We start from the raw sequence: 288,358 nt of genomic DNA on the forward strand, positions 1-288,358 counted from the left end.
AAAAGGAAAAAAATAGGAAAAATTAAATGAAAAGCATGTCTACAGTTGGTAAAAAGGGAAGGCAGGCACAGGGAAGGTATAAATCTTATTCACTAAAATTGAGAATAAATGTAATATTGATAGAAAGTTTTAAAGTTAAAATTGTTCTGCAACTGCAGTGTGCACCTATATCACCTGGAGGGATTCTTGAAGCACAAATTGCTAGTCTTCACCCCAAAAGTCTCTGATTCAGAAGGTCTGAGGTGAAGCCTAATAATCTGCATTTTTAGCAAGTTTCCAGGTAATGTTCATGCTACAGGTCTGAGGACCACACTTTAAGAACTACTAGACTAGAGAAATGCTACTTACACTTTCAAACCAACTACTCCCAATAGCAGAGGAGAGCAGACAATGGCTGCCTGCATGTGAATCCTGTCTCTACCTCTTACCAACTGTGAGAACTTGGCCAAGGTACTTGACTGCTCTGTGAATTTGGCATTCTACTCTATGATATATCCCTATTTGTTTTCATATAAAAATTATACCCCCTTAATCTTTCAAGTAAAACTGTAAGTCCTAGGGTAAGGCCCTGATCTTCAAACTCCGTGGCATACTAGAATCACCTAGGAGACTTGCAAAACTACTATGGCTGGGACCCATCCTCAGAGACTCTAATTTATTAAGTATCGAGTTAGCTTGGGAATAGGCTTTTTTTTTTTTTTTTTTGCTGAGGAAGAATAGCCCTTAGGTAACATCTGTGCCAGTCTTCCTCCACTTTGTATGTGAGTTGCTACTGCAGCATGGCTGACGAGTGGTGTAGGTCTGTGCCCAGGATCCAAACCCGCGATCCCAGGCCGCCAAAGCAGAGCATGCTGAACTTAACCACTATGCCACAGTGCTAGCACCCAATAGGCATTTAAAAAAAACGGTTGGTATAGTTGTTACACGGTATGGATCGGTGAAAATATATAAGCCAAGGTTACATAAATCTACATGGAGAAATATTACACCCCCAGAAAAGCAACTTGCAGGAAATATAATATTGTTGTGCTATTGTAACACAACAATAACACTTCTCTGAAGACTAAACACATCTAAAACAATTTCACATATACAGATGGTAAAAGTGTGAAAACATGGACAAGAAACATGAACTACACCCCCAAGGTAACAGTTACCTTTTGGGAGGAAGGGGCTTGAAGGATGCCATGCAAAAGAAGCACCTGTCACAAGAATATTTAAATTCTTTAAAAAAATGAATTGGAGCAAGTGTGGCAAAATGTTAACATCTAGGAGGATTTAGTTGGGTAATTTTTTATATTATTATCTACATTTCTTTTGTGTATTTGAAAGAGTCATAGAAAGAAAAGAGAAGCTACATTTTCTTTGCTTAGGGCATATGTCAGTTATGGACCCTGTTATGGGGTGCTGAGAAAGTCTAGAGGAGTCTATTTTCTGAGAATTTTCCAAAATACCTCACGCTGGGGCCCTTTTATTCAAGAAGAGTCTTGTAGGGTGAGAGGTCTCAGAACACATTTGGGGAGGGCCAGCCCCATGACATAGCGGTTGGGTGCGCGCGCTCCGCTGCTGGCGGCCCAGGTTCGGATCCTGGGCGTGCACCGACGCACCGCTTGTCAGGCCATGCTGTGGCGGCGTCCCACATAAAGTGGAGGAAGAAGGGCGTGGATGTTAGCCCAAAGCCAGTCTTCCTCAGCAAAAAGAGGAGAAAGTTAACATCCATAAGCATGGATGTTAACTCAGGGCTGATCTTCCTCACAACAACAACAACAAAAAAGAACACATTTGGGAAGCACTGCTTTATTGGATGGCGGACGCCATCATCAAACATTCAATGTCATTATTAGTCACCCCAAATGAGTGAAGACACAGACTTAAGCCTATAAACGGTGGACTGTCCTAGTCATCCTTGAGATCCCACCCCTGCTTGCTAGTTAGAATCAGGCAGTTTAGATCTGCAGGTAGTTCAAAGTCTCAAGATGTGTTGGGGATCCTCAATACCACACCCATTTTCAGAGATTCACTAGAAGGACTCATGGAAAATGACTCTTGGGAAAATCAGCATATAGTTGTACTCAGGGCTAAGATTTATCATAGCAGTGTAGTAAGGATACAGGGCCAGGTCATAAGGGGAAAAGACATGGGTGGAGTCTGGAAGAATCCATGTGTAGGCTTTCTTATGCTCTCTGCCTCCCATGAGGGGTCACACAGAGCACCCTCTTCCCCTAGCAATGAAAATGCAGCAAGATGTGGGCAATGTTTCTGCCCAGGGGAGCCTTTTGAGACTCAGTTGAGGGTTTTTACTGGAGGCTGGTCACATAAGCACCCTCTGCTTATCAAGTAGCAAAAGTCCAGAGTTCCAGAAGGAAGGCAGGTGCTCAGAATAAAACACATTGTTTGTATAAAGAGTCTAGGCATAGTAAATACCCTTATCAATTAAGGGGTGTTAAGAACCCTCCCGAAATCCAAGCTCAGAGGCACCAGCCAAGGGACAAGTTTGCAAGCACACCTTTCTAAGGATACCAGTCTCAGGCCTGCTATGTTAACTCTTTTCTGCAGAGGACATTTGGTGAAGACCTCAGATAATACAATCAGAAGTATTATAGAACCCTATGGGATAGAATGATGAGGTGAAACCAACAAGGTGAGACCTATTAAGGGAAAACAAAAGCCTTGCATTCAAGTCCAAAAGATCGATTACTAGTACCGGATAGAGGAGACCTAGCTTGACAGCAATTAATGTGAAAAACACCCAGGGGAGTTTGTTGCTCAGTATCAACTAACAGTGTTAACTGAGCCATTGGAAAAACTAATGGAAACTTATTCTGAATTAATGGGAGTGTCATGTCCAGATCAATGGATGTAGAACTCCCATGGTATTCTGAAATGATCACACATCATTTGGAAAATGTATGCATCTCTAAGGTTCTTATTCTAACACAGTTATGAATAAATAAGAGACGTGCACTGGGTAGTGTGGGTCACTAGGGTGACACTGATATTTGAGTGGTCTTATCATTTTTGAAATGAGGTTTTGAAAATTTTGAAATGAGTCCTGGTTATTCCCTTTGCTCCATTTGGCAGAATTGAGAACAGTGGTGGCAGCTTTAGGGAGGCAGATGCAGAAACAATCGAAAAAGGAATTAGACAGCCCAAGTATGGAAGCAGCTGACTTGGACAGGAATGTGTTCCCCAGTGATGGAGGTATTCGCACAGCTGGATGAACATGTACCTCTAGACTGGATAAGACATTGAGCCTGAAGATCTAGAGAGTCTGTTTCTACTCTAAAATTCTTAACTCTATGGTTCTGTTAATTTAGACAGTTTCCACTGTGCCTATGGCTTGGATGCTGCTGAATGGAAAGCCAAAGTAAAAGCCAGTGTCTCTGAATTTTGTTCTGAGTGTTGCAGCAGGAACCACGGGAACACTCACAAGCACTGTGGGCTCGTTTCATAACATTTCCTCATACAGGCAGACCTTAAATTTGGAGACAAAACCTTTTTCATTGGGAATACTCATGCTTGAAATTTCCATCCCTAGAATTAATCTTGAAGGATTATGTGACAAACATCAAGACACTACCTCAATGAGGGACCCTATTAAATTTTAGATGTGATTTCACTGAACACCAGGAAGTTCCTTAGTCCCAACTGACCAGAGCTCCTCAGATAATAGTATTAAATATTCATTGCTCAGCACCTTGGAAATATGTTGACTTTCACAAAACCCCTATTAAAAACAAATATCCCTAGGGGAAGTAATGCTTTAGCTAATATCATATAAACCAGGGGTCTCTAAACTTTGTGTGTCATGTACCCAATCAGTAAGAAAAAATTGAGTTGTATCCCCACGCTGTATATATGTATTTATTTACTCATATCCTTGACACCCTTGTGTCTCATTCAAACTTACATCCTTAAAACAACTACAACCCTAGTCACTGCCAGCTCTCTCCCTGCTCTGCAGCTGTGCCCTGCTAGTGAATTTGCCTGGAATAAAACCCACAACCACGCAGATGGGTCTCTAAATTCATGCTGCAAACCTCATGTGGGCCCTTAATGCAGCTGGGCCATCAAACTATTCTTCCTAATCTAGTCACTCTCCCTAAAGTGTATCTCAAACTTTAGTGTGCTATAAATCACCCGGGGATCTTGATAAATACACTTTCTGATCTTGCCGTGGAGCATAACAGACTGTATTTGTAACAAGCTTCTCGGTGATGCTGACACTGCTGGCCCTTGTGTAGCAAGGTCCCAGATGACTATTTTATACCTTATGAACTCTCTTCAAACTTCTAACACCTCCTCCCTCACCCATACTCCCAGCCAGTGACCTGCTTCCTACTGCACTGAGAAAGTCATAGGAATCAGAAGAGGACTTCACAGACTCCAACACCTCATCTACCCACCTGTCAGCATCTGGACCCATATATTCTGCCTTCTCACCTGTTAATAGATATCTTAAACGTAACTTGCTCAAAAATGAACCTCTGATGTTGTCCCCACAATCTCTTCTACCAAGTTTCATTCACACACCTATGCTGGTGGCATTGTCTATTCTCCAGTTGCTCAAATCAAAAGCCTTGAAGTTATTCTTCTCATGTTTCTTTCCTTCACACCCTATATCCAATCCTATTTGCTTTACCTTCAAAATATATCCATAGTCTGACTTCTTCTCACCACTGTACTGTTACTACCCTTTCCAAGTCACCTGGATCGCCATAGTCGTCTGGTGAATGGCCTCCCTACTAGGGTCTATTTAAAACCAAGTAGTGAGGGGCCAGCCCCGTGGCGCAGCGGTTAAGTGCGCATGGTCTGCTTCGGCGGCCCAGGGTTCGCATGTTCAGATCCTGGGGGCGCACTGACGCACCGCTTGTCAAGCCATGCTGTGGCCACGTCCCATGTAAAGTAAAGGAAGATGGGCACAGATGTTAGCCCAGGGCCGGTCTTCCTCAGCAAAAAAGAGGAGGATTGGCGTCGGATGTTAGCTCAGGGCTGATCTTCCTCAGAAAGAAAAAAGGAAAAAAAAAAAAAACAGGTAGTGAGTGATCTTGTTCAACTTGCCATATGTTATTGAATCTAAGATGCCATCAATTGTAAGAGGCAGCCTTATTTTATGTATAAGTAAGTGACATTTCCATGAATTAAACTATGACACTTTGCCTTAATAATAATCTTGTGCAAAATATCACTTAGTCTCACCAGAATCTGTCTGCTTTGAAGATACTTTCACAGTTCCAGGATATTTGACACTTTTTACTGCATCCAGATTCATTGCTTGATGTAATGACAGGCAACCCTTTCAGATGTATATCATGAACAAAAGAAAACCCAAGTCCATCTACCCATTGATATATTGTCTTTGTTTTTTTTTTTCAGTTTTGAATATATTATTATTTTGTTTGTTTGTTTATTGCAGTAACATTCGTTTATAATCTTTGGTCTTTTAAAGTACTTACTTGGTCATTGCTTTGCAAGAAATTACGGACTTTCAATCATTCCTCCAACAATGAATATTCGTTTCTCTAGTATCAAGTTTTTACCCTGCTGCTGTGTTTCCCTGACTTTCTATTGCACCTTAACTTTTTGTTTCAATACCAAATCATCATATAATCTTTTGGAACACATTTTCAAAAGCAATTAGGGGCTGGCCTGGTGGCATAGTGATTAAGTTTGCACGCTCCACTTCGGCGGCCTGGGGTTCGTGGGTTCGTGGGTTCAGATCCCGGGCACGGATCTACATACTGCTCATCAAGCCATGCTGTGGCGGCATCCCACATACAAAATAGAGGAAGACTGGCACAGATGTTAGCTCAGGGACAATATTCCTCAAGCAAAAAGAGGAAGATTGGCAACAGATGATAGCTCAGGAACAATCTTCCTCACCAAAAAAAAACAAAAAACAAAACAAAAAAGCAATTAAACTCAACATGTGCAGTATTGATAATGCACAGAACTTGATGAAGGGAAGAAAATAAGAAGTTCCCTGAACAAGTTGCTCTTTGTGCAATGATGACTGTCTGAACTGCCACCTGGCAGATGACTATTGTAAAACAGTTTCTACTAAGATTATCCCAATAATCCCAATTCAAGACATGAAAAAATGTAGAAAAAGTTGTGTCTTGGAATAGATAAAATTCAATAAGTCAGATCATGTTGCTTCTATACTCAAACCTATCAAAGCCTCTCCATTGCACTTGCCAGAATCCTTACCATATCCTACAAGGTGCTATGTGAGCTCCCTGCCCCCACCCCCAGCAACCATGTCTTTGTCCCAGAGGGATTTTGTCATTAGAGTGACCAGGTAGGTATTTGGAATCTAACTGCGGGGATATCGAGTTGAGGATATATTTAGTTTGGATTTCTGAGATGTATTCATGTGGTCCACAGTCCTAACTAGAGGGAAGCTACTTCTAGCTTTTCCATCCCTGTAAGGAATGGCTTCCAGAATTTTCCTGGCCACTGTGCTGACTCACCTGGAGTTGGGACATGAGGATGCAAGGCTAAACAGTGTTTGGTGATATAAACAGGTATGACAGCTCCTGGCACCTGAAAGTATATAGGTAGTGGGAGAGAAACAATTATTGAAATGTATGATACCAGAAGCTAGACTATGGGAAACTCTTCTAATCACCAGATGTATAAAATTGTGGGCAGAATGGTTTGCTCACATCAATGCTTGTCTAAACAGAAGTTCTTTCCTATCAGGAACTTACATGAAAATGCAGCACATCCCATTAAAAACTGCACCATACTTCAGGATTTTTGATGTTTTAGTATTTGTCAGCTTTTTTAAAGTTTGTAATTTACTGCAATTTCTTTTGTCATTCTACATAAATCTTCAATTTTATACCTAATTTTGTATTTGTACATTTGAATTGTTTCTCTTAAAGAGGAATCGGAAATTGTATAAGATTTGGGCCTCACAAAACCTAGTTCTGCCCCCGCTCTGGCATCTGAACCACTTCCCCTGCCCCCACCCCCAACACTTGCCCTGGGCTCTTGCCATGCTGGCCTCCTCCCTGATCCTCGCACAATTCCGACATTCTCTGGTCTCTGCACTGGTGACTCCCTGCCTGGAGCCCTCTTCTTCCCGACATCCACATTGCCTGCTTCCTCTTCTTTTGAAAGTCTTTTCTCAAACTTCACCTTCTCCATAAGGGCCTCCTTGTCCTGTCCTTTCCTTTTAGATATACAGCCCATATCTATACACACTCCTGAAACTTCTCACTCCACTTTTTCTACTTTCTATAGCATTTTTCACACTCGAAGGTAGGTGGATTGGTAATAATTGATTCATCAATAGATAGATGATAGACACTATCAAAAAATAATCAGGTTATTATGCCTCAAGTTTCTTGCCTGCCCCTCCACTAGAATGTACTCAGTAAGTATTTGTTAAATGAATGAAACTCTCCTTATATCAAAATCTGTGAATCATTTACTTATGTAGTGCGTACGCGCGCGCACACACACGCACACGCACACACACACACACACAATGCTCTTCTAAACCAAAATGAAAACAACTTCTTCTAAGATCCTAAGTGAACCCTTCACTATGCCTTGTAGAAATTTAATATCAACATGTTACTCTGGGCCCAGGAATGTGAAAGTGTAGAGAAAATGTGAATCTTGAATTGAAAAGCCCCAGGGATATACTGTAGGGTTCAGTTGTAGTCAGTGGTTGCAGATTCTTGGTTTTTTTTTTTTTGATTGTATGAAGATTTTTTTTTTAAACTATATTTTAGAGCAGTTTTAGGTTCACAGAAAAATTGAGAGGAAGATACAGAAATTTCCCATATACCCTCTGCCCAGTGGTTACAAATTCTTACTACAGAAAAATGACAGGACAATTTTTATAGTTGAATGACTGCATGACAAAAGACACAAGCTGCCTTTGAAATAAAGCTTCTCATATGAATAGTTCTCAGTTCAGGAAACCAGAGTATTCTATGATGGTCATTATTTAGAACAATGAGGAAAATGAGTACAGCAGAAAACGTTGAATGCTGTGAGCATTGGACACAAGCCAAACATTTGAAATGATTGTTTATTAGCTTCTTTCCTGCCTGAATTTGTTGATCTTTTTTTTTTCTTGACTGAGAAGTGAGGATCATTTTTCTACATCTGCATGATACAGTAGCATCAAGGGCTACATTTCCATCACAGTGCAGGAGGGGATGGCAACAGGATTCTCACAGATGTAAATTTGGCTTATGTCTCAGAACTTCACACTTCAGGAAAAATCTTCCTCCTTGTATTCAGCAAAGTTATAGTTAACAGCTGTATCTCTTGTGTTTCCCCTGGCTGTGCACTGCTTCAAGCAACTTCTGTCAGTGTGTGAAAGGCTAGATGAGAGGTCATGTTTCTCCTTTTTGCTGAAACAAAAGAAAGATTCAGGCATAATGTTTTCTACTTGGCTTAGCACACATACCGGGACACTTACATATTTTGCATAGCTGTTCTGTGGAAATTTTAATTTCAAGAGCAAGTATCCCCTATGAGGATCAGTTATTGGGGTGGTAAACCATTTTTGCTTTTCATTTATTTTACAAACATATATTTGTAGCTTTGGTTCATGTCTCATCTTGACTAGTTGGCAATTGTCAGCGAGCTGCTGTTGTCTATTCACAGCGTGGTGGACTGGCAGGGGAGGGCCTTCAATAGGCACAGGCTTGTGGGGCCTGATGGCTTAAGGGGCAGAGGGAGGCCGTATGTGCCAGGGCCTGTGAGGCTGGTCCTATGAGGTTTGTTCCTTTGATCATCCAGATGAACAAGATACTAGTCTCATTGCCTCCACCCTGGCCTCCATAGTCTACTGGCAACACAGCAGCCAGAGGGATCCCGTTGAAACCAGAATCAGATCATGTCACTCCACTGCTTTCACATTGTGTTCTCATTTCACTCAGAGTAAAGGCAAAGACAATGGCCTGAAAAGCCCTCCTTAATCTGACCCATGCTTTCCTCTTACCTCTCCAACCTCTTCTGTTACTCTCCACCTCCCTCACTCCACTTGGACCATACTGGTCTTCATGCTGGTCCTAGAACACACGCCCTCCTCCAGTCCTTTGCATTTGCTCATTCTTCTGCCTGGAATTCTCTTCTTCAGATTTCTTATGGCGCCCTCCATTATCCTCTACAAGTCTCTGCTCAGAAGTCACCTTCTCACCGAGGCTTACCCTGACCACTACATTTTAATTAGCACCCCCCTGCACACACACAGATTCTTTCTTCCCTGCTTTATTTTTCCCATAGTCCTTTATTGCTATTTAACATTCTAGATTATTTTCCTTGATTATTGTATTGTCTCTCTTCCCCACTAGAATGTAAGCTCCAAGAGGGCACTGATTTTTGCCTTGTCTATGCTGTTCACTGCTCTAATCCAAGCCCCTAGAATAGCACTTGGAATATAGCCAGGTTGCGCATCCATTCTGGTTTGCCAGGACAGTCCCAGTTATGCCTGTTTTCCTGGCGTGATTATTAATTACACTCCTTTCACTGTGCAAAGTGTTGGATGATTAGATTTATGATCACCATACCCAGAAGAGATGCTCAGTAAATGTGTTTTAATTGAGAGGCTGCTCCCTCAGGGGTTAGAGCCTTCTTCACTTGTGGTTCAGGCAAATAGTACCGGGGGAAAATCAGAACACCCACCAACAGGAAGCAGCTGAGGCCTAGAAAGGGTGGTAGAGAAGAGCAGTTGGCATCTGGAAGTGTTACCGAGCCCTAAGGGACTGGTGACCTGCAAGTGGGTCCTCTTGCCGGGAGCCGCTCGCACCAATAGAACGAGACTGGGTTCGGAATAGCAGAGCAGCAATGTTATTCATTGATCAATGAATAGAGAAGGGAGAGCTCATGCTCTTAAAACACCTTCTCCACGAAGGGAAGGTGAGCAGGGTTCTTATGGGATGTAAAGGGGGCGGGGTCTCTGCATCATCGCTTGGGGCAGGGGCATTTGGGGCATGTGCTGATTTTCCTTTCTTACACAGGTTTCCTTTTGCGCATGGCACCTCATTGCCATCTTGGACCTTTCTGGTTTGGACCGGTTTTGCGGTTTGGCCATCTGGCAATGTTCTGCCTTGGTTCCTGTAAGCAAGTACAACTTAAAAACGAAGCATTAGATGTGGAGAATGTTTTAGGGACTTCTCTGGGTGACAGAAGGTCAGTCTTTGGACTATGGTCCCTCAAACGCTGATACTCAGGAGCAGAGTTCCAAAAAGGACAGCTGCTCCTGCAAGAAGACTTGCGGACTAGAAAGTTGACCAGAGCAGAAATGCAGAATAGCATCCCAAACAGAAATCTAGCTTTATAAACTGGGCTCAGGAGGGTAGCAGCCAGGTCATCACAAGTCCAGTTAAAAACTCAGCTAACAAAACGGATCCTTAATGCTTTACTCTCTTGAACAAACACCTTGAACCCTTTCCATATATTCAAAATCATCCTTTTCTTAATGAAGACTGTGGCTCCCCTTCTGTTTACCTTGTTATCTATGACTTCCCCTTTTTTCAAAATATATATTTGAATTATCTTTTTAAATGTATATTTCACTTTGATTTCTGTTAGTCCCTGTGCTAGTTTTCTATTGCTGACATAGCAGATGGCCACAAACTTAGCAACTTAAAACAATACAAATTTATTGTGTCACAGTTCTGTAGGTCAAATGTATGGATTAGATCAGGAGGTTTCTCTACTCCGGGCCCCACAAGACTGAGATCAAGGTATTGGCTGGCCTGGGCACTTGTGTGGAGGCTCTGGGAGATATTCCCTTCTAGGCACATTTAGGTTTTTAGAAGAATTCAGTTCCATGCTGTTTTAGGACTCAGGTCCCCATTTCCTTGATGACTGTTGTCTGGCAGTCATTCTCAGCTTCTGGAGGCTGCCCACATTCCCTGGTTTGTGGTCCTCTTGATCTTCAAAGCCAGCAACAGCAGGTTGAGTACCCCGCATACTTTGAATCTCTCTGGCCTTCCTCTCTGCAGCATCTCTCCTCCACTCTCCCCTTCTGCTGCATCTCTCTGACTGACTTTTCTGCCTTCCTCTTTGGCTTTTCTGGATTCATTTGATTATAGTGGGCCCTCATCGATAATCTAGGATATTCTCGCTATTTTAAGGTTAACTGATTAATAACTGTTAATCTGTTATTAATAAACTGATAATTGTAATAAACTGTGATAACTGTAATAAACTGATTAATTACATCTGCAAAGTCCCTTCACAGCAGTACCTAGATTACTGCTGGATTGATTAACCAGGAAAAGGGAATCTTGGGGGAGTCACCTTTAGAATTCTGCCTACCACACTCCCTCTGTTTTTGAAAATGTCAACTTGAATTGCTTTTCAAAATGTTTATTACCAGGCACTTGAGGTTTCTTTACTTGTGACTATGAGGGCCTCCCTGCCTTGCAGCTCTGAAAATTATGCCTGTAAAGGTGGTGAAATGGATGGGCAGGATCTCGGGCTGACCTTAAAGAATAAACTCATTTGGTGAGAACTGATGTGTGAGAGTCTCCAGCATCTGGCTGTCACTCAATCCCTTTATTCCTTCCTACTAGCAGAGTGTGTAGTACATAGCAAAATCATATAGGAAAAATACATGTCCAAGTCTCTTATTTCCAAGGCAGGGTAAATGGGTAGGAGGATATGCACAGTGCTCAGGACACTCAAGCACAGGAACATAATTATCAAAATGGTGCACCCAGGAAATGGAGGTGCGAGATTTACACAAAACCAAGACCCACCAGATGTGAATTGTGACAAGGTGCGTATGGTGATGATTCTGAAACTGCTGCAGTGACTCCTGTCTGGATCTAGGATAGGTCGAAGGCAGTGGCTCTCCAAGTGTGATCCCTGGACTATCAGCATCAGCATCACCTGGGAACTTATTAGAAATGTAAAAATTAGGGCCCCACCTTAGACCTATTGAATCAGAAACTCTGGGGGTAGGGCCCAGCTCTCTGTGTTTTAACACGCCCCCTAGGTGATTCTGATGCAGGCTAAAGGGATTCCAGACTGGTTCACCTTTCAATGAAGGCTGCTCTCAAGATAATGGAGAAAAAAACCCCACAGTTTGCTCTCTGATGGGGTACCCTTCTGTTAGGCCACCATATTATACAATAAACTGAAAGAGACACATTATCTGAAGGAGGTAAGGATATAATATAAAAACATTACAGAGATTCTCAATTACCTTTTATGCATAACACTACGTTAGTGATTTTCCGAGGAGACCTGAGCACAGAATTATTTCCTCTAGAAGTTTATAAACAAGACACAGTTCTCTAACACCAAATTTGAACATTTCCTCCAGAACAGGAGTTTTCATTGCCCAGAATCTCTGGGGACATTTTCAAGCTACAACAATCTAGGGTTATACTTAGTGCCCTGGGGCAGGAATATTTGTTTTGAAAAATATTCCCCAAGAGATTCTGATCAGTTTCATCATATTTCACCTCCTGGTGAAAACCACTAAAGAAAGAGTGTTCACTTCAGCATTTCACCGAAATTTCCAAACTGAGTTGAATGAATATATTCCTAAATCATTTGACTGAAGCCCTTCAGATCTGTCAATGTTTCACTCATGACCTGGGGTGTGGAGGGCAGTGTTACCAATTTGGCTGCTAAATGGCTAGTGCTGAGTAGAAGTAAGGGTCTAAACAGCAACAGTGAGCCCTGTCTCTCTACACAGTGAGCTTCTCCTTTGGCTGAACTTGGATGTGAGGCTGGCAAGTTGCCTGGCCCATCAGAGAGTGAACGAATTTATTGTGAGTGAATGTGGCAGGCAGAGGGAGTGGAAAAGGTCGAGGACGTGGTTGACCTCATACATCTGCCTGGTCTTTAACAAGAGAGGAGTGAACCTGTTTAGAGGAATTGAGGCTCTGTCCTCTTTATCTTTCCTTGCTAAATAATGATTGACTCCCTTTTCACTGAAACTATATGCTTTTGTTTTTGTTTTGTGTTTTGGTTGATCTGGAAGCTCTAAGACCAAAAGAAATGGCTTTTCTTTATGTTTTTACATTTCAATTTTGACATACCCAAGTAGCAACCTCTGAAAGATGTTCCTTGAGAGCTGCTTGAATCCCAGCACTGCCATTTCCAAACTGTGTAAGCTTGGGCAAGTCACTTAGTGTCTCACTGCCTCATCTGTAAAATGTAAGTATAATAGTTCTTACCTCTTAGGGTAATTTTAAGGATTAAATTAGTTCACAAATATCAGGCACTTACAACTGTGCCCTGCATAGAATAGGCACACAACAAATGAAAATTATTTTTGCTGTCGTGATGGTTGTTTTCCTTGCCCTGGATCTTTCACCTCTCATACTTCCCATCCCTCACCCAACACATATCATGTGCCTGGTGAGCATAACTAGGGGAGAAGAGAGAGGTGGTTGATTGGAGGTGAAATAAACATTGAGATTCCCCAAAATGCCACACCCCATCTGCATGCAGAGTACCTCCTGTCTTCTCTCATTGACCATTGGTTCATTAATAAAGTGGCAGGAAAGTGAAAGAATAACAAAGAGTTACTTTAATGACCTGGAAATGTGGCTTTTTAGCATTTATAAATGCAAAAAGTAGCAACTAGCAAAAACAAATTTTTAATCATTCCAACATAAATGTAGAGACTGTATCAGTTAGGATAGGCAAAGTCTTGTACAGTAATGAAGAAGTCCAGCATTGTAACAATGTCTAACAACAAGGGCTTATTTCTTGCTCACATAACCTGTCTGTCATGGAAAGGCTGGGTCCCTACTTCGTAGCTCTCTTCTCTGGCCGACTTAGGCTGATAGAGCAGCCAGCATCTGGAGAGTTGCTGTACAGTCACTATGGCACATGAAAAAGGAGATGAGGCAAATCGTGCATTGACTCTTAAAGCTGTAGCGCAGAAATGAGCCACTTCTGCTCACATTCCTTTGCCTAAAACAAGTCAGATGTCTATGCTTAACTTCAACAGGGGATGGAAAAGGCAATGCTACCAAGAGAGGAGACACTGGAATATTTTGTGATCCATCCTAATGACTACACACAGACAGATTTACGTTGCTCCTGTTTATATTCAGATATAGAAAGATGCCATACCAATAGGCAAATGCCTCCTGGTCTGGACAGAAAAGCTACTTAAAGGGATGCCTAGCTTTATAATTTCTTAGTTGATCTTTCTCTCTTTATTTGTGAAGGCAGTGGTCACTGTTCTGTACTTGTTATATGCTATTGGGGATGTTCTTGCTATTAATGGTAAATATATGGAAGTTGGTGTATGGTTTGTATAATTTTGTACTTCCTTGTCCTTTAAGAGTCATGCTATTATCGCCACTCTTTCTATTCATCCCACTGTGGAAAACTGGTGCACACTGAGACTCCATCCTTAAATACTAAGCTTGCATTCATTGTGGCAGGGGTTTTATCAATATACATGTGATTAGACAGAAAAATATTTTATTAAAACCCCCCAGAAGAGCATCTTCTTGTCACAATATTGTGATCCCTTCAATAGGAATAAGTTTGAGTAAATAAAGGGCTCAAGGGAGTTTTTAAAAATAATTTAGAGATACTTTCATATTTTTTAGGATGAATGTTTGTAATCATCTGCCTGATTTTTGTTATCCAACCTTTACTCATGGTAATGTTATGAGAAACCATGACAATATTTACTTGAATAACAGTGACCCATACACCCAAAATGCATTACTTTAGAAATTGCTATTTTTGTAATAAAACTCTGGCGTTCTCTTCAGAAAACTAGAATTATGCTTACTAGAACATGTTTCTGATCTCATTTTTAATCAAAATCAGTCACTGGTATAATACAACATAGGATTGTCACTTATAAAATTAAATGTCCAGACAAAACAATATATCATTCATATATATGTGTGTGTGTGTGTGTATGTATATATATACATACAGTGCCCATTTCTTAGGTAATTATAATATTCTAATATTCAAGGGTAGGCCAGATCATCTCCCTTTCTACATTCCTGGAAAAGATGGAGGAGGATGCCACAAGTTTAATATTTATTTGAAATAATATTTACCTAAAAGAAATTCTCTCAGCCCATCTCCCCCCACCCCCCACTCATCTAAGTACTTCTAGGTCTGGAGGTGAGGAAGTGAAAGGAGGCACAGGAGGAGTAAACTTGTGATTTGCTTGAAGGCTTATATGGTGGCTTTATCTTCTTTTTCTGATAAATACCATATCACACATTTATCATTTCATTTCTAGCAGTGCTACCCATATATGGTTGTCTTGTTGTAAAGTTGCTGCTGGTCATGATAGACTGTTTTACATTGGGGTGGAGAGGGGCAAAAGAAGACGAGGTGGGGAATACATTCTGGACTCTTTACAAGACATTTACACACCTTAATTTCAGAAGGATGATATTTTGTCAGATCTTTAAATTGCCTTTTTTCTATGTATAAACATCCTAGTATGTTTGCTTATGTATTAATTTAGTTAGTAAACCATGCTTCTTGCCATTAATTAAAACTGTTACATGTTGAAATAATCAGGATAAGTAAATAATATCTGTCACTGACTAGGTGCCTCGGGAAACTCAAAGGTGGGTTTGGAAGCAATTAACTGTTTTTCCAAGTTGTTTCTTTTCCTTTTGTGTGTTGTGTTAAGGAGATGTAACCAACAGCCATCCTGAAACTGACCAAGCCAGGCACTCAAAGGAGGTGAAACCGTCAGCCATCCTGAAACTGACCAAGCCTCACCACAAGAGCTATGCCCATGACCTTTGCCTTGTCTTTAATACAAAGATCTCTCCAGGAGGAGCTTAGGCCTCACTGTGTGGAAGCATGTTCTCCAACTGAGCCTGTGCAAGCGAATACCCGCCTCTCCCTTTTGAATATTCATTCCCCAACCAAATAACAGTTCCTGCTTTCCTTTGTTCGGGGATGCCGTGACTTGGGAAATGATTCCTCGTGGCCTCTTATTTGCTGCAAATACACTTTACTTTGTGAGACAACTTCCACTGGCTTATTTAACTCACCAGGAGGCGAGCCCACTTGGTTCGGTATCATATCCATGTTATCTCCTTCATTATTTGCTTAACTTGCATCATGAATATTCTCTACCATTGAAACACATATAAAATCAAGATCTTGGTTCTCCCTGTCCTCTTTTGCCCATATTATACCAGACATAGGCTGCTCTTTCAGCCTGGGTCCTACTGTACAGACAAATTGAAGAAGAGTACAGTCTTTTCACAATGATCATGTAACACAAAGACTAAAATATGTTTGCTGTATACCACTGAGATTTCAAGATTATTTGTTATGGCAGTATGTCCTAGTCTACTCTCATCCATATACTTTATAAGCCAATATTTTTGTAAGTGGAAGTATATTTTAATGCGTTTAATAAGTTTGCTTTTTTAAAAAAATCCAATGACAAATATTTTAGTAAAGCAATCTATAGCCTACTTAATTTATATTTTGGATAAAATCAATCTCATATATCAGATATAGTTAAACTACAATGTGCATATTCAAAAAGAGCCTGTAATGGCCAATAATATATTTGGACCCATTCTTAACTCCAATTACTGAAATGAATATTCTCAAAAATTCTTATTTTGATATTTTTTCCTTTTTAGTTTTGACTTGAATTTGACTTGACATTAATAAATGTAGTTTCAAATACTGAATAAATGTTCCCTCATAGACAGTTTAATGGGTACATTAAATCTTTGAAGTCATATTCTAATAACCATAAACATTATAAACTGTTGCTTCAAAAGAAATAATTCAAATATTTATTATTTAACAGTATAAAAAACACAAATCAACTTAAAATGAATCATCTTAACCCTAACTGCAAATTATATAAATTCAATTTTTTCCGTCTTTATCATTTACATGATTAATATACTTTTCCAAAACCATAATCACAGCAGAATGATATAACTTTCAAATATTTCAATTGTCTAAGAACTGCATAAAAAGATCAATTTCATTCCCACTTTAGGACAATAGAGAGATAAGTAGAATTTTTTCCTGAGTTGTTTGTATTATCCTAAATTCATAGATATGTATATAATTCCTAAAGTACATTTTTCTGTAGTGTCTTTTGTTCCTGGTGTTCAATGTGCATATATGTGTTCAAATTACCTTAATCCAAAGTAACCCCTTAAAAATGTACTTTGACTAAGAAGTATATTTTTGAGAAACTCTATAAAGTTTACTAGATTGTAAGCATAGACTATATGTTTTTTAAGGTAACATTGATAATTGCAGCTGTACAATTCAATGTTTGCATTTAAAGCCAACTCTGAATTATCCATATTCATGGAATAATAATAACAATAATATCTTAATTTACTAAGTTTTATGTACTTATTTTATTTAATCCTTTCAATGCTTAGAAGGAGGAGCTATGATTTCCCCCTTATTTTACACATTTGGAAATTTAGGAGAGGCTAAGGGACTTAACCAGGGTCACACAGTAAGTAGCAGAGAGAACACTCAAATTCCAGTCTCCCTGGCACCAGAGTTGGTGCTCCTAAATACCGCTCTCAGCTCAGCCTCTGACCAAGCCCCACAAAGTGAAATGGGCCAATTTCTGGGCCGGCCCCGTGGCTTAGCGGTTAAGTGCGTGCGCTCTGCTACTGGCGGCCCGGGTTCGGATCCCGGGCACACACGAACACACCGCTTCTCCGGTCATGCTGAGGCTGCGTCCCACATACAGCAACTAGAAGGATGTGCAGCTATGACATACAACCATCTACTGGGGCTTCGGAGAACAAAAGAAAAAAAAAAAGGAAGAGGATTGGCAATAGATGTTAGCTCAGAGCTGGTCTTCCTCAGCAAAAAAAGAGGAGGATTAGCAAGGATGTTAGCTCAGGGCTGATCTTCCTCACAAAAAAAAAAAAAAAAGTAATGGGCCAATTTCGATTATCCAACTAACTTATCCCTGAATATATAAAACAAAAAAAGGGTTACTTAGGGCCAGACAAAATACACCCCAGTGAGATAGGAGTACGTGTAACTTACCCAAAAACGTCATTTATTGTCTACCTATTAGTAGAGTGAGTCCAATACAATGATATCTATGTTTAAAGTATGTATGCAGTGAGTAGCAGGCTTTTGTACGTTAACAGAATGAAAAAACAGTTGTGCTTAAAAGATAAGCAGCTGAATTCTTAATATTAAAGGAAAAATGACTAAAGAATTGAGTTAAACTGAGATAAGTCAAAGGCTTCATTATTAAAATTAGAGATGAGCAGCAAAGAATGTGCAGTAGTTTTGATCCCGAACCAAGTGGGCTCGACTCCTGGTGAGGTAAATAAGACTCCAGTGGAAGTTGTCTCACAAAGTAAAGTGTATTTGCAGCAAATAGGAGGCCATGAGGAATCATTTCCAAAGTCATGGCATCCAGGAACAAAGGAAAGCAGGAACTTTTATTTGGTTGGGGAATGAATATTCAAAAGGGAGAGGCGGGTATTTGCTTGCACAGGCTCAGTTGGAGAACATGCTTCCACACAGTGAGGCCTAAGCTCCTCCTGGAGAGATCTTTGCATTAAAAATAAGGCAAAGGTCATGGGCATAGCTCTTGTGGTGAGGCTTGGTCAGTTTCAGGATGGCTGGTGGTTACATCTTAATACACAAAAGGAAAAGAAACAACCTGGAAAAACAGTTAATTGCTTCCAGACCCACCTTTGAGTTTGGTGACAGTTTCAACTCACATACTAAAAAATGAACCTCCAGGCATGCCAAGAGAGGTATAGGAGCCAAAGGGTCTTAATAGGCTTTTAGTTTTCAATAGGATCAGAGAGGAATTACATTTTAACTCAGATTAATTCCAACATCCTGTTAATTGAATACTTCACAAGCTGGTTAATGAGACAATTGACAGAAGAATGTAAGATCAATTGTTTTTTATTGGGGCTTTTCAGTTTACATTCTCTTCATAAAGAAAAGCTGATAAATTACATTGGAAAAATCTATATTTGTAACCAGGAAATAAATTGCTGTTACAATAACTTTGCTGAGGTAGGTAGCCTACAGTAAAAAGGGCATTTATTTTTAGGTATTGCTGGTGTTCAAGAATTTTCTATTTGCAAGGCTAGCTTGGTTAGCCACTGTGCAGAAAAGAGTTAAGATACCATGCCTGAGACTGCTATCCTAAGAAAGGTCTGCTTGTGTAAGGTTGGACCTTGGCTGGCATTTGGGAGCTTGAATTTTGGGAGGGTCCTCACCATTCCCGGAACTGATAAGGGTGGCTCTGTGTCTAAAGTGTTTGTGCAAACAATTGGTTTATGCTGAACTCCTGCTTTCCTTCTGGGAGTCTGGAATTTTGATATATGATTGGCAGAGGGTACTTAACATGACCAGCCCCTAACAAAAACCCCAGATACTGAATCTCTAATAGGTTTCCCTTGGCAGAAACATCATGCACATGTTGCTGCATTTTTGCTGCTAGGGAAAGAGTGTGCTCTGAGTGACCTCCGATGCGAGGAAGAGAGCATAAGGAAGCCTGAACATGGATTACTCCAGATTCTGCTGGTGCCTTTGCCCCTCATGATCTGGTTGTATGGATATACCACATCACTGTAATAAATCTTAGCCATGTGGTCAACTATATGTTGAGTCCCATGAGTCCTTCTAGTGAATCTCCGAATGTGGGGGTGGTCTTGGAGACCCTTGGCACAGCCACTTTCCACAGGCATTTTACCTCCACAGGCTTTAATTTAAAAAGCAGTACTGGGGCCGGCCTGGTGGTGCAAGTGGTTAAGTGCGCGCGCTCCGCTACGGCGGCCCGGGGTTCGCCAGCCCGGATCCGGGGCGTGCACTGACGCACCACTTGTCAAGCCATGCTGTGGCGGCGTCCCATATAAAGTAAAGGAAGATGGGCACGGAAGTTAGCCCAAGGCCAGTCTTCCTCAGCAAAAAGAGGAGGATTGGCAGATGTTAGCTCAGGGCCAATCTTCCTCACAAAAAAATAAATAAATAAATAAAAAGCAGTACTGAGTTAATTTGTTTCATCAGAAAGTTATGGAAAGACTTGGTGTTTCACCCCTGTTCTGACAAGATAAATAAAACTCCAAATATATTTGCAATCTGTGATTGCAATACATCAGCTTGCAGCAAACATTTTACACAGTAAGAAACTGGAAGGCAATCAGGAAGGCAGTGAATACACACAGTAGAAACAATAGTGCACTTTTAAAGAAAAATAAGCAGAAGTGTCATTGTTCCTTTAGCCTTGGGGCACAATTATTCTTTGTTCTGAGAATTGTGAGGAAAAAAACATCTAAGAAGCCATATGAAGATCTCCTGTGGACTTCCAAAAATACCAGCTGAGGGAGAAAGTGGGCAGATAGGAGGGATCACGTTATTAATGAACGTCATCTTTTAAAATTACAAAAACATTACCTTCACTACAACATCGTATGTGTTTTGTCTACTCTTCTTTTTAGGTGTTGGAGGACTGTTAAATATTTGTGAACAAAGGAAGGAAAAATATTCACACAGGATGTTTTGAAATGGAATTGAAAACAAAAGAAAAGAACAAAGAGTGTTTATTGAGATGATCACATTTAAAAGAAAAAATGCCTGACATCAGATAGAATTAAAATGCCAATTCCATAATAAATATGTCATGAATAGCTATTGTAACACAATATAAAATGTTGGAAAACAATAATGCAATGTACATATCTTCTAAGCATCACTGTGATTTTTTCTCAACCTTTAAAGCAACGTGATTTTTCAGAATGCATAAAATGCAATGTTATGACAGCATTTAACACATTTCATATAATTTCACAGGGTGTTTCTAGAAAGTTAGTAATATTTTAAGAAAGAGATTTCATCTATTGAGAGTATGGCTGGAAACTTTTCCTTTCTTCCAAGATTCCTGTGACATTTATGTATCATTAGTATCTGCCCTCCTTGTCTTTCCTCTTGCCACCCACTTACTACTTTGTAATTAACTTTATCTTTCCCCTACAAACTAAATGACTACTTTTTTTTTTTTGTGAGGAAGATCAGCCCTGAGCTAACATCCATGCTAATCCTCCTCTTTTTGCTGAGGAAGATGGGCCCTGAGCTAACATCTATTGCCAATACTCCTCCTTTTTTTCCCCCAAAGCCCCAGTAGATAGTTATATGTCATAGTTGCACATCCTTCTAGTTGCTGTATGTGGGACGCGGCCTCAGCATGGCCGGAGAAGCAGTGCGTTGGTGCGTGCCCAGGATCCGAACCCGGGCGGCCAGTAGTGGAGTGCACACACTTAACCGCTAAGCCAAACTAAATGACTTCTTAATGGAAGAGAAGTTAAAAGATGGGCCTTGAGACTAGAATCATAAATATGGTAAAGAATTTGTGGGAAAAGATGAATATATTGAATGAAGAAATCAGGAATTTCTAGAAAGGTATGGAAACTCTAAGAACCAGATGGAAATCCTAGCACTGAAAAACAGTGTCTGAAAAAATTCACTAGAAGGGCTTAACAGCAAAAGAAAGGATCAGTAAACTAGATCAATCGAAATTATTGACCGAGTTCAGGACAAGCCACCCCAAAATATGGCATCTTGGTGTATTAAATATTTCAAGCTGAAGGAATTTGAGAAATAGCATGTGCAGGAAGGACTTTCTGACCTTCCCCTGAAGCAGGTCAGAGATCCCCTCATGTGAGAGGTGCCCTCCCTATACCTGGCAGAAAGGAACATCCTTATCTCTGAAGACAGCGACACCAAGAGGGCATTTGAAGGAACAGGCCTTGCTGTTTCCCCCAGTTTACTACACTTAGCTTATACCTTTTTTTGGATCCTACCGCATTTTTCCACAACTCTCCACTAACATAAGGATGCTCAGGTTTAACTGCTTCTTCAGGTCTTCATTTCCTTAGGAAGGCTCCTGCGTCATGTATAACTAATATTAAATAAATTTGTATGATTTAAAAAAAAAAAAAAAAGACTGGCCTTGAGGGGAAATGGGTTTTGAGAGAAAGTTGCCAGAGGATAAGATTAAAAGAAGAAAGGTACTGAAAGAGAGAGTTTGAGGACTATAGATTTTTATCACTGGCATGGAGTTACAGTAATTGTAACGTGCAAGCCTATTGAAATGATCTGTCATTAAAATAGATGTGATGTGACAAATAATTGTCTATCACATAATTTTAATATTGTCATAAAAAGGATTTTTCCCCAATACTCTCAGTACAGTTAGAACATATAAATCATTTATAACAAAGACATTTTTGTTACATTCCTCATAATAAAGGTGAGTGAATTCGGCTTCACAAAATTCTGTCTTTACACTCCTTTAAGGAAGAGAAATGAATCCATTACTCTTTACTTACATTTTTCTCCCTACACCCTCAGACTCTTCTTTATGCTTACTCCATAATAGGAATTTAGAGAAAAGGGTAGGGGGTAATGGGGTGATTTTACTTTATAATTCATAATTGAGAGGTAGACTGCAACTCTGTATGATTTCACTTCTAGAATTTCCACTGGGTTCTTTTTTATTTATTTATTTTTTTCCCCCAAAGCCCCAGTAGACAGCTGTATGTCATAGCTGCACATCCTTCCAGCTGCCGCACGTGTGACGCGGCCTCAGCATGGCCGGAGAAGCGGCGCATCGGCGCGCCTGGGATCCGAACCCGGGCCGCCAGCAGCAGAGCGGGAGCACTTAACCGCTAAGCCACGGGGCCGGCCCCACTGGGTTCTTTTTTATAGTTCCTATTTCTTTGCTGAGATTCCCTGTCTTTATATTCATTGTGAGGGTATTTTTATTTACTTCCCTGAGCATAATTAAAATAGCTCCTTTAATATCCTTGCCTAATAATTTAGACAACTGGGTCGTCTTAGGGTTGATCTGTGTTGCTTGTCTGTTCTCCTAAAAATTGGGCCACATTTTCCTGCTTTATGCGGTAATTTGGGATTTTACCCTGGATGTTGTGAATGTTATGTTGTGGAGACTCGAGATTCTGTTATAGTCTCCTGAAGAGTTGATTTTGCTATTTTGTTTGTTTTGAAATCAGGTGCATCATCTGGTTGGTTTCAGACTGCATGGTCTGAATCTCCTGAGGTGGTGACATCTCAAACTTCAGTTCTTTTAGAGTTAGCTGTGTTAATTTTAGCCTACTTCAGCATATGCGTGGTTCAGAGGTCAGCCACAGAACTGAGCAAAGTTCATAGGGAAACATTGGCGCACTCCCCCGCTGTCTCCTTTTCACTATCACTCCCTTGCTTTCCAGTGGCTTTGGTTGCCCTGGACTCTGTCTCCTGGTTCTTCAGGCTAGAAATACTGCAGATTTTCTATCAGAGTTTTAGCCACTCCATGTAGAGATATCTTTGTTCTGTCCTCAGGGTAAAAGATGGAAAACTGGCACTGTGCCCTGTTCTTTCTTCCAAGGTTCAAATCCCCTCCAGGATCTACCTGTTTTTGTTTATTCTCCTATGCCTCCCAGTCACTGTTTTGTATTATTTTTGGTATTTTTTCCAGAGTTTTAAATAGTTTCCTGTGGCAGGGTTGGATCTATTAGAGCTACTCAGCTATACTTACAGCAAGACTTTATAGCTCTATGTGATTTTGTTACAGAACCAAGTGGGCTCGCCTCCTGGTGAGTTAAATAAGACTCTACACCAGTGGAAGTTGTCTCACAAAGTAAAGTGTGTTTGCAGCAAATAGGAGGCCATGAGGAATCATTTCCAAAGTCACGGCATCCCCGAACAAAGGAAAGCAGGAACTGTTATTTGGTTGGGGAATGAATATTCAAAAGGGAGAGGCGGGTATTCACTTGCACAGGCTCAGTTGGAGAACATGCTTCCACACAGTGAGGCCTAAGCTCCTCCTGGAGAGATCTTTGCATTAAAGATAAGGCAAAGGTTATGGGCATAGCTCTTGTGGTGAGGCTTGGTCAGTTTCAGGATAGCTGGTGGTTACATCTCCCTTGAGTGCCTGGCTTGGTCAGTTTCAGGATGGTGGGTGGTTACATCACCTTAACACATAAAAGGAAAAGAAACAACTTGGAAAAACAGTTAATTGCTTTCAAACTCACCCTTAAGTTTCTGAGGCACCTAGTTGGTGACAATTTCAAATATTATAACTACAAAATAAACTTGATGACTGTAAAAGTTTCTATGGTGTTTTTGCTAGTGAGATATTATAATCAAAATAATCAATCTAGCTAATAAAGGTAAGCCTACCAAAGAGAACTTTTCTATAAGCCATTTAAATATAGAAAAAAATGGGAGGGCCGGCCCCATGGCTTAGCAGTTAAGTGCACGTGCTCCGCTGCTGGTGGCCCAGGTTCGGATTCTGGGTGCGCACGGACGCACCACTCGTCAGGCCATGCTGTGGTGGTGTCCCACACAAAGTGGAGGAAGATGGGCACGGATGTTAGCTCAGGGCCAGTCTTCCTCAGCAAAAAGAGGAGGATTGGCATGGATGTTAGCTCAGGGCTGATCTTCCTCACAAAAAAACAAAAAAAAAAAATATATATATATAGAAAAAAATTGAAATTCTCAGGATTGTAAAATAAAAATAAGTAAATAGAAATATAATTACTTGGAAATTCATATTACAAATTAAAGACATTTGAAGCAAGAATAAGTGGCATTACAGATGACATAGGGTGAGAAGGAAATACAAAGACTGTGACCTCGATTCTAAGTCTTTATAGATGAAGACATTGGACCTCAGGATGTGTTTTCTCCCTCAATGTCTGATGTGGATTGGCAGGTGCTCTCTTCCATTTAGTGACTCAGGGATCCAGGTTCCCATCATCTTGTGATGTTGCCATGTAAACATGTGGCTTGCATAACCTCTGCTGCAGGGAAAGAAAGAGCCACAAGTTGCTTGCATACAGTTTTTTTTACAGCAAGACCTGGAAATGGTATGCCACTACTGTCTACATCTCATTGGCTACACCTCAGTAAAATAGTCCGAATCCATCTGCAAGAGAGGTTGGGAATGTTGTTTTTCTGTGTGTCCAGGAAAAGAAAATGGTATAATGGACACATAGCATTGTATGTGCCACATTCTCCTTTTATTTAAGGCTATTGAGAAAAAAAGAAATGATTTTTGCTCCACATTTATCTTCATAATAGGAGAGAGAGATTACTTTCTTTCCACAGTTGCTACTTCTTGCATATTACAAGAATATTGATAGGACCAAGATTACCTCAGAAAACTATTTATGCAGTTGATCCAAAAGGAAGAAAGGGACCTACTTACTCCGAAGAGTAATATCTTTTTTTATAGACAGAATGATATTTTGGGGGTTTCTGGTATTCTAGAAGATGTTATTTCTGCTCCCTTTTCTCAATAGTCTTAGCAACCTGCTCTTTATTACAAAGGCAATATAGTGTGTGGTTGTGTACAATAAGAGACATAGTATATGTAGTTTTTATATACAAGAAGGTAATTTACACCCTATCTGGAGGGTAGGAGCACTGGGGACTTGCCACTGAGGGTTGGTGCAGCTGGGGCTGCCTTCATGCTGATTGCCCTTTATCCCCAGGGAGGCTAGTGGACTGGGCTTTGACCTTTCTCTCTTGGGGCTCTCTGCCTTAACAGGTGTGAGGGGCCTACATGTAATCCATTCGGGAATCCTAAAGCCTGAAAGGTTCTCCACTGATTACTAATTCTCCCTTTAAAAGTATGTCCTACATTGGATTTTGGACTTACTATGCATAGATTGTTTTATTGTTATAGTTGGGTTTTAATTTTTTTTAAACTTAGAATATCTTAGCTGATTTTTCATAGTTTATCTAGTAGGTTTCTGTGTATTATTGTAACTATCTAACTTTAAAGTCTTTCCTCAATTTTATTAAGTAAATGTTTAAAATACTTAGTTTTATTTTTTTAGCTCCTTTCATACACATATACAGAAAGGGAGAGAAGTGGAGAGAGAAATTAAAAGATAGAGGAGTAGATGGACACTTCTATACACAATACAGTATTTTTGTGCAGAAATGATCAAAGACTATTTTCTGAAAGAGCCAATATCTCTGTCACGATAGATAATTTTAGCAAAAAATTATTATTTTAATATAACAGTATTTTCTAGAATTATATATTACATATAACGTATTATAAATTAATATATTTATATATTATATATAGTATTTTCTAGAATTCATACAATATAAAGTATATAAAAAAATACCCCAAAAAGTCTAAAGAAAAAGGGCCGGCCCCATGGCTTAGTGGTTAAGTGCACGCACTCCGCTGCTGGCGGCCCAGGTTCGATCCCGGGCGCGCACTGACGCACCGCTTCTCCAGCCATGCTGAGGCCGCGTCCCACATACAGCAACTAGAAGGATGTGCAGCTATGACCATACAACTATCTGCTGGGGCTTTGGGGGAAAAAAAATAAATAAAATTAAAAAAAAAAAAGTCTAAAGAAAAAGAAAAAATCACTCACAGTCCATCATTCAATCATTTACAATTTAGAAAACTTTTGAACTGAAAAGTTAATGATATTTGTCAGTAGATAGAGAGAAAACCCACTACAAAATCATGAACAGCTGGTTAGTTGAGGAGGCAGTCTGTAGAAATAGAGAGAATGGAAGATTTGAAACATTGACATTAGAAGAGCATAAAGCAACTAAATGAATGAAAAGGAGTAAAAATATTATACGGGTATCGTTTTAACATTTTTAAGGGGAAAGAAAGTGATAAGCCACAAGCAAAATCTCTTAGATCAAGAAAAATCCCTAGTGCTAGTTCCTTGATAGAAAACAGCTAGAGATAGCTCATAAGCCCCCAATATAGAAAACTGATGTCACCCCAAAGACTAATAAGATTAGCCCTAAAAGCCTTGTGGGACTTCAGAGTAGCCAAAGTGCCTCAGAGTGTTCTTCCTGATGGAAATAAACAGCATGAGGTAAAACTAATTAATCTAATTTTATGGCCCAAGTTGGGAAAGAGCAATCTGGCAATTTCCTCACTGAATGCAAGAAAAATAAATTATTCTGTTTACATTTATTTTGGTTATATATTTTATATGTAAGTCTAGCATCTTCTTTCAAATAAGTACTGCCCTTCCATTTAGGATTGATAACAGAAAAATGCACCTTCAGACTAGGATTTTATTTATTATTGAGTTCAAAATTGAATAAGGAATGACTGTAAAAACTCAATAAGTTATATAGAATCATTCAATAATTTATGGAGGAGCATACCTGAGAGAAGGAAGGGAAGAAGATAGGAGCAAAGGAAGGAAAGAGGGAAGGCAGGTGGGAGGGAGGATCTTGCCTTAAGTTTTAAATACATTTTGATTTCAAAACAAATGAGCCATGTATGCTATAAGTTCCCAAATTCAATCTGAAAATCTCCATTACCACAGTTCTTAAGTTGCTTTTAAAAGTTAAATTACTGTTGTGGGAGATCAAGATTTGGCCACCCTGAAATATACCTCTTTACCTTGATTGTTTTCTCTGAGGGACATTTGACCTCCCCCACTAACTGCCTAAAGAATTTGACATGGTGGCTCCTTCCTGGAACAGATCTTCTATCATGATGGCTGTAATGATAATGTAAAATAGATGTTACAATGGGAGGGGCACCAAGCCCCTTTTATCAAAAAAAACTCTATCTCTCCCTGACCACATTATCTATAGATGACCCTGAAAAGAATTGTCTTCTTGCCCTCTGAAGTCCCAGACCACTACCCACCCCCAACACCTTCCTCGCCTTTAGCTACAATACTTAAGCAAGCAGTTTAGACAGAGGGACGAGTTGCTCATTTCTGAGTTTCTCCCATGTATACATGTTATTAAACTTGGTATTGTTTTCTCCTGCTAACCTGTCTTGTTGATTATTTGGCCAGCCATAAGAACCTTAAGGAAAAGGGCAGAGGGAGATTCTCCCTCTCTCCTGACACTGTTTAATTTCTCACATTATAGGCATTCTAGGCATTCCTTTTTAAAACATTGACCTGATTTTTCAGTTTGCTTTTGGAAATTCGTTCTTTAGTCTCTACTTAAGCCAAATGCGGTAAACTGAATAACGACCCCCAAAGATATCCATGTCCTAATCCCTGGAACCTGAGAATATATTATCTAACATGGTAAAGGGGCTCTTTGCAGATGTGAGTAAGTTAAGGATCTTGAGATGGGGAGATTATCCTCCATTATTTAAGTGGGCTTTAAATGTAACCCCAAGAGTTCTTATAAAAGGGAGGCAGAGGGAGATTTAGCAACAGAAGAGGAAATGTGACAATGGAAGCAAGGGCTGGAGAGAAGCAAGAGATTGGAGTGATGTGAGGAAGGGGATGAAGGGGACCATTAGCCAAACAATACAGGTGACCTCCACAAGGCAAGGAAACAAATTCTCCCCTGAAGCCTCCAGAAAGAACACAACCCTGCCAACACCTTAATTTTAGACTTTTTTAGATTTTAGACAGTTCCGACCTCCACAAGTGTAAGAAAGTAAATATATGTGGGTTTTTTTTATTATTACTGAGTTTTTTTAATTGATGTCATAATAGTTTATAACATTGTGAGATTCCAGTTGTACATTATCATTTGTCAGTTACCATATAAATGCGCCCCTTCACCCCTTGTGCCCATCCCCCAACTCCCTTTCCCCTGGTAACCACCAAACTGTTCTCTCTGTCTGTGTGTTAGTTTAATATATGTGGTTTTAAGTCACTAAGTTTGTGGTAATTTGTTACAGCAACAGTAGGAAACTAATACAGCAAGCCAGTTTGAATAGATCTAAAAGCTTTAAAAAAAGGCCATATTCATATTCATATATATACATATATATAAAGGCTATATATATGTTATTGATATATATTGATATATATGCATATAAAAAGGCTTTTCATATATATATAGAGGAATCAAATATCTGACATGACAGACTTGTAATAAAAATGGAAAATACAACGCATTCCTCTGGAATCATATGAAAGTACTGTTGTGATATTCAATATCACTATACCACTTGTAATTGTGGCAAAACACAGATGAAATTTAAATGACAGAAACTCTCTTAACTGACCTCCTCTTGAAGGAGTTGTGTATTAACTGATGATCTCCATTTCAACTGTAAAACATACTAACTGATATCCACAGCACATTGAATACTCTTGGCCAATAATACCCATGCCTGCTTCTGGTCCCACCAGTTAAGCTGTCTGCTCTAAGAATAGTTGTGTTTGTTCCCAAACCAATTTATTTCAATTATACATCTGTAATTTGATTATAAATATTGTAATTCTATATGTATAGCTTTAATTCCATAACTTGACTAAATGTTTCATAAACTGATGAAATATAAATTGGAAAAGAACCTGTTTTCATGAAAATGCTTTGGAAACTGAACTTAACCACTAGGCCATGGGGCTGGTCCTAGACAACCTGTGTTTTAATCTTCTCTCTACCATTTACTGACTGTGTAACCTTAGGCAAGTTTCTTAACCTCATACGTAAAATGAGGGTGATAATAATTGCTACCTCAAAGAGATACTGGGAGGATTAAAAGTGCCTGACACATAGTAAGTGCTCAACTATTATTATTAATACTATTACTACTACTGTGTATGTGGTTTGTTCAAGAATGACTACCTGGACCATCTATTGGTTGAGCCATACTCAAGGAAGAGTCCTGGGTTTTATGTCAAAAGACAGATAAATAAATGTACATGTAGTTTTATATTAAAACAAATTTTTCCATTCTCCACTTTAGCCAACTTTGCCAATTAAACCAATTCCAATCCTAATCACTTCTGATGAGGGATTCTCCTATCGGTTGGTTTATTTTTCTGTAAATCATTAACTTAAAAATATACATATAAGACCCAAATCCTGTGAAAATTCAAAGCTCCCATGACATGTAAGTATCACTCCATTCAATCCTTTCTTCATATACTTTTTTTTTAAGATTAAGAGTCTAAAACAATCTGCCTGTGGCCCATAACATCCTGTACCACTCTGGCTCTGCTCTTCTGTCTCCATGCACCATTCATCTTATATAATAAGGACCAAGCCCCTTTCAAGCTGAGATTGCCTTCTGTAGCTGGTACAGGAGGATTCCATTTGCATCGGCTTTCAAACATTTCAATATTGTTGTATCTCTGTTGTTATCTTACCTTACAGAATCATATTGAAGTAGATGGTTTTAGAACTATCCTGAGACCTAGTGTATTGTATCGCCTTGGGTCACCCAGAGAGGCCTACCCACCAGAAATGAGGGAAATGAATCACTGCCTCCTGACCAAATAAACAGAATTTCCTTTTTCTTATTTGGGATCATAATAACTTAATAACTACTTCTGGTTAGACAATAAAGGGCTGAAGCGAAGAGGGTAGTGGAATCTTAGGTTGCTTCTGATAGAATTATTTCAACGTTTTAGTAATTAGGAACTGGGCTTTTCTCAAATGTCTTATGTTGGAAATGTGTAATTATTTGGGGACAAAACATTCCCCACTTTTTGAATGAGATTGGGGAAAAATACCCCAAAATCTACAGCTGTTGATCAAAAGGGAAGACTAAATAGGAAGGAAGCAAATATCACCCAATAATATTTATTAAGGTGGGATTCTGGGGTTCCATTGGGCTTCTTCCCAGGAATTAAAAGGGACTTGGCCATTCTTTCCCAGCAATAATAGATTTAGGAAAATCAACTCGGATTGTGATGAAACTAAAGATATATTAGAGCTGAAGACAAAATGGCCAGCGAGGGCCGGCCCCGTGGCTTAGCGGTTAAGCGCGTGCGCTCTGCTGCGGGCAGCCCGGGTTCGATCCTGGGCGCGCACTGACGTACCGCTTCTCCGGCCATGCTGAGGCCACGTCCCACACACAGCAACTAGAAGGATGTGCAACTACGACATACAACTATCTACTGGGGCTTTGAGGGGAAAATAAATAAATAAATAAAATCTTAAAAAAAAAAAAGCCAGTGAACATTTAGACTAAATAGAGAGCAAATAGAAAATTACTAAATGTTTCCTCTATTTTTCTGTCTGAAAGCTGGATGTTTGTTTGACTAAAGGAATTCAGGATTCAATCAAACACCTTAGATTAAAAATCATAACTTTTAGGGCTCGCCCCGTGGTGTAGCGGTTAAGTACGCACGCTCCGCTGCTGGTGGCCCAGGTTCGGATCCCGGGTGTGCACCGATGCCCCGCTTGTCGGGCCATGCTGTGGCGGTGTCCCATATAAAGTGGAGGAAGATGGGCACAGATGTTAGCGCAGGGCCAGCCCAGGGCTGATTTTCCTCACACACACACACACACACACACACACACACACACACACACACACACAATCATTACTTTTAGCATAACAAGGGATACTCATGGTTTAGAGGAAAGAGCATAAAGTGAGGTGTCAGATGACCTGGATTCTAGTCCCAGCTTCACCATGTATTAAAGTGAAGACACAACCTCTCAGAGATGAGTGAACTGGGACCTGACACTTACTGGGTTCTAATCGAGGCCCTGACCCTTACCAGCGTGACCTTGGGCACAGTGCTTAACATTTCGAGCCTTGGATTCGCTATTTGCAAAACAGAATCAAACTCTTCTGGGTAGAAGTGATGATTACATGGAATAACATAGGTAAAGAACATAGCACTGTGTCTGGCATACAAGTGCTCAACCAATATTAGCTGTAATTTACTAATTCATTGGTTGGGGAGAAGGTTAGAGAGACTAGCAGGAGGGAATGAGTGTCAGAATTGGTGGCATTAGTTCATTGAAAGGGAGCTATTTTTAAATGTTATTATTTACAATTTTTCAGCCTCTAAAAAATTGTTGGTACCCGAGGGCAATGTCCCAGGTGACCACACCCTAGTTAATCAAATGTCTTATCAGAGATCTTGCTCTTTTATATGAAAGTCCAGGGTCTGCGAATACCTCTTGTGTAGTACTTATTCTGTCTAATAAACAATTAGCCTTGGAAATAAAAGAATATACAAAAATATAATTTATATTTATGGTAATTATTTTACCTTTTATGCAAATATTAGGAATGCTGTATAAATATTGATTATCCTTCCCCAACAATTGAGAACTGTTTAGCCACCAAAAAGATTATCCAAATTCAATGAGGTTAGGGCTTAGGAACATACCTGTTTGGGTCCTCTAAGAAGCAGACTCTGAGACAAACAGGATTACAAGAGGTTTGGGGGAAGGGCAGAGAAGTAACATCTGTGAAAGGTAAACGGGGGAGGAAGCAGGATTGGGCAGAGAAAACCTTGAGCCTGAGATGCCGATTTGACACTTTTGAAAGGGAAGTGGGGAGGAAGCAGGTCAGAAAAAACCTCAGACCAAAATGCAGATCTGATAGTCTCAGCCAACCCAAGAGGGAGCCCCAGAGCAAAGATTGCTCCTTAGAGGAGTCCTGCATTGAGCAGGAATGGCCAGGCGCCAGTGCCCTACCATGCTAAATCACTTGGTGGGGGTTGCCTGGGAAGCATGCATAGCCTTCCCCCGCAAAAAAAGTTGAGGTGCATCCTGAAGGTGATATAGTTGGAGGCTCCCAGTACTCCTTGTAGCTCAACAGCAATTTTCATTCATTTTTTTTTTTTTTGTGAGGAAGATCAGCCCTGAGCTAACATCCATGCCAATCCTCCTCTTTTTGCTGAGGAAGACTGGCCCTGAGCTAACATCTGTGCCAATCTTCCTCCACTTTATCTGGGACGCCGCCACAGCATGGCCTGACAAGCAGTGTGCCGGGTGCGCGCCCAGGATCCGAAACCAGGCCACCAGCAGCGGAGTGTGCGCACTTAACCGCTATGCCACAGGGCCAGCCCTGCAATTTTCATTCTTGAAGGGAGGTCTGAGTGGTGACCTGAATGGCTGCCAAAGAGAGCTCCCATAATATACACACCCTCAATAGATTTCTTTAGAATAAGAGTATTTCCTGCCTTACATAATTGAAAATTTTATAATTTAAAGCTTTTGTATCTTTTCTTGAGTATATTTTACCAAACTCTTGAGTTGTTAATTTTAACTAACATTACAAATTATAGTAAAGGATTTAAAAATATATATATTTAAAAGTTGATTTATTTTATTTTTAGAGGCAATTAAGTAAATACTCATTCTTGTGTTCCAAACTATAACAATAAAATTGGCATTTTAATAATTTTATTTATTTATTTTTTTCCCCCAAAGCCCCAGTAGATAGTTGTATGTCATAGTTGCACATCCTTCTAGTTGCTGTATGTGGGACGTGGCCTCAGCATGGCCGGAGAAGCGGCGTGTCGGTGCACGCCCGGGATCCGAACCCGGGCCGCCAGCAGCAGAGCGCTGTGCACTTAACCGCTAAGCCACGGGGCTGGCCCAAAATTGGCATTTTAAAATGCTGATACCTAACGATAAAATTTCACTCATATTTTGCATTGAATTAAAATTCATAATTTTGAAGTCATATTTGTGTTATTGCAAGCACACGTGAGATACAAAAAGAGCATTCTCTATTAGTTTTCAGGTTCTTTGAGGATTGGCATTGTGTCCCTATTCCAAGTATATTCAAGTATATTCCAAGAAGTTCTGTACTGCCCAGTTGTAATGAATGAAGAATCACCTTACATTTCTTGAATGTGACAAAGGATTATTTAAAATATACCTTTCACAGTGAGATATATAAAACATTCATTGAAAATGAAATATGTTTTTTACATATTCTTACTTTTACTGAATTCAGGAGGATCAGACTATATTTTTGAATTACTCTGTGATATAATGAAAGTTGTAATCAAAACAAGCCATGGACATTAGAAATGTAAAGCCATACTCTATTCATCATGACAGTAAACCAGAGGATATTCTCTCACATTTTTTTTTTTGTGAGGAAGATCGGCCCTGAGCTAACATCTGCCAATCCTCCTCTATTTGCTGAGGAAGACTGGCCCTGGGCTAACATCCATGCCCATCTTCTTCTACTTTATATGGGACGCCACCACATCTTGGCTCGACAAGCAGTGCGTCAGTGTGCCTCCGGGATCCGAACCGGCGAACCCTGGGCCGCCACAGCAGAGCACGTGCACTTAACCACTTGTGGCACCGGGCTGGCCCCTCTCACATATATTTTTAGAGAGATATATGGGCAGACAGGTTGAATTCTGTAGACGTATACTGGAATCTCAAATTCACTTGAAGATATTTTAAGAAATATGAATATTGGTTTCCTGGGTAATCTAAAGATTTAAATAAATTAGTCTCCACATAAGGGACAGTCATAGTTACTATGTAACTAACTTTGGTATTCTTTTTTTTATTGTGGTAACATTGGTTTATAACATTATATAAATTTCAGGTGTACATCCTTCTATTTCGATTTCTGTATAGATCACATTATGTTCACCACTCAAAGACTAATTACAATCCATCACCACACACATGTGCCTAACCATCCCTTTCACTCCCCCCCACCCCGCCCCGTTTCCCTCTGGTAACCACTAATCCAATCTCTGTCTCTATGTGATTATTTGTTGTTGTTTTTATCTTCTACTTATGAGTGAGATCATATGGTATTTGACTTTCTCCCTCTGACTTATTTTGCTTAGTATAGTACCCTCAGTGTCCATCCAAGTTGTCACAAATGGCTGGATTTCATCGTTTCTTATGGCTGAGTAGTGTTCCATTGTGTATATATACCACATCTTCTTTATCCATTCGTCTCTTGATGGGCACCTAGGTTGCTTCCAAGTCTTGGCTATTGTGAATGACGCTGCAGTGCACATAGGGGTGCATGTATCTTTACACATTTGTGTTTTCATGTTCTTTGGATAAATACCCAGCAGTGGAATAGCTGGATTGTATGGTAGTTCTATTCTTAATTTTTTGAGGAATCTCCATACTGTTTTCCATAGTGGCTGCACCAGTTTGCACTCCCACCAGCTAACTTGGGTGTTCTGCAGCTAAAAGAAGAAATTCCCTGTATTCTGATGCAACTCAGTAAATATGGATACCAAAAAAAAAAAAAAGTTCATTTATTTAACGTCTTCTAAGCATGCCATATTTTACTGAGTATTTTTCAAATATTTTACTATAAAAATTTTCAAACATACAGAACAGTGGGAAGAATTGTCCAGTGAACACTCACCACCTAGATTCTACAAATAACATTTAACTTCACTTGCTTTATCACACTTATCTATCCATCTATCCATTTGTCTATCCTTGCATCAGTCCAAAAGTCCAAATTATTTTTAATGCACTTGAAAGTAAATTGTATACATCAGTATATTTCCCCTAAAATACATTAGAATTAATTAGAGTTTAATATTTGGTTGTATTTTATCTTTTGAGGTAAAATTTCTATACAATATAATGCAAATGCTTTGAGTGTACCATTCAATGAGTTTCCACAAATGCCCAAATCTATGAAACCAGAATACAGAATATCACCTCATAAAGTTATCTCATGCCCTCTTACCACTTCCCAATCTCCCAAGAGTCCACAGCAAAATACCATTCTCTTTTTTCCCACCGTAGACGAGTTTTGCCTGCTCTAGAAATTCATGTAAATGGAATCATATATACTCTTTCATGTGAAGCATATTTTTTTTTCAGATTCATCCACATTGTTACTTGTTTCAGTAGTTCATTCCTTTTTATTGTTAAGTAATTTCTCATTGTGTGAAGATACCTCAGTTTGTTTATCCATTGTCTTACTGATGGACACCTGTGTTTCCAATTTCAAGCTGCTATGAACCTTCTTGTACGAGTCTTTTTGTATATACTTGTTTTCCTTTCTCTTGAGTAAATATTGATGAGAGAAATTGTTGGTTTATAGAGTAGGCATATGTCTAGTTTTAGAAGAAATTGTCAGATCTTTCTCCAGAGTAGTCGGGTGGTGTTTCACTCCCACCAACAATGTTTGAATGTTCCAATGGCTCCATATCTTCACTAACATTTGGTGGTGTTAGTCTTTTCAATTTTGGCCAAACTAGTGGGTGTGTTTTGTTAGCTAATTGTGGTTTTATTTTGCATTTCCCTGATGACTAATGATGTTGGACACATTGTCATGTGCTCATTGGATATTCATATCTCTTCCTTTATTAAGGATTCTACTCAACTTTTTTGTTTTTATTATTGACTTTCAGGAATTCTGTATGTATATCGATACCAGTATTTTGTGAGATCTATGTTTTACAAATTTTTCTCCTAGCCTGAAGATTATTAATTTTCTAAATGATATCTTTTGATGAGCAAAAGTTTTCAATTTTTATGAAGTCTAATTTATCATTATTTTCATTTGTGGTTATTGCTTTCTTTGTTCTGTCTTAGAAACCTTTGCCTACTCTCAAGTCACAAAGATATTCTGTTTTCACATAAAAGATTTATACTTTTTTTTTGCTGAGGAAGATTCCCCCTGGCTAACATCTGTGCCAATCTTCCTCTCTTTTGTATGTGGGTCACCACCAGAGCACAGCTGCCAAGTGGTGTAGGTCGGCGCCCGGGGAACCGAACACGAGCTGCTGAAGTGCAGCACGCCAAACTTAACCACTAGGACACTAGGCCATGGGGCCTTTCACATTGAGGTCTATGTTCCATCTCAAATTAATTTTTGTTTATGGTGTGAGGTGGGAATCGAGTTTCATTTCTTTGCATATAGATACCCAGTTGTTACAGCATTATCAATGGAAAAGGCTTCATTAATAAGGGAGAGAGAGATCAAAGATATTTCCAAGGCTTTATTCCTTAAATACAGTTGTTCCATGGTGAATATTTTTTGTTTGTCCAGCACTACTCTCTTCTTCTGAAAATAGCATCTTCTCCTACCCTTTGTTTTTTTATTGAAATATAATTGACATACAATAGCCTATTAGTTTCAGGTGTACATCATTGTGATGTGATATTTATATAAATTACAAAATGATCGTCATGATAAGTCTAGTTACTATCTGTCACCATACAAAGTTATTACAATATTATTGACTATATTCTCTATACTGTACATTACATCCCCGTGACTTATTTTATAACTGGAAGTCTGTACCTCTTAATCTTTGCCTATTTCACCCACCTCCCCCACCCCCTTGCCCTCTGGCTACCATCAGTTTGTTTCCTGTATCTATGAGTCTGTTTCTGTTTGTTTGTTTGTTAGATTCCACATACAAGTGAAATCATCCTATCCTTTGTTTTCATTTAGAAATCTCTTCATTTTTTTCTCCAACTATGTGGTTCTATTGGTGATACCATTCTTATGTCACACATGCACTCTCTCTCCAAGAATGGTTATGTTACTCAATCTCACCCAGTCATGCTCTTTATCCGATCTTCTAAAAAATGGAAGTGAAGGATGAGAGGCACATTCTGTCTGGTAACAGCTTGGTAGGTGTGAGCCCACAATTTGTCAGAGGCCATGGTTCCAAGCTTACAGAACATGACTTTTGGAGGTTCTGAAAGAATGACCCTGGCTGAGAGAGGCAGGGTTGAGAGCCTAACCTGGAATTTGAAGCATTCCAGTTACTGGTTCCATTTATTCCTAAGGCCAATCATAGACTTACCCTTTCACAACTTGGGTTACACAATAATTTCTTTTTTTTTTGCCTAAACTACTTCATTTTAGTTTTGGTCACTTCAATCAAAATATCCTGACAAATTCAGACATAAAATAAGAAAATAAACCCAGTAATCAAATGAAAGTTAACAAACAAACATATATATCTATTAAGGAAGCAAAAATTATCTTTATTAACCTAGTGGGTTTTTTTTTTTTTTTTTTTTTTACCATCTTTGTTTGTGAAACATTTTACTAGTGAAATGAATAGGACTAGGTTCTACTTCCAGGCACTTACAGATTTAGTCATCCTACAAAGTCTGTGTCTACATTTACCAATATGCATACTCTCTTGCAATATATCCTCACTACAGTGCCCCTATGCTTATTTGACAAATGCAAAATAAAAACGAGTTCAAGAAGGTCTGGTTTGTAAAATACACAAATGGAAGACCCACAAGGGTTAACGGAAAAAATTTCAGAATATTCAGATCTCTAAGGGCAATTACCAGACTCTCCCAAAAAATGCTTGCTTCACAGTCTAAATACTCGCTGGAAAAGACTATTGGTGTGGCCCTGTGGCAATTCTTTTATTCTTAATAAACCAAATGTTTCTCAATTCCATCATAACTAAAGTAAAAAAGAAAGGAAAATTTGGAATAAATAACTTCAGGCCCACAGACCAACACACTTTGGATTCACTCAGGTGTGTTTATTTTAATAGCTGATCTGAAGACACGTGAGATGCCACAGCTGACCAGATTGTAAACAGAAAAGCATAGAACTTAAAACTAAGCACGCATGCAGCATGGAATAATAATCAAGTTAGGCTTCTTAAAATGCTAAATGCCAAAAACTCTGAAACCATTAGGGCAAAGTCCACACAACAACACAGGCCGAAGATTCTGTTTCTCAGAGGGGCTTTTAGAAAGCTCCAATTCTAAGGCGGCTGCCTAAAAAGCCGGTCAAAGACGGATCTTATTTGACAACCTGTGTTCTTTTTTCCAAGATACTCCGGTTAAGTTTGTTCAAGACTCTTTTTAAGAAAAAGCAGATTGTTGTCACCAAAAGTCCAGAAACAGCAGCAAGAGAGTTTGTTCTCAGGGAAAAGTCTGAGCCGTAACGGGGGCAATGGTCAGTCACCAACCAGGTTCTGGGCTTGCACACAGCAAAGAGACATGTTAACTACGGTGCCCTGCACAGGCGGTCTGTGGGTGAGAAATTTCCCTGCCCCTCACCTCTGAAGGACTGAGGACTGCGCGTGATGAGGAGAAATTCCGGCGGGGGCGGGGGGTGGGAACAAGGGAAGAATAATGTGTGGGGAGATAGGCATGCAAAAGGGTGAAAGGCTGCGAGTATCCAGGGCGGCTCCAGGGAGAGGCGTGGTGGCTCAGGGGGCTGGCTAGCTTGGCACCGCGTCTAGCCGTACTTTCTAGACGGTGACTGTGGGAGTGCACCGAGGGGCCTCGACGACTTCTCTGCCAGGGTTACACACAGACTGGAGTGGGAAGCTCCAGCCGGGTGCCCTGAGCGCTTGGTCTTCCGGACCGAGACGACGGAAGCCCCGCCCCACCGCTTCCCACCCCGCCTGGCCCCACCCCTCCTCTCCTCACCCCGCCCGGGCCCCGCCCCCGCCGCTTCCCATCGCTTCCCAACGCCCTTCCCATCCGCTCCTGGCTCCAAGCTCAAACTAGGCTCGGCGGCAGTGGGGGCGCGCAGGCGCGGCTGGCGGGTGGCAGAGCGCGGAGTAGCGGCGCGTATCGCGCGGTGAGTGAGGTGGCCGCGCGGGGCTCGTACCTGGGGAACGTGGTTGGGGCTGCGCGTTCCGGGAAGGATCCGGGTGTGCGCGGCTGCCTGCCCCGGGAACCTTCGGTTCTGGGAGGAGAAATCGGCCAGACGTGCGGCAGCAGGGTTGGCCGCGCTGCCTGAGGGTGTCCGACCCGGCCGCGTGGGGAGCGGAGTGCGCGGTGGCGAGAGTGTGGCGGGTGTGTGTGAGGAGAAAAATTGAAGGAAAGGGCTCCAGGGGCTGGAAGTCCGTACTCAGGCTTGGCAGGACCAGGAGGCTCGCCAAGGGCGCTGGAGGGTGTCCCAGCTTCAAGTTCAGTACCCGCCGCTTGGTGCCCCTGAGCGGCGTCCTCGGGCCCATCCCTTCCCCCGCGCTGCGGTCTCAGAGTGCAGAGTTGCCAGGAACTTGACTTGTCGCGGGGGAGAGGATTTTGGGGAAGTGGGCTGTCGCCCCAGGCTAGTGCCATGGAGGGCGTGGCGTTCGTGTGACTTTCCTTCACCCCGCCCCGGGAATGTGTCCGTCTTCTGGTACATTGTGCTCATGGACATTTTAACAAAGGCTTTGACTGTTTTCTAGGCAGTGGCGGGTGACAGCGGGGCGGGTCAGTGGAGGGGTGGTGTACGAGGTCGCGGTGCGGTCCTGGGGGGCGGGGGAGCGAGGCGGGGCAGGCGTGGGGGTAGTGGAAGGAAGGGAACAACCTCCTGTCTCAGCTTTTTCTTTCTTCCTGGCCCGCTGATTTTGGTCAGTGGTAGGAACAGCCTCGAGAGGAATATGATTGGAAATTAGTGTGTGTGTTCAGGCTCTTGGCTGCAGCCACTTGGTTTTGTAATTGTGCTGTTGATGTATTTTCTAAGTGTCCCTTCAGGAGAAAAGCGAAACTAATGGAATTTAAGAGGCAATAATTGAACGAAAGGGTGAAGAGGTGGAGTGTCAAAACTTAGAGCTAAATTAATGCCCTGTGATAGTCATAGTATAAATAAAGTCAGACTTTGAAGGATGTGAAGGTGCCCAAGTCAGGTAAGTGAAAAGTTGATTAGGGTGCTGTTGATTGTTTCAATCAAGAGTGGATTATTGGATATATGTGTGTGGAGGTGTTGCCAAGTTCTTGGGCAGACTCACTATAGAACCCTTAAAAATGATAAAACACTAAGACAAATATTGTAATATTGGGTAAGGTTCCAAGGCTTTCATTTTCAAACTTAGGATCTTTATGAAAGGTAGTATATGTGTTCCCAAGCATAGATGTTGATATTTTTACTCATTTGTTTAACTTAAAACAACAAAACAAACTGAACTTCTTCCTTCTCCACCCCTTTCCCTTGATTGTGAATCCTGTTTTATAAACATTTACTTTCAGGTCTGAAGTGTGTTTAAAGACACAACTCCATCCATATCCCCCCCACCCCCGCATGAAGTGAATAGAATTTCTTTTTGTGTTATTGTCATTTTACTCTTTCTTTTCTTGTTATTTTAAGTTAAATGCCACTAACATTACCAAATTTGGGGAGGGAGGTGTTAGGGGTGCCTTTTCCCTTTTCCAATGCCTGATGAACTCCTTTTCATCCTTTTGGACTCAGCCCAATTCACGTCTTTGCCAAAATTTGCCAACTCCCCCAGAATGAATTAATCTCTCCCTTTTCTGATACCACTGGCCTTATTTCTCTCTTGCTACTAGAACCTTGGTCTTCTATGTTACCCCAATACCTAGGGCTGCTGGGTAGGTACTGAGTGCCTCATAAATGCACTTATAGTTAGATATTAATAAATGCTGTTCAAAAGATGATAATTCATATTGCATAAAGTACATGAGATAATAGAAGAAATTCAGAATGCTGAAATTATTTACTATTTGAAGAACATTTTGAATGTGGGTAAGAAATAAGTATGGAAATATGTTGCCATGTATTGGTCTGTGGTTTATCCTTCTAAAAGAGGTGCAAAAGTTTTGCAGGTAGAGGCAAAATGGGCGTCAGAAAAAGGCCAGATTTTAAAAAGGTCAGCTTCTGATACTGAAGTTAGTGATAAGTCAACATGAAACACAAGATTAATCATTTGTAGAAAGACACACATAGGGTGCTGTGGGAATTTAGGAATTGACAAGTGAATCAAGCTGGCCACGTGGTATTCTCTGAAGGCTAATATAACTAAAGAAACTGTAACCCATTAGACCAATTAGAGAGACTAATCAGTTGTATTATACTCCTAAATCTTAAGGTGGTTTCAGCATTTGAGTCTCTTCACGTTGTAGTGCCCTCGATAGGCTTGGCCTGAGTATTTCTGCCAGCCTGTCTTGGACATCTCTCTTAACTCCAGCAGCATCATTGGCCTTCCAGTCACCTCTGGCTTTAAACAGGAATTACCTTCCTCTTGCTCCTTACCACTGAAGCTCATCACTCCCACACCTAGCTTTCATCTCCTGAATGGATTTACCCATTGGAGAGAATATCATGAGCAAATGCTCACTCAATTTTTAAGTGAATAGAATTGATACTTTAGTTTGAAAAAATGAGTCAGGATTGGCTACTTGGGTAGTCCAGGTTTCTGTGCCTGCAAAGTAGAGATCCTATCCTAGCTATCAGTAACTTCTGTTTTTCTCCCCTCACTTAATTTGTCCCCTCTTCACCTAAATGTGAAAGCACTTTTTCTCCATGTCACTTTTTTTAATAACATTAACCATTGTTCCCTCCAAAACACTTCACGTTAGTGCCTGGTTTTTATGAGTAACACTTGGGATGAGTAGAGTCCATAAAACTTCTTTTTAAAAAAAGTTCTACATCCTCTGTGGTCTTTAGACTGACTGACTGAAAAAAGTATTCCAAATCACTGTGATTAAGGCTTCCTTCTTAAAACTTTCCTCACCTAGACTTCCTCCCCATATTTTCCTCTAATTCTTTGGTCAACCTCAGCTGAGGAGTCTTCTTAGCGTTCTGTACAAGACTCTTTCTCACTCTTTACAGGAGACAGTAATACGGTGGTCAGGGGCGTGGGTCAAGGGTCAATTTGGAGGCAAGATGTTCAACTTCGTTCTCTAAGGGCCAGTTTCTTCATCTGTAAAAATGATAATTATCATACTAACCTGATAAGGGAGATTGGGCGTATTAACAGCTTATCATAATATCTAGCACATACTAATTGTCCTAAAAGTGGAAGCTATTGTTATTTGTAATTGCTGTTTCTTATCAGAAATATAATTTTGGTAGCCATTAACTTCAAAATGTGGATGTATTGACATCCTCTACTCTGTTCGAGCTTCAGTCCTGTATTTGTAGATTCCTCTCATATATCTGAAACAGATGGCTTAGCACAGTGGTTCTCAAACATCAGCGTGCACAATAAATCGCAAGAGTGTGCATATTTCTGGGCCTCATCCCCCGAGTTTCTGATGTCTGGGATGGGACTTGAGAATTTTTATTTCTAACAAGTTTCCAAGTGATAGTGATGCTGCTGGCCCTTGGATAGCACTGAATGGCACTGGTCTAGATGGCATCCAGACAAGTTGGCAGGGAGGAGATCAAAAGACCAAAAAGTCATCAAAGTTAAGAGAGGAGAGTGCTTGAAGGTGGTAGTATCAGATACCATGTGAAGTTTGGAAAGGATAGAACTAAGAGAACACAGCTGTTTTTGGTGACCAGGAGCCTTTTTGGTTTTGGTGTGTCAGGTGCAGAGGGTTGATTTAATTGTACTCCTCAGTTGGTGGAATATTACCATTATTGTGACCAGAAAAACATATGGCAGGTATTTGAGGAAGTGGTTCTTTATCTGGGGTGTGTATTAGACTCTTTTAGGGAGCTGTTTTCACCAACATACTTATGTTTAGTACTCGTCCCTGCCCCAGTGTAAACCCATCAGATCAGAATTTCAGAGCGCGGAACCTGGGCATGAAAAAATTCCAGATGTTGATGTGCACCCTGGTTAAGAACCACTTTTTTGAACAATGATGGTCAGGAAGTGGAAACAGTGAAAATAAATTAATTTTTTGGTAAATTGTTACTGAAGGGAGAAGGGAAGAAAAAAACCTGGAGTTTGAGAATTTTAAGGGATCAAGAAAAAGAGTGAGTAAATAGAGGTAAAAAGCCTGCTGGAGCAGGGAAGTGATTGAAGGTGTAATGCTAAGGGAATATAATTGATGAAATAGAGTACTGGAGCTGGAGAACAGGAGAGCATGGAATCAGGGATGCCAAGAGAAGAGGGGAGAAAAGAATGAGTGAAGAAAAATAAAGATAGAGAGGGGCTGGCCCCATGGCTTAGCGGTTAAGTGCATGTGCTCTGCTCCTGGCGGCCCGGGTTCGGATCCTGGGTGTGCACTGAGGCGCCGCTTGTCCAGCCATGCTGAGGCGGCGTCCCACATACAGCATCTAAGAAGGGTGTGCAACTATGACATACAACTATCTACTGGGGCTTTGGGGAAAAAGAAAGAGGAGGAGGATTGGCAATAGATGTTAGCTCAGGGCTGGTCTTCATCAGCAAAAAGAGGAGGATTGGCATGGATGTTAGCTCAGGGCTGATCTTCCTCACAAAAACAAAAATAAATAAAAAGATAATAAAAAAGTAAAGGTAGAGAGGAGAGAAGCTGAAGGAACACTCTTTAAGGGAGGTTTGTTTGCACACTACTATTCTTCCATGGAACTTTTAATAGTCAAGGAACCCTATGGATTTTTCAAGTTTAAAAGTGCTGATAAATAAACTAGCAATTACAGCTACCTCTAATGGTTACACAGTTGTGTTTTTTCACAACTTCTCATTTAGAAGAATTTTTTTGCAATTAAGTCTAGACATGCTGTACTGTAATGCTGTTGCCCCAGCCCTTGCCATAAGATTGACGTCTTTTTTTTTTTTTTTTTGGTGAGGAAGATCAGCCCTGAGCTAACATCCATGCCAATCCTCCTCTTTTTGCTGAGGCAGACTGGCCCTGGGCTAACATCTGTGCCTATCTTCCTCCACTTTATATGGGACACTGCCACAGCATGGACTGACAAACGGTGCATTGGTGCGCGCCCGGGATCCGAACCCGGGCCGCCAGCAGCGGAGCGTGCACACTTAACCGCTATGCCACGGGGCTGGCCTTGACATAAGTTTTTATATGATTATCATTCAACAAATATTTGTGTGCCTCTCAATCGCCAGACATTGTTCTAAGCACTGAGGATAAACAGTGAATAAAAGTTGTATTTTATTAGAATTTTTGTCTTTAAGGAGCTTATATCCTATTCGAGGGAGGCAGATAATTAAATATGTAAAATATAAGATCTCTCTCTATATATATGTAGAGAGAGAAATGTATATTAAGTTACATGGTGTTGCATTCTTTGGAGAAATACAAAGCAGGGAAGGTGAATAGTGGAACATCTATAGGTATAGGTGAATAGGATGTGTTGGAGGGTGATGATCAGGAAAGACTTTGCTGTTAGCAAAGACTTGTGAGAGATGAGAACCATTTATTTGGAGGAAGAGCTTTCTAGGCATAGAGAACAGCAAGTGCAAAGGTCCTGAGGTGGGACCCTTTTGAGACCTTTTTGCTAGGAATCACAAAACAGTCCTTGTGAGTAGCATGAATGAGGGGGGATGAATAATAAAAAGGGTCAGATAAGTAAGAAGGTATGTTGGAGGGTAAGAAGATCATGTAGGGCTATTCAGTTCATTATGGGAGGACATTATAAGGATGTTGAGCGAGAAGGAAAGGCATGGAGACTTTAGAGAGAAAAGTGATCGGATCTGATTTCTGTTTTGTAAGGATCAATCTGAGTGCTTTGTGGAGACTAGATTGCAAGGGGAGCAAGAACAGAAAAGAGACCAATTAAAAGAGATTGTGGTGGCTTGGACCAAGGTAGTGTAATGCTGGAGGTATGATAAGAGATCAGATTTCCTGCTCACTTATTGGAAGGGGAATGTGACAAAGGATGATGCCAAGGATTTTGATCTGAGCAACTGGAAAGATGGAGTAGCCGTTTAGTGAAACATGGAAGATTTCAGGAAAAGAAACTTCGAGAGAAAGAAGACCAAGAATTCAGTACTAGGCATGCTGAGTTCAAGATGACTATTTGATATCCAGGTGGAATTCAGGAGAGACGTATGGGTGGATAGGAAGCTCTGGGAATGGATCAAATCATTACGAGGTAAGAGAAGAGGTCGCTCCTTTGCTTTTTGGAAAAAAACTAATGAACTATTTTTTAGAGCATTTTAGGTTTGCAGCAAAATTGAGCAGAAAGTACAGAGAGTTCCTGTATACCCCTGTCCCCAGACATACACAACCTCGCCCACTATCAACATCTTGCAACACAGTGGTACATTTGTTATAAGCAATGAACGTACATGGACACATCATTACCTAAAGTCCATAGTATACATTAGGGTTCACTGTTGGTGGTATACATTTCATGAGTTTGGACAAATGTTTAATGACATGTATCTACCATTATAGTATCATACAGAATAGTTTCACTGCCCTAAAAATCCTCTGTGCTCTGCCTATTCATCCCTGGCAACCCTGATCTTTTTACTGTTACCATAGTTTTTACCTTTTCTAGAATGTCATATTGTTGGAATTACACAGTATGTGGGCTTTTCATACTGGCTTCTTTCACTTAGCAATATGCATTTAATTTTTCTCCCTGTTTTTTCATAGCTTGATAGCTCATTTCTTTTCACCCTTGAATAATAGTCCATTGTCTGGATATACTGCAATTTATTTATCTATTAACCTACTGAAAGACATCTTGGTTGATTCCAGGTTTTGGCAATTGTGAATAAAGCTGCTATAAATATCTATATGCAGGTTTTTGTGTGGACATAATTTTTCAACTCCTTTGGGAAAATACCAAGGAGCACAATTGCTGGATTGTATGGTAAGAATATGTTGAGGTTTTTAAGAAACTGACAGACTGTGTTCCAAAGTGGCTATACATCTTTGCATCCCCACCCACGATGAATGAGGATGCCTGTTGCTCCACATCTTCTTGCAGTATTTGGCTTTGTCGGTGTTGTGGATTTTGGCTGTTCAAATAGGTGTGTAGTGGTATTTCATTGTTGTTTTAATTTGAAATTCACTAATGAGGTATGGTACTGAACATCTTTTCATATGCTTACTTGCCATCTGTATATCTTCTTCGATGAGGCATCTATTCAAGTCTTTTACCCATTTTTTAATCAGGTTGTTCATTTTCTTATTATTGAGTTTTAAGAGTTCTTTGTATATTTTATATAACACTCCTTTATCAGATATCTATTTTGTGAATATTTCCTCTCAGTCTGTGGCTTGGCTTCTCATTCTTTTGACATTGTCTTGCACAGAGCAGAAGTTTTAAATTTTAATGAAATCCAACTTATCATTTATTCCACAGATTATGCCTTTAGTGTTGTATATGAAAGTTATTGCCATATCCAAGGTCAATTAGTTTTCTTATGTATTCTCCCGGGAGTTTTATAGCTTTGCATTTTACATTTAGTCTGTGATCCATTTTGAGTTTAATTTTGTTAAGGGTGTAAGGTCTGTGTCTAGATTCATTTTTTTTTTTTTGTAAGTGGATGTCCAGTTGTTTCCAGCACCATTTGGTAAAAAGACTGTCTTTGCTGCGTTGTATTGCCTTTGCTCCTTGTCAATGATCAGTTGACTATATTTATGTGGGTCTATTTCTGGGCTCTCTATTCTATTCCATTAATCTATTTGTATTCTTTCACCAATACCACACTCTCTTGATTACTGTACCTTTATAATAAGTCTGTAAATAGAGTACTGTCAGTCTTCTAACTTTGTTCTCCTCCTTCAATATTAAGTTGGCTATCCTGGGATTTTGCCTCTCCGTATAAATTTTGGAATAAGTTTGTTGATATCCACAAAATAACTTGCTATTATTTTGATTGGGATTGCATTGAATCTATCAATGAACTTGGGAAGAACTGAAACCTGACAATATTAAGTCTTTATATCCATGAACATGAATATTTCTCTATTTAATTCTTTTTTGATATCTTTCATCACAATTTTGTAGTTTTCCTTGTATAGATTTTGTACATATTTTGTTAGATTTATGTGTAAGTAATGTGTTTTGGAGGGTGCTAAGGTAAATGGTAATGTATTTTTAATTTCAAATTCCACTTATTTATTGCTAGTATATGGGAGAGTGATTAACTTTTGTATATTAATCTTGTAGCCTGCAACATTGCTGTAATTGCTTATTCCAGGAATTTTTTTATTGATTCTTTTGAATTTTCTACATTGACGATAATGTCATCTGTGAACAAAGACAGTTTGATTTCTTACCTCCCAATCTGTATAACTTTTATTTCCTTTTCCTGTCTTATTGCATTAGCTAGGACTTTCAGTATTATGTTGAAAAGGAGTAGTGAAAGGGGACATTATTGCGTTGTTCATGATCTTAGTGGGAAAGTTTTGAGTTTCTCACTATTAAGTATGATGTTAGCTGTAGGTTTTTTGTAGATGTTCTCAAGTTGAGGAGGTTCTCCTCTATTCCAAACTTGCTGTGAGTTTTTAATCATGATTGGAGTTGGATTTTGACAAATCCTTTTTCTGCATCTATTGATGTGATCATGTGATTTTTCTTCATGTGATGGATTACATTAATGATCTTCAAATGTTGAACTAGCAATGCGTACCTGGGATAAATCCCACTTGGTTGTGGTGTATAATTCTTTTTATGCATTGTTGGATTTGATTTGCTAATCTTTTGTTGAAGATTTGCGTGCATGTTCATGAGCAATGTTGGTCTGTAGTTTTCTTGTAATGTCTTTGTCTGGTTTTGGTATTAGGGTAATTCTGGCATCATGAATTAGGAAGTATTCCCTTGGTTTCTATCTTCTGAAAGAGATTGTAGAAAATTGGTATAATTTCTCCCTAAGTGTTTGATAGAATTCAAAAAGTGAGCCCATTTGGGCCCGTTACTTTCTGTTTTGGAAGGTCATTAATTATTGATTCAATTTCTTTAAGAGATATAGGACTATTCATATTGTCTATTGCTTCTTGTGTGAGCTTTGGCAGATCGTGTCTTTCAAGGAATTGGCCCGTTTCATCTAGGTTATCAAATTTCTGGGCATAGATTTGTTTATAATAATCGTTTATTAACCTTTTAATGTCCACGTGATTGGTAGCAATGTCTCCTCTTTCATTTCTGATATTGTAATTTGTGTCTTCTCTCTTTTTTTTCTTAGCCCGGCATTTACTGATTTTATAGATCTTTTCAAAGAATCAGGTTTTGGTTTTGTTTATTTTGTTTATTGATTTCTTGTTTTCAATTTCATTGATATCTGCTCTAATTTTTATTATTTCTTTTCTTTTGCTTATTTTGAGTTTAATTTGCTCTTCTTTTTCTAGTTTTCTAAGATGGAAGCTTAGATTGTTGATTTTAGATCTTTCTTCTTTTCTAATATATGCATTCAATACTATAAATTTCCCTCTAAGCACTGTATCCCACAATATTTGATGTTGTATTTTCATTTTCATTTAGTTCAAAATATTTTTTAATTTCTCTTGAGAGTTCTTCTTTGACTCATATGTTATTTAGAAATGAGTTGTTTAATCGCCATATTATTTTGGGATTTTCCAGTTATCTTACTGTTATTGATTTCTAGTTTAATTCCATTGTGGTCTGAAAGCAGACATTATATGATTTCTATTCTTTTAAATTTGTTAAGGTGTGTTTTATGTCTCAGAATATGGTCTATCTTGGTGTGTATTCCATTGAGCTAGAAGAAAATGTGAATTCTGCTGTTGGATGAAGTAGTCTGTAGGTATCAATTATAACCAATTGATTGATGGTGCTGTTGAGTTTAACTATGTTCTTACTGAATTTCTGCCTACTGGATCTGTCCATTTCTGTTAGGATGTATTAAAGTCTGTAATTATAATAGGGGATTTATTTATTTCTCCTTGCAGTTCTATCAGTTTTTACCTGATATATTTTGACACTTTGTTGTTATGTGCATACACATTAAGGATTGTTATGTCTTCTTGGAGAATTGACCCCTTTATAATGATAAGTGTAATGATCCTCTTTATCCCTGATAACTTTCCTTGCCCTGAAGTCGGCTCTATTTGAAATTAATATAGCTACTCCTGCTTTTTTTGATTAGCTGTTAGCATGCTAATCTTTCTCCATCCCTTTACTTTTAATATCTGTTATATTTAAAATGGTTTTCTTGTAGACAACATAAATTGTGTTTTGTTTTTTCATCCACTTTGACAATGTCTATTTTTTAACTGGTGTATTTAGATCATTGACATTAAAAGGGATTATTGATATAGTTTAATTAATATCTACCATATTTGTTACTGTTCTCTGTTTGTTGCCCATGTTCTTAGTTCCTGTTTTTGTCTCCACACTTTTTCTACCTTTTGTGGTTTTAATTGAGCATTTTATAGAATTTCATTTTTTCTCATTTCTTAGTATATCAATTATGCTTTTTTTTTATACTTTTTTAAATGATTGCCTTAGCATTTGCAAAATACATGTTTTCAATTCGTCCAGTTCCACTTCCAAGTAATACCTTACCACTTCATGGGTAATGCAAGTACCTTATAATAACAAAATATTCCTAATTCCTCCCTCCCATTCCTTGTATCATTGTTGTCATTCATTTTACTTATATATAAGCATATTATATATATATAAGCATTCGTAATCGAAGACATTGTTGCTATTGTTTTGAACAAACTGTTATCTTTTATATCAATTAAGAATAAGAAAAATGAAAGTTTTTTACTTTACCTTTAGTTATTCTGTCTTCAGTGCTCTTCCTTTCTTTATGTACATCTGAGTTTCTGACCTATATTATTTTCGTTTTTTTTTTTTTTGGGAGGAAGATCAGCTCTGAGCTAATATCCATGCCAATCCTCCTCTTTTTGCTGAGGAAGACTGGCCCTGGGCTAACATCCGTGCCCATCTTCCTCTGTTTTATATGGGATGCCACCACAGCATGGTCTGATAAGTGGTGCATTGGTGCGCACCTGGGATCCGAACCCAGGCCGTCAGCAGCAGAGCGCGCACACTTAACTGCTCCGCCACGGGGCCGGCCCCACTGGAGAACTTCTTTTAACATATCTTTCCAGGCAGATCTACTGACAAAAAATTTCCTCAATTTTTGTTTGACTGAAAGTCTTTCTTTCTCCTTCCCTTTTGAAAGATAATTTCTCAGGGTACAAAATTCTGGGTTGGTGGATTTTTTTCCTCAACACTGTAAATATTTTACTTCACTTTCTTCTTAGTTGCATGGTTTCTGAGGGGGAGTTGGGTGTAATTGTTATCTTTGCTGCTCTATAAGTAAGGTTTTTTCCCCCTTTGGCTTCTTGCAAGAATTTTATCTTTGATTTTCTGCAGTTTGACTATGATATGCCTAGATGTAGTTTTTTGTTCTTTTTTTCTTTCAGCATTTATCCTGCTTGGTGTCCTCTGAGCTTCCTGAATCTATCATTTGGTGTCTGACATTTATTGGGGGCGTTCTCAGTCATTATTGCTTCAAATATTGTTTCTGTTCTTTTCTCTATTTCTTCTTTCTATTATTCTCATTACATATATGGTATATCTTTTGTAGTTGTCTCATAGTTCTTGGATATTCTGTTCTTTATATTTTTATTTAGTCTTTTTTCTCTTTTCAATTTGGGAAGTTTCTGTTGTCATATTTTCTTTTTTGTGAGGAACATCGGCCCTGAGCTAACATCCATGCCGATCTTCCACTTTTTGCTGAGGAAGACCGGCCATGAGCTAACATCCATGCCGATCTTCCACTTTTTGCTGAGGAAGACGGGCCATGAGCTAACATCTATTGCCAATCCTCCTCCTTTTTTTCCCTTTTTCTCCCCAAAGCCCCAGTAGATAGTTGTATGTCATAGTTGCACATCCTTCTAGTTGCTGTATGTGGGACGCTGCCACAGCATGGCCCAACAAACGGTGCGTCGGTGCGCTCCTGGGATCCGAACCCCGGCTGCTGGTAGCAGAGAGTGCGCACTTAACCGCTAAGCCACGGGGCCAGCCCTGCTGTTGTCATATGTTCAAGCTTAGAGATTCTTTCCTCAGCCGTGTTCAGTCTACTAATGATCCCATCAAAGGCATTCTTTATTTCTGTTATAGCAGTTTTGATTGGTAGCATTTCTTTTTGATTCTTTCTTAGAATTTTCATCTCTATTTACATTATCTATCTGTTCTTGCATGTTGTTTACTTTTCCCGTTAAAGCCCATAGCATATTAATCCTAGTATTTTTAAATCCCTATTCTGATAATTCCAACATTCTTGCCATATCTGACTCTGGTCCTGATGTTTGTTTGTTCATTCTCTTCAAACTGTGTTTTTTGCCTTTTTGTAGGCCTTGCAATTTTTTGTTGGATAATGAACCTGATGTACTGGGTAAAAGGAACTGCAGTAAATAGGCCTTTAATAATGTGGTAAGGTGTGGGGGTAGAGGAACCATTCTATAGTCCTATGATTTGGTCTCAGTGTTTGGTGAACTTGTGTCCCTAGATTGTGAACTTCACTAATGTTTCTCAGGTTTTTTTTTTTCCCCCTTTAGGTGGTATATGATGGCTAGAGGAGGCTGGAGTTGTGTAGTTCACTTCTCCCAGGTGAGTTAGGCTATTATAAAACCCTAACTTGTTAGGCTCTGGTAAAATAGGTTTTCCTGAGGGCAGTCCTTGTTAAGAAGAATAGAGTGTTCTTGGTATATTTCAAAATGGTTCCTTTGCTCCTTCCCTGAGGGGATTTTTCTCCAGTATTTAATGTGAGAACCAGGTCCATCTCCTGAAGATAAATCTCATAAAGTGTGACCCGCCCCCCCCCCACGCGCCCATGACTGGGTCCGCTTGAAGAGTTTAACTCTCAGACTTGCCTATGTCCTGCCACTGGCAACTCATCAATTACAGTTCAGGTTTTCCTACTTTGGTACTGGTTCCCTCTGAGGTTTCTGCTCTTGGGTTTCTGCTTGGTTAAGTTATGATTCTCTGTATCTGCCTGTCTGTTTCTAGTTTTGGGGACAGCGGTTTGCCCTGTGACATCACTTCTCTGATGGATTTAAGAAGAGTTATTTTCTCAATTTGGTCAGCTTTTTAATTGTTGTTAAGAGAGAGTTGCGACTTCTAAAGCTCCTTGCATGCCACACTGGAAACCAGAAGTCCAGTGCTTTTCCTGAGATTTGCTTTTCCTTTGCTTTTCCTGAGATTTTGCCACCTAATTATCTCTAAATATTAGTTATTTTTGCCTGTTTTGAACTTTATATAAATGGGATCATCCATATATACATACTACTTTTTCTCATCATTACATTTGTGGGATAAATCCATTAGTTTTGATACTTGTCAAACAGTGCTGTGCACGTGCATCCCCTGGGGAGCTTGTTAAAATGCAGCTTCTGATTTAGGAGGTCTGGGGTGGGACCTGAGATTCTGCCTTTCTTACAAGCTCCCATGTGATGCTGATGTTGCTCTTCCATAGACAATACTTGGAGTAGTAATAAGGCTTTAGTTCATTCCATTTTCAACTGCTTGAATACTTGAGGTAATTTACTGTATAGATTTTCTCCTGGAAGAGGAAAAATATGGGAAACTGTCCTTTAATTGTCTGTCAAGTATCATTTTCCAGAATTGGGAGCTAGGAGGAAACAAGTTATTTTGTATTTAAAATGGATATTATCATCGGTATAGTAAATTGAAGATAGTATTTGAATAAAATATGAGCAATATAGTCCTGTAAAATTTCTCACATTGCATTTTTAGTTGTAGGTGAGGTTTTGTCAACTTTATTCTCTACAGGCAATTTTTAGGTAAACCACAATTAAAAAGGACAAATTGGTGTGCGTGTGTGCTCACTTGGATGTGTATGGAGTAACAGTCAAGATATAAAGCTTTCTTTTAGGGCTTTTGACAGGAAGTAATAACTCTAGTGATTTGTTTTGATTTTTTTTTTTTCCTATTCAAAGAGCTTAGAAGATAACCTCTTTGTATAATACAACTTTTCCTACAATGGCAAAGTGATTTGGTTATCCTGAAAACCTTGGGGACCATAGAAATAATACTGTCATTGCAAGTTGACTTTTAGAGTCTCCTAAGGAAATGGCTTTGTACAATACATGTCAAACTTTAGTTCAGTATTTATTGAACACTTTCGCTGTGTAAGGGGTATGTATACTAGCTTTAACCCTTTGTAAAGTAGAAACAAATACTTCGCAAGTATGTTAAGCGTAGTGAAGTGAGAATCAAAGTGCCACAAGGCAGGCATAATCAGAGCTCTTAATGCTCAGTGGTTTCTTTCCTTTCTCTATTATTGGATGGTAATAACTGGTATACTTATGTTCAAGCTCATTCAAATACTGATGATGAATTTTTTATAGCACTCATTATCTTCTTGAAAGGCTTGGCAGTTAAATGGGCCAGAATTTAAATAACAATTTGAACTTCTTGGGTACATTTTTCAGTGCCTCAGAATTTAGAACCTAGGATTTCTTTAGGAAAATGTGTTATATTTTACATTCCTGACTTGGAGTAAGTTCCTTATGTTCTGTTTTTCCCCTTCTTTCAAAGCTGTGTCTTAGAAAATATGTGTTATTTTCTGGAGTCCTTGGTAACCAAACTTCTCCTCTTTGAGGGACAAAGCCTTGTTATTTAAAGCACTGTATGTTCTGTGTATCTGCTCCAGTCTGTCTCCAGTGTGCCTGTTCTTTGTGGTTTGGTTTCTAATGTTATGCATTCCAATTTTGGAAAAAAAAATCCATATGACTAACTTTCCACAGTAATCCTCTCTGACATTTTTGCTTCAGGGAGAAAGCTGGCAAAGGTAGAAACATATGCCTAGTTTTAAAATTTGCTGTCACTGCAAAAAAAAAAAGTTAATGGAATATTTTCTAGTTTCTTTCTCTCTGTTAGTATTACTCATGGGACCAGAATAATGATTTTGGCAAGGATATATTTACTTTCCTATGTAATTTTATCATGCTTCACTGTCATACTCATTTATCAAGAATATATTACATATAGAAGTAAAAAAATTTCTTTAGGCTCATAATCAGTCTGAAAATACTAATGTTTTTGTTGCATTATGAACTATATTGCAAAAATCAATGTGTTCTTTGAATTTTAAAATTTCTTTTAATTTAAAATGCAAATGGTAGACATTAATATTTATTAGTAGCATTTCTTTATATTTCATTCTCTAAGCTATGAATGTTCACCCAGTTTATAATTGGGCTTTGCAAAGTTTGAATAGTCCATTCCCTCTGCTATTGTCCTAGTTCAGGTTCATTACTTCTTTCCTAACACTATAATCGTATTCTTTTTACTGGTCTCTCCATTCATTTATTACCAGTCCTTAACTCAAATCTGCTTATCCACAGATACTGAAAGCCTCCAACCTTCAGATACCACCCTTCACAGTGCTTCTAGAAAGCCCCATCCACCCCTATAGACTGAACTATTTACTTTCTCAGAGGTTGTGTGTGCCTGACTTTTCAGAGTTGGCTTCTAACTTTTTCTAGTTGCTCACTTGCATTTCAGTTCTTAACTGTTTAACTGGGGCTAGTTCTCTGCCAGAATCTCAGCCTCATTAACCAGGGGTCAGAGAATCTATATTGTCTTTGTTTACTTGGTCTCTACCTGGTTCTCAACACTAGGAATCAGGATGATGAATACACCTAGACTCCTTGCCAGTAGAGTGGGTGGACTTTAGTCTCCTTCAACAAGGCTGATAAGATGAAGAGGATACCAGGGCCCTCAGAAGACCAGGAAGGGGACTGGGGCAAATCCTGTGTAGAATGTGATTTTGTCTTTTTCTCTGGAACCCAAACCCACTCTTGGCAGCCCTGTCCTTCACACTATAGTGAGTTCCTTATTCAGAAGATTACCCAAATTATTTTTTCTTCTTATCTCTCAAGCAACTCCTGGCCACATGGATTATCTTCCTTAATAACAACAGCAGCAGCACCAGCAATGGCAATAACCCCTCTATGTTGTACCACATATTTTACTTTCATTATTTTTATTACTCTGTAGGGTATATGACATTTATCCCCACTTTATGGTGAGGACCCTTAAGTTCAGAGAAGTTAAGTGCCCAAGATCACTTTGGGGTACATGGTAGAGCTGGAATTCCAATCTGTGTCTCTCTGATACTAAATCTTGGGGCTTTTTTCAGGAGGCCTCATTGCACGAAGCATGCTTTTGGGCTGCCTCTTCCCATTCTCAGTTTCACACAGTAAACAGTGAAACTCTGTGTTTAGGAAGAGAAAATATATATTGAACCCTTACTATCCACGCATTTCAAGCATCAAACATTATGGTCTAGCAAGCATTGAGTACATAATCTTGAATGAATGAATGAATGAATGAGAGGATACTGTGTAAATTAGTTAGAAAAGGTAACCTCCCTGTGCTTAACACAGTGGTAGACGTGCGGTAGGTGCTCAAAAAATATTTGTTGAATTAATGAGATTATCCACTGTACTCTTCTATTAAAATAGATGATGATGAATATAAGTATTTGAGTCATAGATCTAGTCTTCTGATGAAGAAAAGATGGGCTTTAATGGATGCTTTCCCTTTGGATCCCTCAAAGAGTAATCGATACCATATGATGAACTTCGCTTCCAGAAGGTGGCTTTGTTTACCCAGCTCATCTTATTGGACCTCTCACTCCCTAAAACTCCTTCCTTGATTTCTGCCCATTCCCTAGATAATGCCATTAATTTCCATGACTTCAGCTTCATTCTGCACACTGACAATTCCCACAGCTATATCCATGCAGAAGTTTTCCTTAAAGATCCAGGGTCATATAAGTGACTGTCTACCTTAAACTAAAATGTCTTAGAACTTCTCTGCCTGCCCACTACTCCACGTGCTACTTCTCCTTTATGTCCCATATTGTTAAAGGAGACGGAAGCTCTATTCAGGATGAAGACCTCTGGGTTAGAAGCAGCCTGAGTATATTAAGCATGAGTGTGATCACATGGAGTTCTCTTAGCCACTCCTTTGGAGAAATTGCAGTCCTGATCCTAGAGTTAAGGCCCCTAAATCAAGGGGCTAACAGTAGTCTGTACCAGAGAAGTTTTTGTCTTTTCGTGCTTTTCTGTGCCAGTTGACCTTCTACTCCTCCTTGCTGATGCAAGCACAGATGGCAGGAGAGTGAGGCCTCTTTCTCATTACCTCCTTTTCTCAAGCATGTGTGAGAGAATGTACTCTGATTATTATTTATAACAAGTATCATTCCAAAATTTATCTAAAGTACAAGTCTTGGGATTAAAATCTTTACTTTTCATCTAATATTTAATTGACTATAATAATCATATGACTTAGTAAATTACTTTGAGAATTTATAGTGCATTATAAGTTTAGCTTATCCCAGTGTCTATCTGTAGCCCTTAATTACTGAAGACAATTATATTATTTTAAATTTTCTTTGCGGTTTCACATTCACAGAACTCTATCAAGATTTGTGTGGATTTTTCTCCCATCGTGTTTCTTTCCTGGCTGGATAATAGACCATAAATTGTTTAGTGAGTTATTTTTCCTGTTACTTTCAGTCCTCACAGAGTGCTTGTCCAGTGGTACTATGCAGTTAATTGTTACCTACTTTTCTGGGCCTTTCTGTGGTTTCTCCTTCTTATGCTGTAGCTACTGGACTTCAAGTTATATTGTTATCTTTTTTCCTATTACATTACTACAATGGCATGTGGTTTTGCTTCTCTTTTTTCCTTCATCACACATTGAGTGGGACCTATTTGTCTAAAACAGTATATGAATTGTCTTCAGACAGCCTTAATTAAGTCAGATGTTGTCTCTGTATAAGGTTGACTTAGAAATCCTAAGTGTTCCCTTCCTACATTTAGTCATATTAAAGATAAATTTATAGGAAGTATTTCATTCTTTTTATTCCAAAAATGTCTACTATAACTTCTTATGTAGTATTGATGAAAGCTATGGATTCTATTAAGATGGCCAAAAATTAATGTACTTCTAGCATCCATTTTGGCATAGGTAAATCTTAGTTGCTATATGATCATGCATTGTCTGTCTGTCCATATCTGTATTTAAAGAAATGTAATTCAAACTCATTTTGAATTCCCAGGTTCCCCAGCTAGCCAGGACTAAGGCAGACTATCTCAGCTCTGATATGGGTTTGTTTACATCCTAAGGTTCTAGCACTGTCTGAGTAGATGTTTCTGATTATAGTGCACTGGTTGTTTTAGAACCATAGCCTTTGATCTGACGTTACTCTATTTGACCAGAAACAGCAGCAATAATTCCAGGGAGTAACACCAGACCCTGAGAGTATCCTTCTGTAGGGCAAAGAGTGAGTGGTTAGGGAACTCATATAGCTGGTACAGTGCTTCCTTCATTGTGCACTACACATACCTCCCACAAATAGGCCCCCTGCTTCAAGAGTGCCTGTATTTGGAGTGGTTAATTCCATTAGCCTGTGTGGGTAGATGACAGAGGATATTCTGTTAAAAACTGCATGCTCACCCTACTCTACTCTTTTAATTCAGGGCCCAGCTGAAATACTCAGTGTCACCTCTTAGTAAGTGCTTCAGAAATCTTGGCATTGACTATCATTCTAGTTCTTCTGGTTCACAGAGTAGCAGATAAGTTCAGTACATTCTAGAAAAGCTGCTCCGTGCAGCACCCTAGCAACCTTGCATGTCTTCATTCAGGCCATGGGAGCAATGCTTGACCATAGTCTGACTCAAGTCTTGGCAAAATGCCCTGCGATTCCTCCTGGAGCAAGGGTTGATAAGCAGCCTGGTGAGGAGCTGCCATGAGGCAGTTTCTCATAACATATCTTGTGGGAAACTACCATGAGGCCGTTTCTCACCCATTTCCTAGTTTCAGTTGTGTGCGGGACTTTCCCCCTTGTACCCTCTGGGTATGGTACAAATTCAGGTATCGGTGTAAGTCTATAAAACTGCTTGGGTTTAGTTTAGAGGTGGCTCCTTGACAGCAGCATGACACGTTGCTTGGCCCATCTGTCATCTGGACCCTCCTCTTTGATGTCATCATGTGGGACTAGGGATTTGGGAAGCTGACACCATGCTGATTTTGCTTTTGCTATCTATGTAAGTAATAAATTGTCTCAATCTATTTGAGCTCATTGTCTCCTTACCAGCTGAATCTATGGAAGTGTGGCAAGCCAGTCTAATAGCTGCAATAATAATACCTGTGGCCCTGTTAGCCACTGCGTTGCTGCTTTGGGAATGATTTGACTGTCTGACACAGTGGGGCTCTCTGGCCAAACATTCAGCTGCTATATGACCATAGGATACTCTTTGAACCTGTACTTGTCTCTGGGCAGAACGGAGTCCCCAGTTTACAGGTGGACAGAAGCCATGGCTTTGTATTGGAATTACCATTTTTTCATATTGCCAGGCCAAGGAAAATTCCAAGACCTGCTCATTAAAAAGTCTCATTTATACAACTGGGAGGACCACACAAATTCTGAGGCTGCCTCCTCAACACACCCCCCTAAATGTGGTAGGAAATAAAGCATAATCACAGTGTTTGGGCCTGCTTAGAGTGGTGTACTTTAAATGGTGCATTCCTGCTTGGGAGGTGGTTGCCTCCTGCTCATAGATCCTGTGGTCTCTTCAGTCCATGGTACTTTGGTTTCCAAAGAAACCATATGTTTCACTATGCAAGCATCTGCAAAACATTGTTATTCTGGCATTAGATCTGGAAAAAGTAGAGGACATCATGGAGGGTAATTTCTACGTATATATTTTTGGGAAATTTTCTATAATACTTATTGATTTTGCGTTACGTTCTTATTTTATTTTATTTTTATTTTTATTTTTTTTGTGAGGAACCTTAGCCCTGAGCTAACATCTGATGCCAGTCCTCCTCTTTTTGCTGAGCAGGATTGGCCCTGGGCTAACATCCGTGCCCATCTTCCTCTACTTTATATGGGATGCTGCCACAGAATGGCTTGACAAGCAGTGTGTCATTGCGCGCCTGGGATCCGAACCTGTGAACCCTGGGTCACCACAGCAGGGCGTGCACACTTAACCACTACACCACCGGGCCAGCCCCTTTTATGTTCTTTTTTTAATATTGACATTTAAGGCTGTAAGTTTCCCTCTAAGCACTACTTTAACTGCATTTCACAGATTTTGATGTATTTTTATTACCATTTAGTTCAAAATGTTGTCTAATTTCTCATGTAATTTATTTTTTGATCCAATGATTATTTAGAGTTTTATTGTTTACTTTCCAAATATATAGAGTTTTCCTGCTTTTCATATTGCTATTTGTGAGGAAAATCTTAACAGGTCCGGTTGCTAACTCCTTCATGTCTCTAAGGGAACCTGGAACCATGATTGACTCTTGGTCAACCCCTCGGAATGTGGCCCTCTGAATGTTTTTATGTTAATGGTTGATTTTGTTTTGTACATCAGGAGCAATAGACCGTGCTGTACCTGTTTGTCAGAATTGCTTTGTACAAACATGCAGATTGATGATGTGTGTCTGGTTTCGTTATTGGGGTCCTGAGTTTCAGTTACTGTGGCTGGTCACGTAGCAGGATATGCTTGCATGACCAGCCCTCCATACATGACATGAACACTGAGACTCAAATGCTCTTTCTGCTCTTCCCTGGACAGAGATATTTTGCCCGTGTCCCTGTATTTTGTTACTAGAGAGAAAGCATGTATAAGAAGCCTGTGTCTGACCTCTCTGGATTCTACCCAATGCATGTCTTTTTCCTGCTGCTTTTACTCTGTACCCTTTGCTGTGATACATTTTAGCCATGAGTATAACCTACTGTTGAGTCCTTCTGGTGAATCATAAACTTGAGAGTGGTCCTATGTGCCGTAAAACTGTATCCTAACTTAGTTCTACTGTGGTCAGAGAACATACTCTGTATGATTTTGGGTTTTTTTTTTTTTTTAATTATTGAGGCTTGTTTTATAACCCAGAATATGACCTCTCCTGGTAAGTGTACCATGTAAGCCTGAAAAGAATGTCTATTCTGCCATTATTGGTTGTATTGTTCTCTAAATATCAATCAGGTCAAAGTGGCTGATAATGTTCAGATCTTCTATGTCTTAGCTGATTTTTCTTTTTCTAGTTCAGTCCATTGCTGACACGGGAGTGTTAAAGTCCTTGACTATGATTGGGGAATTGTCTATTTCTCCCTTCAATTTTTCTTGCATATATTTTGAAACTCTGTTATGGGATGCATACACATTTGAGATTATGATGCCTTCCTGTTGACTTGACCCTTTTTTTCCATTACAAAGAGTCCACCTTTATCTCTGGTAATACATTTAGTTTTGAAATTTGTCTTGTGATATTAATAGCGATTCCAGCCTTTTTTTTTTTTTTTTTTTTTGTGAGGAGATCAGCCCTGTGCTAACATCCGCCAATCCTCCTCCTTTTTTGCTGAGGAAGACTGGCCCTGGGCTAACATCTGTGCCCATCTTCCTCCACTTTATATGGGACGCCGCCACAGCATGGCTTGCCAAGCAGTGCGTCGGTGCGCGCCCGGGATCCGAACCAGCGAACCCTAGGCCGCCGCAGCGGAGCGCGCGCACTTAACCGCTTGCGCCACCGGGCCGGCCCCAGCGATTCCAGCCTTTTGCATACTTTTTGCAAGATATATATTTTTCATCTGTTCACTTTTAACCTGTTTATTTATATTTAAAATGAGTGTCTTGTAAACAGCATAGACTTGTGTGGCTTGTTTTTGCCTTCTGACAATCTGCTTCTTAACTGGAGTGTTTAGTCCAATAAACTTTAATCTTTAATTATTGTCATGATTGAGCTTAGGCCTAATATTTTATTGTTTATTTTCTACCCGTCTCCTCTTTTTCCTTCCTCTCTTCCTCCTTTGTGCCTTGTTTTTAGAGTATTTGAGTATGTTTTGAGAATTCTGTTTTATTTTTTCTATTGATATTTTAGCTATTCTTTTTTTGTACTATTTTTATAGTGGCTGCCCTAGGGATTACAATATGCAAACATAACTTTTCACGGTCCACTTAATTAGTTAATAATGTACTACTTAGTACATTTGTTAATAATGTACTACTTCAAGTAAAACATGGAAATCTTTCAAACTTATAGGTCCACACCCATCCTTTCTGTTATAGTTGTTACATGTACACACACACACGCACACACACCCCACTAGACACTGTTATCATTTTAGTTTTAAACAATTATTTGATTTATAAAGAGATTTAAAGGAAAAAAGCAAAACATAGTCTTTAGCATTTACACAACCATTTACCATTTCTGATGCTCTTTATTCATTTTTGAGTATCCCAGTTCCATTTGGTGTCATTTCCCTTCTATCTAAATAACTTCTAGCATTTCTTTGCTGTTAGCTTGGAGTATCATCTTCCATCCCCTCACTCTGAGCCTGTGTTTGTCTTTAGAGCTGAGATGTGTTTGCTGGAGGCAAACATGCTGGAGGCAGCATATTGTTGAGTCTTGTTTTTTCATCCATCCCACCACTCTGTGTCTTTTGATTGGAGAATTCAATCCATTTACATTTAGAGTGATTATTGATATATGAGGGCTTAATGCTGCTATTTTATCGCTCATTTTCTGATTCTTCTGCATTTCCTTTGTTTCTCTTCATGTGTGTTTTGGACTACCAATTCAGTTCATTTTAAGACTCTAGATTTTTATTTATCTTCTCCATTTTATTTTTCATCTCCAAGGTTTCTGATTGGTTTTTCTTTATAGTTTTGATCTCTTTTGTGAAGAAGTTTCTGATTTCATTGAACTGTCTATTTTCATGTAACTCGTTGAGCTTTTTTATGATAGCTATTTTGAATTCTCTGTCATTTAGATTATAAATTTCTGTGCCTTCAGGATTGATTTCTGGGTACTTGTCATTTTCCTTCTGGTCTGGAGATGTAATATATTTTTTCATACTGTTTGATGGCGTGGATTTTTGTCTCTGCATAGTGATAGTATCTGGTCGCAGCTTCCACCTGCTGCCACTGGGTGGGGGTCAAGATCTGTGTATTCTGAGCCTGCCGCGATCTGTGGGCAGTCTGGCTGACCAGCTGTGCTGGAGCGCGGGGTGGGGGGAGGGTCACTTTCTTTCACCTGCCTGATCTCGAGGGCTTCTTGCTCTTCCCTCTTCCCACCTGGGGTGCTAGCTTGATGAAGACACCCCCGCAACAGTTCAATCATCCCCTTGTGGGCATTTCCCACAGGCTGTGAGGGAACTTGGAGAGTGACAGTTTTCCTGTGGAGGGCCACCCCTCCCCCTTCTCTCTGAGAGCCATGTGGTCCTGGGGTCACTGCCTTTCAGGGAGGGAGAGGAGCTCTCCTTACCTCCTTCCACTTCCTCTGGGAGGTCCAGCACCTCTACCTTCAGACATATGGCTGCGTGGGTCTCTCAGATGTCTTTCGTGTTGTGTGAATGTCCTCTGTTGGTATATGAATGTCCTTTTTGTTGTATCTTAGGGGGGAGAGTCTAAGGGGAGAGCTCACTCTGCCATGATGCTGCTGTCACTCCCAACTTCTAGCATTTCTTAAAGTGCAAGTCCGATGCCAACAAATGCACTTCTTATAGTGCAGCTCTGCCAGTGACAAATGCTTTTTAGTTTTCTTTTATCTGAAAATATCTTTATTTTGTTTTCACCCTTCAGTGATATTTTTGCCAGATATAGAATTCTGGGTTAACATTTCTTTTCTTCCCCCAGGGCTTTAAAGATGTCGTTCCCATCTTTCTGTCCTTCCTGGTTTCTGATGAGAAGTTAAGCATTAATCGGATCATTGTTCTCTTGACTGTGATATGTCATTTTTCTCTTGCTGCTTTTGAGGTTTGCTCTTTATCTTTGGCTTACAATGGTTTATTATGTACTTTGGCTGGGCTTCTCTGTGTTTATCCTGCTTTGTATTCATTTAGTATCTTAAATCTGTGAATTTCTTGCATCAGTTTTGGGAAATTTTCATCCATTGTTTCTCCAAATATTTTTTATTTGTCCTATTTGTGTGATATTCTAATTACACTTATTTATGGCTGTTTAATGTCATCTAACAGGTCCCTGAGCTTCTGTTCATTTTGTTTTAATTTTTCTATTCTTCACCTTCTGTAATTTCTATTGATGTGTCTTTAAGTTTGCTTACTCTTTCCTCTGTCATGTCTATTTGGATATTAAGTCAATTTAGTCATTTTTTTTCAGAAATTATATTTTTTCATTCTAAAATTTACTTTTTTATTTCTGCTTCTCTGCTGAGACTTCCAATTTTCGTGAATTGATCATTCCAACTTCTCTGCCATAATTGAGTCTGGTTCTCATGCTTTCTCTGTCTCATCAAACTGTTTTTCTTTTGTTGTTTTATTATGCCTTGTAACTTTTTGTTGAAAGCTGGACATGATGTACTGGGTGAAAGGAACTGAGGTCAGTAGGCCTTCAGTGTGAGGTTTGATGTTTATCTGGCCAGAGGTTAGGCCGTGTTTAGTGTTTGCTGTAGCTGTAGGTGTCAGAGGATAAAATTTCCTCTAGTGTCTTAGTTTTGACTTCCCTGTTGTCTTTGAGTTCCCCTAGGGACTTGTTCTTAAATAAGATTCAAGATGTGTACTTCTTTCGGTTGTATTCCCTGTTATTATCCAGGAGTCCTGTTGATGTGGTGGTAAATTGTGGGGAGAGAGAAAGTGTTCTATAATCCTATGATTGGGTTTCAGTCTTTTAGTGAGTCTGTACCCTGGACTGTGACCTTCACAAGTGCTTTTAATTTGTTTTGTGTTTCCCCTTTAGATGAGACAGGAAGGCTAGATGGGGGCTGGAACTGGGTATTTCCCTTTCCCCATGTGGAAGGCTGGAGGGGGTTAGAGCCAACTGGGGGGTATCAAGGCATTTTGAGCCAATTTGGGTATTTTACTTCCCCAAGGTTAGTTAGGCTCTGGTAAATAGTTTCTCTTGAGGGCAGGCCTTGTGAAGAAGAGAATGTTCTGGCCATATTACAAAATATCTACTTTTCCTCTCTCCCTGCTGGAAGCCTGAGGGAATTTTTCTCTGATTTTCACTGTGAGAACCTGGTAGGGTTCCTGGAGGTAAAACTCACAAAAGTGTGAGGGTCCCCCAAAGGTTGGACCCCCCCCTGGAATTTTTAACTCTCAAACTTATTTACTGTGCCTCCAGCAATCAACTGCAGTTTAGATTTTCCTACCCTGGTTCTGGTTCTAGAGTTTTCTGTTCCCGGGCTTCTGCTTTGGTGAGTTGGATTTTCTATATCTACCTGTCTGTCTCTACAATTTGGGGGGCAGTGGTTTGTCCTGTGAGCTCAGTCATCTGATGAATCTAGGAAGAGTTGTTGATTTTCAGTTTGTTCACCTTTTTTCTTGTTGTAAGAATGGGAGTGATGACTTCCAAGGTCCTTACATGTCAGACTAGAAACCGGAAGTCGGGTTTTTATGAATTGAAAGCATTCCTCCTTGGATTTCATTGAGGATAGCCACTTTAAGATCTTTGTCTGTTAGTTCCAACATCTGGTTCATCTTGGAGGTGGACTAGAATGACTTTCTTTTCTCCTGATAATGTGCTATATTTTCTTGATTCTTTGTATGCTGGGTACTTTTGGATTATATTTTGGATATTACGAATGTTCAATTGTGGAGATTCTGGACTATATTATTTTTATCCAGTAAGTATTATTTTCTTTGTTATAGCAGCTGGTTTTCTTGGCTGGGCTTGAACAGCTAACTCTTTCTTGTGTGGTATCTCTTGTATTTGTTCAGATCTCTTGTTTTTGGATAGGCTGCTAAGAGTCTAGTCTGTGCAAGCATTGTTCAAGGTTTAGTCAGATGTGGGTAATCAGGGTTTAGGGATCTACTCTTGGGCTCTTTCTCTTCAGTGCTCATGATTTCCTGGATTCTTTTTATGTGCTTGCTTGGGGCCTGAATGACTGGGTTTTTCACATGTGCTCACTTCTGCTGTGAGCACTTGGACTGCACCTAATCTCAGAGTAAAAGACACACCATCTCCCCTCCTCCAAGTGAGTGCACACTCTCTGCCAGTGTCTGTCTGCTTCTTTTCACTCACCAGCACCTTCTGGGTGGCAGCTATATTCTCAGCTCAGAATTCTTTGTTTTGCTTTGCATTTGTTCCACACCAGCATGGTTCAGGGTTCAGTTAGAGATGTGGGTAGATAGAGTTTGGGAATTCCCTCTCTGGCTCTCTTCCTTCAGGGGTTCCCCCACTTTCCTCAGCGTTTTCCCAAATCAACTTTTCTGGTTCCCTAGGCCAGAATAATGATGGTGTTTTCCATGTACACACCTTTCTCCACTAGCTGCTGTTCACCACAAGTGCTGTACTTTGCCCCAAGCTAAAAGGCCATGGTGATGAAAACTTATTTGTATAGCTCCCTGTCTCTATTCCTTCTAGCAATTGTGAGTTCCCTGTATGCTTTTGTTCACTGTCCAGTACCTTAAGTTCATTTTTCTTTCTATTATATCCAGGTTTTGAGGTTGTTTTCTCTGTGTGTGTGTTTGTGCGCGTGCACGTGCATGCAAGAGGGGGAGAGAGTCCTATAGGTTCTGAGTTTATCACACCCAGGAATAGAAAGTTTTGAGGAATATTTCCATGAGGGCAAAAAAAAATCCAATTCACTTTACTGAATTACCTCTTAGAAACCAAGACCATGGGTTCCTTTAGTGAATGATGATAAGGAAGAATCCTGCGATGTCCTAACCTCTTGTGTCCCATGTAAAAGAGAGTAGGGGAGGGAGACATTTTAGAGATAAGCAGAATCCTGTGGCGGCTATGAGCAACCTATATGATCTTACCTCAGTAAGTTGTGTTGAAAAATAGAATAACTTTTCACAAAGCCTGGAGATTTTTAAAAACCTGTTTATAGCTGTTTTGAACCAAATGCTAGATTCTGCTTTGCTTAGTACAATGCCTGTCATAGGTGTCCAGTAAATGTTAGTTGAATCCACAAATTATGGATTCACCATAATAAAGTACTCATCATTAATAAATTAGCTAAGTGAGTATTTTGATTATCTCAGAAATAAGGTGATTAAAGAACAATATTTGTGTATTTTTCTTCTTGTATGCAAGTAGATACACAGCTAATATATTTCAAGCTATTTTAAATAAAAGATTAATTTGTCCGTGATAGACTTAGTTATATAGTGCTATGTAAATGAATTCTTTTGGGGGGAAATCCCTGTACTGGTTATTTCTTCTGTCTAACTCATTTGTTGAAGGACTCTAGGGAATAGTGAGCTAGGTAATTTAATAAAGTTCATTTTGTAGTTTCTACCTCATATGACAGCCAAAGTAAATGAGATTATTAACTTGAACACCTTAAGAATGTGCATAGTAATTAGGAGCCTTGAAAATGTCAACTAGACTATAAGCAACATGAGGGTTGGTTTTATATCATTTTGGTCATCATTGAGTGCTGGCTCAGTGCTTGGCTGTGGTAGACCCTTATAAATTTTTGTTGGAAGAATGGGAATTCTATTGTATTGCAATGTCCTAGGTTTCTTGACTTGTTTTAGCATGGGAATAGAGGTAGTCTTGTTGGACAAAAGGCAAGGTAAGGTATTCTTTCCCATCTGCTCCTGGCAAACAAGTCTTCATTTTTCAAGATTCTCAAGTGTCGTCTGGTCTTTGAAGCCTTCATATCTTTTCTGGGTGCAATTGACCTGACCACTCTTCCCTTAATGTATCCTTTACTTCTTTTATAGCATCTATAACATTTTTATTGCATTTTTTATGTGTATCTGCCTTTTTATACTGCAGTGGAGAGCTCAATTACTATTCGTTTGTCTACTCCTGGTGTATTAGTAGGAATGAGTTTGGCTGTAATTAGCAGGAAATACTATTAATTGTATTTGGTATTGATAAGGGTGTAGTTATCTTATGAAATGAGTTTGGAGGTAAGCAATTCAGGGCGGATGTCTTCAAGGACGCACATCTTTCTGTTTTTCCAACCCACCAAGCTTAGCATGTGGTTCTAATTCTCATGATTGTACAATGGCTATTTTGCACACCTAATATCTGTATTCCATGCAGGAAGAAAGAGGGAAAATGGCAGAAGGATTTGCCAGAAGTATGTCCTCTTGAAAGAAAGACTTTTCCCTTACATCACATTGTCTAGAACTAGGTCACATGGCCACCCTTAGTTGCAAAGGAGTCTGAGAACTTTTCCAGCCCTTCTACTAGAGAAAGGTAGGGGACAAAGGCATTGTGGATGGCATTAGTGTACATAGTCTACAATGTCACGTTCATGATTGAGGTCTCCCTCAAAAATATCCTGGCATGTATCCAATCAATTATGTCACATATTGAACATATTTTAGCAGTAGGCTTACCATCTTAAATCTCAAGGACAAAATCTGTTTCTTTGCTATTTCTTCAGATTCTTTGTTTCTATTTTAAAAGTGTGGTCTGGCTTATGGTTTCAAATTAAACTTACTTTGGCTATTTGCAAGATGAAGGATATGGTCAGAGATGGAAATAGCAGTAGTATAAGAGAATGTGGTACCAGGAGCTTGGCTGCAGCAGTATGGAAACCATTTAACTCTGTAAGTGATGGACTCCATAAATAATCTGTCTGCTTCCTGGGGTTCTCTGATTTCTAGATGTCCTTTAGCTTTCAATTTCTTCCTCCTTTTGTGAATTGCATTTGATAGAGAGAGGGGCTGCAGCACTTGATAGGTCCCCTTATTTGTAGTGTGACTTATTTAATTTCTGTATCAACAAAGAGTCTCTGGGTGTCCTCTTCTTCAAGCTGGTTGGAATGAAGCTGAGGGCAGCTGGGAACCCGTAGGACCCTCTAATCCTTGTTGCTGCCCCCTGCTCTTATTCTGTATTTCCTTTTTAGGGCCTTCCTTCCTGTGATTCATGAGTTTACATGCGTTCTTTACTGCGTTCTTTAGATAGTTGTGAATTTTAATGTCTCTTTCTTTATCCAAATACAGAATATTTGTTTTCAGCCATAAATTCCCTTGCCCTTACCACAGCAACAGGAAAACCCTACAGTCATATCTATTAGACAAATCCTGTTCCTCAGAGACCAAGCTTTCCTCCACAGGCTTTCTATTTAATTGTTCTAGGAAAGGAAGTAGTTTTTCTGAAGGCCTTTCTATATTTCAATTGCTTCTAGGAAATTTATGTCCAATTTAGTAGTGGAGAAATTTTTTCCTTTGAGGGCCACATATAAAAGGAGGAAGAGATCAAGTAAGGGCCACACATGTAAAGATCCTACTTACAGAGTGGTTCTTTTGGGGAGAAGTTTAATTTTTGAGAGAGAGTGTTCTTCATGCATGGTTTTGAAATTAAAAACAGTGCACACACCTGTAAAGAACAGAGAACACAAAAGTTTAACCCAAAGCTATAGGTTCATAAACAAAGAAATACAGCTAGCTCGTACACTATATATTATATATTCAACCTGACTGGTGGTCAAGGACTTGTAAAACTAAAGCGACAAGATACCATTTTTAATTTATTGAATTCATAAATTTTAAAAACAAAATGCTAATACTCATTGCTGACAAACGTGGGGAATAGTCTTTAAAAGTTTTTTTTTCTTTTTTAATTATAAAAGATTAATGGGGCTGGCCTGGTGGTGCAAGCGGTTGGGTGAGTGCGCTCTGCTGCGGCAGCCTGGGGTTCGCTGCTTCGGATCCCAGGCGTGCACCGATGCACCGCTTGTCAAGCCATGCTGTGGCGGCGTCCCATATAAAGTAGAGAAAGATGGGCATGGATGTTAGCCCAGGGCCAGTCTTCTTCAGCAAAAAAAAAAAAAAAAGAGGAGGATTGGCAGATGTTAGCTCAGGGCCAATCTTCCTCACAATAAATAAATAAATAAATTATAAAAGGTTAAGCATACCAAAATGTAGAGGGGCCGATATAATTAAAACTTCTATGTTCACCATTTTATTTCAGATCTTTTTTTTAAAGACCTAACCCCCCCAATCTGCTTTCCTTTCTTCCTCCCTCCTTCCTGAACTGTCAGTCCCCCTAAAACTAACCATTCTCTATATACAAGCACTCTTGTACATTGGTAGTGAAAATGAGATCGGTTCAGACTTTCTGGAAGGCAAGTTAGCAATATGTGTCAGTCATCTTAGGAATTTAATGTCAGAAAATAAGAGACATGATCATAAAAATATGGGTAGGTATATATGTCAGCATTATTTATAATAAAGAAATAAAACCATCCTAAATGAACACCAATAGAGGACTGATCAAATAAATGATAAATATTTATATAATGAATTATGAAGCAGCAATAAAAATTTATGCATGTTCCAAGTTATCTGCCTTAAGTATACATCAGTTTGCTGAATAGAAAATATTTCCCATACATGTTATGAAAGAATCTGAAGCAACCCAGTGTTAAAGCGTATAATTTGGTTTTGTGTTATGGACAAAGTAGGAAAAGAAAGGTAAAGGGGGAAATGGGAAATTAAAAGATTGGTTGAGTTTATAATGAAAGAAAGATAGTGAAGTAGGCAGCTGGTTGGTTTAGGCTGTTCAGTGGACTTGGTGTCTTAGCCATCAGCTAGTGAGTGTTTCCCTGTATTGGATGGGTGCTGGATGCTATGATCAGTGCAGAAAGGCCAAGTTATGGCCTCATCCCTCAAGCATCTTACAACCTGGGAGAATACACACACAGTTAGAAAATTAATGAGCAACGAGAGAGAGTAATATATGACAAATGAGTACTAGAGATTTGAATGCTACAGAAATTCAGAGGAGAGATTATGTGCTGCTGGGCTGATAAAGAGATATTTCTAAGGAAGTGAGGAGTTATACTGTCATTAATAATGGCTTTAGGATTCAGATAAACCAAAAGGAAGGGACATCATACTTAAATTAAGGGGAATGGTGTGAACAAAGGCTTGGAAGTGGAAAAATATATAGCATTTGTAGAGAGCTAGCTTGACTTGATTTGTAGGATACTTGTTGGAGTGAAAAAGCAAATAAAAGGGGCCAAAACTCAGCCTAGAATGTCAACCTTGTCTTAGGACCTCTGATTCGGTTTGCATGCAGTTGTATTTGTTGCTTTTAATTGCAAGTCACAAAAACGGCCATTTTAGTATTAGAAAATCTATTGTAGGACATATGAAATTAAGCTGAGAGCTGAAAATTTTCCATTCTTGGTTTAGTACTACAGTGAGGACAGCATCAGAGTGAGAATCAGACCTGGGATGTGGTACAGGTTCTACCAAATAGTGACTCTGTAACTAAACCAAGCCCTGGTTTCCTCATCTGTAAAACAAGTGTGATATTTGCCTTACTGGATTCACAGGGTTCCTAATGTGCAGATCAAGTAAAATGATATAAAGATTCTTCTTAATGCAGAGCTGGGAAAGTGGGGAAAAAAAAAAAAAGTCTTGAGACAGAACCCGCCTGTATCCTCTGCTCCCTCACCTCAACTTTGATGAAAAGGTGTGTAACTAGGAGAAATAAAGGATTTATAGAGAAGTTTGAACTCGCCTGAAAATTGAGTACTGAAGTGGCAGTAGTCCAGAAAAATATTCCCCCCACCCAGTACCAGAATCATTAGTGCATTGTCCCCAGACAGTTGGACTCCAGTGTAAGGTTTTGGGGTTACTTTTTAGCCATTACATATAACATATCATAACAAGTATCCTCTTTTGTTTTAGCTGATTAAACCTGGGGCTGTACTGATTTGGTAAATCAACTTGGCAAGCTTTCCACACTCTACTTCCAGGGAGTAGTAATGCTTAGGGACCCAAGGCTACATCCAGATGAACTATAGTCCCTCGCCCTTAATTATTTAGAATGAAATGATATTCTCTTGGCCCATGAGGTTGCTTTTCAGCATTTCTTTCAGGGCTACTGCTCTTTTTTGGAGAAGAGCCAGCAGAGTGAGTCAGATTTTTTTAAGTTTTGTTTATAAAGCAGCTATCAGGATATTTGTCTGGATCAGCCAGGTGCAATGAGTTTCCTTTGGCTTGGCCATTCCACTGGGCCTGTTGTGTTTTCCATTGTGTCTAGGCAGTTTTAGGAAGCCATTTGAGCGGGTCACTTTCTAAATATATTATACAAATATAGGGTACACTGCTTCTGTGCTATCTTGCTGTCAGCCTACTTGCAACAAAGAAGCTATAAGAAATTGTGCCATAAAATGCCTTATTGTATTTATTATATGGATGTTGAAGACATTTTTCATGACATTTCTTCTTTTGAGGACACTAGGGATAATTTTTCTCTCTAATCTCAAAATCCTAAGTAATGAGCCTTCCAGGCAACTGGTTTGTTTTTATCTTAGGGATACCATGGCTCATGTAACTAATTGTGTTTTTCTCTTGGCATTGGCTTCTAGGAGGTTTATCTCTTCCTTTAACAAAGATACAGAACCTTTTAGCAAGTTTTTTGTATACAAACCTGAATCCTCTCTATTCAGGTTATATTATTCTGAATGTCTTCTATTCTTGACTTTTCTCTTTGTCTCATTTTCCTCGTCTTTTATTTTTAAATTTTATCTTCTTTTATTACTTGATTTTATATAAATCATCTTTAATTCTTTCCAGAACTAGATAGGGTATGAGTAAATAAAATGAATTTGATAATGTGTTGAATTGGTGTCTGTTTTTTGTTTATCATGATTTGGTGATGATTTAGGGTGCCAAATGAGATGATATCCTGAAGTATATAACAATTGAACTTTTAGATAAGATAGCATGAGAGGTAAAGCAATAAGTGATCATATGAATACCTCAAGGTGTGCACAAGTTATATCTTGGCCCTTTCCTCCCAAGCTTCTCCAAGTTTCAGTTAGTTTCACCAGGAAGCCTTTTATAGGAGAGGAAAGAGAGTCCCAGAAATGACTCATTGCTGATTAAGTAACAGAAGGAAGGACTAGCTCACTGCATATTCCCTGGTCAGGATTAATTCATCCACACCAACCCTATATGATCCAACTCGTTCACTGCTGTACCATCTCCACTGTACCATAGGAAAACTACAATTTTTGTAGTCTATTTCACATAGGTACTAAGAAGCAAGCTGATTAAATTAATTTACACATATGTGACGAGCTGATAACCCCCTCTAATTTTCCTAGTAGTAGATGCTTCTTGCTCCAAAGGATAAGACAACTCTATCTCTAGATGTCTAAATCCAGATTCTCCCATTTATCTGTCCCAAGGAAATAATCAGAAATGAGAATAACAATTTATATTTAAAAAACACTGCTACATTATTTATGACATCAAAAAAATAGAGCCAATTCTTAATGGCTGCATAATTGTTTATTGTATGGATGTAACAAAGTTTATTTCTGAATGATAGAACATTTAGGGAATGGTTAAATTATGGTACATAAATATAAAGCAGCCATTAAGAATCATGTTTATGAAGTATTTAATTTCATAGGAAGATTGTTATAATGTATGAATGAAAAAAGTTGGACACAAAATGGAATATCATATGAGCTCAACTTGTTAAAATACAATATTCAATAAATTTTTTATTCAATAAATTTTGCATTTCTAGTATTTGTCAAGTATAGTGATGAGTATGAGGATAGCATCAAACAAGATACATACATGATCTCTGCCAGCATTATAGGACATTATTATGAAATTAAATCTCCCTTTGGGGATTGGTGATTTCTAGTCAAATGTAATTAAGCTCATTTTCTAGTTTGTGGACTCTCTAAGACCTTGGTTTCATTTCTCTTTCTCTTCTACTTTTTGTCTGAGAATTTATAAATTTCCAGTTCAATTAGATTGAGCAGTGGAGCTTAAAAACAATAGCAACAGACAATTCAAGTCTGGTATTCTCTGTCATCTTTAGATTTTTTTTTTTCCATCTATGTGGTCAGTGTTGCCCAACAACATTAGTGTAATAGCTTCTCCTAGGAATCCATCCTTGTGATTTTGTCTGGGCTGCTTCTGCAGGAGAAGATTTCCTTTGCTTTTTTGCAAAGGAAAAAAGCATTTCTGCATAGGCCTTTTTATTTTACCTTACGAACAAACTCATACTTTTATAGAATGTAATTCTTATTGTTGTATAGTGTTATCAACTTAATTTTGTTCTTGAGACAAATTTCCTTGAAAAAATATGAATATTTTAGAATATAGAGCTTTACTCAGAAATAGTTTTTATTGAAAAAGCTATAAATCTTGTTTTTTTTTAATAGTTGCTTTTTATTTCATCTTTGCCTATCCACATCTTTGAAATACATATTTTACGCTGTAACTACAGGTGTTTATAAGCCTGTTTTCCTTTAAGTGTATTGGTAAGCACTGGGGATAAAGGAAGCTAAGATGAAGTGAAAGGTATTTACATTTGAAAAGTAAAATTTTGCAACAAAAGAATTTTTGTTACATTTGATTACTTGAAAACACAATATTTATAAATATAAAATTAATACATATTCATTGCAGAAGATTTGGAAAAGTGTATCAGCATGAGGAGAAAAGAAAATTCTCTTGTAATCCCAATAATCAGAATTAACCATTGTTAATATTTTGGAGTAGGCTTTTTCGATCTTTTTTTCTAACCATATACACATGTAGATATGAAGTATAAAGAAAAAGAGATATATCTTTATACACATACACTCAGGATTGTAGCTGCTTTTGCCTTTAAGAGGATGATAGACTTCATATCAAGGAAGATTTATTTTAATTTAGAAACATTCCTAATGGTCTTCATAAAGTGTACAAGGTAGAACACCTCTCACCCCTACTTCCTTCCAGGGCATGGAAAGAGGAGGTGAAACTAAAAGAGTAATAAATTACTCCCCACAAGAACTGGAGGACACTTTGAGCTGGCAACTCGAGAGACTGGAGGGGATGAGGGCCCAGGAAGTAGAGAGCAGGGGAGATGAGAGAAGGGGAACTGGAGAGAAGCTCTGGAAGCATAGAAAAGAGTAGATTCTATGGAGGAGCACAACCAGTGAGGAATTCCCTGTGGCAGGGAATGTCAGATATTAAATGTAAAGTGGTTTCCTGCCCCGGGCTGTAATTGTACTCCATGATTCACCCCTTCAGTAAAAGTTTTCTATGAACAACACCCTTGTTCGTGTTGCTTTGGTTGAAATAAAGCATGGGATAAAGTGGAGTGGTGAGAGAGCAGAGGAGCTGGGAATAGAGACTAGGAGAAGACGTTATGGAGAACCAGAATATAACATGGACATAGAATTTTGTAGTCAGCCTTTTTCATTTAGCAGAAAAATTATCAACAGTGTGTCCTCATTTCATTAGATACTCTACCACATCACCATGGTAGTATTAAACCTTATATTTCTAGCACTCTTAGAAATACTAGAAGTTTCAGTGGCACAGTTGAAGGGATTAAAAGACTCAAGACAACATTAAATATATGAGCAATAATTATGGTACAATTGCAAATGCAGTAAAATAGTGTCTGCAGTTTCTCTCCCTCAGAGTCTAGGTAGAGACTCTGCTCCTAGGTTATACATGTAATGCTATAGTAAACGTCCTTGTACCCTCAACATTGCCCACATCTCTGATTATTTCCTTTAAAATCCCAGAAGTGAAACTACAAGGGTCAGAGAAGCATATCAGAATATTTGACTATCAATTGTCTTCCCAAAAAGTGATATCACTGTTACTTCCTTCCCAAGACTGGGTAATATTATTTCATATTTTTTCACAGTTTTGTTTATAGTTTAAAAAATAGCACATGACCATGTTTATTTTTATTTTTTGATCACTGCTTGTGAAGTTGAACACTTTTCTGGCCATCTGCATTTTTCTGTTATGGATTATCTGTTTCTGTCCTTTGTCTATTTTTCCTATTAGGGTCCTCATCTTTTTCTTATGAATTTTTGTGATCTCAAAATAATATTAATTCTTTGTTGGTTAATATATTGCAGGCATTTTTTCCCCTAATTTGTCATTTGCCTTTACTTTTAGTTACAGTGTTTTGAGACTGAGAGATGTTTTAAAATTTCATGCAAATTTGTCTGTTTCTTTATGGATTCTATATTTGGTGTTATAGTTTAAAAGACTTTTCCAAACCCAAGATTATATGTTTTTGTCTAGTTATTTTATGATTTCATTTTTTTTATATTCAACTCTTTAATCCATTTGGAATTTATTTTGATATAAGGAATGAGGTGGAGCTTTTGCTTAACTTTTCTCTTAAAGGCTAGCCAGTTATCTCAGTGTCCTTTATTGAATAATCCATCTTTCTCCACTGATTGTAAATGTCACCTCTGCATTATACTAGATTATACTAAATGCTTATGTATACTTTGGTCTATGCTTCACTGCTAGAGACATCCCAGTATCCCTTCTCCCCTTCACCTTTAGTAATAGAACTTTCTAATTAAACGGGACACATTATTCCCCTAAAGCAAAACTATGTTTCCCAGCCTCCTTTGCTGCTAGGTATGGTCATATGATTATGTTCTGGCCATTGAGATATAAGGGGAATGTTGTATGTAACTTTCAGGACATGGCCTGAGTGAGAAGGGCCAATACCCTTCCTTATTCTTTCCCTCTTGTCTGAGAACTGTAATGTACATGTGATGACAAGAACTCTGGCAGCCATCTTGGACCAAGAGTAGAAGTTACTTGTTGAGCATTATTGCAAAATAGAAGAAGTCTTGGTGTCCACGGAGTCCTTGATGACGTTCTATCAGTTATAGATTGCTTATCTTTAGAATTCCAATAAGTGAGAAAATAATAAACTTCTATCTTATTTAAATCATTGTTATGTTGTTTTTATTGGTCATTGCAGGTGAACCTAATTCTAACTGATGGGGCTTCTTATTAGGTTCCACTGATACCTGCATATTCATATAATAAGGCTATGCAATATGATTTTAACATTGTAACATTTTAATGTGTGTCAATGCAGATGCTTTTTCTTCTTTTTTAATATTTTCTCTGTTATTCTCATCTGTTCTTCTTGGTAGACTTTATGATAATTATGTCAGTTTGCAAAAAAATTCCTTTGGGATTTTGATTGAAATTGCAGTGAATTTATGAATTAATATAAAAGCACTGACATTTTTACAATATTGAGTTTTACTATTCAGGAACATGGTATGTCTCAAATATTTTTTTATATTCCTCGGTATAGGTTTATAATTTTTTCTTATATCAGTTCTATATACTTTTTAAAACTTTATTTTTTTGAGGTAACATTGGTTTATAACATTATAAATTTCAAGTGTACATCATTATATTTTTACTTTTATATAGACTACATTGTGTTCACCCCCAAAAGTCTAGTTGCCATCTGTCACCATACACATGTGCTCCTTTACCCCTTTCACCCTCCTCCCACCCTTTTCCCTTCCGGTAACCACCAATCTGTTCTCCGTATCTATGTGTGTGTTTGTTTGTTTGTTTATCTTCCACATATGAGTGAAATCATATATTTGTCTTTCTCCATCTGACTTATTTTGCTTAGCATAATACCTTCAAGGTCCATCCATGTTCTCACAAACGGCAAGATTTCATCTTTTTTATGGCTGAGTAGTATTCCATTGCGCATACACACACACACACACACCCACCCACCCACCCCCCCACCCACCCACCCCACATCTTCTTTATCCATTCATCCATTGATGGGCACTTCAGTTGCTTCCAAGTCTTGGCTATTGTGATTAATGCTGCAGTGAACATAGGGGTGCATATATCTTTTTAAATGAGTGTTTTTGTGTTCTTTTGATAAATACCCAGAAGTTGAATAGCTAGAGCATATGGTAGTTTTATTCTTAATTTTTTGAGGAATCTCCATACTGTTTTCCAGTGGCTGCACCAGTTTGCATTCCCACCAGCAGTGTAGGAGAGTTCCCTTTTCTCCACATCCTCTCCAACACTTGTTATTTCTTGTCTTTTTAATAATAGCCATTCTGAGGGGCATGAGGCGATATCTCATTGTGGTTTTGATTTGCATATCTCTAATAATTGGTGATGTTGAACATCTTTTCATATACTGCTGGCCATCTGTATATCTTCTTTGGAAAAAATATTCAGATTCTCTGTCCATTTTTTGATCAATTTGTTTTTTGTTGTTGTTGAGTTGTATGAGTTCTTTATATATTTTGGATATTAACTTATCAGATATAAATCTTGTTTATTTAAGAACTTCATTCTGCAAAGTATACCTTCTTTAGAATGGAGGTTAATGGGGCCGGCCCCGTGGCATAGTGGTTAAGTGCATGCACTCCACTGCTGGGCGGCCGGGGTTCGGAACCCTGGGCACGCACCGATGCACCGCTTGTCAGGCCATGCTGTGGCAGCATCCCATATAAAGTGGAGGAAGATAGGCACAGATGTTAGCCCAGGGCCAGTCTTCCTCAGCAAAAAGAGGAGGATTGGCATGGATGTTAGCTCAGGGCTGATCTTCCTCACATACACACACAAAACAAGAGAATGGAGGTTAATGTTTTAATTGTGTCAAACCATGAGTTTTGATTTTCCCAGTAGCTTTAATGTAATATCCTTGAATATATTCACTACAGTGACATGCTTTGTTAGACAGTGATGTAACATTATTACATGTCATAGAGAGAACTCTTCCTTCTAAAGCCTCAGAGGTATATCAGATTTGTCCCACATACTATTCGTGATGATTTCTCAGTGCCATTTTTTGTGATGTGCATACACAATAGGACAATGGGAGTATTAAAAATGTGAGAACCTATTTCTTTCTGGTTGAATTGTAAGTGTCGAGCTCTTGAAGTTAGTTAGTATATCTGACCTCATTTATTTAAAAAAATTGGAATACCTGAACTTCTTATATGACTACATTTAAAGCACCAGTTGTTACATTTGGGGCTAAGGTTCTGTGCTGTGGTATGCCTGAGATAATACAACCAAAGCCACATTATTTATTCTTCTACTTTTTCACTCACACATGGTGTCCATTTTGCATTGATCTTGTCTAACAATATTAACTTTCTTTAACTGATTGTTCTGCTATCTGAAGAGTCTTATTAAAATTTAAACAGTAAACTAAAAATAAGCAGCTAATGACATAGTGCATTCTGGTAACTCATAAAAGAAAAAAAGAAAGTAAAGCCTAATGTAAGCTTGTGAGGTTAAAAGAAGGTGAATATACATTTATTGGCTATTCAAGGGTATGTATAAATTATCATTTTTTCTCTCTTGAAAAGTGTGATGTAATGGGATCACACTTATCAGTGATATACTTTTCCATTTGCAGAATTACTGTTTTTCCTGGTAGCATTGAACCGCCCTGAATTATAAAGCCCATCTGTACCCCTTGTTTTGCTCAGAAAAGCTTTTCTGGACAGTAACTATGGCTAACGATTCTTGAGCTATGTCCTGTGTGTTCTGCTCTTCCAACCACCAAAATGAGGGAAATTCTCCTCACATGCATCATCTTCATAATAGCCTCTCCCTTTTTGTCTCATTCCTATGTTGAGGGTTCCTCCTGCCTTAATGCTTTTCTTATTTTTCTTCTCAAAACATTTCTAGATTTAGAAGAGGCACCTAACCATATTCCTGCTATTAGTTGTATCTTTCTTTTTCTTTTTGGTGACTCTGTTTTGCTGCTCAAAGGCACTTGTTTTCACAATACCACAGAGAACCCATTAGTTTAGAAAATTATCATGGCATTTTGCTGATCTTAAAAGTAATATTTGCTTAAATGGACAAAAGCCTTGAAACAGGCACTTCATAAAAGATGTCCAAATGGCCAATTGACATACAAAAAGGTGTTCAACTTCATCACTCATCAGGAAAATGCACAATGCGATACCACTACCACCCACCAGAGTAGTAAAGATGAAAAAGACAATACCGAGAATCCGCAAGAGGGGCTGGCCCCGTGGCATAGCGGTTAAGTGCGTGCACTCTGCTGCTGGTGGCCCGGCGTTTGGATCCCGGGCGTGCACCGATGCACCACTTGTCCGGCCATGCTGTGGCGGCGTCCCATATAAAGTGGAGGAAGATGGGCATGGATGTTAGCCCAGGGCCAGTCTTCCTCAGCAAAAAAAAGAGGAGGATTGGCATGGATGTTAGCTCAGGGCTGATCTTCCTCACACACACACACACAAAAATTAAAAAAAAAAAAAAAAGGGAATCTGCAAGAATGTGGAGCAACTGGAACTCGACCATACTGCTGTTGAGAGTGTATATTGATACAACTGCATTGGAAAACTGTTTATCAAGTAATGAGTAGAGCTGAATATAGACATGCCTGTGACCTAATAATTCCACTTCTAGGCATATATACAACAGAAATAGGTATATAAGTTCATAAAAAGATACGTATAAGAATGTTCACAACACTGTTTATAAACTTGAAACAACCCAAATGTCCATCAATAGTAAAATGACTACATTAATGTACTCATTTATACCTAACGTGGAATGAGCAGTAAGAATGAATGAACTATAACTACTTGCAATGGTATGGATGAATCTTAGAAACATGATGTTGAGCAAAAGAAGCTAAATCCAAGAGTATACACTATGATTCCATTTATATGAAGTTCAAAAACATGCAAAGCTCATCTATGGTGTAAGAAATCAGGCTAGTGGCTACCCTTTTTGGGAGGTAGTGACTGGACAGGGGGCACAAGGGGGGCTTCTGAGGTGTTGGTAATGTTCTGTTTGGTGTCTTGATTTGGGAACTGGTTACATGGGTGTGCTCACTTTATGAAAATTCAACAAATGAATTTCTGCACTTTTCTGTATGTATGCTCTATTTTAATAATATTTTATATAAGAGAGTAATAAGTGCTGTATTATTTATCTACTGCTGCATAACAAATTACCCTAAAACTTAACAGCTTAAAATAATAAACATTTATTATCTCACAGAGTTTCTGAGAGTCAGTAATCCAGGAGTGGCTAAACGGGGTGGTTTTGGCTCAGGGTCTCATGAGATTGCTGTCAAGATGTCAGCTGGGGCCTGCAGTCATGTGAAGGCTTGAATGGGGCTGGAGGATCTGCTTCAAGGTGGCTCAGTCATCTACCTGTTGACAGAGGCCTTAGTGAAAGCTCCTTGTATTACCATAGGCTAAAAATAACCCCACAGATAACATTTTATTTATTTATGTATATATATATTTAAATATATTTTTACATATGTGGTTATATATATATTTAACAAATTATGTCATGAATACTGTCATAATTTTTTTCTCCACTCTACATTGTGGGCATCCTTTTTTTATGATTGGCTCATCTATAGATCTAATTTATCCTTTTACATATAGCTTTATTGAGGTATAATTGACATACAGTTGACATACATGCACATATTTAAAGTGTATAATTGGATAAATTTTTCTGTATGTATACGCCCATGAAATTGTCATCACAATCAAGATAATGAGTAATATATCATCCCAAAAAGTTTTCTCCTGTCCCTTTATAATAATTCCTCCTCTCATCTTTTTTAGTGGCTGAAAAATCTTTATTTACATGTATAAAGTGCCTTTAAAATCCACCCTTACATATGCTTACACATAACTCAACCTAATTTTTTGTTTAAATTGTAGAACTCTCATCGCATTTGGAGGAAGAAATCTCCACCTCCCCAGTCAAGAACGAATGACCTTGGGCAAATTGCTTACCTACTCTGCATCAAATTCCTTACCTACTCTGCATCAAATTCCTTATGTGTACCTCTAATACTAATGATAGTACTACACCTAACTCCTAAGATTGCAAAGATTAAAGGAATTAATATGCATAATCTGATAACAAAGCACTATGTTGTTGTCTGCTGTTGTTATTATTCTCATGGGTTGTTAAGCTAAAAGCCTAGGTTCTCAGTTTCTCCTGATGATATTAAAGCTATGAGTTGATAGGGCCCTCCATTTAAATATCCTATCAACCCTTAACTCTTTCCTTTCACTCCTACTTCTTCTGTATCACCTCTCTCTAAGCTCCTTGCTAAAGGGGAGCAGAGGTATGTATTTAATGTTAGGCTCTTTTAGTATTTAGATAATGTCTTAGGGACATTTCATATGCTGACAGATACCTAAAATAGGATGCTTAAAAAAAATCCCAAGACTTTATAAGTCAAGATGTCAGAAAGCCACTTGCATTTCTATGTTAAAAGTTGTTAGTGATCACTTTGATAGTAGTGATTACACATGTACTAATAGCTGTTCCTTGAATACATACTAAGCATATATCCTATGAAATATCCAAAGAATTAAGATATTTCCTGTTCTTGGGAAGCTTACTATCAACTTGAAGAAATATGATTAGATTTTGTAGTGGCGAATATGAAAAGACTGGGATCAGGTATTCAAGATACAGGAAAGGAAGAGTGAGTAGGTCTTACTGATTAGTTATGTTTGATTGAGCTAAGGATACTGCCATTGTTGTAAACCCATGTAATGGGGATGTGTTTTACTACTTTTCTTAAACTGGAAACAACCCAAATGTCCAGCAGTGGTAGAATGAATAAATAAATAGGGATATATACCTACTATGGAGTCAGTAGTGAAAATGAATATACTATAACCACATGCAACAATATAGATGAAGTTCACAAAGATGAAGTTGAGCAAAAGAAGCTAGCTCCAAAGGAGTATACACTATGATTCCATTTATATGAAGATCAAAAAACATGCAAAACTCATCTATGGTGTAAGAAATTAGGCTAGTGGTTACTGGTGCCTACCCCACCTTTCCTCACCTTGCTGATTCCCAGTACGGGACTTGCCGTTATTACCATAACCACCACTACTACTGTCACCCCCACAGAGTGTCCAGGGCTCTGTTTTCTTCAGGGCTTATGGTCTAGGGAAGTTGCAAAGAAGGCTATCTACATGGGGCACATTGGATGGGGACCAAATAAAGCCTCAGGCATGGATAGGCATCCTTCTAGCAGGGAGCTCATCAGCAAGGGGATGACTACTGTCCAAGAGAAGCCCTCACCATGTACCACCAGGAAAGATTCTGTCCATATGCTTGCTTTTATGTTGATGCTAAACCCATTCCCAAGGGACTCCTGGACATTCAAGCAATGCCCCTCACTAAAAATGGCCCATCATTTTGAATCTATTTGGTTCCTTCAGGTCTGGTCCTTCTATCCTAGGCCCCACTGACGCCTCTCCTTCCTTTAACCCAGGGGAGTCTTTCTAGCCTGGGAGTGGGGAGTGAGTGAATGAGGTTGAAGGGGGAACCCTTGCTCTCATTATTTTCTTCGATCATATTGTCTCTGCTAGAAGACCTCTTGTTTCCCCCAAGTGTCTTGGAAGCCTAAGTTAGGAGAACTTTTTTTTCCCCTCTTTTTCTGACCCAGGCTTATCTTTCATTTGGAGCAATGAACATAGAATGGCTTAGCTACTTGTGGGGAAGGTGGTAGGTAAGGATTAAGGAAAGAAGGAAAAAAGTGAATGCTTGAGAGAAACAAAACTTTAACTATCTTAAAATGTCATCCCCCAACACTTGAGTTGAATGAGACAATGACGATATCGTTAATGTAATTACGGAATTTAGAGGGGAAGCTAATTTATATGTGTGGTAGAGAAAATATTTGGTTTTGAATCCATGATGTTTCAGGTGGTAACATGATATCCAGGTGTAGATTTCTCTGATGCATTTGGAACTGTGGAAGTTAGGGAAAAGTCAAGGCTGGTTTGTATAGATTTGTGTTTTGTTGGGATGGAAGTGATAACTGAAACATCACTGTGGATGAAATAAACTATTTTTGTTAGGGAATACAGTCGATTTCATCAAGTGATTTATAGAGCATCTAGATTATTTATGTAGTTTGTGATGACTTCTTTTTATTCACTGAGATTCTTCTATAGTTTTAACATGATTTATTTAGATAGTTACACTATTATCTTTAATATTTTATTGTGTACTTGAAATATAAGTCCCACTATCATATAAAATTAATATCTCTAACTTAAAAGTTACTAGAGAATTTTCTAACTGTTGTTATTGATGGTGCTGGATCTTTGTGTTTCAATAATATTTATGCTGGGCTTACTTGTCTTCCTTTTGACTTTTTAGTAAGCCGTTTCTTTGTACACTTCAGGGGTTAGCAAATAATGGCCTGCTGCCTGTTTTTGTATGGCCCATGAACTGAGAATGTTTTTTACACTTTTAAATGGTTGAAAAAACTTTTAAAAAACTTCATGACACATGAAAATTATATAAAATTCCAATTTCAGTATCCATAAATAAAATTTTATTAGAACATAGCCACACACATTCATTTCTGTGGCTGCTTTTGTGCTACAACGGCAGAGTTGAGTAGTTGCAACAGAGACTATATGGCCTGCAAAGCTTAAAATATTTATTCTCTGGCCCTTCACAGGGAAAGTTTGCTGACCCCTGGTATACACCAACAGCTGTGTGTCACTGATAAACTACTAAAAGACAAATATTAAAAAAAGTGCTTGTCTTACACAATCATAATTTAAATAATTCTTCTCCTCCCTTCCTGCCTTATTTTTTTTTCTCCTTGGTGTATACTACTATATATCATGATTTAACATGCTAGACATTTTACTTGTTTAAATAAACAAGCACAGGTTAATTATTTCTTCCCATCTAGATTTTAACTTTCATGGGGGCAGGGATTTTTGCCTCTTTTTTTCACTGCTGTGTCCTCAGCCCCCAGCCCATAGGCATGTAGTAGAAACACAATGTGTATTTGAGTGGTCACACAGTATATATTTATTGAATTGAAAAGATGGCTGTGCTGGATCTGCTACATATCACTTTACCCAAATCTCAGGATAACTGGAAAACAGACTGAAACAATGTATACTTTTATTCATTTGCATAACTTGCCAAAATTTGCTCTCCAGATTCTAAAAGGTAAGTATCCAAGGAATTCAGCAATATCTGACAGCACTTTTGTTGCTGCTGCCTTGTGTATATCACTGGGCAGAACAGCATCTATAAACACTTATATATTACATATATTAATTTTTAAAATTATTTGATATCTTATGATGATTTTATCATGTATAATAATTATGTTAGTACATAATATTTATATATTATAAATATATATTTCTCAAGCCTTTATGTTACTTATTGTATTTGTACATTGAGGTTAATAAGCCTAGTGAAATGAATGGCACATAGTAAGTACCTGAAGGTTAGGGTAATTGAAGAATTAAGCAAGCTCTTTGGGAATAGGTTGTTTTATGAATGCAGGAGTATTATTTAGTGGTTTTCCACTACTTTTAGAATAAAATTCAAACCCTTTTTCATCTAGTAAAGCCTTGTATGATTTGACCATTTGTCTCTGTCTCCAGCCTCTTCTCTCTTGCTTGCTGTGCTGAAGGCATACTGAATTTTTTTGAATTCCTCTAATACCTTAAGTTCCTTTATATACACTTAAAAAAAATTATTATGATTCCCTCATAGACTCTAAGCTCCATTAGGGCAGGGATGACATCTGTCTTATTCACCGTCAAATCCCCAGTGCTCAGCAAAATTACTGGAATGTAGTGAGCAGTAAGTAAATATTTATTGAATGACTACATATATGATTGAAAGAGCATTTGACTTGGTGTCAGAAAGCCTGGGTTAAAATCCTAGAATGTGTTCTGAATCTTGATCTGGATGACAGTTAGATAGATGTGTTTGTGAAGTCATCGAGCTGTACAGTTATAATATAGCACTTTTTTTGTTTTTCTAGTGAGTATGTAATGGTTGAGTAGTACGTGATTTTGTTCGAGATGAGGCACTAAAAGAGCTATGAAAACTAGATGGTGATTGGGTGACCAAATGCCTAATAAAAAAATTAAAGATATAGAAAAATGTCAAGTCTTAGAATGGAAGAAACCTATGATCCCAGTGTCCCAAAGATAGTGGGTTTGGGGATGCCTGCATTTGTGTAGTTGACGGTGATGGGGATAGGAAGAGAGTAACATCATCAAAGAAGGATGAAGGGAAATGGCCTAGAATTGGTAATAACCTGGAGCTTTTTATCCTTGATTCTCATCAGCTTGATGATATCCGAGGATTCGGTTCTCAACGTGTGGTGCCTGTACCAGAGCATCAGCATCACCTGGGAACATCTTAGAAATGCAATTATGAGCACTTTTTATGTAAATATGTTGATAAGTTAAAAACAACAATCCTGGAATGCCCCTACTTACTAATTATATAAACATGAATGAGTCAATTTCTCTGAAATTTAGTTTTATCATTTATCAATAGGTATTATTGTACTTCATAAAGTTGTTGCAAGCACTAAGATGACGTATGTGAAATTGACTTATTGTTGTATATATACAACAAATACCAGTTTAATCTTTATTATTTGAAGGATGTGGAAGTGGAGAAGATACAGAAGGGAAGTGCTCAAAAACCTAGTAGAACAGACTCATCACTTACAGAAGATCCCTTAGGCAACTGAAGAGAGCTGGGGCTTTAAGAGACACCTTGGGGAAAGAATGGATTCCATCTCATCTCTAGAGTATGCCACAGGGCTTTTAGGCCCTTTTATTCTTAAAAATTAGAAGGGCATTGGGGCTTGGGGAAGAGCAGGAGACTAGGATTGGCAAAGCCTTTAGTAGGGTGGGGAGAAATTAATGTAATGATGTATTTGAGCACAATGGAGGACAGTGAAGTGATTGACCTACCTAACGAGCTGTGAGAGAGCCATGTGGCTGAAAAATAAAGCCAACATTGAAGTGCTTCTCTACAAATTAAAATGTAGCCTGTGGTGTTTCAAAACTAATAAAGAGCTAGATGTAATTGAATTTCAGAGGATTACTGGAAGAAGAATCGTTACCAGGATTAGGAATTACCAGGCTATGATTGTCACTGGAAGGCTGGGAAAAGAGGGGCAAGTGCATGTAATGGACATCAAAAATGGCAGTGGAAGCTCTTAAAGAACCTGAGGATACACATTCCAAACTTAATTAGTACATGCAGCTGAAGCCAAAACTTTAAAATCAAATTTTAATTTTAAAAATTCAGCTTATAAAATATATATTATACTACCCTCTGTCTTAAGTAGTAATGGTTATACTTAATGTATTGAACTCGAAAGTAAACCACCGGAACTAGATTGAACCAAGACATTTTGGGGAAAAAAAAATCTTTGTTATCATCCTCATAGGTCCTGCTTACTGTGCATTTATTGTTATCAAGAACTGTTCTCATTTAATCTTCCCTCAAAGCCTGTGAAATTAGGGCTACCATTAATAACCCCATTATGGATCAATAAACTAAGGCTTAAAGAGGTTAAATAACTTGCCCAAAGTCAGATAGCTAGTAATTGGCATGGCAGGCCTCAGACCCTGGTATGTGTGATGGCAAAGCCCATACTCTGACCTGTTGTTAGTACTCTTGTTGGAATGTATATAACTTGCCATTATTTAAGAGACCATGGTACTGGAAATTTTAGTGCCAGCATGCCTTCCCTATATAAGAAATCCACACAGAAAAGAAATTCTGAAAACTATAGACTAACGAATCTTACTTGAATATACTGGAAGAGACCATCATCTGTAACATTCTGTTACTGATTTGTGAGCTCAAAAAAAGCAGAGATTTGTCTCTCTTGTTTGCCACTGTTTCTCTAAAGCAAGGTTTCTCAACTTCTCAACTTTGACGTCATTGACATTTTGGACTGGATAATCCTTTGTTGTGGGGGGCTGTTCTGTGCATTGTAGGATGTTTAGCAGTGTCCCTGACCTCAACCCCCTAGCTGCTAGTAGCACCCCTCCCCAGTTCTGACAAACAAAAATATCTCTAGACATTGCCAAATGTCACCTAGGGATAAAATTGCCCCCATGTGAGAATGACTGTCCTGAAGAATAGAACAGTGCCTGGCAAGTAAAAGAAACTCACCAAATATTTTTGAATTTATTGAAGACAGGAATGAGCAGTGTTCCACAAAGTGTACTGCTTGTGATATGCAAAATAACTAGAGGGAACCTTGAAAAAGTTCTAGAACTTAATAGTTAACGCATTTTTATATGCATTAGAAAAATATATCGAACCCATGCTTTTATATACTATTTTATAGCATAAGACTAAAGTGGATACTGAAGTAAAAAAAAAAATGACTTAATTGAAAGAAACATTAAGTAAGTATAGGCAATAAATGCATTTAGCAAAAATCATAAAATTGATTTAGGTGGTATGTAAATGACTGGAGTTTGATGCACTGATCTATGCTAAGGGAAACTTAGGCAAACATTATGTGTCCTGAACACACTTGGTGTGAGAGCTTCCCCTAAGTCTGGTTTGTGTAGGCCCCTAGAACCCTCATTGGGAATGATCTAGTCTCCTGACAAAGTAGACACAGATGTAGAAGAAAAATTGCTTACCCTCTGAGAATTGCACAGTCTGAGAGATACTGTAAGGTATGCACATCTGTATGAGATAGCACCTAAGTTCCATATTGTATGAGAGTTGAAAGGAAAAAGAGATTACTTCTTGTTCAGGTAATAAGGAAGGGCTTCACTACTGATATTGAAGGATGAATGTAATTTTAGTAGGTGTAGATAATACATAGGAAAAGAGCAGAGGCGTAGAATTGGAACAGTTTAAAGCATGTTTAAGGGATGAGTAGAGGCTGGTTTGGCTAGAGTGTGGTATAGCTGTTAAGGAAGGTAGAACCTGCTTATAAAGAGTGTTTAATGCCAGGCTGAATAAATCTATGAAACAGTGATTTTTATTTCCTAATATCTGGCTAAAAACTGCTTTGTTGTTGTTGCTGTTTTTAAGTGTGTTCCATTACTATAGAGGTAATGTTTAGTTTCGGATGGGGACCTGAGAATCAAGATTGACAAATACTCCTGCTTAGAGAGGTATAAAAACTAGAACACACACACCAGCTGAGAAAAGAGAACAGAGCAATAGGCGATCAGAGTGGAAAGAGCAGGCTAAACGCTGGCAACAGAAGAAGAAGCCAGGGGGTAACCTGGGACTGGGGGAGTTAAGGGTTTGGGGGTGATATAGGTAGTAGGCCTTGAACCCCATATCTCTGTAAGGAAATTGTCTTCTTTAAAACAAGATTCTGATCTTTGGAAGTTTACTGGAACATTAGGCGAGGCGACTGACAGGCAGTATTGATTTTTGCTTCCTTGGTTTCATCTTGCCCTGGAAGAGAGCTGCCTCTGATGCCTGTTCTCTCCCCCATGTTGACCTCTGGAGAGGCAAGTTGTCTTTGAAAATCCTGGCCCATGCCTGACAACCCTTTCCTTTGTGGTTCCCCTGACACAGCTGAGGATGGCTTGATTCTTTTCAAAAAGATTTTATTAAATATTAAAGAATAAACAAGAAATAAAGTAGAAGAAGTCCTGCCAGATATACCTTGCATCTTTGGTATCACTGTACTCTCAGCAGTCAAATCTCCTTTCCATACTGTCTCCAGAGATATCTTCTTAAAATCCATAATGAGTCATATAATTCTTCTGCTTAACTCCTATATGGCTTCTCATTTATACAAGGATTGTATTTTAGTACAATAACTTTCTTATGATTTTTCCTGGAGTGAGAAAGTTTTATGATTCTCTTTACATAATGCTTATTTTATTTATCTGACTTGGAGGAGTTACAATTAAAATTGAGATGATACTTGGGAAGGGTGAAAGACCTTCCTGTGAATATGTATGAAGAGTTCCAGCTCTTTCCTAAAGCCTTCCCAGAATAGCTTCATCTGAAGGGTCTGGAGTCACTCGATTTCAAACTCTGTTTCTTGTGGCACTGGGTTTCTGATGAGGTATATCTAGGCTGCCTCAAGGAGAAATCCCAGTGGGTGAAACTACAGCCATCCACCTCAATTCAACCTGAAGAGTTCGGCCCTAACACATTTTATATATTAGTGTTCTGCATAAGATTTTTTGAGAGTGGTCTGCTGCTTTAAATAAAAGGTGAGGTGTTGAGAAATCATTAGATGATATCTAAAGTTTCTTTTGGTTCTGAAATTCTCTGAGAATATAGCACCCTTGACTTCTTTCTTGATTCACTTTATGTTAATTTTGTTCCATATAATTAATACCTTGTTAGAAAATAATGACATTTCAGAGCTGCAAGACATTTTGGCAGTTATCTTATCCACTTTCCCAAACTGAGCTCCAAAGAATAGGACTCCTGAGAAATATTGATTGCTTACAAAAAGGGTTATGTAGCTAAATGCATTGAGAGACTATACTTTTGTCACATTGCTAATTAGCATTTTTAAAGCTCTCTAAAAAGTCTTATAATAAAGAAAACTATTTAACCTTAAGACAGCATTTCTTACATTTATTTGATAAGATTCCTATTTTGAATAATGTACCTTTTAACATCCTGTTGAGGTCAATTTGGGAAACACTCATCTAGTTCAGCCTGCCCCTTTTGCAAGTAATTTGAGATAGAAAATGATTTTCCAGTGTCAAACAACTAGTTATCAGGTCTCAGTCTCATATTTACTTCCTGATTATCTCTTTCATATGTACTTCAGTCTTTTTTTCAGCTTTGTTGAGATATAATTGACATATAACATTGTGTAAGGTGTACAATGTGATAATTTGATACACATATATATTGTGAAATGATTGCCACAATAAGGTTAACAGATCCATCACCTCACATAGTTATAATTTGTGTTTGTGTGTTGACAACTTTTAATATCTCCTCGCTTAGCGTAGATCTTTCAAATATACGATACAGTATTGATAACTATAGTCACCATGCTGTACATTACATCCCCAGAACTTATTCATCTTACAAGTGGAAGTTTGTACCTTTTGACTACCTTCACCCATTCCCCCGGCCCTGGCAACTACCAGTCTGCTCTCTATTTTTTTTTTTAAGATTTTATTTATTTATTTATGTTCCCCCCAAAGCCCCAGTAGATAGTTGTACATCATAGTTGCACATCCTTGTAGTTGCTGTATGTGGGACGCGGCCTCAGCATGGCCGGAGAAGCGGTGCGTCGGTGCGTGCCGGGAATCCGAACCGGGGCCGCCAGCTGCAGAGCGCGCACTTAACCGCTAAGCCACGGGGCCGGCCCTGCTCTCTATTTTTATGTGTGTTTTTTTTTAGATTCCACACATAAGTGAGATCATACAGTATTTGTCTTTCAATGTCTGACTTATTTCAGTTAGCATAATACCCTCAAGGTTCATCCATCTTGTCACAAATGGCAGAATTTCCTTTTTATGGCTGAATAGTATTCCAGTGTGTGGATGTGTATATATGTGTATATATCACATTTTTTTATGCAATCATCTGTCAGTGGATATTTAGGTGTTTCCATGTCTTGATTATTGTAAATAATGCTGCAGTGAACATGGTGATACAGAAATCTCTTTCAGATAGTGATTTCATTTCCTTCAGACGTATATCCCTAACTGGAATTGATGGATCATATGGTAGTTCTATTTTTTTAATTTCTTGAGGAACTGCCATACTTTTTTCCATAATGGCTATACTAGGTTACATTCCCACCAACAGAGTACAAGAGTTTCCCTTTCTCCACATCCTTGCTAGCATTTTTTATCTCTTTTTGATAATAGACATCCTAACAAGTGTGAGGTGATATATCATTGTGGCTTTGATTTGTATTTCCCTGATGATTAGTGATGTTGAGCACCTTTTCATGTACCTGTTGGCCATTTGTATATCTTCTTTTGAAAAACGGCTACTCAGGTCCGTTGCCCATTTTTAAATTGGTTATTTGATGTAGTCCAACTTATTTATTTGTGCTTTTGTTGCTTACGTTTTTGGTGTCATATCCAAAAAATCATTGCCAAGAACAATGTCAAGGAGGTTTTTCCCTTTGTTTTCTTCTAGGAGTTTTGTGGTTTCAGGTCTTCCATTTAAGTCTTTAATCCATTTCAAGTTAATTTTTGTGAGTGGTGTAAGGTAGAGATCTAGGTTTGTTCTTTTACATGTGAATATCTGGTTTTCTCAGCACCATTTATTGAAGAGACTATCTTTTCCCCATTGAGTTTTCTTGGCTCCCTTGTCAAATATTAGTTGACCTTACACGCATGGGTTTATTTCTAGGTTCTGGATTCTGTTCTTTTGGCCTATTTGTCTGTTTTTCTGCCAGTACCATTCTGTTTTGATTACTATAGTTTTGTAATACAGTTTGAAATCAAGAAGTATGATGCCTCTAGCTTCGTTCTTTCTCAGAATTACTTTGGCTATTCAGGGTCTTTTGTGGTTCCATACAAATTTTAGGATTGTTTTTTATATCTTTGTAAAAATTGCCCTTGGAATCTTGATAAGGATTGCATTGAACCTATAGATGGTTTTGGGTAGTATGGACATTTTACAATACTAATTCTTCCAGTCATTGAACGCGGAATATCTTTTCATTTATTTGTGTCTTCTTTGATTTGTTTCATCAGTGTCTTACAGTTTCCAGTGTATAGATCATTCACCTCCTTGGTTAAATTTACTTGTAAGTATTTTATTCTTTTTGACGCTATTATAAATGAGATTGTTTATTTCTTTTTCAGATAGTTCATTGTTAGTATATAGAAACACAACTGATTTTTGTATGCTGATTTTGTATCCTGCAACTTTACTGAATTATTTTTTTCTAATAGTTTTTTGGTGGAGTCTTTAGGATTTTCTATATAGAAGATCATGTCATCTGCAAATAGAATTTTGCTTCTTCCTTTCTGAGTTAGATGCTTTTTAATTTTTTTTTTCTTGCCTGATTACTCTGGCTAAGACTTCTAGTACTATGTTGAATAGAAGTGGTGAGTGTGGGCACCCTTGTCTTGTTCCTGATCTTAGAGGAACAGCATTCAACCTTTCATTGTTGAGTATGATGTTAGCTGGGGGCTTCTCTTTTATGGCCTTTATTATGTTGAGGTACGTTTCTTCTATACCCAGTTTGTTGAAAGTTTCTTTTTGTTTTATCATGAATGGATGTTGAATTTTGTCAAATGTTTTTTCTACATCTATTGAGATGATCATATTATTTTTATTTTTTATTCTATTAATATGATGTATCACATTCATTGATTTGCATATGTTCAACCATCCTTGCATCCCAGAGATGAATCCCACTTGATCATGGTGTATGATCTTTTTAACGTGTTGTTGAATTTTGTTTGCTAGTATTTTGTTGTGAGTTTTTGCATCTATATTCATCACGGGTATTGGCCTGTAGTTTTCTTTTCTTGTAGTGTCCTTATCTGTCTTTGGTGTCAGGGTAATGTTGGCCTCATAAAATGAGTTTGAAAGTATTTTCTCCTCTTTGATTTTTTGGAAGAGTTTGAGAAGGACTGGAGTTAATTATTCTTTAAATGTTTGGTAGAATTCACCAGGGAAACCATCTGACCCTTGGCTTTTCTTTGTTGGGAGGTTTTTGATTACTGATTCAATCTTCTTACTCATTATTGACCTGTTCAGATTTTCTGTTTCTTCGTGATTTGGTCTTGGTGCATTGTAATGTTTCTAGGACTTTATCCATTTCTTCCAGATTATCCAATTTGTGGCATATAATTGTTCATGGTATTCTCATGATCCTTTGTATTTGTGGTATTAGTTGTGATGTCTCCTCTTTCATTTCTGATTTTATTTGTTTGGGTCCTCTCTTTTATTTTCTTGGTCTGGCTAAAGGTTTGTCAATTTTGTTCATCTTTTCAATGAACCAACTCCTAGCTTTGTTAATCTTTTCTATTGTTTTCCTATTTTATATTTCATTGGTTTCTGCTCTAATATTTAGTATTTCATTCTTCTACTGACTTTGGGCTTAGTTTGTTCTTCTTTTACTAGTTCCTTGACGTGTAAAGTTAGGTTGTTTGTTTGAGATCTCTCTAATTTCTTAATATATGTGTTTATTGCTATAAACTTTCCTCACAGAAATACTTTTGCTTCATCCCACAAGATTTGATATGTTGTATTTCCATTTTCATTTGTTTCAAGATAATTTTTTTTATTTCCCCTTTCTTGTTTCTTAATATTGTTGTTTATTGCTATAAAGTTTTCTCTTAAAATTGCTTTTGCTGCATCCCACTGGTTTGCTTATGTTGTGTTTCCATTTTTGTATGTCTCAAGATATTTTTTATTTCCCTTTTAATTTCTTCTTTAGTCCATTGGTTGGTCAAGAGGGCGTTGTTTAATTTCCATGTATTTGTGAATTTTCAAGATTTCCTCTTGTTATTTCTAGTTTCATACCCTTGTAGTTGTAAAAGATACTTGATATAATTTCTGTCTTGAATTTATTGAGACTGGTTTTGTGGCCTATCATATGATCTATTTTAGAAAAGTTTCCATGTGCGCTTGAGAAGAAAGTGTATTCTGCTGCTGTTGGATGGAATGTTCTATGTATGTCTGTTTTGTCCATTTGATCTATAGTGTTGTTTAAATCTGGTGTTTCCTGATTGATTCTCTGTGTGGATGATCTATCCGTTGTTGAGAGTTGGGTAGTAAAGTCCCCAACTATTATTGTATTGCTGTTTATTTCTTCTTTTAGTTCTATTAGTATTTGCTTTATATATTTTGGTGTTCCAATGTTGGGTGCATAAATATTTATAACTGTTATATCTTCTTGATGAATTGACCCCTTTTTCATTATATAATGACCTTCTTTGTCTCTTGTAGCCATTTTTAGCTTAAAGTCTATCTTGGCTGATATAAGTGTAGCTATCTCTGCTTTCTTTAGGTTACCATTTGCTTGAAATATCTGTTTCCATCCCTTCACTTCATTCTGTGTGTGTCCTTAAAGCTAAAGTGAGTCTCTTATAGGCAGCATATCATCAGGATCTTGTTTTTTATCCATTCAGCCATTTTATGTCTTTTGATTGGAGAATTTAATCCATTTACATTTAAAGTAATTACTGATAGGTAAGCGATCCATGACCATAGTAATTGCTTAACAATGGGAATACGTTCTGAGAAATGCATCATTAGGCCATTTCATCGCTGTGCAGATACCATAGAATGTACTTACACAAACATAGATGGTATAGCCTACTACACACCTAGGCCATGTATGGAACTAATCTTATGGGACCATTGTTGTATATGCAGTCCTTTGTTGAGTGAATGTTGGTATGTGGCACCACCATTGTTATGTGGCACATGACGGTATTGCTGTTTTGTTCTGTTGAATTCTTCAGTCTTTATGTTCTTCAGCTCTAAGATTTCTGTTTGTTTTTTGGTGGTTTCTATTTCTTTGTTGAACTTCTCATTTTGTTCATGCACTGTTTTCCTAATTTCATTTAGTTGTCTGTGTGTTCTTGTAGTTCACTGAAGTTCTTTAAGAGAATTATTCTGAATTCTTTTTCAGACAGTTCATAGATCTCCATTTCATTAGGGTCAGTTATTGGAGCTTTATTAGTTTCTTTTGGTGGTGTCATTTTAACCTGTTTTTTCGTGATCCTTGATTACTTGCATTGGTATCTGTGCATTTGTTTAAGCACTCTCTTCTTCTAGACTTTACAGGTTCACTTTGGCAGGGAAAGACCTTCACCAGCCACTATAGCTTGAGGGTACTGGATAGGTTAGCTGGTAGCCTCCATGGGCAGGCAGGGCTTGCTACTGGGTATCTAGTTGGGTGAGGCTACTGCCTATGCTCTGAGGTTGGAGGATACTGCTGGCTGGGCTCCACAGTTGGGTAGGTCTGTTGGCTGGGTTCCATGTTGAAGCAGGGCCACTGGGCAACCATCCCTCTGTTTGGGTTGGGGCTACTGATTATGTTTTACAGTCAGGTGGAGCCAGTAGCCAGGCTCTGCAATCACCTCTGGTTGGGTGAAGTCCCAGCCTGTGTTCCCTGGCAGGGTGGTGCCACTGGTTGAACTCCATGATTGGGCAGGGCTGTGGGCTAGGCTCTTCAATTGCCTCTGATTGTGTGGGGTCTCAGACTGTGCTCCACAACCAGATGGTGCCAGTGGCTGGACTCTTGTTTAGGCAGGGCTTCAGGCAGGGCTTAGTGGTCTGACGTTGCCTCAGGCTATGCTCTGGGATCAGGCAGGGCTGAAGACTTTGCCCTGAAGTTGAGCAGGGCTGCATGCTGGTCTTTGTGATCACCTTAAGTCATTGTCTGTGCTCAGCTGGTAGGCGAGGTCACTGGCTGGGCTTCCTTGTTGGGTGGGGCCACAGGCTGTGCCGCTTGATTGGGTGGGGTAACTGGCTGGGCTTGTGCCTGAGCAAGACCGCAGGCTGTGTTCAGCAGCTAGGCAGGGCCTTAGGCTGGGCTCTCTGTCTTGCTGGTACCATAGGCTGGGGTCCCATGTTGCCCAAGGTCACTCACTGTTCAGGCTCCCTGCTTATGTAAGGCCAGAAGCTGTGCTCAACAGTTGGGTAGGGCTGCTGGCTTGGATCCCTGACCAAGTGGGGCTGTAAGATGGGCTCCTCAGCTGATCTAGTTCTTTGGCCAGGCCTCCTGGAAGGGCAGGACTGGAGGCTCTGCTCAGCACCTGGGCAGGGCTGGGAATTTGCTTCCCTTCCTGGGCAGGGTGGTAGAACAGGCTCGACTGCCAGTATGGCCCATTGACTGGGGATCCAAATCAGGCAGAACTGCCAACTGAGCTCCCTAGCCAGAGGGGGCCACTGGGTCAACTCTGCAGATGGCCAGAGCTGCTGGCTGGGATCTTTGCTCAGGTACTGCTGCAAATAGGAACACCGTCTGCCAAGACCTGAGCACTGTTTGCTATAAGTCCCACTCCTCTTCTCCATCTCTATCTGATCCCCAGTGGTCAAGCCCTGCAGATTCCGCCAGTGATCCCTGTGAGGCAAGACCTGAGTGGGCCTCCTGGGCAGCCTCCCACATGCTGGGGGAGCTGGATGTCCACCTTGGGTTCTCTTTTCCCATTGTAGAAACCATCGGCCCTTGGGGTGGGGGGGGGCCCTCTTCGTGTGGCACTGTGTCAGGGTGGGGGAGGGGCAATGCGGTCAGAGTGTACCCAGTCCTCTTACCCTTCTTTCTTTTTTTTTTTTTTGTGAGGAGGACTAGCCCTGAGCTAACATCCGATGCTAATCCTCCCCTCCCTTTTTTTTTTCTTGAGGAAGAGTGGCCCTGAGCTAATGTCCGTGCCCATCTTCCTCTAGTTTATATGGGATGCCGCCACAGCATGGCTTACCAAGTGGTGCGTTAGTGCGTGCCCGGGATCCGAACCTGTGAACCCCAGGCCACCGAAGTGGAGTGCGCACACTTAACCGCTTGCGCCACCGGGTCGGCCCCTCCTCTTACCCTTCTAAACTGGGTTTTTCACAATGATGTCTTTTCTATGGATAGTTGCTAGTTGGTCTTCTTGTGAGGGGGACTGAAGTCGGGAATGACCTCTGTGGCCATCTTGATGTCACTGTCCCCTGTATGCTTAACTTCAAGTAGATTATACATTCCTTAACGGACGATAGATTATGTCTTATAATTTTGCTTCTTTGGTGCTTAGCTCCATATTGGGAATGTGGCAGGTGAATAATAAATGTGTAATTCTATGATTGAACCCTGTGAGAAAGTGATGCCTCATGGTGTGAATTAGCTTCTGTGTATTTATTTTCATCTTTTAAAAACAGAATTGCTGTTCCTCTATGCATACCTGCATTTGCAGTATGTGGTTTTTTTCCTCCAAAGTTTCTGTTGTCAGTAGTTCATAGTTATTGATTTGCACTGTTTATTGGTAATAACTCTGTGGGCTGCTTTGCCTCAGGGATAATTTGATTAGGGGTACTGCTGTTTGACACCCTTCAGGAAAATGTTACAGTATAAAGGGTATTGGATTTGTCACAGAATGACACTGAAGAGAAGCTAGGGATAGGAAAACTAATAACATGCTAGCTTGGTTATTAAAATTGGGTCTTGTGGCAATTTTGTCCACCATTTTTTGTTGATATCACTGCCTTCCTAAGTGATAAGCATGTGACCAATTTGGTGACTTCTGTTTGGCAAGGGCAGAAATTAATGCCAGGTAAACAAGTTGTTGATTTATAGCAAGTTGATTTAGAGCCCATGCTTCCAGAATACTATTTTTCTATCCTCTAAGGTTAGATATCTGTTTGTGATGGAGAAAACATTTATGTAAGGAGACAAGATTGGGATGCACTGAAATGAAATGCTCATATTGACCACATCAACTTTAGTGGAACTTATTTGATGTAGTGACTCAGCCTCTGTGAAGCTGACTGTGTGTATGTGCTGTGTTTTGTACAGGAAATCATCATCCAGGGACCTGCCGGAGACCACAAGAAAACATGGGGAGGAGTAAGTTTCTCTTCGCTTTTAAATAATTTAGACTCTCTCCATATTAATCCACTGTATCCAGGAAACTAGATTTGTATCTCAAAGTTTTTTTGTGGACACCTAAATTGTATTTCTGGTTAGTGTTAGTAATTTTGTCTGAAGCAGGGCTGTGCAGAGAAAGACCAACAGACCACATGTTACACACTGGCAAGGGTCTTTTTTTTTTTCTTCTGCTCTTTCTGGACATCTCCCAGTACAGAGAGAGAAGGCTCACACTTGATACTATATAGACCTGCCCTAATCTCAGCTTCTTTACATCTCTTAGCAAAGTTACCCATATGCTTCCAATGGCTTCTAAGCCTTGTTGATAATAACATAAACAAAAAAATGATTCTACTATGCAATCAATAACAGTATTAAAAAGTTCATCTGTGAGGTTGATTTATAAATGGTTTTGATTTCCCCTAAAATGTTAAAGCCTGGCATTAAGACCCATTAGATTAATTCCTTTTGTTTATTTTTCCTTTCTCATAAGGCTACTTATGGGCAGAGGACAATAGACAAATTTAAGGTCATTTCGTTGTTAATATTAACCAGCCACTAGTGACATCATAAATAATCCTAATCAATATAGACCATAAAATCAGATGCTATAAAGAACCTCAGAGGGAAACCTGGTGTTGTGTAGCATAGTGAGAAGACTACTAAACATAGAGAGTCAGAGGCCTGAATTCAAGTTCTGCCTCTATTACCTTGATCAAATCCTAGAGCTCCCCTAAAGTTGTTTGTTGAACTCTGAGGTGGGATTAATACATTCTGCACTTCTGGCTTCAGCCAGTTGTGATTGGCATAATGTGATAATATGTATGAAAGTATGTTAAGAACTCTAAATCCACTGTATCCTGGATACAGTGGATTAATGGAAGTGGAAGAGAGCAGCGGTATCTGCTCATTGCTGTCCTTATTGAATATGTGTATTTTCATTGGTTCTGTCTTTTAACAGTTAAAATGAAGTTACTTGATCAGATGCTTCTGTAGGCAGCAGAGCTGGGACTGGGGTTGTGCAAGTGACAGACAGTGCTTCCTTATGTTTTGTGCTCTGGGTACTTTGCTTGCCCCCCCTTAGTATGGACCCTGGTAGGCAGCCCCAAGGATCATGGATCAATCGTGGAAAATACTTTCCTGAATCTTGCTGAGTCAGATTTTGCCTCTTTTCTTCAGAGCTTCCCTTGGAGATTGATTAGCCTAGGGATTCTGCTTCTTTCCCAACCTTCACAAAAAGATACCAATCTCTGATAGTTGAGAAGTTTTAAAAAATGAATAAATTAAAAAACTAGTAAAAGTTCTGAAACTAATTCATGCCATATCCTAACCCCAAGTCAGCTATCAATAGAAGCTTCCAGAGTAACTCATTGTGGCTTGAGCCTTAGCTAATCTCAAGCTTCAGATGGATTTGGAGAATGTTCTGATTGTTGGATTTCATCACGGCCACATGGAAAAGAGAGCTGCACTGAGACAAGGCAACACATTTCTTCTTGTTTCCTCTCTTCCTTTTCAGAATTATCATCAGGTCATTAGCAAGGAGATAATTAGGTGCTTACTTTAAAAGGTGCCTCAGCAAGTATTTGTTTAAATGGTCAGGCAATTAATAGAGTTCTTGCTAAAGGACAGGGCATGGTAATGTAATCTGCAAAGATGGGCATGTTTCCAACCTGGAGATGAGATAAGGAAAGTGCTTCAAAAAATGCTGCTTTTACAAACACACAGGAGCTTGTATAGCAGCATTTTGGGTGTTTGTGTTGACCACTTGAAAAGCATCCTTAACATCCTGAATCTCAAAGGCTCTACCCTTTACTCTCCAAGCTTTACTTAGTTTGCCTGATTACACTTGTTAATTGCTGACACTGTTAGTGGGGGAAAAAAAGATGCTACTGTGTGCTTATTTTTTTCTTTTCTGGCAATGTACAATGAAGTTTTTACTGGATTTGGCAGAGATTCTCGCAAACATAGCTCAATGTGTCATACAAAGGGACAGCAGAGGAAAACATCACAGAGACATGGCAGTAGCCTCATTAATTAAGGAGCCATGAAAACAACACAGCTGGAAAACCATACAGTGTAGGTGAAAAACTAAAACTGAGGTGAATTTCTTTTAGTGGTCTTTGATATTGGATGAAGACATTATTTATAAATACGTGTTAGACAAATCATTCTTTTATTTATGGGACATGAAAAAATTTATAAACAAAGTCTTAAAAACGGTGGGGAAGATGAGAACAGACTTGTGTATTTAATTTCTTGTCAGGCCACCGTCAGTATCCATTGAATGCAGCATTGAAATGCCATTTGCTATATATGAGTTCTGAGCTAGGGCTTAGTATTTAGGACTCTTAAGAATTATTATTTTGATATTAACAAGTATCTGCAGAGCACTTCATAACTCGCAGATATTTCTCCTATGTTATTTAAGTTGTAAGAGAACCCTATGATGTAAATAGGGATTATTATATTTATATATTATAAAACTGAGGGTCATGAGAGAAAGTCTTATCTAAAGTCCACAGCCTATAAATGGAGAGCTAAAATGCAAACCTAGGTCTCCATATGTCATATCCAGTTTTTATTTTCTTCCAATAAACCATGTTCTGAATACACTAGTCATCAGTAGTGTATAAAGTCGATTAAAAACTTAGGAGCTATCTGTTGCTGTGAAAAGTATGGAAAAAAATATTTTCTAAGATCTACGATGATGTTCATGTATTTCTCACAACATGGGGAACGGACAGATAAGCAAAGAGAAATGGCTCAGTGTTCATCACCATTTATGGTGACAGCTAAAACATATGTGTATCAGATGGTGGAGTGCCTCAAATATCAAAATCCTCTGAGCAGCAATGGTCCATGGCTGCAGTAATTCAAAGGCAGCAGCACTGATTGGCAGGCACCAAGTTAGGTAACAAGGTAATTCAACTCTGAACCTTGCTGTACACAGCCCACGGTGGGAGGTGCCTAAAGTAAGGGGCCTAAGACACCACTTACCTGGGAAAAGTCACCCTTCTTGATCGATAGGTTTTTATTTTTGTGGTTTTTCTTAACACAAAGAATATAGCACATCATAAAACACCAAAACAATATGAGACAACAAGAGGAGATGCTGTTACAAAAAAGAATAGTATGTATAAATAAAATTATGTATAAGATTTTAGCAGAGAATTAACATTTTCACGAGAAGAGAATGTAAAGATTTTACAAATGTGTATATACAGACTCACAAAATATTATGTATATAATACTAGAGTTTTATACTTTAATATAATATAAAGAGTACTTTAATCATCTTCAGATGGAAATGAAAACTTTATTCTACCTTTTCATTTCTCCCCTGAGCAGCTGGTATATTCATGACAAAACGACAAAAGTTTCAGTACTCTACAAAGCAATTTCTTGGTAAAAAATTTTGTGGTTATTGTTTTTGTTAACAATGGTTGAGTAGAATTTGATTTTAAGTCATACCTGTTTTCCATCTGAATTTTTTCTGTGAGAGAACACGATTCTCTTACTGCATGTTCTAGGTGCTGTAACAGCAATTTATGGCCTTTATTAGCGTAATATGCAGTTATTGATGGCTAATTTCACTGTCGTTAAGAACAGAGCTTCTGGAAGAAATTCATCATGCTGTCTTAATAGCAAACCACAAGCTGCTCCTACTCCTCTTTTATAAAATGAGAATAATATTTAGCCATGAAACTTCAAAAGGATTAATTTTGCTTTGTTGTGTAGAAAACAGTACCTGGAATAGCTGAATGACAGTAAGCACATAGGTCTTATTTGTGGAGAATAATTAAAATAAAAATATAAAGATACTTGAGCATTTTTTTTCTGTTTCTTCCCTTCTAGTAGTCTTTGGAAATAGCTTTTACCTAGCCTAGAAGAAAACCCTAGGTCTATAAAATCTTAATCTGAAAAGTCAGTTTCTATCTTTATTTTCCATACTTAATGGTATGGGAACCAATGGTTTCCATACCATTAAGTATGATATTTGGGCCATTAAAACATGCCCTTGATGTTCTAGTATACGTGAACATATTGTTGTGCTATAAAGAAACAGTGGCAGTGCTGCCACTTAGTCTTTGTTGTTTATTTATTTATTTATTTATTGTTTATTGCAGTAACATTGGTTTATAACATTGTATAAATTTCAGGTGTACATCATTATACTTCTATTTCTGCATAGATTACATCATGTTCACCACTCAAATACTAACTACAACCCATCACCACCCACATGTGCCGAATTACCCCTTTCGCCCTCCTCCCTCCCCCACTCCTCTCTGGTAACCACCAATCCAATCTCTGTCTCTATGTGTTTGTTTATTGTTGTTATTATCTACTACTTAATTAAGCTTAATTAAGGAAATCATACGGTATTTGACCTTCTCCCTCTGACTCATTTCGCTTTGCATAATACCCTCAATGGCCATCCATGTTGTCACAAATGGCTGGATTTCATCGTTTCTTATGGCTGAGTAGTGTTCCATTGTGTATATGTACCACATCTTCTTTATCCATTCGTCCCTTGATGGGCACTTAGGTTGCTGCCAAGTCTTGGCTATTGTGAAGAGTGCTACAGTGAACACAGGGGTGCATGTATCTTTATGCATTGGTGTTTTCAAGTTCTTTGGATAAATACCCAACAGTGGAATAGCTGGATCATATGGTAGTTCTATGCTTGATTTTTTAAGGAATCTCCATACTGTTTTCCATAGTGGCTGCACCAGTTTGCACTCCCACCAGCAGTGTATGAGAGTTCCCTTCTCTCCACATCCTCTCCAACACATGTTGTTTCCTGTCTTGTTAATTATAGCCATTCTGACGGGTGTGAGGTGATATCTCATAGTAGTTTTGATTTCTATTTCCCTGATAGTTAATGATTTTGAACATCTTTTCATTTGTCTGTTGGCCATCTGTATATCTTCTTTGGAGAAATGTCTGTTCAGGTCTTTTGCCCATTTTTTAATTGGGTTGTTAGTTTTTTTGTTGTTGAGATGCATGAGTTCTTTATATATTTTGGAGATTAACCCCTTATCAGATGTATGGTTTGCAAATATCTTCTCCCAGTTGTTAGGTTGTCTTCTTGTTTTGTTGATGGTTTCCTTTGCTGTGCAGAAGCTTTTTAGTTTGATGTAGTCCCATTTGTTTATTTTTTCTATCGTTTCTCTTGCCCGGTCAGACATGGTGCTTGAAAGTATGTTGCTAAGACCGATGTCAAAGAGCGTACTCCCTATGTTTTCTTCTAGAAGTTTCATAGTTTCAGGTCTTACATTCAAGTCTTTAATCCATTTGGAGTTAATTTTTGTGTATGGTGTAAGGTAAGGGTCTACTTTCATTTTTTTTCATGTGGCTGTCCAGTTTTCCCAACACCATTTGTTGAAGAGACTTTCTTTTCCCCATTGTATGTTCTTGGCTCCTTTGTCAAAGAGTAGCTGTCCATATATGTGTGGGTTTATTTCTGAGTTTTCGATTCTATTCCATTGATCTGTGTGTTTTTGTGCCAGTACCATGCTGTTTTGGTTACTATAGCTTTATAGTATATTTTGAAATCAGGGAGTGTGATACCTCCAGCTTTGTTCTTTTTTCTCAGGATTCCTTTAGCTATTCGGGGTCTTTTGTTGTTCCATATAAATTTTAGAATTCTCTTAGTCTTTGTTTTTTATTAAAAACATACCAGCATAATTCCTTTGGGTTCTTGGATGTGCTTGGTTCCTTTAGCCCAAGGAACCCAAACATGTCCCCCACTTATCAAGACTCAGTGGAAGGAAAGATGGGTTATAGCTACCACAGTAAATCTCTAAGCTCTTTGATTCACTGCTGCTCAGTTGAGGCCAATCCTAAACTTTAACTCTGAGCATACAGCTCCATATTTTCAAACAGGGAATGAATGTTCCAACTGACAAGCCTTGTAAAGTGACTGTTTCATAATGTAGTACCTAATTTTATTTGACAGCTCCCTGGATTATAGTTCAAGTGAAGGCACATATTTAAAGACAATTGATTATTTCATTTTCTGGCCTATATTAAATGTGAGAGTCTCTTTATTACGGTAGCATATTCATGCCTCTGCAGTTTAGATGATGTCACCAATTTATCGCAAACCCTTATCTTCATAATTTTATAACAGTAATACAAATCTGCTTGAGGCTGACAACAGCCATTATTTTTTCCTGGCAAGTCTTTCCCACCAGAAAAAAATGAGCTGACTATTTAAGGGTCAGGCTACTTTTATTTTTTTTAACTCTTTATAGTGCTTGATGCTTTTTGTCTTTGATGCAGTCCTCTCTGCCTTTTACCAAATTAAGAAGAAAATAACTTTTCGTGTATAAATTTAAAAGAGTTTCTCAACCTCTGCACTATTGACTTTTTTTAAAAAAAGTTGAGGCAAAATTCACATAACATGGAATTGACCATTTTAAAGGTACATATCAGTGGCATTTAGTACATTCACAATATTGTTCAGCTATCCAGTTCTAAAACATTTCCATCACCTCCAAAGGAGACCCCGTACCCACTAAGCAGTCAGTCTCTATTCCTCCCTCTCCCCGGGCCCTGGAAACCTGTAACCTACTTTCTGTCTCTATCGATTTATGTATTCTGGATATTTCATGTAAATGGAATAATACAATATGTGACCTTTGTGTCTGGCTTTTTTCACTTAGCATAATGTTTTTTAGATTTATCCATGTTGTATTAGTATTAGTACCTATTCCTTTTTATGGCTAATATCCCATTGTATGAATATACCACATTTTGATTATCCATTCATGAGTTGATGTATATTTGGGTTGTTTCCACCTTTTGGCTAATGTAAATAATGCTACTATGAACATTGATGTACAAGTTTTTGTTTGAATATCTGTTTTCAATTCTTTGGAGTATATACCTAGGGGTGACTATTGACATTTTGGGCCAGATAATTCTTTGTTGTGTGTGAGAGGGCTGTCCTGTGCATTGTAAGATGTTTAGCAGCATCCTTGGCCTTTCCCCACTAGGTGCCAATGGCACCTATTCCGAGTTGTGACGACCAGAAATGTATCCGTATGCTGCCAAATGTTCCCTGGAGTGTAAAATCGCCCAAGGTTCAGAACCATTGATTTAGAATAAAAGAAAGGAAATCTTTAGAGATAAGCCATAATTCACATATAATGTTTTTCATAGAAGTAATTTGAGTCTAAAGGAGAGTATTATATGGTTCCTGAAACCAAGATGTAGTCCTGGCCCTGTGATCAAGCAGCTGTGTCCTTGCATTAGTTACTTAACCTCTGGATTTCAGTTTTTGTCAGTAAAATGAAGAGATTGAGATGCATCAGTGGTTTCCAGTGTGCTCGATGAAGCCCCAGGTTTTCTAAAGGTGTTCCTGGAGGAGCCACCATGAGGGAAGGGAGGAAGATGAAGTGCTACTGCTATGTAGCACCTCCTTTTCAGATAGAGCAAGCAAACGTTTGAATTCTGCTCTCATTTCTAGAGCAAATTTACATATAAACAATATTGATTTCACCAGTGAAAAGTCATTTCTGAAATCCATGTGCTAATTAATAAAAGCACTAATTTGTCAGTGAGACTCCATTTGTTAAAGCCATTGTGCTCTGCTGTTGTGGGCAGGAGAGAAAGATAGCTGAATGTTCTCTCTGAATGCTATTTGAATAGCCACTTCTGGAATGTGGCTTTTTGATAAAATGAAGTATGTATTCTATTAGGGCAATTATCCACTCCTAGAGTCTAGATTACAGTAACTATCACATAGCTAATATCATATTGTCTATGTTGACAAGTTGTAAAGCATTCATTATAACATAGAGTTATGTATTTAAAACTGTATTTTATATTTGGTGAATTCTATCTGCTTACCATTTTTCCCATTAAATGGTGATTATTAGTTATAGTTATTTCCATATTCTTCCATATGGAACAGAACTGTAATCAGTGTAGATAGGATCCATAAACTAAAAAGAAAGTTTTATGGTTGTAACAACTGTAAACACTAAGACTAATGATATTCTTGCTGATATAATTGAAGTACTACTGACAGGAGAAATACCCATCTTTGGAATTCTCCTGTTTTGATGACTACACCTGATTGTGTGCTTAATTTTGTGCAAATTAGAGCATCTGCTAATTCTATATTTGTTTCCTGTGGGTAAGGCACATCTCCTAATCCATAAATATCATGTATTAGACTACCATACATTTAAATCAATTGTTATAATTGCTAGTAACTTGATTGCTGTCATCTACCATTTCATGAAGAATTCTTTTTGATAAGAAGGAGTTATAAATTGTAAAATTCCTTCAAAGAAAATTTGGCCTTTTACCTTCCTTTGTGGGAGAATCTATTAGACCATTTCTCTGAATCTCATTATTCCTTACAAAGCATAAAATCATTAGGCAAGAGATATCTGAATATATGATCTACAATTTGGCTTTAAAGAAAACTATATTGAATTAGTAAGACTCACTCTGGGGGGAACCATGTTTATTTTGTTTTTAAAGAATATTGACTTTATAGATATACATTAGCTCTTTTGTCTTCTCTCTTATAGAAATCCATTTCTGGCGTTTTCTCCACACTTATTCCTAGAAACCTGCCTGTTATCATCTGGCATTTCATTGTATACCTCCGGTAGCACAAAGATATATTTTTTAAAAGTCTTAGGTAGTGATCATAACCACCACATTATCCTTAAGAAGCAGGTTCAGGATATTAAAGATATTAATAACAATTATTTCTTCTCTCAAACCCTGTGACTTCGCAGTATGACTGGCTCAGTCCTGTAGCCTTCAAATTATTTTTTAAATATCTAACTTCTTGAATGGGTTTCAGCTCCCTAGTTCAAGTGAAAACATATACTACATGCCATACTTTTTTTTTTTTTTTTTGACGAGGAAGATCAGCCCTGAGCTAACATCCATGCCAATCTTCCTCTTTTTGCTGAGGAAGACTGGCTCTGAGCTAATATCTATTGCTAATCCTCCTCCTTTTTTTTTCCCCCCAAAGCCCCAGTAGATAGTTGTATGTCATAGTTGTACATCCTTCTGGTTGCTGTATGTGGGACACGGCCTCAGCATGGCCAGAGAAGCAGTGCGTCGGTGCGCGCCCGGGATCCAAACCCGGGCCGCCAGTAGTGGAGTGCGCGCACTTAACCGCTAAGCCACGGGGCCGGCCCACTATATGCCATTCTAACTAAGCTATAAGTTTGTGACAACCTGGTTGGGTACATGAACAGCACCATACAACAAATTCTGAATTATAAACCTACCTGCTATGGAAAAATTAACCTTTAATTTCCACAAATAGGTTATAGTGGTGAAATACAATTGGGAAATATTCTGTTTTTTTCCACCTTCCTAAATAATAGGAGGATGATCCAAATAGCATCTTTTTAGTTTGCATAATTTTGTTTTTTAGTAAGTGAAATGTCACTTTAGAATGTGAGACGTTGTTTTTCTAGGGAAAGTTATTTCCATCAGTCTGTGATAAGAAATACCTATTTAATACCTATTTCAGCTGAAAAAACCTTGAAGGCATTGTATACATGTACAACTGAGTAAATAATAGTATCAAAATGCTTAGAAGCAAGAAAACAAGGAATTATGAGTATTAACACTTCATAAGATTTTTTTAATATAAATCTGAGAACAGAGTTGGGTGGGGAGGGTGCCTTGTTGATTTTCTCTTCTTGTTTGTTTTTTTTGTTGTTGGTTTGGGAGATGGTGGTTGCTTGGCAGAAAATAATATATTCATATCCCGAAAGGATTTGAATATGATACATTAACTCCCACTTAGCAAAACTCTTTTCAATTATAAAACTCTTCACAGTTAACAACTGAAAGGACCTAAGAAATCATGTATAACACTTAGCTTCACAAATTCAGAGACAGGCCCAGATAAATTAAGCAACAAATGCAGAATCATGCAGCCAGTTTAGTGCTGGAGCTGGAATAGAAACCTACATATCCTAACTACAAATTCAGGACTTTTTCACTGTACTACACTTTTCTCTTTTCCTGCAGTTTCATTCGTCTCAATACAGAGTTGGTGAAAGTGGTGAACAGATATTGGCTTTTTTAGACTTGAACAAAATAGTCTCAAAAGGCAGTTTTCACGTGACAAACAGAAGGCTCAAATAATTGGATAGGTTAGTATGTTCTGCAGTCTTTTATGAGAAATTCACAACTAAATAAGATATTAGAGATTTACTCAGAAAAAAACAGCTTCGTGGTTGGCATGTGGATTCATTATAGATTCAGCATGTGGTACACCAGTCTTTACACAACATTGTCTAGGAACAAACTTTCTATTTGAATACATACATTTTGCGGATTGTTGATGCTCACCTTTTTAATAAGTGTTAAACTTTTTGAAAACTATTTTTATGGAAATAGTTCTAAAATAGATACTATAATGTACTGCCTTCCCAAACAATATCCTAAATATCATATGGTCCTTTCTTGGTGACTCAGATTTACCATTATAAACATAATCCTTGATGCCTACAGCCTTGGAAGCTGTTAGTGTGAGGGGGATTAGGGCCTACTCTAAAATAACCCTCAAAGGGCCTTCTGTCTTTGTTTTCCCTTGTCTTCAGATTAATCAGCTTTCACTTCTTGTTGCTGTCAGTGTGTTGATCTAGTTCAGCTCACCCCTGCCCCTTCTACTTTTCAACTTTAATGTGTAGTGAGGCTTTCAATTCTCATAGCCAGGCTTATGGATAAGAGGTGAATAAATTGATTGATTAATCTAAGGGAGCTGGGGGTCCCTGTAGGTAAAGCATAAGATAAGTTATAATGCACGATCTTAGTCATCTCGTGTTTCTAAGTTCAGGAGACTGGGTTTATTTGAGTGACTACTGCATAAATGATGTATTACTATCATTAATATCCACAATGATTATGTAAAATATTGAATAGGTACCTGAACTATCAAATAACCTAAAAATCAATAGAACATAATTTATTTATTGTATTTTGTTGTAGCTACTCATGATTCTCTAAACATATATATGTGTCCTGTGTGTAATTTTCATTTGTTAATCTGTCCTTAAGAGCTTCTTTGTGTTCTGTTGTTAAAATTCTAATGATGATAGGCTATCAACATACCAAAATTTAAGTTAATAAAAGTAAGCATATAAGTTATGGTAAAGGATGGTTACCATGAGCTTGTTACAAATATCAGGTCCTTGTAAATAAGGACCAGAAATAGACCTTAATTTACATTCTGATGAATTTCTGAAATTTTAAAATCTCGTAATATCCCCAAAATATTTATGAATCATCAAAGTATATTGTAGCCACTACATGACATTAGATAATTAAAAGGACCTATGAGACTCTGATAAGGCTTTAATAATGGCTAAAGGTACAGTGCAGCAGGAGAAAGATGGCTCCTAAGGCCATTTTTAGTCACATAGGACATGCTTTGTCTTCTAATTGTGAACCACAAAGATATGTGCAAGATAGCCTTGGTCTCAGGAGAGCCAAGGCACAAGTTTACTGTGAATTTTTGATACCCCACTGGTCATATAGCTGAAAGTAGGCTGCATAATCAATTACATCAGATTCAAACCATAACTCTATACATTTTCAGTGAACAGTGTAGACAAGCTAGTACAGAGTGCCTCCAAGGGAGTTTCAGACTTTAAACAGCACTTAATAAAGCTAGTACATTTCATCCCAAACTTGACCAAGGGGACCAAACTCCCAGGCATCCCTGGAGTTAAGCATGTAGACCCACTGCAAGTTAACCGTGTCCTTACTCATTTATTCTGTGTTTTCTAAGTGTATTTTTATTATCAGCTTAGTAAATCTATTGTTTTTCCTTTCATGGAATAACTGCCACCATGACAGTGACAAGTCATACTACTGTTTATTGAGCATCCATTCTTTGCTAAGTTCTGAGCAAAGCACTTCATGTACATTACCTCATTTATAACTATGAGATTGGTGCTGTTATTCCAATTTTACAAATGAAGAAGGGAAGCTTAGTGTTTTTGCTTTCCTCACATAGCTGTTTGCTCTAACAACTTTTGTTCCTACTTTCTAAATGTATAACTGATGTTCATCACTTAACAAGCTTGGGATACCAATGAGATCACATTTGTTACTCAAATTAAACAACCACAGCCCCTGGTAATACAAGAATGTCTTCCTTCCCTGACCAACCCTGTTCCTATGAGAAATTCAAGAACTCAAGGGTTGAATATTAGGTCTAGACGAGTAGGCCCTGACCCTTGCAAGAAAATAGAATGCTAGGTTCATGTATAGAAAGTCCTCATTCTCTTTTGCTCTGGATGTTCTTGCTGCTATTGCTGGTATATAGTCTTACATCAAAACCAGGGCACCCAAAACCAGGCTTTCTGGTACCTAGAACAGTTCCAAGGGCACTAAAGGAATCACTACAGTAACTGAGGTATAGGTTGCCTCAGCTGGGCTGGTAGTAATTTCCACCAATGCTGGGAAAAGAAGAGGGCTCCTTTCTACCTAGCGTTTCACTCACCTGTGCTCACCCCATAATGCAGTAGGCCTGATTTTCCAATGTTTCAGCTATTTAGTGACCTTGTTGTTTCAGTTTTCATATCCCTGGCCTCTTCCCCAGGCAAGCTCATAGAACCAGAGTGGCTAATTGAGGAAAGGCTAGCTTAGGAAAACCTACAAATGAGGGATGTGACTGGATAGTGTAGGGGGCTACACCATATTCTTTTTTTGCTAGCTGTAACTTTTATCAGAGCCACAATAACCCATCTGACAGGTGACAGGTTTCAGTAACTGAACTTTCAAAAGGGATCTTGGTCTTCTTCCTCAGAGAAGGAACTTCCCAGCCCATTCAAGCTTGGTGTGCCAAATTTGAGAGAGCAGTTGCAAGACTGCATCTGTCTCTCAAACCCCTAGGTCAGAGGTTCCCAAACTTTCTGAATTTATGGTGCTCTTAGTTATCACAGTGATTTTTTCATAGTAGCCACAGGCTAAAAGAAATACCTAATAGTTCCATATAAGTAATTAGGTCCAAACAACTTATTAAGTATTTATATCCTCATAGCTTAGTAATCATTTGAAAAAATAATATACATAAATTGAAAGAAAGTAATATTTTTATTTCAATCTTAGATAGCCATGCAATTACTTACTAATGGGATGTGTGTTCCTATTGGGCACACATTTCTCAAACCTTGGAATCAGATTGGATACTGTCACCTCCATTTCCTGTTCCTCATTGATTTTTCACAGAGCACTTATTTTTTTAATCATAGTCAAAAATCCAGATTTACAAAGGAAATGAATGTAGAACTATCTAATGATGAAACGATGTCCAACACATATTGAGTATCAATTTCCTTCAAAAATCTAAAATATCCTGCACATTCTCCATGAATTTGCTGCAACACCCTGGGAGGCCTCGGTGCACTCTTTGGGAATCATGGTGCCAGTTTCTTGCTAAGCCAAAAAGCATCTGGCTACGTCCTCTTCCCAAAACAGTAGGTGTCCAGCTACTCTACCTTTACATAACTATTAGGGGAAATCATATAGTTCTTACAGAACAAAAAATGTCTGCTCCAAGAGGAGCACAAATAGAAATATTCTACAGATTTCAAAAGGTAGGTTCTCTTGCTTAAAAAAAGGATAATTCAAGTGCCGTCTCCGTAGAATCTTTGTTGTCAATGTACTCAGTATTTCACAATCATATATTAAGTTTGCAGTGCTGTTTCATAATTAGGGGTATGATCCATGGCTTCCCAGCTTCTAGTCTTCCCAGTCATCAGATTTCTCTCATTCTGCCTTTTCATTTATTCCACACTTATTGAATACTGTTTTGTACCAAGTTCTTTACTAGGTGTTGTGAAAGACAGAGGTTGGATCAAAATACTAATAATACATGGGCCCCGCCCTCAATAAGCTTATAGTCTTGAGGAGGGGGAACCAGATAGGCATACCAAAAAATTATAATACAGTTTAATTGCTAAAATTGAAGTATATGTAAATATTGAGAGTCTATAGCAGCTCTGTCTAATGAAGTGGGGAGTAGAATCTGGGAAAGGTTTTAGAGGATGTTACATCTGAATGGAGTAGGAATTCACTAGTCAGGGGAAATATTAGGTACAAAATTATGGAGGCAGTAAAGAGCCTATTTGGAGAATGGTAAGATTTGGTTTGACTGAGGAATAAGGCGCATGGTGGGTGTAGTGGCCAAAGAAATCACCCAATATCCATATCTTTGATGTCTGTCCCTTTCTTTCCACTCCTATTGCCACCATTGTAATGCATGATCTCATTATTTCTAAACCTGGTCTATTGTAAGCAGCCTTTTACCTGACCTTTCCCCCTCCATATTCTCCTTATCCTACCCCCAAATCTGTTTTATATATGCAGTTTTCTACGTTATTCTCTCTGAAGTACTGGTCTGAAATCTTAAAATGCTATCAAATAGTTTAAATATCTTAGCCTAACATTAAGTTCTTCCATGGCTGGCTATTGACCCCTGTTTCCAGTTTCATTTCCCACTCTTCCTATTTTGAATCTTGTACTCTGGCCCTACTGACCTGCTCACTGTTCCTCATTTATATCCCTTGCTTTATTCAATTCCAAGCCCTCACTGACTGTTTTGTTTTCATAGGATGTCTTTCCTCACCATTTTTCCATGTCCCAGTCCTGCCAATCCTTAAAAGGCTAGCTCAAATACACTTTTCAGGAGTTCTTCTACAGGTCCCTTCCTCACCCCCAAACACACCTACACAGTAGAAATATGCCTGCCTTTTGACCTCGAAAAGCGTCCATCATGTTGTCTTGCCTTAGAGCTCTTTGTGTATCTCTTTTATCTTTATTATGTCTTGTACTGAAGAACCTTGAGGGCAGAAGCCATCTGCTACTCATCTTTGACTTGTCATGATCTCATTGTACTAGTTTGTGTTCAGTAAATATTTCCTAAGAAAAAGAATTTTATTTACTTAAAAATGTAAACATTTGCAACTTTAAATAGTGGCTCCTTCAATGAAATCAGACCCAAGGTGAGAGAACTGATTAGATAATTGGAGTAGAGATTTTTCCAAGTGGGCTGTTAATTTTCAGGCCTTACCATCTGCTGTTTTTCACCAAATGTATGGACATGATTTTCCTTGGCTAAAGATTTTTGGCATTAAAATATCAGTTTTAATATCCTGCAATGCATTAAAAAATATGTTACACAACTACATATTTTGGTTTAAGGCCATAATTTAGGGAGTTACTTGAGAAGCCATCTTATTTATTTTTATTCTTTTCTTTTGAAGAGCATGGGTGAGAGCTATTTATTTTGAAATTATGAAAAAGGAGTTACACCCATAAGATAAGTATGTTTATTCAAAAAGTGTATGTGTGTGTATCAGTCTTAGATTTTAAATATTTTCTTTAGTAAGGGCTTTTCCTAACTGAATCTAAAGAAAACAGTTTAGGGTTTTTTTTTTATTTCCTTTAATGAGAAAAGCACATGTTTTGACTAACACCTCAGTGTTGTGTTCTCAAAGTAAATTTACATTTTGTGTACTTGTCACATCACGTAATCTCTTATGAGGGCATACACATGAGTCTGGACAGCTGTGGTCTGACTCACACAATTTGATAAGGAGGCAGTGGGAAGTGATCAACTTGAGTTGCAAACATCACTCCTTTAGTTTTAGAAGTCCAAACTCGGGCCCTTGCATCATGGAAACTGCCCAGTGTTTTAGGAAGAGATAGTCTGACCTTATGAATAGCAGTGGAGTATTGTCTGATACACCACTGGAAGGTAAGAGGATGACGCAAAAATGGGCAACATTCTGCTCTGCTGTACATAGGGTCACTAGGAGTCGGAATCGACTTGGCACTGACAACAAAGTCAGATCTTATCCTATAGGTCCAAGCTGCCACCTTCCCCTTTGTTTTGTTTCCACATTGAAAAAAATCCTAATTCTGGTATCACCCATTAGGTTTCCAAATGACTTTCATGAGGACTGGGAAATACTCTGCCACAACTTCCTGTTTCCTATTATATGGCAAACATAACTAATCTGTAACAATGTCTTTCCTACTGGTCAGATTGTTAGTCTAGGTGGTATCTTCTAATTGACCAGATTTGGCGAGTGAGATAAAATCTACTTGGCCAGCTTATTCCCTTTAGAGTTTTCAGTATTATATTACCTTGCCTCCCAGTACAAGAAATACTTGTATTTCTTTGGGAGGTACAAATACCTCCCAAATACAAGAAGGTGTTTGTGGCATGTACTTGGTAATTTAATTGGGCTGGGATTAGAAGAACTGTGTCCTGCTACATTACTTTATAGTTGCTTAACCTTCTGAATTAGCCTGCTTTCTGATTACAACAGTTAGCTGCTTTCCTTGACTCCCCTTTTCCATGTAGATAGCATATAACAAAATTACTTTCTCTTAGGAGAATTTCGATTTTTTCTCTTAAAGGCTCAAAATACATTATTGTTGATTGGTTTATCTTCAAGAAAACTGTCCCAAAAGCCAGGGATATCTTACACTGTATCAGCATATCTATTACGTTTAAAAACAAAGAAGCAGATAGTCCTGATCAGTTTTGCGCTTGTCAGACCATACATAGAGTATTGCACTCAGTGTAGGACACTGTATTTTATGAGAAAAAGATGGTGCAGAGACTCCTATTTACTTTATATGACCAACAAATGAAGGAACTAGACATGTTTATCCTGGAAAAGAGAAGCCTCAAGGGAAATCAGTTACTATGTTCACATATTAGTTGGCCTGTTATATGGAGGAGACTTGTATGTCATTTCAGAGGGCATAAATAAGACCAATGGCTAGGAAGTTAATTCAATGAAATGTCCCTTGAAAAAGGGCTCCATAGTCAAATAAATATGATGAATACGTGTCATGTTCCTTTTCCGGAGATTTATAAATATATATTAAACATATATTAAGGGCCCTAAAAAGTCATGCATTGAAAGATCTTTTTAAATTTGTTAATCCCAGCATTCCATAAACACCTTCCTCAGAACTAGTTTTCTAAGAAACTCACATTTGAGTAGTGGTTCTCAAACTGGTAGTAGGACTAGCAGCACAAGCATTACCTGGGAACTTACTAGAAATGCAACTTCTTGGCCCCATCCCAGGCCTATGGAATCAGAAACTCTGGGAGCTGGGCTCTACAATCTGTGTGATAAGAAGTGCTCTAGGGGATTCTGATGCTCCTGGACTGTGAGAAGCAATGCTAAAAAATTCCACTGTTATTCTACAATTCAACAGCACCCTTTTAGTTTCCTTCATAGCACTTACCACAATTTTTATTTTTTAAGATTTCTTCTAAAGATATTCTATGACTCTATGATTCATTTTATAGATGGGTACCCTTATAAGATACAGAAGGAAGGAAACACTTATGGAAAGCCTGCCATAATTTTCAACCTAGTGTAGATGCCATCTAGCCGGTATCAATTTGGATACTTTAAAGAATCCTAAGTAATAAATCGATATCTTCTATAAAGTGAAATACACATTTCTATAATGAGGCAAACCTTAAATTCATTGCTATTGTTGCCATTTTTAAAAGCGCACCTACTGTTTTTCATTTACTTCAAAATGTTCTTTGCAAAATGAAGACTTTTTTTTTTTTTTTTTTTTAACATTTGAAGGATCTGTTGCCTTCTCCCATGTCAGAAGTCTATAAGATTAAGGAGTTTTCTAATTTCTTTTGCAGAGATTAAATTCTGGTAGCATTGTATTTATCTCTCCAAACAAGCATGACACTTTTTGGAAAAATGTAATTGAAGTAAAGTTTAAAATTAATCTGTATGTAAAGATAAAAATAATTCCCCATAAGTGTGCATATAACTATTGCCTTATTTATTTTACTGGGTATCATAAATATACATTTTGAATGTTTATATGAAATGCCTCTATAAGCCACACAGAAGAATTTTCTTTTTCTGAAGGACAGTGAAATGGGGTTGAATATATTAAATTGTCACAATACATTTAATTTAAGTGCATTTAGAAAAAATTATTATTAGTGTTCCCTGGAATGAATTATGGTGAAATTTATCTTAATTTCTGGATATTGCTTTGTCATCGCTTCTTTTTCATACAACTAAGGGCTCTCTGGGTTTACATTATTAGGTTAATTGGAGTTTTATTTATTTTTAGGGGGATAAAGACTGATAGTCTAGAGACTGGATTTTGATTTCCCTGCTGCTGTCCAACAGCAGAATGCCTTGGGGTGTCCACTTATAGTAATGAGTATAAGTAGTGGTATCATTAGTACTGTGTTCACACACCCATGGTTGGCAGGAAGGTGCTAAAGTCTGAATATAACACAGTTAATTATGTCATTGTCCCTGCCCAGGGCAACTGCTCCTGAAGGGACATACTCACATGATGAGGAAGATGGCAGATGTGGTGGTCTGGAGCTAAGTGTTACTTCATTGCTGACTCATGGAAAGAGGTTTAGGATGTTGGCTATGTTTTCTAAAGAGCATCTAGCAGGGGCCGGGCCGGTGGCATAGCAGTTAAGTTTGCACATTCTGTTTTGACGGCCCGGGGTTTGCCGGTTCCGATCCTGGCTGTGGACCTACTCACCACTCATCAAGCCATGCTGTGGTGGCATCCCACATAGAAGCACTAGAAGGACCTACAACTATGTACTGGGGTTTTGGGGAGAAAAAAGAAAAAGAGGAAGATTGGCAACAGATGTTAGCTCAGGGCCTATCTTCCTCAAAAAAAAAAAAAAAGCATCTAGCAGTTTTCATATTGTATATTAACTTTGCAAATGTTTTTTAATTACACTTTTATGCTTATTATTATGTCTCTTTTTAGTTTTCCTCACAGAAGAAAAAGCCAATTCAGTATTAAAACGCTACCCAAGAGCTAATGGACTTTTTGAAGAAATAAGACAGGGCAACATTGAGCGTGAATGCAAAGAAGAAGTCTGCACATTTGAAGAAGCAAGAGAAGCTTTTGAGAATAATGAAAAAACTGTAAGTATGTTGGCAGTTTTTTTTTAAATTTACACAGATTTGCCTACCTTTTTGATGTATATTTAAAATCTGCATTCCCAAATTGTATGCACTGCTTTTGATTAAAAATCACCCTTGTGAAGAACTCTTAAAGTGGCATCTAACTACGAATACTCTGTAGGTAGGAGAGCTAGGTTCACTTCCCTGTATGTTGGTGTGTTTTTTTTTTTCTTATTGAGGTCATAATAGTTTATAACATTGTGAAATTGCAGTTTTACCTTATTATTTGTCAGTCACCGTGTAAATGTGCCCCTTCACCCCTTGTGCCCACTCCGCAACCCCCTTCCCCTCTGGTAACCACTAAACTGTTCTCTTTGTCTGTGTGTTAGTTTATCTTCCACATATGAGTGAAATCCTATGGTGTTTGTCTTTCTCTGTCTGGCTTATTTGCTTAACATAACATCCTCAAGGTCCATCCATGTTGTTACGAATGAGACAATTTTGTCTTTTTTTATGGCTGAGTACTATTCCATTGTATATGGAATACCACATTGAATACCACATCTTCTTTATCCAGTCATCAGTCAGTGGGCACTTGGGTTGCTTCCACATCTTGGCTATAGTGAATAATGCTGCAGTGAACATCAGGGTGCATAAGTCTCTTTGAATTGTTAATTTCAAGCTCTTTGGATAAATACCCAGTAGTGGGATTGCTGGATCATATGGTATATCTATTTTTAATTTTTTGAAGAATCTCCCTACTGTTTTCCATAGTGGCTGCACCAGTTTGCATTCCCAACAGCAGTGTATGAGGGTTCCCTTTTCTCCACATCCTCTCCAACATTTGTTATTTTTTATCTTGGTGATTATAGCCATTCTAACGGGTATAAGGTGATATCTTAGTATAGTTTTGATTTGCATTTCCCTGCTGATTAGTGATGTTGAACATCTTTTCATGTACCTACTGGCCATCCGTATATCTTCTTTTGAAAAATGTCTGTTTATATCCTCTGCCCATTTTTTGATCAGGTTGTTTGTTTTTCTGTTGTTGTGTTGTGTGAGTTCTTGATATATTTTGGAGATTAACCCCTTGTCAGATATATGATCTACAAATATTTTCTCCCAGTTGGTGGGTTGTTTTTTCATTTTGTTCCTGGTTTCCTTTGCCTTGCAGAAGCTCTTTAGTCGGATGAAGTCCCACTTATTTATTTTTTCTTTTGCTTCCCTTGCCTGAGTAGACATGGTAATTGAAAAGATCCTTCTAAGACTGATGTCAAAGAGTGTACTGCCTATATTTTCTTCTAGGAGTTTTATGGTTTCAGGTCTTACCTTCAAGTCTTTCATCCATTTTCAGTTAATTTTTGTGTATGGCGAAAAATAATGGTCTCCTTTCCTTCTTTTGCATGTGGCTGTCCAGTTTTCCCAACAACATTTATTGAAGTAACTTTCCTTTCTCCATTGTATGTTCTTAGCTCCACTGTCGAAGATTAGCTGTCCACAGATGTGTGGTTTTATTTCTGGGCTTTCAATTCTGTTCCATTGATCTGTGTGTCTGTTTTTGTACCACTACCATGCTGTTTTGATTACTATAGCTTTGTAGTATATTTTGAAGTCAGGGATTGTGATGCCTTGAGCTTTGTTCTTTTTTCTCAGGATTGGTTTAGCTGTTTGGGGTCTTTTGTTGCCCCATATGAATTTTAGGATTCTTTGTTCTGTTTCCATGAAGAATGTCATTGGGATTCTGATGAGGATTGCATTGAATCTGTAGATTCCTTTAGGTAGTATGGACATTTTAACTATATTTATTCTTCCAATCCATGTGCATGAAATATCTTTCCATTTCTTTATGTCATCATGGATTTCTTTCAATAATGTCTTATAGTTTTCATGGTATGGGTCTTTCACCTCCTTGGTTAAATTTACTCCTAGATATTTTATTCTTTCTGTTGGAATTGTAAATGGGATCATATTCTTGAGTTCTCTTTCTGTTAGTTCATTATTAGAGTATAGAAATGCAACTGATTTTTGTAAGTTGATTTTGTACCCTGCAACTTTGCTGTAATTGTTGATTATTTCTAATACTTTTGCAATGGATTCTTTAAGGTTTTCTGTATATAAAGTCACATCATTTGCAAACAGCGAGAGTTTTACTTCTTCATTGCCCATTTGGACTCTTTTTGTTTCTTTTTCTTGCCTAATTTCTCTGGCCAAAACCTGCAGTACTATGTTGAATACGAGTGGCGAGAGTTGGCACCCTTGTCTGGTTCGTCTTCTCAGTGGAATGGCTTTCAGTTTTTCCCCATTGAGTATGATTTGGGCTGTGGGTTTGTCATATAGAGCCCTTATTATGTTGAGGTACTTTCCTTCTGTACCCATTTTATTGAGAGTTTTTATCATAAATGGATGTTGGATCTTGTCAAAGTCTTTCTCTGCATCTATTGAGGTGATCATGTGGTTTTTATTCCTCATTTTGTTAATGTGGTGTATCACATTGATTGATTTGCGGATGTTGAACCATCCCTGCATCCCTGGAATAAATCCCACCTGATCATGGTATGTAATCTTTTTAATATATTGTTGTATACGATTTGCTAGTATTTTGTTGAGGATTTTTGCATCAATGTTCATCAGTGATATTGGCCTGTAATTTTCTTTTTGTGTGTTGTCCTTGTCTGGTTTTGGTATCAGGCTAATGTCAGCTTTGTAGACTGAGTTAAGGAGCCCCCCCACCCCAGCCCTGGTTGTTTGGAAGAGTTTGAGAAGGATAGGTATTAAGTCTTCTTTGAATGTTTGGTAGAATTCACCAGGGAAGCTGTCTGGTCCTGGACTTTTATTTTTGGGGAGGTTTTTGATTAGAGTTTCGATTTCCTTACTGGTGATTGGTCTATTCAAATTCTCTATTTCTTCTTGATCCAGTTTTCGAAGGTTGTATGATTCTAAGAATTTATCATTTCTTCCAGATTGTCAGATTGGTTGGCGTATAGCTTTTCATAGTATTCTCTTTTAATCTTTTGTATTTCTGAGGTGTCCGTTGTAATTTCTCCTCTTTCATTTCTGATTTTACTTATTTGAGCCTTCTCTCTTTTTTTCTTGGTGAGTCTAGCTAAAGGTTTGTGAATTTTGTTTATCTTTTCAAAGAACTAGCCCTTGGTTTTATTAATTTTTTCTGTTGTCTTTTTAGTCCCTATTTCATTTATTTCTGCTCTGATTTTTATTATTTCTCCTCTTCTTCTGATTTTGGGCTTTGTTCTTCTTTTTCCAGTTCCTTTAGGTGTGCCGTTAGATTGTTTATTTGAGGTTTTTCTTGTTTGTTGAGATAGGCCTGTATTGGTATAAACTTCCCTCTTAGAACTGCTTTTGCTGTATCCCATAAATTCTGGCGTGTGGTATTTTCATTTGCATTTGTCTCCAGGTATTTTTTTGATTTCTCCTTTGATTTCTTAGTAGACCCAATCATTGTTCAGTAGCATTTTGTTTAATCTCCACATATTTGTGGCTTTTCTGATTTTCTTCCTATAGTTGATTTCTAGTTTCATATTGTTGTGGTCAGAAAAGATGCTTGGTGTTATTTCAGTCTTCTTAAATTTATGGAGACTTGTTTTGTGGCCTAATATGTGATCAATCCTGGAGAATGTTCCATGTGCATTTGAGAAGAATGTGTATTCTTTGGTTTTTGGATGTAATGTTCTGTATATATCTACTAGGTCCATCTGTTCTAGTGTGTCATTCAAGGCCAGTGTTTCCTTATTGATCTTCTGTTTGGATGATCTATCCGTTGGTGTAAGTGGAGTGTTAAAGTCCCCTACTATTATTATATTTCTCTTTTTATGTCTATTTCTCTTTTTATGTCTGTTAATAATTACTATATATATATTTAGGTGCTCCTGCGTTGGGTGCATAGATATTTACAAGTGTTATGTCCTCTTGTTTGCTTGTTCCCTTGATTATTATGTAGTGCCCTTCTTTGTCTCTTTTTACAGTTTTTGTTTTAAAGTCTATTTTGTCTGATATGAGTATTGCTACCTCAGCTTTCTTTTCATTGCCATTAGCATGCAGTATCTTTTTCCATCTCTTTACTTTCAGTTTGTGAGTGTCTTTAGATATGAAATGGTCTCTTGTATGCAGCATATATATGGGTCTTGTTTTTTTATCCAGTCAGCCACCCTATACCTTTTAATTGGAGCATTTAGTCTATTAACGTTTAAAGTAGCTATTGATAAGTATGTACTTACTGCCATTTTTTTAACTTTTGTTTCTTGTGTTTTAGTAGTTCTTCTCTGTTCTTTTCTTTCTTTTTTTTTCTCATTTTTTTCAACAGTTTTATTTATTTACTTATTTATTTTTTATTGTCAGAAACATCAGCCCTGAGCTAACATCCATGCCAATCCTCCTCTTTTTGCTGAGGAAGACCGGCTCTGAGCTAACATCTATTGGCAATCCTCCTCCTTTTTTTTTTTTTTTTAATCCCCAAAGCCCCAGTAGATAGTTGTATGTCACAGTTGCACATCCTGCTAGTTGCTGTATGTGGGACGTGACCTCAGTATGGCTGGAGAAGCGGTGTGTTGGTGCGCGCCTGGGATCCGGACCCGGGCCTTCAGTAGCGCAGCACGTGCACTTAACTGCTAAGCCACCGGGCCGGCCCACTCTGTTCCTTTCTTCTTCTCTTGCTCTCTTCCCTTGTGGTTTGATGGCTTTCTTTAGTATTATGTTTGGGTTCCTTTCTCTTAGATTTTGTGTATTTATTATAGGTTTCTGGTTTGTGATTACCATGGAGTTCATATATAGTAACTTACGTATATAGCAGTCTGTATTAAGTTGATAGTCTTTTTAAATTTACTTCTGTACGAAAGCTCTACTCTTTAACTCCCCTCCTCCCACTATTTATGTTTTTTTTTCTTTTTCTCGGTTGAATTTTGGGGTTTTACTTTTTTTTTTTCCTCTTTTTTTATTGATGTTTTAATGGTTTTTAACATTGTGAAATGTTGGGTTGTATATTTTTGTTTGTCCATCACCATATATATGACTCCCTTCACCCCTTGTGCCCACCCCCCACCGCCCCTGGTAACCACAGTACAGTTTTCTCTGTCCATGTGTTGGTTTATATTCCACATATGAGTGAGATCATACAGTGTTTGTCTTTCTCTTTCTGGCTTATTTCACTTAACATAATATGCTCCAGGCCCATCCATGTTGTTGCAAATGTGACGATTTTGTCTTTTTTTATGGCTGAGTAGTATTCCATTGTATATCTATACCACATTTTCTTAATCCAGTCGTCAGTTGAGGGACACGTGGGTTGCTTCCACTTCTTGGCTATGGTGAATAATGCTGCAATGAACATAGGGGTGCATAAAAGCCTCTTTGGATTGTTGATTTCAGGTGCGTTGGATAGATTCCCAGTAGTGGGATGGCTGGATCATAGGGCATCTCTATTTTTAATTCTTTGAGGAATCTCCATACCGTTTTCCATAGAGGCTGCACCAGTTTGCATTCCCACCAGCTGTGTATGAGGGTTCCTGTTTCTCCACATCCTCTCTAACACTTGTTGTTTTTTGTCTTGGTGATTATAGCCATTCTAACGGGCGTGAGGTGATATCTTAGTGTTGTTTTGATTTGCATTTCCCTGATGATTAGTGATGTTGAACATCTTTTCACGTGCCTATTGGCCATCTGTATATCTTCTTTGGAGAAGTGTCTGTTCATTTCCTCTGCCCATTTTTTGATCGGGTTGTTTGTTTTTTTTGTTGTTCAGTTGTGTGAGTTCTTGATATATTATGGAGATCAACCCTTTGTCAGATGTATGTTTTGCAAATATTCTCTCCCAGCTGGTTGGTTGTCTGTTCATCTTGATTCTGGTGTCATTTGTCTTATAGAAGCTCTTTAATCTGATAAAGTCCCACTTGTTTATTTTTTCTTCAGTTTCCCTAGTCTGGGTAGGCATGTCATCCGAAAAGATTCCTTTATGACCAATGTCAAATAGTGTGTTGCCTATATTTTCTTCTATGAGTTTTATAGTTTCAGGTCTCACCTTCAGGGTCATTGATCCATTTTGAGTTAATTTTTGTGAATGGCGATAGCAGATGGTACACTTTCATTCTTTTGCATGTGGCTGTCCAGTTTTCCCAACACCATTTATTGAAGAGACTTTCCTTTCTCCATTGTATGTTCTTAGCACCTTTGTCGAAAATTAGCTGTCCGTATATGTGTGGTTTTATTTCTGGGCTTTCAGTTCTGTTCCATTGATCTGTGTGTCTGTTTTTGTACCAGTACCATGCTGTTTTGATTACTATTGCTTTGTAGTATGTTTTGAAGTCAGGGATTGTGATGCCTCCTGCTTTGTTCTTTTTTCTTAGGATTTCTTTAGCTATTCGGGGTCTTTTGTTGCCCCATATAAATTTTAGTATTCTTTTTTCTATTTCTGTGAAGAATGTCTTTGGGATTCTGATTGGTATTGCATTGAATCTGTAGATTACATTAGGTAATATAGACATTTTAACTATGTTTCTTCTTCCACTCCACATGCATGGGATATCTTTCCATTTCTTTATGTCATCATGGATTTCTTTCAATAATGTCTTGTAGTTCTCATTGTATAGGTCCTTCACCTCCTTGGTAAGATTTATTCCTAGGTATTTTATGCTTTTTGATGCAATTGTAAATGGTATTGTCTTTTTGAGCTCTCTTTCTGTTAGTTCATTATTAGCATACACACATCCAACTGATTTTTGTAGATTGATTTTGTACCCTGCAACTTTGCTGTAGTTGTTGATTATTTCTAATAGTTTTCCAACGGATTCTTCAGGGTTTTCTATATATAAAATCGTGTCGTCTGCAAATAGTGAGAGTTTCACTTCTTCGTTACCTATTTGGATTCGTTTTATTCCTTTTTCTTGCCTAATTGCTCTGGCCAAAACCTCCAGTACTATGTTGAACAGGAGTGGTGAGAGTGGGCAGCCCTGCCTCTTTCCTGTTCTCAGAGGAATGGCTTTCAGTCTTTCCCTGTTGAGTATGATGTTGGCTGTGGGTTTGTCATAAATAGCCTTTATTATGTTGAGGTAATTTCCTTCTATTCCCATTTTGTTGAGAGTTTTTATCATAAATGGATGTTGTATCTTGTCAAATGCCTTCTCTGCGTCTATTGAGATGACCATGTGGTTTTTATTGTTTGTTTTGTTGATGTGATGTATCACGTTGATTGATTTGCGGATGTTGAACCATCCCTGCGTCCCTGGTATAAATCCCACTTGATCATGGTGCATGATCTTTTTAATGTATGGCTGTATTCGGTTTGCCAATATTTTGTTGAGTTTTGCATCAATGTTCATCAGCGATATTGGCCTGTAATTTTCTTTCTTTGTATTGTCTTTGTCTGGCTTTGGTATCAGGGTGGTGTCAGCCTTGTAGAATGATTTAGGAAGTGTTCCATCGTCCTCTATTTTTTGGAATAGTTTGAGAAGGATGGGTATTAAATCTTCTTTGAATGTTTGGTAAAATTCACTGGAGAAGCCATCTGGTCCTGGACTTTTATTTTTTGGGAGGTTTTTGATTACTATTTCAATCTCTTGTGATTGGTCTATTCAGATTCTCCATTTCTTCTTGCTTCAGTTTTGGGAGATTGTATGAGTCTAAGAATTTATCCATTTCTTTGAGATTGTCCAATTTGTTGGCATATAATTTCTCATAGTATTCTCTTATAATTCTCTGTATTTCCGTGGTATCTGTTGTAATTTTTCCTCTTTCATTTCTAATTTTATTTACTTGAGCCTTTTCTCTTTTTTTCTTAGTAAGCCTGGCTAAGGGTTTGTTGATTTTGTTTATCTTCTCAAAGAACCAACTCTTTGTTTCATTAATCCTTTCTACTGTTTTTTTGGTCTCAGTTTCATTTATTTCTGCTCTGATTTTTATTATTTCTCTCCTTCTGCTGACTTTGGGCTTTGTTTGTTCTTCTTTTTCTAGTTCTGTTAGGTGTAATTTAAAGTTGCCTATTTGGGCTTTTTCTTGTTTGTTAAGGTGGGCTTGTATCGCTATGAGTTTCCCTCTCAGGACCGCTTTTGCTGCATCCCATATGGTTTTGTATGGCATATTTTCATTTTCGTTTGTTTCCAGATAGTTTTTGATTTTTCCTTTAATTTCATCAATGATCCATTGGTTGTTCAGTAGCATGTTGTTTAATCTCCACATTTTTGTCACTTTCCCAGCTTTTTTTTCATGGTTCATTTCCAGTTTCATAGCATTATGGTCTGAAAAGATGCTTGTTATGATTTCAATCTTCTTAAATTTATTGAGGCTTGCTTTGTTTCCCAGCATATGTCTATCCTTGAGAATGTTCCATGCTCGCTTGAGAAGAATGTATAGTCAGCTGTTTTGGGATGGAGTGCTCTGTATATATCTACTAGGTCCATATCATGCAGTTTTTCATTTAAGTCTACTATTTCTTTATTGACTTTTTGTCTGGATGATCTATCCATTGATGTAAGTGGGGTATTAAGATGCCCTACTATTATTATTTTGTTGTTGTTAATGTCTCCTTTTAGGTTTGTTAATAGTTGCTTTATGTACATTGGTGCTTCTATGTTGAGTGCGTATATATTTATAAGTGATATGTCTTCTTGGTGGAGTGTCCCTTTTATCATTATATATTTCCCTTCTTTGTCTTTCTTAACCTGTTTTATCTTGAAGTCTACTTTGTCTGATATGAGTATGGCAACACCTGCTTTCTTTTGTTTGACATTAGCTTGGAGTATTGCCTTCCATCCTTTCACTCTGAGCCTGTGCTTCTCTTTAGTGCTGAGATGTGTTTCCTGGAGGCAGCATATTGTTGGGTCTTGCTTTTTAATCCATCCTGCCACTCTGTATCTTTTGATTGGAGAGTTCAATCCATTTACATTTAGGGTAATTATTGATATATGAGGGCTTAATGTTGCTGTTTTGTCACTTATTTTCTGGTTCTTTTGCATTTCCTTTGTTTCTTTTTTTTGTTGTTAAAATTTCAGGTGTACATCATTGTACTTCTATTTCTGCATAGACTAAATCATGTTCACCACCAAAATACTAATTACAACCCATCACCACACACATGTACCGAATTATCCCTTTCACCTTCCTCCCTCCCCCTTCCCCTCTGGTAACCACCAATCCAATCTCTATCCCTATGTGTTTGTTTATTTTTGTTATTACCTACTGCTTAATGAAGGAAATCATACGGTATTTGACCTTCTCCCTCTGACTTATTTCACTTTGCATTATACCCTCAATGTCCATCCACGTTGTCACAAATGGCTGGATTTCATCGTTTCTTATGGCTGAGTAGTATTCCATTGTGTATATATACCACATCTTCTTTATCCATTCGTCCCCTGATGGGCACTTAGGCTGCTTCCAAGTCTTGGCTATTGTGGATAACGCTGCAATGAACACAGGGGTGCATGTACCTTTAAAAATTGGTGTTTTCAAGTTCTTTGGATAAATACCCAACAGTGGAATAGCTGGATCATATGGTAGTTCTATCCTTGATTTTTTGAGGAATCTCCATACTGTTTTCCATAGTGGCTGCACCAGTTTGCACTCCCACCAGCAGTGGATGAGAGTTCCCTTCTCTCCACATCCTCTCCAACACATGTTGTTTCCTGTCTTGTTAATTATAGCCATTCTGACGGGCGTGAGGTGATATCTCATTGTAGTTTTGATTTGCATTTCCCTGATAGTTAGTGATTTTGAACATCTTTTCATGTGTCTGTTGGCCATCTGTATATCTTCTTTGGAGAAATGTCTGTTCAGGTCTTTTGCCCATTTTTTAATTGGGTTGGTAATTTTTTTGTTGTTGAGATGCATGAGTTCTTTATATATTTTGGAGATTAAGCCCTTATCAGAAGTATGGTTTGCAAATATCTTCTCCCAATTGTTAGGTTGTCTTTTCATTTTGTCGATGGTTTCCTTTGCTGTGCAGAAGCTTTTTAGTTTGATGTAGTCCCATTTGTTTATTTTTTCTATTGTTTCTCTTGCCCGGTCAGACGTGGTGTTTGAAAAGATGTTGCTAAGGCTTATGTCGAAGAGCGTACTGCCTATGTTTTCTTCTAGAAGTTTCACAGTTTCAGGTCTTACATTCAAGTCTTTAATCCATTTGGAGTTAATTTTTGTGTATGGTGTAAGGTAAGGGTCTACTTTCATTTTTTTGCATGTGGCTATCCAGTTGTCCCAACACCATTTGTTGAAGAGACTTTCTTTTCTCCATTGTATGTTCTTGGCTCCTTTGTCAAAGATTAGCTGTCCATAGATGTGTGGGTTTATTTCTGGGCTTTCGATTCTATTCCATTGATCTGTGTGTCTGATTTTGTGCCAGTACCATGCTGTTTTGGTTACTATAGCTTTGTAGCATATTTTGAAATCGGGGAGTGTGATACCTCCAGCTTTGTTCTTTTTTCTCAGGATTCCTTTAGCTATTGGGGTTTTTTTTGTTGTTCCATATAAATTTTAGGATTCTTTGTTCTATTTCTGTGAAAAATGTTGTTGAAACTTTGATAGGGATTGCATTGAATCTATAGATGGCTTTAGGAAGTATGGACATCTTAACTATGTTAATTCTTCCAATCCAAGAGCACGGAATATCTTTCCATTTCTTTGTGTCGTCTTCAATTTCTTTCAGAAATGTTTTATAGTTTTCTGTGTACAGATCTTTCACCTCTTTGGTTAAGTTTATTCCTAGGTATTTTATTCTTTTTGTTGCAATTGTAAAGGGGATGGTATTCTTAAATTTTCTTTCTGCTACTTCGTTGTTAGTGTACAGAAATGCAACTGATTTTTGTATGTTGATTTTGTATCCTGCAACTTTACCATATTCGTTTATTACTTCTAAAAGTTTTCTGGTGGATTCTTTAGGGTTTTCTATATATAAAATCATGTCATCTGCAAATAGTGACTGTTTCAATTTTTCCTTTCCAATTTGGATCCCTTTTATTTCTTTCTCTTGCCTGATTGCTCTGGCTAGGACTTCCAGTACTATGTTAAATAGGAGTGGTGAGAGTGGGCATCTTGTCTGGTTCCTGTTCTTAGAGGGATGGCTTTCAGTTTTTCACCATTGAGGATGATATTAGATGTGGGTTTCTCATATATGGTCTTTATGTTGAGATACTTTCCTTCTATACCCATTTTATTCAGAGTTTTTATTATAAATGGATGCTGTATCTTGTCAAATGCTTTCTCTGCATCTATTGAGATGATCATGTGATTTTTATTCTTCATTTTATTAATGTGGTGTATTACGTTGATTGATTTGCGAATGTTAAACCATCCCTGCATCCCTGGAATAAATCCCACTTGATCATGGTGTATAATCTTTTTAACGTATTGTTGTATGCGATTTGCTAGTATTTTGTTGAGGATTTTTGCATCGATGTTCATCAGTGATATTGGCCTGTAATTTTCTTTTTTTTGTGTTGTCCTTGTCTGTTTTTGGTATCAGGGTAATGTCAGCTTCATAGAATGAGTTAGGGAGCTTCCCCCCCTCCTCAACTTTTTGGAAGAGTTTGAGAAGGATAGGTATTAAGTCTTCTTTGAATGTTTGGTAGAATTCCCCAGGGAAGCCGTCTGGTCCTGGACTTTTATTTTTGGGGAGGTTTTTGATTACTGTTTCGATCTCCTTACTGCTGATTGGTCTATTCAAATTCTCTACTTCTTATTGATCCAGTTTTGAAAGGTTGTATGATTCTAAGAATTTATCCATTTCTTCCAGATTGTCAAATTGGTTGGCATATAGCTTTTCATAGTATTCTCTTATAATCTTTTGTATTTCTGAGGTGTCTGTTGTAACCTCTCCTCTTTCATTTCTGATTTTACTTATTTGTGCCTTCTCTCTTTTTTTCTTGGTGAGTCTAGCTAAAGGTTTGTCAATTTTGTTTATCTTTTTAAAGAACCAGCTCTTGGTTTTATTAATTTTTTATATTGTTTTTTTGGTCTCTATTTCATTTATTTCTGCTCTGATTTTTATTATTTCCCTTCTTCTACTGATTTGGGGCTTTGTTTGTTCTTCTTTTTCCAGTTCCTTTAGGTGCATTGTTAGATTGTTTATTTGAGATTTTTCTTGTCTGTTGAGATAGGCCTGTATCGCTATAAACTTCCCTCTTAGAACTGCTTTTGCTGTATCCCATACATTCTCGCATGTCGTATTTTCATTTTCATTTGTCTCCAGGTATTTTTTTATTTCTTCTTTGATGTCTTCGTTAACCCAGTCATTGTTCAGTAGCGTTTTGTTTAATCTCCAAGTATTTGTGGCTTTTCTGATTTTCTTCCTATAGTTGATTTCTAGTTTCATACCGTTGTGGTCAGAAAAGATGCTTGGTATTATTTCAGTCTTCTTAAGTTTATGGAAACTTGTTTTGTGGCCTAATATGTGATCAATCCTGGAGAATGTTCCATGCGCATTTGAAAAGAACGTGTATTCTTCGGTTTTTGGATGGAATGCTCTGTATATATCTACTAGGTCCATCTGTTCTAGTGTGTCGTTTAAAGCCAATGTTTCCTTATTGATCTTCTGTTTGGATGATCTATCCGTTGGTGTAAGTGGAGTGTTGAAGTCCCCTACTATTATTGTGTTACTGTCTATTTCTGTTTTTATGTCTGTTAATAATTGCTTTATATATTTAGTGCACCTACATTGGGTGCGTAGATATTTACAAGTGTTATATTCTCTTGTTGGATTGTTCCCTTGATCATTATGTAATGCCCTTCTTTGTCTCTTTTTACAGTTTTTGTTTTAAAGTCTATTTTGTGTGATATGAGTAGTGCTACCCCAGCTTTCTTTTCATTGCCATTTGCGTGGAGTATCTTTTTCCATCCCTTCACTTTCAGTTTGTGAGTGTCTTTAGGTCTGAAGTGTGTCTCTTGTATGCAGCATATATATGGGTCTTGTTTTTTTATCCAGTCAGCCACCCTATGCCTTTTAATTGGAGCATTTAGTTCATTGACGTTTAAAGTAGCTATTGATAAGTATGTACTTACTGCCATTTTTTAACTTTTTTTTTCTCAGTGTTTTAGTAGTCCTTCTCTGTTCGTTTCTTCCTCTATACAGAATTGATGGTCACTTTAGTTTGACCTCTGTCTGAAAGCTGTAGTCTTAACTCCCCTCCTCCCTCCTTTTATGTTTTTGATATCATATCGAACCTCTTTTTTGTGTATTTGTATCCATTACGTTCTAATCATGGAAATAGATAATTTTTCCTATTTGTGGTCTTCTCTTTTCCCCTTAAATCAGTCCCTTTAACATTTCTTGTAGCACTGGTTTCTTGGTGACAAACTCCTTTAATTTTTGCTTATCTGGGAAAATTTTGATCTCTCCTTCCATTTTGAATGCTAACCTTGCTGGGTAGAGTATTCTTGGCTGTAAGTTTTTTCCTTTTAGCACTTTAAATATATCATGCCATTCTCTTCTAGCCTGTAAGGTTTCTGCTCAGAAGTCAGCTGATAGCCTTATGGGGTTTCCTTTGTATGTAACTTGACATTCTCTTGCGGCTTTTAGGATTCTCTCTTTATCTTTAATTGTGGACATTTTGATTATGATGTGTCTTGGTGTGGGCCTCTTTGGGTTTATCTTATTTGGGGCTCTCTGTGCTTCCTGTACCTGGATGTCTGTTTCCTTCCTTAGGTTAGGGAAGTTTTCATCTATTATTTCTTGAAATAGATTCTCTGCCCCCTTGTCTCGCTCTGCTCCTTCCGGGACACCTATAACATGGATGTTAGTGCGCTTGATGTTGTCCCAGAGGTCCCTTAGACTGTCCTCACTCTTTTTAATTCTTTTCTCTTTTACCTGTTCAGCTTGGGTAATTTCTTCTAGTCTTTCGTCCAGCTCACAGATCCGTTCTTCTGTATCCTCTACTCTGCTTTTGAGTCCCTCTAATGAATTTTTCATTTCCAGTATTGTATTCTTCATTTCTGATTGGTTCTTTTTTATATCTTCCATTTCTTTGTTGACATTCTCACTGAGTTCATCCATTCTTCTCCCCAGATCAGTGAGCATCCTTAACACTCTTAGTTTGAACTCTCTGTTGGGTAGGTTGCTCATTTCTGTTTCACTTAATTCCTTTTCTGGGGTTTTGTCCTGTTCCCTTACTTGGAATGTATTCTTTTGCCTCCTCATTTTGCCTCTTTCCCTGTGCTAGTGTCTGCGTATTAGGTAGGTCAGCTACGTCTCCTGCTCTTGGATAGGTGACCTTATGTAAGTGATGGCTTAGGAGGCCTGCAGTTTGCTTCCCTCAGTTCTTAATGTTCCAGGGGTGACCCCTGTGTGGGCTTTGTGTGTCCTTCTTTTGTGGCCTGTTTGCTCTCCCTGTAGGTGCCCAGGGAGGCCGAGTTATGCTCCTGGCCAGCTGTTGTAATGCTCAGCTGTTTGTAGTTGTTGTGGGCCCTTCAGTCTCTTTATCAGGTGTGGGGAGCCCCAGCACAACTGGCTGCAAGTTCTAATACCACATTTGTGTTGCAGTATTTCTTTTAAGTGAGTAGGCCCCCAGCGTGGCAGGTTGTTAGGCTCAGGGCCTTACAATTGCTGTAAGCCTCTAGCCTATTAGGTCTCTTGTCAGCTCTCTGAGGATTGCAGCTGGGTGGGGCTGGCCTCAGGCACAGGAGCACCCAATCGTTTCAGGCTTTGGAAGGTGGGTCAAACCTCCTATGTGGGTCTTTGAGAAGCACAAGTCTTCTGCAGCTGACAAACCCTGCCACCCACAGGTCTACACACACAGTCAACACAGTCCTGTCCCGTGTCAGTGCCCCGACCTCCCCAAGCAGACGCAGTCTCTCCACAGTGGGAGCCCCACACACTCCGCCACTGCCCCATACTCTCCACCTGCTCCTTGTGCACACCCTGTCCCGCTCAAGTCGGCTCAGTTGCCAGGCTGCAGAGAATCCAGTCACCAATCCATGCAGGCCCACAAGTTGCCTGAGGGCTTGTTGTTGGGTGGGGCCAGTCTCTAGGGTGGGCTGCCAGCCCTGGCTGAGCTAGATTAAATCGGTGCTCTAGCGAGTGGGGCAGACCCTGGGCTAGCAGGCCTCAGGGAGAACTCCAATTGCGTCTGTGTCAGCACGCCCACACCGGGCCACAATAATGGCCGCCGCCAATGTCCCAGTCCCTGGAGAGGTCTCACCCCTCACCGAGATGCACTCAGGGCCTATTAGGTGAGTCTCTTTTCACCACAGCACTGTGCACCTTTCTTTCTGGTGATTTTAGGATGCTTTCTGAAACGGGTGAGTTTGCGTGCGGGCCCGTAAGAGCCAGTTTTAGTTTCTTTGTGAACCGTGTTTTCTGGGGGTACTCCCCAGTGTTTTAGTAGCAGGCAAAGTCAGATATTATGCCACTGGTCTCGATTGTGCTGGGTCTACAGAATGCCCACAGCGGGGGCGCTCCCCGGCTCGGGGCCCCGCGCCTCCAGGGAGGGCTGCGTACCTGTGAACTGCTCCCGGCAGCCGTGAAGCTGGTGGCTTGTGAAGGGGGCGTTTTTCCTCTCCAGAAGGGAGCCTCTGCCTCTTCTACCTCAGTTAGGATTGTCCGTTGTTGCAGGAGTTCCTCTTATGTAGTTTTCAGTTCTGTCTCAGGGGTAATTTTTCCACGAGTAGTTGTAAATTGGCTGTGTCCACGGGAGGAGGTGAGTTCCGAGTCTGCTTAAGCCGCCATCTTGACTCTGCCTCCTGGCTTCCTTTGTTTGTTGTCCCATTTCTTTTGGACTGCCAATTCAGTTTGGTTGTTCTGTCTTATGACTCTTCTAGTTTTCTCTTTGTTTATCATATGTGGTTTTGTTTTGATTATTTGTTTAGTGGTTACCTTGAGGTTTGTGTAAAATATCTTGTGTATGAGATATTCCATTATCTGATGGCCTCCTGTTTCCTTATACTAAGTCAATTCATTCACTTTCCTCTTCTCCTTCTAAGTCGTTCTTGTTATACCTTATACTATCTTGTATTGTGGCTGTGTGTTTACAGTGATGAGGTTAAATTTATTTTTGGTGAATTCCTTCCTTTGGTCTTTGATTTTAGTGTTTAAGTGGTTGCTAACCTATTCCAGTAAAGATGTATATTTGTCTGAGTTTATCTATCTATTTTTCTCCTTGCTCCAAGTTTGTATTCCTTTTCTCTTCTTTTTTTCATGCCTGAGGGCCTTCTTGAGTATTCCTTGTAGTGGGGATCTCGTGAGCATGAACTCCCTTAGCTTTTGTTTATCTGGGAGAGTTACTATTTCTCCATCATATTTGAAGGATGTTTTTTCTGGATAGAGTATTCTTGGCTGAAAGTTTTTGTCTTTCAGTATTTTGAATATATCATTCCTGTCTCTCCTAGCCTGTAAAGTTTCTGTTGAGAAATCTGCTGAGAGCCTGATGGGAGTTCCTTTGTACGTTCTTTTTTGTTTTTGTCTAGCTGCCCTTAATATTGTCATTGACTCTGGCTAGCCTTACCACTAGATGTCGTGGAGATGGCCTTTGTCTGTTAATATATTTAGGTGACCTGTTGGCTTCGCTTAGTGGTATTTCCTGCTCCTTCCCCAGATTTGGGAAATTCTTAGCTATTATTTCCTTGAATAGGCTCTCTGTTCCTCTTTCCCTCCCTTCTCCCTCACGAATACCTATAATTCTTATGTTACATTTCCTAATAGAGTCAGATATTTCTCGGAGACTTTCTTCATTTCTTTTTAGTCTTAGTTCTTTCTCCTCTTCCATCTGGAGCATATCTGTATTCCTATCCTCTAAAATGCTAATTCTTTCCTCCATATTGTCAGCTCTGTTCTTTAAAGATCCCAGATTCTCCTTTATCTCCTCCATTGGGTTCTTCATCTCCATCAGCACTGATTGGTTTTTCTTTATGATTTCAATCTCTTTTGTGAAGAAACTCCTAATCTCATTGAATTGTTGTCTGTGTTATCTCGTATTTCGTTGAGTGTTTTTATGCTAGCTATTTTGAAATCTCTGTTGTTTAGATTATGGATTTCTGTGTCTTCAGGGTTGGTTTCTGGGTGCTTGTCATTTTCCTTCTGCTCTGGTGATTTCATATATCTTTGCATTGTGGTTCCTGTGTTGGCTTTGTTTTTCCTCATCCTGGAAATCTCTCGTTGCAATTTCCACCCGCCGCAACTGTGTGGTGATAAAGGGCCGTGTAATCTAAGCCCCCTGCACTCTGCTGCGGTTTTTCAGCTGCGATCCACGGTTTTTCCGCTGCGATCCGTGGGTCGGATCGCTTGGTCTGGTCTGCCATGGATCGCTTGTTCTGGTCTGGTTGGCTGAGCTGCAGGGTCCGGTTTGTGGGGAGGGGGGCTCTCTCTTTTGCCCTCTGGGTCCCTGGCATGGGGGGCTTCTCATTCGCCCCTTGTTATCCGCTCTCTGGGGTGCTCAGATGTTGATGGTAGCCCTGTGGCTCTTCTGAGTCCTCTGTGTGGGAGTTTCCCACTGGCTGAGAGAGCCCGAAGAGCTACAGTTTCCCCTCTGAGGGCCGCCCCTCCCCCCTCTCTGGGTGCCATGCAGACTAGGATCGCTGATCCTGATGGGGAGGGAGAGGAGTTCTCCTTACCTCTCCCCACTTCCTCCGGGTTCCATTCTCAGATGTGCGGCAATGTGGATCTTTCCGATCTAGCTTTTCACTGTCTGGGATTCCGTTGTTGGTCTGTGACTGTTCCTTTTGTTGTATCTTATTGGAGGAAGAGTTCACGGGAAAGCTCACTCTGCCATGATGCTGACGTCACTCTTCCACTATTTATGTTTTTGATATCATATCTAATCTCTTTTTTGTGCATTTGTATCCATTGCCCTCTTATCATGGAAATAGATAATTTTTCCTATTTGTGGTCTTCTCTTTTCCCCTTACATAAGTCCCCTTAGCATTTCTTGTAGTACTGATTTCTTGGTGACAAACTCTAATTTTTGCTTGTCTGGGAAACTTTTCATCTCTCCTTCCATTTTGAATGATAACCTTGCTGGGTAGAGTATTCTTGGCTGTACGTTTTTTCCTTTTAGCACTTTAAATACATCATGCCACTCTCTTTCAGCCTGTAAGGTTTCTGCTCAGAAGTCAGCTGATAGCCTTATGGGGTTTCCTTTGTATGTAACTTGTCTTTCTCTTGCGGCTTTTAGGATTTTCTGTTTATCTTTAATTCTGGACATTTTAATTATGATGTGTCTTGGTGTGGGCCTCTTTGGGTTTATTTTATTTGGTGCTCTCTGTGCTTCCTGTACCTGAATGTCTGTTTCCTTCCTTAGGTTATGGCAGTTTTCAACTATTATTTCTTCAAATAGATTCTCTGCCCCTTTGTCTCGCTCTTCTCCTTCTGGAACACCTGTATCACGGGTGTTAGTGTGCTTGATGTTGTCCCAGAGGTCCCTTAGACTGTCTTCAATTTTTTTAATTCTTTTTTCTTTTATCTGTTCAGCTTGGGTGATTTCTTCTAGTCTTTCATCCAGCTCGCAGTTGTAAATGTTCCAGGAGTAACCCCTGTGTGGGCTACGTGTGTCCTTCTGTTGTGGCAGGGTTGTTCTTCCCGTAGGTGACCAGGGAGGCTAAGCTATGCCCTGGCCAGCTGTTGTAATGCTCAGCTGCGTGTAGTTGTTTTGGGCCCTTCAGTCTCTTTATTGGGTGTGGGGCACCCCAGCACAGTTGGCTGCAAGGTCTAATAGCACACTCCTGTTGCTGTATTTCTATTAAGTGAGTTGACCCCCAGTGTGTCAGGCTGTTAGGCTCAGGGCTTACAATTGCTATAAGCCTCTAGCCTTTAGGTCCCTTGCCATCTCTCTGTGGATTGCAGCCTGCTATGGCTGGCCTCAGGCACAGGAGCACCCAATTGTTTCAGGCTTTGGAAGGTGGGGCCAACCCGCTGTGTCACCCTTTGAGAAGCACAAGTTTTCTGCAGCTGGCAAGCCCCAGCGCCTACTGGTCCACACACACAGTCAACACAGTCCTGCCCCATGCGTGTGCCCCAACCTCCTAAAGTTGACCCGGTCTCTCCAAGGTAGGAGCCCCACGCTCTCCACCACCGCCCCATACTCTCCACCCACTCCTTGCACACACCCTGCCCTACAGAGTCAGACCCAGTCACTAGGCTGTGGAGAATCCAGACAGCTCCCTTAGCAGGCCCACAAGTTGCCCAAGGGCTTGTTGTTGGGTGGGGCCAGTCTCTAGGGTGGGCTGCTTGCCCTGGCTGAGCTGGATTAAATCAGTGCTCTAGTGGGTGGGGCAGACCCTAGGCTAGCAGGCCCCAGGGAGAACTCCAATGGCATCTGCCAGCGTCTGTGCTAGCACGCCTACACGAGGCCACTACAATGGCTGCTGCCAGTGTCCCAGACCCAGGAGAGGTCTCACCTCTCACTGAGATGCACTCAGAGCCTATCAGGTGAGTCTCTTTTCCACAAAGGGCTGTGAACCTTTCTTTTTGCTGATTTTAGAAATGGGTGAGTTTGTGTGTGGGCCCTTTAAGAGCTGGTTTAAATTTCTTTGTGAACCAGCTTTTCTGGGGGTACTCCCCAATGTTCTAGTAGCAGGCAAAGTCAGATATTATGCCACTTGTCTCGATTGTGCTGGGTCCAAAAAATGCCTGTAGTGGGGGCGCTCGCCAGCTCAGGGCCCTGCTATTCCAGGGAGGGCTGCGTACCTTTAGGCTGCTCCTGTGCAGACGTGAAGTGCTGGGGCTGGTGAAGGTGGCGTTTTTCCCTCCAGAAGGGAATTTCTGCCTCTTCCACCTCAATTACGATTGTCGTTTGTTGCAGGAGGTCCTCATATCCAGTTTTTAGTTTTCTCTCAGGGGTAATTTTTCCAAAAGCAGTTGTAAATTGGCTGTGTCCGTGGGAGGAGGTGAGTTCAGGATCTGCCTACACTGCCACCTTGACTTCTCCATGGTATGTTTTTCCCCTGGCTTTTTTCTTGTAGTTGATTTCTAGTTTCATAGCATTATGGTTCAGAAAAGGTGCTTTATATGATTTCAATCTTCCTAAATTGATTGAGGCTTGCCTTGGTCTGTTTTTAAGGGCCCCATTTCCGTAGGACTCTGCTGAACTGAGATTTGTCATCGTAGCAGAGGGGGAAGCATTTGTTTCACACGAGTCTTTGTTCGGGAAAGTTATAGATAACATCCACACTTTACTCTGCCTTATCAGAGAGAAGGTGTAGAGGAAGCATTTAGATGCTGACACTGTTTTAAAACGTTTTACTTCTCGTACAAAAGAAAAGACATATCGGAACTCCCTTCCCCACTCTGAGAATAATCCTCCTCACCTCTCTTTACTGTAGACCGCATGCTATTCAAGGAGAGCAGGGATGGGAAAGCACAAGGCAGTGGTGTAAATTTTACAGAACTGCTCCACAGTTGGAAATTATATTACCAGAGGTGGCCATTATATAAAGATCCATTCCTGTGAAGATAACACTAGATACTAAACAAGTGATGTTAGATAAGCTAGAAGACAATCAAATATGTCTCATAAGTAGCAGATGCAGAAGTTTTAAAAAAAAGATTTGATCTCTTGTTAGGTAGAGAAGGACCCAGGGATAAGAGGAAGGAGCTTGGGGCCGGCCCCGTGGCTTAGTGGTTATGTGTGCGCACTCCGCTACTGGCGACCTGGGTTCGGATCCCAGGCACGCACCGACGCACTGCTTATCTGGCCATGGTGAGGTGGCGTCCCACATACAGCAACTAGAAGGATGTGCAACTATGACATACAACCATCTCCTGGGGCTTTGGGGAGAAAAATGGAAAAAAAAGAGGAGGATTGGCAATAGATGTTAGCTCAGGGCGGTCTTCCTCAGCAAAAAGAGGAGGGTTGGCAGGGATGTTAGCTCAGGGCTGATCTTCCTCACAAAAAAAAAAAAAAAAAAGAGGAAGGAGCTCAAGGAGAGATGACCAGAGAGACATCATTGCTAGATTCCAGTGTGTACAGCAAAAGCAGAGAATCAGTTTACAAATTGTTAAGCTGTGAGCATCATTGTTTTTATTTATTTATTTTTTTGTGAGGGAGATCAGCCCTGAGGTAACATCCATGCCAATCCTCCTGTTTTTGCTGAGGAAGACTGGCCCTGGGCTAACATCTGTGCCTGTCTTCCTCTACTTTATATGGGGCGCCACCACAGCATGGCCTGACAAGCGGTGCATCGGTGCACGCCGGGATCTGAACCTGGGCCACCAGCATCGGAGCATGTGCACTTAACCGCTACACCTTGGGGCCAGTTCCAGAGCATCATTGTTTTTAAATCTTAAATCACATAGTTAAAAACAGAAAAATATACATCATCCATAATCCCATCATGCAGTCACACAGCACTGTTGGCTTTTTAATTTCTTTCCAGCTTTTTTTCTTCTGCATCTGCTTAGCCCTTGTTGGTTTTATTTGACACATTTATTTTTTTTCTTCTTATAAAATTAATTAATGTTCATTCTAGAGAAATTAGTAGTAGCATAATTATGTTCATGTAGTAAAACATGAAATGAATAAAATATTTGAATTTTTAGCACCACCAGCTTTATAATTTTGGTATATATCATTCTGGCCTGTTTTTAATAATAGATAATTTTTTAAATAAGAACCATAGGATTATAGTATAAATAGTGTTTTGTAGCATGCAGTTTTTAATAAAAACTGGCTCATGTACTTAAAACATAAAACTTAGTTTTTGATATAGTCATGTGCCGCATGTGGACATTTCAGTCAATGACAGACCGCGTATATGACGCTGGTCCCATAATATTAGTACGATATAGCCAAGGTGTGTAGTAGGCTATACCATCTAGGTTTGTGTAAGTACACTCTATGATGTTCACACAATGACAAAATCGCGTAATGACCCATTTCTCAGAATGTATCCCCGTTGTTAAGTGATGCATGACTGTATTGTGTTTTTTTCAATAAATACACGTTTTAGGTAGTCTCTAGTTTTCATAAAGCTAATGACTTTTCATCCTGCTTTATCATTCTCTTTTAAAGGAAAGCTAAGAACTTTAGTGGGAAGATAGTTTGAAACTATGTAAATATTCTATTATTCACCAAACTTCCACCCACTAGTTTTAACATCTGCTGTTGATGACTCTTGACTAAATCAATTAAATTATAGTTGTGAAATGGTCAATTTCTAACTCCATCATTCTATGTACATTTGTTAGTTGGCATTCCACTATGGGTAGAAGCTTTCCCTTTATCTATCTGTCTATCTGTCTATTTTTCAGTATGGACTCATAGATTATTTTGTTCAATGAGTTATAATCTAGTACCATCAATATTTTGATCAAATTGTCCCAAATTTGGCTAATGGAAGTTTCTTCAAGCTGGCTTCTCTGTCTTTTTGACATGTCTTTATCATTTTTTGAGCACTTTTTTACTTTTTGGCCCAGCAAGATGTTCCAGGATAATCTTTTACTTTCCCTGCCCCAGCCTTGGAATTGGCTATTTCTCTGAGGAGCCCTGGTTACTTTTAGTGAGGAATAATATTTAGAAACCGAGATCTGGGAGCTAGAGTGTTCTTAGTGCTATCAGAGTATCACTGGTTCTGGGCCTTCCGGCAACAGAGCTAGGGAAAAGAATCACACACACATGTGTGTGCATATAAATGTATAACACACGCACGAACTTACAAAGTTATCCTGCTGATCTCCAATTCCAATACCCCTCAGGGTTCTTCCTTGTTTTCCCCATTCTATATTTGTAGATGAGATGTAGATATTCTTTTGTGTGTGTGTGTGAGGAGATCAGCCCCATGCTAAAATCTGCCAATCCCCCCCCTTTTTTTTTTTTGCTGAGGAAAATGGCCCTGGGCTAACATCCGTGCCCATCTTCCTCCATTTTATATGGGACACCGCCACAGCATGGCTTGCCAAGCAGTGCGTTGGTGCGCGCCTGGGATCCGAACCAGTGAACCCTGGGTTGCTGCAGTGGAGCGCGCGCACTTAACCGCTCCCGCCACCGGGCCGGCCCCAGAGATGTAGATATTCTTTTTTTTTTTTTTTATAATTTTATTTATTTATTTTTCCCCCCAAAGCCCCAGTAGATAGTTGTATGTCATAGCTGCACATCCTTCTAGTTGCTGTATATGTGGGACGCAGCCTCAGCATGGCGGGAGAAGCAGTGTGTCGGTGCGCACCCAGGATCCGAACCCGGGCCGCCAGCAGCGGAGTGCACGCACTTAACCGCTAAGCCATGGGGCTGGCCCGAGATGTAGATATTCTTGATATGTATTCTTCCAAAATGAGAACTCTGGCTCCCAACAACATCAATATATTAACTCATTTGCTCAGTCCTACAACATGCATACAATGGTTTCAGAATTGTAATACCCATACCACCCCCCCACAATGGGGAGGGGGACAAGTTTTATATTCATTCATTTATCCGTCCATCCATTCATCCTGGAAATCACTCCATATGTATTCAGAGATTAGATTATCCTATTTTTTAAAAAATGGTATAGTATTTTTTGTAAGGATATGCCACAGTTCATTCAACTGATCTACTCTATTTGAGTATTAAGTAATTTTGAGTATTTTTGCAATTACAAATAATGCTGCAGTAAATAATTTCATGCATATGTATTTCTGCATTATTGGAAGTGTATCCTCAGGGTAAATTCTTAGAATAGATTGCTGGTCAAAGGGTTAATGGATATGTAGATTTGTTAGATATTGCCAGAGTACCCTCCATAAGAGTTGTACTGTTTTGCATTTCCATTAGGCATATGAGAGTGCATATTTCCTCACAGACCCACCAGCAGAATGTATTTTTTTTGTGTGTGAGGAAGATCAGCCTTGAGCTAACATCCATGCTAATCTTTCTCTTTTTGCTAAGGAAGACCGGCTCTGAGCTAACATCTATTGCCAATCTTCCTCCTCCCCCCCCACCCCCCTCCGAAAGCCTCAGTACATAGTTGTATGTCATAATTGCACATCCTTCTAGTTGCTGTCAGCAGAATGTATTTTGAAAGTTTTGACATTTTTGTCAATCTATTGGGTGAGATGCGGTATCTTGGTGGTGTTTCAATTTGCATTTCTCTTATGAGTGAAGTTGTATATTTTGCCCTGTGTTTACGGGCCATTTTTATATCTATGAATTGTCTTTGTCTTTTGCCCATTTTTATATCTATCAGATTTATGGTCTTTTTCTTTTTAAATATATATTAGAGATACTAGTTTTTACTGGTGATAAATATATTTCAAATATTTGCTTGCAGTTGTCATTTGTTTTGACTTTGCCTGTGGGTTTTTTTTCTATGCAAAATTTTTTTCATTTTCCTTGTGGCCATAAATTAAACAAATACTTTATTGAATCCAGATTTTTAATCACAGTTGAAAACCTCCCTCTACACCCTGGTTATAGAGGAATTCACACGGTTTCTTCTAATATATTTGAGTTTTTACATTTAGATTTCTGACTCACTTAGCTTATTCTTTAAAGTATGGTGTGAGTTGTCGATCTGATTTTTTTCATATGGCTATCCAGTTGTCCAAACATCATTTATTATAAACCCCCTCTTTGCCCCAGTGACCCTTATCGATATACCTAATTTCAATATATACTTAGTTGATTTCAGGATTTTATATTTTAGTCCATTGGTCCATCATTTCTGCTCAAATGCTAGTACCACACTGTTTTACTTATAGAGGATTTCTGGTATATTTTAGTATAAATTAGAGCTAGTTCCCCTTATAAGCTCTTCTTTTTCAGTGTTTTGTGAGCTATTCTTGCATGCCTATATCTCCATATAAATTTAGTATTAATTTGTATAGCTCCAGAAAAAACATTTTGTCAGTATTTTTATCGGGATTTCTTTCAATTTGTAAATTAACTTAGGGAGAACTAATGTCTTTAAGACATTAAATCACCCTCTCCAAGAAAAGATTTCTATTTGTTGAAGTCAACGTTTCTGTCTTTCAGGAATGTTTTATAATTTTCATCATGTAGGTTTTGTGTATTTCTTAGGTTGATTCCTAAGTATTGCTTTGTTGCTATTGTAAATGGGGTGTTCTTTTCCATGATACATTCTAACCAGTTATTATTTGTGTATGTGTAGGCTATTGATTGTTTTTAAACCTTATTGAGTCATAATTGACATATGATTAACCGTACACATTTAAAGTATATAATTTAGTAAGTTTTGACATATGTATACACCCATGAAACCATCACTACAATGAAGATAGTAAACAAATTCATCATCCCCAAAAGTTCCTTCTTGCCCCATGTAATTCGTCCTTCCTGCCTTTTCCCATAAACACTACCATCCCCAGGCGATGATTGATCTGATTTCCATCAGTACAGATTAGTTTACATTTTCTATAAATGAAATCATACATTATGCACTCTCTTGTCTGACTTCTTTCACTCAGCATAATTATGTTCAGATGCATCCATATTGCACGTGTCAATAGTTCATTCATTTTTATTGCTGACTAGTGTATCATTGTATATATATATGGACATTTGGGTTGTTTGCAGTTTGGGGCTATTACAGATAAAGCTGCTATGAACACTCATGTACTAGGCTATTGATTTTCTTTTTAAATTAAAGAACTATATATTTATTCTGATTTGAGTTCTAAGAAATCCTATTGTCAAAGTTATACTTTCAAGAATGTATTCGGTTTTTAAAAACTTTTTATTTTGAGATAATTACAGCTTCACAGGAAATTGCAAAGAAAATAGAGAGAGGTCCCATGTAGCCTTTACCCAGTTTCCCCCAATGGTTACATGTTCATAATTGTAGTACAATGTCAAAACCAGGAAGCTGACATTGGTCCAATCTGTGTGTATAGTTCTGTGCCATTTTATCACTTGTGTAGATTCCTGTAACTGCCACTACAATTATGATGCAGAATTCTTGCATTACCACAAAATTTTCCCTTAATAGTCACCCTCTTCTCCCCTACCACCATCCCTAACCTCTGGTAATCAATAATCTGTTCCCTACCTCTATAATTCTGTCATTGCAAGAATGTTATATAAATGGAATCATAATATGGAACCTTTTGATATTGGTTTTTTACACTCAGCATAATGCTCTTGAGATCAATCTAGGATGCTGTGTATATCAGTAGTTCATTCTTTTTTATTACTGAGTTAGTATTCCATGGTATAGACATACCACAGTTTGTTGAACCATTCACTCATTGAAGGGCATCTGGGTTGTTTCCAGTTTTGGGCTATTACAAATAAAGCTGCTATGAATATTTATGTACAGATTTTTGTGCAGACATAAGTTTTTATTTCTCTAGGGTAAGTCCCCAGGAGTACAATTATTGGGTTGAATGGTAAGTATATATGTAATTCTTTAGGACACTGACAAACTAATTTGTCATTGTACAAATTACCATTTTACATTCCCACCAGTAGTGTTTGAGAAATCCAGTTTCTCTGCATACTTGTCAGCACTTGGTGGTGTTACTGTGTTTTATTTTAGTCATTCTGATAGGTGCGTAGTGATATCACATTGTGGTTTTAATTTCCATTAATTTCCATTTCCTTAATGGCTAATGATGCTTATTTTCCATTTATAAAGTCTGTTCTGTGAAATCTCCCTTCATGTCTTTTGCTTATTTTCTAATTGGATTGTTTTCTTTTATTATTGAGTTTTGAGAGTTCTTTATGTGTTCTAGATACAAATTAATTGTCAGATACGTGTTTTGTAGGCTATTGATTTTTATGTGTTAATTGTATATATTACTACCTTACTCACCTCTTGTATTGCTTTCAAGGTGAACGGTGTTTTTAATGCTTACCTCTCTGGCCTTTATATATCTCAGTGCTTCTATGAATCCTTTCCTGCCTGCAGAGACAGGAGCTGCATTTCAGCAATCTTTGAAGCAAATAGAAGAAACTCCTTCGGCAATTGCTCAAGCAATTCTGTGCACTCTCCAGCATCACTTTTCCTCTCTATAGAATCATTCTCATTAGCCTACACACCGTTTAGAAAAAGAATAACTCTCTTCTCCCCACATCCTTCTCCAGCAACCACATCATTTTTTGAAGCTCTGCTCTGCTCTGTCTATACTTACTCCCCTGGTGAGCTTTCCTAGTCTCATGGCTTGAAATGCTGACTCCCAAATGTATATCCTAGAGGACTACCCTGAACTGCAGACCTATATGACTGTCTACTCAACACCTCCACTTGGAATTGAATACAGTTCTCAAACTAAACATGGACAAATTTGTGTCCCTTCCCAAAACATCTGCTCCTGCCACAGCCTTTCTGACCTCAATAGGTAGTAACTCAGTCCATCTATCGCTTTGCTAAGCCTCAAACCTTGTTCTCATCCCTGACTCTTCTCTCTTTTTCATATCCACACCCCATCTGCCAATAGTGTTGGTTCTAACATGAAAACATATTTGGAATCTAGCCACCTCTCAGCCTCGCTACTTGTTAGCACTTTACATCCAAGCCACCATCACTCTCTCATCTGTATGATTTCTTTTTTTTTTTAATTTTTTGTTTATTGCAGTAACATTGGTTTATAACATTGTAAAAATTTCAGGTGTACATCATTGTACTTCTATTTCTGCATAGATTACATCATGTTCACCACCAAAATACTGATTACAACCCATCACCACACACATGTACCGAATTATCCCTTTCACCCTCCTCCCTCCCCCCTTCCCCTCTGGTAACCACCAGTCCAATCTCTGTCCCTATGTGTTTGTTTATTGTTGTTCTCATCTGTATGATTTCTTGACCCCCTACTCATAGTTGATTCTCAAAACAGCTGGCTAGAGTGATCCTTTAAAGTGTATTCTCTGTAATGGCTTCCCATCTCCCTCAGTAAATGTCAGAGTGCTCAGAATCACCCACAAGGCACTACACTATCAGTCCCCATCCCTCTCCACTCCACACCTCCGCTATGGCTGCAGTTACTACTTTACCACATGTCCTGTGACACTCCACCCCTTATTCACTTTACTATGGCTTTCTTGTGGCTCCTTACGCACACACACAGCACATGTCCTGCATCGTGGCTTTAGCACTTGCTCTTTCCTCTTCCAGATCGATATGTGTGAGCTCCCTCACTCACAAAGTCAAGTTCACTTTCTCAGTGCGGAAGTATCCTACCTTAAATTGCAACCTCTTGCCCCTTCTGTGAATTATTTTTCTTCCCAGCGCTTATCACCATCTGACTGACCTCTGTTTGTTGTGTTTGTTTATTGTTGCTCTCCCCCTAGAACTATTAGCTCTATGACAGTAGCATTTCTCGTCTGTTTTGTTGGTAGCTATGGTTCTTAGCATATAAGACAGTGCTGGCACATAATAGGAATTAAATAAATATTTGATGAATGAATGAAGGAATTAATGAAATGGATTGGCATATTACGAAGTACATTTAATTGATGGGAAGAAGTGATTTAAAACTTATTCACAAGTAGCTGATAGGCGTAGACTTAATTTAAAATGTTTTTTTATTATGTTGGTGTTAGGTTCCTTTCCTTCTTATGGTTTAAAGCCTGTCATCTGAGTTTGCTTATGCCATTAAAACCATACTGTTTACATAAAACCATGCCATTTACCAAGGGCTTTTGGTCTAATAAGTGTAAGAGAAATGGCATTCTGATCCTTGATCTATTTCAGAATAGTGTTTGTTATATGTTAAGAAGGATCTGCTCTGTGTTAACAGGCATTGACCAGCAAAGTTTCATCTTTGAAGTTCATGATTGATTAATCCTGGCAGTGAAGAAAATAATTGGCTTTTGGGATTTGCCTTCTAGTCTTAGACTACTTATTAACTATATTTTTGTTTACTCAAATTTATCACTCAGAACAGGTTTACTCATACGTATTTTCATCATCCCCAAATCTGAACTGTGTGAATTTAGAAGTATGATTTCAGTAGAATGGTTTTTTGGTAATTTTTTACCTAATTTGGGACACAAGTCTAATTATAACATACAATGGAAGAAAATGTATTGTACTTCGTGGTCCTCATTTTCACCATGTAGAAATTTGATCAGATTTATTCAGATGTTGTCTGCTGAGTGCCTACTATATAACAGACACAGGACATACAACAATGAGTAAGCTGACTCTCCCTTGTGGCATTTGAGATCTAGTGGAGACAGGAGATATACACACAAAAGCTCACATAAGCAGTAGTTATCAGAATGCCATGCCCAAATCCTCTGCTTTGAGAATCACATGGACCTGATTTGATGTCTCAGCTCTGCCACCTACTGACTGTATTGCTTTGTGCAAACATTTCACCTTTCTAGGCCTCAATTTCATTATCTTTTAAAAAGGAGAAATTATACCTACAGCATTAGGTTTGGGGCTGTGCATTTAGCTTATTTAGTGCCTCACACAGAGAAAGCCTTCAATAAATATATTTTATTCTAGATTTTGGCTGCTGAATTATAGTCACTTTATTTAGGAATCATTATTTGATCTCTACCATTGTTTCTCTCACTTTCTCTCTATGGGCCCATCAGGGTACTTTGCATTTTGGAACTTTTAATCTTGAACTAATATGAAGAAAATAGTAGTAATTCTTGAAAACAACTATTTCAGAACTTTTCTTCACAAATTATTTCTAGTTTATTTGTGTTTGACTTTCCAAACTGGTTGTCTTCAAACTTTAGAGTGCATAAGAATCAGCTTGGCTGCTTATCAAAACTGCATAGTCCCACTCAGCACTCAGATCTGGGTTTCTAATACTATTCCATAGTAAAGGAAATCAGGACTCTTTGGGGAAATGGCTGATTCTAGGCCTGGGACAGGGAGAATACAAGGTGAGGTGGAGCATATTGTAGTACCAGAAAGTAAAGAAGTGCTCAAAAAAACAAAGAATGGGAGCATGTTAAAAGGACACAGGAGCCAACCTGAATGAGCTCTCAATGGCCAAAGCTGCAACAATTTGAATAACAAAATAAAGAATGTAGTATTGGATTATAACCCAAAGCATACAGTAAATACACGAGCCCATAATGATAGAAAAAATAAATGAATGAATAAATAGGTGAGAAGAGACAAATCTACAGTACACAAGAATTCCAAATTATGTATGTAAATACTCCCTTCTCCAGGAGGCAGAGCTTAATTCTCTGCCTCTCTTCAGTGTGGCTTGGACTTAATGATCTGCTTCCAAAGAACAGAGTATGGAAAGTCAGGGGAAATAGCTTCACAGTGGAGAAATCTGGCAAACACTACCTTGACTGGGTGATCAAGGTTAGCATCATCAGTGATAGCTTGTGTATATCATGTGATAGGAAGGGACTTCACTTCTGTGGTACTTTCCCCAAAAACCCATAACCCCGGTTTTCATAAGAAAATTACCAAAGATATCCAAATTGAGAGACATTCTACAAAGTACCTGACTCCTCAAAACTGTCAAGGTCATGAAAAAGAAGAAAAGACTGAGACACTGTCACAGACCAGAGGAGACTAAAGAGACATGATGATTAAATGCAATGTGGATTGGATTCTGGAACAAAAGGTCATTAGTGGGAAAACTAGCGAATCCAAATCTGTTGTTAATAGTAATGGGCCAATATTGGTTTATTAATTATAACAAATGAGCCATCCTAATGTAAGTTGCTAACATTAGGGGATACTGGGTGAGGGGTACAGGGGAATACTCTGTACTATCTTTGCAAATTTGCTATAAATCTAAAACTATTCCAAAATAAAAAAAAAAAATTTAATGCACACTTTGCTAAGCATTATGCTAAATGAAATAAGTCAGACAGAGAAAGCCAAATACCATATGATTTCACTCATATGTGGAAGATAAAAACAAATAAGCAAACACATAGACAGAGAATAGATTGGTGGTTACCAGAGGGGAAGATTGGAGGGGAGAGGGCGAAAGGGGTAAAAGGGCACATGTAAAAAAAAAAAAAAAAAGACACTGGAGGTATATTATTGAACAGAAAAGATATGGTCCTTGTCCTCATGGAATTTATAATCAGATAAAGGAGACAAACCAAAAAGCAACCAGTAAGTGAAATACTTAAAACTTGTAATAGATTCTGTGAAACAGCATACTGAGAGAATATCAAGGGAGAAGCTACTTCATTATATTGAGTAATCGGGAAAGGCCTCTTTGAGGAGGTGACATTCAAACTAACCTTGAATTTTAAGAAAGAACCAGAGAGTGGCTGGCAGAGCATTCTAGACATGTGAAAGATTGTTAAGGCATGAAAGGCCTTGGCTTGTTAAAAGAGCTAAAGAAGATATTGTAGTGGGGAAAACACTTTTTGGTGGGGGGTGGGGGAATCAGAAGTTAAAAAAAAATGCACAGTTCAGGGTCCACAGGTCTCCATGGGGCCAGGTAACCTGCTTTAATGAGCAGTCTTAGGGATTCTGATATAGGTGATCAGCAGATAACATTTTGTTAGCTTGTAAAGCAAATGGTTTCACTAAAATCACTTAGTTGGAATATTCAAAAAGCTTTGCAGTGAGTGGTATTTCTGGGGGTGTGGATGGATGACTGTCCTGTCTGGGTACATCATCCAAAGTCTTTATGCCATTCCCTGTGTACTTCATGCTCCACTCCACCCCCAAGTCATGGCTGCATTTTAGAAACTGAGTTAGTAATATCTACGGATTTTAGATCTTAGTCCAGTGATTCCTTTTTACATAATACCTCTCATTCCAAAGTTTTGCCATTTAAATTTGTCTTATGTGGAAACTGTTAAAAGAGAAATTGAAGAAAGAGATAGGCAGTTCCCCTTCATACTAGGATATGTTACAAAAGCTACATTGGAAATCTCTGAATTCAGAGCCCATGGCAGGAGGTAGCATGTAGACGCTTACGGGTGGAGATAGCGATTACAAGAAGTGCTCCGTGTTTGAGCTATTTAAGAGTTGGTCCCTAGTTCCCTGGAGATTACTCATCGCACTTGCAGGCAGAAACTCGGATTCTTTGACATTGTTAGGGAAACTCCTATTTCACCTAGCCTCTCATGATCCACTGATGGAACTCGAGCCACTGATTTGGAACTTTGCCCTTTGAGGGATGAGGGAATTCAGGAAGGAAGGGAGGTGGGAGTCAAGTCTAGACCTAGACATATAGGGGCAAATGTGGGGCATCACTGTGGCCTGCTCCCAGCCACACTCTATGCATTTCTATCCAGATCTTCCTACGCCTTCCCTAGACCATTCCAGACCCTCCTGGGGGAGCCAAATATGAAGCTTCCCTTCAGCCATGTGGGAGTTGGTTTCCTGGGGCTTCCACAGGCTTCCTCACTACTACTTTTGGGATCTCTTGCAAATAATTTAAACAGGGCCAAAGTCTGTTATTTTGTGCAACTGGTATTCTGAGCTACTGGAAAGATGAGGAAGGTCTAACTTCTGCAGGCAGACATTACTTTGTCCATTATATGATCATTTAAAGTAAGTTTTTATTGATTACATTGTTGGTGTTGTTTTTAAATTAACAGTGAACTTTATTCTCTGGCAGTTGGGCCCTTTTGTAGATTATAAATCCTATGTAGTCTTAGGTATTCTTTTCAGGTTATGATAGTAACTTAATTTGGAGGGTTTCAGCCTGTATATTACCAAAGCAGTGGACTTGCTAAAGTGTGAGTCTCTGCTGCCCATGCCAGCAGTCTGTTAACCTTGACCTGAAGTTACCTCAGCAGGTTTCCTCTCCCAGTGCCAGTTAATCTTTTTCAGACTTGCCCTCAGAGAATGGGTAGTGGTAGTACTGACAGGTCCATTTTTTGTCACTTGTAGAATCATCTGCTCCATAGATTCAAATATAACTCTGCATATTGTGGGCAGCAGTGTCGAGTTAGTGATGCCCTGTTTAACCTCCAAAAAGGCTGCTGTTTACCTATGATTACACTGAAGGCACTTATAGAATTTCAGAACTCATCACTGCTCCTCGTTAGAATTAATTTGCCAGAAGGAGTACTTCTAATGGATCTGGTAGAAACCCAAGGTTTCCATGGCAATATTGCGTCAGAGTTTAAGGTCACATAAATAATGAGTCAAGTGTCTGAAAAGACCCTGCCTTGTGTAGACACTCTGGTTTGACAGTCTAACCTCCTTTAGAGACAGGTAGATCTCATACCTTTCTGGGCACTTTTGGGCATAAAAACTCCTATTCACTCTCTTCCATTTAAAACATCAGTGTTGGATTCGCTTTATGCTCACCTTTTCTTCCTCCAGCTCCTGCCAGACCTTGACCTTAAGATTGTGGAGTGAGGAGAGGGTCACAATCTGCTCTTTAACCCTTACCCTTTCCCATTTCTCTCTCCTCTGGCATTTTGAGGATGGGAGGTGGGAAAGAGGATGGATATCTCTAACTCAACTGGTATTTCTGTAGCTCCTTCTTGGCTGTCACTAATTCCTTGGTGGCCCTAATTATAAGTTGGGTGGGAGGTACACAGTGTTCTTCAAGGAGTCCTAGAAGAAGCCTCCCCACAACACAGTTCTAGGAACAGGAATTATGAATCTGTGTTGGCCTCTTTTGCCCCCTTCCCCAGCTGGCTCCTATCCTGGTATGTATACCTCACTTCCTTGTTGTTGGGGCCCTTTGCCTGGCAAAACAGCCTTCTGGGGAGAGGAGCAGCAACATATCTCATATCTTTCCACAGTATCCACCTACCCTATAGGAAATTCTATACCCTCGTTTTAATCCTTGGAAAGGGTCTGTTCCATTTATGACCCTGTTCTCTACCTTGCTTTTCTTCAGATCCACTCTGCCCTTCCTATGGGCACAGGGGGCAGGAGTGGAGCACACCAGCCAGTCCACTTCTTAAGTGGATGTCCACCTGGGGAATGAAATGTAAGTGTTCTCTTCTTGTAGGCACCTACAACTGGCTTTCTTGGAGCTCCCTTCAATAGTTCAAAGTCTTGGGCCAGCCCCGTGGCTTAGCGGTTAAGTGCGTGCGCTCTGCTGCTGGTGGCCCGGGTTCGGATCCCGGGTGCGCACGGATGCACTGCTTCTCCAGCCATGCTGAGGCCGCGTCCCACATACAGCAACTAGAAGGATGTGCAACTATGACATACAACTATCTACTGGGGTTTTGGGGGAAAAATAAATAAATAAAATTATAAAAAAAATAGTTCAAAGTCTTGGGATCTAAACAGTAACTTTGAATCTATGAAAATGTGACATGCCAACCTAGCATGTGCACTAGTGATCCTAGTGCCCCTGTCAACCACCATGCTGCTGCTTTGGGATGCTTGACTGCTTGATGGGCAGTACTGTCATTGTTAGAAATGGCTCATATTATTCAACAGTGAGCTGCAATTAGTCAGTGGAACTGATGAGAATAAAACCTTCACATTCAAATTGGGATTTGAGTAGAACCCTAGATCAGCAACTTTGCTTGGTAAATGTTTAATCCATCTATTATTTCATCTGAAAGATGATGTCACATGTCTCCCATAGCATGCTAGGAAGAGGTTAGCTATGAATTCAGAACAGGGGTTTACCTGTTACCCAAGGAATTACATTCATCAGCCTAATACACTAAACCTCTCCCTCTAGAAAAGGAAAAGAAAGAAGAAAAAAATCAGAAACCACCCATTCTAGGATGAAGCTGAGGTGTTGTAAAATGACACAATATCTAACAGAAAATGCCAATTTTTTAAATTAATGTTTTCTATCTTTGTACATGATGCTGTAGACTATTAGTTAGGGCCACAATAAACTACCAAAAAGTACAAATAATTATGAATAGTAAAAAAGAAACAAGTAGCTACTTTGATAAATGTATTTGGGCAAGTGGATGACAAAACCCAATAAATATTACCATATTTCATCAGTTCTCCAATAATTTATTCACATTTTAACTTTTCTGAGATTGAGGTGCAGCTTACAATCAATGATATGTCATGGATTAGTTGAAAGCATGTTTTTTCCTTTTTTAATACATAAAAAAATAGTGTGCTTTTCAATTCATAGTATATTTGATAAAATAGAGCAACCAATCACCACCCCGCCCACTCCTCAGAGATGCCCATCTTGGTGGGGCCACTATTGTAAATCATTTTATGTTACAGTAGGTGGCTGCTGATTCTTTTAATATTGGGGGTTGTCACTAGTTCTCTCCCTCAGTCCCCCCAGGGCAAGGCTTCTGACCATGGCTCTGGTGGTTGGAATGTCAGTAACTAGAAATACGATTCAGTTTAGCCACTTCCAAGGTACGATAAACTCAGTGGCAAAGGAAAGTGGAACTCTGCAATAGCCCTATGTTGTCAGCCCTAGGTCTTGGGTACCATTAAGCTAAAGAGGGGATATATTCTCCCATTGCACATACAGCAACCAGCAGAGTGAAGAGGACTTTGCCTTTTCTTAAATTGAGGGTCATACTAATGCCATAACTTAAAATAGCATTATTATTTGAATGTTAAGATATTATCCCATTCCCAAAGCTAATATTTGATACCAATCACTGCTCATCATGAATAGACTAAAGGCTGGTTTTTCTTTCCATGCCATTGTTGAAGAAAGACTCATGGAATAGGCTCCAGTCATCTTTATAACTGCTAGGGCCCATGAGAACCAAATGGGTCAAGCTCTTCATTTCACAAATAAGGAAATAACAGTTCCAGAGAAGTTGTCAATTTGCTCATTTTCCCATAGCGAAATACTGATCCGTGCAGCCTGAAATAGAACCCAGGTCTCCTAATTCAGTGTTGTCTTTGCCATTCCCTCCCTCCGCATTGAGCATAGTTCCCTCTTAATTTAATTGGTGATGGTTATGCCGGGGGTTTTACAATGAAAAAATTTTCCTCTAGGCTTCTTATGCCGATTCTTATTAGGCCATTAGTAAAGGCACATCACAATATACTTATTCAATCCCAGATATGATTGAAATGGAAAAATTTGTGGCTGGTACCTACTCTCAGCTGCATTTGTATTTTTACTGTTTGAAAATGCTTTGGGACAATACCAGCTGGAGCAGACAGAGCAAGTGATATTCTTTCCATCTTTAGACCAATATTGTGAGTGGCACAAAGACTAATGATGCACCCAATTTTTGACTGGAATTGGAACTTGTGGCTTTTGATTCCTAATCTTGTACTCATGAGCATCAAACCGTGTAGCTGACACACTTGGAGCATAAGGCAGGATGTCTTGAAGAGAAGAAAACCTAATAGAACTTGCAATATAATTGGGCCAATTAAGAAGGAATATAGGGGTGGGTTGAGATTTCCTGTTATTATCTGAAAAGTGGCAACCTGAACTTTTAGACAACTTTGAACTTGTCTGGTTTGATGGTGAGATCATTTTCAAGGGAGCTGTCTTGAAGTAAATAAACTGATGAAATTTCATTATAATTCTAGAGTAATGTCTGAAGAGGTAGAGGAGATGATAAAGATTTAGTTCTGTTTAAAGTTAATGAAACTTTTCAATTCTACAGAGATTCATTTTTATTCCTTTGAAAGATTACATTATAAAGATCCAGGTGCATACTAATAACTAAAATATTAGTAAAAATAATATTTCCCCATAAACCTAGAATTTATTTTAGTTTTTCATTAAAACTGTTCTATTCCACTTGGCTGTTTTCTATTTTAAAATATTAAAATTCAGGGCTACACAAAACAGATAAATAATCATCTACCGGGGATTTTAGTATCTTTTCAACTTACCATAACAAGATATTTTGTTCCAGCATACACCATTCTATTTGCCTTCTCCACTCTACCACGTCTTGTATTGCTCACTTCCATTATCCTACAAATCCTGTGCTCATTGCAGTTTGATTATGGATTGCCCTACTGCCAGCGTTCTTGGGGAAAAAAGAAAGTAATTGCCTGAATTAATGTATTCTAAGTTGCTAATGAAGAGAAGTGAGGCAGAAACTTGATTATTTATCTAAAAACTATTTTACCTCCTTCCTTGCTAAGACAACCACGATTTTGGGGAGTAATAATATACCCACTTGCTAGAGGTGAATCGTAATTAGTCTAAGTCAGTCATGGGAATATTGTTCCCTTTTCATGATCTGTAGTAGTAGCTTCTCTCTCATTCTTGATATTGGTAATTTATGTCTTCTTTTTTTCCTGATAAGTCTGTCTAGAGATTGATTGATTGATTTGTGAGGAAGATTAGCTCTGAGCTAACATCCGATGCCAATCCTCCTCTTTTTTGCTGAGGAAGATTGGCCCTGGGCTAACATCCGTGCCCATCTTCCTCTATTTTATATGGGATGCCACCACAGCATGGCTTGACAAGCAGTGCGTGGGTGTGCGCCTGGGATCGGAACCTGCGAACCCCAGGCCGTAGAAGCGGAGCACGCACACCTAACTGCTACACCACTGGGCTGGCCCTGAGATTTATTTATTTTTAATCTCCAAGAACCTGTGTTTGATTTTATTTATTTTCTCTATTTTTTGTTTTCTATTTCACTGAATTCTCCTTTCTTTATCATTTCCTGCCTTCTGCTTGATTTGGGTATATATCGCTCTCCCTTTGCTAGTTTCTTAAGGTAGAAAGTTAGATTTTTTTATTTGAGATCTTTTTTTCTTTTCTAATCTTTGTGATTTGAATCCTTTGAAATTTATTCAGACTTGGTTATGGCCCAGAATATGATTTGTCTTGGTAAATATTCCACGTGCACTTGAGAAGAATGTGCTTCTAAAGAATGTATTTTTAAGTTTCTTCTCTCCTGTCTCGAGTATTATTTCTTCCTTTTCTTCCTCTTGATTATAACAAGTAATACCACACTGGTTGCCTGCAGGGAGGAGAGCTGTGTGGCTTTGAACTATGTGAATATATTACCTATTCAGAAATCTATTTACATTTTTAAAAATTATAATTGAATCATGGTAGTGGCTAAACGCAAAAAATCTACACACACACACACACACACACACGCACGCGCGTGTGCTTGAAAGAGTATCATTAGCAGAACAGAAATTATGAGGAATTCTTGCAAGATAGGAAAAGTAGATGCTATCAGATTGGTTACTTCTTGAAACACCTTCATAGAAAACCGAGCACATTCAGAGAAACTTCAAGAATAGTCAAGAAAATAGTAGCATTGCAGAGGGTCCTAGGTCAACTGTGAGATTAAAGAGCTAGTCTGTGAACAGCAGATCTGTTTTACCCTGCCCTTCCCCTTCCCCACTCCTACTTACATTGGGAAGTAAGCACTTGTAGTAGTAGTTGACCCCATTTAAGCTCCCAAAGCTTTACTCCAAAGACAGTAAATGAGCTTGAGACAAATGCAGATCTGCACAGCAGAAAGGAAACAACAGAAGTACACATCTACCTAGAAGGGAAAAACATTAGTCTTCCATCATCAGAAATGCCATGTTTATTTTAGCAACAGGGAGGATCCCTATGCTATCTGCGAGCACCATGCCACGTACCCCCAAAGGAGAAGGACCACTGAATAACTGACACACTCTGCCTTCTCATTCTGAGGAAAAGCTTATTAGTGAATAGATCAAATCCATGCTAATTACCCAAGCTAATCACATATGCTCTTTATTCCTAAATATGAATGAACAAAGGTTTGCAAAATATTTGAGGAAAGTGAAAGAGAAAATCATGATGAACAGACAGAACTACTCTTTTTTTTTTTAATGAGGAAGATTAGCCCTGAGCTAACATCTGCCAATCCTCCTCTTTTTGCTGAGGAAGACTGGCCCTGGGCTAACATCTGTGCCTATCTTCCTCTACTTTATATGTGACGCTGCCACAGCCTGGGACTTGAACCTGCGAACCCCGGGCTGTGGAAGCGGGGTGCACGGACTTAACCATTATGCCACCAGCCGCCCCAAACAGAACTACTTCTGGTGGGAAAAAAACCCATATAGTACAAGGAAAGAGAAAAGAACTTTAACAAAAAATTCAAATTTATAATCTCAGAAATTTAAGGGAAAAGGATGGGTTTATAAAATAAGAACAGGCTGCAATAGAAGTGATCAATTGGAGAACAAGAGAAATATTTGGAAAATAGAAATATTGCAAAATTAAAAACCTAATAGATGCCATATGCTCAGCGCAGACTCGCCCTGCCCCCTCAGCCTCAAATGGATCTTGGAACACTGCACTTGCGCCCCGGCCTTCCGGCAACATTGCTCTTACCGGAACCTCCCTCCCCTCCTTTCCCCATAACGTACTGTATTTCCGGTCCCATCCTGAAGCTGCTGCTTGGCCCCAGAGCTCAGCCGACCACGCCCTCCTGCTGTATCCTGAGAGTGCCCTAAGGTCGCCGCTGCTGCCGCTGACTCCTCTGCCAGGAGACCTCATCGCCCACTTTGGGAACACTCCGAGGCTGCCGCCATCTTTTCCTTCGGCTCCACTGCTGCCTGCCCCGCAGTCCTGCTTCTGCACGACCGGCCATGACGACCGCGCAGCTCTCCCAGGTACTTCAGAACTACCACCCCGACTGCGATGCCGCTGTCAACGTCCAGATCAACTTGGAGCTCTACGCCTCCTACGTGTACCTGTCGATGGCCTATTACTTCGATCGGGAGGACGTGGCCCTGAAGCAGTTCTCCCAGTTTTTCTTGCAGCTGTCGTGCGAGGAGAGAGAGCATGCCGAGGGGCTGATAGAGCTGCAGAACGTGCGCGGAGGCCACTTCTGCCTCCGTCTCCGCAATATCAGGAAGCCAGACTGCGAGGACTGGGAGAGTGGCCTGAAGGCCATGGAGTGCGCCCTGCACCTGGAGAAGTGCGTCAACCAGAGCTTGCTTGATCTGCACCAGCTGGCCACCGACAAGAACGACGCCCACCTGTGCGACTTCCTGGAGAGTCACCACCTGAAGGAGCAGGTCAAGTTCATCAAAGAGTTGAGTGGCCATATCACCAACCTGCGCAAGATGGGGGCCCCAGAAAACGGCATGGCAGAGTACCTCTTCGACAAGCTCACCCTGGGTGACGGCAATAAGAACTGAGTTTGGACTGCCTTCCCCATAGCCACAGGGTGACTTCCACTGGTCACCTTGCTGTGCATGCATATTGCAGTATTGCCCTTTGCAAAACGTTCACTTAAGTTTTTTTCTTCCGGTTTTGCTGTTTCTTCCAATAAAGTTATGTGGTTCCTAAATAAAGCTCTCTTCTTGATTCATGTGTGTGAATCGCTCACTTTTTTAAGTTTTAAGACAGGTATCCAGGAGTCTCGCCACTCTGCCATGTCTCCATCTACATGCAGCTCAAGATCTCTATGGATGGAGAGAGAAAGTATTCCGTGGGACTCTGGAAAACAAAAATTAATTTTCCCCTTTTAAACAGTCTAGGGGTGGATGGTCTGGGGCCCTGGTGAATGTGAGTGCCTGTGAATAGTAAAAGTGTAAAAACATGGCCTGAAAATCATGATTGAAATTGATCTAGGGAAAGAATGAAAGGAATGGGATTGGGCAGGGATTAAAATAAACGGGGTCTTCAACTTTATCTGAAAACTTTTAGTTTATTAAAACATGCAGACGTTAATGTTTGTTGATTCTAGATAGCCAGAAGGGAACCCCAGAAGCCACCATGCAGAGTATCTCTGACAAACTCACCATGGGCAACAGCAGTAAGACAAATTGAGCCTTAGGCTGGCTTCCCCATAGACATAAGGGTGACTTCTTGTGGTCCCTGTGCAGGACGGTCATGCTATCATTAGAAAACCTCCTCTTCCCTTTATAAACAAGGTGGTTATGTGGGGTGGAGTGAGATGAGTGAGATGGTTTTGGGGCCCTGGTGTCTGTGGGTGCCTGTATCTGGTAAAAGTATAGAAAATACATGGTCTAGAATTTGTCATAGTGGTTACCTCTGGGGGAAGAAGTAAAAAATGGGATTGAGCAGGGATTAAAATAAATGAAATCTTCAACTTTATATTTTTAGCTCATTAAATTATGCGAATGTCAATGTTTATTGTTTCTCAGTAACAACCTAGGGGCCCTGGAAACTGGCACATTGGAGTACCTGTTTGGCAGGCTCACCCTTTTGATTATGGGAACTGTGCATTAGGCTGGCTTCTCCATAGACAGAGGTGTGACTTCACATGGTCACCCGTGCCAGGTATGCACGCTGCCGTTACAAAACTTCTTATGTTTTCTTTCTTGTACAATTTCTACTAATAATTTGCTGAGAAAAGAAAACCCTACACAATATAAGGGTTAAAAATTTGGGGCTGGCCCAGTGGCATAGTGGGTAAGTTCGTGCGCTCGCTTCAGCAGCCTGGGGTTTGCAGGTTTGGATCCCGGGTGCAGACCGACGCGTCTCTTGTCAAGCCATGCTGCGGTGGCATCCCATATAAAGTAGAGGAAAATGGGCACGGATGTTAGCCCAGGGCCAATCTTCCTCAGCAAAAAGAGGAGGATTGGCATCGGATGTTAGCTCAAGGCTGATCTTCCTCACAAATAAATAAATAAATAAATAAATAAAAAATAACATAGTTCTGAACATGAAATTTTTTTTTTTGAGGAAGATTGGCCCTGTGCTAACATCTGTTGCCAATCTTCCTCTTTTTCTTTTTTCTCCCCAAAGCCCCAGTACATAGATGTGTATCATAGTTGTCGAGTTGTAGCTCTTCTGTATGGGACGCCACCTCAGCATGGCTTGATGAGCGGTGAATAGGTCCCACACCCAGGATCCGAAGCGGAATGCACAAACTTAACTGCTATGCCACAAGGCCGGCCCTGAACATCAAATTTTTGATAGTGAATATAAAGTAGATTGAATCTCCCTGAAAAAAATAATAAGAGTCATAGAAGGACCTTGTACAATAAATAACTAATAACTACTCAATAGAAATTCTAGGAGAAAAAAAGGAGTTGTGTAAGGGGGGAGACAGTAATAAAGAAATAATTTTTAAGAACACTAACTACAATGCACATACTCTTATCATATATTTTTCTCCTTTAATCTACTAAAGTTCTGAATTACATTTAGATTTACATAGTAGATTTCCCTATGTGGAATTATTTTTTTATTTCTGGAATGAAACTTATTTGGTCACTGTTGATTTGTTTTGCTATAATTTTTTTGAAATATGACTGTGTAATCTTAAGGTGTACAGTGTGTTGATTTGATACACTTATATATTGTGAAATGATTACCAAAGCCTTAGCTAAAACCTCCATCACCTCACATAATTACCTTTTCTTTTTGGTGGTGAGAACATTTAAGATCTACTCTCTTAGCAGCATTCAACATTAGCTATAATGGCCATGCCGTACATTAGATCACCAATATTTGTACCGTTTGATCAACATCTCCCCATTTTCCCCACCCCTCAGCCTTTGGTAACCACCATTCTACTCTATGTTTCTATGAGTTTGGCTTTTTTAGATTCCAACGTAAGTGAGATCATGTAGTTATTTGTCTTTCTCTGTCTGACTTATTTCACTTAGCATAATGTCCTCAAGGTTCATCCAAATTGTTACAAATGGCAGCATTTCCTTCTTTCTCGTGGCTGAATAATATTCCATTATATATATGTATGTATATACATACACATGCGTGCACACACACACACACACACCTATATATACACCACGTCTTCTTTATCCATTAATCTGTTGATGGACACTTAGGTTGTTTCTGTATGTGGACTATTGTCAATAATGTTGCAATGAACATGGGGATGCAGATATCTGTTTGAGATCCTGTTTTCACATCTTTTGAATAAATACCCAGAAGATGGATTGCTGGATCATATGGTAGATCTATTTTTAATTTTTTGAGGAAACTCCATACTGTTTTCCATAGTGGCTGTACAAATTTACATTCGCACCAGCAGTGTACAAGAATTCCCTTTTCTCCACATCCTTGCCAACACTTGTTATCTCTTGTCTTTTTGATGATAGCCATTCTAATAGGTGTGAGGTGACATCTTATTGTAGCTTTGATTTGCATTTTTTGGATAGTGATGTCGAGCATCTTTTTATGTATTTGTTGGCCATTTGTATGTCTTCTTTGGAGAAATGTCTATTCTGGTTCTCTGCCCATTTTTTAATTGGGTTGTTTGGTTTTTTGCTGTTGAATTGTATGAGTTCTTGATATATTTTGGATATTAACCCCTTATCAGATATATGATTTTCAAGTATTTCTCCTATTCTGTAGGTTGCCTATTTGTTTTACTGATTATTTCTTTTGCTATGCAGAAGTTCTTGAGTTTGATGTAGCCCTGGTTATTTATTATTGCTTTTGTTGCTTGGGCTTTTGGTGTCACATCCAGAAAATCATTGCTAGGACCCATGTCAAAGAGCTTTTTCCCTGTGTTATCTTCTAGGAGTTTTATGGCTTCAAGTCTTATGTTGAAGTGTTTAATCCTTTTCAGGTTAATTTTTGTGAGTGGTATAAGATAGGGGTTCAGGGGCTGGCCTGGTGGTGTAGTGGTTAAGTTCACGATTTCCGCTTTGGCTGCCCGGGGTTCGCGGGATTGTATCCTAGGTGCAGACCTACACACTGCTCATCAAGCCATGCTGTGGTGGCGTCCTGCATACAAGATAGAGGAAGATTGGCACAGATGTTAGCTCAGGGCCACTCTTCCTCACCAAAAAAAAAAAAAAATCCTGATAGGGATTCAGTTTCATTCTTCTATAGGTGGTTATCCAGCTTTCCCAACACCATTTATTGAAGAGACGAGATTGTCCTTTCCACATTAAGCATTCTTGGCTCCCTTTTCAAGTAGTAGTTGACCATATATACATGGGTTCATTTCTGAGTTCTTGATTATGTTCCATTGGACTATGTGTCTGTTTTTTATGCCAGTACCATATTGTTTTGATTACTATAGCTTTGTATTATAGTTTGAAATCAGGAAGTACAATGCCTGCAGCTTTGTTCTTCTTTCTCAAGATTGCTTTGGCTATATGAGATCTTTTGTGGCTCCATAGGAATTTTAGGATTGTTCTTCTATTTCTGTAAAAAATGTCATTGGAATTTTGATAGGGATTGTACTGAATCTATAGATAGCTTTGGGTAGTATGGACATTTTAACCCTATCAATTCTTCTGATCAATGAGCACAGGATATCTTTCTATTTATTTATGTCTTCTTCAGTTTCTTTCGTCAAAGTCTTGTAGTTTTCAGTGTACAGATCTTTTACCTCCTTGATTAAATTTATTCCTAAATGTTTTATTGTTTTTGATGCTATTGTGAATGGGATTGTTTTCTTTATTTTTCAGATGTCTTGTTGTTAGCGTATAGAAATGCAACTGTTTACTCGATGTTGATTTTGTATCCTGCAACTTTTCTGAATTCATTGATTAGTTCTAATAGTTTTTTGGTGGAGTCTTTAGGACTTTCTAGATATATAAAATCATATCATCTGCAAAGAAATTTGACTTCTTCCTTTCCAATATAGATGCCTTTTATTTCTTTTTTTGCCTAGCTGCTCTGGGTAGGACTTCCAGTATTGTGTTGAATAGGAGTGATAAGAGTGGGCACCTTTGTCTTGTTCCTGATCTTAGAGGAAAAGCTTTCAACCTTTCACTGTTATGGATGATGTTAGCTGTGGGCTTGTCCTATACGGCCTTTATTATGTTGAAGTATCTTCTTTGTATACCCAATTTGTTGAGAATTTTTATCATGAAAGGATGTTTTGTCAAATGCTTTTTCTTCATTTATTGAGATGATCATATGATTTTTATCTTCCATTCTGTTAATGTGGTAGATCACTTTTTTTTTTTTTTTGCTGAGGAAGATTTGCCCTGAGCTAACATCTGTTGCCAATCTTCTTCTTTTTCCTTGAGGAAGATTCACCCTGAGCTAACATCTGTGCCAGTCTTCCTCTATTTTGTATGTGGGTTGCTGCCACCGCATGGCCACCAATGAGTGGTGTTGGTCTGTGCTTGGGAACTGACTTGGGCTGCCAAAGCGGAGCAGGCCGAACTTAACCACTAGGCTGTGGGGCCGGCCCCTCACATTTTGTGATTTTCATATGTTAAACCATTCTTGCATCCCAGTGATAAGTCCGACTTGATCATAGGGTATGATCTTTTTAATGTGCTGCTGAATTTGGTTTGCTAGTATTTTGTTGAGAATATTTGTATTCATCAGGGATATTGGCCTGTAGTTTTCTTTTAGTATCCATATCTGGCTTTGGTTTCAGAGTAGTGCTTGCCTCATCAGATGATTTTGGGAGTGTTCCCTTCTCTTCAGTTTTTTGGAAGTGTTTGAGAAGAATTGGTGTTAATTCTTTAAATGTTTGGTAGAATTCACCTGTGAAACCATCTAGTCCTGGACTTCTCTTTTGGGGAACTTTTTGATTACTGTAGTCTCCTTACTCATTGTTGTTCTGTTCATATTTTCTGTTTCTTCATGATTCTCGTCTTGGTAGGTTGTATGTTTCTCAGAATTTATCCATTTCTTCTAGGTTCCAATTTGTTGGCTGTAACTGTTCATAGTAGTCTCTTATGAGTCTTTGTATTTCTCTGGTATCAATTATAATGTCTACTCTTTCATTTCTGATTTTATTTGCTTGAGTCTTCTTTTTTTCTTAATTAGTCTGGCCAAAATTTGTCAATTTTGTCCATCTTTTCAAAAAGCCAGTTCTTAGTTTCATTGATCTTTTCTGTTGTTTTCTGGTCTCTATTTATTAATTTCTGCTATGATGATTGTTATTGTCTTCCTTCTGCTAACTTTGGGCTTAGTTTGTTCTTCCTTTTCTAGTTCTTTGAGGTGTAAAGTGAGGTTGTTTACTGGAGATCTTGCTTTTTTCTTGATGTATGTACTTATTACTATATACTTCCCTCTTAGAACTGCTTTTGCAGCATTCCATTCATTTTTGTATGTTGTGTTTTCCATTTTTGTTTGTTTCAAGATATTATTCTATTTCCCTTTTGAATTCTTCTTTGACCCACTGATTGTTCAGGAGTATGTTTTTTAATTTCCGCATATTTGTGAATTTTCCAGCTTTCCTTCTGTTACTGATTTCTAGTTTCATACCATTGTGTTCAGAAAAGATACTTGGTATGGTTTCAGTCTTCTTAAATTTGTTAAGACTTGTTCTGTGACCTATCACATGATCTGTCCTGGAGAATGTTTTGTGTGCGTTTAAGAAGAATGTGCATTCTCCGCTGTTGGATGGAATGTTCTGTATATGTATGTTAAGTCCATTTGGTCTAAAGTATAGTTCAAGTCCAACATTTCCTTGTTGATTTTCAGTCTGGATGATCTATCCTTTGTTGAAAGTGGAGTATTAAAGTCCCCAAGTATTATTTTATTGCTGTTTATTTCTCCTTTTAGTTCTGTTAGTATTTGCTTTGTATACTTAGGTGTTCCATATTGGATGCCTAAATATTTACAGTTGTTATAGTTTCTTGATGGATTGACCCTTTATCATTACGTAATGACCTTCTTTGTGTCTTTTGACCATTTTTAGCTTCAAGTCTGTTTTGTATGATAGAAGTATCACTACCCCTGCTTTCTTTTGGTTACCATTTGCTTGAAATATCTTTTTCCATCCCTTCACTCTCTATCTGTGTGTCCTTAAAGCTAAAGTGAGTCTCTTGTAGCATATCATTGGATCTTGTTTTTAATCCATTCAGCCGTTCTATGTCTTTTGATTGGAGAATTTAATCCTTTTACATAATAGGTAAGGACTTACTATTACCATTTTGATTATTGTTTTCTGACTGTTTTGTAGATCCTCTGTTCCTTGTTTTCTCTCTTGCTGTCTTCCTTTGTGATTTGATGACTTTTTGTAGCAGTATGCTTTGACTCCTGTATCATATTTTTTTTCTACCTAATACAGGTTTTTCCTTTGTATCTTTGGAGTTGGTTACTGGAAGATTATTGTGATCCTTTGGTTGTATCATGTTTCCTTGATTTTTTTAAATATTCCTTGAAGTTTTGCATTGCTGACTTTTCATTTGAAGTAGCGGTCACCTCCTACAGGCTTTATTAATTGCCTTCAGGAGAGAAATACCTGCCATTGGCTCTGATAGTGATTCTGAGACTTTCAGACCTTCTATGGATACAGCTGCTCCATATTTCTTGCTATCTCTTGTGGCAGAATTCTTAAGCTTTCTCTTGATCCTGCAATGCACCATGCCAAGAGTTTACAGTCTCACTTTTGTTTTCCAAAAAGTGGCACCAAAGCTCAAGTTTGTGGTCTCTCCCTGGTCTGCAGATTTGGGTGGTTTTCTCTGCATGCTCACTAGCCATTTGCCAAAGCTCACTCTTGCTGCCCCTGTTGGGGGTGCACACAGGGAGCTGACCACAGTGTGGAGGAGGTGTGTGGAGGAGGCACGCTGAGTGCTAGGGGTACCCGTGGGCCAGTTAGGGTCATCTGTGGGCAAGGTGTGACCAGTGGCTTGTGGGCAGTCTCCTCAATGGAGTCCAAGATGCAGTTAGTAGGATCCATGTCTCTTTAATACTCTCTGAGAGCCCTATCTGCTGCTCTCCCAGCTTCTTCCTGACCCGCAGTCATGCAATTCAGGATGCAGTACTCCTCTCCAGTGTGTCCCAAGTTTGTATTATTTTGTTTCAACGGTGTGCTGGAACTTCTCTGGAAACCTGGACTTCCACAAAGGCTCTCTCTTCTGTGGGTGATTGTCTAAAATGGTGTTTTCCAGGAGTTCCTGTACCATGGCCAAGAGAGGCTGGAACCAGTTCATAGGCCACTGCAGTGTCCATAACCAGGACCAAAGTTTATTTGTGCTTTACCCAATGTACAGGTGGCCAGGACTCCTTCCAAGTCACTTGGCACATGGAGCTGGATCATCCCACAGCTCCCACAAAGGCACTTTTGTTCGTGGATGGATGCCAAATTGTTGTTGAGGGGGGGACAAAAACAAGGGATATCTTATTCCACCATGATTCTGACAGCACTCTCACTAATATTTCTATTTATGATTTTGCATCTCTTTTCGTACTGTAACTCTTTCCGTACAGAAAACTGTAGTTTTCTTTTTACATGTGTACCGTCTTTGTCCTGCTTTGGTATTAGGATTATTCTAGCCTTCTAAAATGGGAAATTTTCTCCATTTTTATATGCTCTGGAATAGTTTTCATATCATAGGGTTTTTTGTTCTTAGAAGATTTAGTAGAATTCACATTAAAATTGGATCTGCTTTCTTATTAAAGATATAGATACTTTTATTTCTGTAAAAATGCCATTGGGATTTTGATAGGGATTACATTGAATCTGTAGATTGCTTTGGGTATTATGGATATTTTAACAATATTAAGTCTTCTAGTCCATGGGCACAGTATGTCTTTTCATTTAGTCGTTTCTTCTTTAATTTCTTTCAGCAATGTTTTGTATTGCATTGATTGATTTTCACATGTTCAACTATCTTTGTATGCCAGGGATAAATCTCACATGGTCATGATGTGTGATGCCTTTAATGTGATATTGAATTCAGTTTGCTAGTATTTTGTTAAGATTTTTTGCATCTGTGTTCATCAGAGATATTGGCCTGTAGTTTTATTTTCTTGTGCCTTTTTTCTGGCTTTGGAATCAGAGTAATACTGGCCTCCTAAAATGAGTTTGGAAGTGTTCTCTCCTCTTCAGTTTCTTGGAAGAGCTTGAGAAGGATTGATATTAATTCTTCTTAAACTCATATGGAACCACAAAGGACTCCAATAGCCAAAACAATCTTGAGAAAGAACAAAGCTGGAGGCCTCACACTTCATGATTTCAAACTATATTACAAAGCTACAGTAATAAAAACAGTATGGTACTGGCATAAGGACAGACATATGGCCCAACAGAACTGAATATAGAGCCCAGAAATAAACCCACACATATTTATCAAATAATCTCCAACAAGGGTGCCAAAAACACAATGGGGAATAGATAGTTTATTTCAACAAATGGTGTTGGGGAAATTGGATATCCACATGTATAAGAATGAAATTGGAACCCTACATTACACCAGACACAAAAATCAACTGAAAACGGATTAAAGACTTTAACATAGGACATTAAACTATAAAACTCCTAGAAGAAAACATAGGAGGAAGGCTTCATGACATTGGTCTTGGCAATGATTTCTTGGATATGACATCAAAAGCACAGGCAACAAAAACAAAAATAAATAAGTGGGACTACATCAAACTAAAAAGCTTTTGTACAGCAAATGATCAATGAAATGAAAAGGCAACCTGTGGAAAATACTTGCAAGCCATATATCAGACAAAGGGTTAATATCCAAACTATAGAAGGAACATACATAACTCAATAGCAGAAAAACAACCCAATTAAAAATGGGTATTTTTTAGACATTTCTCCAAAGAAGACATACAAATGGCCAACAGGTACATGAAAAGATGTTCAACATCACTATTCATAAGGGAAATGCAAATCAAAACCACAGTGAGATATCACCTCACACCTGTTAGGATGGCCATTATTTAAAAAACAGAAAATAATAAGTTTTAACGAGGATGTGGAGAAATTGGAATTGTTTTTGGAAATGTAAAATGGCGCAGCCACTATTGAAAACAGTATGGACATTCCTCAAAAAATTAAAAATAGAACTACCATATGATCCAGGAATCCCACTTCTGGGTATTTATCCAAAAGAATTGAAATTAGGATCTCAAAGAGAGATTTGCACTGCCATGTTCATTGCAGAATTATTCACAGTAGCCAAGAGATGGAAGCAACTTAAATGTCCATTGACAGATGAATGGATAAGGAAAAGGTGGTGTAGAAATACAATGAAATATTATCAACCATAGGAAAGAAGGAAATCCTGTCATATGCTCCTACACAGATGAACCTTGAGGACATTATGCTAAGGGAAATAAGCCAGTCACAGAAGGACAAATACTGCATTATGCCACTTAGATATACAAAGTAGTCCAACTCATAGAAACAAAAGTAGGATGGAGGTTGCCAGGGGCTGGGGGGGAAATGGGGAGTTGCTGTTCAATGTGTATAGAGTTTCAGTCAGACAAGATGAAAAATTTCTAGAGATCTGCTATACAACATTGTGCTTATAATTAAACAATATTGTATTGTACACTTAAAAATTGTTACGAACGTAGATCTCATGTTACGAACGTAGATCTCATGTTATGTGTATTTTACCACAATAAAAAAATCACTTACAATAGATGCTTTATAAATATTTGTTGAATAAGTGAAAAATAAAAATAATCTTATTTCTTCTATGCTTAGCAATCTATCAATATTATTCCTAACTTAGATTTCAAGATATAAATTGCCACTGCATACCATTTTGGCTGTCCTAACATATTTTAATATATAATTCTCTTATTGCTTGTAATTTCTAAATAGCTTAGAATTTCAATTTTTTATTTTCCCTTTAACTCGAGAAATTTAGAAAGATGTTTTTAAAATTTAAATTATGTGTTTTGGGCTACCGTTTTTAAAAATTTCTAATTGTATAGGATACGGAGTGAGAATGTAACTGCCCTATTTTCATTTATTTCTGTGTTTATTCATTTAACAAATATTTATTGCATACCTACTGTGCATCATGCACTGTACTCATCAACGAGGATGTACTGTGGTCAGACAAAGGCCCTTGTCCTCAAGGAATTTAAGACCTAAAAATAAATAAGTAAAAGATTAGTTTTAATTGGGATTAAAGCAGTAGAGAAATGTTCAGGTTACTGTGATAGAGAATAACTTGCTGGAGGATACATTTTTATTATTTTGAATAAGGTGAACAGGGACGTTTCTGTGGGTTGATGTTTGATTGAAGGTGAAAGCATAAGTGAGAGTCAGCATATAATAGCCAAGTGGAAGCATTTTATTTTTTTAGTTTTTTTGTGAGGAAGATCCAACCCTGAGATAACATCCATTCCAATCCTCCTCTTTTTGCTGGGGAAGACTGGCCCTGGGCTAACATCCGTGCCCGTCTTCCTCCACTTTATATGGGACACCGCCACAGCATGGCCTGACAAGCGGTATGTCGGTGCGCGCCCAGGATCTGAACCAGGATCTGAACCGGCGAACCCTGGGCCGCCGCAGTGGAGCGCATGCACTTAACCGCATGAGCCACTGGGCAGGGCCCTCTTTGTCTTTAACTTTTGACACTTTAATTATAATGTTTCTTCGTGTGAGTCTCTGAGTTCATCTTATTTTTGACTCTCTGGGCTTCCTGCATCTGGATGTCTCTTTTCATCCCCAAGTTAGGGAAGTTTTCAGCCATTATTTCTTCAAATAAGTTTTCTGGCCCTTTCTGTCTCTCTTCTTCTGGAACCCCCTATAATGCAAATGTTATTCTCCTTGATGTTGTCTCATAAGTTCCTTGAGCTATCTTCACTTTTTTCACTCTTTTTTTCCTGCTGTGGTTGGGTGAGTTCCACTGCCCTATCTTCGAGGTCAGTGATCCTTTTTCTGCTTCATCTCGTCTACTGTTGAGCCCCTCTAGTGTATTTTTCAGTTATGTTATTGTATTCTTCAGCTCTGTGACTTCTGTTTGGTACTTTCTTATACTTTTTATCTCTTTGTTGAAGTTATCACTTTGTTCATCCCTTCTTCTCCTGAGCTTGGTGAGCATCTTCATGACTATTATTTTGAACTCTTTATGAGGTAAATCACTTATCTCTGTTTCATTAAGGCTTTTTCTGAGGTTTTATGTTGTTGTTTCGTGTGGAACATATTCCTCTGTTTCTTCATTTTCCTTGACTCTCTGTGTTGGTTTCTATGCATTAGATAAAACATCCACCTCTCTTGTTCTTGAAGGAGTAGCCTCATTTTAGGAGATGAACCTTATCGTTCAACCCTGCCCTAGCTCTTGGTGTGTCTCAACCTTTGTGGTTGTCCAAGCAACCTATTTTATTTTTAGTGCCTTCCAGTAGCAGAGAGTGTGCCAAGACCTGTCACTATCCCAAAAGGGGAGTATGTCAGTCAGCACCTAGATTCACGCTGATCGGAAGCCAGACACTCAGGTAGCAGCTTTCAAAGTATGCAAATATATACAGTCCCGTGGGATCACAAGCATAAGTCCCACTGGCCACCAGAGCCAGGTGATATAGAGGTGTGTCCTGGGTGCAACCACAAAAGTCAGGGTGCCAAATGAGGGTACAAGCTCCTTGCCAGGAGCTGCCAGTAACCTGGAGTAAGGCAGAGGGAGAGCACAAAGATGGTATCCACTGGGCTCCATCCCTGGAGAGCCTTCTGTAGGCCCCTAGATGTGTGCCAAACCAGAAGCCTGCTCCTCAGGCCAAAGCTCCAGGATAAGCAAATAGGCTTTTTTCATAGAAAGCCTGGTGGTATGTTTCCGTCTGATGTCTGTGCTGCGCCAGGGGGTGGTAGCCTGCCAAGAACTGTCTCTCTATTTGTTACAGTTGCATGGGACCCACAATCACAAGCTCTGCTGGCCACCAGAGACAAGTGATCAGTGGGCATTCCCTGGGTGACAGCTACAAAAACTGGGACACCAGACACATGTACAAGCTCTACTCAGAGATACTGGTGCTCTGGAGCATGGCAGAGGTACAGCGTGAATATAGCACCCACCCTCCAAAGTCTCTGAAGAGGAATACAGTGGGCCCTTAGATGTGTGTTTAATTAGAAGCCTGACCCTCAGGCCACAGCTATGAAGATAAGCTAATAGGCCTTTTTCATAGAAAGACTTGGTGCTTCAGTCTGTTGCCTCTTGCTGGGCCCTGAGGGTGGTAGCCGGTTAAGAACTCTTTCTTCCAGAGCTTACAGTCCTGTGGGACCCTGGAGCATAAGTCCTGCTGGCCACCACAGCCAGGTGACCTAGGGGTGTCCCCTGGGTGGCAGCTGCAAAAATGGGGGTGCAGATGAGGGTACAGAGTTCTTTCCAGGAGATACTGGTGAGCTGAAGCAAGGCAGAGAGTGCAAAGATAGCACGTGCTGTCTCCGTCCCCAGAGAGTATTTCAGTAGGCCCCTAGATGTGTGTTAAATTAGATGCCTTCTCCTCCTGCCGGTGCTTTAAGATAAACAGGTAAGCCTCTTGTACAGAAAGTCTGAGCGCTTTTCAGTTGGCTGCCTCTGTTCTGGGCGAGTCCACTCATGCGAGATCTCTAAGAGCCATTTCTCAGTTCACTATAGCCTTGTGGGTCTTGTGGATGCAAGCCCCATTAGCTTCAAAGCCAGATGTTTTGAGGTTTTATCTCTCAGGTGCAGATCTTAAAAGTTGGGGTGCCTGATGTGGGGTTTAACCCTTTCCTCCTCAGGGAGAAGCTCCAGGTTTTGAGTTCCTTCCTGATGGTGGGTCACGGTGCTGGGGGTGGGGTTTATGGTAAGATTGTGTCTCGGCCTATCTCCCTTCATTGTGGGTTTTTTCTCATTTGCCTGATGTGTAGGAGTTGCTTAGCTAGTTCTTGGGTTTTTTTCAGAGGAAATTCTTCCATATGTAGCTGTAGATTTGGTGTGTCTGAGGGAGGAAGTGAGTTCAGGATCTTCCTACGTTGCTGTCGAATTGGAACCCTGAAAGAATTAATTTTTTTTTTTTTTTTGAGGAGATCAGCCCTGAGCTCACATCCGCCAATCCTCCTTTTTTTTTTTTTTTTGCTGAGGAAGACGGCCCTGGGCTAACATCCGTGGCCATCTTCCTCCACTTTATATGGGACGCCGCCACAGCATGGCTTGCCAAGCAGTGCGTCGGTGCGCGCCCGGGATCCGAACCAGCGAACCCCGGGCCGCCGCAGCGGAGCGCGCGCACCCAACCACTTGCGCCACCGGGCCGGCCCCAGAATTAATTTTTAACAGTCATTTTTTAATACTGGTCACTAGGAATATTTTGGGACTTGAGATTCCTTCTGTTGCCTCTTACTCTGGGACAGCTATCAGTTCCCCCCCTCAAGTATTCTGAATCTAAACCTTAACAGTTTCCAAATAATTTTATCTCAATTAAAGAGGTTTTACTTTATGTAAGCTGTGTGCCACTGTGCAAAATAATAGTCTCCATAATTAATTTTAAAAAGATACAACAAAACCGTACCCTCTTTCTGCATCCCCCAGCTATATCATTTTCAATTTGTAGTAAAATAAATTGAATTAACACCATACTTAGCATAAATATTGTTTCTTAGCAACATGTCTATACCCTAGTGGCAATTTTCAAGATAATGCTTTCCTTTTTGTATAGTACTTTACAATTTACAAATGTTCTTTCTGTTTTCTCAGAAGTTAGATCTACATATTCCTACCCTATTGATGAAGGAATTAACACAAAGATGTTAAGTGACTTTTGTGTAACTCCAGACATTTCCCCTAGATCATCCCTCTTGGTAAAGAATCTTAAAAATTTTAGATAACCTCTTGCTGGAATGTCCCAACTTGTTCTCATAAGGCAGCTTTTGGAGTTAGTATTGTGATTTTTGTCCCTTGTCTCCTATAGTCTTTCTTTCCCTTTCCTGTCATACTTGTTCAACGAAAGGGAGAAGCCATGTGCGTGCTGGATATAAATGCTGTTGGGCCCTCCTCAGCAATACAAACTCACTGGGAACATCACCCACTTCCAAACTTTACCTAGGTAGTTTCTAAGCTGATTAATCAGATTGTAAAACATGCTCAGCTCTATCTACCCTTTCCCATTTTGAACAGAGTCCTTCAGGTCTTGAGTCACTCAAATTCTGCTCAGAAATGGCAGTGAGAAAATTCAAAACAGAAAAACACACATTTTATAAAAGAGCAACAAATATTGTTTGATAGAATCTTGCACATACCTGAATTTTGTTCTAAAACTCACCTACTGTGATGAAACATCTACCTCTTGGGGCTCTTCCCTCTGAAATGGTTCAAACCTCTCTGGCAGCTTCAGATTACATTCATTATTTGTATAATTTTAGCCTGATCTAAAACTACTGAGACCTTTTAATGATTTTTTTCTTCATTAAACAAATTTTCAATACCTCTAAAGCACTACTTTAGCAAGTCTTGAAATCATTTTCTCTATCTGAATATCTTTGGGCTGCTTTCAGTAAGATAAAGAACTATTTAAATAGCTTACAGAGACATAAACTGGGTTTATTTGTTTGAATAACAATTATAATATTAGTCTTGATTGCAAGTGAATTTTCATCTGATTCTGTAGCCTCAAGGACAAAGTCTAGTTCCCGAAGAAATAAATCTGTTAGTACCTTTTTTATTCAGATCAATATTAATTGAAAATATTTAATTTATAAAATGAGCCAGCTCACTTTTGACTACACACTTAACATGAAGGGACGACTGAATTTTCCAGGAAAGTGGCCAAACAGGGTCAAAATACCTTATACATCAAGGCAGATTGCTTTTTGATTTGCTCTGATGCCAGGCCTCTTGCATTCAAATCCCAGCTCCAGTATTTACGTGTTAAATGACCTTGGGTTTATTATTAGGTAACCTCTCTGGGCCTCCATTTCCTCATATGCAAGTGGGGATGATAATTAAACCTTCATTATTGGGTGTGGATTAATTGAGTTACTATAGATAAAGTAAAAGTCTGGTTTTGTAATTCCATTTTCATCTAAGCTTTGTTTTTAACTCTTCAAATAAAAGCCTGATTATTTTCTTTTAAAGACTTTTTTCCAAAAATAAAATATATTAGTCTGTAGATTTATCTCCCTGCATGCCAAAGAAACCAGAGAAATTGAATTATACAAGCATGAAAAAAAGAATCATTTTCATGTGCATTATTGATGCTTGATTATCCCGAAGTGATGTGAACAATATTTAAAAAAGCCACTTTTTATTGTGTTTATCTAAGGTTAGCATTACATAATTATTTGGTCATATATTTGTTGTTTTTTATGGATAAGGCTAAATGGGGGAAAAGGAAGTAGTGATCTGAGAGATTAGGAAGAGAGGGGAAATCCTCATCTGCAGATAAAAGAAAATTGACTACAAATCAAATACTTGGTAGGTCTCCATGAGTAGATGATTAAAAATTTTATTCTGATATTCCAAATTTATGAAGAATGTATATTTGTGTAAGGCTTCAACTGTGAGTTGATATAAACATGGAAGGAAGAATAGATGTAAAACATTTTTAAATGATGTTAACCGAAAATGTTAATAGTCATTATATTTTCGTAATATAACTGCAGATGATTTTCTTTTTTAATATGTTGCTGCATTATAAAATTTTATACAATATATATTACTCTATAATCAGAAATCAAGTTGGCAATCCTAAAAGTGGCAGTTATACAAAAAGTTAAAAGTGTACAATTTTAGAAGCACATTTATTGTTTAAAAAAAAAGTTGCATGCATCAGTGTTGCATGAGTTTTCATCTGTGATTAATTTTTTAATATTGAAACAAATGAATCACTTGAAAGTTTCAGGTTTTTGGTCTTGTCCAAAAATAAATGCTGTATACTTTCGGGTATACTTTTTCTACTTTGGGCTTATTTTATTTATTTTTTTGGTGAGGGAGATTGGCCCTGAGCTATCATCTGTTGCCACTCTTTCTCCTTCTGCTTGAAGAAGGTTGTCCCTGAGCTAACATCTGTGCCAATCTTCCTCTATTTCTTGTATATGGGATTTCACCACAGCATGGCTTAATGAGCAGTGTGTAGGTCTGTGCCCAGGATCTGAACCCTCAAACCCCAGGCCACTGAAATGGAGCACATGGACTTAATCACTATACCACCAGGCCAGCCCTACTTTTGGCTTATTTTAATGTTGAACCTTGCATATTTTTATTTGTACATAGCCTTTAGTAAATCATACAATATTTCTTATAACATGCCCAAATTTATCTTAGAATCACGGAATGCTGGAGTAATAATGTACTGTGTAGAAGACCTAGTTCAGGGGTGCAACATTGATGACTTTGGTTCATTGTTATGCCCACCGAGTACTTTAAAAGCCTGTATGACTAAGTAAATAAAATGTGTGACCATAAAACAAGCAACATTAGTGTCCAGAGTCTTACTTTCAACCAGATTCATAGATTTATGTTAATGCCATGACCTCGTGGGGCATCTGAGATTGCAATCCCTCACCTAGTCCAGCTCCCTCTACCTGTCCATTTGGATCATAACCTAACTGCCTTCCCTAACGCCACTTTTTCCAATTTGGATTCCAAGGGCTCCCTCCCTTGCAGCCAGATATTTAAATACAATCAGTGACCTGTAGTGCCTGCAAATAAATATGATTGTGAGGGAAAGTACTTACTGGCTAATTTTAAGCATTGAAAATAGAATCAAAAGCATTGGGATTGGGGGTGGTCTGTGCGCCAAGGTATGGGATAGATAATCAGTCAATTTGAAGCAGAGACTTGATTATGATCTACAAAAATTAATAATAATGACTGCTACTTATTGAGTGTTTATATGCCAGGGACTTAATTGAACATGTTACATATGTCATCTCATATGATGCCCAGACAGCCTATTATCCAGTTTTACAGTCGAGGAAACTAAGGCTTTTATTAAAAGGGTAATTTAATTTGCCCAGGTCTCAAGCTAGTAATTGGGTCAGGTTTCTTTTTGATCTTTTCAATATTTCCTGCCACAGACATTAAAAACTTGAACTACTAGACCAAATGTCTTTTGGGATTACAGCCTAGGTTTGGAAAGAACCTAACACAATTTTTTTTAACTAGCCTGAGCTTTCTACTAGGGGCAAAAATGTAATGACAACATTCACTCAACATCTGTGTACTAAAATTTGGGGGTGGAGAAGGAGTTGGGGAGGAATGTCTGGTGGAAGGGGACCCCAAACAGAACCATTAGTAAACAAGGTGTTTATCTGTGAAGTGTTTGAGTACTGAAAGCCTACAACAGCCTAAAATAGCACGTACTGTTAATGGGGATCAGTGATGAGAACTTTGTAGTTGGACGCGGAAAATGGTATTCGACTTCTATTTTTAAGGGAAGATTATTTGGTATAATTGGGAAAGGGGACATCCCTCATGCCTTATTTTTCCTTCTAAAATGTCATAGCTGAAAATATAACTAAAGTCTTGAAGAAGAGCTTGGGTTTCTAACTGATTTTGGGGAGACTCCAGAGTGAGCACCATGATTTATTTGTAATTTCTTGTCATGGAAAATATAGGCTGTAGGTCATTTGAACCAACAAATCTGGTTTTGGTTTTCTGTTCACTTGATATTTCCATCTTTTTGATCATACTGATTTTCAATCTATTTTGTCTCTTACTTTCAGAAAGAGTTTTGGAACACCTACACAAAAGCGCAACAAGGAGAGAGTAACAGAGGAAGTGACTGGTTTCAATTTTACCTTACCTTTCCATTAATCTTTGGCCTCTTCATTATTCTCCTTGTCATTTTCCTAATTTGGAGATGCTTCCTAAGAAACAAAACTCGTAGACAGACAGTAACTGAAGGCCACATTCCTTTCCCTCAGCACCTTAATATTATCACTCCGCCTCCCCCACCAGATGAAGTGTTTGATAGCAGTGGATTGTCACCAGGCTTTCTGGAATATGTAGTTGGGCGCTCAGATTCTGTCTCTACTCGCCTGTCCAACTGCGACCCCCCACCAACCTATGAGGAAGCCACTGGCCAGGTGAACCTGCGGAGAAGTGAAACAGAACCTCATTTAGACCCACCCCCGGAGTATGAAGATATCATCAACTCCAACTCAGCCAGTGCCATTGCTATGGTGCCTGTGGTCACCACCATCAAATGAAACTGCAAACAACTTCTTTTTACTATAATCGTTTTTAAAATACTAATGAAAGAACTTTCTAGCACTTTACCACTACATAAATGTGCATTGACTTATTTTATTGGCCTCTGACAGCATACCACTTTACATTTTCTGATTTGATTTTCATTAATTTTGTTTCCTACTATAAAGTTATTATCCATGCTCATTTTTGCTAATGGAAATATGTTAAGAGGGAAAAACATACTAGTGGAGCTCTTCATGTGATGAGATATATATGTGTGTGTGTGTGTGTATATATATGTATTGATGTATATGCATATACACGTGTGTGTGTACATTAGCCCAGTATATGTGCAACTGTCTTAAAAGGCCATTAACTTCTGTCTAAATCACCTGTAAAGAGAACATTACTCACCAAAATTGGGGAAAAAAGGCACCAACAATTTGTGTAATAGTTAGCCAGCAACATGCTGTTGAATTTTGAAAATAAGATGAACTTAGTAGCATGTTTTCTAATTAATTCTTACTGGCTTTTGTTAACCTCCTTTTTCTTTAGCTACTGTAAAAGGAAAAAAAATGCATGTTGTCCATCTTGATTTTAGGAACATCTCAGAAAGAGAGGGAAGACATAATAAACAATAACTTGCTTATAGTGTGTAGCAAGAAAATCATTGGTCATTAGTGGCATTTGGCTAGTTTTGTAGGAGGAATTTCTTGTTATTGTTGGCTGCCTCCTCCCCAAAATTAAACAGTGTTTGCTTAGTATCTTTGAATGTCTCATGCTGTTTGTGTTGACATCTCGGTGGCTTGGATTTCCCGGCAACAGAATAATTTCTAAAGTAGATATATGCATTAATGACACAGAATAGATACAGATTTCTCCTTTGCTCATCAATTATTGGTGACAGTTATTTTCTTCTCGCTGTTTCATTGCCTTTTACTCTACTGTCCACTCCCTCTCACACCACCACAGAATCTTCAAGCACCTAAGGGTTTAGTTAAAAACTCTTGAAATTATTTTCTTAATGTTTTTGTATAGACTGAAGTCTTTGCCTCAAGATGATTAGGAGGCAATTTTCCATTAAATTAAGAACCATGATTTTTATATTGCTCTCCGGTTGGTGGAGGAAGATTGCAAAGTCTGTGTTGTGCCAGGTGCACAATAAATCTAGTTATAGCTTCACATAGATCTCATTATTGTTGCTATTTTATTTTGTATTTTCATCAAAAATTTTTTTTAACTGAAGGATTTTTACTTTTCCCTTGGAGTAGAGGGAACAGGCTGTGAATGAACTGCCAACATAAAATAAGACAGTTGTTTTGTATGAAGTTCCATTATGTATGCACTGATGGAAAATTCATTATATCAGTCAGGGACATGTCTGTGTCACTCTCAAGACTCCTTAGTGCTGGATAAAATGGTTGATGAGGCAGAAGGGATGCAGGTTTCAGAAGTGTCATACCCTGTTGCCTCCATCTCCAGCCCCACCAACCCCTCCCCTAATCCTGCCCTGGAACCCAAGGAAGGAGGAATGCTGGGGAGAACCCTGAACTAGGAGTCAGATGACCTGAATTCTAATCCTGTACTGCAACATACTTGCCATGGTACCTTGGAAAGACCTTTATCTGACCCTCAAATTCCTCACCTCTAAAATGGCGATAATATCATTATTCCTGCCTTTCTCCAGGGGCTCTAAAAGGATCTAATGAGATGGTGTGTGTGCAAGTAATTGGTAAGGTGTGAAGAGCTATCTAGTTGTAAGGTCGTAGCATTGTTCTTATTGTTCTTAAGAGAGAATTTTCTCCTTCTATGTCCCTAAAATTTTTCAGCGCTTTCACATAGTGAGAAATAGAGTGGGTTGCTCCATACATGGCTAACATGTTCCTAATCTGAGTGTGTGGGCTGTTCAACTCCTATCATTCTCTGGGCGATACCAATGCTGTGCCAACTTAAAGACAACTGCCAGCTCAGCATAAACAGGCTTAAGTAAATGTTGGAAAGGGAACTAAGATGTGTGTGTTTAGTTAATAGGTTTTTAGCTTTCATGGATTAAAAATGATAAATCTTGACCCTGGTCTCAGCAAAAATGACAATATTGTTTTGAATTTGGCCATGAGTACATGGTGATCTTTGGCTTCTAGTTAAACCTAAAAGGGTGAGTGTTTGATCCAGTGACTTGTGTGTGTATGTGTGGATATTTTGGGTTATTTTTAAATGAAAAGGCTCCTTTTGTGTGGAATTTTTTTTGTCTCTAATATCAGGCCTTGGATTAGACCAGCAGTTTTCAAAGTGTGGCCCACAGACTCCTGGGAGTCCTTGAGAGCCTTTCAGGGGATCTGTGAGATCAAAACTATTTTCATAATATTTGTCTTTCACTCTCTCTCAAAAAGTAGTTGCAAGTATAAAAAAATGCCATCTTCTCATAAATCTCTTTTCTGTTTTAGAAAATATAGCTATTTTCTTAAAAATATTATTTATGTTAGTACATAATGGACTTTATTTTTAGATGAGTAAATACTTTTAAAATTTTCAGTTTTATTTTCTATGTCAAATACTGATAGATATAAACTCCATAAACAAAAGCTCTTTGGCGTCCAGATCCCCAACAAATTTTAAGAGTAAAGGGGTCTGGAGACCAAAAGTTTGAGAATTATAGAATTAGACAAAGGAGCAGGATGTTCTATTACTAAGTATATATTCTTACAACTTTATTTTATATTTTAAACTCCTGATATTGGATTTAATGCTGCCTTTTAGAGATACCTGAATTGTAGTATAAGAATGAATGTTGATCCTTTGAGCAAAATCCAAATGCTTCAACTGATTGATGGCTACAGCTGTTTAGACTTTGTCAAAGGAAACACCCTACTCCATAGTGAAAACTGGCATCAGCCACAGGTCTCCTAGTGGCATTTGCGTGATAATGACAGGATAAAAAAATACCACTTTCTTCAAGAAACATTCTCTTAGGTTGGTTTGGTTTGTTTGATTTCGGTTTGGGTTTTACATTTTTAAAAACCCTTTTGCTATCCCATCTGGTTTTATAAACTGAGTTTCTTAACATTTGTTATAATTGAAGGGGCTTGTCTGGAAAAATATATATTTTTTTATGCTTTTGCCTTTCTTACCTGATATTAAATTTACCTTTAATCATTTTTAATAAAGGTTTATTTTTGCAGGATATGTTTAGTACATTTCTTAAGCAGTAACTAAATTGAATCAACCAGTTTGCATTTAAATGAAAGAAGGGCTTAATGGTCATCCAGCAGAATGGTTTCCAAGCCTCACATGCAGTGGTTGTGTCTGGAATCCTAGAACTGGCACTTTCTGCCTCCCTGCTTTAAATGTCACAATGAATTATATTTGTTTAAATTAAATGATTTTTTTTTCCTATTGACCAGTAGAAACACAGATGCTGTGTTTTATTCATTGTTAATGATGACTGATATGATTGATGATTGATCTAACTGTGGAGGTAGCTTTAACTTGGTTCTGTGTAAATAGCATGTATTTTATTATAATATTTCACATTTTTAAACACTTGGTTTACATTAAATTATGGTATTTAACTTTTTATGTTTATACTAGGTAAGGTTTTTCTTAGGTTTCTGTGTTTTTGGTATGCTAAATAAAGCTATTTTGAAACCCCAGAGATTTTTTTTTTTCTGCCACCTGTTAATTATATTTTGGTTAGGTGATAAACATACTGTATAAGTTCTTATTAATTATGGCCTTTTTAACAAGGTAAAATTATGCTTTTTTATGAATTTAGGAGGTATTGCTCAATAAAGAAATCAGAAATTATCTGGTGAAGACCTCAGGGTGTTCTCAGCATAAGAAAGAACTTTCTGTACTACTTTTGAATGATGCTAGTATGATACAAAATGGGAACACTTGCTCCGAAGGGATAGATTGAGCTCCCTGCTGTAGTGTAGTTTGTCAAATACTGGGAATAGTGTTGTCTGCAGATACCAAGGAGCTGGTTTTTTCCTCCTTAGCAAAACAGCTTGCATTTGACATTTGAGAAGATGAGAAAGGAAAGCACAAGATGGAAACATTTGTGACCACAGGGCATCATCCTAAGTGTAGTTACTTCAAACACTAAAAGCTGATGTGACATGGCATCAACAAAGGAAATGTAAATATGACTTGATGTTTATGGTATAGAAAATTAAAATTATTTACTTACAATTTATACTTAAAATTCCTCCTTGAATATAAATGAGTATCCATTTTGTAAGCATAAGTCCCCAGAGAGTTGTCCAAAATGTTATAAAAAGGTACTTTTAAAAATACATCATTTCTAAAAAAATATATAACTTAGTGATTAATGTCATAAAACTCAACCTTTAGATCAAGACATTTCCAGCACCCAGAAGGCTCCTTTATAGCCACCTCCTTAAAGATAAAACTATTCTCATACCTATCCTAAGAGATCAATTTTTTAAATCTTGTACTTGGCTGTGGCCATATGGACTTGCCTCTTTTCCTTCCTTAAATTCTTAAGGTATTTCATCAAAGTTCAAGTTAGTGAGTTCCAGAGCCATCTCTTGGCCATCCTTGAAATCACCTACTCGTTCTTTCTAAGCCTTTTCTACATACCTGAAGATTTTTGAGGGCAAGAATTCTGTTTAATCCCTTTATCTTTGTTCTCCAAATACATCAAATACCTAAAATTGAGGGCTTTTTTAAGACTATGAATTGACCAAAACATCATTAGCTTTCTGGCTGGTCCCTTTAATGTTTGTCTTTCTGCTGTAATTCTTATCATCTGCCATTTCCTTAGTCTTTGTATGATGACATTTTGCTCTCAGTAATTTTACTTTATATTTTTTAAGACTTCAAAACCCGCTATAATCTGGTCCCACAGACTTATCTAACCTTATTTGCTTCCATAGCTCAGATGATAATTACAAAGTGCCTACCGTGTATAAGACACGAAGGATTAGAAAGTAATGGTGTCTATAGCCCTTGTCCCTGGGGATTTTGCAATCAGACTAAGACTGGGATAACCTTCTACTCTTCTAATTTATTGTAACCCTAATTCTACTCCAGCTCAGAGATTCTTTTTGCCCCAAGTCCCATGGTGTTTACAGTCATCTTTATCATGCAGTCCTGTATATCAGTCTATGCTGTGATTTCTATAAGTAAGTTTTTATCAATGGAAACTAACTTTCAAAAAAATTTTCATATAACCCTAGTACATGAAACAGATAAGACTGTTGCGATTGACTACAGAAGTGGGAAGCTTGGAATCCCACCATCTGTGACCTTCCTTGTCAATCCCCCTTACTTAGGTCAGTCCAAGTCACCTCTGCAAATATTAGAATTTTATGAACATAATTAGAAAACCACTGTAATATAACATCTATTGATGTCCAATTTCATAGTCCCTCATCTTTCCACACACACAAAAAACAATCTATAGAATCTCCTCCACTAACAGACTGCTTAGGGTTCAAAATGCTCTTTTTAGTCCAATTGTTCCTAACTCACAAAGTATACTGCACTGGCCACCAACATACTATCTATTAAAATCATGTTTGAAGAGAACCTTGGAGTATTGTTAGTTCTGATTCTTCCTTTACATCATTTCCGTCATCACCATACCTCTTGCTACATTTTCAATACTCAGTCCTTTTGCCATTGTGGGAAATGATGGTTTTAGTATACTCATAAACCATGTTTAAAAATAAGCATAGCATCATGTCAATGACTATAGTGCAGAGTAGGGAATTCCAAAAGCATGTTCTTCCATAAAGGCAGCAAATAAACTGGCAAAAACTGTCAGAATCAACTTCATCAGAACTCTGGAAACTAAAGTTTACAGCAACCAGGCAAGAAAAAAAGCCTTTCACTTACCCTGGCTTTATCCACTGCTTCCCTCCTCAGGGGCATCTTGGAAGACAACAGCCCACATTTCCAAGTATAGGTTCCTAGTACCAGAGGGGGCAAAATAGACTTGATTCTCAAAGAATTGAGGTTGGTTGGTTAGCCCTGTACTTTGGCTTCCTGAGGTACCAGCTCAAGGGCTTGCCTGTAGTTTGTCTTACTTGGAACTTTCCCAAGTTGGAGGCAACTATCTAGGGGGAGGGTGTTTTGCAAAAAATACTTAAAGGTAAATGCATTAGCTGCTACCACCTGGACAAAAGATAACAAAAGTTGGGGTAAACAATAAACTGAAAAGCTTGGGAGGAAGGGCTGGGGAAGGAAGAAAATAAGGATTTTGAAAAGTTCCCACATAGTCTTAGGACTCTATAACGCTAAGCACATATCCAGAGCTGAGTGCATGCTCTAGAAAAATCTGAGAGGCTCTAAACTCTCACTTTTGTCTGACCTTCAGGTTCTCCATAAGCAGGAAGTGAAGGTTATGGTAGAGTTGTATATTGTCTGGCGGGAAGTTGAAGGTTTGCCCCAACACGCACAGAACCCACTGCAAAAGCTAGGATACTTTTTTGTGTGTGTGGGGGAGTGATTTGCAAATGTTTAAGGAACTTTGTCAAATTACTAGCTTACCACTACAATAACAGATACAAGACTTCATTGGCCATACATGACAAAGAATACATCACAAAATGATTTCAAAATATGAAAACCACAACAACTAAAACAAGTAGCAAAAACAAACCATAAGGAAGGAGGAGAATCTGATTTCCAGAGTTGCCATTCTATAATATTAATTAATAGCCACACCCACTGCTGAGTATAGTACCTAGTCCTGACTGTCTAGGAAATGTGGCCAGAGAACCCAGGAAACTGTGGAACCCATAATATAACCTCTCTTGGGCAGGGAACCAAGCCAGCAGTCCTATCCAACTGTTCTCAGCCAGCAGCACATACCCCCAACCTCACAGCTCAGGCAGTGGCCTCACCCCAAAATAGACCCTTATAGAAAGCCCCACCTGCCCAATGATGTTACCAGCAGACATCCAGAAACCTAAACTGAACTGACTGGTGAAGAACTATCTCTGCCAAAGTGAAAATGTAAAGAAGTCCGGAAGAGGAGACCACCTACTCAAATGTGTAGACACCAATGTAGGGAATCAAGGATCACGAAAAAATCAGGTAAATATGACACCACCAAAGGAAACTAATAAAGCTATAAGTGACCCTAAAGAAATGGAGATGCATGAACTGTCAGAATTCAAAGTAATCCTTTTTTAAAAGTTTAGTGAACTACAAGAACACACAGATAACCCAACAAAATTAGGAAAACAATGTATGAACAAAAATAATACAAGTTCAACAAAGAAACAGAAACCAGCAAAGAAGGAAAAAGAAAAAAAGAAAGATCATAGAGCAGAAAAGTAAATGAACTGAAGAATTCAATAGAGAGCTTCAAAACCAGACTTGGTTATGCAGAAGAATCAATCAATGACCTAAAAGACAGGACATTTGGAATTTTCCAGTCAGTAGAGCAAAAAAACGAATGAAAAAGAGTGAAGAAAGCCTATGGGACTTACAAGACACAATCAAAAGAAACAATAACTGCATTATGGGAATTCCAGAAGGAGACAGAAAGAGAAAGGGATAGACAGTATATTTAAAGCAATAATGGCTAAAAACTTCTCAACCTGGAGAGAAAAATGGACATCCAGATCCATGAGACCCAAAGGACCTCAAATAGATTGAGCCCAAATAGGGCTACACAGAAACACATTGTAATTATTAAATTGTCAAAAGTCAAAGACACAAAGAAAGAATTTTGAAAGCAGCAAAAGAAAAGAGAGAAGTTAGATACAAGGGAACTCCCATTAGACCATGGGCAAATTTCTCAACAGAAACATTTTAAGGCCCAGAGAGAGTGAGAGGTTGTATTCAAAATATTGAAAAGAAAAGAAAAAAAAAAAAAAAACGGTCAGCAAGATTTCTATACCTAGCAAAGCTGTCCTTCAGAAATTAAGGAAGGATACTTTCCTGAACAAACAAAAGCTAATGGAGTTTGTCAACACTAGACCTGCCTTACTAGAAATGCTGAAGGGAGTTCTTTGAGTGAAAGTAAAAGGATGCTAATAAACATCATAAAAACACAAGAAGGTAGCGTAAAACTTACTGGTAATGGTAAATATATAGTCAAAGTTAGATTCTGTAATATGATAATGATGCATAATTCATTTATAACCCTAATTTAAAAACAAGCATAGTAAAAATAATCATAACTACAATACTGTTATTAACCAATATAAAAAATATATAAACTGTCAATAACCTAAATGTTATTGTTATAAAAGTTATAAGAAATATCAATAACCTAAAATGTGAGGGGGAGGAGAAGTAAAAGTGTAAAGTTTAGGAATTCAATTGAAATTGAGTTGTTATTAGTATAAAATAGGATGTTATAATTTTAAGATATTTTATATAAGCCTCATGATAACCACAAGGGAAAAATCCTGTAGTAATTACACAAAAGAACATGATAAAGAATTCAAACTTTACATACAAAAAGTCAAGAAACACACACACACAAAGACAGCAGGATAAGAAGGAACAATGGATCTACAAAACAGCCAGAAATAATTAACAAAATGACAACAGTAAGTTCTTACCTATCAATAATTACTTTAAAAATAAATGGATTAAATTTCCAATCAAAAGACATAGAATGGCTCAATGGATTTAAAAAAGATCCAAGAGTCTTACTTTACCTTTAAGGACACACATAGAGTGAAGGGATGAAAAAAGATATTTTAAGCAAATAATAAACAAACACAAAAACAGAGGTAGCTATACATTTGAAAAATGGTAAAAAGAGACAAAGAAGGTCATTATATAATGATAAAAGGGTTATCCATAAGACAACATAACAATTGTAAATATTTATGCACTCGACATTGGAGCACCTAAATATATAAATTAAAAACTAACGGAGCAAAAAGGAGATATAAACAGTAATACAACAATAGTTGAGGACTTTAATACTCCACTCTCAACAATGGCTAGATCACTCAGACAGGGAATCAATAAGGAAACAAGGAATTTGAACAACACTATAGACCAAGTGGACCTAACAGACATATACAGAATATTCTATCCAATAATAACAGAATACACATTCTTCTCAAGTGCACATGGAACATTTTCTAGGATATACCATATGTTAGGCCACAAAACAAGTCTTAGCAAATTGAAGTAGGTTGAAATCATACCAAATATCTTCTCTGATCACAGTTGTATGAAAGTAGGAATTGATAACAGGAGGAAAACTCATGAATACATAGAAATTAATACTCTCCTGAACAACAAAGCATGAAAGAAGAAGCTAAAGGAAATAAAGCATCTTGAGACAAATGAAAATGGAAACACAACATACCAAAACTTACAGAATACAGCAAAAGCAGTTCTAAGAGGGATGTTCATAGCAATAAATGCCTACCTCAAGAAACAGGAAAAAATCTCAAATAAGCAACCTATCTATCTTTACACTTCAAGGAACTAGAAAAAGAAGAATGAAGCCCAAAGTTAATAGAAGAAAAGAAATAACAAATATCATAGCAAATACAAATAAAATAGAGACTAAAAAGACAACAAAAAAGAACAATGAAACCAAGAGCTGGTTCTTTGAAAAGATAAACAAAATTGACAAACTTTTAGCTACACTCACCAAGAATAAGAGAGAGGGCTCAAGTAAATAAAATCAAAAATGAAAGAGATGTTACAACTGAAACCACAGAAATACAAAGGATCATAAGAGACTACTATGAACAATTATGCACCAACAAATTGGACAACCTAAAAGAAATGGATAAATTTGCAGAAACATACAACTTTCCAAGACTAAATCATAAAGAAATAGAAAATCTGAATAGACTGATTAAGAATAAAAAGATTTTAATCAGTAATCAAAAACCTACCAAAAAATAAAAGTCAAAGACCAGATGGCTTCACTAGTGAATTAAAGAAAATTATACAAATCCTTCTCAAACTATTCCAGAAAATAGAAGAGGACAGAACACTTCCAAACTCATTTTATGAGGCCAGTGTTACTCTGATGCCAAACCCAGACAAGAACACCACAAGAAAAAAATTATAGGCCAATATCCTTAATGAACATAGATGCAAAAATCCTCAACAAAATATTAGCAAACCAAATTCGACATCACATTAAAAAGATCATACACCATGATCGAGTGGAATTTATTCCAGGGATGCAGCATGGTTCAACATCCACAAAACAATCAACGTGATACACCACATTAACAAAATGAAAGATAAATGTATCATGATCATCACAAGAGATGCAGAAAAAGCATTTGACAATATTCAACATCCATTTATGATTAAAAAAAAAACTATCAAGAAATGTGTATAGAGGGAACATACCTCAATATAATAAAGGCCGTATATGACAAATCCACAGCTAACATCATACTCAACAGTGAAAACCTAAAAGATTTTCCTCTAAGATCAGGAAAAATACAAAGATGCTTACTCTCACCACTTTTATTCAACATAGTATTGGAAGTTCAAGACAGAGCAATTAGGCAAGAAAAAGAAATAAAATGCATCCAAATTGAACAGAAAGAAGAAAAACTGTCACTCTTTGCGGATGACATTATATTATATATCGAAAACCCTAATGACTCCACCAAAAAACTTAGAACTAATAAATCAATTCAGTATATTGTGTGTGTGTGTAGTATACTACAAAGCTATAGTAATCTATAGTATAGCTATATGTGTGTATATATAGTATATATATAGTATATATAGTATATATACTATAATATAGTAAAGCTATATGTGTGGGTGTATATATATATATATATATATATACACCATGGAATACTATTCAGCCATACAAAAGAATGAAATCTTGCCATTTGCAACAATGTGGATGGACCTTGAAGGCATTATGTTAAGTGAAATAAGTCAGACAAAGACAAATACCATATGATCTCACTTAATGTAGAATTAAAAACAACAACAACAACAAACCAAGCTCACAAATACAGAGAATACCTTGGTGGTTGCCAGCAGTGAGTGTTGGAGGGTGGGATAAATGGGTGAAGTGAGTCAAAAGGTAAAAATTTCAAGTTAGTTATAAAATAATTAAGTCATGTTGATGTACAGCATGATGACTATAGTTAATACTGTATTGCATGTTTAAACGTTGCTAAGAGGGCCGGCCCCGTGGTGTAGTGGTTGAGTGCACGGGCTCCACTGCTGGTGGCCCGGGTTTGGATCCCGGGTGCACACCGACGCACCGCTTGTTGGGCCATGCTGTGGTGGCATCCCATGTAAGGTGGAGGAAGATGGGCATGGATGTTGGCTCAGGGCCAATCTTCCTCAGCAAAAAGAGGAGGATTGGCATGGATGTTAGCTCAGGGCTGGTCTTCCTCACAAAAAAAAAAAAAAAAGCTGCTACGAGACTAGATCTTAAAAGTTGCATCACAAGAAAAAAAAATTTGTAACTGTGTATGGTGACAAATGTTAACTAGACTTACCGCAGTGATCATTTTGCAATATATAGAAATGTTGAATCATTATGTTTGATACCTGAAACTAATATAATGTTATATGTCAGTTACCTAAATAAAAAGAAAGGAAAGAAAGATCTCAGATAAACAACCTAACTCTATGCCTTAAGGAACTAGAAAAAGAAAAACAAACTTAAAAAATCTAGCGGAAGGAAGGAAATAATAAAGATTAGAGCAGAAATAAACAAAATAGAGAAGAGGAAAACAATACAAAAAATTAACCAAACTAAGAGTTAGTTCTTTGAAAAGATAAAATTGAAAAACCTTTAGCTGGACTATCCAAGGAAAAAAAAAAGAGAGGACCCAAATCAACAAAATTATAAATGAAAAAGGGGACATACATCTGATACCAAAGAAATACAAATGATCATAAGAGGTTACTGTGAACAACTATACACCAACAAAATGGACAACCTAGAAGAAATGGAAAAAGTCTTAGAAATATACCAGTTACCAAGACTTAATCAGGAAAAAATAGAAAATCAGAACAGACCAATTACTAGTAAGGAGATTGAATCAGTAATAAAAAAAAATCTCCCATAAAGAAAAGCCCAGGACCAGATGGTTTCACTAGTGAATTTTACCACACATTTAAAGAATTAATGCCAATCCTTCTCAAATGCTTCCAAAACATCAAAGAGGAGAAAATAGTTCCAAACTCATTTTATGAGGCCAGCATTACCCTGCTACCAAAGCCAGATAAGGACACTACCAGAGAAGAAAACTACAGACCAAAATCCCTGATGAGTATAAATGCAAAAATTGTCAATAAAATACTATCAAACCAAAATCAGCAGCACATTTAAAGGATCATACATCACGATCAAGTGGGATTAATCCCTGGGATGCAAGGATATTTCAACATATGCAAATCAATCAGTGTGATACATCACATTAATAGAATGAAAGAAAAAATCATATGATCATCTCAATAGATGCAGAAAAAGAATTTGAGAAAATCCAACAAACATTCGTGATAAAAGCTCTTAACAAATTAGATATAGAAGGAACGTACCTGGACATAATAAAGGTTATATATGACAAATAAACAGGTAACATCATACTCAATGGTGAAAGGTTGAAAGCTTTTCTTCTATGATCAGGAACAAGACAAGGGTACCCACTCTCACCACTTCTATTCAACATAGTACTGGATGTCCTAGCCAGAACAATTAGGCAAGAAAAACAAATAAAAGGCATCAGAATTAGAGGAAAAAGTAAAATTGTCTCTGTTAGCAGATAACATGATTTTATATATAGAAAATATTAAAGACTCCAACAAAAAACTGTTAGATCTAATCAATGAATTCAGTTAAGTTGCAGGATAAAAAATGAACATACAAAAATCAGTAGATTTCTATACACTATCAACAAATCATCTGAAAAAGAAATAAAGAAAATGATCCTATTTATAATAGCATAAAAAAGAATAAAATATTTAGGAATAGCAGCCAGCCTGGTGGCATACTGGTTAAGTTCGGTGCACTCCACTTCAGCAGCCCAGGTTCTTGGGTTTGGATCCTGGGCGCAGACCTACACCACTTGTCAAGCCATGGTGTCGTGGCAACCCACATACAAAATAGAGGAAGATGGGCACAGATGTTAGCTCAGTGCCACTTTTCCTCAAGCAAAAAGAGGAAGATTGGCAATAGTTATTAGCTCAGGGTCAATCTTCCTCACCAAAAACAAAATAAAATATTTAGGAATAAATTTAACCAAGGAGGTGAAAGATCTCTATTCTGAAAACTACAAGACATTGATGAAAGAAATCAAAGACACAAATAAATGGAAAGATATCCCTTGTTCATAAATTGAAAGAATATTGTAAAAATGTCAATACTGCCAAAAGCCATCTTTAGATTCAATGCAATCCCTATCAAGATTCCAATGGCATTTGTTTTACAGAAGTAGAAGAAACAATCCTAAAATTTGTGTAGAACCACAAAAGACCCCAAAGAGCTAACGCAATTCTGAAAAAAGAACAAAGTAGGAGGCATCATACTTCCTGATCTCAAGCTATATTATAAAGCTATAATAATTAAAACAGTATGTTACTGGCATAAAAATAGATGCATAGACCAATGGAACAGAATCAAGAGCCCAGAAATAAACTCAAACATATATGGTCAACTAACATTTGACAAGGAAGGCAAGAATACTCATTGGAGAAAAGATAGTCTCTTCAATAAATGGTGCTGGGAAAATTGGATCTTCACATATTAAAGAATGAAATTAGGCTCCTAACTTACACCACTCACAAAAACTAACTCAAAATGGATAAAAGACTTAAATGTAAGACCTGAAAACATAAAATTCCTAGAAAAAAAACATAGTAAAATATCTCCTTGACATGGGTCATGACAATGATTTTTGGATATGACATCTAAAGCAACGCAACAAAATCAAAAATAAATAAGTGGGACTACATAAAACTCAAAAGCTTCTGCATAGCAAAAGAAATGATCAACAAAATAAAAAGAAAACCTTTGGAATGGGAAAAATATTTGCAAACCATATTTCTGATAAGGGGTTAATATCCAAAATATACAGGGAACTTAACTCAAATAGCAAAAAATACATAATCCAATTAAAACATGGGCAAAGGAGCTGAATAGACATTTTTCCAAAGAAGATAAACAAATGGCCAACAGGTAGATAAAAAATTGCACAACATCACTAATCATTAGGGAAATACAAATCAAAACCACAATGAAATATCACCACACACCTGTTAGAATGGCTAGCATCAAAAAGACAAGAGGTAACAAGTGGTGGCAAGGATGTGGAGAAAAGGGAACACTTGTGCACTGTTGGTGGGATTGTAAATTGGTACAGCCAGTATGGAAAATAGTATGGAAGTTCTCAAAAATTTAAAAATAGAAATGGCATATCATCCAGCAATTCTACTTCCGGGAATACATCTGAAGGAAATGAAAACACTGTGTTGAAGAGATATCTGCCCACTCCCATGTTCATAACAGCATTATTTATCTTAGCTAAGACATGGATACAACCTAAGTGTCCATCAATGGACAAATGGGTAAAGAAGCTGTGGTAGATAAAGAATATTCAGTCATAAAAAAATGGGGAATCCTGCCACTTATGACAACATGAATGGACCTTGCATGCCTTATTCTAAGCGAAATAAGTCAGCCAGAGAAAGACAATGCTGTATGGTCTCACCAATATGTGGAATCTAAAAAAACGAAAACAAAAATCAAAGAAAAAGAGATCAGATTTGTGGTTACCAGAGGCAGAGTGTGGGGGAAGAGGAATTGGATGAATGTGGTCAATAGGCACAAACTTCCAGTTATAAGATAAATAAGTACTAGGGATGTAATGAACAACATGATGACTAGTTAACACTGCTGTATAATATATATGAAAGTTTTTAAGAGAGTAAATTCTAAGAGTTCTCATCACAAGGAAAAAATATATACATATCTTTTTCTTTTTCTTTGATATATGAGATGATGGATGTTAACTAAATTTATTGTGGTAATCATTTCACGATATATGTAAGTCAAATAATTATGCTATATACCGTAAACTTATACAGTGCTGTATGTTAATTATAGCTCAATAAAGATGGGAAAAAACATGAATTCCCCCCCAAATCATTTTCAACAACACAATATGAGATTTTATGCAAAAAAGAAGTATGGTTCATACATGGGAAAGAAGAAATTAATAGAAACTGTCCCCAAGGAAGCCCAGTCATTGGACTTACTAGACAAAGATTTTAAATCACCCATTTTAAATTCAGTTAAAGAGTTAAAGGATATCATGTACAAGAAACTAAAGGAAACCATGAGAATGGTATCTCACCAAATAAGATCAATAAAGAGATAGAAATTTTAAAAAGGAAAAATAATAGAAATTCTGGAGTTGAAAATAACTGAAATGAAAATTTCACTAATGGGAGTCAACAGCAGATTTGAGTAGGCATTAGAAAGAATCATCCGTCTCAATCCTAGGTCAGTTGAGATTACTCAGTCTGAGGAACAGAAAGAAAAAAGACTGAAGAAAAATGAGCAGAGCTTGAGAGACTTGTGGAAACCAACAAGTGTACCAACATACACATAAAGGGACCTCTAGATGGAGATAAAAGATAGAAAGGGGCAGGAAGAATATTTGAGGAAATAGCCAAAATCTTCCCAAATTTGATAAAAGACATGGATGTGCACATCCAAGAAGCTCAATGGTTCCCAAGTAGAATAAACCAAAAAGATCCACACCAAGACCCCTTATAATCAAACTGTCAAGAGACAATGAGAAAATCCTGAAAGCAGCAAGACAGAAGCAACACATCACATACAAGAGATGCTCAATTACATTAATGGCTGATTTCTCATCAGAAACCATGGAGGCCAGAGGTAGTGGAAGGATACAAAGTGCTGAAAGAAAAATACTGTCAATGAAGAATTCTATATAAAGCAAATGTATCCTTCAAAGTAATAGAGAAATTAGACATTCCAAGATTTAAAAAAAACTAAGAATTCTTCCCTAATAGACCTGCTCTAGAGAAATGCTAAAGGGAATACGTCATGATGAAAAGTAGAGTGACAAAATGAGAATTCTATATCACACAAATTTATTATATGTACATATTTCATATAGAAGTTATATTTCAAATACTTAAGCATAATTATTAAATAGCATTTCCAATTAACATATTTCCTTAAGGTATACCATAAAATGACCATTTCAAGAAGAATCCAGAAAGCTGAGTTCTTTATTGTACTTTTTTTCACAGACCTGTAACTGTTAGGAATCACTCCTTTATTATATATCTTGTGTCATATTTCAATGCTAGGTCAGTTGAGATTACTGGGCCAGAAATATGACAATCTTAAGAACCACTCTTCCTGGGATACATTTATGGCTGAACAAGTTTTGCCTTCTTAATATTTACAAAAGGGATCTACAAGTTCCTTTTTCCCCCTTAACATAACAAACATAAAAGAAACTTGAGAAAATACTTTAGTAACTCCATCTCAGCTAGTATGTAACCCTGCAGTTGTATTTTTCCAATCAAAAGGGGAAAGCATAACTCTTAATCTTTTGCTCACTGCAGTGCATTGCTCTTCAGTGATGTAGCTCATGTAACGGCCAATTTACATAAAATATTTTCTCGGCAACAATCACATCCGGAAGGCAATAAACACACTCTTTTTGACAGCAAAGTTTTCATCATTGAGAGTGATCATATTGCTTTTACAATTACAAATCCAGAACATTTAAATACACTGTCTAATTGTGACAGTATTTTTATATAAAAAGAATTCTTACTTTAAGAAATATAGTGAAATTTTTATAGATGAATTGATGCAATGTCCTGGATTTTCTTCAAAATAATGTATCGGGGGAAGGGGAGACAGATCACCATGAGTTAATAATAGTTGAAGCTGAGAGATGAGAACGTGGGAATTTATTATACTATTATGTTTACTTGCATAAGTTTGAAATTTTCCATTATTAAGAGACAATTCATCCCCTGAAATGCAATTTGGGTAGAACACAGCAGATCCTTTCACACAAAGTTTCATCCTGCAAGTATTACAAAAACAATAGCTTTAGTGGTTTTACTTTTATTTTTGAGATTAGTATACAGCACTATTTTAAATTCAATAAGTCATGTTTGTACTAATAAGCAAAAGAGAGAACAAATTCTAGTTAATTCTCTCTCACACTCATTGGTTTCATAAGAAGTGAGTTTCTCATATTTATACTATTTTTAAGTAGATTCCAAAACTTTCTCTGATAACTTTCCTAATATTTAAATACCACCATTGTTGGATAATTTAATCTTAAGAAAATAGTTTCCACTCCTGATTAAAACAATGATCCATAAATATTTTATTACATACAAACTCAGCTACCCTAGAGATTTGAAGAAACTAAGAGACTGTGTAGATTTGTTTTATGTATAGGAAACATATGGTTTTGCTTTTTTTAGAATTATTGATTGGCAATATAAAAATGATTTAAATTTAACTTCCAAAATTAACTTTATTCATAAAAATTCCTTTTGGCAATTAAGATTTCAAAAGCAGATGAGAGGCAATGATTTTATAGTCCACTTACAAAAAATGTAGTTTTACAGGCTTTTTCATCAAACAACCAATCTAACATATAGTTCATGGCCACTTAATCCATTGTCTTGTTCTACAAAGCAATAATTTTACTCAGCATTAATGACTAAAATAATTAGCACTAACTTTGGAAATAACAAAATATAATTTGAAGCTTATTTCAAACATGGAAGAATCTAGACAATGTGTTTGTTTGTTTATGAACCATAAACATAATAAATGGATCTAACTGATAAATATGGGTCACTTCTCCATACCTTAAAGAGTTTTTCTTGTATGTAGAGATCTCCACCAGAGACAACATTGCTCATGGCCCTCAACCACTAACAACACAACTATCTCCTCCTTCCCTTCCTCTCTCCTCACGTATGTGGTCATGTGACATTTTCCTGTGCAAGCCCAGACCAGAAGTTTGAATTCTATGGCACAGTTGGATGGTGATGACTGAAGAGTATGCAGGCTCTTGATACCTAGGGTTTGATATATTGATCAATAATGTGACTCACTTCTAGCATATAGGCCCACAGACTTATGCTATACTACTTTTACACATGCCCTTGATTATCTCATGCATTACTCACTGTTCATAGCTTTTCATCACAGTTGCTAAAAGGTATGTATTATTAATCACTTTCATCAGAACACAGCAACAAAGCATAGGAAATACGATGCAGTATTAAACCAGGTTGCTGCTGTAGACAACTGGGGCTCAATACCACTGGGGAGTCTCAGAGAGTCTGTGAAGTATGCACCTCAGAATTGTCCTTTCCATGACAAAGAACATGTAGTATTTATGCACCAACTACTGTTCCTCTTTGTTTGAGGGTTGTTCCTGCAGGCGTTAACTCCCCAAACTTCTGACTTGCCATCCATGGACTGAACTCACTCCTGGGGACAGAGAAAACTCTCAGGGAGAAGGCATAGGAACTATCTTCAGATGACCCTAGGGTAGGCCAATGGTATATGGGCAGTTGACTGCAAAAAATTTTTTAATAAATTTGTGTTTTCTTAATCACAAGAGAATCTACATACTTATGAAAATAGCGATCCATTGTGAGCCATTATTCAACCCTCAGACAAAGCTCAGTGAACATATGGATTCATAGGCCATTTGCAATAACTCTGAAACTGCACTCGGCCCTGCAGCACACACACTTTCTCTACCAGGGTCTACATCCCAAAGATTAGGACAATTGTGCATATAATTTGAGAAACAAATGTTAAAGAAAGTGGCAATATTATTTTTATTAAAAAAATCATATAGTAGGTAGGAGTGACTTCACCAAGATGGTGACGTAGGTTGTTCCTGACTTTGCTCCCCCTCACAAAAAGAACAACTAACAACTATTCACGGACAAGACATCACTGGGAGAATCCTAGAACACAGGGGTAAGGCTGAAACACTACCCTGTACCACAAACAGCAAGACAGACCACATTAGAAAGGTAAGAGGAGTGGCTACACACTGATCATGTTGCCCCTCCCCCTAGCTGGAGGAGTACCACACCAGGAGGTCTCCCTGAGCTTCCTTCTCCTTGGGAAGAGAGAGCCCATGGTGGACATCCAGCTCCCCTCAGCACTGTGGGTCACTTCTTGGGAGCTCCTACTCTGGTCTTGCCTGATGAGGATGGCAGGGGAATCTGAAGGGCTTGACCACTGGGAATCTGATTGTGACAGAGGAGGGAGGTACTTGCAATAACTGGCATTCAGATCTTGACAGACCAAGTTCTTACCTGCAGCACCCAAGCAGTAGTCTCAACCAGCAGCTTTGCTCATCTGTGAAACCAATCTGGTGCAGTCTGATCAGGGAACTCAGTAGGGTGCTGTGCTGCCTGATTTGGGTCTTCATATGAAAATATTTGATGGCCTGGAGCCTGGTCTGCCCCCACTCAGACAGGGGAGCTGAGTCATAGCCCCATCCACCACAGAGTGAAGCTCCCAGCTCCCTGCCTGACTAGAAAGGCTGGCAAAAACACCTGAAAGCTGTATAGTCTAGCAACACTCAAGCAGAGAGTATGGCAGGCAGAGCTGATGGTCTGAAGAGCAAAGCCAATGTCCCTATCTGGCCAGGGAACTTGAGGTTCAGGTCAGCTTGAGTCAAGAACTCAAGACCACAAACAAAGAGCCTTATTGGTATTGAAGCTGGTTCTCCTGCTGTGCCCAGGCAGGGAAATTAGTTCGTAGCCCTGCTCATTCCTGAATACAGCTTTCAGCCTGACCAACCAGGAAACCCAACCAGAGCACATGGGAAACTGCATAGACCATCCAACAGCCCTGCTTACAGTGGCATTTACAGAGAGCACAGCCCATGGCTTTTCCCATCTGCAGAGCAAAACCAGTGGCCCCATCTGGCCAGGGAATTCAGGGCACAGTTTTGCCTAATTGGGTCCCCAAATAATGAACTGTGCAGGCCCTGGGGCCCATCCTACTACCCCACCAGGGCATAGAAGCTAACTCATAGCCCCACCTACTACTGACTATAGTGTCCAGTCCTGACCATCTAGAAAGCCTGACCAGAGAACCCAGGCAACTGTAGAGATGATCCTACAGCCTCACTTGGGCAGGGAACCAAGCTAGTAGTCCTATGCAACTGTACTCAGCCAGTGGCACTGCCCCCTGAACATTAGAGCTCAGGCAGTGGCCTCATCCAAAAATAGACCCTGATAGCAAGCCCCACATGCCCAAGGATATTACTTGCAGATACGTCCAGAAACCCAAACTGAGCTGACTGGTGAAGAACTGTCTCTGACAAAGCAAACCTGTAAAGTCTAGAAGAGGAGACTGCTTACTCAAATGCACTAACACCAATGTAAGGATTGAAGATCACAAAAAGCCTGGTAGACATGACACCACCAAAGGAAACTAATAAAGCTCCATAACAGACCCTAAAGAAATAGAGATCTATGAACTGCCAGGCATAGAATTCAGAATAATACTCTTAAATTAGTTTAGTGAATCAAAAGAACACACAGACAACTAAACAAAATTAGGAAAACAATGCATGAAAAAAATGAAAACTTCAACAAAAAAAATAGAAACCATCAAAAAACCCCAAACAAACAGCAATCCCAGAGCTGAAAATTACAATGACTGACCTGAAGGATTTAACAGAGAGCTTCAAAAGTAAACTTGACCATGCAGAAGAAAGAATCAGTGACCTAGAAGACAAGACATTTGAAATTATCCAGTCAAAAGAGAAGAAAAAAGAATGAAAAGAGTGAAGAAACCCTACAGGACATGTGGGACACAATCATAAGAAACAATATCCACATTATGGGAATTCCAGAAGGAGAAAAGAAACACAAAGTGACAGAAAGTAAGTTTAAAGCAATAATGGCTAGAAGAGAGAGATCAAAATGGTGGAGTAGGAAGATCCTTAGCTCACATACTCCCACGGACACACCAAAACTACAACTATATACAGAACAACTATTGCTGAGAACAACCTGAAGACTAGCAGAAGAGATTTTCCACAATTAAAGATATAAAGAAAAAGCCACATTGAGATGGGTAGGAGGGGCAGAGACACAGTCTAGGCAGGACCTACACCTCCAGCATGGCAACCCACAAATGGGAGGATTATCATAACTGTGGAGGGCCTCGCAGACAAGAGAAGGGCCCAAGTCTCACATTGGGCTCCCCAGCCCAGGGGACCTGCACCAGGAAGATGAGCCCCCATAATACCTGGCTTTGAAAACCAGTGGGGGTTTTCAAAGGTTTCCAGGAGAGCCAGAGGGCTATAGGAAACTGAGACTCCACTCTTAAAGGGTGCACACACAAACTCATTCACTCCAAATCCCAGTGCAGAGGCAGAAATTTGAAAAGGGCCTGGGTTATACATGAAGGAGTTTCATTGACTAATTTTAGGGCATGTGCTGGAGGGGCAGGGATATGTTGGAACTTTCTCTGGGGGCAGAAGTGCTGGTGGGCACCATATTTTTGCTTTCCTTCTACCTAACTGGCCTGACCCTGATGGGCACCACTTATGACACTCTCCATCTACCTTGCTAGTGTCACTTTCCCTGTTTGGCATTCCCCTGCAGATCTGCCCCAGCTGATGCCCCTCCAAGTGGCTTCTGCCCTGTCCTGCCTGCCGGGAAGCACCAGGCCCAGCATCAGAGCCCCTCCAAAGCAGTTCCTGCCCCAAAGGGCCAGCCCTGCACACCAGCACACCTGCAGCAATCATGGCCCAGGCACAACAGGAGGGTGCAAGCATCCTACACATGGGACACACCTGGAGCACCTGGCACTGGTGACCAGGGGGGATTGCACTACTTGGCCCCACAGGACACCTCTACATAAAGCCATCCCTTGAAGGCCAAGAGACATAGCTGATCTACCTAATACCTAGAAACAAACACAGACAGTTAGGCAAAATGAGGAGACAATAGAATATGTTGCAAACTAAAGTTCTCAGAAAAAGAACTAAACCAAATGGAGATAAGCAATCTACTAGATAAAAAGTTCAAGGTAATGGTCATAAAGAGGCTCACTGAACTTGGGAGAAGAATGGATGAACACTTTGAGAACTTCAACAAAGAGATAGAAAATATAAAACAGAATGAATCAGATATAAAGAATACAGTAACTGAAATGAAAAATACACTAGAGGGAATCAATAGCAAATGTAGAAGAACAGATCAGTGATCTGGAAGACAGAGTAGTGGAAATCACCCAATTGGAACAGCAAAAAGAAGAAAGAACTTTAAAAAACCAGGATAGCTTAAGAGACCTCTGGGGCAACATCAAGCATACTAACATTCACATGATAGGGGTCCTAGAAGGAGAAGAGAGAGAGAAAGCGACAGAAAACCTACTTGAAGAAATAATGGTTGAAGATTTCCCCAACGTGGCAAAGGAAATGGACATCCAAGTCCAGGAAGGACAGAGAGTCCAAAATAATATAAACCCAAGGAGACCCACACCAAGACACATTATAATTAAAATATCAAAAGTTAAAGATAAGAAGAGAATCTTAAAAGCAAGAAGAGAAAAAAAACTAGTTACATACAAGGGAACACCTCATAAGACTATCAGCTAATTTTTTAGTAGAAACTTTGCAGGCCAGGAGGGAGTAGTATGATGTAGTCAAAGTGCCAAAAGGAAAAAAAACCTTACAACTAAGAATACTCTACTTGGCAAGGTTTTCATTCAGAATTGAAAGAGAAATAAAGAATTTCCTAGACAAGCAAAAGCTAAAGGAGTTCATCCACTAAACTGGCCTTAGAAGAAATGTTAAAAGGACTTCTTTAAATGGAAAAGAAAAGACCATAACTAAAAATGAGAAAATTATGACAGAAAAAATCTCACTGGTAATCGCAAACATATAGTAATAGTAGTGGATCAACCATTTGTCTAGGCAGTTTGAAGGTTAAAAGACAAAAGTAGGAAAGTCATCTATATCTACAATAATAAATTAAGGGATATACAAAACAAAGAGATGCAAAATATGATGTCAAAAACATAAAACGTTGGGGGGGAGTAAAATGTAGTGCTTTAAAATACACTTAAACATAAGCAACCATCAGGTTAAAATAAACTGCTATATACATAGATTGTTATATATAAACGTCATGGTAACTACAAACCAAAAGCCTATAATAGATACACACAAAATAAAGAGAAAGGAATGCAAGCATAACACTAAAGTCATCAAATCACGAGAGAAGAGAGCAAGAGAAGAAAAAATGAACACAAAAGAACTACAAAAATAACCAGAAAACAATTAACAAAATGGCAATAAGTACATACCTATCAATAATTACTTTACGTGTAAATGAACTAAATGTTCCCATCAAAAGACATGGGGTGAGGGGCCGGCCCAGTGGCACAAGCGGCTAAATGTGCGTGCTCCACTGCGGCGGCCCGGGGTTCACCGGTTTGGATCCCAGGCGTGCACCGACGCACTGCTTGGCAAGCCATGCTGTGGTGGCATCCCATATAAAGTGGAGGAAGATGGGTGCGGATGTGAGCCCAGGGCCAGTCTTCCTCAGCAAAAGAAGAGGAGGTTTGGCAGATGTTATCACAGGGCTGATCTCTTCACACACAAAAAAGCAAAACATAGGGTGGCTTAATGGATAAGAATATAAGACCCATATATATGCTGCCAACAAGAGTCTCACTTCAGATCTAAAGACACACACAGACTTAAAGTAAAGAGATGGAAAAAGATATTCCATGCAAATAGAAATGAAAAGAAAGCTGAGGTACCTACTTATATCAGACAAAACACACTTTAAAACGAAGACTGTAACAAGAGACAAAGGAGTGCATTACATAATGATAAAGAGATCAATCCAACAAAAGGATATATTGCTTGTAAATATCTATGCACCCAACATAGGAACACCTAAATAAATACAATAAATATTAACATAAAGAGAAAAATTGACAGGAATACAATAATATTAGAGGACTTGAACACCCCACTTACATCAACGGATAGATCATTCAGACAGAAAGCAACAAGGAAACATTTGCCTTAAATGACACATTAGACGTGATGGATTTAATTAATAATAGATATACACAGAACACTCCATCCAAAAAAGCAGAATACACATTATTTTTAAGAGCACATGCAACATTCTCCAGAATAGATCATATGTTAGGCCACAAAATAAGTCTCGATAAATTTAATAAGACTGAATTCATTTCAAGCATCTTTTCCAACCACAATGATATGAAATTAGAAATTAATTACAAGAAGAAAACTGAAAAAAAACACAAACATGGAGGCTAAAAAACATACTACTAAACAACCAACAGGTCAATGAGGAAATAAAAAACTACCTTGAGACCAACGAAAATGGAAACACAACATTCCAAAATCTATGGGACACATCAAAGGCAGTTCTAAGAGAGAAGTTTATAGTGATACAGGCCTACCTCAGGAAACAAAAAAAAAAATCTGAAAGAAACAATATAGCCTTACACCTAAAGGAACTAGAAAAAGAAAAACAAAGACAAAAGTTAGTAGAAGGAAGGAAATAAGTAAGGTCAGAGTAGAAATAAAATGAAATAGAGACTTAAAAAAATAATAATAAATTAAAAATAAAAAAGATTAATGAAACTAAGAGCTGATTCTTTGAAAAGATAAACAAAGTTGATAAACCTTTAGCCAGATTTATCAAGAAAAAAAGGGAGAGGACCTAAATAAATAAAGTCAGAAATGAAAGAGGAGGTGTTACAACCAAAACCACAGAAATACAAAGGATCATAAGAGATTACTACAAACAATTATATGCCAACAAATTGGACAAACCTTAAAGAAATGGATAAATTCCTAGAAACATATAATCTTTCAAGACTGAATCAGAAAGAAATATAAAACCTGAACAGACTGATTACTAGTAATCAAACTGAATCCATAATAAAAAACTCTCTACAAACAAAAGTCCAGGCTTTTGGTGATGGCTTCACAGGTGAATTCTACCAAACATTTAAAGGAGAATTAATACCTACCAAACTATTGTCAAATTATTCAAAAAAATTGAAGATGAAGAAATGCTTCCAAACTCATTCTATGAGGCCAGCATCACCCTAATACCAAAACCAGGCAAAAACACTACAAAAAAAAAGAGAAATTATTACAGGCCAATATCCCTGATTAATATAGGTGGAAAAATCCTCAACAAAATATTAGCAAAGCGAATTTAACAAAACATTAAAAGGATCATACACCATGATCAAGTGGGATTTATCCCACGGATGTAAGTATGGTTCAATGTCCACAAACCAATCAATGTGACACACCACATTAACAAAATGAAGGATAAAAATCATATGATCATCGCAATAGATGAAGAAAACATTTGACAAAATCCAACATCTATTTATGATAAAAACTCAACAAAGTGGGTATAGAAGAAACATACCCCTATGTATAATAAATATACATAATAAAGGCCATATGTGACAAACCCACAATTAACATCATACTTAATGGTAAAAAGCGGAAAGTGTTTCCTCTAAGATCAGGAACAAGACAAGGATGCCCATTCTCACCATTTTTATTCAACCTAGTATTGGAATTCCTAGCTACAGAATTCAGACAAAATAAATAAATAGAAGGCATTCAAATTGAAAAAGAAGAAGAAAAACTGTCATTATTTGCAGATGACATGACACTATGTATAGAAAACCCTAAAGACTTCACCAAAAAGTATTAGAACTGATAAACAAATTCAGTAAAGTTTCAGGATACAAAATCAATACACAGAAATCTGTTGCATTTCTATACACTAATAATGAACAATCAGTAAAAAAACAATTGAGAAAACAATATCATTTATAATTGCACCAAAAAGAATAAAATACTTAACTTTAACCAAGGAGATGAAAGACTTGTACACTAAAAACTATAAGATATTGATGAAAGCAATTGAAGATGACACAAATGAAAAGATATACCATGATTATGGACCAGAAGAATTAATATTGTTAAAATGTCCATACTACCCAAAGCAATCTACAGATTCAATGATATCCCTATCAAAATACTGATGGCACTTTTCATAGAACCAGAACAAATAATCCTAAAATTTGCACGGAACCATAAAAGACCCCAAATTTCCATAACAATCTTGAGAAAGAACTAAGTTGGAGGTATCACATTTCATGGTCTCAAACTATCCTACAAAGCTATAGTAATAAAAACTGTAGGGTACTTGCATAAATACAGACACATAGATCAATGGAATAGAATAGAGAGCCCAGAAATAAGCCCACACTTATATGGTCAATTAATCTATGACAAAGTTGGCAAGAACATACAATGGGGAAAAAACAGTCTCATCAATAAATGGTGATGGGAAAACTGGACAGCTACATATAAAAGAATAAAACTGGACCAACTTCCTACACCATATATAAAAATAAACTCAAAATGGATTAAAGATTTAAATGTAAGACTTGAAACCATGAAACTCCCAGAAGAAAACATAGACAGTAAGATCTTTGACATCAGTCTTAACAATATTTTTTTGGATATATCTCCTCAGGCAAGGGAAACAAAAGCAAAAGTAAACAAGTGGGACTACATCAAACTAAAAAGCTTTTTCATAGCAAAGGAAACCATCAACAAAATGAAAAGGCAACCTACTGAATGGGAGAAGATATTTGCAAATGATATACCTAATAAGGGGTTAATATCTAAAATATATACACAACTCATACAACTTAATATCAATAAAACAATCTGATTTAAAAAATGGGCAGAATACCTGAATAGACATTTTTCCAAAGAAGATATACAGATGGCCAACAGATACATGAAAAGATGCTCAATGTCACTAATCATCAGTGAAATGCAAATCAAAACCACAAGGAGATATCACCTCACACCTGTCAGAATGGCTATTATCAAAAAGACAACAAGTAACAAGAGTTGGGAATGATGTGGAGAAAAGAAAACCCTTGTACATTGTTGATAGAATGTAAATTGGTGCAGCTGATATGGAAAACAGCATGGAGGTTCTTCAAAAAGTTAAAAATAGAACTACCACACGATCCAGCAATTCCACTTTTGAGCATTTATCTGAAGAAAATGAAAAGAATAATTCAGAAAGATATATGCACCCCTATGTTAACTGCAGCATTATTTATAATAGCCAAGATATGGAAGCAACCTAAGTGTCCATCGATAGATGAATGGATAAAGAAAATGTGGTATATGTACAATGGAATATTACTCAGTCATAAAAAAGAATGAAACCCTGCCATTTGTGACTACATGGATGGACTACATGGAAGTGAAATAAGTCAGAGGGAGACAAATACCATATGATTTCACTTATATATGGAATCTAAAAAACAAAACAAATGAACAAACAAAACAGAAAAAATCTCATAAATACAAAGAACCAACTGGTGGTCACCAGAGGAGAGGTGGCTGGGGGATGGGCAAAATAGCTGAAAGGGATTAAGAGGTATAAACTTCCAGTTATAAAATAAATAAGTCACGAGGATGTAGTATATAGCATAGGGAATATAGCCAATAATATTGTAATAACTTTGTATGGTGACAGATGGTTACTAGACTTGTTGTGGTGATCATTTTTAATTTACACAAATGTCAAATCACTATGTTGTACACCTGAGACTAACATAATATTGTATGTCAACTTTACATCAATAAAAAAAATAAAATAAAGCAATAATGGCTGAAAACTTCTCAAACCGGGGAGGGAAATGGACATCCAGATCCATGAGGCCCAAAGGACCCAAATAGGTTGAATCTGAATAGGGCTACACCAAGATGCATTATCATTAAATTGTCAAAAGTCAAAGACAAAGAAAGAATTTTGAAAGCAGTAAGAGGAAAGAGAGAAATTACATACAAGGGAACACCCATAAGACTATTGGAAGATTTCTCAACAGAAATATTTCAGGCCAGGAGAGAATAGGATAATATATTCAAAATATTGAAAGAAAAAACTGTCAACCAAAATTTCCATACCCAGCAAAGCACTCCTTCAGAAATGAAGGAAGGATAAAGACTTTCCTGAACAAACAAAAGCTGAGAGAGTTCACCTCCTCTAGACTTGCCTTACAAGAAAAGCTAAAGGAGTTCTTTGAGTGGAAGTAAAAGGACAATAATAAACGTCATAAAACCATAAGAAGGTAGCGTAAAACTCACTGATAATGGTAAATATATAGTCAAAGTTAGATTCTGTAATATGATAATGATGATGTGTAATTCACTTACAAGTCTAGTTTAAAAGTTAAAAAACATAGTAAAAATAACCATAACTACAATAATCAGTTATTGGCTACCCAATACAAAATATATGTAAACTGTAACATCAATAATCTAAAACGCGAGGAGGAAGAGAAGTAAAAGTCTAAAATTTAGGAATTCTGTTTAAGTTGTTAAGTTGTTATCAGTTTAAAATAGGGTATTATAATTTTAATATATTTTATGTAAGCCTCATGGTAACCACAAGGGAAAAACCTGTAGTAATTACACAAAAGAACATGATAAAAACGTCAAATCATACTGATACTAAAACATCAAAACACAAAAAATTAGGTTATGAAAAAAGGAACAAGGGATTTACAAAATAACTAGAAAACAATTAAGAAAATTGTAATAGTGAGCTCTTACCTATCAATATTTACTTTAAACATAAATGGATTAAATTCTTCAATCAAAAGACATAGAATGGTTGGATGGATTAAAAAGCAAGATCCAACAATATGCTGCTTACAACAGATTCACTTTAGCCTTAAAGACACACATACTGAGAGTGAAGAGATGGAAAAAGATATTTCACGCAAATAGTACCCCCCAAAAAAGCAGGGAAATCTATATGTATATAAGATATAATAGAGTTTAAACTAAAAATGGTAAAAAGAGGCAAAGAAGGTCATTATACAATGGTAAACAGGTGAATCCATCAAAAAGTTATAACAGTTGTAAACATTTAGGGACCCAACATCAGAGCACCCAAATATATAAAGGAAAAAATTAACAGAGCTAAAAGGAGAAATAAATAGCAATACAATAATAGTTGAGGACTTTTTTCTTTTATTTATTTATTTATTTATTTGTGAGGAAGATCAGCCCTGAGCTAATATCCATGCCAATCCTCCTCTTTTTGCTGAGGAAGACTGGCCCTGGGCTAACATCTGTGCCTATCTTCCTCCACTTTATATGGGATGCCACCACACATGGCCTGACAGGCAGTGCATCAGTGCGCACCCGTGATCCGAACCTGGGCTGCCAGCAGCGGAGCATGCGCACTTAACTGCTATGCCACAGGGCCAGCCCCATAATTGAGGACTTTAGTACTCTACTCTCAACAATGGATAGATCATCCAGACAGCAAATCAATAAGGAAATGCAAATTTGAACAACACTATATAACAAATGAATCCAACAGACATATACAGAACATTCTATCTGACAACAGCAGATTACACCTTCTTCTCAAGTGCACATGGAACATTTTCTAGGATACACCATATATTAGGCCACAAAACAAGTCTTAGCAAATTGAAGAAGATTGAAATCATACCAAATATCTCCTCTGACCACAATGGTATGAAACTAGAAATTAATAACAGAAGGGAAACTAGAAAATTCATGAAACACATGGAAATTAAAATCATTCTCCTGAAAACCAATGGATCAAAGAAGAAATTAAAGAGGAGGGGCTGGCTCGGTGGCATAGTGGTTAAGTTTGTGTGCTCCGCTTTGGTGGCCTGGGGTTCATGAGTTAGGATCCCAGGCACAGACCTATACGCCACTCATCAAGCCGTGCTGTGGCAGCACCCCATATACAAAATAGAGGAAGATTGGCACAGATGTTAGCTCAGGGACAATCTTCCTCACCAAAAAAAAAAAAAAAAGAAAGAAATTAAAGAGGAAATAACAAAGTATCTTGAGACAAACAAAAATGGAATCACGACATAACCAAAACTTATAATGCAACAAAAGCAGTTCTAAGAGGGAAGTTCACAGCAATAAACACCTACATAAGAAACAAGGAAGATGTCAAATAAACAACCTAACTCTACACCTTAAGGAACTAGAAAAAGAAGAAAAACCTGAGCCCAAAGTTAGCAGAAAGAAAAAAAATAATAAAGATTATAGTAGAAATAAATGAAATTGAGAACATGAAAACAATACAAAAGAACCAAACTAAGAGTTGTTTCTTTGAAAAGATAAACAAAATTGACAAACCTTTAGCTAGACTAACCAAGGAAAATAGAGGACCCAAATCAACAAATTATAAATGAAAAAGGACACATTAAAAATGATACCACAGAAATAAAAGGATCATAAGAGGCTACTATAAACTATATGCCAACAAATTGGACAACCTAGAAGAAATGAAAAAATTCTTGGAAACATACAATCTACCATGACTGAATCAGGAAGGACAGAAAGTCTGAACAAATTACTAGTAAGGAGATTGAATTGGTAATCAAATATCTCCCAAAGAAGAAAAGCCCAGGACTAGATAGCTTCATGGTTGAATTTTACCAGACATTTAAAGAAGAATTAATGCCAATACTTCCCAAACTCTTCCACAAAATTGAAGAGGAGGGAACATTCCCAAACTCATTTTATGAGGACAGCATTACCCTAACACCAAAGCCAGAAAAGGACATTACCAGAAAAGAAAACTAAGGCCAATGTCCCTGATGAATATAGATGTGAAAATGCTCAATAAAATACTAGCAAACCAAATTCAGCAGCACATTAAAAAGATCATTCACCATGATCGAGTGGGACTTATCCCTGGGATGCAAAGATGATTGAACATACACAAATAAATCACTGAGATACATTACATTAAAATACTGCAAAATAAAACTCATATGATCACCTTAATAGACACAGAAAAAGTATTTAACAAAATTCAACATCCATTCATGATAAAAACTCTTAACAAACTAGGTATAGAAGGAATTTACCTTAACATAATCAAGACCATATATGACAAGCCAACAGCTAATATCATACTAAATGGTAAAAGGTTGAAAGCTTTCCTCTAAGAGCAGGAACAAGACAAGGGTGTCCACTCTCACCACATCTATACAACATAGTACTGGAAGTCCTAGCCAGTGCAATCAGGCAAGAAAAAGCCATCAGAATTTGAAAGGAAGAAGGGAAATTGTGTCTATTTGCAGATGACATTTATATATAGAAAAATCCTAAAGACTCCACCCAAACACTGTTTGATCTAATCAAAAAATTCAGTGAAGTTGCAGGATACTAAATTAACATAGAAAAATCAATAGCATTTCTATACTCTAACAGGAAATTACCTGAAAATGAAATGAAGAAAATGATCCCATTTACAGTAGCATCAAAAATAATAAAATACTCAGGAATAAATTAAACCAAGTAGGTGAACAATATCTACACTGAAAACTATAAGACATTGATGAAAGAAATTGAAGAAAATACAAAGAAATGGCAAGATATCCCCTGTTCATGGATTAAAAGAATTAATATTGTTAGAATGTCCATACTACCCAAAGCCATCTATAGATTCAATGCAATCCCTATCAAGATTCCAATGGCATTTTTTACAGAAGTAGAAAAAGCAATCCTAAAACTTAGATGAAACCACAAAAGACTCTGAGTAGCCAAATCAATCCTGAGAAATAAGAATAAAGTGGGAGGCATCATACTTCTTGATTTCAAGCTATATTATAAGCTACAGTAAACAAAACAGTATGATACTGGCATGAAAACAGACACATAGACCAATGGAACAGAATTGAGAGCCCAGAAATAAACCTATGCATATACATTCAACCAATATTTGACAAGGAGCTAAGAAAGGAGAAAAGACAGTCTTTTCAATAAATGGTGCTGGGAAAATCGGATCTTCACATATAAAAGAATGAAATTAGACCCCTATATTATACCACTAACAAAAATTAATGGAAAATGGATTAAAGACTTAAATGTAAGCCTGGAAACCATAAAACTACAAGAAGTAAACAAAGGAAAAAAGCTCTTTAACATGGGTCTTGACAATGATTTTTTGTATTTGACACCTAAAGCACAAACAAACAAAATAAAAAGTAAGTGGGACTACATCAAACTGAAAAGCTTCTGCACAGCAATAGAAATAATCAAATGAAAATGAAAAGACAAGCTATAGAATGGGAAAAATATTTGCAAACCATATATCTGATAAGAGGTTAATATCCAAAATATATAAAGAACTCATACAACTCAACAGCAAAAAAAATAATCCCATTAAAAATGGGCAAAGGACCAGAATAGGCATTTTTCCAAAGAAGATATACAAATGGCGAACAGGTATATGAAAAGATGTTCAACATCACTAATCATTAGGGAAATGCAAATCGAAACCACAATGAGATATCACCTCATGCCTGTTAGAATGACTAGCATCGAAAAGACAAGTGATAACAAATGCTGGCAAGGATGTGGAGAAAAGGGAAGCCTTGTGCACTGTTGATGGGATTGTAAACTGGTACAGCCAATATGGAAAATAGTATGGAGGTTCCTCAAAAAATTAAAAATACAACTACCACATGATCCAGGAATTCCACTTCTGAGAATATATCCAAAGGAAATGAAAACACTATGTCCAAGTGATATCTGCACTCCCATGATCATAGCAGCATTATTTACAATAGTCAAGACATGGAAATAACTCAAATGTCCATCAATGGATGAATGAATAAAGAAGACATGATATATATATATGTATACATGAATATTATTCAGCCATAAAAAAGGAGGAAATCCTGCCATTTGTGACAACATGGAGGACATCATGCTAAGTGAAATAAGTCAGACAGAAAGACAAATACTGTATGATCTTAATTACACATAGAATCTAAAATACTCAGAAAAAGAGATCAGATTTGTGGTTACAAGAGGTAGGGGTTGGGTGGAGGGGGAGTTGGATGAAAGTGGTCAAAAAATACAAACTTCCCATTATAAGATAAATAAGTACAGTCACGCATCACTTAACGATGGGGATACATTCTGAGAGGTGCATTGTTAGGTGATTTCGACATTGTGTGAACATCATAGAGTGTACTGAAGGTAAACAAAATTTGCTGCCCCGAAATGTGTCATTAAATGTGTCATCAAAATGTGAGTATTAATTTAGGCTGTTTATTTTTAAGAAACAAAAGACTTAGAGAGTTTTTCTTGTTACTACTCCCTTAACTGCCTAAAAGAATTCAGATATAAAAACTTGTCTCAGGAATTGAGCTATCACCTTAGCATAACATGAATTAGGTGGTAGACAGGGAGGAACCTAGAAAAGCCTGTTTGTTGGGCTTCCCTCTGTGTTCTTCTGTTTCTGTGCGGCCAACTATTTGTCTTCTAAACATTTGCTCCTTGTCGCCTACCTGTGAATTGCCTTTCTTCCCTTTGAAGTCCCTGACTCTCCCCACCCCCAACATCTTCTTTTGTCTTCAGCTAAGGATGGTATTTAAGGTGAGGGCTTTGGCCACTTTGGTGAGTTACTCGGTTTTCCTGGGTTTCTCCCATGTATACATGTTACTAAAATTTTGTTTGTTTTTCTCTTATTAATCTGTCTCATGTCAATTTAATTCTTAGACCAGCCAGAAGAACCTAGAAGGGTAGAGGAAAATTTATTCCTCCTCTACTATACTTACACAAACCTAGATGGTATAGCCTACTACATACCTAGGCGATATGGTACTAATCTTATGGGACCACCATTGGATATGCAGTCTGTCATTGACTGAAACGTCATTATGTGGTTCAAGACCGTACTAGGGATGTAATGTACAACATGATGACTACAGTAAACACTGCCGTATGGTATACATGAAAGTTAAGAGATTAAATCCTAAGTATGCTCATCACAAGGAAAAAGATATCTTTTTCTCTTTTTTTGTATCTATATGAGATGATGGACGTTAACTAAACTCATTGTGGTAATCATTTCACGACATAAGTCAAATCATTATGCTGTACACTCTAAATTTACATAGTGCTGTATGTCAATTACATCTCAGTAAAACTGGAAAAAATCATATGGAACATTTATGTGTTTGAAGGACACCTTTATTCCCTTAACCATTTTTGTGACCAATCCCTGCCTTAGAGGATGTAAAATGAGATGTGGTACTTTTGTGTAGATATAGTGTACATGCCTGACCAATGGGTTTTTTTATTGTAATGCAAGTGCCTGACATTAAGGTTTTGATTGCTGAGGCGTCCACATCAAAGACAGCTATCTTGAATAAACACATTGCTAACTACACAACTAGATAAAGAGCCAGGTTACCCCACTCCTGAAGCTTCCTTTGTTCTATTGATGTCTGGTTGACTTAGATAACTGACCATTTGACCACTTGTTTTTCCCTTCCTGAGTTTTAATTCCCGCTCTTTTGTTTTAAATTCACCAATAAAGAGTGAACCCTTGAAACCCTAGGCACCCCACCCTCGACCCCAATAAAAGCAGAACTGTAGGCCTGCATGCTCTCTCTCTCTACCCTCAACCTCACTGTGTGGTCCTGGGCATACCATGTATCCTCCAGGATTTGTGAGTAATAAACTTTTTCTTTTTTTTTCAAAGTTCCCTCATGGTTGTTGCTGACGTGCATCTTGTAATCATAATAAGAACCAAAAGAGTTGGTGCAGCCACAACATTGGCTCCAAAAGGGGAAATGTCTGTGGGGGCTCAACACAAGTAATATGGGTGCAGGGGAGTGCCCCCAGACATTTCTAGCTGACAGCATCACTACTGATAGGCTAAGACTGACACAAAACAATTGGCATAGCTGGCAGGATTGCATGATTGCCCTTGCAATTAACTGAGGGGAATGCCTTTTAGCTGCAACTGGCTTATACCATCTGGAAAGGAAACACTGCTTGCTGGAGATCTGTCACGCTTCTATATGCTTTCACATATTGCCTCTGTCGCGTGTTGCTTATGGTACCCATCCCAAAATGTCATCGCTGCCATAATAATTCAATAATCTCTACAGAGCAACATGATCAAGGCCATATGGTCTAAGAAGATGATTAGATCACTAATTATAAAGACCTTAATTAACTATTAATGTATGTGTGGGTCCTCCCCACCTCGAGGCCAAGGAGAGCTAAGGAGAGTGGACTGGATTGCAAGGCTATTGTCACCATCCAAAGAGAGGCTCTTGGCTAAAGGCACGATGTAAGGATTTCCTATAGGTAAGGAGGATGGGAGACCTCTGCCTGTGACCACTGAGTCAGTGGGTCATGCCTGGACTACGAGTCTTAACCCAGAAGAGTGAAATAGCCTTGCAACATGAAACCAATGGTACCACGAAAGGGGAAATGCAGCAGAGGCCTATGGTCTCTGTGTCACCACTTCACTCGCTGCTGTCACTCTGTCCCCTGACCTGATATGATATCATGGGTCCAATCCCTGGCATGATGTTGCTAAAGAAATTAATGGACAAATATGTGTCCTGAACATGTGGTGCCAGTGCCTCCTAAGAACCCTGAGGAGGTGCACAAGTTCCTTGATAAATGCAAAACCCATATGGAAGCTTCCTGGGCATTGCTCAGTGCCACAGCCCACCAACATGCTAAGGCTCTGGAATTACGCTCCAGAGGCATAGGAGCTTTTCCCACAGACCCTGTGCATATCTCACTAGTATAGATACACCCCAATCCCTGGATAGGAAAGCAGCTGCTTATGAAGAGGGCTCACAGGGATGTCATCCACAAATTTTTCCAGTAACAACATGTAAGATTAAGGTAACGGAAAAAAATCAGGAAGTAGAAACTAAGATCAAAAACTATACCTTAAGTGAAATTCAAACTTTTCTTAAAGATTTTGTGCAGCAGAAAGGAGAAAAGGGAGCTGATTGGCTATTGCAGGTTTTGGAACAGGCTCTGACTTGTTACTAATGGCTGCCGAAATGCATTAATTGGCCAGTATCTCTAAAGACCCTGAAATCCATAACCTTCATAAAGATTCATCTGGGCTATATGCCCATTTCCTCTGAGATACCACAGATCCTGAGCCCCCTCAGCTTTCCTCTGAATGGGGCAGAAACAAAAAATGTGCTTCACGAGGCATCTCTGCCACCAAAGGAAAAGCTGCCAGGGTTATTGAGGCCTCTAGTGAGGAGGAAGAGGGAGAAGGGAAGGCAAAGGCCCATTTGTACCAGGGCCCTCCCTCTCTTCACTTGGATATATATTGCTTGGTGCTGTGCCCATCCTTCCATCGTAGTGATCACTGCTAAGACTCACAGTGAATGGAAAACATTAGATGAGGCCCGTCTCCTACTGTGCAAAATTGGCATGGTCCAATGGGTTTATCATTTCCATGACCAATGACCCAAATGATCCCCTCTTCATTTTCAACCCTGAAGAGGCCCCATCTGACCCTGAGTCCAGAGAATTCTTTTTACAAGGCACTCCCCCTAAATACAAGGCAGTGCTACTACATTTTATAGGAACTGCCAAAACCATCCAAGAGGCACAGGAGAGCACTGACATGGTTCCTAGACATGGAGGAGATTTCCACCCAGACACCCAGACACTTCAGACACCCTCTCCACTTCCACTGCCCCAGAAGGGTCTCCCTTGAACAAATTTCCCTCAGAAACAGAAAGGGTTCCCCACTCCCTCCCTAATAAACCCCCGAACTAATTTTGCCCCTTAGGGGAATACACAGGCAAACCTCTACTGGGAGTTATGAAATCTCAGCCTCTTAGTCTCTAGACAGCCAGTTTCTAAATTCCAGGCCCTGAAACTAGCATTCTCCCAGCTACAGCCCCCTTCTGCCATCCATCCTCTTGCCACAGAGCTGCCCTCTAATCCCCCTGGCCCCAAGCCAGTCTCTGCTACCTCTGCCCCCCTTCCCTAACCTCCAGGACTGGCAGCCACCTAAGCCCTACGCTTGGAAATCGGTGGCTCCACAGGGCTTGTCCCACCTCCTGGGGACAATCGCCCCTATACTACTCTGGTGGTCCATTGGGATAATAAAAATACACAGTCCTTTTTGCCCTATTAGGCACCAGGGCCCAAGTCACTGTCATTCCAGGCAATCCCTCTAAATTTCTGAAAGGGGAGCCCTTCTACCTACAGGGCATTGCCGGTAAAACAATCAAAGGTATACAAAACCATTCAGATGTAACTACTGGGACCATTTACCTCAAACAGCTCCCTCTGGTGGTAGCCCCTCTGGCTCTTTCTTTCTCTATTATAGGCATGGATGCACTGACATGTGCCATGCCACACGGAACAAGCCCAAGTTCTTGGCCTTCCTGGTGGCACTCACCAAATGGGTGCCAGTGACTCTTCTTCCCCAAGTCAAGATGGTAAACACTCCCCAATACCGACTTAAACAGGGCACTGAAGGCCTACACCCTGTCATTAAAGATATGCTTGAGACAGGAGTCGTTAAGCCCACAATCTCCCCTTTCAATAGCCCCATTTGGCTGGTATTTAAGCCAGCCAGCAATGAATGGCACCTCACGGTTGACTATCAATACATCAGTGCTCAGGTTCCCCCAGGTAAGGGTCCAATTCTTAATATTATAGAATCGATTGAGGACATACAAAGGGCCCAAGGAGCATCCTTTGTGGTTCTTGACCTAGCTAGTATGTTCTATTCTGTTCCCTTCGTGGAGGAATCCCAGACTCAATTTGCTTTCACTTTTGAAGGGGCTCAGTATACATTCATGGGACTCCCAATGGAGTATTTAAACAGTCCTGCAATTGCAGGTAACCTCTGCTGCCAGGATTTAACTACCTTACAATTGGAAAGGTGCCATTTTTGACATTATATTGACGACATTATGCTGAGGGGTCCCTCTGAGGAAGCAGTAAGGGCAGATTTGCACACCCTTACAGACCACCTACACCAGTGCGGCTGGGCAATCGCCTCTCACAAGATCCAAGGCCCAGCCTAATCTGTCAAGTTTCTGGGCATCATCTGAGATGAGAAATTCTGCTAACCGTCAAATATTAATTCCTCAGCATTAAACCACCCACTACACTCAGAGAGGCACAACACATACTAGGTCTTTTCATGTTCTGGAGGCAACACATCCCTCATCTCTCACTAATTCTTCACCCTATATATGCAATCACATGCAAGTCTGCCACCTTCCATTGGGGCGAAGCCCAACAGTGTGCTTTGGAAGCTGCCTAGAAGGCAGTCTAACAAGCCTTACCTTTAGTCCCTCCTGGCTCCACATTCCATGTCAAGTCCTTGTCCACACCTGACTATGCCTCCTGGAGTCTCTGGACCAAACATGAGTCTACCTGGCTCCTGTGGGGTTTTGGACCAAGCACTTCCCCCAGCGGCAGCCCAATATACTCCCCTTGAGAACCAGCTTTTGGCAACCTATTGGGCTCTTTTAGAAACTGAGGCCTTAACCGGCCCCTACCTGGAAATACTCCATACCCAAGTTCCTATAGTGCCCTGGGTTAGAGATGCCTCCCAGCAGAAGCTTGGGACAGCCACTGATGCCTCCTTGGTAAAATGGAAATGGTACCTTTCCATTGGTACCATTGGAAGGTACCAATGGTACCTTCAGGAGAGGGCTAAACCTGACATCAAAGACCTTTCCATATTACAGGAGGATGTGGCTTCCTCCACGCTCAGCCCCTTGTCTAAGAGCCTTGAGGAAGTGGTAGTGATGCCCCCGCTTCCTCCTCTGCTGGCTACTTGGGGAGATCCTTGGGACCACCTGTCTGAGACGACAGGGAGTTGGTGTTCTTCACCGATGGCAGTGCCACCATTGTATGCAATGAAGCTCACTGGAGGGCTGCGGCATTTCATCTGGCCTCAGGCACCTCTCTAGTCAAGGCGGGTTCTCTCGGCTCAGCCCAATTGGCAAAACTTGTAGCTGTTCACCTACCCGTTAAAAAGGCCATAAAAAGGGACCTTTGGCAGATCCACATTTTCATAGATGCCTGATCTGTTGCTAATGGCTTGGCAGTTTGGTCTGGCCAATGGCTAAGGGACAATTTTCTCATACAAGGCAAATCCATCTGGGGCACTCAAATATGGAAGGAATTAGCGAGTCCCCCATTCCTGTCATGGCTACTCACTTTTCCACTCACGCTAAGTGCTCTACGCCAGAAGCCATTTTCAACAATATCCCAGACTCCCTCACTAAGACTTGCACACTCTGCCCAGAATCGACACCTCAGAAACGTGGGGAATATTGGTCCTAACCCTTCCCATCAGCTTTTGAAATGGGCCCACACAACCTCGGGTCATCAGAGAATTTATGCCTTAATAAATTGGGCTCAAGTAAGGGGACTCACCCCCTCCTCAACGGTAGCCAAATTTATGATGGACAAGCACGTTCTCTGCTCCCAAAGGCTTGGTTCCCCAGATGGGGACATATTCCCTGAGGAGACTGACCATATTCCTACTGGCAGATTGGTATCATCAGGCCACTGCCCTCTTCTGCTGGGACTTCCAGATATGCCATCACAATCATGAATACTTATATGGGACTCCTTTGGGTGTCCCATCCAGAATTCCTCCTCAAAACAGGTAATCTCTTTCCTTACTAAATTTATTCTTATTCCCTTTGGATCACCTGACATTATTGACTCTGACAAGGGCACCCACTTTACCTCTCAGGAGGCTCAACAGTGGGCTCTCCAACATGTTCTTTGAAACTTCCATCTAGGTTACTGCCCCCAGGTGGCTGGCCTCAATGTGCGTCAAAACGGCCTTCTTGAAGAGACACTACTTAAATTACTTTCAAGCAAGTGGCCCCCAAATGAATCAAACTCTAACCCAAGCCCTCATCTTGCTTAATTCGCCCCACCCCAGGCATTTTTACCACACATACCAATTATTATACATCCCCTAAAATTCCACTTGTGGTCATCTCTGGCAATCTTCAGGCTTATTTATTTATTTATTTAATTTATTTGCCCTTTTTATTTTGTCCTCTGACTCCACTTCCCCCTTCCACTATGGTTTTTCAATCATCTTGTCATCTGCTTCACGCTAGTGACCTGATTGAGGGCAGATAGTCCACTCTGATTCCTTCATCACTGAATGACACCTAGGCCAAAAGCTCATCAAGTTAGCACGAGATCATTTCTTTGGAAACCCTGATAATGGTGAGGACTGTCCAGCAGGAGTCATCTCCATGCCAGCCGTTCTCACTGAATATAGTGGCTACAAGAGCTGGCTAATGAAACCAAATTCCCCTACTAATTTATAGGAAGTAGAAATCATCACCCCGGGACCAACCAGTGGCACAGTTTAGGTGTCTGAAAGAGGGAAAGAAACTCTGCTTGGTAGATGCAAGTCATATTCAGAGATGAGATATGGCAAGAAAGCTACAAGTCATGGCCTTACCCCACACTACATGAGGTAACCCAGTACTTTCTTGCTAAGAGCAACCACACTCAGCCATTAATCAATATACAAATAGCTCAGCCAGAAGGAACCCAACCCAAGCTCATCAAATGTCAATGTTCTATATGGCTATGGCTATTCTTATTGCTTTGTACCACCTGAATGATAGGGTTACTGGTAGACCCCTCGGGCCTAACCATCACACAGATACAATGCTGGAACAATACTGCTCCAGTCCACAACTGCAGTGCAGGGTGGAAATGCAGGGAATATTGGAAAGCCCTGTTAGAAGAGCTCAGGTCTTTGTGTCACTGAGTCTGGGCGGCAAAGGGATTAAATCCCTTTACGGGCAATGGGCACTCTGGAAGTGATGTCTAAATGACACTTGCCCCTCACTTTCTGTTGTACATCAAATATTGCTACAAGCTAACTGGCCCTATGATTGCCTGTACATAAAATCCATCTGGTTACAGGGACTGTGCTCCCATGGTTTGTCCATTGCCCTTATGGGTTGGGCTCAGGAACGCCTAAATAGCAACCATAAACTCTCCCTGGGATAAAGATACGCCCAGAAGCCTTATGTGCTTTGGATGAGCCCCTCAGGGAATGAAAGGGCAGCCACCCATTCCATTGCTAAATGTGCCCCTGATGACCCCGGAGAGCTCTCAACAATTTGTTCCACTAGCAGCATGCATCAGACATGTAGCTCAGTCCTCAGGGAAGCCTCTAAGTTATATCAGGCTAGCCTACCCCCAGCTCATGACCAATACGCCAATTGGATAGCCACATGGGAAGGTCACCCGCCCCCTGAGTGGCCACCATTCCACACGACCTCACCCCCAAATGAGACAGACTCATCACTGGAGAGGACACTAACTCAGATGATATTGCCCCAGCCCAAGAGCTCAATGCCAGAGATGCCTATGCCTCTCACACCAGAGATGACACCCCAGGGACATATCACCACAATGGAGACCTAGCTGCTCACCAGATGGCTCCATGACCCAGTTTACAGTGAACTAGGTGGAACACCAGAATAGAGACTAAGACTTTCCAAGAACAATGGACTAAATGTACTGCCCTGATTGAATCAGGGAACAACCTACTGGAATATTATTTTGCAGAATTTGCCGGGTGCTTACTGGCTGACCCTACCCTATACCAAGAGGCCTGTCAGACTGTGAGTATGTCCCCTGCTGACTTTGATGTCTGGTAGAGCAAAAGCTTCGACTACACTATTTAATATAGATATTTTAAATTAGCTTATCAAGTTCTGTGAAAATTCGACCTGAATTTTGATTGGAATTGTATTGAATTTAATCAAGTCATCATTTAAGATTTTCTTACACTCTCAAGAACTAATTGCAGTTTATAGGCTTCCCTTTCAACAAGATGAAAAACTTAGCCAGCTTTTCATTTTCTCCACTGCCTCCCCCATGTAACTCCAACTATCCTGTCAATATCTTCTGGAATTTCAGATCTGGATTGCTATGTAACATTGTTTCTTAACATTCAACACTTATTTATCCCCAAACTAAGTTTTAGTCATCTTTGTGACTCACCGTTGCTTCTTGTATCTCCCTTCCACTTAGATTTATTTTTCTCTTTGATTAAGTATGTCAGATAGTATTTCATGAAGGGTCTCAATGTTGGAGATGTTCTGAATTGTTTTCTGCCTGAGATTATCTTTACTTTGCCCTCATATTTGAGTGATAGCTGAGTAGAGTATGGAAATACGAGGGCAAAGTTATTTTCCTTCAGTACTTGGGAAATTCTATTCCATGTCTCCTTTACCTAATAAAAATAGAAATTAAAGAGATACCACAGAAATACAAAGGATTATAAGAGAATACTATGAGAAGCTACATGCCAACAAATTGGATAACCCCCCAAAAATGGATAAATTCTTAGAATCATACCACCTCACAAAACTGATTCTAGAAGAAATTGAGAATCTGAATAGGCCAATCATAAGTAAAGAGAGTGAAACGGTAATCAAAAACCTCTCCGAAAACAAAAGTCCAGAACCAGATGGTTTCTCTGGTGAATTCTACCAAACATTCAAAGAAGATTTAATACCTATCCTTCTCAAACTATTCTGAAAAATTAACGAAGATGGGATGCTACCTATCTCATTCTACAAGGCCAAAATTACCCTGATACCAAAACCAGACAAAGACAAGACAAAAAAGGAAAATTACCAGCCAGTATCGCTGATGAACATAGATGCAAAAATCCTCAATAAAATGTTAGCAAATCGACTACAACAATACATTAAAAGAATCATACACCCTGATCAAGTGGGATTTATTCCAGGGATGCGGGGATGGTTGAACATCTGCAAATCAATCAATGTGATACACCACATTAACAAAATGAGAAATAAAAATCACATTATCATCTCAATAGATGCAGAGAAAGCATTTGACAAGATCCAACATTCATTTATAATAAAAACTCTCAATAAAATGTGTATAGAAGGAAAGTAACTCAACATAATAAAGACCATATGTGACAAACCCATAGCCAATATCATATGTAACAGTGAAAAACTGAAAGCCATTCTTCTGAGAACAGGAACAAGACAAGGGTGCCCCCTCTCACCACTCTTATTCAACATAGTACTGGAATTTTTGGCCAGAGCAATTAGGCAAGAAAAAGAAATAAAAGGGATATAAATGGAAAGGAAGAAGTAAAACTCTCACTGTTTGCAGATGACAAGATTCTATATATAGAAAACTCTAAATAATCCACCAGAAAACTATTAGAAATAATCAACAACTACAGCAATGTTGCAGGGTACAAAATCAACATACAAAAATCAGTTGCATTTCTATACACTAATAATGAACTAGCAGAAAGAGAAGTCAAGAATACAATCCCATTTACAATTGCAACAAAAAGAATAAAATATCTATGAATAAATTTAACCAAAGAGGTGAAAGACCTATACACGAAAACTATAAGACATTATTGAAAGAAATCGAAGAAGACATAAAGAAATGGAAAGATATTCTGTGCTCATGGATTGGAAGAATTAACATAGTTAAAATGTCCATAATACCTAAAGCAATTTGCAGATTCAATGCAATCCCAATCAGAATCTCAATGACATTCTTCAAGGAAATAGAAGAAAGAATCCTAAAATTTATATGGAACCACAAAAGACCCCTAAGAGCCAAAGTAATCTTGAGAAAAAAGAACAAAGATGGAGGTATCACAATCCCTGACTTCAAAATATACTACAAATCTATAGTAATCAGAACAGCATGATACAGGTCCAAAAACAGACACACAGCTCAATGGAACAGAATTGAAAGCCCGGAAATAAAACCACACACCTACAGACAGCTAATCTTTGACAAAGGAGCCAAGAACATACAATGGAGAAAGGAAAGTCTCGTCAATAAATGGTGTTGAGAAAACTGGACAGCCACATGCAAAAGAATGAAAGTAGACTATTAACTTACATCATACACAAAAACTAACTCAAAAATGGATTAAAGATTTGAATGTCAGACCTGAAACCATAAAACTCCTAGAAGAAAATATAGGCAGTACAGTCTTTGACATTGGTCTTAGAAGGATCTTTTCAAATAATGTCTACTCAGGCAAGGGAAACAAAAGAAAAAATAAACAAACGGGACTACATCAGACTAAAAAGCTCCTGCATGGTAAAGGAAACCATAAAGAAAATGAAAAGACAACCCACCAATTGGGAGAAAATATTTGCAAATCATATATCCAACAAGGGATTGATTTCCAAAATATGTAAAGAATTGATACAACTCAACAACAACAAAAAAACAAACAACCTGATCAAAAAAATGGGTAGAGGATATAAACAGACATTTTTCCAAAGAAGATATACAGGTGGCCAACAGGCTCATGAAAAGATGTTCAACACCACTAATTATTAGGGAAATGCAAATCAAAACTACAATCAAAGAAGATGGCAGCGTAGGTGGACTCTAAACTCACTTCCTCCCACGTATACAGCCAATTTACAACTCTTGGAAAAATTACCCCTGAGATAGAACTGAAAACTGGATAAGAGGAATGCCTGCAACAAACGACAATCCTAATTGAGGTGGAAGAGGCAGAAACTCCCTTCTGGAGAGATAAAATGCCGCCTTCACAAGCTGCAGCACCTCACAGCCGCCCGGGAGCAGCCCACAGGTCTGCAGCCCTCCCTGGAGGAGTGGGGCCCTGAGCCGGTGAGCACCTGGCTGTGGGCATTTTGTGGACCCAGCACAACTGAGACGAGTGGCATAATATCTGACTTTGCCTGCTACTAAAACATTGGGGAGTACCCCCAGAAAGGCTGGTTCACAAAGAAACTAAAACCGGCTCTTAAAGGGCCCATGCAGAAACTCACCCGTTTCAGACAGCAACCTACAATCACCAGAAAGAAAGGTGCACAGTCCTTTGGTGAAAAGAGACTCACCTGATAGGCTCTGAGTGCATCTTGGTGAGAGGCGAGACCTCTCCAGTGACTGGGACATTGGCGGCGGCCATTCTCATGGCCTGGTGTGGGCATGCTGACAGACATTGGCAGATGACATTGGAGTTCTCCCTGTGGCCTGCTAGCCCAGGGTCTGCCCCACTCACTAGAGCACTGATTTAATCCAGCTCAGCCAGAGCAGGCAGCCCACCCTAGAGACTGGCCCCACCCAACAACAAGCCCTCAGACAACTTTTGGGCCTGCATAGTTTGGTGACTGGATTCTCTGCAGCCTGGTGACTGGGTCCACCTCTCTGCAGGGCAGGGCGTGCACAAGGAGCGGGTGGAGAGTGTGGGTCGGTGGTGGAGTGTGTGGGGCTCCTGCCTTGGAGAGACTGGGTCCACATCAGGAGGTCGGGGTGTGTGCACGGGGCAGGACTGTGTTGACTGTGTGTGTGGACCTGTGTGCAGGGGCGGGGGGGCTTGCCAGCTGCAGAAGACTTGTGCTTCTCAAACAGCCACATAGGGGATTCAGCCCTATCTTCCAAAGCCTGAAACAATTGGGTGCTCCTGTGCCTGAGGCCAGCCCCACCCAGCTGTAATCCTCAGAGAGCTGACAAGAAAACTAAAGGCTGGAGGCTTATAGCAATTGTAAGCCCCTGAGCCTAACAACCTGCCACGCTGGGAGCCTACTCACTTAAAAGAAATACTGCAACACAAATGTGCTATTACAACTTGCAGCCAACTGTGCTGGGGCTTCCCACACCTGATCAAGAGACTGAAGGGCCCACAACAACTACAAGCAGCTGAACATTACAACAGCTGGCCAGGGGCATAGCTCAGCCTCCCTGGGCACCTACGGGAAGAGCAACCACGCCACAACAGAAGAACACATGTAACCCACATAGGGGTCACTCCTGGAACATTTGGAACTGAGGGAAGCACACACTCTCAGGCCTCATAAGGCATCATTTATATAAGGACAACTCTCCAAGAGCAGGAGATGTAGCTGACCTAATTAATACATAGACACAAGCACAGGGAAAGAGGAAAATGAGGAGGCAAAGGAATACATTCCAAGTAAGGGAACAGGACAAAACAGAAAAGGAACTAAGTGAAAGAGAAATGAGCAACGTACCCCACAGAGAGTTCAAACAAAGAGTGTTAAGGATGCTCACTGATCTGTGGAGAAGAATAGATGAACTCAGTGAGAATGTCAACAAAGAAATGGAAGATATAAAAAAGAACCAATCAGAAATGAAGAATACAATACTTGAAATGAAAAATTCACTAGACAGACGCAAAAGCAGAGTAGAAGATACAGAAGAATGGATCTGCGAGCTGGACAAAAGACTAGAAGAAATCACCCAAGCTGAACAGATAAAAGAAAAAAGAATTAAAAAGAGTGAGGACAGTCTAAGGGACCTCTAAGACAACATCAAGCGCACTAACATCCGTACTACAGGTGTCCCAGAAGGAGGAGAGCGAGACAAAGAGGCAGAGAATTTATTTGAAGAAATAATAACTGAAAACTTCCCTAACCTAATGAAGGAAATAGACATCCAGGTAAAGGAAGCACAGAGAGCACCAAACAAGCTAAACCCTAAGAGGCCCACACCAAGACACATCATAATTAAAATGTCCAGAATTAAAGATAAAGAAAGAATCCTGAAAGCCGCAAGAGAAAGACAAGTTACATACAAAGGAAACCCCATAAGGCTATCAGCTGACTTCTCAGCAGAAACCTTACAGGCTAGAAGAGAGTGGCACGATATATTTAAAGTGCTAAAAGGAAAAAACCTACGGCCAAGAATACTCTACCTGGCAAGATTATCATTCAAAATGGAAGGAGAGATAAAAAATTTCCCAGATAAGCAAAAATTAAAGGAGTTTGTCACCAAGAGACCAGTACTAGGAGAAATGTTAAGAGACTTATTTAAGGGGAAAAGAGAAGACCACAAATAGGAAAAATTATCTATTTCCATGATAAGAGGTTATTGGATACAAATGCAAAAAAAGAGGTTAGATATGATATCAAAAACATAAAAGGAGGGAGGAGGGGAGTTAAAGAGTAGAGCTTTCAGACAGAGTTCAAACTAAAGATATCATCAACTTAATATAGATTGCTACATACGTAGGTTACTGTAAATGAACCCCATGGTAATCACAAACCAGAAAACTATAATAAATACACAAAGTACTAAGAGAAATGAACCCAAACATAATACTAAAGAAAGCCAACAAACCACAAGGGAAGAGAGCAAGAGAAGAAAGGAACAGAGAAGAACTACTAAAACACCGAGAAAAAAAGTTAAAAAATGGCAGTAAGTACATACTTATCAATAGCTACTTTAAACGTCAATGGAGTAATGCTCCAGTTACAAGGCATAGAGTGGCTGACTGGATAAAAAAACAAGAACCATATAAATGCTGCATACAAGAGACACGCTTCAGACCTAAAGACACTCACAAACTGAAAGTGAAGAGATGGAAAAAGATACTCCATGCAAATGACAATGAAAAGAAAGCTGGGGTAGCAGTACTCATATCAGACAAATAGACTTTAAAACAAAAACTGTAAAAAGAGACAAAGAAGGGCACTACATAATGATCAAGGGAACAATTCAACAAGAGGATATAACACTTGTAAATATCTATGCACCCAATGTAGGTTTACCTAAATATATAAAGCAATTATTAACAGACATAAAAAGAGAAATAGACAGTAATACAATAATAGTAGGGGACTTTAACACTTCACTTACACCAACGGATAGATCATCCAAACAGAAGATAAATAAGGAAACATTGACCTTGAATGTCACACTAGAACAGATGGACCTAGTAGATATATACAGAACATTACATCCAAAAACAAAAGAATACACATTCTTCTCAAGTGCACATGGAACGTTCTCCAGGATGGATCACATCTTAGGCCACAAAACAAGTCTCCATAAATTTAAGAAGATTGAAATAGTACCAAGCATCTTTTCTGACCACAATGGTATGAAACTGGAAATCAACTATAGGAAGAAAATCAGAAAAGCCACAAATATGTGGAGATTAAACAAAATGCTACTGAACAATGATTGGGTCAACTAAGAAATCAAAGGAGAAATCAAAAAAACACCTGGAGGCAAATGAAAATGAAAATACGACATGCCAGAATTTATGGGATACAGCAAAAGTGGTTCTAAGAGGGAAGTTTATAGCAATACAGACCTATTTCAACAGACAAGAAAAATCTCAAATAAACAATCTAACAATGCACCTAAAGGAACTGGAAAAAGAGGAATAAATAAAGCCCAAAATCAGTAGAAGAAGGGAAATAATAAAAATAAGAGGAGAAATAAATGAAATAGAGACTTAAAAAAATAGAAAAAATTAATAAAACCAAGAGCTGGTTCTTTGAAAAGATAAACAAAATTGACAAACCTTTAGCTAGACTCACCAAGAAAAAAAGAGAGAAGGCTCAAATAAGTAAAATCAGAAATGAAAGAGGAGAAATTACAACGGACACCTCAGAAATACAAAAGATTATAAGAGAATACTATGAAAAGCTATATGCCAACCAATTCGACAATCTGGAAGAAATGGATAAATTCTTAGAATCATACAACCTTCCAAAACTGGATCAAGAACTAATAGAGAATTTGAATAGACCAATCACCAGTAAGGAGATGGAAACAGTAATAAAAAATTCCCCAAAAATGAAAGTCCAGGACCAGACGGCTTCCCTGGTGAATTCTACCAAACATTCAAAGAGAACTTAATACCCATCCTTCTCAAACTCTTCCAAAAAATTGAGGAGAGGGGGAAGCTCCCTAACTTATTCTACAAAGCCGACATTACCCTGAGACCAAAACCAGACAAGGACAACACAAAAAAGGAAAATTACAGGCCAATATCACTGATGAACATCAATGCAAAAATCCTCAACAAAATACTAGCAAATTGCATACAACAATACATTAAAAGGATTGTACGCCATGATCAGGTGGGATTTATTCCAGGTATGCAGGGATGGTTCAACATTCACAAATCAATCAACGTGATACACCACATTAATAAAATGAAGAATAAAAATCACATGATCATCTCAATAGATGCAGAGAAAGCATTTGACAAGATACAGCATCCATTTATGATAAAAACTCTGAATAAAATGGGTATAGAAGGAAAGTACCTCAACATAATAAAGGCCATATATGACAAACCCACAGCTAATATCATCCTCAATGGTGAAAGACTGAAAGCTATCCCTCTAAGAACAGGAACCAGACAAGGATGCCCACTGTCACCACTCCTATTTAACATAGTATTGGAAGTCCTAGCCAGAGCAATCAGGCAAGAAAAAGAAAGAAAAGGGATCCAAATTGGAAAGGAAGAAGTGAAACTGTCACTATTTGCAGATGACATGATTTTATATAGAGAAAACCCTAAAGAATCATCCAAAAAAACTTTTAGAAGTAATAAATGAATACAGTAAAGTTGTAGGATACAAAATCAACATACAAAAATCAGTTGCATTTCTATACACCAACAACAAAGTAGGAGAAAGAGAAATTAAGAATAAAATCACATTTACAATTGCAACAAAAAGAATAAAATACCTAGGAATACACTTAACCAAAGAGAAGAAAGATCTGTACACTGAAAACTATAAAACACTGCTGAAAGAAATTGATGAGGACACAAAGAAATGGAAAGATACTCCATGCTTTTGGATTGGAAGAATTAACATAGTTAAGATGTCCATACTTCCTAAAGCAATCTATAGATTCCATGCAACCGCTATCAAGTTCCAACAACATTTTTCACAGAAATAGAACAAAGAATCGTAAAATTTATATGGAACAACAAAAGATCCCGAATAGCTAAAGGAATCCTGAGAAAAAAGAACAAAGCTGGAGGTATCACACTCCCTGATTTCAAAATATACTACAAAGCTATAGTAACCAAAACAGCATGGTACTAGCACAAAAACAGACACACAGATCAATGGAATGGAATCAAAAGCCCAGAAATAAACCCACACATCTATGGACAGCTAATCTTCGACAAAGGAGCCAAGAACATACAACGGAGAAAGGAAAGTGTCTTCAACAAATGGTGTTGGAAAAACTGGACAGCGACATGCAAAAGGATGAAAGTAGACCATTGCCTTACACCATACACAAAAATTAACTCAAAATGGATTAAAGACTTGAATGTAAGACCTGAAACCAGGAACTTCTAGAAGACAACATAGGCAGTACTCTCTTTGACATCGGTCTTAGCAATATATTTTCAAGCACCATGTCTGACCGGGCAAGAGAAACAATAGAGAAAATAAACAAATGGGACTACATCAGACTAAAAAGCTTCTGCACAGGAAAGGAAACTACCGACAAAACGAAAAGACAATCTAACAACTGTGAGAAGATATTTGCAACCCATATATTTGATAGGGGTAATCTCCAAAATATATAAAGAACTCATGCATCTCAACAAGAAAAAAACTAACAACCCAATTAAAAAATGGGCAAAAGACCTGAGCAGACATTTCTCCAAAGAAGATGTACAGATGGCCAACAGGCACATGAAAAGATGTTCAACATCATTAACTATCAGGGAAATGCAAATCAAAACTACAATGAGATGTCACCTCACACCCATCAGAATGGCTATAACTAACAAGACAGGAAACAAGTGTTGGAGAGGATGTGGAGAGAAGGGAACTCTCATACACTGCTGGTGGGAGTGCAAACTGGTGCAGCCACTATGGAAAACAGTATGGAGATTCCTCAAAAAATCAAGCAAAGAACTACCGTATGATCCAGCTATTCCACTGTTGGGTATTTATCCAAAGAACTTGAAAACACCAATTTGTAAAGGTATATGCACCCCTGTGTTCATTGCAGCATTATTCACAATAGCCAAGACTTGGAAGCAACCTAAGTGCCCATCAGGGGATGAATGGATAAAGAAGATGTGGTATATATACACAATGGAATACTACTCAGCCATAAGAAACGATGAAATCCAGCCATTTGTGACAATGTGGATGGACAATGAGGGTATTCTGCAAAGTGAAATAAGTCAGAGGGAGAAGGTCAAATACCGTGTGATCTCACTCATTAAGTAGTAGATAATAACAACAACAAACAAACACATAGAGCCAGAGATTGGATTGGTGGTTACCAGAGGGGAAGGGGGGAGGGAGGAGGGCAAAAGGGATAATTAGGTACATGTGTGTGGTGATGGACTGTAGTTAGTATTGGGGTGGTGGACATGAGAACATGATGTAATCCATGCAGAAATAGAAGTATAATGATATACACCTGAAATGTATTCAATGTTATAAACCAATGTTACCACAATAAACAAACAAACAAAAAACTACAATCAGATATCACCTCACCTCTGTCAGGATGGGTATAAGAAAGAAGACAAGAAATAACAAGTGTTGGAGAGGATGTGGAGAAAATGGAACCCTCATACACTGATGGTGGGAATGCAAACTGCTGCGGCCACTGTGGAAAACAGTATGGAGATTTCTCAAAAAATTAAAAATAGACATACCATATGACCCAGCTATCCACTACTGGATATTTACCCAAAGAACATGGAATCAACAATTCAAGGAGATTTATGCACCCCTATATTCATTGCAGCTTTAGTCACAATAGCCAAGACTTGGAAGCAACCGAAGTGCCCAGCAATGGATGAATGGATAAAGACGATGTGGTATAGATATACAACGGAATTCTACTCAGCTATTTTAAAAAAGACAAAATTGTGCCATTTGAGACAACATCGATGGACCTTGAGGGTATGATGTTAAGTGAAATAAGCCAGACAGAGAAAGACAAACACCACATGATTTCACTCATAGGTGTAAGATAAACACATAGATAAGGAGAACAGATTAGTGGTTACCAGAGGGGAAGGGTGAAGGGAAGGCAAAAGAGGTAAAGAGGCACATATGTATGGTAATGGATAAAAACTAGACCATTGGTGGTGAACACAATGCAGTCTATATAGAAACTGATCTATAATAATGTACACCTGAAATTTACACAATGTTGTAAGCCAATATGACCTCAATAAAATAATTTTTTTAAATGCTGGTAAAAATTCTGATATCAATCACATTCTCAATCATTGTAGGTATTCTTTTTCCTCTCTGAAGGTTTTTAGTTGTTTTTTTAAATCCTAGTTATCTGAAATATGTATTACACTTTGTCTGTGAGTGAACCACTTTAAAAAAATTATCCAGCTCAGTACTCAGCAGATCTTTTCAGTATGTGGACTGCATTGGACAGTGGGTACCTCTGTGGAGTCCTTGACCATCTCCTTCTTTCTGCCTGTTGGAGTGCCGGCTATTGGAGATGAACTACAAGAGGATTTCAACAATCAGCTGCTTGGATACAACCCAGAAAAGCCTCACTCCATGTCTCTGTGCAGGTTCTTGTCTCCTCTCCATTTCCTGACTAAGGTGAAATGCTCACACTATAGAGTGTAGAATCTAGCTTCCTGATGGGAGCAATGAGTTGATAAATAATACATCTCTGAAGTGTGGGACAAGCTCCCATGGGATGAACCTTGTCCAGTGAGAAATGGGAGACAGGAAGGAGCCTGGAAGATAAACACCACTACCACCTTCTTCCACCACACTTCCACACTTCCAGATCAGTCCATTGATCTGAGGAGTACTTTTGCCTTCCAAACCCCTGGAGAAGTCCATTGTGCCTGCTCAGTGAATGATCCGCTGAGTATTTGTGGCTCATTGTGAAACAGTGGCCAGCATGATGACGCATAACGTCACATTTTTTCACATCTTCCCTTGCCTAATGTTCCATTTTTCCTCACCCTCATTGCTTTGGGTTTGCATCGTCTAACTAAATCTGCATTTTAACAGCATTTAAACTAAGCCTCAGGCCCTGTTTTCTGAAGATTGAGGCTAAGATTCATGTATTGGTCAGTTCTGGGAATTTTCCCATCTATTATATTCTTTATTATATATTATTTCTATTTCCTCACATATTTTCTACATGTTACCTCTTTGAGAATTTTCTCTCCTCTATTCTTCTTTTTTTTTTTTTTTTGGAAAACATATTAGCAGCCTGTAATTTTTGTCATGTCTTGGTCCTATTTTATCATATTATGGGAGGATTACTTTCCTTAATTTTCCAGCTCACTAATTTGCTATTCAGCAATGCCCATTCTGTTATTCAGTCCATTTATTGAATTTTTATTCCAACAATGAATGTTTTAATTTCCATGATCTCTAGTTTATTATTTTGTGGATGCAACATATCTTTACTGTCTGGTGATATTGAATATACTTATTCCAAAGTTCCATTCTTACTCTACTAATGCTTTATCTTTGGGTGTAAGTGGAGTTTTGGGTGTATTTTTTTATTTTGAAATATTCTCAAACTTACAGAAAAGCTGCAAGTACAGTACAAAGAACTTTTGTTTTCTGAACCATTTGAGAATATGTTGACCTGATGCCTCATTGGCCCGAATATTTTAGTGTACATTTTCTGCAAAAACAAGGAAATTCTCCTAGTAACTACAAGACAATAATCAAAATCGGAGAATGAACATTGATATAATACTACCATCTAATTCTCAGACCCCATTCAAGTTTTTTCTTTTATCTCAATAATATCCTATATGGCAAAATGATCCAATCCAGAATCTCATGCTACATTTATTTGTCATGGCTTTGGCTTCCTTCAGTCTGGCGACAATTCTTCAATCTTTGTCTTGCATGGTCTTGACAGCTTTAAAGATTATAAGCCAGTTATTTTGTAGAATGTCTCTGAATTTGGGTTTCTATAATGTTTTGGGTGTGAGGTTTTTTCCTCCATTTGTTCAGTTTAATATTTCTTTTTTATAGTTAATTTTAAAATATTTTCTTCAAATATTTAATGATGATTCTTGGTTGTGTGCTCATGTTTGATTTTGAGATTCCTTGTTAGACATTGAACTATATGAATTTAGAAAGCCTGGTGGGGCTAGGGGTGGGGCAGCTTGTACTCCAGCCAGTCATTAGTGAAATTGGAGTCAGCTCATATTTTTGGTGAGGTGCTGGTTTTCTGGGTTTGGATACTTCTTGTTCTTCCGGGGTATTGCCAACCACCTGGCACTGTCCCACCCCTCTGACCTGACCTTCCACAGATGCTGCTCTGATCTAAAATCATTTACTCCTGTTGCTACTGCTAAGCATCGGGCGTAGGAAGAGGCCATGGGCAACAATATTTGTTCCTCCTGTGTATCCAACTAGTCACCCTCTTGGTTGACTCCAGGCTCCCTGTTCCTCATGATATTTGCCACCTCTGAAAGTGGAGCACACTTTTGTAGCAGTCCTATCCTGGGTATTTGGGGCTATGATTTCCTTCTTCAACTTCATCCCATCTGCTTTGCATATTTCAGGGATTCCTCACAGTTTCTAGTCTATAGAGGGCAATGATGCATGGTCATGGTAAAAAAACATACGAACAGTAAAATAAATTATAAAAAGGATGTTAAAATCTCCTGAAATCCTACTATCAAAAAATAACCATAGTTATATTGAAGCTCATTCTTCTAGTTAGCAGTTCATGTACACACATACAACACAAACATGTGCACAATTTTTTCATAAATGGCATCATGCTTTTCTGTAACCTGAGCTATTTTACTTAACAATATGCCTGCTAATTTTCAAGCCTTTGGGGCTATATCTTTGTGCTCATATACTTTATATCATCCAGTACAGTGCTACTTAAAATGCTTGTCTATAAACTTTAATAATTATCTGCAACAAGATAAGAGCTTGGTCCAGGATGTAAATCAAATATTTCACCAAGCACACTGTTTAGTTTAACTAACATATTTTTGGAAGCAAGACTTTATCAATGAAGGAAGCAATGAGTTGGTTTACATTTTGGTGAAATCTCCTCTTGTTGTGGACCATCAGATCAGCATTTGAGTAGTCATGGTAGAGGCTCAGGAAATTGTTTATTTCATAAAAATATAGGGGAATGAGACAAGTCTCATTTGAGAATCATACATGACCTTTCCTAATCTATATTTTCCCATTTTCTCTATCTGGACCAGATTTACTCATGTCAATTTGCTTATAAAACTTTATTCTGCATATCGTTTTCAAATTATTTTAAATCCCAGATTCATTCTCCTGGAATTTCTACCACTACTCTGGGAATTTTTTAAATAAAAATTTTGCATTTTCCTTGTTCTACTTACATGAATTTGATTCGCTATGATTTTCTGTGCCTAGGTTTTAAAGAGTATGTACCTTTTATCAGTTATACATAATATCCAGAGATCACCAAAAGCAAGAGGTCTTTTCTGAATCAAAAGTAGTCTTTAACACCATTTATCTTGCTTTTTTATTGCAATACTTCTTAGAGCTTTTATATGATAACGTGCACTATGAATCTCCAAGAAATGGGTCATAATATACAGTGTTTTCCAAATTTAATTGATCATAAACCTTTTTTCTTAGATAGATGTGTCTCAGACCAAATGTTTTCCCAAATATACACTCTGGGAAATGCTGCCTTATGCCAAAAAAATTTTGTGTTAGGAATCCTCTGTCTCTTCATTATGAACTTTCATAGTCCCCTCAAGTACTCACCACTGTTACAGAGAAAGTGCTCTCTCTTTTCCTATCAAATATTGCTTTTAATAAAGAAAAGATGCCCAAGTACTTGACCTTCTATGTCAAACATGGTATTTTTAGTTGATGGGAATATATTATGTGGTCATTTGGGTTGTGAGGTACGGGCAAGAAGCCTTCCCAGAAGCTAAAAATCATACCACAAGGGCCATGACCTGCTTACCACCCACCCTCAAGGTCATCATGTTCAGATAATTGGCCAAACCTCAAGAAGCTAGAGACCATTCATATCATGCCCTTTCACTCTCTCTTTCCTTCCCTGAGAATGTCTAGCACATCAGGTTGCAGAAGATTGTCACCCTTGGGTTCTCATGAACCTTATTAAGCATCAATTCCATGGCCTGAGGTAACCAAGGTCACCTAACCTTTTTTGAGGGTAGATGGAGAAGTCTAGGTAATCTCAAAAGTAACAATTCCATAGCTCAGGAATAAACATCTGACAGGTTATATGGCATTTATGGAAAAATAAAACAAAAATCTTCACATGTGAAATATGACCCCAAGAGAAATTGCTGAAAGGAATTAAATGCCTAAAAGGGTGCCAACTTATCTCCAAGAGAATGAAAAGAAAAATTCTGTGAGAGCAGGGGGTTAGGAAGATTCTAATCTCCTAAAATCCTTTTAAAATGCCAGGGTTGACAGAAAGTCTAAAAGTTAAATGCAATCCAAGGTTAAAGAGAGATGGCATCCTTGCCTGAGTCACTGAAGAATAGAAACATCTTCCCTTAATAAGCAATCTGCCTGGTTGGAAGAAATGTTACCCCCTGCCCTTCTGCACTGCCAGGAGTATTTTGTATACTTACTGAACTGAGACCAAAAGATAAGAAGTTCACCTTACTATCATTGGATTTCTCTCTAGTGCTTTTTATCCACAGATATATAGAGACAGTTTATAAAATAGTCAGTAGCGGAACAGCCTAAGGGTTATTAAAAGCACAAGCCTCAGAGTCAGCAGTTCTGGGTTTGAATTCCATATCTGTCACTTACTGTGAATTGACCCAAAGAAGGAAGTTTGGGACAAGCAAAGGGCAAGCTTCTTACCCAAATACAAACCCTAGCCTAGGTCATCGTATCATTGTTGGAAGTCCAGGTTGATTCAGCAGTGGCATAGATGAAAAGATGTATGTGAACCATATGGTTTGTAAAGTTTTCTGTCTGTAAATATTTCAGTATATATTTCTAAAAGATAAGAACTTTTTAAAAAACCCATAACCACTACTTTGGTTATCATTTATGTGTAATAAATAACCCCCAAAATTTAGATCCTTAAAGCAACAGACATTTTATTATTTTTAACAATTCTATTGGTTAAAAGTTTGGACAGGGCACAGCAGGGATGGCTTAACTCTGCTCCACCTGATGTCAGCTGGAGCAGAATTCATCTGAGGATTTGAGTGGGCTAGAATGTCCAAAATGGCTCATTCATATGTCTGGCACTTTGGCAGGTTTGGCTGGAAGGAAGGGCTCAGATTGGACACTGGGGCAGCTGGGCCTTACTCTTTCAATGTACTCTCAGCCTCTTCCTCTCTATGTGGCCTTTCCATGTGGTTGCTGCATGTTATCACTCCAGTAGGATAGCTAGACTTCTTACATGAAAACTCAGGGCTCCCCAAAGTGTGGAAGCGAAAACTTCCAGGTCTTCTTAAAGCTTAGACACTGAGCTGGCATAGCATCACTTCTGCCACATTCTATTGGTTAAAGTAAATCACAGGTCCAGTCCAGATTCAATGTGAGAGGAACTACACAAGGGCCTGAACACCAGGAGGTGAAGGTCTTTGGAGCCATCTTTGGAAACTATCTACCATAACCACAATATCATCATCAAACTTAAAAATATTAACAATAATTCCTTAATATCATCAAATATCCAGTTAGAGTGTACACGTTTCTCATTGTTCATGTCTTTGCTTAGGTTCTGCCCCAAACAGATAAAAAGCTCTGTGAAGTAGTTTATTTGAGAGGTGATCCCAGGGAGCAGGAATAAAGTACAAAGAAGTGTTAATGGAGGGAGGGAAAGCCGATACAATGATGCGTAATTAAGTTGGCCCTTGCTAAGGATGACAGGTATGTGATCTCGGGAACCTTCTAAGTTGACTCATGCAATGCATCTTAGAACTGTCTATTTAAGGGACATATGAGGGAAAGAGTTATCCAATAGCTCCCATCTCTTGTTATAGTCAAGATAATCCCACATGCTTTATTTGTTCTACACTTCCAGTTTGTACATGCTTGAGTGCCTAAAAGTCTAGGAGTTGTCCCATGATTTAGCATTGGAGAAGCCCCGGGGCAGCAAATGAGATACACACTGCATAGGTCCAAGGCAAGGCCATATCAGATTATACCTGCATGTAAAATGATCACCTCCACAATGACTAGAATAAGACGCTAATTTGAAGTGCACAAACGATGTGCCCAAAGCATCTTATACATATATTTTTTACAGTTTGTCAATGTCTCTTAAATTTCTTTTAACCTCTAGGTTCCCTCTCCTTTTCTGATATTTTTTCTTTGTAAATTATTTGTTAAAGAAATTTGGCCAATTGTCCCACAGACTTTTCCAGAGTCAAGATTTTGCCAATTGAATCCCTATGGTGTCATTTAATATGTTCCCCTGCTCTATGTTTCCTATAAATAGATAGTTCTAGAGGCTTTGGTTAACCTGAGATATAAATTTGTATAGGAAGTCAGGATAAATACTTCTCTCTTTCACTTTATCAGTTTTCCAAACAATATGTTGATTCTCTGTCATCTTCCAAAAAAGATTTTTCAAATATCAATATGAAATCTTGGATTTAGACATATTTGGTGTTTACAATTCATTGCAGTAATGATTCTTATTGATGCTCAAATTGTTCCATATTTGTCCTGTGGGATCCTCTTCAAATTGGTTCCCAAGGCTCTTTGATATGACCCAGTTGTCACTGATACTTTCTTTGCATTCTGTATAACAGGAAATTCTAGCTCCCAAATCTGAAACGAGCCATTTCTCCAAGGAGCCTTAGTAGTGAAAGGTGGTTTTTAGAGATTCCAGTTGGGGACCCAGGGATGCTCATTCCTACTGGGTTGACAATTTTTTCAAGGAATTTTCAGTGGATAAATCTATATGTAATGATAACATACCTCATGAGATCATACTGATTCTTCAATTAAATTCTTCATTTCAGGACTACATTACTTTTTCCTAACTTCATTGATCTTATTTCTGTATCTCCTTTCTCCCAAGTTAAAAATTCAGGTTTCTAATGACTTCAATAAAGTCACCCACAATACACACATACAGCAGTCTTAGAATTAAACAGTTTAACGTTTTTAAATTTGTTTTGTTTGATTTTTTCAGCTCTTTTTGTAGCTCTTTTTGTACTTAGGATATATCTTAAAAGGGTGTACAGGCAAATTTTGACTATTTTAAAGTCATTCAAAAAACTACTCTGTGTAGTTAAACACCAACTGTCACACAGTCACATTCATTTATTTAATTTTTGTTTTGTTTTTAGAGATTGCTTTTATTAAAAAAGTTTTGTTTTACAATTATATAAAATATTTTGTAGTTCTCAAATCAAATCCATAAGATAAGACATGGTCAGAAAAATCAACATTTTATCCACCATATTCCCCCCCCCACCCCCAATTTGCTCCCTCTTCTTAGGTGAATGGTAGCATTCTATATATGTCTTTCTCCACCTACACATGACTTTTAAAGTGATAACAAAATGAAGCATATTAACAAATAAAAAACATTTTAAGCAGGAAAAGCATAAAACAAAACCCATAAAAATACTGTCAAAACAATAGTATAATCGACCTTGTTTGTACAAGAACATTGTACTGACTAACACTAGTGTTGATAAGGTCCATTAAAATTTGGCTCCATTACTTAGAATTGTTTTCTCTGCAAGGAATAGCGAACTCCAGTCTAAAAATATATTATTTGCCTCACATAAATCTTCAGCATTGGCTCAGCTGTGCAGCGGTGCCAACATGGATCCAGACATTTCTTTTCTTCCTTCCCTCCTTCCTACCCTCCTTCCTTCCTAGCGTATAATGTCTTCATACCTCTGGATGAAATTAATATATTAGATTATAAAGTCTCTTAGGGCTGGCCCTGTGGCTTAGTGGTTAAGTGCGTGCGCTCTACTACTGGCGGCCCAGGTTCAGATCCTGGGCGCACACCAACGCACCGCTTGTCCGGTCATGCTGAGGCCGCGTCTCACATACAGCAACTAGAAGGATGTACAACTATGACATACAACTATTTGCTGGGGCTTTGGGGGATAAAAAGGAGGAGGATTGGCAATAGATGTTAGCTCAGAGCCAGTCTTCCTCAGCAAAAGGAGGAGGATTAGCATGGATGTTAGCTCAGGGCTGATCTTCCTCACACACACACAAAAATAATAAATAAATAAATTAAAAAAAAATTAAAGTCTCTTAAATTAAAGGAGCACTGTTCTTATTGGTGTATCTAGATTAATAATTGCTTATATAAATTGAATATTCCTAAAATTCCCTGGAAATAGGGAAATCGCAAACTGATGTTCTAATGTACTAGATTTAAAATATATATTCTCCAAGAAAGCAACTCAGAATTATTGTAGAATTCAAATTCACATAATTTACTTAAAATTTTGGCAAACAATACTAGTTTAATTTTTAGGGATTAATAAAAGCAACTATATCTTCTCTAATTTGTCAATATTAAGTATCATACAAACACACAATTTTAGGCTTCTTGGATATGTTTTTTTTAACCTTATACCATTTACTGATCACATAAACTACCATTACTTCTAGTTATGGTGTAACATTATTAAAAATATAAACTTATGTCTAGCCAAATTGAACCATTATTCTGACAATCTTGTATTTCCACAGTAATAAGGTTTTGTAGTATTACAGCCTGAAGTATTACAGCAAGATCTTTAGATAACTTAACTCTTGGACTGATAATATATTCAGTTAATTGATGGACATTCATTGAAAACCCAGATCACTTCTATGTAAGGCAGAATACTGAAACATAGATTACTAAGTGCAATTTTAAGTTTAAATACTTTTGATCCTTACTTGTATATGCTAGGGAGGCTATATCTTTGGGTCTTTTGATAAACATGTTTGTTTCTGCCATGTTGAGAAATTGTATAAGGGATGTGTGCCAATGTAGAAGCCTGGGTTGTTCATAATCTGAGCTCTGCTAGTCCACCGACAGTATAAATTACCCACTCCTTAGGGTTTTCTGTGAAATAGACTTGACTATGAATAAATATTATAATTATACATAAATGAGATTCTGCTCAGAGTCTGAAGATAATGAAACATGTTTGTTTTTTATTGACTTTATTTTTTAGAGCAGTTTTGGGTTCACAGCAAATTTAAGGGGAAGGTACAGAGAATTCCCATATACTACCTGCTGAGCTGGCAGTTGTCTTTAAGTTGGCACAGCATTGGCATAGCCCTTACACACTGTCTCATTAGATTCTTTTAAAACCCCGGGAGAAGGGCAGGACAAATGATATTATTACTATTTTAGAGGTAAGGAATTTGAGGGTCAGATATGGTCTTTCCCAAGATACCATGGCAAGTATGTTGCAGAGAATTCAAGTTCTCTGACTCCTAGTTCAGAATTCCCCTCAGCATTCCTCCTTCTTTGGATTCCAGGGCAGGATTGGCAGAGGGGTCAGTGGGATGGAGATGGAGGCAGCAGGGTATGACAAACTCAAAACAGGATCAGATGCCCTGGGTTGGCTCTCCGAGTTCACCACTTTGTGGCCATGTGGTCTTGGACCTTCATCTTCCCTCTGAGCAGCAGTTTCCTCGTGTGTCAAATGGGATAACAAGAGTTCCTCCAGCTTCAGGTTTTCCCAAAGATTAAGTCAACGTGTGTCGGTAAATTGCTGCGTGGCACAGTGCCTGGCACAGAGTACACCCTTAATAAAGAGCTGCATGTGTCTCCCTCCCTATCCACCAGATGCTTAGGCGTGCTTCCCCAAGGTGCTGCTGGGCCTGGTTCTCACGTGATTGCCAGATGTTTAGGCCACTGGATGTGAAAACCACAGCCTGCTGAGCCTTGTGGAGAGACAGAAGAGCGCCATGTAGAGGAAGAAGCCAGAGGTACATCTAGGGGGCAGAGAGTCCTCACCCTGGTTTCCTCGCTGTTCCCTTCTGCCTAGAACCTTATAGGAAAAAACTATCTTATTTATTTTCTTTCTGAGCCAATTTATGCAGCCAGTTCAATCACAAACTGTTCCCTCCACTCAAGAGAAGAGTAAAATCCTCCAGTTAAAAAAAAACTTATGAAAATACAAAATGAAATAGCAACAGTCAAAAGATTTATATGGGGCTGTAACTAGATTTAGTGTGCAGCTGGCACAACAAAAATATTGCCACCTCCCTCCATAAATTACCCTCTTTCTGGAGCACTTTTGTGTAGGTGTTACAAAATTCCTTCTGAAGATATAAGACAAGATAAACTGAAAATCAGTATGATAAAAAAAGAAGTATCATATAAACACTTGTCCGGGTTCAATGAACATAATGAACAAAAAACAAAACCAGATTTGTTGGTTCAAACACCTTGCCACCTATAATTTCCATGATGAAAAATTACAAATAAATCTTGGTGCTCTTTCTGGGTCCTTCCTAATATGGTCAGTCAGAATCCATGAATACTTTTCGAGATTTGAAGTTATTTACATTTCTAGCTATGACATTTTGGAAGGAAAAGTAAGGCATGAAGGATGTCCCCTTTCCCAATTATACCAAATAATCTTCTCTTAAAAATAGAAGTCGAATATCATTTTCCACATCCAACTACAAAGTTCTCATCACTGATCCCCATCATCATTAATAGTACGTGCTATTTTAGGCTGTTGTAGGCTCTCAGTACTCAAACACTTCACAGATAAACACCTTGTTTTCTAATGGTTCTGTTTGGGGTCCCTTTCTACCAGACATTCCTCCCCAACTCCTTCTCCACCCCCAAATTTTAGTACACAGATGTTGAGTGAATGCCGTCATTACATTTTGCCCCTAGTAGAAAGCTCAGGCTAGTAAAAAAATTGTGTTAGGTTCTTTCCAAACCTAGGCTGTAATCCCAAAAGACATTTGGTCTAGTAGTTCAAATCTTTAATGTCTGCGGGGGAAATATTGAAAAGATCAAAAGGAAACCTGACCGAATTACTAGCTTGAGACCTGGGCAAGTTACCCTTTTAAGCCTTAGTTTCCTCACTTGTAAAACTGGATAATACTAACCTGTCTTATAGGCTGTCTGGGCATCATATGAGATGACATATGTAACACGTTCAATTAAGTCCCTGGCATATAAACACTCAATAAGTAGCAGTCATTATTATTAATTTTTGTATATCATAATCAAGTCTCTGCTTCATATTGACTGATTATCTATCCCATACCTTGGCGCACAGACCATCCCCAATCCCAATGCTCTTGATTCTATTTTCAATGCTTAAACTTAGCCAGTAAGTGCTTTCCCTCACAATCATGTTTATTTGCAGGCACACAGGTCACTGATTGTATTTAAATATCTGGCTGCAAGGGAGGGAGCCCTTGGAATCCAAATTGGAAAAAGTGGAGTTGGGGAAGGGAATTAGGTCACGATCCAAATGGATGAATAGAGGGAGCTGGACTAGGTGAGGAATTGCAATCTCAGACGCCCCATGGGGTCATGGCATTAACACAAATCTACGAATCTGGTTGAAAGTAAGACTCTGGACACTCATGTTGCTTGTTTTATGGTCACATTTTATTTACTTAGTCACACAGGCTTTTAAAGTACTCAGTGGGCATAACAAGGAACAAAAGTCATCAATGTTGCACTCTTGAACTAGGTCCTCTATAAGGTACATTATTACTCCAGCATTCTGTGATTCTAAGATAAATTTGGGCATTTTATAAGAAATATTGTATGATTTACTAAAGGCTATGTACAAATAAAAATATGCAAGGTTCAACACTAAAATAAGCCAAAAGTAGAAAAAGTATATCACATATATAGCATTCATTTTAGGGCAATACCAAAGAACTGAAACTTCTCAAATGACTCATTTGTTTCACTAGTATAAAAAATTTAATCACAGGTGAAAACTCATAAATACAGATTTATGAAGCTTTTTGTAACAATACATTTTCCTCTAAAGATGTATATGATTGACATTTTGCATAATTGTCACTTTTAGGATTATCAACTCTAATTTTTCTGATTATAAAGTCATATATATTAATTATATAAAAATTTTCTAGTGCAGAAACATATAAAAAGAAAATAAACTACTTGCAATTCCATCACAAAGATAATCGCTACTAATATTTTGGTTTACATCATTTAAAAAATGTTTTACCACTTCTCTTTCTCCATGCTTATACCAACTCCCAGTTGCATCCCTACACACAAACACTCTTTACAAATTTTCATTCAAATTGCACAAAGTTGGAATCAAATTCCAATGACCTACTCAGTATCTCATCCATAGTCAATTTTTTTTATCTCTAGATAGAACTTCTCCCTCTCTCTTTCCATTCTCTCAGATCACCACCTTCTTTTCTCCTTTTCTAAAGTATTTATGAATGTTCCAATAGATATACGCGATTTCAAAATAATTACATGTATAATGCTAAGCGTAGATAAATACAAAAATGGGCTCATATATTACCACATTACTTTGGAATAATTAAACATCAATAATGCACATGAAAATATTTTTTTTGCATGTTTCGCTTGTACAATTCAATTTCTCTCGTTTCTTTGGCATGCTGGGAAATCAAAAGTCTACTGACTAACACCCTATTTTCTTTGTAAGAAAAAAACACTCTAAAGAAAATCATTAGTACATCTGAAATTTACACAATGTTATAAACCAATGTTACTGCAATAAACAAAAAATTACAAAAAAAAGAAAAAGAAAATCATTAGACATTTATTTTGAAGGGTTAAAAACAAAGCTTACAAAAAAATGGAATTATAAAACCAGATTTTTACTTTACCAGTAATAACTCAATTAATCCACAATTAACTCAGTTAATCCACACTTAATAATCTAGGGACAATTATCACCCTCACTTGCAGATGAGGAAATGGAGACCCAGAGAGGTTACCTAATAATAAACCCAAGGTCACTTAACATGTAAATGTTGAAGCTGGGATTTGAACTCAAGAGGCCTGGCATCAGAGGAAGCCATAAAGCAATCTGCCTTGATGTATAAGATATTTTGAATCTGTTTGGCCACTTTCCTAGAAAATTCAATCTTCCCTTCATGTTAAATGTGTAGTCAAAGTGAGCTGGATCATTTTCCAGATTAAATATTTTCAATAAGGTAACAATGATCTGAATAATAAGATACTGACAGACTTATTTCTTTGGGAACTAGAGTTCTTTTTTCCCCTGAGATCAGCAGATCAGATGAAAATTCACTTGAAATCAAGACTAATATTATAATTGTCATTCAAACAAACAAACACATTTAATATCTCTGTAAGCCAGTTAAGTAGTCCTTTATCTTACTGAAAGCAGCCAAAAGAGCAAATGATTTCAAGACTTGGTAGAGCAGTGCTTTAGAGGGAATGAAAATTAGTGGTTGACAAATGTGCTTACAGTAGCACAAGCTTCTATGTATCTAATCAAGTACGTCTATAATAATCAAATCACATTTTTACAACAACCTTAAGCATAATGTACAAGATTTGTTTAATGAAGAAAAGAATCATTAAAGGGTCTCAGTATTTTTACATCAGACCAAAATTATGCAAATGATAAATATAATCTGAAGCTGGCAGAAAGGTCTGACAACCATTTCAGAGGAAGGAGTCCTGAGGGGTACGTGTTCCACCCAGTAGGTGGGTTTTAACAAAATTCAGTATATACAAGAATTTATCAAAAATATTCATTGCCCTCATAAAATGTCAGCTTTTCTGTTTTGAATTTTCTCAATATAATTTATGAATAGAATTTGAGTGACTCAAGGCCTAAAGGACCCTGTTCAAAATGGGAAAGAATAGAGCTGAGAATGTTTTACGATCTGCTTAATCATCTCAGAACCTACCTAGGTAAAGTTTGGAAGTGGGTGACGTTCCCAGTGAGTTTGTATTGCTGAGGAGGGCCCAGCAGCATTTATATCCAGCACTTGCATGGCTTCTCCCTTTCCTTGAACAAGTATGACAGGAAAGGGAAAGAAAGACTATAGGAGACAAGGGATAAACATCACAATCCTAACTGCAAAAGCTGCCTTGTTGAAAGCATAATGTAGAAATATGTGCCAGTTGGGGCATTCAACAGAAAGGTAGTTGTATATCTAGAAGTTCTTCAAATTTTTTAAGATTCCTTCTCCTCAACTTGGATATTCTAGGGAAAATGGCTGAACTAACACACAAACCACTTAACATCTTTAATTTCTTCATCTATGAAGTAGGAATAAGAAGCTCAAACTTCTGAAGAAAACAGAAAAATAGAATACATGCAAATTGGAAAGTGCTATATAAAAAGTAAGGTGTTCTATTGAAAACTGTAATTAGGGGGTGGACATGCTGCTGGGAAGCAATATTTATGCTGTGCATTACCAGTGCCAATTTAATTTATTTTACTACCAGTTGAAGATGATATAGCTAGTGGAAACAGAAGAGGGCAAAGGTTGTTTGCATCTTGTTAAAATTAACCTCAGAGACTATTTTTTTTCTGCAAGGTAGCACACACCTTATATAAAGCAAAACGTCTTTAACGTAGATGTAATTTTTTGAAAAGTGTTAAGATTTGTATTCAGGACACTTGAATGAAACCAATCAAGTAGGGAGGAGTTGGTAGCTGTCTTGGAGGAAGGGGCAACAGGAAGAATTTCAAGTCCCAAAGTATCCCTAGTGACCAGTATGTAAAATTGACTATTAAAAATTAATTCTTTCATATTGCTAAGGAGAAAAAAAGCAAAGTGCAGGATCCTGTGTATTATGCTATTTAGATAAGGGTGCTCTATATCTACATATGCTTATATATACATTAAACAAGTATATGTGAGGATACGCAGAAAACTCCCAAGGAGGTTACCTTTCAGAAGGTGGATAAAATTGGGAGACTGAGGAACAATGTTAGGAAAAATGCTTCACTGTAAATTGTTTTATATGTTTTGATTTCTGAAACTTGTTGATGTTATTAGTAATTTTGAAACTTAAAACAATGGAATTCATTCTTTTAGGGAGATGAACAGGTACAAGTAGTCCTTTCTAGAAGCCTGGCTATGAATTAAAGTTAGAGAGAGCAGCCGGTTTGAGATGGAGGGGAGGTTTAGGGACCTGTGTGCTTAGTGAACATTAAAGGTGAAATGGGTCATTCAGGGCTGGGTGCAACAGGAAGAACATGGACTCTGGGTCTGAACACCTGGAGGGGACACGCAAACACTGCCCACAAACCTAACTGTCAGTTGGTTTATAAAACTGGAATAAAGACACCCTTCTCACAGGTCTGTTGCCTGAATGAAATTACCGATGTAATGTGGATCACATAATCCCCCAAAATGAGATGACAGAAGAGCAGAAATAATGCCAAGATATTATCTCCTCTGAAGCCGAATTATTCTGACTCCATCACTTACTAGCTGTGTAGTTTCAATGACACTACTCTGAAACCATTTTCTCTGATGTAAAATAGCGAGGATCCATATCTCACAGAGTTGTCGTGAGAATGACACAATGACTGGAAAGAACCAGAAACAGTACCTCACATATAGCAAGCACTTGGCAAATACTGGATATTTAAAAACAGGGGGAAAAGATGGATTTAATTTTGAGTGAGGTTGAAAAGTGCCTTCTCCTTGTAGTCTTCTAACTTCTGTTAGATGAATCTTAACTAACAGAATGTCCACAAAAGACCCTAAGCAATAAGATTAACTGTGTTTGTTTATCGAGAAGCTGGGGAGGAAATGTCATAGTTTATGCCTCTGGCTCAATTATAACAGGGCTCTACATTGGGTTCTGCAATTCTCTTGGCTTTTTCCTCATGGTTACATAGTGGCTGCCCTTGCACCTGGCATCACATCCTCATACCAGCATCACAATCAGAATGATTTCTTTTCACAAAGCTCATCATTTTTATCAGGATATTTTATCAGAAATCCAGGCTACTTCTATTTACATCTTAGGTCAAAACTCAGGCATGTAGTCAACTATAGCAGCAGGAGAGACTACAAAAAGAAGCATCTTGAAATAAGAAGAAAACTTTCACGATTGATTTAGATTAATTATGATTTATGCCAAGGAACTGGGCACTTTGTCACTCTGAAAAATTCAGTGTTCCCTTAGTAAGGAATAAGTGATGAAATGGCTGTTGGATTAGCAATCAACAGTGTCTACCATTCTCTTTGCTGAGATAAGGGATTAAATTATTAGCATTTTATATTAAATTAATTCAAGTAATTGCTTTCTTTTCTGCCAAAGGGTGGTGGTGGTAAAGAAATTGATGGTAAAACTGCAATGAGCATATTAGATGTATAAAAACAATTGAAATATTAAAAATATTTTGCAGTTTTAGGTAAATTTAGGACCTGTTATTATAGAAAAAGATTATCAGACATTTCAGTAGAAGACAAGATAGTAAATATTGTAGGCTTTGTGGGACATATGAACTCTGTCTCACCTAGTAACTGCCTTTGTAGCATAAACCCACCAATAGGATACATGTAAATAAATGGTCATAGCTCAGTTCCAATAAAACTTAGTTACAAAAACACATGGTGGAGAGAGTTTGGAAGATGCTGGTGTAGGAGGATCCTGAACTCACCTCCTTCCATGGACACAACATATCTACGACTACCTGTGGAACAATTTCCTCTGAGAGAGATCTGAAAACTGGATAAAAAGAACTTCCACAACAAGAGACAACACAGAGAGGGGTGGAAGAGGCAGAGATACAGCCCCACTGAGGAAAAAACCACACCTTAGCCTCAGTGCTTCACAACCAGGAGTGATCTCAAAGGGAGGGAGATTTCCTGGAGGAGTAGGGGATTTGAGCTCCACATTAGGCACCCCAGCCCTAGACCCAGCATAACAGAGATGAGATCCCATAATACCTGGCTTTCCTAGCTTTAAAAACCAACAGGGAATATGCCCAGGAAAACTATAGAACTGAAGGGGAAAAAAACCCCGCTCTTAAATGGCCCCCACACAGACTCACTTGACCTGGAAACCAGCACAAAAACACCAGGTAGAAAAGTACATAGTCCATTGGTAAAAGAGACTTACCAAGCTCTGAGAGCATCTCAGAGAGGCAGGAGGTGGCTGGGCCTACCTTCAAGGAAATGAGACACTGGGGGCAGCCATTATTGTGAACTAGTTCAGTCCTGCTGACATAGATGCTGGCAGGTGCCATTGGAATCCTTCCTCTACCCAGTTAGTACAGGGGTTTGCCCCTCCCACGAGAGCACCCAAGGCAATCGAGTGCAGCCAGGCAGAAGGCAGCCCACCCCAGGGACCGACCCCACTTACCAGTGATCCCAAAGTGGACTTGTGGGCCCATGGCAGACTTGTGAGCCCACAACAAACTTGTGGGACCACCGCAGGCTTGTGGGCCCACAGTAGACTTGAGCTGCTGGCCATCACAAATAGCCACATGGGGGATCTTCCCCACCTACCAACACTTGAAATGATCTGGCTGCCACACTCGGGGCCTGCCCTGCCCATCAGTGATTCTGAGGCAGCTGTGTGCTGTAGGGCAGCATAGCCAGTTCTTGCCAGAGTCCTGCCCCATCCAAAAGTGAGCTGACAATAGCTATGTGCTGTGCAGCTAGCCTCACCTGAAGCCTGCCTCACCCACCAACGCAGAGGCAGCCAAGAACTGCAGGGAACTGCACCAGGGACCTGTAGCAGTTGTGTGTCTTGAGCCTAGCAACCAGTCACACTGGGGGCCTTACCTGCTTACCAGCAAAACTACAGTAGTTTTGTGCTATAAAACCTCATAGCCAGCCATGCTGGGGCTTGCCCCAACCAATAAAGTGCCCACAGCAGCCTCATGTGGCTAAACCTTACAACTAGCTGGCCTGGGGGCCAGCCTAGCCTACCAGCATGCCCACAGCAATAACAAACCTGCCACAATAGAAAGGCACATGCAGCCCACACAGGGGACACCCTTGGAGTATTTAGCATGGGTGATGGGAGGAGAGCATGCTGCTGAGCCCCACAAGTCATCTCTTACATAAGGCCACATTTCCAAGACTGGGAGACGTAGCTGATCGACCTAACACATAGAAATAAGCACAGAGAAGTAGGCAAAATGAGGAGACAAAGGAATATTTTCCAAATAAGTGTACAGGACAAATCCTCAGAAAAAGAACTAAACAAAACAGAAATACACAACTTACCTGTTAAAGAATACAAACTAATAGTCATGAGGATGCTCACTGATCTGGAGAGAAGAATAGATGAACACAGTGAGAACTTCAACAAAGAATTGGAAAATATAAAAAGGAACCAACTGGAACTGAAGAATATAATAATGGAAATGAAAAATTCACTACAGGGAATCAACAGCACAGTAGATGAGGCAGAAGAATGGATCAGTGATCTGGATGAAGAGTAGAGGAAATCACCCAAACTGAACAGAAAATAGAAAAAAGAATTTAAAAGTATGAGGACAGTCTAAGGGACCTCTGGGACAATATCAAGCATACTAACATCTGCATTATAGGTGTCTCAGGAGGAGAGGAGAGAGACAAAGGGGCAGAGAACTTATTTGAAGAAATAATAGCTGAAAAATTCCCTAATCTGGGGAACGAAACAGACATCCAGGTGGCACAGAGAGTACCAAACATGATGAACTCAAAGAGTCCCACACCAAGACACATTATAATTAAAATGTCAAGAATTAAAGATAAAGAGAGAATCCTAAAAGCTGTAAGAGAAAGGCAACAAGTTACATACTAAGGAAACCCCATAAGGCTATCAGCTGACTTCTCAGCAGACACCTTACAGGCTAGAAGGGAGTGGGACAATACACTCAAAGTGCTGAAAGGAAAAAACCTACAACCAAGAGTACTTTACCTGGCAAGTTTATCATTCAGAATGGAAGGACAGATAAAGAGTTTTCCAAACAAGCAAAAACTAAAGGAGTTTATCACCAATAAACTGGCTTTACAAGAAATGTTAAAGGGACGTATTTAAGTGGAAAAGAATAGGCCACAAATAGGAATATGAAAATTATCAAAGAAAAAATATCACTGGTAAAGGCAACTATACAGGGAAGGTAGTGGATCAACCATGTATAAAGCTAGTATGAAGGTCAAAAGACAAAGTACTAAAAGCATCTACATCTATGATAAGAGATTAAGGGATACACAAAAATAAAAGCAGCAAAATATGATATCGAAAACATAAAATGTGGGGGGAGTGAGTAAAAGTGTAAGGCTTTTAGTAAGAGGTCAAACTTAAGAGACAATCGACTTAATATAGATTGCTATTTACATAGGTTATTATATATGAACCTCATAGTAACCACAAACCAAAAATCTATAATACATACACAAAAAATAAAGAGAAAGGAACCAAACATAACACTAAAGAAAAGCATCAAATCACAAGGGAAGAGAACAAGAGAAGAAAGGAACAGAGAAAAACTACAAAAACATCCAGAAAAAAAGTAACAAAATGGCAGTAAGTATATACTTATCAATAGCTACTTTAAATGTCAATGGACTAAATGCTTCAAACAAAAGACATAGGGTAGCTGAATGGATAAAAACACAAGACCCATATATATGTTGCATACAAGAGACACACTTCAGACCTAAAGACACTCACAAATTGAGAGTGAAGGGATGGAAAAAGATATTCAATGCAAATGGAAACAGAAAGCTGGGGTAGCAGTACTTATATAGATAAAATGGACTTTAAAACAAAAACTGTAGTAAGAGAGAAAGAAGGGTTTTACATAATGATAAAGGGAACAATCCAACAAGAGGACACAACACTTGTAAATGTCTATGCGCCCAACATAGGAGCACCTAAATACATGAAGCAAATATTAACAGACATAAAAGGAGAAATTGACAGTAGGACAATAATAGTAGGGGACTTCAACACTCCACACACATCAATGGTTAGATCATCCAGACAGAAGATCAATAAGGCAACATTGGCCTTAAATGACACATTAGATCAGATGGACTTAATAAATATATACAGAACACGCCATCCAAAAATTGCTCAATACACATTCTTTTTGAATGTACATGGAACATGCTACAGGATAGATCACATATTAGGCCACAAAACAAGTCACAATAAATTTAAGAAGATTGAAATAATATCAAGCATCTTTTCTGACCACAACAGTATGAAACTAGAAATCAACCACAAGAAGACAACTGGAAAAGTCACAAATATGTGGAGATTAAACAAAGTGCTAATGGAAAACTATTGGGTCAAAGGAGAAATAAAAAAATACCCAGAGACAGATGAAAATGAAAATACAACATCCCAAAACTTATGGGATACAGCAAAAGCAGTACTAAACGGCAAGTTTATAGTAATACAGGCCTACCTCAAGAAACAAGAAAAATCTCAAATAAACAATCTAACATTACACCTAAAGGAACTAGAAAAAGAAGAGCAAACAAAGCCCAAAGTCAGTAGAAGGAAGGAAATAAAAATCAGAGACAAAATAAATGAAATAGAGACTAGAAAAAAAAATAGAAAAGATCAATGAAACTAAGAGCTGGTTCTTTGAAAAGATAAACAAAATTGACAAACCTTTAGCTAGACTCACCAAGAAAAAAAGAGAAAAAGCTCAAATAAATAAAATAAGAAACAAAAGAGGAGAAATTACAACAGATGCCACAGAAATATGAAAGATTGTAAGAGAATACTATGGAAAGCTATACGCCAACGAATTGGATAATCTAGAATAAATAGATAAATTCTTAGTATTATACAACCTTCCAAAACTGAATCAAGAAGAGAAAGAGAATCTGAATATACTGAACAGTAGTAAGGAGATTGAAACAGTAAATCAAAAACCTCACAAAAAACAAAAGTCCAGCGCTAGATGGCTTCCCCAGTGAATTCTACCAAACGTTAATATGCTTCTGAAACTCTTCCAAAAATTGAAGAATAATGGAAGCTTCCTAAATCATTCTATGAGGCCAGCATTACCCTGATACCAAAACCAGACAAGGACAACATAAAAAAAGAAAATTACAGGCCGATATCACTGATGAACATCAATGCAAAAATCCTCAACAAAACATTAGCAAACTGAATACAACAATATATTAAAAGGATCATAAACCATGATTGAGTGGGATTTATTCCAGGAATGCAAGGATGGTTCAACATCTGCAAATCAATCAATGTGATACACTACATTAACAAAATGAAGAATAAAAATCACATGATCATCTCAATAGATGCAGAGAAAGCATTTGACAAGATACAGCCTCCATTTATGACAAAAACTCTGAGTAATATGGTTATAGAGGGAAAGCATTTCAACATAATAAAGGCCACATATGACAAACCCACAGCTAACATCATACTCAATGATAAAAAATGAAAGCTATCCCTCTAAAAACAGGAACAAGACAAGAATGCCCACATTCATCACCCTTATTTAACATAGTATTGGAAGTCCTAGCCAGAGCAATTAGGCAAGAAAAAGAAATAAAAGGAATCTAAATTGGAAAGGAAGAAATAAAACTGTCACCATTTGCAGATGACATGATTTTATATATAGAAAACCCTATAGAATCCACCAAAAAACAATTAGAAATAATAATCAAATACAGTAATGTTACAGGGTACAAAATCAACATACAAAAATTAGTTGTGTTTCTATACACTAACAATGAAATAGCAGAAAGAGAAATTAAGAATACAATCTCATTTACAATGGCGACACAAAGAGTCAAATACCTAGGAATAACTTAACCAAAGAGGTGACAGCCCTGAACACTGAAAACTATAAAACATTATTGAAAGAAATCAAAAACACAAAGAAATGGAAAGATATTCTGTGGTCATGGATTGGAAGAATTAACATAGTTAAAATATTGATACTTCCTGAAGCAATCTACAGATTCAATGCGATCCCTATCAAAGTGCCAATGATTTTTCACAGAAATAGAACAAAGAATTCTAAAATTTATATGGAACAACAAAAGACCCCGAATAGCCAAAGGAATCCTGAGAAAAAAGAACAAAGCTGGAAGTAACACACTCTCTGACTTCAAAATATACTACTAAGCTGTAATAATCAAAACAGCATGGTACTGGCACAAAAACAGATACACAGATCAATGGAACAGAATTGAGAGCCCAGAAATAAACCCACACATCTATGGACAGCTAATTTTCGACAAAGGAGCCAAGAACATACAATGGAGAAAGGTTTATCAATAAATGGTGTCTGGAAAACCGGACAGCCACATGCAAAAGAATGAAAGTAGACCATTATCTTATACCATACACAAAAATTAACTCAAAATGAATTAAAGACTTGAATGTACGACCTGAAACCTTAAAACATCTAGAAGAAAACATAAGCAGTATGCTCTTCAACATTGGTCTTAGCAGTATCTTTTTGAATATCACGTCTCCTCAGGCAAGGGAAACAAAATAAAAATTAAACAAATAGGACTACACCAAACTAAAAAGCTTCTGCACAGCAAAGGAAACAATCAACAAAATGAAAAGACAACTTAACAATTGGGAGAAGATATCTGTAAATCACATATTTGACAAGGGGTTAATATCTGATTCCAAAATGTACTACTAAGCTGTAGTAATCAAAACAGCATGGTACTAGCATAAAAACAGACATACATATCAAGGGAACATAATAGAGAGCCCAGAAATAAACCCGTGCAAATATGGTCAATTAATTCACGACAAAGGAGCCAAAAATATACAATAGGGAAAGTACAATCTCTTCAATAAATGGTGTTGGGAAAACTGGACAGCCACATGCAAAAGAATGAACCTGGACCACTATCTTACACCATACACAAAAATCAACTCAAAATGGATTCAAGACTTAAATGTAAGACCTGAAACCATAAAACTCCTAGAAGAAAACACAGGTGGTAAGCTCCTTGACATCAGTCTTGGCAATGATTTTTTGGAATTGACACCCAAAGCAAATGCAACAACAGAGAAAATAAATAAGTAGGACTTTATCAAACTAAAAAGATCCTGCACAGCAAAGGAAACCGTCAACAAAATGAAAAGGCAACCTACTGAATGGGAGAAAATATTTGCAATCATATATCTGACAAAGGGTTAATATCCAAAATATATAAAGAACTCATACAACTGAATAGCAAAAAGACAAACAATTTGATTAACAAATAGGCAGAGGATTTGAATATACATTCTTCTAAAAAAGACATACAGATGGCTAACAGGGCCATGAAAAGGCACTCCACATCACTAATCACCAGAGAAATGCAAATCAAAACCACAGTGAGATATCACCTCACAACTGTTAGAGTGGCTATTATCAAAAAGACAAGAAATAACAAGTGTTGATGAGGATGTGGAGAAAAGGGAACCCTTGTGACTGTTGATGGGAATGTAAATAGGTGAAGCCACTATGGAAAACAGTATGGAGGTTCCTCAAAAATTTAAAAATAGAACTAGCATATGATCCAGCAATTCTACTTCTGGGTATTTATCCAAAGGAAATGAAAACAATAACTTGAAAATATATATGCACTCTCATGTTCATTGTAGCGTTATTTACAATAGCAAAGACATGGAAGCAACCTAAGTGTCCATTGATGGATGAATGGATAAAGAAAATGTGGTGTATATATATACAATGGAATATTATTCAGCCATAAAAAGAAGGATGAACTTGTGGGCATTAGGCTAAGTGAAATAAGTCAGACAGAGAAAGACAAATACCATATGATCTCACATATATGGAATCTAAAAACAACAAAAACCCCCCAAAACCCCCACAAACTGAACTCATAGAGGATAGACTGATGGTTGCCAGAGGTGGTGGGGTTGGGCAAAATGGGTGAAGAGTGTCAAAACACTCTTATTTTATGTCACAGCGTGTAATGTACAGCATAGTACCTGTAATTAATAATACTGTATTGTATATTTGAAAGTTGCTAAGAGAGTAAATTTTAAAAGTTCTCGTGGCAAGGAAAAAATGTAACTGTGTGGTGATGGATGTTAACTAGACTTCTTGTGGTGATCATTTCACAATATATACAAATATCATATCATTATGTTGTACACAAAACTAATGTAATGTTAGATGTCAATTATATCTCAATTAAAAAATATTGAGAAAGTAAAAAGATCGTTGGTTGCCAGGGGTTGAGAGGGGAGGAGGGAAGAATAGATGGAGCATAGTGGATTTTTTTAGGGCAGTGAAAATAATCTATATGATACTGTACTAATGGATACATGTCATTATGCATTTGTCCAAACCCATAGAATGTACAACACCAAGAGTGAACCCTAATGTAAACTATGGACTTTGGGTGATTATGATGTGTCCGTGTAGGTTCATCAGTTGTAACAAATGTACCAGTCTGGCACTGGATGGTGATAGCGATGTAGGCTATGCATATGTGGGGGCAGGGAATATATGGCAAATCTCTGTGCCTTTGTCTCAGTTTTGCTGTGAACTTAAAACTGCTCTAAAAAATAAAGTCGTTAACAAATTTTAAAAAAAAACAAAACAACTGACAGTGGTTGGATTTGCTTTGCAGGCCATAATATGACAACCCATGATATAAGACAAACCAGTTTGTGATAAAACAAAATGGGTAAAAGTGTGTGTGTGTGTGTGTGTGTGTGTGTGTGTGTATGTGCGTGTGTGTGTATGTGCGTGTGTGTCTGCATGCAACATCAAATGAAATGAGAGATTTTCAAGTCCCTCTGGATATTTGCCAATTCAATAATTGCTGTTGAAGACACAGTAAGTTTTTATTATGTTTGGTTCTGTACTTACATGAGGGTATGGCTGAGTGAGTTGTTTAAATCAAGGCATCATTATTTTTTCCAGCTCCTCTGGTGATTCCAAGGTGCAGCCATGTTTGACAACCAGGATGCTCAAGGGTGCTACTCAAAATTCAGTGTGCATATTCATCACCTGGGGTCTTGTTAAAATGTAGATTCTGATTCAGTAGGTCTGGGTAGGGCTTACGACTACTGCGTTTCTAACAAACTCCCAGGTGAGGCTGATGCTGCTGGTTCACACAATACATTTTGAGTAGCAAGGTGCTCACGTTGGTTTTAATTGCCTAGGATACCTAGGTCCTGCCCCGGAGACTGATGTAATTGGTCTGAGGTGTGTTTGGGGCATCCAGTGTTTTAAAAGCTCTGCAGGTGATTCTAATGTACAGCAAAGCTTGAGAACTTCCATGGCAAAGTGTGCGGTGATTTATCAGTTTTAATTATTATTTTATCAGTTGCCCTAATGTGGTCATCTCTTCCTATTCCCTCACACTCTGACTCATTCCTCTCCCTTTTAGGTCCAAACATCCAGATGACAGTAGGATCAGGATTAGCATTTCATCCTTTCACTCTTTCCCACCTCTGAGAAGTGGAACGTAGCTCCAGATGGAAATAGGAGGCTCAGGCAACCTGGGTTTGGGAAAAATAAGCAACAAGTGTTCCAGGGGTGATTTAAAGAGGAGGCTGATTGCAACAAATAGGGGATTACCACAGAGTTGTCACAGCAATACTCACTTCCAGGCTTGGGCCTGAGTTTGGGGCAGTGAACACAGCAATCCACCCTCCTGAGTCCTAGCAGCACCTGACAACCAAGCTGCTATGAAGGATTTTTCCTTCTCAATATGCAGAGTGACACAGTTGGCCAAAATGCAAGAGAGACCTCCAGTGGCAAAGTATAGATTGAGATCTTTCCCCAGAGTATAAAGACCACAAAGGAACTTAGAAGTGAGTGGATGATGATGATGATGATGGTGGTGATAAATGATGGCTTACACATAAAGTATTTACTATGTGCCAGCCACTATTGTAAGCATTTTATTTTTTATTTTTTTAATTGTGAAATTTTTGTTGTACATTATTGTTTATCAGTCACCATATAAGTGCATCCCTCCACCCCTTGTGCCCACAAAGTTCTAAGCATTTTAAAAATGTTAACTCTAATCTTCCAAGCAACCAAATGGTATTAACAATTTTATTATCCCTATTCTACATGTGAGGAAACTGAGGCACAGAGAAGTGAAATAACATGCCCAAGTTCACCCAATTAAGTAAGTGGCTAAACTGGGATTTGAACCCAGGCAATCTGAGGTTAAGAAACCACTACACCAAACTCCCTCTCCAAAATAGGAAAGTAAGAGGGATCCTCAGTCAATTTGCAGTTACGAACACTCACAAATACATGCTTACCGTGTGCTTCCTCATATCTAGAGGAGAACAGTTTATATATTAATATATATTATATGTAATACATATAATGTTTTATATATTATATATATATAATATGAGATAAAGTCAGAGAGAGGGGAGGTCCTCCAAGCAGGCAGAGAAAGAAATAGTGAAAAGATCAAGTTTGACTAAGAAAAGAGGCAAGAGAATTTTCTGGAAACTAAACTAAAGGGCCATAATCCTCATTTGTAAGAGAGTATTAAAGCCCAGTTATGGGAAAATGTGAAAGGTAATTACTGTGTAGCTAAGCTTGTTCATATTTTAGTAAATGTTCAAAGCAATCTGAAAGATTTAAAAAGACTCAAGCTAGCCATGTGTCCTTGATAAGGCATGCAATTTTGTAAACTTTAACTTTTACCTTTGTAACTACACCTGGCACAGAAGAAACATGTTTTGAGTATTTTTCACAGGCAGGGACAACCTTAAGGTTTACGTGGGTACAGATTTCATCTGTTCAAATAAAGTGGATTAGAGAGAGGGGCTGAGTTTTTAAAGAGTAAGAGAAAAAAAAACAGATATATCATTTCCTTAAAGATTCTTCTTTTTTTTTAACTGGGAAATAATTTCTTTCTACCCACAGCCATGAAGACAAGGTAATAGGCTAACTTCTCTCCACATCCTGAAAGGAGAAACCAGAGGCCCCAATGCAGTCAGAAACAGGCTGATTTGGGGACACTGGGTGTGGCCACAGTCTGGAATGAGGTTATGGTCCAGGTGGGACCAGCAGCCCTCTTCGTGTTCCAACACCTCAACCCATCCTCTAACGTTAGCTGCCCTGGGCATGGGGATCACTGTGCCATCCTCTCTCTATACTCTCTTTCTGGTGAGCTTATTCAGTCCCACGACCTCAACAACATCTATAGCTGATGCCTCCCATATGTGTATTTCAAAACAAGACCTCCTCCTGAGATCCAGAATCATTGGCTACCTGCATGACATTTCCACTTGCATATCTAACAGGCATCTCAGATTTTACATGACATGCCTTCCCCCACCTTCCACCCCAGACATGCCCCTGGCAAAAGTCCCCAAATTAATAAATAGCACTACCATCAACCCAGGTGCTCAAGTCCAAACCCCCAAATCTAGATTATTTTCTCCATTTCTCATTCCTTACCTCTGGTCCGTGAGCAAATCTTGTTGATTCATCCAAATCCATCTGGAATTTGTCTAGGTCTCTTCATTTCCTCAGTCACCACCACAGTTCAAACCACCATTGTCTCTCACCTGGACCAGTTACACTATCTCCTAACTGGTCTCCCAGCTTGAACTCTCCCACACCCCTCTAAATTTTTTGAAGCAGCCAGAGTCACTGACTTAGCATTCAGGGGGATTTATTCTACTTAATATTCAATATCACAAATTAGACCTTCATCCATGATCTTATATTTTTCATCCCTTGTATTCAGGTAAATTTTTTGGGGGTACCATGTTGCTTTATTGCAAGAAATGGTAAAGTTGAAGTAAAAATCACACGTGGATGTTTTGTAAGGGCAATATGCATGCGCAGGACTGGTGGCCACACGAAGTCATCCCCACATCTATAGGGAAGCCAGCCCTATGCTCAGTTACATTATCATTGTAGCCCAGGGTGAGCTTGTCAAAGATGGACTCTACCATTCTGGCTTCCAAGGTCCCCATGTTGCTGCCTAGAATTTATGTTAACATTTCAGATAAAGTGAAGACTCCCTTTATTTTAATCTCCGCCCAATCCCATTCCCTTCACTCTTTCCCCAGAGGCAACCACAATTGTGATTTACAGGCCATGTTTTTATATTCTTACTATGCACAGGCATCCACATTCACCAGGGCCCCAGACCAGCCACCCCACACCCCCACTTTGTTTATAAAGGGAAGACTAATTTTGTGTTTTCCAGGGTCCCATGGAATACCTTCTCCCTCTATCCATGGAGATCCTGAACTGCATGTGGATGGGTCATAAGGAGAGACTCCTGGATACCTGTCTTAAAACTTAAAAGGTGAGATTTGCACACAAGAAGCGAGACCTTTATTTATTTAGGAACCAAATAACTTTATTGGAATAAAATGGTAAAATTGCAAGAAAGAGAACTTAAGTGAACGTTTTGCAAGGGCAATACTGCAATATGCATGCTCAGTATGGTGACCAGGGGAAGTCACCAAGCACCCCAGGGAAGGCAGTCCAAACTCAGTTCTTGTTGCTGTTGCCCAGGGTGAGCTTGTCGAAGAGGTACTCTGCCATGCCGTTTTCTGGGGCCCCCATCTTGCGCAGGTTGGTGATATGGCCCCCCAACTCTTTGATGAACCTGACCTGCTCCTTCAGGTAGTGACCCTCCAGGTAGTCGCACAGGTGGACGTCCTTCTTCTGGGTGGCCAGCTGGTGCAGATCGAGCAGGGTCTGGGTCACACTCTTCTCCAGGTGCAGAGCGCACTCCAGGGCCTTCAGGCCGCTCTCCCAGTCGTCGCGGTCTGGCTTCTTGATGTCGCAGAGGCGGAGGTGGGCTCCGCGCATGTTCTGCAGCTGCATCAGCCTCTGGGTGTGCTCCCTCTTTGCACGCGACAGCTGCAGGAAGAACTGGGAGAAGTTCTTCAGGGCCACGTCGTCCCTGTCGAAGTAATAGGCCATCGCTAGGTACACGCAGAAGGCGTAGAGCTCCAGGCAGATCTGGCTGTTGATGGCGGCCTCGCAGTTGGCGTGGTAGTTCTGGAGCACCTGCGAGGGCGGCGCGGTTGTCTTGGCTGGTGGTGCGGGCGCGAAGGCGAAGGAGGCCTCAGAGTGTTCCCAGAGTGGACGAGGAAGGCGCGGTCGGGTGGGCTCCGGCTAGGCGGCAGCTGCGGGATGCGACCAAAATGGAGTCCCTTACGGCGGGCGGGGAGAAGGAGAGAGCATCCGTTACGTTACGTTACGTTTCGTTACGTTATGGGGTGGGGGTGGGGGAAGAGGGGGAAGGGCGGGAGCGCGGTGTTCCAGGTTCCATCAGAGCCTAGGTGAGACAGGGCGACTCTGTGCTGAGCACTCGGCATCTATTGAGTTGTTAATTTGGCAATAATATTTCTGTTTTCCAAGGACTTTCTCTTGTTCTCAAATTACTCCCTTTTATAGCACCGTGTTTTCATTCAAAAACCCCATCGTCCTCCTTAAAATTCTGAAAATATGAATTTGGATTTTTTGGTAAAGTTCTCTTCTGTTTTCTGTATTTTATATATATATATATATATATATATATATATATATATATATATATATATATTTACTTATCAGAAATAGTTGTGTTAGTTCATCATGATCTTCTGTTTCACTTTCTTCTTATATATCTGGCAAACATTTGTCCATTCATTTTTAGGAGTAAAGCACTCGTTTGATTAACCTAGGTAATTAGCATGGATCTTATCTACAGTTGTGATGTCCATTTTACTTTTCAATTACTTTTCAAATGTCTGCAGAGGCTTGTCACGAGTAGTATGGGCCCAAGTGAGAACCCCAGGCATTTCTAGTCAATAGCATCACTAGCAATAGGCTGAGACCAACACAATACAGTAGAGCAGCCCCCACCACCAAGACTTCTGCTGTTCACCTTCCTCCTGTAGCAGTTCTTCCACACTCCTCCTTGGGTGAAACTGGTCATTTAATAAGCAGCAAATTGGTCACTGGGGCCACTGCTAGACTAGAACTCTCCACAAGGGAGTCATAGTCTCTGGCCACATGTGACAGAGGAATCATTTGAACTCCTTCTAGAATATAAAGTACAACTGAGGTATTGGATTTTTGAACACACATGCTCAATCATAAAATAACTGTCAGGAGAGCTTTAAGGACCAATGATGATCCCCATTGTTCTGTGTGTTAGTTTCTACAAGAAACAGGTCCAAGTCTGTTGCTGGCCACTAAATGTAGAACACGGACCCTGAAAATTATCTGACATACCACCCCCGCCCCTCACTACAGATTCAAAAATCAAGTATGAAGAATTATAGTCCGAATTTGAGAAGTGTTGGTTTAGTTAAACCAAAGAGGTATATATAACCAGTAAGCAATTATTTGGGACTTATGTGCACCCAACTGTTGAGAGATGGAGGGGGGAAGATGATCTTCATAAGACCTTACAAAATAGAGTCTAGTTGAAAATAAGCATACATGAGCAAGGAGAGACTGTCCTGTGTAGCTGAGTAAGAGAAACTTGGCCTTGCCAAAGGATAGGATGTCCCAGGAAAGCGAGGGGGCAGTTCATACTCCAACAGGGAAGATGAAATGGTACCATCCCTTGTACCATCTTCTCAGCCCCACTACCAGTTCTGGAATAGGATCATCCTTTTCTGGGAAACTGCCCAACACAAACACATACTCCAATTATGTGGTTCCAGCGGGTGCCCTACCCTGTTCTTACATGACCCACATCTCCCTTACCACAACTGACTGGCTCAGTGGTCATGGGCCCTGCCCCTTGTGCCTTCTGTTGTTGGCTTAAGGTCAGGCACCTAAGGACCAGACTGATTTTGTTTCCCAGCATTGAGGGAAAATGAAAAGAATTTAGTATATGATAACAGTGACTCTGCAAATTGATTAAGAAAGAATAGATTACTCAATAAATGATGCTGAGACATTTGGCTATCCATTTGGAGAAAAAAAATAATATCAATCTCACATCAAAAGAAGAGATGGATTTACTGTGAGGCAAATGAAGCTTAAACCTGAGGGCCCCTACTAATAGCAGGAAACGCCCCACACTCAAAGGCGTTGGAGGGATCCTAGGAACATACCTAGGATAGGAGTATGGATTTAGTCAGTGGAGTATATGTATGTGGTTGACAATAATTTCTGTGAATGATTAGGATATTACTACTTGTTCTAGTATGTAGAAATGGCTTCCAAGCATATCCCTATCACCTACTGGGCTGATGCACATAGAATATAAAGTTGTAGGCCAATGGTCATATCAAGATATGAATGTGTCCCATGACACCTGCACTGGAAGAGCATGATAGTGGAGGAGAAACAAGGTGTCAGAAATGCAAACTCTCTCCTGTCAGGAGAAAACTTGTAATGCAGTTTCTACAATTATAAACATACAATCTTTCTTTTTCTTTTATTGAGAAGAGTGTAAAATAAAATTCATTGGAATGCCTGAGTTTTTTGGACATAAACCCGTTGCAGTACTGCAAACAGCAAATGCAGCTGAATGTGAGGCAGATGAGTATTTTATGAACTCCAGCTATCAAGAGTAAGAAATTTCAATCAACTGTGCTAGAAAGAAGTGTAAGAATGCTCAAGGCTCTCCTGGCAGAGTAAAACTTGCTTTTAATTAGAAATTAAAAAGAAAACTTTATGGGTTTTTCACAAAGACCAGAAGTACCTTGCCACCAAGTACATTTTCTTTTGCTTTTGCTTTGCCACAAGAAAAAATAAAAGAGATATCCAGAGTCCTACTTTCTGCTAAACATCACAAGGAAGCCTGATCTGGCCATTCTTCTTATACTAGTCCAGATATTAAGAAAATATAGTCATTACTATATCTCCCTCTTACTAGATCAAATGGTAAATGGTGCTAGTGCTTTTGATGCAAAGTTGTTTAAGATTTTTCAGAAACCAAAGACAATCACCCAGAGAAGGAGCAGCCCAGAAATATTAAGTTAATGTCACTCTATTTAAGCAAAGGGAGTTGGGGGGAAATGTTAGGTCAAACTGTGATTGAGAATAATTAAAAATTAATGAGAAAAATATCTATCTCATTTCTCTCAGTGACTGTATCTCTTTCTCTAAATTATATATCCTATTTTACTACCACATACTTTATTTTTATATTAGTTCTTTGAAGAGCTCAAGTATTATAGAAAAACCATAATTGAATGTGAAAGCTACATTCTTTTCAATTTAGTGAATTCCTTTGGTGGAAGCCTGACTACATAAACCAGGCACTAACATCCAGCTGGTGGCACCAACACCCACTCAATGGCCCTGATATCCACTGGAAGCACCCTCAAGGATTTTTTAGCACATCCCTTGTTTCAGCCAGGGAACTTAATTGCAAACAATAGAAACTGACTTTGATTAACTCCATCAAAATAGAATTTACTGGAAAGGTATACAATGCCTTGAAGAATTGGCAGGAAGGCTGGAAAACGAGGACTGGAAAATAGGCAAGAACAGAGGGGAGCTGGCATGTCAGAAAGCCAAGGTAATGCTAAAGGGAAACATCTGGGTAAGGGGCATCTGCCACCAATTCTACTGGCAGTAGAATTAATTCTAAACTCTCCTAATTCTTTTTCATCACCACCTCCAGATACAAAGTCCTGGGAGCATGTCATTATATTTGTGGTCTTTCTCCAGCTGCCAGGGATCAAAGAGAATAATTATTTCAGTTTTTCATCTTCTGATACAATGGTGGATTCCTTTAATAAAAGAGGCTTTGAAGATTGGTTAACTAAGGATTGACTAATTTCCATTATAGCACCTATAAAGAAAAAGTTTTGCTAGACTTTTGGTCACATCCAACCACGTATGCTTTTTCCACTTAAGAGAAGACAGTCTACAGAAATAGCGCTGTAGAAATCCCTGCATTCATGAGATACAGATAAACAGGGAATCAAAGGCTAGAGATTCCACCACCTTTACCTGCCTCTCCTCAGTACTCCAACCCACAAGCAGTGCATCTGCCCCTCTGATAGAGATTAGAAAGGTAGTGAGTTTCAGTAATAAAATATAAAGAGTATGTACAATGGTGTTCTGGTAAATATTTAACAACTGAATCTCTGTAGGTTGGGAGGGAGCCCTGACTTTTAGAGTCTGACAATTTCTATGGTGTAAATACTTCCACTACAGCTATTTCAAGGATGTTTGTGTTTAATAAATGGCTCACAGAATTTCTGAAAATCTAACAATTAGTTCTTGCGAGCCAGTACAAGATAGCTCTAGTATACCCCTGAGTGGATAAGAGTGAGATAAAGAATAGAATATAAGATAAAAATTAAAACTGCCAAAAGGTATTTGTAAAAATAATTTGAAAAAAAGATTTATGTAAGAAATTAGAAAGTAGGAAAGAAGGAAAATAGAGTCAGAGTTTCAAGGACCATCAACTGAAAAGTTCTGAGAGATGACCAAGAGAAAAGTGGACTATGATAAGTGAAGTGAAAGAAGCAAAATGAAAAAACAAGCAGGAGAAGTTATTACGTCACCATTTTGATTGAGAAAACTCATTTTAAAGATGTTTTGAAGAAAGAGCAGCAGAAATGAAGTTAGGGGCTGGATATACTATCATCTTTTGCTACAAAAATGCTGCATAACAAACTACTCCAAGACACAATGGCTTAAAATAATAGCCATTTATTATTGCTCCTAGGTCTATGGTTCGGCTGAGTGATTCATCTGGTCTTGACCAGGCTCACTCATGCATCTGCACTCATGTTTGGTTTGGGGAGGCAGTTCTGTGGATCTTAATTGGACTCTTTCATATCTTTGAAAGTCAACTAGCTCTTGGCTGATCTAGGATGGCCTCACCTCTTCTCCATGAGTTTCTCTTATCCTTCCAGAAAGCTAATCTGAACATTCTTTCACAATGAGGCAAAAGTGCAAGATTGAGCAAAACCAATCGTACAAAAGAGCAAGTAGAAACACGCACAGGCTTTTCAAGCCTCTGCTTGCATCACATTCACTAACATTCTCTTGTGCAAAGCCAGTCACCTGGCCAGGTCCAAAGCTAGAGTGAGAGGGGACTACAAAGTTACAGACAAAAGGTATGGATATAGGGAAAGCATTTTCTCAAGACTGAGTGTGTCCCCTCAAAATTCATATGTTAAAACCTGATTCTCAATTTGATGGTATTTGGAGGTGGGGCCTTTGGGGGGAGATTAGAGCCCACATCAATGGGATTAGAGACCCCAGAGAGCTCCATTGTCCCTTCCACCATGTGAGGACCCAGCAAAAAGATGGTCATCTATAAACCAGGAAGCAGGTCCTCACCACACTGAATCTGCTGATACCTTGATCTTAGATTTCCCAGCCTCCAGAATTGTGAGAAATAAATTTGTTGTTTATAAGCCATGCAGTCTATGGTATTTTCTTACAGCAGCCTGAATGACTAAGAAACGTTTACTTGGTACCATTAATGCAATCAATATACCATACAAGGTATTATGGAAACATCAGTGACCATGACAAACATGGTCTTCCCATTCTTGGTGGAACTCATAGCCTAGTGGATGATGCAGAAGTACTCACAGGCAATTACCATATAGTGTAGTAAGTGGTATAATAGGGGAAGTACAGGGCAATGTCACTAAATAGGAGTGGCATTTAACTAGGTCTTGGAGACAAGAGAAGATTTCCTAGAAGAACTGATTTCAAGGTTGAGATCTGATGAATGAGAAGAATTAACGGCCAGTAAATGCCAATTTTAAGAGTGTGCTCTGTAGAGAAAACAGCATATTAAAAGGCATGAAGGGAAGAGAGAAAATGGATCAGTGAGGACTCTGCAAATAGTTCAATGTAGTAAAAATTTAGAGAGGGAGGAAGGTAATGCCAAGATATGCAGCAGTTAGATGAACAATCAGGGGGCCAGACTATGGAGGAGTTTGTTATGTATTCTAAAGATAATGGTGAGTCACTGAAGTTTTTTAAGAAGGGGAGTAAGGTAATCAGATCTGTGTCTTAGAAGAACACTATGACTTCAGTAAGAAAAAGAATTGGAAGGGAGCACTCTAAGCAGGAATAAAAGTTAGGAGGCTACTAAATGTGTCTAGGTAAGTATATAAGTTGACTATTACTGTGCAACAAATTACCCCAAAATCAGTGGCTTAAAATAAATCTAGTTATTATTTCTCATGAGTATGTGGATCAGTTGGGCATTGGTTAATCTAGGCTGAGCTCAGCTAAACAGTTCTGCTGGCCTTGGCTGAGCTCACTCACATATCTGCAGCCAACTGGGAGTCAACTGATCTAGACTGGGTTTGACTGGGCATGGCTCCACTCCATGTCTCTTTTATCCTCCTCCTGGGGCCAGCCAGAAAGCAAACTCAGGCACAACCTTCTCTTAGAGATGGAAGAGGTGCAGGAGAGCAAGCCCAAACAGACAAGTGCTCTTTCAAGCCTCTGCTAGCATCACGTCTGCTAACAGCCCGTTGGACAAAGCATGCCACATGGCTGAGCTCAATTTCAAAGGAAATTGAAAAGAAAATACATTTTGCCCCTTGATGGGAGGAGCTGTAAAGTCATATAACAAAGGCTGTATGTATAGGGGCCATTAATGTGTTCTATCTGTAGTGTAGGATTCTATCCATCATGATGCAGTGGTGACCTCCAAGTACACTACCGGGCAAGCTATCCCAGAGATCACAGAAAAGAAAAACCCACAGACCATATGAAAAAGCTTGAATCACATAGTTTGTCAAATAAATTTTAAAACACTCAGCAAATGTCAAGAAGAAAGAGGTGAGGTAGGTTTATACACAGATTACAGGGTGCAAACAAGCAGAAGGACCACACTTCCTGAATCCTGAGATATGCGGTGGGTATAGGTCCTGTCTCTCTCTCTCTGCTGCATCAGCCTTCCCTGATGATGGTGTAGTTACAAGCACCAGAGCTGAGGTTTGAACTAGGAGTCTATAGACAGAAGGAGCCTGGGACCAATGGCACACACTTTCTCTGAGAGATGCAGAGACAAGTATAGCTGGCCACAGCTGTAGCTTGTCAATAAGTCTGCTGAACAGCTAGGGGTTTTATTTGCATTTCTTAGGAATAGGACTCATGGGGCCAGGATTGGTGATGTCAGTGAGTGGTTGAAGTGAGACTTCATAAATATGAAGTGTCTCATAATCCTGATGTAAAAATAGTATGCCGCATGCACCTCATGTTTATTTATCATTTATATCAAGAGTATTAGTGTTTCCTTGGTCCTTCCATCCTTTTCTAGCCATGTTTACACATGTATGCTCTATTTACTTTATCTCACATGTCTTCCAGGTTAATAACTTACTTATCTATGCCTAACACATCTTGAGTTCCATGCCTCTCATTTGTTTTCTTGTCTTTTACAGCAGAATTGAATATTCTCAAACAATACAGCAAATATACATTTTACCACCACTGTGAGAGATGGTAGTGATGTGAATTAGACTAGAATAGACTAGAAAAATGGCGATGGAGAGAAAGGGAAGGACTAATAAGTAATATTGCCAGGATTTGTTGTCTGAGGAGTTAGTTGGATGAGATTGAGGGACAAGAAGGAATCAAGCCTGACCTCTGGTTTCTGGCTTGGGCAGTTGGGTTAATTGTAATTCCATCTCCCGGAGAAAAAATGCCAGGAAGAACAACCATTATGTGGAGAAAGGTAATGAATTCAGTTTTGCACAGGATTGAGTTTAGGAGGGTTGGGAAGGGGAGATCTCCAAGGGGAAGCATTGGCTGGTTACCTGGATGTACAAATGTGGAGCTCAATAATGAGGTCTGGCTGGGACATAGGTGTGGGTGTCATCAGTAAGTAGGTGAACAAGGTCATGGGAGAATGCAGCAGTAAGAAATGAGAAGGCCCAGGGAAGACGCTTCTTGGAGACCTTGGTTTGAAGGAAAATATAAGAGGAGGAGTCTGAAATGGAGACGAGGAAAGACAGTCAGAAAAGAAAGGGCAAACCTGCAACTATAGGGCTTGGCAGCCACTGGAGTCTCAGGTATCAGTCATTTGATGTCAGGAGTTTAAGTATGAGACAGACTAATAAGTGACCCCTGGATTTAGCAATAAGGAGTCATTAGTGACCTCAGTGAGAGGCTTCAGTGGACAGCAACGAGGGGACCCAGATGTTAATGGGCTGAGGCGAGGGAGGGGAGTCACTTCAGAATAGCTGGCTGTGATAGAAAGGGAGAGAGAACTCGTCTGGAATCGAGAAGACATGCAGACACCAAAGGAATTGGGTTTCATTTTGTTTTTAAAAAGGAGCTTGTAAATGTTGTTGAGAAGGACCTAGGACACAGGGAGAGGCTAAACGTGGAGGATCTTTGATAGAGCAAAGTTCCTGAGCACATGGAAGGAAGGAAGTGGAAGCAGCCTTAGACAGGAGGAGGGGCCTCTTCTCTTGTAAATGGAGGGAAAGAGAGTGCAGATGCAGGAAGGTTTGTAGGGCTGGTGGCAGGAGATCGAGGGACTTCCTCTTTGTGGTTTCCATAGAAAGAGCAGGCAAAGTCATCTGTTGAAAATGAAGTAGTGGGTGGATGTTTCAGGACAGTTTTCAATACTGTATCTGCTGTTCAGAAGAGGAAACTTGACTGTAGAAACACAAAATGATTCCCAGGCTGAGTTAAGGACCCAGTTGTGCCTGGAGATTATAAATCAGTAGTGGTATGAATCTGCAGCTAATTTTGGTAGCTTTCCTTAGCAACCCATGTGCAAGTGTAGAGGGTGATGGCAGTTGAATTGATCAGGATAGGAGGTCTGCCTGGCAGAGGGTAGAGAAGGACAGTGTGTGAGGGAATTCAGAATATATGCAAGAGAATGGCTGAAGTGATGGATGGTAGAGCATAAGATGAGCAGAACACCAAGAAGTGAACACAAGAGGGAAGCAAAGTAAGAGTCAAAAAGAAACTAAAGGTCTTGATGAGGTTGAAAGACAGTCATCTTGGGCATGAGTGAATGAGGAAGAGAGAGGAGCAGGAGGTGGTGGTCTGAGGCTCATGTCTGAGATGGAGATTTCAAGTATGATGTACTTCTGAGAGATGACCAGGTCCAGAGTGTGGCTATGAGGATGGGTGGCTGAAATGGAGGGAGGTGAAGATTTCTGAATGAGAAGGCAAAGGAAGAGTGAAGCAAGGATCTACTTAACTTACCCAGAATGAAGGCAAGTGTGGAGAGAGAGGCTGTACCGCAGGTGGCCGAATTCTCAGTAAAGAAACTGCGAGGTCAGTACATAACATCAAAAAAGAGGAGCAGAGGGAGTTACTGCCCAATGTCCTGCACTTCAAAGGAGCACAAGGATTTGCACGTGGGTGGAGGAATGTCAATGAGGAGCGAGAGCAAAGATTATTCCACTTCCCACTCTTATAGCCATGGTATATCCGAGAATCAACTACTCTAGCTCAGTTGTCTGCAGGCCAAGTGGTCTTATGAAAGGAAAGAAGGCCATGAAGTGGAGGATATATTCACAGAAGAGCTGAGGATGTAGAGGAGGCCGTTAACCACAGGATGGGAAGTATAGATGTTCAGTGGAAAGATTTTGTAGGGTATGGGGAAGTGGGAGATCAATTTAAGCCCAGGTGGTTGCCCAGATGAGTTTGGAGACTGGAAGAAACAGGACAATTGGAAGAGCTGACCTCACTTGATCCTATTCCCTCTTCCTTACAAGAATCCCTCAAATATATGTTGACAGTCTCTTAGTTCCTTTTATTTAGATTAAACACACTCAATCTTTTCAATTCTTCCTAGATGGCTCAATAGCTAAATCCGTTTCCACCCCGTTTGCCCTCCTTTAGTTGCAAAGAGGTTTGATGAAGTTACATAGAATCTGTTTGAATCCAGACCCTCTACTCACCAGCTGTATGACCTTGAGCAACCTATTGAACCTCGCTTGGTCTCAGTTCCCTCATCTGAAACATGGAAGAGGAGTATTAATACCTACTTTGTTGGGTTGGTGGGATGATGAAGGGTGCACATGGTAGCTGCACAATGCATGAGTTTTATCTCTCTTTTTAAATGTGGTACAAAGAATTGGGAAAAATGTTCTAGTGATCTGACTGGTCAAGAGTGAAGTGGAATCTTGGCTTCCTACATATTTGGAGACAACACGTTTATGGTACAAGCTCAGATTAATTGTGCTACCTTTTTAAAGTGTTGACTCACATTATTGGCTCACACAGAGGTGTGCATTCAACTTCAACTACCAGAACATTTTTACATAAACTTCAGCAAATGAGTCAGTGTAGCTGAGATAAAAAATGTCTGGCTAGGTGGATATATACATATATAAATTGAGAAGCCTCATGTGAAGAAGGATTGTGAATGAGAATTCCATTTTTTACACAGTGGAAAATTTGTCAGGGCTTCTGGTCACATCTTAAAACTGTTAGAAATAAAAATAAAAAATAAAAATAAAAAAGTTGAGAAGCAATATAAATTGTTTCAGTAACATATATTAAGAGATGGGACCACTTCATACCAAATGGGAAAAACTATGAATAATTATTTTCTTAGGGAAGAAATAAATAATGCATCTTGTTGCTACAGATAAAATGTATAAACTTGAGTCTAAGAAACAAGACAAAAAAAATTTATGTGGGTAGGTGGTCTTTTTCTATATTTAAGGGCTGGACTGGTGTTTGGGTATGTGTTTCTTCTTGGAATCATGGGCATAAATGTTTCTTAGGAGTTTGAGCTATGGAAGAAGCTCTGCTAAAGAGCTGCAATGATGGTTCTGCTGCCCTGCAAATAGATCCTTGGAACTGCTATTAGAGATGCAGGGTAGATTTCACTAAGTCTCATCCAGACCTAATTTGGAGGTCACACAGTTTCAAGATAACCAAGTAGGTCTGGGAAGGAAACCAACATTTCTTCAGTATCAACTATTGGCAGGTGCTGAGCTGGATGCTTTGCATAAATTAATTTAATACAGTATTCACATCAAGATTAAGAAGTATCTCTTCTCATTTCCATTTTATAGATGTCTGTGTTGAGTGTCAGAGAAGCCAAGTAACCTACCTAAAGTCTCATGGCTGGTAGTGACATAGGTAGGATTCAAACTTAAGTTTGTCTAAAAACAAAGCGTACATTCTTTTGATTATAGAGTAGTTCCCCCTTATCCACAGGGGATATGTTCTAAGACCCCCAGTGGATGCCTAAAACCACAGATAGTACTGAACCCTTTATATACTATGTTTTTTCCTATACATACATACCTATGATAAAGTTTAATTTATAAATTAGGCACAGTAAGAGATTAACAACAACAATAACAAAATAGGACAATTATAACAATATGCTGTAATAAAAGTTATGTGAATGTGGTCTCTCTCTCAAAATATATTGTACTGTACTCATACTTCTTCTTATAATGATGTGAGATGATACAATCCCTACGTGGTGAGGTGAATGACATAGGCATTGTGACGTAGCATTAGGCTACGGTTGATCTTCTGACATATTGTCAGAAGGAGGATCATCTGCTTCCAGAATGTGGTTGACCATGGGTAACTGAAACCTTGGAAAGTGAAACCAGGGATGGAGGAAGGGGGGCTGCTATAACCTACCAAATAGGTCTAGACTAGTGTCGTCCGATATGGTACCCACTAGCACCAAATTTAAACATTATCATAAATGAAATAAATCAGACAGAGAAAGACAAAGACAAATACTGTATTATATCACTTATATGTGGCTATAAGTTCTAAAAAAGCTAAACTCATAAAGTAGAATGATGGTTGCCAAAGGCTAGGGGGTGGGGTAAATGGGGAGATGTTGGTCAAAGGGTACAAACTTCCAGTTACAAGATGAATAAGTTCTGGAGATCTCATATACAGTATGGTGATTATATTGAATAGTATTGTATTATATACTTGAAAGTTGCTAAGAGAGTAAATCTTAAATGTTTTCACCACAAAAAAGAAATGACAATTATATTAGGTGATAGAGGTGTTAGCCAATGCTATGGTGGTAATCATTTTGCAATATATAAATGTATCAAATGAACACGTTGTAAACCTTAAGCTTACACAATGTTGTATTTCAATTATATCTAAATAAATCTGGAAAAATTTAAACATTATTTAATTTATAACAAAAATTTAAAAAATTAAACACAATTTAAAATTCAGTTCCTTAGTCGCACTGGGCACATTTCACATGCTCAAGACCCACATGTGGCTAGGGGCTCTCCTATTGGACAGTGTAGATACAGAACATTTCCATCATCACTGAAAGTTTTATTGGACACTGCTGGTCTAGAATAGGTCCTGACATAATTTAATTGTATAACTGCTTCTGTGGATCTTTCATTAGCAAGATATTTTGCAGAAACTAATAAAAACATGATTGAAAGGTAAAATTCATGTGTGCTATTTACATGTGCTACTTAAAATCTTTTTCTAAAATTGTGAAATATGCATACTAAACAGTGCTTATAATGTAAATGTACAATTTAACAAATCATTTTAAAGTGAATTTCCACGTAAGCACCAGCAGGGTTAAGAAATGAACATTGCCAGTCCTCTGGTCTTCTCCACTTGGTATATCTTTTCTTTATCATAGACAACTCTCTTCCCTCCAGGGGTAACCATTTCCCTGACTTATGTAATTATCATTTTCATTTATGGTTTTACCACCTATAGATGCAATCCTAAACCAGAGAGTTTAGTTTTGCCTTTTAAAGTTTTATATAAACTGAATCATAAAGTATGTATTCTTTTCTATCTTGCTTTTTATGTTCAACATGATGTTAATATGATTCATCCCTGTTGTGCATATAGCTATAGTTCATTCACTTTCTTTGCCATATTTATAATATTCTCATTGTATAATTATGCCACAATTTACTTACCTCTTCTACTCTTGACCATTTGGCTTGTGTCCAATTTTTGACTACTAGAAATGTTGTCCTCCTCTGAAAAAAAAAAAAAAAGCTTTTCCCTTCTGTCAAAGTGAGACCGGGCTAGCAATAGTTTACAAACATTTCTGACCACAGCCACAATAAGAATACATCTTATATTGTGACCCAGTACACTCTTAAATGTATAGAACTGAAACAAAAATTCCTCCAAAGAATAATTGACTTGATATATGCAATGCACTCTGATATATTTTCCTTTGTATTCAATTGTAGTCTACTTCTTTTTTTAAAAAAAAAATTCTGGTTGTGACCCACCAAAGTGATTTTGGGATCCATAATGGTTTGCAACCCACAGGTGGAAGAATTCTGGAAAGTGAGTTACAAAAGCTGTGGATGGCAACACTAGGCTAGTAGGGCCCTTCGAGAACAAGCCTTCCACAGTTTCCACGACTACCCATTTTTCAGGGCAACAGAATCAACCATGCAGCGAACCAAAATGATCACCACAATCTGCTCCCTCCTCTCTTCTCCAGCAGAATGGGACGACAATGCAGCACACACGGCAGCAGCAGCAGGGATGTGCAACCCGTCCACAGTGCTCTCAGGGGAATCCAGGCAGTCTTGGCAGAAAGCCTCACATCCCGGGAATGGTTTGTCAACATCACTCACCCCGGCTATGGAAGAGCGGACCCCTTCCCTCACCTCGACAGCCGCTCAGAGGAGAATTTCTTTTTTTCTTTATGGGCCCTTTCAGAAGCTGACCCTTCCGCAGGGGTGGAGGAATTATCGGTGCCTCAGAGAAGCCAACCTCGGCTCCAAATCAGAGCACGTGCCTCTCATCAGCCTCCCTTCGTGTTTCCCCCACATTCCCGAGCTCACCCGGCTTCCTCCAGCACTGCACACAGTGAGTGTCACCTCCCTCACCGTGTGCCCAACTGCCCGCTGCCATTGGGTTGGCTTGCCTATCTGGGTATATGGGGCTCTTTCCCAGCTGGCTGGAGGGGGACTCCAGAGTAAAGGACCAGGGCCTTCCCAGGGTGGCAGGTCAAGTTGCCAGCCCTGAATTTCCTGCAGAGTTGTGAGCTGCGGGTGGGCAGGGGGAGCGACATCTGGGAATTGTGGGTGTGGGGTGGGCATGAGGGTGACGGCATTGTTCTGCTTTTGGCTGCTGAGGCGAGAACACGTGATGCCCTGGAGGACCTCAAGGGAGTGGGAGGTTAGAGCAAGGGTTTTCAAGGCAGGCAGCCTGGACTCAACCCCGGCTCGTCCACTTCCTGGCTGCACGACTGTGACCCATTGTTGAACCTCAGCTGTGGTTTCCACATGTGTACTGCTCCCCTTCAGCCCTGTTTGGAAGATGAAATGCGACGATGCATGTGAATCGCTTAATGCCTTGCGCATAGAATGGCTCATTGGCGCCAGCTGCTGTTATTACTGCTCTGCTGCTGTTATCGCAGTGAGAGAGGAAATGGGGCAGAGGCAGCTACACGCAGGATGTAAGGCCTGCGAACTGCACATATACTACACTCGAGCCCAGAAACTTGCCCCACCTGGGACAGCAAACACGGGTTTGTCTTGCTGGCCTGTTGGGTACTAGAAACTCCCTGGAGAGCTGTGCTGAGGACTCTGAAGCCACGGCGAGTGTCAGGGTGGCAACTGAACGTCATGATTGGTCATCTTGGCTGGCTGTGGGCTTGCAGTAGAGAGACCAGCCGAGCATTTGCCTTTCCTGCCTCTTTAGTGATTTACTATTTCGTGATTTAATCTTTGCTTTTCCAGGATTTTCAAGGTGGCTCTTTTAAAAACATTTCTAGTCAGCACTTTGCTGGGTGGTATGTTAGCCTCAACCACGTTGACTTCTACAAGGCCACAGTCCACAACGGGCGCATTTGAGAAGGTGGTTAGATGTATAGTGGAGGTGGGTCAAGCAGCAGAGGGGAAGAGAAGCAGAGGGAAAGAAACAGCCAGTCACAGGATAAGGAAGGTAAACGGGAGGAAATTAGAACGTGTGCCACTGCAGAAACAGCTTCCTAAGCTCCTGCTGGGCCCCAGGGTAAGGAACCGCCAAGACTCTGTACCAGGCTGAGCTAACACCGCCACCTGGTGGCCAAGGAGAATGTGACTGTCGAGGGGTCAGTTTGGAAATCACATATTTGAAAAGCATGAGGAAACGGGTGAATGGATAAAAAGATAAAATATTTGAAATGTTGTGTTTTGCCACGTGCGTGTAAATGTGTGCTTGGGGTATAGAAACTGGAGGGTAGCAGAAGTGAGGTGAAAGGTAAATGAGGAACAGGCATCCATTGTTTATAGGTGACATTTATTGAATGTGATGATGTGCCAGGCACTAGTCTCACTGTTGAATGTGTATTATCTCATTTACTCCTCACATCAACCTTATCAGATAGCACAGTTAGGTCTGCATTTTTCATTTGTGGAAACTGAGGCACAGAGGTGTGAACGAACCTGGCTCAAAGTCACTCAGCAAGGAACTGTGGTGCTAAAATTTCAACCCAGGTGGTTTCAACAGAGCCCAGTGCATAACTTTGAAATATAAGGGAAGCCAGAGATTGAATGCAAGTTTTAAAGATTTGGAGAGTAAGCAAGTAGGGAAAAGGGCCGAATTAATAATGGAGACAGAGCGAGAATTGATCTTTTCCCAAGGGAATCAATCCACAAGTATTTACTGAGCCCCCTACTGTGCTAGGCCCTGTGGGGGCTGCGAGTCTGATCTAGGACCAGGAGGTCACAGGCAAGTTGGGGAATAAAACACACGTGTAGGACATGATCAGAGAGCAAAATATAATTGCACCCAAACGTTGTAAATTATGCGGGGCAGAGTGTAAGTGATGAGCACAAGAAATTAGGAGGAGGTCACAGGTGAGGTAATGAGTGGGGATGGGAGCACTTTACGATAAGCCACACTAGGTTAAGGGAAGTGTCTGGAATTCAAACGAGCCTGAAGCAAGCACTTGGACTCCACAGAGACAGATAAAATACTGTTGGGAGAGGGAGCTTTAATGATTGATAATAAACCCAACTGAAGGCCTCTTCCTGCACATTTACTTTTTAAATACTGTACTCCAACTCCTTCCAAAAAGCATTTCAGTAGTGAGATCTCCTGGGCCTCCTGTGTCAAAAGAATGCTTCCTTGCAGCTCTTCATCTTCGTGTCTCCCGAGAGGAGAAGTGGGGAGCGTGCAGAGGGGAAGAGGCCACGTGGAGGGAGAGAAGAGCTCCGTGGTTAAGAGCATGGACTCTGGAGCCAGTCCAGATTCAAAGCCCTGGTTGACCTTGACAGCTGTGTGACTTTGGGCAAGTTACTTAACCTCTCGGTGCCTGTTTCCTCATTAGGTTGTGATCAAGATTAAGATGATTTAATTCATATAAAGCACACAGAATAGGGCCTGCACTCAATAAACCGTTCCCATATAAGTGTAATAAGAGTAATAACCATATCTTAAAACGCATATTAATGAACTCTTCTCTTTGCGTTTCCATGTGGCTGACCCTGCCCCTAGTCACCCTGAGGCAGCATCTGCCCGGGATGGGGACTTAAGGGATATAATTTGGGCTAGAATTGGAGAGAGGAAGGTAGAGTGTTTCCCCTTAGACCTCGGAGTAGGGAGGCTGGTGGTGAGGACGCTGGGTCCTGATGGCCTAAGCCTGGGAAGGGGCATATTGAATCGGTGAAGAGAATAGCGCAAGTTTAGGGGCTTTTTCTCCTCTTCTCATTGGTGACTCTCTGAGGGACACTTGTCCGGGGCCCCACCTATTCACGCATTACCGAGCAGGAGAGGTCAGACAGAGAGGGCAGGGACTAGCCTTATGGTGTGGCCACAGGGGCCCAGAAGCCCAGCCTTGCCCAGGGGAGGTGGGATGTGAGGCTGAGGCCGAGAGCCTTCCATGTGCCCTCTTCCATGTGGGGGACAGTCCAGTCCCCGGGCCGAAGGAGGGAATGGTGCACACTCCAGGGTCTGCAGCTCACAGGGAGCCGAGGAAGGCCGAGGAAGCAAGCAGAGGACAGGCCCCACCAGCTGCAGACCTCGGCAGCGGACTGCGTAGGGCCCCGGTGTGAGCTAACACGGGCCTGACCTGGCCCCAGGACCAGCCTCAGGCCAGAAGGTCCGGCTGCCCCTCTGCCACGAGGTCACACGCAGTCTCTCTCCCACACACCTGGCTGCTGCCATCTTAGTCCAGGAGGAGGGCAGGGGAGGCCTGCTGAAAGACAGAGCATTTTGAGTCTAAGATGTCCAGTTATTCCAGAGAGACTATTCAGTTTAGCAGAGATGGAGACACCAGCTTAGCAAGGTGTTTTTGTTTTTGGTGCCAAATGATGATGGGGAATCCTGAGGAAGTTCAGATCCATTCTAGACTATAAAGAAGCTACACTTTATTTGGACATTGGAGCCCAGTGTGAGGAAGTCAGTGCTTCTGCTACCTTTAGACACACATACCTGACGAAAGAGTCACCTGTTGTTAAGCCCCAGACACCTGCCTCTGCTTATGAAGCAAGCTTTCTGGAACGCTGGCGAGCTCAGGTGCGTTGTAATCACCTGGGGAACTTAAAAAAGCCCTGATGCCCGGGTCCCAGCCCCAGACATCACCGTTCAATTAGTGTGGGGTCTAGCCCAACTTTGGGATTTTCTAAAGCCCCCCAGGTGATTCCAGTGGGCAGCCCAGTTTGAGAATCACAGTAAGAAAACATTTTCCCCGTTGCTAGGACACTCTCTTTCAACACAGAGATAAGAGAGGGAGGAGTACCTGTTCTTACTGTAAATACACTTTTCCTGACACGAGGGGAGGAGTCAGGAGGACTCTCCTCCATCCGAGGAGCAGACCTGGCTGATTGACATTTTTCTGGTGCACTTAGCATTCTCCACAGGAAAGCAGCTATTCTCGGTACCTTTCTTTTTTTTTTTTAAATTTTTTGTTTATTGCAGTAACATTGGTTTATAACATTGTAAAAATTTCAGGTGTACATCATTGTACTTCTATTTCTGCATAGATTACATCATGTTCACCACCAAAATACTAACTACAACCCATCACCACACACATGTACCGAATTATCCCTTTACCCTCCTCCCTCCCCCCTTCCCCTCTGGTAACCACCAATCCAATCTCTGTCTCTATGTGTTTGTTTATTGTTGTTATTATCTACTACTTAATGAAGGAAATCATGCGGTATTTGACCTTCTCCCTCTGACTTATTTCACTTTGCATTATACCCTCAATGTCCATCCACGTTGTCACAAATGGCTGGATTTCATCGTTTCTTATGGCTGAGTAGTATTCCATTGTGTATATATACCACATCTTCTTTATCCATTCGTCCCCTGATGGGCACTTAGGTTGCTTCCAAGTCTTGGCTATTGTGAATAACGCTGCAATGAACACAGGGGTGCATGTACCTTTACAAATTGGTGTTTTCAAGTTCTTTGGATAAATACCCAACAGTGGAATAGCTGGATCATATGGTAGTTCTATCCTTGATTTTTTGAGGCATCTCCATACTGTTTTCCATAGTGGCCGCACCAGTTTGCACTCCCACCAGCAGTGTATGAGAGTTCCCTTCTCTCCACATCCTCTCCAACACATGTTGTTTCCTGTCCTGTTAATTATAGCCATTCTGACGGGCGTGAGGTGATATCTCATTGTAGTTTTGATTTGCATTTCTCTGATAGTTAGTGATTTTGAACATCTTTTCATGTGTCTGTTGGCCATCTGTATATCTTCTTTGGAGAAATGTCTGTTCAGGTCTTTTGCCCATTTTTTAATTGGGTTGGTAGTTTTTTTGTTGGTGAGATGCATGAGTTCTTTATATATTTTGGAGATTAAGCCCTTATCAGAAGTATGGTTTGTAAATATCTTCTCCCAATTGTTAGGTTGTCTTTTCGTTTTGTTGATGGTTTCCTTTGCTGTGCAGAAGCTTTTTAGTTTGATGTAGTCCCATTTGTTTATTTTTTCTATTGTTTCTCCTGCCCGGTCAGACGTGGTGTTTGAAAAGATGTTGCTAAGACCGATGTCGAAGAGCGTACTGCCTATGTTTTCTTCTAGAAGTTTCACAGTTTCAGGTCTTACATTCAAGTCTTTAATCCATTTGGAGTTAATTTTTGTGTATGGTGTAAGGTAAGGGTCTACTTTCATTTTTTTGCATATGGCTATCCAGTTTTCCCAACACCATTTGTTGAAGAGACTTTCTTTTCCCCATTGTATGTTCTTGGCTCCTTTGTCAAAGATTAGCTGTCCATAGATGTGTGGGTTTATTTCTGGGCTTTTGCTTCTTATTCCATTGATCTGTGTGTCTGTTTTTGTGCCAGTACCATGCTGTTTTGGTTACTATAGCTTTGTAGTATATTTTGAAATCAGGGAGTGTGATACCTCCAGCTTTGTTCTTTTTTCTCAGGATTCCTTTAGCTATTCGGGGTCTTTTGTTGTTCCATATAAATTTTAGGATTCTTTGTTCTATTTCTGTGAAAAATGTTGTTGGAACTTTGATAGGGATTGCATTGAATCTATAGATGGCTTTAGGAAGTATGGACATCTTAACTATGTTAATTCTTCCAATCCAAGAGCACGGAATATCTTTCCATTTCTTTGTGTCTTCTTCAATTTCTTTCAGCAATGTTTTATAGTTTTCGGTGTACAGATCTTTCACCTCTTTGGTTAAGTTTATTTCTAGGTATTTTATTCTTTTTGTTGCAATTGTAAATGGGATGGTATTCTTAATTTCTCTTTCTGCTACTTCGTTGTTAGTGTACAGAAATGTAACTGATTTTTGTATGTTGATTTTGTATCCTGCAACTTTACCATATTCGTTTATTACTTCTAAAAGTTTTCTGGTGGATTCTTTAGGGTTTTCTATATATAAAATCATGTCATCTGCAAATAGTGACAGTTTCACTTCTTCCTTTCCAATTTGGATCCCTTTTATTTCTTTCTCTTGCCTGATTGCTCTGGCTAGGACTTCCAATACTATGTTAAATAGGAGTGGTGACAGTGGGCATCCTTGTCGGGTTCCTGTTCTTAGAGGGATAGCTTTCAGTTTTTCACCATTGAGGATGATATTAGCTGTGGGTTTCTCATATATGGTCTTTATTATGTTGAGGTACTTTCCTTCTATACCCATTTTATTCAGAGTTTTTATCATAAATGGATGCTGTATCTTGTCAAATGCTTTCTCTGCATCTATTGAGATGATCGTGTGATTTTTATTCTTCATTTTATCAATGTGGTGTATTACGTTGATTGATTTGCGAATGTTAAACCATCCCTGCATCCCTGGAATAAATCCCACTTGATCATGGTGTATAATCTTTTTAACGTATTGTTGTATGCGATTTGCTAGCATTTTGTTGAGGATTTTTGCATCGATGTTCATCAGTGATATTGGCCTGTAATTTTCTTTTTTTTTTGTGTTGTCCTTGTCTGGTTTTGGTATCAGGGTAATGTCAGCTTCGTAGAATGAGTTAGGGAGCTTCCCCCCCTTCTCAATTTTTTGGAAGAGTTTGAGAAGGCTAGGTATTAAGTCTTCTTTGAATGTTTGGTAGAATTCACCAGGGAAGCCGTCTGGTCCTGGACTTAGGTATCTTTCTATCGAGTGTCCAGAGCAGCACTGTCTAACAGAACCCAAACCAACATGCCAGCCACATAGGACTCTTACATTTTCTAAGCCACATTTAAAACGGAACTAGAAAGAGGTGAAATGAATTTTAATAATAAATTTTGTTTAGTTCAATATATCCAAAATATTATTTCAACATGTCATAATATACAAATAAAATAATTTCTATTTTTTGTACTAAGTTCTCAAAATCGTGTGTTTTACACTTACAGCACATCTCAGTTCAGTCTAGGAACATGTCAAGTGCTCTGCAGCCACACGTGGCTAGTGGCTGCCATACTGGACAGTGCTGGTGTAGACACCACGGCATTCACTAGTATTAGATGCCCAATCGGAGGGCTATCTAAGGAGATGGCATCTTAGCATAAAGTTTATTTCCCTTTGGAAAAATATCGATGATATCAAGGCTCAGAGAATGTGATATTTTCTTTTCCTCTTGTAATCCCAGCTAGCTCTGTCAGGTCACAAATACCCCTGCCTTAGTAGATGCAGAAAATTGATTCTGACATTCTGCTGCATTAAATTCTTTGTTTGTGTAGAGTCACCTTCCCCTGAGGGTATTCATCTGGGGTTATGTGGATCACTGAGTTATAAACAGTACCTGGAAGTACTCAACTTCTATTTTAGCAGAAATAAACACTTAAGATTTAATTCATTAAAATAATGAATTTCAAAATGACAAAATTGAAGGCACATCAGTTGATTCCAAACCTTAAAACTGCTCTTTTCACTGTTGCTTCTGCTCTATGGGAGATCTATTTTAAAAAGGGTTAATGTGGATTCAAAAATCAGTCTTCCCACTATGCAATATTGCCTTCCAATGTTTTATAAACTCTTGGGAAGATTGCTGTAGTGAACTGTGGGAGGACCACGGAGACTGGAAAGACAAGATGCATAGCTGGAGAGGAAGTGTCTGAGGAGGCCTTCTTCATTCAGCACTCAAGCCACATGCCAGGCACTATCACCAGCGAGGAGTCTAAAGTTTGACAAAGCAAATGTTTTCATTCAACAAACACTCATTGAGCACCTAGCATGTGCACAATACTAGGAATTCAATGGTGAACATGATAGATGTGGTCCTTTCCTCTCATTGAGTTTGCAGTCTAGCTTAAGAGTCAAATGATAAAGAAGTAAACAAGAGAATAAAATGGATAATATACTCTGGAAAAAAAATAAGGGTTATCTATTTGATCTCTGGTGGTTAGGGAATACCTCTCCAAGGAGATGATATTTCAACTGAGGCTTGGAAAGGAGCGTGCATAACTTCTTGGTATGTAATAAACTACCCCAAATCTTAGAAGATCCTTTTTAACTCATGATTCCGTAGGTCAGCACATTGGGTTGGGCTTAGCTGGGCAGAACTTCTGGCCTGGACCAGGCTCACCTGGTCTTGCCTTGGGGCTCCCCCAGGCATCTGTGGTCAGCTGTAGGACAGGCTGGGAGCTGGCTAATTGTCAGCTTACTGGGGCACCTCAGTTCTTCATGTGCTCTCTTATCCTCCAACAGGCTCTCCCAGGATTGTTCACATGGCAGCAGGTTTCCAAGAGCAGCAAGAGGGTAAGCTCAATGTACGAGCAGCAATTATTGTGAGCTAGTGCAGTCATGCTGACACAGATGCTGGCAGACACCATTGGATTTCTTCCTCTGGTCTGTGAGCACAGGGATTTGCCCCACCCCCTAGAGCACCAATGTAATCTAGCTCAGCCAGGGCAGGCAGCCCACCCTAGGGGTTGGCTCCACCCACCAGCAAGCCCTCAGCAAACATGTGGGACAAGGTAGGCAGGGTTTGTGGGACCTCTGGCAGGGCAAGTGGGTCCACCTCAGCAGGGCATACATGCAAGCAGGCCTGCACTGGTGGGGTGTATGGGCCTGCAGGCAGTGGAGCGTGCCAGCAACAGCAGGCTTGTGCCACTGGCCATCTCAAATAGCCACATAAGGTATCTGCCCTGCCTTCCAATGCCTGAAACGATTGTGTACTGCCATGCCTGGGGCCAGCTGCATACATCTGCACTCCTGCAAGAGCCAACAACAGCTGTATAGTGCAGGGAGCCTCACCAGAGGCCTGTAGCAATTGTGAGCCCCTGAGCCAAGGAACCAGCCACAGTAGGGGCCAGAATTGCTTAACAGAAAAACAGCAGTAATTGTGTGCTATTAGACCTCTCAGCCAGCCACACCAGATCTTGCCCTGCTCAATAAAGTGACCATAGTAGCTGCACATGGCTGAGCCTTACAACCAGCAGGCCTGGGGGCCAGCCTAGCCTAACTGTGTGCCTGTGGCAATAGCAACACCACCACAACAGAAGGACACATGTAGCCCACACAGGGGACACTCCTGGAACATCTGGAATGGAGCCCATTGCTGGGCTCCTTAAGGCATCTCTTACATAAGGCCACATTTCCAAGATTGGGAGATGAAGCTGATTTACCTAATACATAGTTATAAACACAGAGAGGTAGGCAAAATGGGGAGACCAAGGAATATGTTCCAAAGAAGGAAATAGGACAAATCCTCAGAAAAAGAACTAAACCAAACAGATAAAGAATCTACCTGATAAGGAGTACAAACTAATAGTCATAAGGATGCTCACTGATCTTGGGAGAAGAATAGATGAACACTGTGTGAACTTCAAGAAGAAGTGGAAAATATAAAAAAGAACTAATCAGAACTGAAGAATACAATAATGGAAGTGAAAAATTCAGTATAGAGAATCAACAGCAGAGTAGATGACACAGAAGAATGGATCAGTGACCTGGATGAAGAGTAGAGAAAATCACCCAAGCTGAACAGAAAAAAGAATTAAAAAGAATGAGGACAGTCTAAGAGAGATCTGGGACAACATCTAGCATACTAACATCCATATTATAGGTTTTCCAGAAGGAGAAGAGAGAGACAAAGGGGCCGATAATCTATTTGAAGAAATAATAGCTGAAAAATTCCATAACTTGAGGAAGGAAACAGACATCCAGGTACAGGAAACCCAGAAAGCACGAAACAAGATGAACCCAAAGAGGCCCACACCAAGACACATTATTATTAAAATGTCAAAAATTAAAGATAAAGAGAGAATCCTAAAAGCTGCAAGAGAAAAGCAAGAAGTTACATACAAAGGAAACCCCATGAGGCTATTGGCTGACTTCTCAGCAGACACCTTACAGGTTAGAAGGAAGTGGCATGATATATTCAAAGTGCTGAAAGGAAAAATCCTACAGCCAAGAATGCTCTACTGGCAAGGTTATCACTCAGAATGAAAGGAGAGATAAAAGAGTTTTCCAGACAAGCAAAAACTACAAGAGTTTATCACTACTAAACCAGCCTTACAAGAAATGCTCAAGGGACTTATTTAAGTGGAAAAGAAAAGGTGATAAATAGGAATAATAAAATTATCAAGGAAAAAATCACTGGTAAAGGCAAATGTACAGTAAAGATGTTTATAAAGCTAGTATGAAGGTCAAAAGCCAAAGTACTAAAAATATGTATCTCTATGATAAGAGGTTAGGGATACACACACACACAAAGAGGTAAAATATGATATCAAAAACATAAAATTTGTGGGGGAGAGTAAAATTGTAGAGTTGTTAGTAAGAGGTCAAACTTAAGAGACCATCAATTTACTATAGAGTGCTATCTACATAGGTTATTATATATGAACTTCATGGTAATCACAAACCAGGACCCTATAATAAATACACAAAAAATTAAGAGAAAAGAATCCAAACATAATACTAAAGAAAGCCATCAAATCACAAGGGAAGAGAGCAAGAGAGGAAGAAAGGAACAGAGAGGAACTACTAAAACACCCAGAAAAAAACGTAACAAAATGGCAATAAGTACATACTTATCAATATCTACTTTCAATGTCAATGGATTAAATGCTGCAATCAAAAGGCACAGGATGGAGACAGTGTAAAGATGGCAGTGTAGGCGGACTCTGAACTAACCTCCTCCCATGGACACAACAAATTTACAACTACTCTTGGAACAATTACCCCTGAGAGAGAACTAAAAACTGGATAAAAAGAACCCCCACAACAATGGACAGTGCTGGCTGAGGTGGAAGAGGCAGAAATTCCTTTCTGGAGAGAAAAAAGCCACCTTTGAGCTGCAGTGCTTCATGGCCGGCCTGGAGCAATCTTAAGGTATGAAGCCTTCCCTGGAGGAGTGGGGGATCTGAGTGGGGGAGCATTACCACAATAAGCAGCGTTTGGACTTAGCACAACCGAGACAAGTGTCATAATATCTTGTTTTGCTGGCTATTAACAACAGGGAATACCCCCCAAAAAGCTATCAGACATAAGGGGAAAAAAGCCTGCTGTCAAAGGGCCCATGCACAAATTCACCTGTTTCAGAAAGCAACCTAAAATCATCAGAAAGAAAGGTGCACAGTCCTTTGGTGAAAGAGATTCACTTGATAGGTTCTGGGTGCATCTCAGTGAGAGGTGAGACCTCCCCAGGGACTGAGACATTAGCAGCAGCCATTATTGTGACCTAGTTCAGGCATGCTGACACAGATGCTGGTAGATGCCATTGGAGTTCTTCCCCTGGCCTGTTAGCCCAGGGGTCTGCCCCACCCACTAGAGCACCGATTTAATCCAGCTCAGCCAGAGCAGATAGCCTGCGTTAGGGACTGGCCCCACCCAACAGCAAGCCCTTGGGCAACGTGTGGGCCCACATATGTGGGGTGCTTGCAACCTCTGCAGCCAGGCAAGTGGGTCTGCCTCTTCGGGGCAGGGTGTGCATGAGGAGCAGGCCTGCATTGGTGGAGTGGGTGTGGCCTCTGCAGTGGGGTGACTGGGTCCACTTTAGTGGGTCAGGGCCCACGCATAAGGCAGGACTGTGTTGACAGGGTGTATGGCCCTGCAGGCGAGGGGCCTGTCAGCTGCAGCAGACTGGTGCTTCTCAAACAGCCACATAGGGGATCAGCCACACCTTCCAAAGCCTGAAACAACTGGGTGCTCCCATGCCTGGGGCCGGCTCCACTCAGCTGCAATGCTGATAGCTGACAAGAGCCTTGCAGGCTGGAGGCCTACAGAAATTGGAAGCCCCTGAGCCTAGCAACCAGACACACTGGGGGCCTACTCACTTAACAGAAAAACTGCAACAGGAATGTGCTTTAAGACCTTTCAGCCAACTATGCTGGGGATCCCCATGCCAGATAATGTAATTGAAGGGTGCATAGCAGCCATGCACAGCTGAGCATTACCACCAGCTGGCCAGGGGGACAGCCTAGCCTCCTGGGCACCTGCAGCAAGAGCAACCCTGCCACAACAGAAGGACACACATAGCCCACACAGGGGATACTCTAGGAACATTTGGAACTGGTGACAAGAAGGAAGTACACTGCTGGGCCTCATAAGGTATCACTTACATAAGGCCACCTCTTCAAGATTGGGAGATGTAGCTGACTTACCTAATACATAGATCTAAGCACAGAGAAAGAGGCAAAATAAGGAGACAAAGGAATACATTCCAAGTAAGGGAACAAGACAAAACCCTAGAAAAAGAACTAAATGAAACAGAGATAAACAATCTACCTGACAAAGAGTAAAAACTAATAATCATAAGGATGCTCACTGATTTTGGGAGAAGAACGGATGAACTCAATGAAAACTTCAACAAAGAATTGGAAAATATAAAAAAGAACCAATCAGAAATGAAGAATACAATACTGGAAATGAAAAATTCACTATAGGGACTCAATAGCAGAGTAGATGATATAGAAGAATGGATCAGTGAGGTGGACAAAACACTGGAGGAAATCACCCAAGCTGAACAGATAAGAGAAAAAAGAATTAAAAAGAATGAGGACAGTCTAAGGGACCTCTGGGACAACATCAAGTGCACTAACATCCATATTACAGGTGCCCAGAAGGAGAGAAGTGAGACAAAGAGGCAGAGAATCTATCTGAAGAAATAACAGCTGAAAACTTTCCTAACCTAAGGAAAGAAACAGACATCCAGGTACAGGGATCACAGAATGCACCAAACAAGATGAACCCAAAGAGGCCCACAGCAAAACACTTTATAATTAAAATGTCAAGAATTAAAGATAAAGAGAGAATCCTAAAAGCTGTAAGAGAAAGGCAACAAGTTACATACAAAGGAAACCCCACAAGGCTATTCGCTAACTTTTCAGCAGAAACCTTACAAGCCAGAATGGAGTGGCATGATATATTTAAAATGCTGAAAGGAAGAAACCTATGGCTAAGAATACTCTACCTGGCAAGGTTATCATTCAGAATGAAAGGAAAGATAAGGAGTTTCCCAGAGAAGCAAAACCTAAGGAGTTTATCACCAAGAAACCAGCCTTACGAGAAATGCTAAAGGGACTTATTTAAGTGGAAAATAGAAGACCACAAATAGGGATAAGAAAATTATTTTAAAAAAGCAATAAAATCACTGGTAAAGGCAAATATACAGCAAAGGTAGCAGATCAACCATCTATGAAGCTAATATGAAGGTCAAAAGACAAAAGTACTAAAATTATCTATTTCCACAATAAGAGGATAATGGATACACGCACAAAAAAAGAGGTTAGATATGATATCAAAAACACAAAATGTGGGAGGAGGGGACTAAAAGAGTAGAGCCTTTAGCAAGAGGTCAAACTTAAGAGACCATCAATTTACTATAGACTGCTATTTATGTAGGTTATCATATATGAACCTCATGGTAATCACAAACCAGAAACCTATAATAAAAACACAAAAAAATTAAGAGAAAGCAATCCAAACATAATACTAAAGAAAGCCCTTAAACCACAAGGGAAGAGAGCAAGAGAAGAAAGGAACAGAGAAGAACTACTAAAACACCCAGAGAAAAAGTAACAAAATGGCAATACGCACATTCTTATCAATAGCTACTTTAAATGTCAATGGACTAAATGATCCAATCAAAAGGCATAGGGTGGCTGACTGGATAAAAAAACAAGACCCATATATATGCTGCATACAAGAGAAACACTTCAGACATAAAGACACTTACAAACTGAAAGTGAAGGGATGGAAAAAGATACTCCATACAAATGGCAATGAAAAGAAAGCTGGGGTAGCAATACTTATATGAGACAAAATGGACTTTCAAACAAAAACTGTAACGAGACAAAGAAGGGCATTACATAATGATAAAGGGAACAATCCAACAAGAGGATATAACTCTTGTAAATATCTATGCACCCAGCATAGGAGCACCTAAATATATAAAGCAATTATTAACAGACATAAAAGGAGAAATAGACAGCAACACAATAATAGTAGGGTACTTACACTTACATTGGTGTAAGTAGGTGTAACACTACACTTACACCAATGGATAGATAAACCAAACAGAAGATCAATAAGGAAATATTTGCCTTAAATGACACATTAGACCAGATGGACTTAATAGATATATATAGAACATTCCATCCAAAAACTGCAGAATACACATTCTTTTGAAATGCACAGGGAACATTCTCCAGGATAGATCACATGTTAGGCCACAAAACAAGTATCAATAAATTTAAGAAGATCAAAATAATACTAAGCATCTTTTCTGACCGCACTGGTATGAAACTAGAAATCAACTACAGGAATAAAATTGGAAAAGCCACAAATATGTGGAGATTAAACAAAATGCTACTGAATAATGATTGGGTCAACAAAGAAATCAAAGGAGAAATAAAAAATACCTGGAGACAAGTGAAAATGAAAATAGGACATCCCAAAATTTATGGGTTATAGCAAATGTGGTTCTAAGAGGGACGTTTATAGCAATACGGTCCTACCTCAACAAACAAGAAAAATCTCAAATAAACGACCTAACAGTGCACATAAAGGAACTGGAAAAAGAAGAGCAAACAAAGCCCAAAATCAGTAGAAGGAAGGAAATAATAAAAATCAGAGCAGAAATAAATGGAATAGAGACTAAAAAAAAAAAAAAATAGAAAAAAATCAATGAAACTATCTTTGAGAAGATAAACAAAATTGACAAACCTTTAACTAGACTCACCAAGAAAAAGAGAGAGAAGGCTCAAATAAGTAAAATCAGAAATGAAAGAGAAGAAATTACAATGGACATCTCAGAAATACAAAAGATTATAAGAGAATACTACAAAAAGCTATATGCCAACAAACTGGATTATCTAGAAGAAATAGATTAATTCTTAGAATCATACACCTTACAAAACTGAATCAAGAAGAAATAGAGAATTTGAATAGACCAGTCACTGGTAATGAGATTGAAACAGTAATCACAAACCTCCCCCAAAATAAAAGTGCAGGACCAGATGGCCTCCCTGGTAATTCTCCCAAACATTCAAAGAAAACTTAATACCTATCTTTCTCAAACTCTTCCAAAAAATTGAAGAGAAGGGGAAGCTTCCTAACTCATTCGATGAAGCCAACATTACTCCGATACCAAAACCAGACAAGGACAACACAAAAAGAGAAAATTTCAGGCCAATATCACTGATGAACATCAATGCAAAAATCTTCAACAAAATACTAGCAAATTGAATACAACAATACATTAAATTGTATACAACAATACATTAAAAAGATCATACACCATGATGAAGTGGGATTTATTCCAGGTATGCAGGGATGGTTCAACATCCACAAATCAATCAACATGACACAGCAAATTAACAAGATGAAGAATAAAAATCACATGATCATCTCAATAGTTGCAGAGACAGCATTTGACAAGCTGTAGCATCCATTTATGATTAAAACTCTGAATAAAATGAGTATAGAAGGAAAGTACCTCAACATAATAAAGGCCATATATGACAAACCCACAGGTATTATCATTCTCAATGGAGAAAAACTGAAAGCTGTCTGTCTAAGAACAGGAACCAGACAGGATACCCACTTTCACCACTCTTATTTAATGTAGTACTGGAAGTCCTAGCCAGAGCAATCAGGCAAGGAAAAGAAATAAAAGGGATCCAAATTGGAAAGGAAGAAGTGAAACTGTCACTATTTGCAGATGACAGGATTTTATGTATTGGAAACCCTAAAGAATCCACCAAAAAACTTTTAGAAATAATAAATGAATACGGTAAAGTTGCAGGATACAAAATCAATATACAAAAACTAGTTGCGTTTCTTTACACTAACAATGAAATAGCAGAAAGAGAAATTAAGAATACAATTCCATTTACAATTGCAATTGCAATCCTGTTTACAATTGCAACAAAAAGAATAAAATATCTGGGAATAACTTAACCAAAGAGGTGAGAGACCTGTACACTGAAAACTATAAAATATTGTTGAAAGAAATAGAAGAAGATACAAAGAAATGGAAAGATATTCTGTGCTCTTGGAATAGAAGAATTAACATATTTAAAATGTCCATACTTCCTAAAGCAATCTACAGACGCAATGCAATCCCTATCAAAGTTCCAACAACATTTTTCACAGAATAGAACAAAGAGTTCTAAAATTTATATGGAGCAACAGACCTCAAATAGCCAAAGGAATCCTGAGAAAAAAGAACAAAGGTGGAGGTATCACACTCCCTGATTTCAAAATATACTACAAAGCTATAGTAATCAAAACAGCATGGTAGCAGCACAAAAACAGACACACAGATCAGTAGAACAGAATCAAGAGCCTAGAAATAAACCCACACATCTATGGACAGCTAATTTTCGACAAGGGAGTGAAGAACATACAATGGAGCAAGAAAAGTCTCTTCAATAAATGGTGTTGGGAAAACTGGACAGCCACATGCAATAAAATGAAAGTAGACCATTGCCTTACACCATACTCAAAAATTAACTCAAAATGGATTAAAGAGTTGAATGTAAGACCTGAAACCATGAAACTTCTAGAAGAAAACATAGGCAATACGCTCTTCGACATCAGTCTCAGCAGCATATTTTCAAGTACCATGTCTGACCGGGCAAGGGAAACAATAGAAAAAATAAATAAATAAGACTACATCAAACTAAAAGGCTTCTGCACAGCAAAGGAAACCATCAAATAAACGAAAAGACAACCTAACAATTGGGAGAAGATATTTGCAAACCATATATCTGATAAAGGGTTAATATCCAAAATATATAAAGAACACATACATCTCAACAACAAAGAAACCAACAACCCAGTTAAAAAATGGGCAAAATATCTGAACAGACATTCTTCCAAAGAAGATATACAGATGGCCAACAGGCACATGAGAAGATGTTCAATATCACTAATAATTAGGGAAATGCAAATCAAAACTACAATATCACCTCATGCCTCTCAGAATGGCTATAATTAACAAGTCAAGAAATAACAAGTGTTGGAGAGGATGTGGAGAAAAGGGAACCCTCATACACTACTGGTGGGAATGTAAACTGGTGCATCCACTACGGAAAACAGTATGGAGAGTCCTCTTATGATCCAGCTATCTCACTACTGGGTTTTTATCAAAGAACATGACAACACTAAGTAAAAAAGATATTTGCACCCCTATGTTCATTTCAGCATTACTCACAATAGCCAAGACTTAAAGCAACCTAAGTGCCCATCAATGTATGAACGGATAACGAAGGTGTGGTATATATATACAATGGAATATTATTCAGCCATAAAAAAGATGAAATCTTGCCATTTGTGACAACATGGATGGACCTTGAGGGCATTATGCTAAGCAAAATAAGTCAGATGGAGAAAGTCAAATACCATATGATTTCACTCACAAGTGGAAGACAAAAACCATAACGATGACAACAGCAAACAACCACATAGATGCAGAGATTAGATTGGTAGTTACCACAGGGGAAAGGGGGAGGGAGGAGGGCAAAAGGGGTAATAGGGTGTTTGCGTATAGTGACAGATGGTAATTAGTCTTTGGGTGGTGAACATGATGTAGTCTATACAGAAATAAAAATATAATGATGTACACCTGAAATTTATGTTATAAACCAATATTACCCCAATAAAAAGATAATAATAAAAAGGAGGGGAATATAAAAATGGTAATATACATGTAAATACATTAATGCCCACTTACTACCTTGGATGAAACCAAGGAAAACCTAAAAGAAATTGTTCAGAGGAGCCTCTGTTTGATAATCCATGCCGAGTCTGTTTGTGAGTACGATTTTGGAGGCCTCCATCCAGGATCTTGTTTGGTTGTTTTGTGTATTTTGACTTTTTATTGAAGTAGAACATACATACAGAAAAGGCACATACTTGTACAATGTATTGAATTTTGATTTTTTTTTCATTGAGTTTTCATAAACTGAAAATATCCATGGTACCAGTACCCAGATCACAATTAAAAACGTAACCTTCAGGCTGGCTTCATGGGTGTTGACTTGTGCAGTTGCAATAGGGGCCCACATTTAGAAGATCTCCACACTTGGTTTAATGCTCTGCTGTAGCTGTCTTGAAATTCTTAATAATTTTTTAACAAGGGGCCTTACATTTTCCTTTTGCACTGGATCCCACAAATTATGTAGCTGGTCCTGATTACCAGCATCCCAGAGCCCCAACTCATGCCCCTTACCAGTCACTATCCTTCCCTGCAATTGTTTTCATATCCTGTTTTTCTATTTTATGTAAAGGAACAATACAGTGTGTGTTCTTTTGTGACTGGCTTAATTTATTAAGCATTATATTTTTCAAATGTTTTCACATATTGTTGTATGTAACTGTGGATCATTTATTCTCATTGACATATCATGTTGCATTTTGTGAATGTGCAACAATTTATTTATCCATTCTACTGTTGATGGGCTTTTGGGTAGCTTCCAGTCTGGGGATATTTCCTATAGTTCTGCTGTTCTTGTACATGTTTTAGTTTGTTTGTTCATTTGCAGTTTTAAACTAGAAAAATTTAATGTTAGCTGTACCATTTAGAAATATCTTGGGGCCGGCCTGGTGATGCAAGCGGTTAAGTGCGGTCTGCTGCGGCGGCCTGGGGTTCGCCGGTTTGGATCCTGGGCGCACACCGACGCACCACTTGGCAAGCCATACTGTGGTGGCATCCCATATAAAGTGGAGGAAGATGGGCACAGATGTTAGCCCAGGGCCAGTCTTCCTCAGCAAAAAAAAAAAAAAAAAGAGGAGGATTGGCAGATGTTAGCATAGGGCTGATCTTCCTCACACACAAAAAAAGAAATATCTTTATGTATGGTGCTATGCTGCCAGTTTCAGTGAAAGTATTCACATTTGAATTAGAGAAATAGGGATTTGCCTCAAATACTAAGATATGTGGTATACTTTGGACACAGTTTAAGATATAATGCACATTGTAAGAAAATATTGGTGCTTTAGAACCATGGCAGACATGAAAGTTACTAGTTTTATTCTTATTTGTTTTTTTGCCCTCTACACATCTTTTGCTGAAAATATGTATGCATTCCTGTTGGACATATACCTAAGAATGAGGTTGCTGGGTCATAGGGTATGCATATGTTCAGCTTTAGTAGATACTGCCAAGCTGCCTTCCAAACTGGATGTACAAAAGTACACTCCCAGCAGCAGCCTTTAAAGTTCATCTCCTAGCTAGGCCTTGTTTTAAGTTCTATACTATGATGACATCTGCTGGTGGTTAGTGCGCCCATCTCACACCAAAGCAGTTAAATGTAGGAAACAACTATTCTTTTTAGGATGTGAAGATTTTCCCTTCTCCACCCTACATTCAGCTGAATTCATTCATTTTTATGTTGTATATCATACAATTGGGGGGAAAAACTCAAACAAGGAAAGAATAAGTATTAAAGATGCACAGAACTTTCTACAACAAAACAGCTATGGTATCAAGACCCACGGCAAGGGTGAGAAGAGTTTAATATATGATTATTGTTAAATATTCTGTATTTCGAATTTTTGGCCTTCCCA

At 38.8% G+C, this 288,358-nt stretch overlaps 3 protein-coding genes across 3 annotated transcripts; 2 read left to right on the plus strand and 1 right to left on the minus strand.

The window, feature by feature from the left end:
* Positions 1-39,084: 39,084 nt before the first annotated feature.
* PRRG1 (proline rich and Gla domain 1) lies at positions 39,085-175,279 on the plus strand. Its single transcript, XM_058535626.1, has 4 exons — positions 39,085-39,190; positions 97,153-97,203; positions 116,035-116,195; positions 174,047-175,279. Exons 2-4 carry the CDS (start codon positions 97,194-97,196, stop codon positions 174,530-174,532), a joined length of 657 nt encoding a protein of 218 aa, XP_058391609.1. The 5' UTR covers positions 39,085-39,190; positions 97,153-97,193; the 3' UTR covers positions 174,533-175,279.
* LOC131400860 (ferritin heavy chain-like) lies at positions 155,309-156,110 on the plus strand. Its single transcript, XM_058535628.1, has one exon. The coding sequence runs from the start codon at positions 155,403-155,405 to the stop codon at positions 155,955-155,957; it is 555 nt and encodes a 184-aa protein (XP_058391611.1). The 5' UTR covers positions 155,309-155,402; the 3' UTR covers positions 155,958-156,110.
* A 79,164-nt stretch (positions 175,280-254,443) lies between the features above and the next one.
* LOC131401180 (ferritin, mitochondrial-like) lies at positions 254,444-269,326 on the minus strand. Its single transcript, XM_058536248.1, has 2 exons — positions 268,793-269,326; positions 254,444-255,221 (listed from the first exon to the last, which is right to left on the minus strand). The coding sequence occupies exons 1-2, from the start codon at positions 269,324-269,326 to the stop codon at positions 254,589-254,591; spliced, it is 1,167 nt and encodes a 388-aa protein (XP_058392231.1). The 3' UTR covers positions 254,444-254,588.
* Between the last annotated feature and the right edge of the window lie 19,032 nt (positions 269,327-288,358).

The sequence above is a fragment of the Diceros bicornis genome, chromosome X (genome assembly GCF_020826845.1).
Source record: "Diceros bicornis minor isolate mBicDic1 chromosome X, mDicBic1.mat.cur, whole genome shotgun sequence".
NCBI classification, from domain to species: Eukaryota; Metazoa; Chordata; class Mammalia; order Perissodactyla; family Rhinocerotidae; genus Diceros; species Diceros bicornis.

Bases quoted from the DNA above. Each gene is read 5' to 3' on its own strand.
- LOC131401180 (XM_058536248.1), bottom strand. From the start codon at position 269,326: ATGAGCCATTCTATGCGCAAGGCATTAAGCGATTCACATGCATCGTCG. The intron at 255,222-268,792 runs GTGAGCTCGGGA...GCTGCCGCCTAG, and splicing joins GCAGTGCTGGAGGAAGCCGG to CCGGAGCCCACCCGACCGCG.
- PRRG1 (XM_058535626.1), top strand. The intron at 116,196-174,046 runs GTAAGTATGTTG...TCTTACTTTCAG, and splicing joins TTGAGAATAATGAAAAAACT to AAAGAGTTTTGGAACACCTA.
- LOC131400860 (XM_058535628.1), top strand. From the start codon at position 155,403: ATGACGACCGCGCAGCTCTCCCAGGTACTTCAGAACTACCACCCCGAC.